The following is a 288,358-nucleotide window of genomic DNA, read 5'->3' on the forward strand; positions in this document are numbered from 1 at the left end:
TCTTGCAAAATGTGAATACTTAATAAATAATAAATACATCCTGTTAGAAAATGATTTTGTTTTTCTCTTAAAACCTATTTTGGGTGAGAACTATATAAAAAATCAACTAATAAAGTCACAAAAATGTCATCAACTTTGTGAGAAGATCAAATTTTTCCAAATCAAATTAGCAAAAAAACCTGACCTGATTGAGAAAAACAGATGTCATTTTTGGATTTAGTGGTGCAAAATGGTCCTAATTCAGTTGAAAAAACCTAGACAACTTGCAAAAAACATTTTTTTGTAACCCAGTGATATCCAAAGTGTTGGATTGTTTGAGGCTAAATGACGACTCCAAGAGGCATACACCGACTCAACATCACAACAGCTCATCCAACATATGGACTAATATAAACTACGTAGACAAAAGTATGTGGACACGTTGAATTCAGGTGTTTCTTTGGTAACAGAGGTCTGGGATACAAAACTTTTATTTATTTATTTATTTTTTATTTCTAGATTTTAACAATCTTTTTTTTTTTTTTTAGTGATAGTTAACAAGACATTGTGGACAGAAAGAAAACACCACATAAATAACTCCAACAGGCAAACACCGACTCAACATCACAACAGCTCATCCAACATATGGACTAATATAAACTACGTAGACAAAAGTATGTGGACACATTGAATTCAGGTGTTTCTTTGCTAACGGGTCTGGGATACAAAAAAAAAATATATATATATATTATTATTTTTTTATTAGGTTTGTTATGTTAGGTTTAGGGTTAGCGATTAGCACGATTAGCAGCTAGTGTGATTAGCAGTTAGTATTAGGGTTAGCGATTAGCGCAACTATCGGCTAGCATGATTAGTGGCTAGCGCATTGACATGCCATCAAATGGTGTTAAATAATACGCGAAAGGATGAAACTGTGTATGTATAGCACGCCAAATGCAATAAACTGGCGTCACATGCAATGCAATTTCATGACATGACGTGTATATTTACGCTGCGTAAAGTAGCACGCCATTAGAGTGATTAGTGGCTAGCGTGATTAGTGGTTTGGGTTACGTTTAGGGTTAGCGATTAGCACGATGAGCAGCTAGTGTGATTAGTGGTTAGTATTAGGGTTACCAATTAATGCAATTAGCGGCTAGCACGATTAGTGGCTAGCGCATTGACACGCCATCAAATGGTGTTAAATAACATACGAAAGGATGAAAATGCATACGTATAGCACGCCAAATGAAATAAACTGGCGTCACATACAACGCAATTTCAGGACATGACGTGTATATTTACGCTGCATAAAGTAGCACGCCATTAGAGCGATTAGTGGCTAGTGCGATTAGCAGTTAGGGTTAGGTTTAGGGTTAGTTCTAGGATTAGGTTTAAGGTTAGCGATTAACATAATTAGCATGATTAGCAGCTAGTGTGATTAGCGGTTAGGGTTAGCGATTAGCGCAATTAGCGGCTAGCACAATTAGCGGCTAGTGCATTGACACGCGATTAAATGGTGTTAAATAACACGCAAAAGGATGAAAATGCATACATATAGCAAGCCAAATGCAATAAACTGGCGTCACACACAATTTCATGACATCAGTCTGAAATCCGAATTGTGCTTTTGTCTGGTCGTAGCCTATGACTGCAGTGGCAGGGGAGGAAACTCAAAACTGCAACTTATGTTAAGATTTTTTTCAGGCAAGAATATAGTTGCTCAGACTTCAAATCTCTATCTGATTCGTCAACACAGAGCCTACTTGAAAATTTACTCTAACAATTTCCAGAGATTTCCTAATTGACATCGTATCCCACATTGCGACATGATGACACACACATATTGACACGGCAACAGCTGTGGAAGGAGCGGTCCATGATCTGCAGGAGTTTTACACATTCTCCACATTTATTATTTATCAGCTGGAGCCCTGGTGAAGGTGATAGTAGAACCAGTATCTGAGGGTACCTGGTGGTCCCTGCGCTCATGAAATGGAAATGTCGTAGCGAGGTGAGGTGAATTGAGCCGATACCGTCAGGAATGCCCTCTGTAGACTCTGTCAGTTTCAGTGAGTCGTCAATGAGCAGCTGACTGTGTGTGTGCGCTTGTAAAATGTATGTTTTATTACTGTTCTATTATCCTGAGCCCTGGAACTCAAACCAGTAACACTAACCCCCCAAACATATATGTTAAATACTGATGTTAGTGGAATAAACATGTGATATGTCAACTAATCAGTGGAGTTAACTGTGACGACTGGACTGAAATACATACTGAACATTATAACCGTCCAAAACTGTCCCAGACATTACATTTCCATCCATGCGTTAGTCCGTCTGTCCATCCATCCATCCATCCATCCGTCTATTCATTCATTCATCCATCCATTCATTCATGCAGGCTTCTGTCCATCTATCTATCCATCCGTCCGTCCTTCCATCCATCCATCCATCCATCTTTCAGGTCTATCCGTTAGTCCGTCCGTCCGTCCGTCCCTCCATCCATCCATCCATCCATCCATTCATTCATCCATCCATTCATTCATGCAGGCTTCTGTCCATCCATCCATCTATCTATCTATCTGTCCGTCCATCCATCCATCCATCCATGTCTCTGTTCATCCATCCTTCCATCCATCCATGTCGCTGTCCATCTGCCCATCCATTCATGCTTCTGTCATCCATCCATCTGTCTGTTCATCTATCCATCCATGCTTCTGCCCATTCATCCATCCATATTTCCGTCCATATTTCCATCCATCCATTCATCTATCCATCCATGTCTCTGGTACCATCCATCCATCCATCCATCCATGTCGCTGTCCATCTGTCCATCCATTCATGCTTCTGTCATCCATCCATCCATCCATCCATGCTTCTGCCCATTCATCCATCCATGTCTCTGGCACCATCCATCCATCCATCCATCCATCCATCCAGTTCTTTATCGTCTACCAGGAGTGGACGGGTTCACAGGAGTTTCATGACCGGTTCACAGATGTTTTGTGGATTTGCAGAAGGCATTCAACCATGCCTCTCTGGGGATCCTGGGGAGAGTTCCAGGAGTTTGGGGTTCGTGACCCCCTTGCTTTGGGCTATTCAGTTCCTGTACGAACGGCGTTAGACCTTGATTCATATTGACGTTAGTAAATCACACTGGTTTCTTCTGTGGGCTGGACTCCACCAGGACTGCCTTTTGACTCTGGTCCTGCAGAAAACCCAATCCTTTCAGAATCCTTTTCTCGGACAATTTACATTTTTGTGAAAGATGTCTTTTTTGGCTGTTATATTTCTGTAATCAAGCCATAGATCGCTAGGGAGTTTATGTGAACTCATTTTCAGTCGTCAGAACTATTTCTTCAACAGCACAATGAAATGTAGCAGTAACTCTTGTAGGTTAAAGTGTATTGACGGAACACTTTTAGTGCTGAACTGAAACTAAACAAAGGGAACATAGTGCAATGTGTTTTAATAATGTGTTTTTTCTTTCTTTTTTCATTACAAAACAGGTCTGGGGTTCTAAAAATAATACTAAACTATCAAAACTCAGCTGAAACTCGGTCATTTGACAGAAATACACGCATTCCTTTTCAGATAACTGGGTCATTTCAGATTCTGTCAGTGCTCCGGGGCCCACCAGAACCAATGAATCCATCTTTGCACAGTGGCATCATTTGCCAGTGTGTCCACGTGAGGGTATCCATGGCACCGACGGGAAAAGGGTGTGGATATGTGGGGGTGAAGCAGCTTATTTGCATTTAAAGCAACTGACACTGAAACAAGTAGTACACTGACATGAGGTAATTTGATCTGAAATTTAAAACATCTAGTCTGGGTCCTATTTAAAGGGATTATCTTATTTTAAATCAGTGTTTTTTAACCTTGGGGTCTGGACCCCACGCAGGGTCGCCTGGAATTCAAATGGGGTCACCTGACATTTCTAGTAATTGATAAAAATAAAAACTTACTAATAAATATACGGTGAGTTGAGAGAGACAGTCCCAATCCATAAAACTCCAAGTAGGAGTGGAATGCTGATGTGTACATAAGGAGCAATTTGTCCCCCATTATTCCTGCAGAAGTCTTTTAACCCTTTAACGACTGCAATCTCACCGGTGCTGCATTTTGCATTCCAATTACACTCAAAAAAATAATTAGGCCAAAAATGTTGACTTTATGTATTTTAATTACATGTAAATTTTCCGTGTAATTTTATTACATAAGTTTAATGTAAAGAGTTGCATTTAATACAATGTTTTTTTCTATCATATTGAGTCAGTCTGAATAAATTAAATACCTTCAGTCAGATTTGCTTTAGTTAATGCAAACTTTTACATAAACTGTGTTTGACTGTGACGCTCAGCCTTTTTATGTGATCTAGTAAATAAAGTTTACTTTATTTGTTTATATTCACTTTATACTAAGCATATTCACATTATGTTTGACTTTTTCCGGATAAATAAACTTTAAATTTCATATATTTCAGTTACATTTTACTTTAAAATATTACTTCATGTCTATTAGAGCCAAGAATGATTTTTTTGAGTGTATGGTAGCTCCTGCATCGTTTACGCCAGTGTTTTTCAAACTAGGGGTCGGGACTTCACGTGGGGTTGCCTGAAATTTCTAGTTACTGATTAAAAAAAACAAAAAAAAATTACTGATGAACAATATATGGTGAGTTGACAGAGACAATCCCAATCCATAAAAGACATGACAAACTGTGAAGCTGAAACTGGTGTTCTGGACAGAAAAGATACAAATAAGAGTTATGATCTTACAAAAAAAAAAATGGCACAAAACAACAATGCTGATTTAGATGGAGTCAGTAATCTAACTACTGAATATTGTTGATAACACTGGTCAACAACAAATTTATTAAGTTTTTTGAGGTGATTTAGGATAATTTTGGTGTGCTGAATCCAAAAATCACATTAATTTTGCTCGATCAGGTCAGCTTTCTGAACTATGCTACATATTGGCTTTTTAACATTTTTGCTTACATTTATGGGCATTTTCACATCATATGATACAAAATTCTTTCATATTTCTTGCAATAAACGAGTTCTGAAGATTTTACTTTTGCCAATTTATGATTAATGTGTTTTTTTAATATTACAGGTGAATGAAATGGCTTTGACTAGAAGATCTTGCAAAAATAAGCCTGACGTATTCTGCTACATCTGCGACGAATACACCATTGTACCTAACAGGAATCCTGTTAGAAAATGATTTTTTTTTTTTCTCTTAAAACCTATTTTGGGTGAGAACTACATAAAAAAATCAACTGATAAAGTCACAAAAATGTAATCAATTTTGTGAGAAGATCAATTTTTCAAAATCAAATTAGCAAAAAAAACCCTGACCTGATTGAGAAAAACAGATGTCATTTTTTGGATTTAGCGGTGCAAAATGGTCCTAATTCAGTTGAAAAAACCTAGACAACTTGCAAAAAACATTTTTTTGTAACCCAGTGTAATCACTTTTTTAATAGCTGAAAGTAGATGATACTGACACCATGTTTTTGCATTTGGATATCAATTTAGTGCAAAAGAGGACCTATCCTAAGTGTGCCTGCAGTGCACTTACATGAAATATAATAAAATATCAATATGTCTAGATGTAACTAATCTGTTAAAAATGTATAACTGAAAATTGAAAGATTAAATTTAGTACAATATGCAGGATTCAGGAAAATGTCCTTATTTCAACAAAAGTATGGACTTTCACTTGTGTCTGCATTTGTTTTCTTTACGTGGATTCTGCTGATCTCAAATGACATTTAATAGTTTTACCTCTAAAATCCACCTATCTTATCTTATTTTATCTTAATTAATTACTGCGGTTTTAGTGTTTTTAGTCATTTTATGTGTTTTACTTGTTTTTATCTATTATATTGTGCTTTGGAGTATATTGTGGTTCTGTTTATCTTTCAAATGCTCATTGTGGTCGGTTTCAGATGCTGCAGCTCTTTCATAACACCGGTCAACAACAAATTTATTAAGTTTTTGGAGCTGATTTAGGATAATTTTGGTGCTGAATCCAAAAATCACATTAATTTTGCTCAATCAGGTCAACTTTCTGAACTATGCTACATATTTGCTTTTTAACATTTTTGCTTACATTTATGGTCATTTTCACATCATATGGTACAAAATTCTTTCATATTTCTTGCAATAAACGAGTTCTGAGGATTTTACTTTTGCCAATTTATGATTGTTTTTTTAATATTACAGGTGAATGAAATGGCTTCGACTAGAAGATCTTGCAAAAATAAGCCTGACGTATTCTGCTACATCTGCGGTGAATACATAATAAATAATAAATACATCCTATTAGAAAATGATTTTTTTTTTCTCTTAAAACCTATTTTGGGTGAGAACTACTTAAAAAATCAACTGATAAAGTCACAAAAATGTAATCAATTTTGTGAGAAGATCAAATTTTTCAAAATCAAATTGGCAAAAAAAACCCTGACCTGATTGAAAAAAACAGATGTCATTTTTGGATTTAGCGGTGCAAAATGGTCCTAATTCAGTTGAAAAAACCTAGACAACTTGCAAAAAACATTTTTTGTAACCCAGTGTAATACTCCAAGGATGCGGTGAAAAAAACTTAATAAACAAAACTTCCTCCATTGTATGTTTTTGACATTAAAAACTCAATATTTTCCTTTTGTTTGTCATTGTTATTACTTACATTTAAGTCAAACCTTGATTAATATTGATGTGTCTGTGCTTTCATTTCCCAGCTTTACCGTCTAAAAATGAAGATGAACGGCGTTATTCTTTTCTACCTTTTAACCGGATCCTGCACAGTCATTGTTGTCGCTCGTATCGCTGCTGAAAAGCTTGTACCGATGTCATTAGGGTCAGTCTGTAATCATCGTTCAGCCTGGACACACACACAGAAAAAAAAAAAAAAAAAAGAAAAAAAATGGAAGAAAAAGAGATGAGTAATGTTCAGGCTGGAAAGAACCGCCTGCCTCGGCTCCTGGGAGTTAAAACCAGACCGAGCAACAAACACAGGAGACAAAATAAAGACATCTCATCCACTTTTCATGACCCAATATATTGGAACCATATTCAGTGGAAAGAGTGAAACACTTAGGGATGAGGTCAGCCCTTAGACTTCAGGCCCTGTAGAAATCCCCTAACATGATTTTTATCAGACATCTTTTCCTCCCTCCCTCTCTTTCTTTTTAGCATGTGTGAAACCTATTACTTCTAATCTCATTTAACTGTCCCGCTGAGTTCTGTGCAACATTTTTACACTTCCTATTATGCAAAGTATAAAAAAAAAAAAGCCAAAGAAACTGCAGGAGCTGACAGTGAGAATGTTCTTTAACTGAGGAGCTGTGGGGGGTCTGGGAACTCGCAGACTCTTTATTAAGTTTATGTCTTTTGATATGGATCAGGATGCATGGGGTTTCCATCTCCGAGGCAAAGACGGATTGAAACTAAAAATATTACAACGTCCGTTAAGGAGGTTATCCGACGTTTATTACCCAAGACGGATAAAATGAGTGGACAGTCTGAAATATTTTGGTTTAAATTTCAAGAATGAGTTCATTTCAGGGGTGTCAAACTCATTTTAGTCCAGGGGCCACATGAAGCCCAAATTGATCTCAAGTGGGCCAGACCAGTAAAACAATAGCATAATAACCTGTAAATAATGACCACTCCAAATTTTTCTCTTGTGGCCCCTGGACTAAAATGAGTTTGACACCCCTGAACTAAACTCATTAGAGACCTTCTAGTCCAGTATGAACCATCCAGACCACTCAGGTCATCTGGTACAGGTCTGCTCTGTGTTCCCAAAGTCAGAACTAAACATGGAGAATCAGCATTCAGTTTCTATGCTCCACATATCTGGAACAAACTACCAGAAAATATCAGGTCTGCTGAGAGTCTGAGTTCTTTTAAGTCCAGGTTAAAGACTCACCTGTTCACTGCTGCCTTTGACTAAAAGGCTTTGGACTTTTTAAATTTTATATTCTCTTTGAAATTCTGCGCTGCAACTTTTTTTTTAATATGTGTGTGTTTTTATTTTTATTTAATTTTATTCTATTGTTTTGTTTTTTTTTTATTTTATTTTATGTGTTGTTTTCTCACTTGCTGTTTTTAATCACCTTTTATATATTTCTTTTATAATGTTTTAAATGTGTTTCTTTTTGTTTCTTTTATTTCAATGTCCTGTGTGAAGCACCTTGAATTGCCTTATTGCTGAAATGTGCTATACAAATAAACTTGCCTTGCCTTGCCTTTGTTTTAGTGCGATCAAAATTGAATTATGAAAATATATACATTTACAAACTATCAAAACAAAAGTGATGTGAATAACCTGAAAAAACTGAGATTTCTCCAGAAAAATAAGTGCAATTTTAACAATGTTACACCTGAACTTACCATTCATAGATGCATATTACGGATTGGAGCTACAAAAGGCGCAAAATATTTAATAATGGGAAGAATAATGTTAAAAAAAAATGAGTTTTTGTGTGCATGCATAGGTGTATATATGTATATGTGTATATTCTGTATATCTACTTAACTCTTACTCTTTGTATATTCACAGACATCTGTATAGCAAGTTAGTTAATTCTGCATATAGCCTTATATATAGTATATTCACAAGATATTTGTGTAGCAAATCAGTTACTTCTGTATAGCCTTAAGGATAATTATAACCACCCTTTATAGCCTTACCTGTACTTACTTCTCCCATAACAATTAATAATAATAATAATAATAATAATAATAATAATAATAATAATAATTATTATTATTATTATTATTATTATTATTACATAACAATTGTACATATACTGCACAGAACTATTGGACATCATATTTATTCATCTGTACATTCAATACTTAATATAACCATCTCATTTGCACTAGCTGTATATAACTGCACTCATCTGTACATATTGCTTATCTGTACATACGGTATTTAACTGTATTATACTGCACTTCTGCTATTTGCACTTCTGATTGGATGCTAACTGCATTTCGTTACCCTGTATTTATACTGAGTAATGACATTAAAGTTGAATCTAATCTAATCTAATCTAAAAACAAAAAAAATCACTTTTCAGGTTTCTCACATTCAGGATAGTTTGTAAATGGTCATATTTTCGTAATTTAACATAACTTTTTACAGTAAAACAAAGAAAAATTTGGAGTTGTCATTACTTAGAGGTGCACTGTAAGCCCGGAATTTGTATTTACTAAAATGCTTTAATTACAATGCACTTAAATGATGTAAGTTTTATGATGTGACTATAAAATGTTCATTATATTCTACTAATTTGTAGACATAGTTGAAAGTATGAAAAAGTTTAAGTTGAATGGAATTAAATCACTAAGTTTTAGTCATGACCACACACTGTAAGCCCGGAAAAGTAGAGTTTACTCCAAAAATTTGAGGCAAGTGATTACATTTAAATGATTTGAGTAATGATCGACTAATCAATTGGTTTAAGAAGGTTCAAGTTTAATGCTAAAAGTATTGAACTTAAACTATTAAGAAGAAAACACTAAAAGACAAGTTATTTGTACTTTAAATCTGCTGTAAAATCAACCCCACTATCCAACCATTCAACTCAGCATTTTAGGTTACACTGACTAATTTTCTCAATCGCAGCCCGATTAATTTATCATTGATTATACAACTATTTTTAAGATAATCAAACTCAAAATCCTACTACTGGCCATGATAGTTATGAAATTATTCAATATGATGTGTTCAAGCATGAATGGAGGTTAGCTCAAAGTCATTTCTCAGTATAGGATGTACTTTTAATTCAACAAGACATTAAGATTTCCATGGTACAAGAACAGCGTTAGATGAACAGTAAAGCCATTGTTCTTCCAATGGCTCTGACTCATGGTGCAGCTCTACAAAAATACAAAAACAAACACAAAAAGGCCAATAAACACTGCCATACACACATTAAATCCAAATTAACACTAACACCACAACCCCGCTGAACCCCTGCACAGAAAAAGAACACATTTTCAACAACATGCCCAATACCCACAATGCAATGCGAAGATAAAAAGTAATGTAATATATTTTTCACATTAAACTAAGAAAATCTGGAGTCATTATTTATAAGTTATTATGCTATTATTTTAGTTGAGATCACATTGTTCTGTATGTGGAACCTGAACTAAAACGAGTTCGATATCCTTGATTGTGAATATCTTAAGTGTAATTTTTGCGCTTTGCAAATTCATCCGGCAGGCCTTACTGGAACCTTTAGCGGGCCGGTTTTGGCCCCCGGGCCGCATGTTTGACACCCCTGGTTTAGCTTCTCTGTGTCAGATCAAATTTGCAGCATCATAACATCCTCAGTCTAATAAAAATATAAATGTATATATAAATATATCCTCCTTAGACCCAGGAAAGTGAAAATTTTAGCTTTTTTACATTAAATTATTGTCTTGATTGGAAAATGCATAATATAACAGTTTTTTTCAGGTACATATTTTCAAATTATTTTTATTTTTTTAAATCTATTTATTAATGGAATGTCCTTTGCAATGGACAACTGTTTTGTTTTTGTTTTTTTAACCCTTTCATGCATAGTGGTCACAATAGTGAACAGTTCTTCTCCAGCTCTTCTCTTGTATATTCATGGATTTGGTTGTTTCAGTTCCATATCAGCCAACACAGTGGACGCTTACGCATCATCCCATAAACTACACCTGATAACATTATTGTAACTTTGCTGTTCTTGATGAACCTGATCTAACATGTTTGAATGTAAATCACTTCCTTGTTGTTGTTATTAGACTGCAATTAACAACAAACGTTTTTTGTTTTTTTTCTTCCTTTGTGAATATTATCTCCATGAAGTGAGTAATGACTACTATTAGAGTATGTTAATATGAGAGAAAACATCAAATTAGCAACATTCAAATGTTTTTATTTCCTAGTTTTTACACAGTATATCAGTAAATACATGTTTCTTTGCTTCAAAAATTAACCCTTTCATGCTTGAATTACGAGAACCTTAATTAAGGTTTTTCCTGAGTATTTTTATTCCTCTTTAGGCATGAAAAAAACAATGTGATTCAAAATGTTCTTATATAAAAATAAATAAATAAAATTAATAAAAAGTTTTTTTTTAAAAAGGTTAAAAAATATAATAATAATAATAATAATAATAATAATAATAATAATAACTAGAAGCACTCGGAGAGCGCAGACCTCCGCCAAGGCTGATCAGTGGCGCCCCCCGTGGGCCCCCCCACCCCTGATCACCACCAAAATTTAATAATTTCTTCCTTATCCCATTTCCAACAAACCCTGAAAATTTCATCCAAATCTGTCCATAACTTTTTGAGTTATGTTGCACACTAACGGACAGACAAACAAACAGACAAACAAACAAACAAACCCTGGCAAAAACATAACCTCCTTGGCGGAGGTAATAATAATAATAATAATAATAATAATAATAATAATCAGCTGGACACCGTAAGTTTAATTTTTGAAGCAAAGAAACATGTATGTACTGATGAATTGTGTGAAAACCACATGGGGGGGGGGGGGGGATTCTGGGGTTTATGCTCAGGGGAGATCTATACAATGTTACCAATTCATCTCAGAAAAGATATGGAATGTGTTAAAACTTTAATAAAGATATGTGTAAAAAACAACAACAAAAAAGCCAAAACAACAAAATCCATGAATATACAAGAGAACAGCTGTAGAATAGCTGTCCACTGTAGTGACCAGTATGCATGAAAGGGTTAAACACATGATGTCCGGCTTAGTGAACATTTTTGCAACTCCATGAAAAATAGCTTCATTAAAAAATAATAATAATAATAATTGCATTGGTTTTTTTTTTAATGCCTAAAGAGGAATAAAATCACTCAAGAAAAAAATCTCAATTAAGGTTCTCATAATTCATGCATGAAAGGGTTAAGTAAAACTGTGCCCCTACAGAGGACAAACATGCATTACTGAGTCTCAGGAGGAAATACACACAATCCAGAGAACAAGACCCGACCTGGACTCAACAGTAAGTAAATAGCTCAGGTCTTTCCACTGGAGTAGCTGCTCATTTTTTAACCCTTTAACCCCTGATACATGATTCCAGGTAAAGGTGCGTCTAAACTGTCGTCTTTTTCAGTGCCATAAAAGCTGCTTGTGTTCCTTTTCTTCAGTGGTTTTGTTTCACTGTGTGTTTTCGGGTCAAAACAGGGTGGACTTTACTTGTGATTGATGAACGTCCCAAATATTATCATTTATTTATTTATTTGTCATAGTAGTAGTAGTATCATGATGATGATTATTTTTCTTTTCTTCTTTTTTTATATTTAATTTGACTTTATTTATTTTCTATGTATGTTTTTATGCTTTTTTTTTTTTTAAGTAGGTTTGCTTACCTCTTGTATATTTTGTTAAAAACATCTTTTTGTGTGATGTACAAACAATAACTATGACATTTATGTGTTTGTCAGATTTTTGCTTCCTGAAATGTTGATTTTCTGTCTTAATTGTGTCATTTTTTCCAAAAATATATATTTATTTTTAAAAAAAAAAGAGAACAGGGTGAAATAACAGAAAAACATAAAGAGAGGAACTGAAGTTTGACAGGTTTCGACTAAATAAGTCACTCAGAATGTACATCAATAAGAGGTTTAGGATGTTGAACATGAACTGTGAATTGGAACACACTGAACAACAACAAGGATTTGAATTTTGTCCCAGTAGTTTATGTTTTGCGGCTCTTTTTTTCCTAAATCGGTGCTGCTGCTTTTTGAGACTTGGTTGAACTCTAAAAAGCAGTTACACAGTCAAAAAAAAGAATAAAATAAGCAACAAAATGAACAAAAATGAAAAATAAATCAACAAAATAACAGGTAACATGAACAAAATAAGCCACAAACTGAACAGAATTGAAGAAAATATAATACAATAAAAACCAAAATGCAATACAATTACCTGTTTAATTTAACTTTATTTAATTATTCAATTCAACAACTGAATTTTTCTCTGTTTTAGCATAAATTAAAAAAAAAAAAAACCTGAACATGTTAACATTTACAAACTATGAACAGCCTGAAATGTCTAAAGAGACCTAAGTGTAATTTTACCAATATTCTGCCCGTTATTAAATATTTTGTGCATTTGTAGATCCACTCTGATCTGTAAGATGTAATTCACATGTATAAATGATAAATCGAGACATAATATTGTTAAAATTGCATTTGTTTTTTTTTTTTGTTTGTTTTTTTATGAGAAATTTCAGTTTGTTCATGTTTTTCACATTTTTTAAAAGATAGTTTGCAGATGTTAACAATTTTCAAAACTTTTTTCACTCAGAAAAGTTTGGAGTTGTATATTATTATGTTATTATTTTCCTGGTCCGGCCCACTTCAGATCACATTGGGCTGCATGTGGCCCCCGAATTAAAATGAGTTTGACACCCCTGCTATAGGGGATTTATTTAATGTGCCCATAATTACACGTAGTTTACTTCAATTTCCCATGACATTTTGTGGAAACACAGCGTATGTGTGCTCCAGTAAGTCTGTAATTTTAGTAGAATATGTGCAGGGGCAGGTTAAAAACACACAGAGCTGCTTTTATTATTTAATGATTAATGGGGTTACATAAGTTTGGCATCGCTACACCACATTCAGTGTCTTTGTTATTTTTGTGCCTTTATACTGCTGCGGGTGGGTACAAAGGGGAATAATTCAAAGTAATAATTACCTGATGGTTTTTCTGCTGGTGTGAAAGCTCTGAAAAATCATCCCAGTTCCTATAATAATACTATATTTCTTCATTCACATCCTGTGTGAAAATACTCATGACAAAATAAGTGACTGAAGAAAAGTATATTCCAGATTTCTAACACTTTGTGCAATAAGTACATTCAGATTCAGAAAACTTTATTTATCCAATACGGGCAATTCATTTGCAGCTTACCACAGACATCAGCCCACATCCAAAGTGCAATGTGACAAACATAAATAAATCAGTGCACAAATACAGGATCACTGAAAGCAGCTACGAATAAATGCATTTAAATAATCAACAATAAATACCAATGCAGACTAAAAGACCCTATTGGTTTTGCTAATATTTAAAAAAAGAAAAAAAAATCATATAAAATGACTAAAATGGCCTCTGTCAGAGTTTAAAAGTGTGATAGCTGGAGGAATAAAAGATTTTGAATATCTGTTGGTTCTCCTCAGAGGAGCGTGATAACACCGGCCTGAAGGCATCAAGGCAAACTTCTGATTCAACACATGGTGAGGGTCCCTGATGATGGACTGGGCTTTTCTCACCACCTGAAGCTCCCAGAGGGAAGACAAGTCTCTAAGTCTGACTCCAATGATCTTGTAGCATATTTTTACAATAGCATGCAGACTGTTGTTGTCTTTCATAGTTAAAACATTGAACCAACAGATAAAAGAAAAAGTTAAAAGGCTTTCAATAAATGAACAATAAAAGTTTATGAAAATCTTCTCACTGACATTAAAAGTGTTCAGTCTCCTCATGAGAGGGATTCTCTGTTGGTCCCTCTTCACCACAGATTCAGTGTTGGCATCAAACCTGAGCTTACAGTCCAAAATAGTGCCAAGATATTTGGATGAATCCACAATCTGAACATCTTCACCATGGAGCACGGTATAAACTAGGTATGATCATGGTATAAACAAGGGATGCACCGATACCACTTTTTTCCAGACCGAGTACAAGTACTTACATTTGCCGATACCAATTACTGATATGAGTACTTAATAATCCCATTCCAGTTGTTAGTTCCTTTTGTAAATGTGCTTTATTGTCGTTGTCATTAGTCTGACTGGAACAAAGTGCTGCTACTGACATTTAATGTGTTGGAATGAGCGTTTCTTAATTAATCCACCAGGGGGCGCCGCTCTGAATTAACCATACTGGACAAATACCACGAAGAAGAGTAAAGTTTTTAGAGAAGAAGAAGAAAGTCAGTAATAACAAAAATGTTGATGACAGAGGAGGTAAAACTAATGTGGATGCTAATATTGATATTGATGAGGGTAGTTGTCATAAATGTCAGTAGTTTTTCACTAACTCACACACTCAGTATCGGACCGATGCCTAATACTAGTATCGATATCCCTAGTAGAAACCGTGCAATAATCTTCTGCCCTGAAATAATAATGCAATATTTATCAAAAATAAAGGCACTATTTTTATTTAGATGTGGTTCATATATATATACATATATATATATATATATATATATATATATATATACAGATATACATACATATATATATATATATATATATATATATATATTCACACACACACACACACAGGGTGGGGAAGCAAAATTTACAATATTTTGAGGTAGGGATTGAAAGACAGTGTATGACCAATTAGTTTATTGAAAGTCATGACAATTTATTTGCCACAAGAAAATTGACATAATAGAAAATGTTTTTATTCTATGTCCTCCTTCTTTCTCAATAACTGCCTTCACACGCTTCCTGAAACTTGCGCAAGTGTTCCTCAAATATTCGGATGACAACTTCTCCCATTCTTCTTTAATAGTATCTTCCAGACTTTCTCGTAATAGTTTTGCTCATAGTCATTCTCTTCTTTCCATTATAAACAGTCTTTATGGACACTCCAACTATTTTTGAAATCTCCTTTGGTGTGACGAGTGCATTCAGCAAATCACACACTCTTTGACGTTTGCTTTCCTGATTACTCATATGGGCAAAAGTTTCTGAAAAGGTATGGATAATAGTGTTAGGTATGATTATGACATCAATATATGTTTGGTTTCAAAACAATTGAGGTAGTGCCTGCTGAGAAAAAACAACTAAATGTTCATTGTAAATTTTGCTTCCCCACCCTTTATATATATATATATATATATATATATATATATATATGTGTGTGTGTGTGTGTGTGTGTGTGTGTGTGTGTGTGTGTATGAAATACTGTTAATATTGTTCATAAATACACATACTATTAATATTGTAAATTGTGCCTGTTCACATTTTATCTAGTTTTATTTTATACTCTTATAAGCTCTATTCTTATGTTACTTTGTTAAATTGTAAATATTTATTACTTTTTCTTATCTTATTTTTTACTTTTTGTAATTTTACATTCACTCTATTCATATTTCTGTGCCACTGGTGTTTGTAAATACTGCTGCACTAACTTCATTGTACACATTCTATTCTATTCTATTCTATTCTATTCTATTCTATTCTATTCTATTCTATTCTATTCTAACGCTCAGCCAGGGTTTGAACTTTGGTGGAGGGTCTGATCAATAAGCCAAACCCACTCCTGCTCAATATGAATTATGGATAGTATCTTATTACACATTGTTGCCCATAAAGTTGGAATAATTTTGTTTTCACACACATTCCTCTATTTTTTCCTGTTTATACACATAAATAGTTACCTTTGACCTGGTGCAATGATTACATACCGAGTTCCAGTTGCACTTTATCTACCAACAATAAATCACATTGTCACAATCATTTCATGAGAAAGGTAAAAAATATTATATTCCAACTTTATGGGAAACAGTGTATATTATTATAACTTTTTTTAGTCTTCAGTCACACTGTCAATGCTATTAATTAGTTGTTTTTTTTAAGTGACCAGAAATTTGCTAAAACTCATGTTTCACACACACGTTAAGTCCATGTAGTGTATATTAACATCAGGGTGGATGGGTGGATGGACTACTTCTACAGCGGAGCTCCACACAGCTGCAGTAGTAAGAGGCAATGAAGCCGTTTCCATGTTTGTTGCCGCTGCGGTCACAATGCGACTGCGTGGAGCTCTGCTTCTCACAATGCACATTGTGACGAATTTCTGAAAATGTCCGAGTGACCTACTGGCTCTGTTTGTAAACAAATGGACTGTTTATGGTGGAGTAGACTTTGAATTTGTTCACTATGAGGAAAGAGATTCAGGTGTGTAATCACAGAAATGCTTACGGATTTGTGATACTTAGGCTATGACTCAGGTTTTACAGATCTGATGAAAAATTGGTGATGAAAGTCATATGCAGTTTTAAGTGTTTGCTCTGTTGTATGGTATGGTATGGTATTGTATTGTATGTATCATATCGTATTTATCCTATCCTATCCTATTGTATTGTATCCTATCCTATTCTATTGGATCACATTGTATCGTATCGTATTATATTGTATTGTATCGTATTGTATTGTATTCTGTTGGATCATATTGTATTATATTCTATCAGATTGAATTGTATTGTATCATATTGTATTGTATTCTATTATATTGTAATCTAATCTATTCTATCAAATTGTATTCTATTTTATTGTATTCTATTGTATCGTATCATATCGTATTGTATTGTATTGTATTATATTGTATTGTATCATATTGTATTGTATTCTATTATATTGTAATCAAATCTAATGTAATCTAATCTATTCTATCGGATTGTATTCTAATTTATCACATTCTATTGTATCGCAATGTATTGTATTGTATTGTATTGTATTGTATTGTATTCTATTCTATTCTATCAGATCGTATCCTATTGTATCATATTCTATTGTATCATATTGTATCGTATTGTATCGTATTGCATTGTATTGCATTCTAATCTATTCTATTGTACCGGATCGTATTGTTTCGTATCGTATCCTATCGTTTCGTATCCTATTGTTTCGTATTGTATCATATTTTATTGTATTATATTATATTCTAAATTCTAAATGGTGGAAAATCTCTTAATAAAGGTTAAATATAGAGAAACTTTGCCATTAAAATAGCGCTGGGTCTTTAAGGGTTAAAAATCCCTTTACACCAACCACCTCCTGCTTCTTGAGCAGACATAAAACCACTGCATCTGTGCTTTGTTGAAACATGCAACAGTAAAAACTTTCTCCCTGTGACTGCGTCGGAACACATAAGTGTGATAAAAGTGACACAGTTCTGCTTCCTGCATGAAACACTTTGATCTTCTTCTGAAAAAGCACAAACGGGTGACACAACAAGCGATTCAACCCCCAGACTGAACCACCTGAGGTCCAAATATTTGGTTATTTACTGGCCAGAAATGGGCTTGAAAGTCAAAGAAAATAATAAAACAGACCAGACCCAGCAAGTGATGAAGCGAGCTGCGTTACAGACTGTGTTCTAGGCTGAAAACACAAACGAGGCCAGCGACTTCAACGCATTCGTGTCATTTTCAGACGTTTCCGGCGGGCTTCGATAGAGACGGGCTGTCACTGAAAGGCATGTCTGACTGACTCATATGCACTAGATGACTGAAGACACAACCAGCTAATGTGCACTCCTGCATCTGCATCTGCATCATCAGATGTGTTCCCATCAGCAAGCAAGACCATGTCTAAGTACTTAACGACTCTGATTAGATTGAGATCATCCATGACTGCAGGCAAACGCGTGGATTCATACAGCGAGAAGATGAAATCTGGGAAAATCTATAACCTCCTTCAGGCTGCTTGTTTATTGCAATAACTCAAAAGAAGACAGAAGCAATACTGGATATAGGAGGCGATTGAAGCATGCATGTGGAAAACAGACAGATTAACCCTTTAGCGGGCAAATGACTATTTTTGGTAATTTCCGCATGTATTACAAGACAGTGACAGCAGCAGTTACAGTGAGGACAGTACATACTGAACATTCAAATGAAATATTGAAAAAAAGGATTTGTTAAGTTGGTCAAATCTAACCCTTACTCCTTTGTTTCCCATAAAAACAGGTCTATTTATTTATTTATGACCGTCCCCCCCCCCAAGTCGAGGCAAGGGGTATTGTTTTTGGTTCAGTTTGTTTCTTTGTTTGTTTAACACTCTAGCAGCAAAACTATTGCTTCAATACATACCAAATTTGGTTTATACATTGCCAGTGACCCAGAATAGATGTGGTTACATTTTGGGAGAAGTAGGTCAAAGCTCACATTTTTGTATGAATTTTTTAATTACCCCCCCCCCCCCCCCTCCATTTACTTATAATGGGCAAAATTTCAAATGTCTGTAGCAGCAAAACTATTGGTCGAATTCATAACAAATTTGGTTTATACATTGCCAGTGACCCAGAATAGATCTCATTACATTTTGGAAAAAGTAGGTCAAAGTTCACCTTGTTTATGAATTTTTTGATTACCCCCCCCCCCCCCCCCCCCCCCCATTTACTTATAATAGGCAAAATTTCAAATGTCTGTAGCAGCAAAACTATTTGTTGAATTCATACCAAATTTGGTTTATGAACCATTAAATCACTGACAGAAAATTCCAGTTCTTTAAAACTGGAGCCTTTATTGGTCCTTGTGAACAACCAAAAAATGTTTTTTTTTTTTTTTTTTCAAATATCAATTTCCATGTATGAGTTTCAATTTTGTATCATATTCGATACATCAGGTCTCAATGCTCATATATTATTATTTTGGAACAAACAAAAACATAACACAAACATGTCAAACAAATTGGTAATTCCTTTTCAAAACTGTCAAAGTTCTGTCTCCTTCCTCATTGATGACAATCTTGTAGTGTCACTGCAATGTGGTATCATGAATTGCGCAAAGATAACACACTTTTAATTGGCATGTTATCTTTATGCATTATAAACTTTCAGCGTGTATATTTAAATAGCGTAAAATAGCATGCAATTAGCGCAATTAGCAGTTAGGGTTAGGTTTAAGGTTAGGGTTAGTAATTAGCACAATTAGCAGCTAGTGTGATTAGCAGCTAGCACAATTAGCGGTTAGGTTTAGGGATAGCGATTAGCATGATTAGTGGTTAGAGATTAGCGCGATTAGCAGCTAGCACATTGACATGCCATCAAATGGCTTTAAACGACACACGAAGGGATGAAAATGCGTATGTATAGCACGCCAAATGCAATAAACTGGCGTCACATACAACGCAATTTCATGAGATCAGTCTGGTCACTGGAAAGGCCTCTGGTGAACAAATTCCTCCCCCCTGGTGAATTATCTGTGTATTTCATCAGGTTTTTGAAGAAAAAAAAAACATCACACTGATCATGCAGAGGGCTTCAAAACTCATGTATCAAATATGAAACGTTTGGCGTGATAGGGTTAAAAAAAATTTGAAAAATTTCACAAAAGTAAAACAGTCTTGTGCTGTTCTCCAATTACACACTAAGGTTGAATATTCCTATGAGTGACCTATAAAGGGTTAATGGCAGCTATTATAAAGGAGACTGTGGTGGCGGCGGTGGTGGTGAAGATGATGGCTGAGTCAGGGGTAGCTGTAGCATAACCCTGGCAGCTACAGGAAATCAAAGAAACATGAAACCAGACGACACATTTCGCAGCTTTTGGCAAAAAAAAAAAAAGAAAAAAAAAAAAGATAAAGTCACCTCCACCGCAGTCTAGCTTTGCATGGTGTGTGTGTGATGCGTCAGAGTGAATCATCGCCCACATCTCTGGGCTACATGCATCTTCAGACAGGACTTATGTATGTGTGTGTGTGTGTGTGTGTGTGTCAGGCTGCTAACACACAACATTATACACACATTCTCCAACTGGCCCCTGTTTTACTTATTAGAGCCAACACCGCTGTGCACAAATCGCAGTTTTTTTTTTTTTACCTTTGTTTCCATTTTTATCACTGAGGAAAATATCTCATCACTGCAAAATATCAGACGCCGGCACAAAATGGCATAAATAATGTGGACACCTATAAATCTGTCTTTGCCGTAATGGTGTGAACGACCAGGCAGTGAGCAGCTGTGGGTTGACCCTCCCCCAGCTGACAACCCCCCCCTTCTTATTCTATGAGAAGAATCCACCTCAATAACACAATGACGCTCTGGTGTGTGGTGGGTTTCTGCACCTCCTTAAGACAACTAGGTGAGATAGAGGATGAAAGTGACTCATTTTGCTAAGAATTCCACCAAAGCAACCCAAATTAGTGATGCATTTATGTTTTAGAGCTTCTAGACGTCTCATCAATGTGTGGCATTCACCCCCCCACCCCCCCACCCCGCCACCCAAAGCATATTTTATTCCATTGAAGACATAAATCTGCAATATTGTACTGGTTCTGTTGTTTTTAATGAATTTATGACAATCTGGTAATCAGGAAAAAGCATATTTGGCTTGTGAACTATCTTGGCTACAAGCAAAAATGCCAACAATACATATACTATATGGACAAAAGTATGTGGACATGTTGAATTCAGGTGTTTCTTTTCTAACAGGGGTCTGGGATACAAAATAATTATGATAAATGGCATAATACAGTTTTATATTGGGATAAATATCATTACATTGCATTGGTTAGTTTGGTTTAAATTGTTATCTTTGCTTTCAAAATGGCTCAGAGATGGTTTTTACTTCATTTCTCTCAACATTTTTTTTATTATTTTTTTTTTTATCCATGACTATGATTTTAATTGTTCTACCTCTACATTTCTATAAATATAAATATTTTTCATGATCTGACTTTAAATAAAATTTTTCTACTACAACTAACCATGTAGTACAAGAAAAATGTCGGAAATATTGATGTTTGTACACTATATGGACAAAAGTATTGGGACACGTCGAATTCAGGTGTTTCTTTTCTAACAGGGGTCTGGGATACAAAACAATAATGACAAATGTCATAATATAGTTTTGTATTGGGATAAATATCATTACATTGTATTTTTTGGTTTAAGTTGTGCTTCCAAAATGGCTAAGAGATGTTTTTTACTTAATTTCTTTCAACACTGATTTTGGGTTGTTTTTTTTTTGCTTGTTTTTTTTTTCATCCATGACTATGATTTTAACCCCCTACATTTCTAAAATATTTTTCATGCTCTAATTGTAAATAATTTTCTCATCTACTACTATGAAAATCTCCCATTAAACTTTAAAGAAACATTGATGTTTGTACACTGTATGGACAAAAGTATTGGGACACATTGAATTCAGGTGTGTCTATTCTAACAGGGGTCTGGGTTGCAAAATAATTATGATAAATGGCATAATACACTTTTATATTGGGATAAATATCATTGCATTGTATTGGTTAGTTTTGCTTAAATTGTTATCTTTGCTTCCAAAATGCTTCAAAGATGGAAAATATTGATGTTTTTATCTTAAATCAGCATGAACAGGACATTTTACAGCTGTAGACATGATGTGTCCACATACTTTTGTCCATATAGTTTATAAACATCAATAGTTCCTTAAAGTTTAATGGGAGATTTTTATAGTAGTAGATGTTTAGTTGTGGGAGAAAATTACTATTTACTATTAGAACACGAAAAATATTTTAGAACTGTAGAGGCAGAACATTTAAAATCATAGTCATGGATAAAAAAAAAAAAAAAAAAAAAAAAGCAAAATCAATGCTGAGAAAAATTAAATAAAACTATCTCAGAGACATTTTGGAAGCAAAGATAATTTAAACCAAACTAACCAATGCAATGATACTATCCCAATATAAAACAATATTATGCCATTTGTCATTATTGTTTTGTATCCCAGACACCTGTTGGAAAAAAAAAAAAAAAACACCTGAATGCAACGTGTCCCAATACTTTTGTCCATATAGTTTATAAACATCAATATTTCCTTAAAGTTTAATGGGAAATTTTTCTAGTAGTAGATGAGGAAAATTGTTATTTACAGTTAGAGCAACCTTAAAAAAATATTAGAAATTTAGAGGTAGAATATTTAAAATTATAATCATGGATAAAGAAAAATGAAACAAAAAAAAAATCAATGTTGAAAAAAATTAAAAACCATCTCTGAGTCATTTTGGAAGCAGAGATAACAATTAAAACCAAACTAACCAATGCAATGATATTTATCACAATATAAAACTGTATTATGTCATTATTATTTTGTATCCTAGACTCCTGTTAGAAAAGAAACACCTGAATGCAACGTGTCCCAATACTATTGTCCATATAGTTTATAAACATCAATAGTTCCTTAAAGTTTAATGGGAGGTTTTTCTAGTAGTAGATGGTTAGTTGTGGTAGAAATTTTTTTATTTACAGTTAGAACACGAAAAATATTTTAGAAATGTAGAGGTAGAACATTTAAAATCAGTCATGGATAAAAAAAATAAAATAAAATAAAATAATAATAATCATTGTTGAGAGAAATTAAGTAAAAATAATCTTTAAGGCATTTTGGAAGCAAAGATAATAATTTAAAAGAAAGTAACCAGTGCAATGATATATATCCCAATATAAAACTCTATTTATTGTTTTGTATCCCAGACCCCTGTTAGAAAAAAAAAACACCTGAATGCAACGTGTCCCAATACTTTTGTCCATATAGTTTATAAACATCAATATTTCCTTAAAGTTTAATGGGAGATTTTTCTAGTAGTAGATGAGGAAAATTGTTATTTACAGTTAGAGCATGAAAAATATTTTAGAAATTTAGAGGTAGAACATTTAAAATTATAATCATGGATAAAGAAAAATGTAACAAAAAAAAAAAAAAATCAATGTTGAAAAAAATTAAGTAAAAACCATCTCTGAGGCATTTTGGAAGCAAAAATAACAATTTAAACCAAACCAACCAATACAATGATATTTATCACAATATAAAACTGTATTATGTCATTATTATTTTGTATCCTAGACTCCTGTTAGAAAAGAAACACCTGAATGCAACGTGTCCCAATACTATTGTCCATATAGTTTATAAACATCAATAGTTCCTTAAAGTTTAATGGGAGGTTTTTCTAGTAGTAGATGGTTAGTTGTGGTAGAAAATTTTTTATTTACAGTTAGAACACGAAAAATATTTTAGAAATGTAGAGGTAGAACATTTAAAATCAGTCATGGATAAAAAAAAATAAAAAATAAAAATAAAATAATAATAATCATTGTTGAGAGAAATTAAGTAAAAATGATCTTTGAGGCATTTTGGAAGCAAAGATAATAATTTAAAAGAAACTAACCAGTGCAATGATATATATCCCAATGTAAAACTCTATTTATTGTTTTGTATCCCAGACCCCTGTTAGAAAAGAAACACCTGAATGCAACATGTCCCAATACTTTTGTCCATATAGTGCATATCAACAGCATATAAGTATTTTTTTAATATTACTGAGTCTAATCTTTAACTGTGTCTGTGTCTGGACTGTGTAACATAATAAAATTCATGATCTATCCCTTCCTACTCCAATTCTCAATAGGAAACTAACCAAAAACTAATATTAAAACTACTTCTTTGGCATTAAAACACACTTATCCTTTACAATGTTTGCAAATTTTACAATAAGATAGCAACCGGAGCCAAGAATACCACCAGAGACATCACTTGAAATGCAATTACACCAGTTTCTTTTACGTTGCGCTGCTTTTCCAAAACCCATTATATGTAACAAAAGCATCAACACCTCCCATTAGTCGGATATTTATGCTCTGGAAAGAATTAAACCACTCCAGCTCAAACGTCCAGACTCCAAACCCATTGAAAACCTCTGGAATGTGATCAAGAGGAAGACGGATGGTGAGGAGTCATCGAACAAAGGCCGAGCCGAGGAGCGGAATAAAAACAGCCAACACAAATGTGAAAAGCCGGTGGAGGGCATGCCAACGCTTATAAAAGCTATGAGTGTAAACACAGATTTCTGATAAAACATTAAATTTAAGGTGTTTCAAACCTATATGAGCTCAGTTTGTTTGGATTATTTCGGATTTGAATGCATTTTGTTGTCATTTTCTGCCAATAAATGCTCTAAATGAGATTAATTCTACCAAAAAAAACTCTGTCTATTGCATGCATCTGCAACCCGTGCATACATATAATCTCCTGAATTCATCACAAAAGAATTAACGTAGGAGGCGTTTGGGGTAAATGATATAAAATCCAGGTTGTTGCGTCCAGAGAGTGGAGTTTGCATCACAATTCCCGTAGGTTTTTAGGTTTAGGATATAAAACACTTTGGTTATTGCTCGGAAAGTGATTCAAGTGTGGTTTAATATCAACCTCCTGAGACTTAGAGAAGTAAGAGAGTTGAAATGTGGTCTTTTTTTTGCATTATATTATCTAATATGCCTCCAGATTTCTTTTTCCATAAACATTTTTAATTTCTTTAAACCCTTAAAGACCCAAACAACCACCGACGACCAAAACCATCTACTGATCTAAAATGTTTAACAACTTCCGATCCATTAATTCTATCACTACATGTAAATAATTGGTGTAAAGTGCAGTTTTTCATCTTTTCACGATCATCAGATATGACCCATTTGGACGTTCAGAGGCTCCGTAGTTACCGTGGAAACACTATCATCTTCCACAACATTGATTCCCCAGTAAAACCCATGGAGTTGGATCAATGACAGTGGACGCAGATGCTTATTTTTATGTTTGGTTATTGATATCTTTGCTGAAAAAGTCACTTTTTCTTCACTTTTCTCTGTATTTGATATAATAACCCTCAACTTTAAGCTTTTATGAACATCTACGTGATCAGTGAATTAAATATAGGAAAATACATGACGTTCACTGAAAAAACACAAAATACAGAGGATAATGTCATAATAAATGGCAATAAATCACATAAGAAAAGTTAAATATAGAGAAGTAAATATTTTGGAACTGCCACCAAAGTAGCACTGGGTCTTTAGGGATTAATGAGATGTTTTGCTTTTCCATAGGGCATCTGTGCAAAACTTTACAGATATTTACTAAATGTCAAAAAAGCACAAGTGCGTAATGTCGTTTTTTTCATTAAATCACAAAAGCGATGATTTGTTTATTTATTATCGCAAGATGACACATTCCGTAAACATGGTGAGGAACATACATATCATGTTGATTTACAGATATAGTTATTATTATTATTATTATTATTATTATTATTATTATTATTATTATTATTAATAATAATAATAATAATAATTACCCCTCTATCCTGTACTAAATAAAAAAATAGGACCAATGACCCAAATTAAAAGCTTTGGGAAATGTATCCAGATGCCATTTATTATCACCCAGTTATGTGTATTTATTATATTACAGAAATAGCCCAAGCTGAAAGCATGGATGGTTGGGATTTATTCTTTGATAGACCCCATAAGAGCCCATGCTAAATTTTGCGTAAGTTCCCGGATCCAGAAGAAGATCCTGATCAGCATGTGGACATTATGTTTTGGTCATCTCCCCATCAGGGCTGGACTGTAGAAATTTACACTGGCTATCATTTATATTTAATAAAATAAAAATAAATAAATAAATAAATAAAGCTTTACTTATTTACTGAGTTATTGCATCAATCCACTTCTATCGCTTATAATGGGGACATTTTTCAAAGTCGCACCAAATCCAGAATCAGATCAGAATAATTTCACTAAATTTTGTTGATGTCATCGTAAAGAAGCTGTATACCAAGTTTGAAGTCAATCAGAATTGTAGTTTCGGAGAAGAAGATGATTGAAAGTTTTGTAACGGACGACAGACGACGATGACGACGACAACGACGATGATGATGGATGCCACATGGCGACAATAGCCTACAGCCTATCGGCCGGTAAGCTAAAAATGATTTGGTTTCCTGGTGTGTCCATCATATTTGTTTTAAACTCTTCGCTTGTTGTAACATCTGTCAAAATCCGTTTTTTTTTTTTTTTTTTGTTCACGTGACTCTACTTGCGCAAAAAGGTCTTTCCATTGCAGTTTGGCATGATATAGCAATTTCACTGAGCCCGAAAAACCACCACTTTTCATCGAAAAATGAGAAATTTGGCGAAATTGTCATTTATCCATTAGGCAAATTTTTTACATGCAAGTTATATTTGCGCAATTTGAGGGTCAATGGAAAAGGGATAACTGATGACTCAAATAATAAAAAAGCTATCAAAACCACTGATTTATGTAACACTTATAATCTTTGCGTAAACTGATGCATTATTTCTGCCGATATATTTTGTCCCCTGGCTATGTTCTGTTCTGTTCATGTTGTTATATTAATATTGTACACAGTGGTATACGGAGCATACCTACTTATTTTTCAGTCATCATTGTGTATACCCACTTCTAAATCCCCCTGATGTGCACCATTCAGTTGTATCTGCAGCCAAATTGCCCATGTTTTCCCCTAGGATGGTGAAGCCATGACCCGCCCTACTCCTCCTCTAATTGGCTTGTACTCACTGCCTTCACTGATTAGATTGGTTAACTTTAGGCATGAGGACTTACAAGCCAATCAGAGGCAGAGTAGGGCGGGTCAAGCCGAGGAAAATATTGCTAACTTTTGCTTAGCGCTGGCCACCTCTGGAACCTGATTGGCCAGTGCCACCCCAGCTGATTGACAGGTCACTGCACCTCTCATTGAAAGATGCATGATTATTGGAAATGCGAACAAGAAAGGCAGAATAAACGTATTTCAAAAAAGTGACACATATCGAGAGAACCTACTTTCATGGAACACATAATTCTGAGGTAAGTTTTAAGGTGGTTTCAGAATGAGACACTGTTTTAAACTACTGGTCATATGACTGCACATTTAGAGAAGAGATTTTGTCACCAATAGTTCAACTATGCGAGCAAGCTAATGTTATGAAAAAGCTAACGTTATCCTATGTTTGCCTCATGTTGAATACATTTCCATTCATACGGCTGCTTGTGTGACCAGTAAAACTACAAACTGCTCCTGATCAAGTCATGATCATTTCATAATAGTGAGCAAATACTACTGATGGATGTTTCAGTAAACTAAATAGAGGAGTCTGAATCTGTGTATCATTCGTTCAGTCGTTTTTCAATTTAAAACCAAAAATCAAAAAACAAATTTTGTTTTTCATTTTCAAAACCAGAATGAAAAACTGATAATGGTTTGTTTTTCCATTTCCCAATTTTGTGCTCAAATGAAAAATGGAAAAAACTGATAACGACCGTTTCATCCCATTTTGCTATTTTCAATTTAGTTCAGTCGTCTGACCCAGAAGTAGCCGTTACAAGGGAAAAAATAAACAAACGGAATCATGGCCGGACTGGAGGAATAGTTTGCTATAATTAAGCAACTGTTTGATACGTATGGAAGCGTATTGCATTCGCACAAAAAATTTAAAAATTAAAATAAATTTTTTCAGAAAACAGTCTCTCATTAATTCGGAAAATTCCATTTGTTTATTCTTTCCCCTAGTCATGACTATTTCCGGGTCGGACAACTTAACTATATTGAAAATAGCAAAATGGGATGAAATGGGCGTTATCCGTTTTTTCCATTTTTCATTTGAGCACAAAATCGGGAAATGGAAAAACGAACCGTTATCTGTTTTTCATTGTGGTTTTAAAAATGAAAAACAAAAAAAACAAGTGTTTTTTGATTTTTGGTTTTAAATTGAAAAACGAATGAACGAATGATACACGGATTGACAGGTGTTATTCATTTTTTCCATTTTTCATTTGAGCACAAAATCGGGAAATGGAAAAATGAACTGTTATCAGTTTTTCATTCTGGTTTTGAAAATGAAAAACAAAAAAACAAGTTTTTTTTTTGTTTTTTGATTTTTGGTTTTAAATTGAAAAACGAATGAACGAATGATACACGGATTCTGGACTACTAAAAAAAAAAAAAAAAAAAAAAAAAAAAAAGTGAGACCCACTTCTCCAGGGATCATTACACCAATGATTGTACTGTATTCTTTATGTTTCTATCATATTCTGTAAAACAAAAAAATAAATAAATATTTTTAAAAAAATGATGACTGTCATTCATTCCTTGGGTCGTTTTTCTTCTTCTGTTTGCCCCCCCTCTGACCCATCACCCCCACCAACCACCACCGACCCCCACCCGTGTCTGTAGGAGCAAAGACAGAGAGAGAGAGAGAGAGAGAGAGAGAGAGAGAGAGAGAGAGAGAGAGAGAGAGAGAGAGAGAGAGAGAGAGAGAGAGAGGCTGACTCCCACCGGTCATATGTGGAGCTTGAAGGAGGCAGAGGAGGAGAAGCTGTCACACACGCGCTCAGTCTACAACTTGTCCACGCGGGGGAAGGAAAAAGACACGCGTAACTGCACGGATTTCACTTATTTTTATTATTTTCTTTTTTTTTCTTCAAATGCTATTCATCCAGTGATCGGTGAGTGGAAATGTACGCGCGAGGAGAAGTTGTCTGATCCGGGGGATTGCACGAGCGCTGCCGCCGGCTCCATCAGGAAACTCATGGTAGGTTTTTTTTTTTTTTAAATCTTTTTCTTTATGAGTTCAATTTTAAGCCCCACGATACGCGTCAGTGCACCCGTATCGTTTTTTATAATTATAATTATTATGATTATTATTGGTTATGTAGTAAAACAAAAAAACGCAGCGCGCGTGACCGTCTGCGTGCGCTCTCTCCGAACGCTCGCGGCTGCAGAAATGGAAAAGTTTTTGGGTGATTTTTCACTGTGCATCCTGTCTAAAAGCGGAGACATCACCAATATAACGGGCTCCTTTCAGCGGAGAGGCGCCCGCTGCTCTTAGAGAATGAATGGGTCACTATGTATTCTAATCTAAGTCCAGAGTTCACTCAGTTTTTCTTCGGTTTTTTAAAGTGGCTCGTGCTCCTGCCCTCGCGCTGCGTAAATACAACCAATCGTGGGAGAATGCGAGAAAATATACCCGATCGTTTCATTTTAAAGGGGATTAAAAAACCACGAGCGATTCTGTCTCCAAGTCAACAGAATGAAAGGAAATTATCTCCTTTTTTTTTTTTTTTTAATTCCGATTGGGTGGACGTGTCTGGCTCGCATTCATGAGATGATGCGTTTAAGGGTCCAAAACAAAAGGATTTGCAGCTGACCAATAGGAGCACAGAGAACCCCAGGAGGGACGGAGTGGTCCTCTTGTCTCTTTGTCCTTATACCTGAGACACTGAGCAGACCACAGACGGCACAAGGCAAAACAAGGGGCATGCTGGGAATGGTGGACAGATGGATCACTGAGCCCAGGAATATTCATTTATCACCTGTGTGTGTGTGTGTATATATATGTGTGTGTTTGTGTGCACAGGTTGCAGTCACACCTATTCTGATGCAGCTCATTGTTTTTGTTTGCAGTGTGTTTCTGACATCAGTGTACCTGCTTATTTCATTTCACACACACATCTACACACATATTTTCTGCTCACGGTGGCGTTTAGGTGCATCTCGGAGACACCAGTGCTTCTGATGCTGCAGGATGTTTTCATGTGCGGGCTGAGGAAGTTTCACTCACTTCACTCCATTCTCCTCCTCCTCCTCCTTTACTGTGAGGATGAGTGAGTTCGCAGCAGTTAAAGTGTTTTTTAATGATTCTACTTGAACTCTCAAAGTGAGATAATAAAAGAAATGTAGCTTTGGGGAGATTGTGTGACCTTGTACGAAGCAGGTTTGAGTAACTGAATGAAAACCACCATCACTCTTTATAACACACGCATTATTATCATTATTCAATTTTTTTTTTTTTTTTTTTTTTTTTTTTTTTTTGCATTCCTTCTGGAACAAATTTGGGGTTTAACCCTTTAACTCCTGATGTGTCTGTGGTAAGCGTTCTGAATGTATGATTTATTTTGAATGTTACTAAGTATTCAACTGTTTGCGCAAAAGGACAAATTTCAAAACATGCTGATGAAATAGACCTTGTTCTTTCCATACACATTTGAGCATGCTTAGTGGACCCCCCCCCATCACCTGTGTAATGGGGGGTAAAACACAGAGCAGTGAGTGAGACAGTTTGGGCTTTTTTTTTTTTTCTTTTTTTTAAACACAATTTTTCTTGTTTTTATTATTATTATTATTATTTTTGTTTGCAGTGTTGTCATGATTTTGCTTTATTTATTCATTTTGTTGTGTTTTTACCAAGTTTTGACTGTTTAACTGCTTTTTGGAGTTTAACCACGCGTCAATAAGTAGCTGGACCAGTTTAGAAGGAAAAAAAACAAAAAACAGCCCCAAAACAAAAACTACTGGGCCAAAATTAATATACTTGTTGCTTATTATTATTATTATTATTAATTTTTTATTTTATTTTATTTTTTACTTCTTTGTAGTTCCATTTTTGCATATTTGTTCATGTTATTTATTATTTTTCAAATATTGTCGTCATTTTTGTTCATTTAGTTGCTTATTTTATGTATTTTTCTGCATTTTGTTTTTTATTGCATTATTTTTTCTTTAATTTTATTCAGTTTGTGGCTTATTTTGTTCATGTTACCTGTTATTTTGTTGATTTTTTTTTTTTTTTCATTTTGTTGCTTATTTTATTATTATTATTATTATTATTATTATTATTATTATTATTATTATTTTATTTATTTATTTATTTATTTTTTTATTTTTTTATTTTTTTTGACCGTGTAACTGCTTTTTGGAGTTCAACCATGTGTCAAAAAGCAGCTGGACTGGTAAAAAAACCAAACCAAACCAAAAAATACAGCCTCAAAACAAAAACTACTGGACCAAAGTTCAAATCCTTGTTGTTCAGTGTGTTCCATTTCACAGTTCATGTTCAACATCCTAAATCTCTTACTGATGTACATTCTGAGTGTCTTATTTAGTCAAAACCTGTCAAACTTCAATTCCTCTTTGTGTTTTTCAGTTATTTCACCCTGTTTTGACCCTAAAACACACAGTAAAACAAAACCAGTGAGGAAAAAGAACACAAACATATACTCACAGGAGCTTTTATGAACCTGAAACAGATGCAGATTCACAGCAGAAATAATGTCTTATGGGTTAAAGGGTTAATAAAGAGACATTAAATCTAAAGTGCCAGTGCTACTTTTGTCACTTCTTTTCTAATTCATCTTAATCCTCATAGACTTAAACAGCCACACACGACTAAAAGCATCTACTGATCTACAATATTTAATAACTTATGATCCATTAATCCTATAAATACATGTAAATAACTGGTGTAAAATACAGTTTGTCATCTTTTCATGGTCATCACATATGACCCATTTGGATGTTCAGTGGCTCTGTAGTTACCATGGAAACACTGTCATCTTCTACAACATTGATTCACCAGTAAAACCAATGGAGTTTGGGTTGAAGACGTTTGTTTTTATGTTCAGTTGATGATATATTTGGCTGAAAAAGTCACTTTTTATTCAGTTTGATATAATAACCTTTGAACTGACTCTGAGGTTTTATCAAGATCTGCATGATTAGTTAATTAAATGTAAGAAAATACCACATTTTCAGTGAAAAATAAAAAATGCACAGAATAATATTATAATAAATCACTTAGGAAAGGCTAAATGTAGACAAAATTCCCTTTAGAAGTTGCAGCAAAAAGTGTTAACACAGTGCTAACAAGTTTCACACTTTTATTTATTTATTCTTTTTATGGGCTCAGCTGGCTGACAAGCAGCTGTCTGTACCGATAAGGCAGCAGCCGACACCAACTGTACTTTTCTTTTATTTGTGCAGCAGGTAATTTCCAAAATCTGTAGAAATTGTAAATCCATATTATCAGGAAAAATAGCTAATAGTTTTCATTTTACTAAATGTTAGCCGAGTTAATTGTCAATTGCTAAAGGATTCAGCCACTATTGTCATTCATTTGTGACCTGTTTTAACAGCTAGCATCTAGCATCTTAAGACGCGTTTCCATTACGTGGTACCGGCTCAACTCAGCCTTTTTGCGTTTCCTTTATGAAAAATGTACCTGGAATCTGGAACCCGGTACTATTTTTTTATTATCTGTTCGGCTGAGGTTCCAAAACAGGTGAAGAGATACTAAAAATGTGCTGCGTAAACACTGCAGACCACTGATTGGTCAGAAAGTTGTCACTGCCTCATTGCGTCATCAATGCGAGACAAGCCATTTTTAACAAACCAGATTCAGAAGTTTACAGTAAATATACCAGTAATCTAAATACATCCATGATGACAGCCTACAGAACGACACTGTGGTCAGTCAAGGAGGTTCTTCTTCTTCTTCTCTTTCTCTTTGTTTTACAGTCAGCTGTGTCGCACTGAGGACAGTGTCATGTAAGTTACATTCAGCATCGCTATGACGACCAGGTACTCTAATGTCGGTACTATACTGTAATGGAAACGGCCTCCAGGAATAGTACCTGGTACACAAGTCGAGTTGAGCCAGTATCATGTAGTGGAAATGCGGCATTAGTTCTTAAAATTTTGTGATTACATCGACAAATACTTAAGGGTCATCTTGGACTTCTGGGAAATACTCATTTTTTCGGCATTTGCTTGTTATATGTTGCTGGTGTTAACTGTGAAATTTCCCCACGGTGGGATAATTAAAGTCGTATCTTATCTTATCTTATCTTATCTTATCTTATCTTATCTTATCTTATCTCTTTCTTTTAATATATTTCAAAAGCGTCTTAAGCAAAAACGGTTACCCCACATGGTCTAATGAACCAAAACAAAAAAAGGAAACATAAACAAACAGAACTACTTAAAAAATACGCCTGACCCAAAACCCCGCATGGCTGATATACAGATCATATAAATGGTTTATTTATGTGGATAAAGCCCCGTATCTGACTATGAAATTATCTGAGAATATTGGAATATGCTAACTACAATAGGACTCAGGAAAAGGAAATGAATCATCATTAGGTAGATAGGCAAATACCATAAAATATGTTTGTAGTTATTTAGAACATTTAAATTTATTATTAAAGATTATAATGTAAATTGCGTCGTTTAAGTGTTTATTTTTACGTGTTAAGGTGTCGTTGTGTGTTTAAGGGTCCCCATTTATAAGCTGTGGACTGCTTTTGGGGTGTCCTATTAAAAAAGTATCTTGTAAATGAACTGTCAATTTTAAATGTTAATCATAATTTTGTAATAAATTGATTGACCGATTGATCTAATCAATTATGTGGATTAATCGACAGTGAAAATGATCATTAACTGTAGTCGTATTTAAGACTATTTTTACACTTGTCTGTCAGAAACATTCCACAAAACCATCTGCACCACTGAACCCTTTACCTGGATAATTTTCCAACCTTTGCTAGATATAGGTTCGGAGAAGATGCACGCATTACTGAGTCGTTTTTTTTTTTACAGGTAAAACGCTACTTATATCCACATTCCACGTCTTAAAATGTGAGGATTTGTGGCCTTTCTCCATGTTGTATCAGAAGGCTTTTCATTCCTGTGGGCGTTGGAATGGTTTGCGTAGAAAAACACAGGTAACCTACAAGATGTCACTTTAATTTGAGAGAAATTTTGATGTGCATTTGTTACAATTATGGTATTTTATGGGTTACGTGACTTATCGCCCCTGTGGCTAATATGCATGTGGGTGTGGATTTTGTTGTTTTTTTTTTTTTTTGAAGTCAGAAGGATAAAAAATAATCCATTAATTGATGCAAAAATAATTATATATTGCAGCTGCAGGGACACATGGACTGATGGAAGCGCATGAATAGTGTTTATTGAGTAGACGTTCAGTGTGTGTCACTGAGTGTAAGTGTTGTTTAATAGTTTACACAGATCTTGTGTGGGACTCAGAGCCGTGGGCGTCCTGAATGTGGCGGGGAATCTCTTTCTCTCCGCAATATATTATTATCCAGTGAGTGGGATGGCTGATTAGAATGATTTAAATGCCATGACTGGGTGTAGCGTGCGTGGCCTCTAGCATCGCACTCTGTGGTGGGAGAGATGAAATGAGCTCCACAAAAACAAATGTCTGTGGAGTGACTGAAGCACTTTGATGAATTACTCGGTCCGCGATAAGTTACAGTATAATTATTTGGCCTGATTTAACCCTTAAAGACCCGAACATCCACCGGTGACCAAAACCATTTACTGATCTAAACTGTTGAATACATATTCATCCACTAATCCTATCAATGCATGTGAATTACGGATGCACGGATACCACTTTTTTCCAGACCGAGTACAAGTACATGTACTTTTTGCCGATACCGAGTACCGAAATGAGTACTTAATAATATCATTACAGTTCTTAGTAGGGATGGGAATCGAGAACCAGTTCTTTTTGAGAACCGGATCCCACTAGCTCGATTCCTTGGAACTGTTTGCCTGCCTGCTTAACGATTCTGCTTATTGATTCCGCCTTCGTTGCGCATGCATGATGACGTCACAGGTACGCTGCATTGTTTTGGTCAGAACGTAGCCAACATGGTGTTGAGGCAGAAACGGTCTAAAAGGACGACACCAGGTCCACTGGAACACTGTCAAAGCTTCCATGTCTTCAAAAGGGTGGAATCCCTCCAGTATGTTCAAACATTTGTCCACAGGATGTGATTCATTTACAGGAATGTCACATAACTGATACGCTACTTAGCGACACTTGTGAATGTAGCGGCAGAGTGAACGCGAGGCCCAGTTCCGGTTCCGGTGCAGGCAACAAATGTCGTACCCAAATACAAGTTTCCGAAGGTAGGGGAAAGGAAATGAGGCGCACAACAACGGGAGATGGGCCGAGCTGAGTCGAACTGGTTCCACGTAGTAGAAATGCGGCAATAGAGGAATTAGTAAAGCATCTTTAGTTTCACTTTTACTGCACACCCCCACCCCCCCCTGAACTGGTATTATTATTTTTACATATGGTATATTTTCTGTGCAGATGGAAATATTAAAGACAGTTAATGCAAACACACCCGTTTGTACTCTTTTATTCCCTCACCCAATGAGAATCGATAAGGAATTGGATCGATAAGCAAAATCGATAATGGAATCAGAATCGTTAAATTCTTATCGATTCTCATCCCTAGTTCTTAATTCCTTTTAAAATGTGTTTTCTTATCGTTGTCATTAGTCTGACTGGAACAAAGTGCTGCTACTGATATTTAATGCGTTGGAATGAGTGTTTCTCAATTAATCCACCAGGGGGCGCCGCTCTTAATTAACCATACTGGATAAATACCACAAAGAAAATGAAAGTTTTATGAGTAGAAGAATATCAGTAATAATAAACATGGAGACGACAGAGGTAACACTAATGTGGATACTGATGTTGATATTGATGAGGGTAGTTGTCATAAATCTGTCAGTCGTTTTTTTTGTCTAACTCACACAGTCTACCTCCATGGTTCCTGCTGGTATTCTCTGTCTGGGTACACATCCGCGAGCACCTGGAAAACAGATGGAATGTACGCAGAGGACGGACAGAACGCTGCGTCCGTATCCATCTGTGTCTTTAACGTTACTTTTGTCACCGTCATTTATTTAGTTAAGTCTCCACACTGCTGACATTACTCCTCTGCCGCGTACCTGCTGCACTTAACTGCACATGTCACGCTGCTGTAAGTTTTATCGGTGCGGTTGTATCTGAGTACTTTTATGAGTACAAGTACACACACTAAGTGTTGGACCCGATACTCGGTACTAGAATCAGCATTGGTGCATCCCTAATGTGAATAATTGGTGTAAAATACAGTTTGTCGTCTTTTCATGGTTATCAGATATGACCCATTTGGACGTTCAGAGGCTCCGTAGTGACCATGGAAACACTGTCATCTTCTACAACAGGGGTATCAAACTTATTTTCTTTCAGGGGCCACATTCAACCCAATCTGATCGAAGGTGGGAACAGACCGGTAAAATAACAGCATAACAGCTGATAAATAATAAAAACTCCAACTTTACTTTGTTTTAGTGAAAAAAAAATTAGAGCTGCAACCGATTAATCGACTCAAAGTGATCCAAATAAATCATTCAACCACAATTCTCCTGAATCAAAGCTTTGTTTCCTTCATTTCTCTGCTGTTAAACATTGGTTCCACTGTTGTGTTTCCCACGGACGCTTATTGTGACACACAAAGAAGCTTCAATTCAGGAAAACTGCAATAGAATATTTCCCTTCAATCAATTCGAGTCGATTAATCAAATCGTGAATTTTTGCATTCGCTTCAAGCACCTAATCGATTAATCGGTTGCAGCTCTAAAAAAATAACATTAAACCATGAAAATATTTATATTTACAAACTCCAAAGAAAAAAGCGAATAACCTGAAAAAACTGAACATTTTTAAGAAAAATAAGTGCAATTTTAATCATATTTTGCCTCAACTCACAGAAAAAATTATTAGACCACCCTTGTTTTCTTCAATTTCTTGTTCATTTTAATGCCTGGTCCAACTAAAGGTACATTTTTTTGGACAAATATAATGATAACAACAAAAAATAGTTCATGAGAGTTTAATTTCAGAGCTGATATCTATCCATTTTCCATGTTTTCTTGATAACCAAAATCATTTCAGTTGTAACATCAATATCTATGGCATTGTACTGACAAAAACAGTGCTTTTAGGCATTCCATGTTTTCTTTTCTGTCTGTTTTAGTCACATGATACACACAGGAGTTAGTACTTGATTGCATAACCATTGTTTTTGATGACTTTTGGTAGTCTAATCATTTTTTTTCCGTGACTGTACAACCTGCTTTCATGAGATCAGTCTCAAAAATAGCTAATTTGCACTGATAAAACATTAAATACAGAGCATAATATTACAAGAAATGGTGCTAAATCTCTTAAGTAAAGGTTAAATAGAGACAAAATTTAATTTGGGAACTACTATAAAAGTAGCCGCGAGTCTTTTAAGGGTTAAACGCAGTGTTAAGTTTGGTCTTTGTTGTGTGTTAATGAAGTATTCATTCAGAGTAAATAAACAATGAATCACGCTCAGCCACATGTCGTCAAATCTGCATGCGAAGCGGCGCTTTGTGCGACATGAAAACGGCAAAAGGGCATTCGAGAAGACACAGAACTATGAATGAGTAATATTTATGCCATGACTCTTAATCAATTATGAAAAAGCAGGATGTCTGTGTTTTCCTGCCGGACTTTGATTCATGTAAATGTGATCACAGCAGGCGGTGCGGCGCTGATGATGACTTTCCTGTCATTGCCGGCTTTCATTAGAGATTCCACTGATAATGCTTCTCGCAATAATAGACCAGCGGTAGACTCTTAATTATTGAGATGCAGACAGAGAGGGGATGCCTTTGTTATAGGAGTCTTTGTTGGAGATTTCTCAAGGGAAAGGAATTCAATTGAATTGGCTGAAGGAATCTGTGGGGATTCAATTTAAATGGCCTTTTAGGGGTACTTCATCATGGAAAATGTTGGGGTGGGTTAGATCTCTGCATGCACGGAGCTGCTGCGACTTTTCACCATCATTGATTTAAGGTCATTAGACGCTGACACAGACGAAAACAGACCCACATGTCCGGAACTCCTGCAAACTGGATTAGTGCCAAGATCAGAAGATGAAACAAGTGTTTTCTTCAAAGCAGGTGTTTGTACGCGAGAGTCTTTGACGTCGTTTCAGGATTGTGTTTTGTGCAATTTCCAAAACACGAAGACCCAATTTTATGCGACAGCGGAGCTTTTATTCGCCAAGACACCCGGGGTCCCAATCGAAAGCTTTCATGTGGATTGTTCTGCCATCCTGCATTTAACGTCACATAGATTTAACACTCTGGAGCGCTTGTTTATTCACAGAGTTTTAATTTTCGAGGAGAACGCCGCCTTTATTGGCATCATAAATCTTGGAAAAGGTGCGCATTAGAAAATAGAGCCGTATTTTGTCAAGGCCCCGGCTACGTCATGTTTCATTGAAATTAATTGGAAATCACAGGCGATAATAAACACTGCTGCAGAGCTTGAAACGCCAAATTCTGTTTGTTGTTACAACATATTCGGCGTCTCATCCCGATACCTCTGTCTTTTAAATATCGTCGTTTTTCCAAGTGACTCACACACGTTGGCCTCGCTCTGATAATTCCAACACCCTTTTTTCTTTTTTTTTTTCCTTTTCTTCGTTTTTTATTTTTTTCAGCCCATGTGCCTGAAGCTGCACACTGTTTTTCTCAAATGAAGCATTTGACCTCTCTTCCAGGGGTCTTTTATTTCAGTCGCTGCTGCAGGAAGCTCAGTGTCAAAGAGTGCATCGGGGGCAGCTGTATGTGGCCTGACAAGCTCCTGGGGGGGAAAGGGAGGGAAGGAGGGGGGGGTTCAGAGCACACAGATGGACCCTCCACCCAAACAGACTCAAACAGGCAGCGTTAACACATGACAGGGTCAGCTGACCGCACGTCAAAAACAATGGCGTCTCCTAAACGTGGTGCGATTTTCTGAATGTCAGACTTGGTCTTTTACGAAACATCGCTTCCTACTTCTTGTGCACACTTTCACGGCAATATCTCTGGTGCTACATTTTGCACTTTACAGCACTGAAATTACTGTAACTCGTGAACCATTCACACTATCCACAAAATTCAAATGGCATCAGAAAGCTGAGATTCTGAGCTTTTCGGCACTACATAATGCTTTATGGCAGCAATGTGTCATTAAGGGGTGGGAGTTTATTAGTTATATTTCTTCTCATTCCTTTTAGGGATGTAACGATATGAAAATTTCATATCATGGTTATTGTGACCAAAATTATCACGGTTATCATTATTATCGCGGTATTATTGAAATTGTGCTAAAAATGTTCAAAAAGTACTGATACACACACTGAAATAATTTAACCAAGTTGTATTTTGAAAAAAAAAAACAAGCAAAAAAACAAATAAAATAATAGGCACAATGTACCTTCTGTTGGCAAAAACATTCAAATATTAACCCTTAGTGGTCTGAGCCAGTTTTGTATGTTTTCCAGTCCTTTTGATTTTGCCTTTGTATACACTATATTGCCAAAAGTATTGGCTCACCCATCCAAATAATCAGAATCAGGTGTTCCAGTCACTTCCATGGCCACAGGTGTATAAAATCAAGCACCTATGCAGACTGCTTTGACAAACATTTGTGAAAGAATGGGTCGCTCTCAGGAGCTCAGTGAATTCCAGTGTGGAACTGTGATAGGATGCCACCTGTGCAACAAATCCAGTCGTGAAATTTCCTCGCTCCTAAATATTCCATAGTCAACTGTCAGCTGTATTATAAGAAAGTGGAAGTGTTTGGGAACGACAGCAACTCAGCCACGAAGTGGTAGGCCATGTAAACTGACGGAGCGGGGTCAGCGGATGCTGAGGTGCAGAGTGCGAAGAGGTGGCCAGCTTTCTGCAGAGTCAATGGCTACGGACCTCCAAACTTCATGTGGCCTTCAGATTAGCTCCAGAACAGTGTGCAGAGAGCTTCATGGAATGGGTTTCCATGGCCGAGCAGCTGCATCCAAGCCGTACATCATCAAGTGCAACGCAAAGCACCGGATGCAGTGGTGTAAAGCACGCCGCCACTGGACTCTAGAGCAGTGGAGGAGCCTTCTCTGGAGTGACCAGTCGCGCTTCTCCATCTGGCAATCTGATGGATGGGTCTGGGTTCGGCGGTCGCCAGGAGAACGATACTTGTCGGACCGCATTGTGCCAAGTGTAAAGTTTGGTGGAGGGGGGATTATGGTGTGGGGTTGTTTTTCAGGAGCTGGGCTTGGCCCCTTAGTTCCAGTGAAAGGAACTGGGAATGCTTCAGCATACCAAGACATTTTGGACAATACCATGCTCCCAACTTGGTGAGAACAGTTTGGAGCTGGCCCCTTCCTCTTCCAACATGACCGTGCACCAGTGCACAAAGCAAGGTCCATAAAGACATGGATGACAGAGTCTGGTGTGGATGAACTGGACTGGCCTGCACAGAGTCCTGACCTCAACCCCATAGAACACCTCTGGGATGAATTACAGTGCAGACTGAGGGCCAGGCCTTCTGTCCAACATCAGTGTGTGACCTCACAAATGTGCTTCTGGAAGAATGGTCCAAAATTCCCATGAACACACTCCTAAACCTTGTGGACAGCCTTCCCAGAAGAGCTGAAGCTGTTATAGCTGCAAAGGGTGGACCCACGTCAGATTGAACCCCATAGACAAGGAATGGGATGTCACTGAAATTCACATGTGAGTCAACGCAGCTGAGCAAATACTTTTGGCAATATAGTGTATGTATACTGAATGTTCGAGACCAAAAACCATGTTTGAGTAGATGCAAAATAGTTGGTCTTTTCAAACATTACTTTGGTGCACACTTTGAACCCTTTAACAACGGCAATATCTCCGGCGCTACATTTTGCACTTTACAGCATTCAGATTACTCTAATTCTTGAACTGTGTGCGCGATTTACAAAATTCAAACAGCATCGGAAAGTCGAGAGAGCTACACAATTTCACTTCATCCTTCAATTCGTTCCCTAGTTTGACACCAATAACAGAAACACAGTGATATTTAACATTTGTTCTTACTTTACATTTTTCAAACACAAACATCCCTCTTAAATTATAATTTCCTTCTCTTAACTTAAAAATTTTCTGAATACAAACAGGAAGATTTTTTTACTTTTAACACGAAACATAAATTTCATTGTTTTTAAATATACAATATCAAAAAATTTTAGTAAACCAGATTCTACAAAAAGTGGATTACTTGGTTGGAGATAACCAGCTTTGTTTATGACTCTAATAGCTTTTTTTTTTTGGAGTTTAATTATCGGGTCTACATTAGTTTTATACACATTGCCCCATATTTCCACACAATGTGACATATATGGCATTACAAGTGAACAATACAGTATATGCAAACATTTTTTGTTTAACTGCAAACATTTTTTGTTTAACTTTTTTTTTTTTGTTTAACATTTTTTGTTTAATATGTCACAAAATACAAAACAAATACAAAAAATATTGAAAGTTAAGTTCTTCCTTAAAACAAAGGTGCAAAAGAATTGGCAAAAAATACACTTTCTGACACTTTTATTGGAAAGAAAACATGAAGACACCTAGGCAGCCTCTTATATTGGCAGCTGAGTAAAAGCTAAAATACTGCAAAAAAACATTTCACACATGGGTGAAGATGAACAGAAACAATGAAAAGAGTAACGCCTGAACGCCGACTCCTTTAAATAAAAGTGAGGTTTGGAGTGAGTGGCAAATCCTCTGCTCCATCAAGGCTTTTTTTTTCTTTGCTGAGATGGAAAAGTTGGCAAATTGAAAAAGGAAAAAAGAAACGAAGACGACGGAAGGAAACAAAATTCAGTTTGATATAGATGTTGCTGTAACTTCCTCGGTTTCTTCGACTGCAGACGAAAATGAAAAGTGAGTTGAAACTGCTTGTGAAAGTCAAGGACAGTGCAGCATAAAATAAATCTATAGCTAATATATAGTCTCCAGAACTTTTTTTTTTTTTTGCATCAAAGGCCAAAATCAAAACACTCAATTGGATTTTGTGTCACATTTTGTCAAGATAAGGAATTCAGTGGTATATTATAGCCTGATATGAAGCCGATTTGAGGCCAAACGATTCACAATAAAGCAAAAATCCTAACAGCTTCAGAAGGGTGAACTTTTCCAGTTTTGGCTTGATAGTCATATTTTTGCATACATTTATCGCATGACTATTTACTCACCAGTCTTCGAAGTTTACCACCAATTGGAAAAATCGACCCTGTAACTGCAACATCACCATTTCCCACCAATGCATCACCTCAGAGACTAAAAAAAAAAAACAAAGCATAGAGATTCATTGAGTAAAACAGCAGATACTAATGCTCATTTCAATGTTCCAGTGCTTAGTATTATTGGTCACATTTTGCATCCAATGCCAACAATTAGGTCAATGTACAAGGTTGAGTTCTCTTAATTTAATAAGGCACAGAGTAAATAATGTTGAGGTGATAAATGAGGGCGCACCATGTTTGACTTCTTTGCAGGACACTGGACTACACGCCTCACCACTTCAAGCAGAACTTTTTAGTACTGATGTCTTTGTGTTGTTTTTAACCCTTTTAATACTGCCATTATAAGAGGCCGCCTAGGTATCTTCATGTTTTCTTTGCGACAAAAGTGTCAGAAATTGCCTTTTTTTTTCCAATTCTTTTGCATCTTTATATTCAGGAAGAACTTAACTTTCAATATCTGGGCATTAATTATCATTATTATAAATAATAAACAGGGTGGTCTTTATGTGGGGTCAAAAATTTTTTTTTGGAAATGTTCGACTCTCACCCCTTAAATTTGTTAGGATGCCAATAAAAACAAACTGCAAAATTTCAGATTGTTTTGAAAATATCTGGGGGCCTTTGAATATTTCCAAAATCGTTAAATATTGCATAAATTTCACTGTTCTTACAAACGCACGCCACATTACAAAATGGAATGCAACATTGCTTTTATTAACACCCACACATTAACTACATGTGCACAACTACACAATATATCCATAAAAAGGAACAAACAAGCCAAAAAAGTTCATGCATGTATTCGCAAAAGATCGTAGAACTCAAGTCAGAATTATCTTCTTGTCTTCAGTTGAGTGATCGTAACTGTTGTCACATGTACAGGGTGGGGAAGCAAAATTTACAATGAACATTTAGTTGTTTTTTTCTCAGCAGGCACTACGTCAATTGTTTTGAAACCAAACATATATTGATGTCATAATCATACCTAACACTATTATCCATACCTTTTCACAAACTTTTGCCCATATGAGTAATCAGGAAAGCAAACGTCAAAGAGTGTGTGATTTGCTGAATGCACTCGTCACACCAAAGGAGATTTCAAAAATAGTTGGAGTGTCCATAAAGACTGTTTATAACGGAAAGAAGAGAATGACTATGAGCAAAACTATTATGAGAAAGTCTGGAAGATACTATTAAAGAAGAATGGGAGAAGTTGTCACCCCAATATTTGAGGAACACCTGCGCAAGTTTCAGGAAGCGTGTGAAGGCAGTTATTGAGAAAGAAGGAGGACACATAGAATAAAAACATTTTCTATTATGTCAATTTTCTTGTGGCAAATAAATTCTCATGAGTTTCAATAAACTAATTGGTCATACACTGTCTTTCAATCCCTGCCTCAAAATATTGTAAATTTTGCTTCCCCACGCTGTATATTACAAGTGTGTTACAAAATAGCAAGAAACAAATGAACAAAACTAGTGTCCTGCATTCATGACTGAATATTGAACTGAAAGATGTATGATGATAATGTTGATGAACAACTACTGTCACTCTGGAGCACTGAGCAGCGTGGCCTTTCTTGCATCGGAGTATTGTCTGTGCTTCACTCAGACTGATATGTTTTTACTGTCACAGACATACCACTACTAAAACACTAAACAGTGACTCCACACAAATTGTGCACAACAGCACCTTTTGGGGGAAACCCAAAATGAGGAGATGAGGTCAGCAAATCCAAGTAATATGGACATTTGAAGCTTTATCTAGTGATGTGCTGACTGGGTAAAACCACCACATGTGGTTACCAACAGTCAGAATACGTAATGTCTAGATCTACATGATCAAATGAACCAATTTCAGCCATAAATCATTAAACAGCATGACAAAAGCCTGGCACACAACGCAGCATATAACATGCGAAAAATACCGAATACGGTTAACTGTGTTATATTTTAAACTTCTTGAGCAACCTCTAAATATTGGTTAATGTTCCTAAAATTTTGCCAGATTTTTTTTTTTTTTTTTTTTTTTTTTAATTTATCCTAACAAAGTGGTGGGGTGAGAGCATGAACATTTGAAACCTGAAAAATAAGGACCACCCTAATAATAAATGCTTAAAATAGTGTGTTTTAGTTAAAAAAAAAAAAAAAAAAAACAGACTTGAAGTTTTTAGCGTATATATTATCAGAAACTGTAAATGTGGCAGAAATAAACTCTGGAGACTCAACTAAAGCAATGCTCCAATAATATACAGCAATTTAAATTCCAAATACGAGAAAAGCACTTGGAGAGTGCAGACCACCGCCAAGGCAGATCAGTTGGATAATTTAAACTTCATCATGCTCCTTTTCAAATGTTTTCCTTTCTTTTTATATATTTTTTTTGTGGTTTGGTTTTAACCCATAAAGACCCAGTGCTATTTTTGTGTCAGTTCCCAAAAGAATTTTTCCTCTATATTCAACCTTTCTTAAGTGATTTATCACCATTGATTGTAATATTATCATCCCTATTTTGCATTTTTTCAGTGTAAATCATGTATTTTCCAGTATTTAATTCACCGATCATGTAGCCGTTCATAAACGCTCTGATTAAAGTTGAGGGTCATTCTACCAGAAACAGAGAAAACTGAAGAAAAGTGACTTTTTCAGCAAAGATATCAATAACTGAACATAAAAACAAGTGTTTCCATCCACTGTCATTGATCCAACTCCATGGGCTTTACTGGTGAATCAGTGCTGTAGAAGATGATTGTGTGTCCATGTTCACTTCGGAGCCTCTGAACGTCCACAAATGGGTCATATCTGATGACCATGAAAAGGTGACAAACTGTATTTGACACCAGTTATTTACATGTATTGATATAATTAATAGATCAACAGGTATTAAACAGTTTAGATCAGTAGATGGTTTGTGTCGCAAGTGACTCTTTGGGTCTTTATGGGTTAATGTTATATTCGAAATAAATCAACAAACAAACTAGGGGTGGGAGTAAATAAGTTTGACTTATTCTCACTCCCTTTTGGGCTACTAGGGGTATATATTAATAGTGAATTGTTGTACATATTTGTGTTTATTGTGTACACTTAATGATGTGGATGTATATTATTTCTGTCTTACTGTGAAATTGAAACAACACTGTACATACACTGTACATTTTTTTTTTTTTTTAATCAATGCCCTGAAATGTGAATACAATCAGAAGTCTTTATGTACAGTGCTGTACAGGAAGCACTTTTAGAGTACCGTAGTTTCTTTAGCAATTGTCTCTTACAGTGTATATACTAACCTTTTTGTCAACCTGGTACTAACCCACTTTTGTGTTGTATGTAAGCTGCTGAATACTTGAATTTCCCCCCGGGGATCAATAAAGTATCTATCTATCTATCTATCTATCTATCTATCTATCTATCTATCTATCTATCTATCTATCTATCTATCTATCTATCTATCTATCTATCTATCTATCTATCTATCTATCTATCTATCTAGAGTGCACAAGCTGGAAATCAATCAATCAGTTAAATCCAGAATTAAGCATGTCTACGGATGTATAACTGTTAAAACAAGATAAATTACCTAACACTTCAAAATCTTTTTTTTTTTTTTTTTATCTTGGTAAGAACCAAATAATTTGCAGTGCAGGTTTAAATCTGAATAAAAATCATTTAGACTGCTGTTAAATGTCATCTTTTTTTTAACCGATAAATGTATTTTCTGACTGTATTTGTTTAGAGTAAGGTTTTTGCAAAGCTGAAATAGCAACATTTGTTCTTCGTCGCCAACAGATCATCTTCGGGGGGATGAATAAAACGAAAACTGCATTTGATGTACTGGGATGAAGACGTACTTTACATGAGTCATTGACATGCACGTAGCATTTTTCGCACCAGCGTGACAAAGCTGACTGTCAGATGCTGTTTTGTTCCGTAAGTCTTCTCAAAAGGCTTTTCAGCAGCCTATCAAAACATGTCAGCGCTTAAAGATGCCATCTTTAGCATCACGCCTGTCACCGCTAACCCTTTGTTGCGTGCATATTTCATGGCAAAAACGGCACTTTTGCGACGACTCACGACTACAGCCGACTTTCTACCAACCATCAGTATTAGAGACGGCATGCGGCTGTGTGTAAACGCAGGAGTAGGACTTTGGAAATAATGGTGCATGTGAGAGCCCGGTGATGGATGGCTCCTCCAATGAAGTTATGTTATGTATTCCTGATGAGAGCAGTGGATCACCGGCAGGATTTATGTGGATATGGAGAAGCAACCACTCCACAAGACGCTGTCGGTTTGAGGCAGCGGTGCGAGGCCATTTGTCTGCGTGATTGATGAGTTTCCAGTGATTAAGCCAACATGCTGACAGACATTAATCTGCTTTATCTTGTGAATGACTTGCATGCGAGTCTTTTCTCAGTGTTACTGGCTCTAGTAAACAAGGGGAATGGTGGAGGCATGCTTCATTGTCTTCCCAGTTCTGGTCAATCCTGTCATAGCCTCTTTAAGAGTCATTTATTACACCCATTACAGGCACTACTTGGGGCATTTTATTGCCAGAATTAGCCTTTTGAAAATATGCCACAACTATAACGCAGCGCCACCGCAGAACACACACAGCTCCTGGAGACAAACTGTTACCTTTGCCAGGAGGTGTTGTGATTAGGGATGGAACAGTTACCGCTATAACGATAAACCGTGGTAAAATTGCAGACGGTTAGTATTACCGTTTAACCCTTTCATGCACGAATTATGAGAACCTTAACCCATAAGGACCCAGTGTTACTTTTGTGGCAGTTCCCAAATGAGATTATCTCTATATTTAACCTTCCTTAAGTAATTTATCACTATTTATTGTAATATTAACCTCTGTATTTAGTGTTTTTTCAGTCAAAATTAGGTGTTTTCTTACATTTAATTTACTGATTACGTAGATGTTAATTAAAGCTCAAGTTACAGTTGTGAGTTATTATATCAGAAACAGAGAAAACTGACGAAAAAGCAACTTGTTCAGTAAATATATCATTAACTGAACATAAAAAAAAAGCATCTCCATCCACTGCCATTGATCCAACTCCATGGGTTTTGCTGGCGAATCAATGTTGTAGAAGATGACGGTGTTTCCACGTTCACTATTGAGCCTCTGAACGTTCAAATGGGTCATATCTGATGACCATGAAAAGATGACAAACTGTATTTTACCCCAGTTATTTACATGGATTGATAAGATTTGTGGATCAACAGGTATTAAACATTTTAGATCAGTCGATGACTTTGGGGCTGTTTGGGTCTTTATGGGTTAATCAAAATTTTTTCCTGAGTGTTTTTATTCCTCTTTAGGCATGAAAAAAACAATGTGATAGAAAATTTTCTTCTGAAAAATAAATAAAAATGAATAAATAAATAAATAAAATAAAAATAAGAAAAAAATAAAAATACATTTAAAAAAGTGATAATGACAAAAAAAAAAATCTTATGAACCTAATTTTCATGAAGTTGCAAAAATATCCACTCAGCTGGACACCACACGTTTAATTTTTGACGCACAAAAACATGTATTTACTGATAAATTGTGTGAAAACTGTGGGGAAGGCTTGTGATTTTGGGGGTTTATGCTCAGGAGAGATCTACATAATGTTACCAATTCATGTCAGAAAAGATATGTAGTGTCTTAAAACTTTGAATGAATGAATGAATATGAATGTGTGAATATGAACATGAATATACAAGGAAACAGCTGTAGAATAGCTGTCCACTGTAGTGACCACTATGCATGAAAGGGTTAAATTCTAATTATCATGATAGCCATGTTTGATGACCGCACTTTTTAACTTCCTCCTACGTTACAGATCTGCTTTTATGTCAAATATTTGAGTAAAGTTTTCATTTATTACAATTTTAACTGTATATACCTAATATTTTGAACCAATATTCACTTTTACAGTCTTTGAAAAGGTTCATTAAGTATCTTTGTGTGATTTATGCAATAAAGCAGGGGTGTCAAACTCATTTTAGTTCAGAAATAAGGAAAACTCCAATTTTACTCTTTGTTTTAATGTAAAAAACCTTAATTTATGAAAATATTATATTTGCAAACTCTTCAAATAAAAAATTATGTGGATAACCTGAAAAAAATGAAATCTTAACAATATTATTCCGCAACTTATCATTTAAACATGTGGATTATGGATCTATAAAGGCACAATGGATTTAATAACAGGCAGAATATTGTAAATAATTGGTGTAAACTGCAGTTTTTCATCTTTTCATGGTCATCAGATATGACTCATTTGGACGTTCAGACGCTCTGTAGTTACTGTGGAAACACAGTCATCTTCTACAGCATTGAGTCACCAATAAAACCCATGGAGCTGGATAAATAACTCTGGATGGACACACTTATCTTACATTTAGTTAATGATATATTTTCCGAAAATAAATAATCTTTTTCTTCAGTTTTCTCTGTTTTTGATATAATAACCCTCAACTTTAATCTGAGTTTTAACCCTTTCATGCACACTGGTCACTACAGTGGACAGCTATTCTACAGTTGTTCTCCTGTATATTCATGGATTTTTTTTTTTTTTTTTTTTTTTTTTACACATATCTTTATTAAAGTTTTAAGACACTACATATCTTTTCTGACATGAATTGGTAACATTATGTAGATCTCTCCTGACCATAAACCCCCAGAATCACAAGCCCTCCCCATAGTTTTCACACAATTTATCAGTAAATACATGTTTCTGTGCATCAAAAATTAAACGTGTGGTGTCCAGCTGAGTGGACATGTTTGCAACTTCATGAAAAATAGGTTCATAAGATTTTTTTTTCATTAATATACATACAGGGTGGGGAAGCAAAATTTACAATATTCTGAGGCAGGGATTGAAAGACAGTGTATGACCAATTAGTTTATTGAAAGTCATGAGAATTTATTTGCCACAAGAAAATTGACATAATAGAAAATGTTTTTATTCTATATGTCCTCCTTCTTTCTCAATAACTGCCTTCACACGCTTCCTGAAACTTGCGCAAGTGTTCCTCAAATATTCGGGTGACAACTTCTCCCATTCTTCTTTAATAGTATCTTCCAGACTTTCTCGTAATAGTTTTGCTCATAGTCATTCTCTTCTTTCCATTATAAACAGTCTTTATGGACACTCCAACTATTTTTGAAATCTCCTTTGGTGTGACGAGTGCATTCAGCAAATCACACACTCTTTGACGTTTGCTTTCCTGATTACTCATATGGGCAAAAGTTTGTGAAAAGGTATGGATAATAGTGTTAGGTATGATTATGACATCAATATATGTTTGGTTTCAAAACAATTGACGTAGTGCCTGCTGAGAAAAAACAACTAAATGTTCATTGTAAATTTTGCTTCCCCACCCTGTATATATATATTATTATTATTATTATTATTATTATTATTATTTATTTATTTTTTTAAATTTATTTTTGTTTTTTTAATTTATTTTTCAGAAGAAAATTTTCAGTCGCATTGTTTTTTTCATGCCTGAAGAGGAATAAAAACACTCGGGAAAAATTTTTGATTAAGGTTCTCATAATTCGTGCATGAAAGGGTTAGTGAACTTCTACATGATCAATAAATTAAATACAAGAAAATACATTATTTTCACTGAAAAACCACAAAACGGAGACAATAATATTAAACTAATTATTTACATGTATTTATAGAATTAATGGATCAACAGGTATTAAACAGTTTAGATCAGTAGATGCTTTTGGTTGCTAGCAGCTGTTTTGGGTCTTTATGGGTTAAATATGTATGTACATAAAATAGGTTGCATAAAACAACAGACATGGTTTTAGTTTTTTTGCATACGGTCTGTTTTCTGTACGCATCTGTAGGGCATATTTCTTTTATAAGGACATGAAACACTGTAGAATGTGGACGCCATAGTGGGACTTTGAGGTGCTGAGCAAGAAAGTAAATCTGGCAACCTGGAGTTGCTGTCTCCTGCTGCCAAGTTGGGGGTCATTGCTTGTATTAATGACGCATGGGAAACTAAACTGGCTTTTATTTCCCATACCATCTGTACACAGATGTACCACAGAGAGAGTCCAGCCAATGAGAACAGACTTCTTTGTGGAGCTTGGAGCTTGATTTATGGCACTGTGTTCTGCAGGGATAACATTACTTCTGCTTAGATAATTGTGTCTTTACAATTATGTAAATATTCCACATAACTAGTGCGCTCTCTTCATCTTCGGCATAGAAGTTAGTGCACAGTGAAGGACTTTGAACACTCATTGTCTTAGTTTTTCACCCGTTTTTCAGGTCTTTTTAAGAGGATGTCACTGCAAATAGAGTTCAGATCGATTTGTCTCGTTTGCTGCTGCAGGAAAATAATAACTATAAGAGCGGCAAGTGATATTTATGGTAATTTGAGCTTAAACGGAACAGTATTTTCTGCCTTTTATTGCATCGGTATATGTAGTTAGTATTTGACTGTTATTTCACCAGACTTGAATGGCAAGTTAATGGATATTTTACAGCAGTTTTAAGGAGGTTCAGCCTTTATTACTGTTTGTTTGAATGTCTTGAATATGTGCACATTAACCCTTTCATGCATGAATTATGAGAAACTTAATCCACATTTTTTCCTGAGTGTTTTTATTCCTCTTTAGGCATGAAAAAAACAATGCAATTGAAAATTTTGTTCTGAAAAATAAATCTAAATAAATAAATAAAATAAAAATTGAAAAAAAAAAAAAAAAAAAAAAAAAGAAAAAATAATAATGAAAAAAAAATCTTATGAACCTATTTTTCATGAAGTTGCAAAAATGTCCACTCAGCTGGACACCACACGTTTAATTTTTGATGCACAGAAACATGTATTTACTGTTAAATTGTGTGAAAACTCTAGGGATGGCTTGTGATTCTGGGGGTTTATGCTCAGGAGAGATCTACATAATGTTACCAATTCATGTCAGAAAAGATATGTAGTGTCTTAAAACTTTAAGAAAGATATGTGTAAAACAAAACAAACAAAAAAACAACAATGAAAAGAACAACAAAATCCATGAATATACAAGAGAACAGCTGTAGAATAGCTGTCCACTGTAGTGACCAGTGTGCATGAAAGGGTTAAACATTCTGCTCAGGTTTCTGCATGATGTACAAGATATAGGGAAAATTTAATTTGGCAGCTGACATATAAGTAGTGCCGGGCCTTTATGGGTTAATAGCAAAAAACATATTACACTGGTACACACATTTTTGGAAATTGTCTGCTTCTGCGTTAAAATTGGCAAAATCTTACACATTTTGATGAGACGAACTGGAAAACAAATGATAAAACTGATGATTGGCTAATGTTTCCAAGATATTTAATGACAGTTTTATATATATATATATATATATATATATATATACATATATATATATATATATATATAGATATAGATATAGATATAGATATATATATTTGGGTGCTTCTGTGAAACTGGTCCCTAAAAACAGGACATGGGGGCTAAAAATTCCAACCAGATGTAGACTAATGTTATGAAGCAAGTTTGGAAGCACTTTGGGTCTATTTTAAAAATAAATACTTACTGAGATAAAAGAGAAACTATTTTTCAGATAAAACTAATTTTTCTATTATTTTACATTATATTTAATACAAAAATCTGGATGTAACACGGTCTTTTCTAATCCAGACATGCGGGTTTATCATGAATCTCAGTCTCATTCCAGGTTTTGTGTGTAACTCACTGTGTCCACTTGCGTTACATGCAGAACCTGCCCAGTTAAACACAAATCAATCGCGAATGATTTTGCAACAGCGGTCTTTTTTTTTTAAACACTCTGCCTTGCATTATTAGTTCAATTCCCAAAATGTACCTGTGAGAGAATAAAAATATATTTTTAAAAAAATAGTAGTGCGTAAGTTTTGTGTCCTTTTGACCATGTTACATGCAGATTTTTGTATTAAATATAATGTAAAATAATAGAAATTTGGACACAAAGGACACAAAAATTACGCACTACTATTTTTAAAAAAATATATTTTTATTATCTCACAGGTACATTTTGGGAATTGAACTAATTATGCAAGGCAGAGTGTTTCAAAAAAAAAAAAAAAGACCGCTGTTGCAAAATCATTCATGATTTATTTGTGTTTAACTGGGCAGGTTCTGCATGTAACGCAAGTGGACACAATGGGTTGCACACAAAACCTGGAATGAGACTGAGATCCATGATAAACCCGCATGTCTGGATTAGAAAAACTACTAGGATCATCAAATTTAACACAGTGTCTTTATTTATAGTGCTATGTAAGAACAGTTACAGCCAAGTGGTCCAGGTAAAATGCACTGACACTTAAGTAGTTTTTCATGTCATGATTTTGGTCCTATTTTAAGCCCCAATATTTTATTAAAAATTCATAATTATGGGATGGCTCTGAGCAGGAGTATAATTTTTTTTTTTTTTTGCATTTATCTGAGGTCATCAGTAAGTACATCCTAGGGGGAAATATGTTTAAATTTACATTTTATTATTGGATCTAAAATAGTTGGTGAAGTGCCAGGTACCAAAATGAACCCAGTTTCATAGAAGCACCCACATGTAAAAATAGTGTTTTTTCCTCTTACTTTAATATTTATATTATGTCTATATTTACACGTCTTCATTTCTTAAGTGTTTTTTTTTTTTCAAAGGTTTGACTAATTTTATTACTCAATGTTGTGGATGCTTATGCATTTCTGTTCATACCATGAGCATTTGACAAATAAAATCTTGAATCTTTGAGCAATATTATGCAAAAATGATCACACCAAATTTCATGAAAACTTTTTTGAAGCGTGGAACATGAGGCAAGGACAGTACACTTATTATAGGCAGATCAAGTTGTAGATTTTTTTTTTTTTTTAATAATTTTTATTAATTTCTCAGGAAATATACAGATCTTACATAGATCTTTACATAGGGAATTAACGTATTTATAAGAATTTTGAGAAAAATCGACTATATGATGGTTTCAGTTGCAGACGTATCACGGGTAAATGTGACCCAAATCTGATTTTTTGGCCCATATGTGACCTGTATCTGATCTTTTAAAGACAGTTTGAGCAGCCCAAATCTGATTTTTTCAAATCCGACCCTGGCCACTTTCATATGATATTCTAATATTCTCCAATGCGACTTCAGTCTGAACGGCCAGGTCGGATTTATCCGACCTTTTACATCAGGGGTGTCAAACTCATTTTAGTTCAGGGGCCACATTCAGCTAAATTTGATCTGAAGTGGGCCGAACCAGTAAAATAATATATCATATATAACAATATAACATAATAATATATAAATAATGTCAACTTCAAACTTTTCTCTGTGTTTCAGAGCGAAAAAAGTACATTTACATTATGAAAAGGTTTAAACGATCCTTTCAAACAATGTGAACAAACTGAAAAAATAAGTGTAATTTTAACAATATTCTGTCTTAGTTTATCATTTACACATGTTTATTATAACTTACGGATCACAGTGGATCTACAAATACACAAAACATTTAATAAAACCGGCAGAATATTGTTAGAATTGCACTTACTTCTCTTAAGACATTTCAGGTTGTTCATATTTGTTCAGATTATTCACATTTTTTTTGCAAAATTATACTTTGTTTCAGTGTAAATACATGAAAATATTTACATTTACAAAGAGAAAAATTATTATTCGTTATTTCTATGTTATTATGATAGTATTTTACTGCTCTGACCCACTTGAGATGGAATTGTTCTGAATGTGGAACCTGAACTAAAATGGTCATTAATATCTTAGTGTAATTTTTGCATTTCACAAATTCATCCCAAGGGCCAGACTGGACCCTTTGGCGGGCCGGATTTGGCCCCCAGGCCGCAAGTTTGACACCTGTGTTTTACATCATTGAAATGCGATAAACATCACAATTCTGCATCCCAGAAGGAGGAGCAGCAGGAAAAACATATTTACTTCTGTAAACACAGTGCGTGTCTGCGTGGTCACGTATTATATCAGGACTTCTTTTGCGCATGTGGGTCACTTCAGGGTCGCATTCAGTTCAGACTCAAAACTGATAGAAGTTGCATTTAATGTGTAAAATGAACGAGCACACACAAAAAAAAACAGATTTCACCAAAAATTCCAAATTATGTATTAAGACCTGCTGTCTGAACGTAGCCTTAGATCACAGGTGTCAAACATGTGGCCAGGGGGCCAAATCTGGCCCACCAAAGGGTTCTGTCCAGCCCTTGGGATGAATTTGTGAAATGCAAAAAACACACTAAGATATTAACAGTCCTTATAGTTCAGGTTCCACATTCAGACTAATTCCATCTCAAGCGGGCAGGACCAGTCAAATACTATCATAATAACATATAAATAATGACAACTCCAAATGTTTCTCTTTGTAAATGTAAACATTTTCATGTATTTACACTAAAACAAAGTATAATTTTGCAAAAAAATGTGAATAACCTGAAATGTCTTCAGAGAAGCAAGTATAATTTTACCAATATTCTGCCTGTTATTAAATGTTTTGTGTGTTTGTATTTGATCCACTGTGATCTGTACGTTATAATGTCCATGTGTAAACGATACACTGAGGCAGAATATTATTAAAATTACACTTATTTTTTTTTCAGTTTGTTCAGGTTAATCACATCTTTTGAAAGGATAGTTTGTAGATGTAAACCTGTTCATAATGTAAATTAACTTTTTTTCGCTCTAAAACATAGAGAAAACTTTGGAGTTGACATTATTTATGTATTATTATGTTATTATTTTACTGGTCTGGCCCACTGCAGATCATATTTAGCTGAATCTGGCCCCTGAAATAAAATGAGTTTGACACCCCTGCCTTAGAGGATTGGATCAATGTTGCTGGAAGTATTTATTTAGAAAAGATTCCACCTCAACATCTCTATATCTTGTTGGGTTTATCTCTTTACCACATACAGATCTACTCACTGGGCGTAAAAAAAAAAAAAAAAAAAAAAGGAAAAAGAAAAATCACAGTTCTGTTTCTGTGTGCATGACTTTTAAATATCTATATTTACCCGGACACTGGGTCAGCAATACTTTCATGTCTTGCCATGGAATCCCTTAGGTTAGCTGACAGACCCAGTATTAGTGGTTTGTGTGTGTGTGTGTGTGTGTGTGTGTGTGTGTGTGCGTGTGTGTGTTTGTGTGTGTTTGTGTGCATCTCCAGTATCTGTCTTCCAGATGTCACCCTAATGGGCCTCAACAGAGACCTGCAGGGACCTCCACAATGTGCAGCGACGGCAAGAGAAGTGTTCATTTCCAGTTACCTCGGGCTAGTCTTTCTAAACGAGCCACTGCGAAAACCTACCGCAGCGGTGTCTTCACTTTTTTTTTTTTTTCCCTAAATGACCTACAAACCATAGAGACACAGCTTTGTCTCATTTTCTCTCCTGTTTTGTCTTCTGTTTAACTCTTTAAAACCTGACGTGTCATCGCTGACACACCCTGTGCATATGCAGTTTGGATGGATGCAACTCTTTGACTGAAAAATTCCAACGGTTCCTGAAACCTGAGACGTTGCGCTTCATAGTAGGGCTGGGCAAGTTAACGCGTTATTACTGCGTTAACACATTCATTAAATAATGCCGACAATTTTTTAAATCTCCCGTTAATGCCGTTCTGCCTTTCAAGCAAGTCTTAGTTCATTTATACATACCGATTCTTATTTTGAAACTCATGCTTTTATTTTGGCGCTCCATACACACTAGAACCAAGCATCGGTGCCGGTGTAGCTGAGAGGAGAAAAGCTGGCGAACTTTTTTGAGTATGCTGAATCAAACTTTGTGTAACTCCTGCAGTTCAATGCCTGTATGTATCAATCATTCTGTTGTTTGCTAAATAATTTCACATGCAAACGTGCCGTTAGAAACATGTTTATGACGTTATTTTGGATGTGTTTATTACAATGTGTTATTAACATGTTTAAGCTAATTCGTTTATGCTAGCAGTCGGAGATGGGTTGCTAATTCTTTATGCAGGCTTATGCTAAGTTTATGTAAATTCATTGGTTGTGTTTAGGTATAATATGCCAGCCTTTGAACGAAGCTTTACTTATTTACGATGTGATTAGCTGAATGGGAAAATCCATAGACACGCTAACGATTAGCATTTACAGATTAATTTAAGATTTACGTCTTTTTATCCAGCAACAAAGGTTCACATCAGAGATATTTTATACTATTCATTCTTACAACAACTGAACATAAAATACTCACAGGCAAACGTTTTTGGGGCCATACAAACAGAGTGAAAGAAACGTGTCTTTTCATGTCCAAACTGACTATGGTAACACCGAAAGGACAAAACATACGTTAGTGCAACTTATTCTGACCACTAGAGGGCCCCCTTTGCTTGCTTTTAACAACTGAACATCACATATTATTGGGTTTATTAGTATTTGTACTTATTCGTGTGCTTAAGACTCCTGTCAATCACTCACAAGCGGAAATAAACTGGTGTGGACATAAACATGGAGAAAAGTAGCGGTCTGTTCCATGGACATTTTCAGTTTAAATGTCTTCAGATGGTGGGGTTGAGAAGGACAAAGTTGTTTGGAAGCACTGCAGTGTGGAATTATTTTTATCACCGGAGTACTTCAAGTCTGAAATATCACTTAAAGGTCCCGTATTATGCTATTTTTCAGTCACGTCATATAGGTCTCAGAAGCCCAAAAACATAGTATTTAAGTTTGTTCGCCCCAAAATCATCCTTTTTTTGGAGTTTCAGCGGTCGAAAAAGTCACTCTCACCAGCCCTCCTCAGAACAGTCTGTTTCTGGGCCTGCTTCCGGGTATGCAAATGAACGCATCTGTCCACGCCCACTCCCCCTCCCCTCTCTGGGAGAGGACGCGGCTTACGCTAGCGGTACTACGCGCTAATGTTGACTGTGAAGCCATCATACACATGTCTCAGACAGAACGTCTTTCCAAACACTGGCTTTCTTTGCCTTGAGGCGTGACTGAGCCCCGACGGAAAACGGTGGTGTTGTGTCGGGTTCGTGGACCTGACACGGAAAGACGCCTGCCGCCACTAATGCAGGCAGCTACTAACAAGCTTGATGCTAACTATACTGATGCCAACCACAAAAGGCCCGTGTTCAAAGTAGTTCTGTTGAATGTCTCTTGATATTATCAGCTCTTGCATGTTAACGGGGACGCAAACGTTAGCAGCAGTAACCGAGCTATGTTAGCTGCCATGCTAACGTTAGACGTACATATCAACAACCACCAGCTTATCCGTAATGTAGGGTTATGCAGTAAAGATACAAAAAAAATGATCAGAACTTACATCTCCCACACTTGTACTTGGGTCACGAAGCGTTGGTACTGCGTCCTTCTTGATTCGGAGTCTTTGTGCTAAGCCGGAGCTGTATGGGCCCATGTTAAAAAAACAGTCGTCCGTGAAATGCCGGGGACACACATACAAGCGTTTGGGAATGTTGTTTGGTACATGACCATCAAAGATAGAATCCAGCCACTTTTTACGGAGAGGCTCGGAAGTGGGGAGCAAAAATAAACTATGGTGTTGGTGTGTGCAGCCAACAACACCACAACTTGCGTGTCTCGCCTTCGCCATGTTTGTTGTCCAAGAGGTACTTTGCCAGGGCGGGGCTCGCTTTGCCAGGGTGGGGGCACAGTCAGGGGGAGGAGTTAAATCCGCTTATGTCGTCATAAACGGACCCAACTCAAACTCGGCCGTTTGAGCAGGCATTTTCACAAAATGTGGTGTAGCAAGGGAGGGAGGAAACAGACAGTTTTCAAATTCGAATCTCATAATGAGGCTACTGCAACACACACTACTATAAGAAAACTTTCACAAAGTGAGATTTGCATAATACGGGACCTTTAAAGGCAATACATGCTGTTGATGCCGGCAAACCCCCCCCCCCCAAATATAACTATGCGATTAATCATGATTAATGGCAGAAATCTGCGGGATTAAAAATTTTAATCGCTGCCCAGCTCTACTTTATAGGTTTTATCGGGTCATTAGTGTAATTTCACTCATGCTTGTACTAGAAGCTGGAGAAGACACTGTTTTAGCAGAATTATGACATGCAGTAAGTTGTAGGGCCGTAACAATGAATCGATTCAGTTGATCCGAATCGATTCTTAAAAGAGTTGGCAATGAATTTTGTGTAAGTTTAGAAGCCGGGAGTTGGACGTCCAAAGTTAAGTTTCATTTTCGGTTTCATGCCAGTTACGGTAGTTGCAGCACTTATCGAATGCACCCCCACATATATACCTCCTGCCCCCACTTCTTTTTTTGTTTGTTTATCCAATGAATCAATTAGTTATTAAAATAATATACAGATTAATTGATTATTAAAATCATCGTTAGTTGCAGCCCTACTAAATTGTAAATGATTGCTAGATTTTGAAAGATCTGAAAAAAAAGTGCTCTGGAAAAATGGGCAAACGGACTCACTCACAGCATGTTTTCTAACCTTTTAGTTAGTCAAAATACAAAAAAAAGTCCACGTGGACCATTTTAGGCTTAGGGTTTTAAGTACAGGTGTCAATCATGCGGCTGTGGCCCGCTAAAGGATCCAGTTCAGCCCATGGATTGAATTTGTGAAATGCAAAAATTACATTGAAAATATTAACAATCAATGGTGTCATGATCATTTTACTTCAGTTTCCACATACAGACAAGGTTATTATTGTTAACAAAAACTAATGAAATGACGAAAACTAGAATTATAAAAACTTTTTCATTTACTGAAAGAAATAAAAAACTATAATTAAAAGGAAAAAAAAAACAACTAACTGAAACTGTATTGTGTGCTTATAAAACTAACAAACATAAAAATTATGGATAAAATTCCCTTCGTTTTCGTCTTTGTCAGTGTCGGATTGACATGAAATTGACTTATTTCCCTCGAATAATTTTAGCTGTTGGCACCGTATGATACTTAACGATCCGTCACTTCTCGTCACTTGTGGTTTCCAGTCGTCTTCTGGTCTCCACTCTACCTGGGAACATGGAGACTAAAGTTGGGAGAAAGTAGCAGAATCCTGTCTGAGATTTATGTGAATATGACGGTGAAGAAAATAAAAGATACGAAAAAAGTAAAACTAAGCATTTAGAAAAAAATTAAAACTAATAAAAACTAGCAAACCTGCTCTAAAAACTCATTAAAACTAACTGAATTAGATTAAAAAAAAAAAATCCAAACTAAATAAAACTAAACTAGAATGAAAAATCCAAAACTATTATAACCTTGGACCAGTATAATCTCAAGCGGGTCAGACCAGTCAATAACCTGTAAACAAGGAAAATCGCAAATTTTGTCTTTGTTTTAGTGTAAAAAAAAGTACATTTGCAAACTCTCCTACACAAAAAATGTGAATGACCTGAATAAATATGAACAAGCTGAAATGTCTTACAAAAAAATAAGTGCAATTTCAGCAGTATTATACCTATTACTAAATATTTTGTGTATTTGTAATTGTAATGTAAGTTTTAATGCACATGTGTAAATGATACATCAAGGCATAATATTGTTAAAATTGTTTTTTTTCTTAATATATTTCAGGTTGTTCATGTTATTCAAATTTTTAAGGAAACTTTACACATTTTTCTATGTTTTTATTTTACTACTCCGGCCCTTTTCAGATCATATCGTGGCCCCTGAACTAAAATGACTTTGACACCCCTGGTTTAAAAGGTTAATGCCATTTAAATTGCGGTTTAAGGGGTGATTATTTAGCGTAAACCGCAGCGACTGGAGCGTTTAACCCAGAAAAACAAGCAGTGGAGTCTTCCACAGTTGGTAAACAAAAACCTTACACGCACTTGTGGGTTCTGTCTGAGTTCAAAGGTCAACATTTAGTTCCGTTTACCAGACAGCCTCGAAATACCCAGCTGAGGTGTGAGACTCACCTGCGGGGTTGTTTACATTTTTGGGGCTTTTTTTTTTTTTTTTTTTTTTGGCGTACTTCATCCCAGCTCGGGTCATGAGGAATTCACACAAATGTTATTTTCATTGCTGCAGCTATCATTTTGTGGGATTATCCCTGCCAAGTTAATTTGGGTCTGGAGTTATATATCTGTGCAGGAAGCCTCTGCCAGTACGAAGGGTTTTTTTTTTGTTGTTGTTGTTTTTTTTTTCCTTTTTGGAAGATGGATGTGCTGTTGTACCTCTCCTCCTCCCTCTGTTTGTCAAGCAGGTAGAGATTTGATTAAACAGTTTTCGCAACAATCTGCCGACTGCAGAACAGATTGTAATTGTGATTTATGCTAAACCTCACGCTCGGTATTACAGCGCAAAGTGAAAGAGGTGGTATTGGCAACGTTAAAAATGAAGATAAAATACAATTAATCCTTCTTAATAAAAGGACAAGTCTTCTTTCACAGCCTCAATTTGGAGAATTAACCTGCCTGCCTGCCGGTTAAGCCTGCAGAATTGACTCAAGCCTTCATTATTGTGGAGCTACATGTATAATACACTGTAAAAAAAAAATCTGTAATTTAACAGAATTTTCACTGTTTATTTTACTGATTTTTCCTGTATTTTAAGATAGAGGAAAATATCAATGAAATGACAAAAAGAGACTGTGATTTTACATGTCAAATGTAAAATAACATGAAAAAACTGTGACTGAGTTACCAAAAAATTTCCATTTTTTAAAAGTTTTTTTTTCTTTTTTCACAGAAAAATACAGTTAAAATACATTTGCAAATGTATGATAATTTCATAAATATTTCTTTTCAGTTTATGAAATTAAACTGTTAATTTAAAGTTTAGTACTGTAAAATACTACTACTACTACTACTACTACTACTACTGCTAATAATAATAATAATAAAACGAGATAAAATTACAGACAATTAACTAGGGATGCTCCGATACCGATACCAGTATCAGGCATCGGCTCTGATACTCAGTGTGTGTACTCGTACTCGTAAAAGTAATCCGATACAAATGCACTGATACCACTTACGGCCGTGTGACATTCACAGTTCAGTGCAGCAGGTACGAGGAGGAGGAATAATGTGTGTGGAGTGTGAAGAGTGTGGAGATTTAACCAAATGAATGACGGTGATAAAAGTAACGCTGACTGCAAGTAACGTTAAAGACACAGACAGATACGGACGCAGCGTTCTGTCCGTCCTCTGCGTACATTCCATCCGTTTTCCAGGTGTTGGTGGAGACAGAGAATACCACCAGGAGTACATAGCAGTGCGGACCGCCGCCAGCAGAAGTGAAAATGAAACTTTCGCTCATTTCTCTTTTCTCTTCCTGCTGAAGCTAAGCTTTTAAACCTTACAAGTGAAAACGCTGCAATATTAGTATCACATTAATGTTGCCTCTGTCGTCTCCATGTTTGTTATTACTGACTTTCTTCTTCTTCTTCTCAAAAAAAAAAACTTTACTCTTCTTCATGGTATTTGTCCAGGATGGTTAATTCAGAGCGGCACCCCCTGGTGGATTAATTGACAAACGCTCATTCCAACACATTAAATGTCGGTAGCAGCACTTTGTTCCAGTCAGACTAATGACAACGACAATAAAGCACATTTACAAAAGGAACTAACAACTGGAATGGGATTATTAAGTACTCGTATCGGTACTTGGTATTGGCAAGTACTCAAATGTAAGTACTCGTACTCGGTCTGGAAAAAAGTGGTGTCGGTGCATCCCTACAATTAACCGTAAAAGAAGTATTTGTTCTGTAAGTGTAACAAGACTTGTTTGTTAATTGACAAATATCTTGTGTAATTACAGTAGGTTTCACAACAAAAATGTTGAATAAATGTATTTTTTTGAATGTATAACATGTATAAGCACTGATGAACTGTCCAAATACACTTTTTATCAGTGGATTGTACAACTTAGTCCCATTGAAAATGATAGATAGATAGATAGATAGATAGATAGATAGATAGATAGATAGATAGATAGATAGATAGATAGATAGATAGATAGATAGATAGATAGATAGATAGATAGATAGATAGATAGATAACGTGATTGTTTTAATACGTGTAAATATTCTTTATTAAACATTAAAAAGGAAAAAAAAAAAGAAGCAAAATCTCATGTAAAGTTAGTGCAAAAAACTGTATTTTAATTATGGAAAATTACCGTATTTTTATAAGATGATTATTTTCTGTTATTTAACAGTATTATTTTGGCACCCCAGCTGCTGGAATATTACCGTTTTTTCACAGGTTTTTTTTTTTTTACAGTGTATAGTAGGGAGGGGGGATAAAGTGGAGAATTTTCTAAGTTGAAAATCCACAGGCTGAAGTTAATATTATGGATCTGCGGGGATGTTCCCTTTTGCAGTGTTTGCATCGGGTCGGTTCCCCAGCTCCAGCACTAAGCCAACCACCTCAGTAATAGCCTAAGTTTTGTTAATTCACACATTTTCTTGGCAGTCATCGGGCTAAGACTCAATCCGTGCACATATCTGGCAGGAGGCTGGGCGCAGTTCGAGATGAAGCTCTGACTGTTAACTAGGCGTGAAACACTACGGCGCAGGATTACTATACATCTCCTGGAGAGTGTTCAGGAAGTGGAGAATTAGAAGTGGCAGAGTAACCTGCTCTGGAAACATCACACGGCCTCGTTTTCCCACATAGTCACAGATGGAGAAGTGGGCGCTGCTTTAATAACATGGCTGACTTTTTTTCTGTACGGTGCGGACGTTGTATCGGCGCTTACTCGGGCTGAATTTGTCAGATTGTGGCGAGTTACCCCAAGAACTGTCGCATTCCGGTAACGGTGGGAGAAACTTAAGTTTTCCTGCAGCTTCAGTCACGATAAGTACACTGAACGAAAATATAAACGCATGAAGAAAAATTGTAGTAATTTTTATTTGAGCTGCAACCGATTAATCGATTAGGTCAGTGATTTCCAGCCTTTTTTGGCTTGTGACCCCATTTTAACGTCACACATTTCAGGCGACCCCAGACATTCAAAACAGAGACATTTTTTTTGGGCTAAAATTAATTTGTTTTTGATCATGTAATAGTTTGCTATACTATGTTGCAAATAAATGTTAATTTTAGGCAACATTTAGGCTTTATAATGTACATTTTTTTTAGTAAGTTCTAATTTTTAATTCCTGTTTTTTTTTTTTATAAATTATTAGAAATTTCAGGTGACAAAACAGACTTTTTTTTTTTGCTAAAATTAATTTGTTTTTGATCATGTAATCATTTGCCATACTAGGTTGCAAATAAACATTAATTTTAGGCAACATTTAGGCTATATAATGTACATTTTTATTAGTAAGTTTTAATTTTTTCATTATTTTTTCAGAAATTTCAGGCGACCCCAGACATTCAAAATGGAGACTTTTTTTTTGCTGAAATTAATTTGTTTTTGATCATGTAATAGTTTGCTATACTATGTTGCAAATAAATGTTAATTTTAGGCAACATTTAGGCTATATAATGTAAATTTTTATTAGTAAGTTTTAATTCTTTATCAATTACTAGAAATTTCAGGAGACCCCACTGGAATTCCAGGTGACCCTACGTGGGGTCCAGACCCTAAGGTTGAAAATCACTAGATTAATTGATTAGTTGATGTAAGAACTGAAGTGATTGTGGTTATTATCAAGAAAACCATGGAAAATGGATCGATATCAGCTCTGAAATTAAACTCTTACGAGCTATTTTTATTGTTATCATTATATTTGTCCAAACAAATGTACCTTTACTTGTACCAGGCATTAAAATGAACAAGAAATTGAAGGAAACAAGGGGTGGTCTAATAATTTTTTCCATGAGTTGAGGCAAAATGTAGTTAAATTGCACTTAAATTTCTTTTAAAAAATTCAGTTTTTTCAGGTTATTCACTTTTTTTCTTTGTTTAGAGTTTGTAAATATAAATATTTTCATGGTTTAATGTTATTTTTGTGAGAGCTGCAACCGATTAATCGATTAATTGACGTAAGAACTGAAGTGATTTTGGTTATTATCAAGAAAACCATGGAAAATGGATCGATATCAGCTCTGAAATTAAACTCTTACGAGCTATTTTTGTTGTTATTATTATATTTGTCCACACAAATGTACCTTTAGTTGTACCAGGCATTAAAATGAACAAGAAATTGGAGAAAATAAGGGGTGGTCTAATAATTGAGTTCAGGCAAAATATTGTTAAAATTGCACTTATTTTTCTCAAAAAAAAAAAAAAAAAAATCTTTTTTTTTTCAGGTTATTCACTTTTTTCTTTGTTTGGAGTTTGTAAATATAAATACTTTCATGGTTTAATGTTTTGTTTTGTTTTTTTAGAGCTGCAACCGATTAATCAATTAGGTGCTTGAAGTGAATGCAAAAATTGAAGGGAAATATTCTATTGCAGTTTTCCTGAATTGAAGCTTCTTTGTGCGTCACAATAAGCGTCCATGTGAAACAGAACAGTGGAACCAATGTTTAACAGCAGAGAAATGAAGGAAACAAAGCTTTGATTCAGGAGAATTGTGGTTGAATGATTTTTTTGGATCAATTTGAGTCGATTAATTGATTGCGGCTCTAATTTTTATGTAATGAAATAGAGTATATAGCTAACAATAACAGCATATTTTCCTAATTTGCGAGCATTGCAGGCAGTTTAAAAGAAGTAGCCCAGGAGTTACTGCATCAAGAATACAATGGGGGGTCAATGGTCTGAGTTCACAGACGTTAATAACGAGTGTGTCCTCCTGAAATACGCCTGTTGTGACGACCGACAGTCTCATCATGAAAATCCATTTCAGCTCACCATTTTATTTTCACGCGTTTATATATTTTTGCTCAGTGTACATTTATTTGATAGAACGGCAGAAAAGGCTCTGCAGCAACGAAGAAAAAAGTTACTTTCAAGCCTCATTTGATTTAACAAATGAGCTCCACACAGTTTTCATTACATCCTAAAGTACATCCTACTCTGAACATACTTTTGCATCTGTCAATATCACCTACTGCACATTTGTAACTTTATTTACTATTATTATTACTATTTATGTCATTCAGTCACTTTAACCCAGTGATTTTCAACCTTGGGGTCGGGACCCTATGTGGGGTCCCCTGGAAGTCAAATGGGGTCGCCTGAAATTTCTAGTAATTGATACAAATTTTAAAAATAAATTACTAATAAAAAATATGTGGTGAGTTGAGAGAGAGAATCACAATACATAAAAAACATGACAAACTGTGAAGCTGAAACTGAAGCACTGTGGTTCTGTTTATCTGTCAAATGTTCATTGTGGTCAGTTTCAGATGCTGCAGCTCTTTCATAATTCATAGTTGGAGTTCTTGTTTGTTCAGTATTTATTGTCAGCCTTGTAAATCCAAGCTGGACTGACTGTACATATCCTGACCAAGGAAAATCAAATTCTCCCTTTGTGCAGTAATCTACACCTGGCTTTTCTGCCTCCGTCCATAATAATATACATTATATAGACTAAATGTGTCTAAAATTAACTTTTACTTGCAACATAGTATAGCAAACTAATACATGATCAAAAACAAAGTAATTTCGGCAAAAAATGTCTTGGGAACCACTGTCTTATCTTATCTCAGTGTTTTTCAACCTTGGGGTCGTGATCTCATGTGGGGTCACCCGGAATTCAAATGAAATTTCTAGTAATTGATAAAAAAAGAAAAAAATTACCACTAAAAATATTTTTTAATGATTCAATATATATTTCATTATAATTAAAACACCACACACTTTTACAAATAAAAATCCAGTTCAAATAAAATGCAGGATATAATATCTGAGTGGGCATATCTTGATTGACCCGATCATGTGTTTAAAATTTTGTTAAAAATTTTGTATTTAACTGAAATAAACATTCATTCATTCATGTGACTGTGTGCCCAAACACAGTCGCAGTCAGAAAACTGGACCGAACTGAGAATGAAAAGATTTCTTTGCCCCCCTAGCCCCGCTAAGACATCTCCAAGAGGAACTGAGAAGCAGACACCAAAACGATGCATTATATATGTTATATAGCTAGGGATGGGAATTGATAAGAATTTAATGATTCCGATTCCATTATCGATTTTGCTTATCAAGCTCATTCCTTATCGATTCTCTTATCGATTCTCATTGGGTGAAGGAATGAAAGAGTACAAATGGGTGTGTTTGCATTAACTGTCTTTTATATTTCCATCTGCACAGAAAATATAACATATACAGTATGTACAAATAATAATAACAGATGACACCGGGTCGGTTCAGGGGGTGGGGCGTACAGTGAAAGTGAAACTAAAGATGCTTTACTAATTCCTGGAACTGGTTCAACTCAGCCCGTCTCCTGTTGTTGTGCACCTCATTTCCTTTCCCCTACCTTCGGAAACTTGTATTTGAGGGGGTACGACGTTTGTTCCTGCACTGGAACTGGACCTGGGCTCAGATGACAGCCTGATGTTCACTCTGCCGCTACATTCACAAGCGCCGCTAAGTAGTGAATCAAATGAATCACATGCTGTGGACAAATGTTTGAACAGATTGGAGGGATTCCATCCTTTTGAAGACATGGAAGCTTTGACAGTGTCCCAGTGGACCTGGTGTCGTCTGTTTAGACCGTTTCTGCCTCAACACCATGTTGGCTACGTTCTGACCAAAACAATTCAGCGTATGCGTGACGTCATCATGCATGCGCAATGAAGGTGGACTCGATAAGCAGAATCGTTAAGCAGGCAGGCAAACGATTCCAAGGAATCGAGCTACTGGGATCCGGTTCTCAAAAAGAACTACTTCTCGATTCCCATCCCTATATATAGCCTAAATGTGGTCTAAAATTAACGTTTATTTGCAACAACAAGTTAAATTTAGCAAAAAAAATGTCTGTTTTGAAGGTCTGGGGTTGCCAGAAATTTGTGATGTTCAAATGGGGTCACAAATTCTAAATGTGAACCTTTCAAGCCTTTTTTTTAATGAATTTTTTTGTGTTAATGGAGAAGGTTGGTGTAGTTGTTCTTGGGTTTGTTTGTTTTGTTTTTGTGCACATGTAAAAACATGGAAATTGTGCAACAATTCATTTTCAGTAGTTTTGTCACATACGATACAATGTTTGTGTTGCCCAAATTCTGCAAAACTCCAAATAAACAAAGGTTGAGAAAAAAAAAAAAAGAGGTCACAAGCCAAAAAAAAAGGCTGGGAACCACCAGGTTAGGTTAGGTTAGGTTAGGTTAGGTTAGGTTACCTTACCTTACGTTACGCTACGCTACCTTGCGTTACCTTACCTCATGTTATGTTATGTTATGTTATCCTATCTTGTGTTATGTTGTCTTGTCTTAGTCTATCGTCTTTGGTTCCATCCTCATCCTCAGTCTTCTAGACAAACACAAAGCATATGTATCTAATAAGGACATGAATTATGAGCCACACAACCCATCCCAAGTGTCTCCTTAGCACAAATGAAAGACAAATAACACCCCGTAGATCACACATTCATCACACAAGTAGAAAACTAACCTCAAACATTACGTATAGACCAGCGCTGACGTCCAATTCATACATTTGATCTAATAACAGTGTCTGCACTTAACAAGCTGTAATGAGGCTTAAGCTCAATAGATTTAAGGCAGTCGACTTCTAATTGAATCGAATTTCCCCAGATAGTGTTACGGAGTCATAAGTCACAACTCTGGGCTTTGGAGCGTATGTTTTTCTTATACGTCACACAAATCCACAGTATGGAGACTAATTTGCTCAGTATAATGGGAAATTTGATCTCTTCTTTGTCTACAAACCTCCCAAAATAAAGAACATTTGGAAAAGTTGGGTTCACACATAAAAACAAATGAATAAGTGTTTGAAATATTTCAGCAGGAGAGCTTATGGCTGCCTTTTCCGTTGGTTTGTCTGAGATATTTTACAGATGTGAGCTCCTACTTGATCCAAACCAAATGATGACAATGAATTACGGACCGTTGGTTTTTATAGGATGGATACTTAGATGTTTGCTACATGTTGGCTTTAATGTCCCCCCGTTAAAGCGGTCTATTAAGATCACAGAGCTGGTAAATCTAAGGCTTTGTTCACTGAAATCAGCTTTGCTTCTCGAATCAGAGACCGTCCACATCTGGAGATGATGGTTTCGCTGCAGTTTATGACATTTAAACAGAAGTAGGGGTGTAAGAGAATATCTGTTCTGAAATATTTCGCGTTATTTCATTTCATGACACTGTACTGATGTTAAAAAGGACTGTATTTATATTTTTAGGTATTCATTCAAATGCAGACATGGCAGAGGTTCATTTTTGTTCTTTGTTTGCTATATTATATATTTTTTGGGAATCCCACAAGCTTTTATTTATATATTCACACGGGTATTTTGCTCTTTTATTTATATTTTCACATAGATATGTTGCTCTTATTTATATATTTACATATAGATATTTTGCTCTTATTTATATATTCACATAACAGTCTAATAACAAATAGCAGTTGATTTACTCTCAAACATGTCACTGCAGATCAGGTTTATCTAGAACAGCAAAGTTAAGGCAGGTTGTCTGATGTGCAAAGAAAACAACAAAACCCATGAATATACAAGAGAACAGCTGTAGAATAACTGTCCACTGGAGGGACCACTATGCATGAAAGGGTTAAATCAGGGGTGTCAAACATGCAGCCCGGGGACAAAATGCAGCCCGCCAAAGGGTCCAGTTCGGCCCCTGGGATGTTTTTGCAAGTATAAAAATTCCACAGACTATAATTGAATTAAGCAAAAAAAAAAAAAAAAAAAAAAAATTAGCTTGAATTAAAGAAAAAAATTTGAATTAAGCAAAAAAAAAAAAAAATCTTCAATTAAGTAAAAAACAAAAAAACAAAAAATCTTGAATTAAGCCAAAAAATATCTTCAATTAAGTTAAAAAAAATCTTCAATTTAGCAAAAAATCTTCAATTAAGCAAAAAAAAAAAAAAAAAAAAAATTAGGTTGAATTAAGGAAAAAATCTTGAATTAAGCCAAAAAACATCTTCAATTACACAAAAAAAATCTCAAATTTAGCAAAAAATCTTGAATTAAGCAAAAAAAAATCTTTAATTAAGTTTAAAAAAAATCTTGAATTAAGAAAAAAAAATCTTGAATAAATAAAAAAAAATTTCAATTTAGTAAAAAACATCTGGAATTAAGCAAAAAAAAAAAAAAAAATCTTCAATTATGCAACAAAATCTTCAATTAAGCCAAAAAAAAAAAAAAATCTAGAATTAATAACTTGCATTTTTTTCTTAGTTTAGTTTTTAGCTTAGTTTTAGCGCAAAAAATAACATTAAATTATAAAAATATTTACATTTACAAACTATCCTGAAACACTAAAATGTGAATAACCTGAACAAATACAAAGAACCTGAAAAGTCTAAACAAAATTAGGCACAATTTTAACAATTTTTCTGCCTGTTCCTCAGTGTTTAGTATTTTTGTAGATCTGATCCATAATGCACATGGAGAAATGATAAGTTGAGGAATAATATTGTTAAAATTGCACTAAATTTTGTTATGTTTTTTAATTAAAATTTCAGTTTTTTCAGGTAATTTTTTTTTTTTTTTTTTTTAAGGGGCAGGGGGTAGTTTATACGAGTAAGTATTTTCATAATTTAATAATTTTTTTTTTTACACTAAAACAAAGACGAAAATTTGGAGTTGTCATTATTTATAGGTTATTATGTTATTTTTCTGGTCCGGCCCGCTGCAGATCAAATTTAGCTGAATATGGCCCCTGAACTAAAATGAGTTTGACAGCCCTGGGTTAAATAAACCGATAAATAATACAAAATAAATAAACAGAACAGCTGTCCACTGTGTTGACCACTATGCATGAAAGGGTTAACCTCCATGTGGCTGGGCTAATAGCAGCTTGGACTCTGCTCGGTACTTGTGTTAGTCTGTTTCATGTTGTTGTTGTTGTCGTCGTTGTTGTGTTGTTGTGTTGTTGTGTGTCCGTGCATTTCTACCCTCCTCCACATATGTCTGCATGCTTTCTGGCTTTGTCGACCGCTAACAAGAGCAAGAAATCCGTGTCAATAAATGATTAAAGGCAGCGATAAAACATCTTTCAACTTTTTTTTATACATCCGCAATGAATATTAACACTTGCCCGTAAAAAAACATTTGAAGAAAATAATCCTCCTTGCGAAACATACAGTCAGATGGTTGGTTTTTCAGCTCTGAAGCTATAATTAACAGGATCTGTTGCAGCCAGACTTTTAGGCAGGACCAAATAATGTCTGACATGATATAATGAATAAAACCAGACGAATTAAAATATGCAAGAAAGTGGAGATACTTCATTTGGGGGAACAAATCATTTATGTATGTTAATTTGATTTCAGCAACAACTTTTACATCAATACACGTCAGACATTTTTCAGATTTTCAGCCTGAATTTCAACCCAGACCAATAAAAAATATGCAGTTGGTGAAGTTATGAATACACGGAGTAATGATGAAATTTTGCTCCGAGGGTCAAATTTCAGAAGTTTTTAATTAAACTGTACAGAACTGTGCAAAAGTCCAAAACTACCTTTAGGTTTTGTTATTTTTGCAGGGTTGAAATGAGAATATGCATTTATTTCTCATTCTCTTTTCTTCAGAAAATATAGGAATTATGTGTACAGCCTTAAAAGACACAAAAAACTGAACTAAATGTGTTGTACAGATTAAAGTTACTGTTTAGTTTGACCTCTGACAACATGACAAGAAGCAGAACAACTACATGTCTAAAAAATCTACATGTGTAAAGCTGTTGTCAACTCTACAAAAGTCTTATTCCACTTCTGGCTTTGTTGTTTTTCATTATTAAATGTGCGTACATATTCATTTTTCATCCTCTTTTCTTCAGGTAAAACAAGAAAATACAGGAAATATATCTAAATGTAATGCAACATGTCCACAGCCTAGGACAGCGCACTAAAAACTAGGGATGTCCCAATCTAGATTTTTTCACTTTCGATCTGATCCGATTGTTTTTATGATTGGTTCTGCCGATACCGATACTTTTTACTATGAAATTTAGATTTAATTTAGATTTATAGGTTATTATGCTATTATGACATCAGAGATTGCATGAGATCACAATTGGGCTGAATGTGGAACATGAACCAAAACAAGTATGACACCTTTGTCTCTTAACAACTTTAGTAAAATTTTTGCACTTCCCAAATTCAGACCGTGGGACAAATTAAAACCTGCGGTGGGCCTGTTTTAGCCCACGGGCTATAGCGCGTCTATGGACAGGTCCGTCCAGGGATTATATGGGGGGTTTGTTCCATGCCGTACGTACCTCACAATGAGTATGCGCAGACCATACAACTGTACAGATTGAAAGTGAAACTTAAGATGCTTTACTAATTCCTTTCCCTACCTTCGGAAACTTTCAGTTGAGGGGGCACAGGGTTTCTCTTAGAAATTTCAAAATTCCATACTTTTTCCAGACCCCAATTTCCAGATTTCCAGAAAATTCCAACCAGCCAACCAGTTTTTATATTTGGGATTTATGAGCCAATTGTCAGAGAATTTACATCTACCCATTATGAGTTCTGCCAACGATCATACAAGGCATGTTGAATAGCTCACTCACAAACAGTGTTTGGACATCACCTGTCTGTCAAAGCAGCAGTGAAACTTGATGACACCTGGGCAGGCCTTAAAATGAGTTGGAGGAGGATAAGAGCAGAAGGCTGGGCATTCAACTTGTCAGTCTGCCCAAATATTTTCTGGGAAGCATAGCCTACTGTATGTGCTCTCACACAAACATTTTAGCTGCGCTAGCAAGCGCCTTAAAAAAAACAGATTGATCCATTTCCTTTTTTAGATATTCATAATTTTATATTTTAGTAAATAGAACAGTGGAAACAGTCTTGGAAACATTAATATTTTTTCATACATTTGTTTTCATTTTCCATACTTTTCCAGACTTGGAAATTTGTAAAATCAAATTCCATACTTTTTCATACTTTCCATATTTGTGTTGGAACGCTGGGGGCAAGACGTTTGCTTAAGAGGGCACTGCCCTGTTAATACTGATTTTAATACTGACCATAAGTCTTCTATTAGCTTATAAGACACCTATGATAGCTCTACCGTTTTCATTCTCTTTCTAATCACAGGCCTTGATAGGAATGTGTAGTCTCAGTCAGTTTCTCAATTCTGAATGTTTTCTAAGCTACTTTATCTCTAACGATACCACAAGATACAGCATAACCCAACTCCCTAAAACTTCCCAGGACAACTCCAAGGTCTTCCATTCTTTCTGTTTGTATCTTATTTTCTTTCTTCTGCTTAGCGACAGTGTCATACATCATATTAACCAATCACATTTAAGCTTAGCGCAGGCTACTATAAGTTAGACTGACTTCCTGGACAGGTCAGAACTGACTTCTAAGAGAGGGCGAAGCTTCCTTTGTCAGTTTCTCACTTGTTTATATACATATAACACAGGTGAATCAAAAAACCGGATGTTGACGTACGTTACAACAAGTGAAGAAGAAGAAAAAACATGTCGTGGTATGTGTGGACACACCAGGAAACCCAATCATTTTTTAATTTAGTACGAGATAGAGGGGTAATATATAATAATAATGAATATATCTGTGAATCAACACCATATTTATGTTCGTCGCCGTGTTTTTGGAATGACTTCTTGTGTCATCTCATGATAATAAATAAACAAATCACCGCATTTGTGATTTAATGGAAAAACCGACATTATGTACTTCTGTTTTTTCGCCATTTAGTAAATATAAGTAAAGTTTTGTGCAGATGTCCAATGGAAAAGCAACTACTGATGCATATGTGTGGACATTAGAACTTTACTAAATCAACAAACCTAATAGTGGACCAGGACTTTTGCACAGGACTGTACTTGAAGAGTGTTCCAAAACCATGACATGAACTGGAAGTCGTAGGTGAGTTGGAACAAAGTGACTTAATTTCATGTGACTTTTTTTGCTCGAATAAATCTGGATACAATCAGGGTCTGTCTGGGCTGACATCCTGAACAAGGCCTTAATCTCCATCTCGTCTTTATTGGCTCTCACTAACAATTTTTACCAAAATATACCGCCGCGAGCTCCACAGATGTGTCATAAAGTGCCGTAAATAGTAGTGGTTTACCAAATGGAAATGCTGTGTTTGCAGATGTGTCCCACAAAATTGTTCTAAATGCTACAAACTACACTTCGATCTGGAGCGTATTTGTTTTTTCTTTTGTCTTAAGTCTGGTTTTCCCCAAATTTTCAGTGAGTTACTGTTGGCCGGAGTCATTTATCCTTTACTGTGGGTTCAGAGACATTCCACTGGTAACAGTAAACATTCCCATTGGATTAATTACCAAATGCTTTTCCCCCAGATCTGTCGGCTTCTTTTCCAAAGGCAAGATTAACAGTAGATTGAACTTTGGTCCACATGTAGGGAGTCTGGCTGTCAGGTCGGATAAAAAATGTGAGGAGGCGAGGAGGAGCAGGTGTTGGGAGAGTGTTGAACAAATGAAAAGGTGGTCGTCTGAAGGAGGAAAAGGAGGAGGAGGAGGTCAGACGAGGTAAAAAGGACAGTGTCTAAGGCCTGTGGTGTCGTCAGTGAACATATGTGCAGCTATATGCGATATACAGGGCTGGGGCGCTGTAAAGGTGCGGCGTAAACATGACAAATTCATGGGGCCCAGCATTTCTAGGGGGTCTATAGAGCAGTGGAGGGGGTCCAGTGGATACAGGTTAGAAGGTGTGAAAATTTTGTGTAAGATTTGCTGTATAATAGAGGAATAGCAGCCAGGAATCGGACGTTGAAAGCACGTTAAGTTTCACATTTGTGACAGTAGTTATGGAGAAAACTGGACAAAACACCTATGTAAAGATCTGCTTTTATGTCAAATATTTGAGTATAGTTTTAATTTATTACAATTTTAATTTTATATACCTAACATTTGGAGCCAGTAATCACTTTTAAAGTCTTTGAAAAGGTTCCTTAAGCACCTTGGTGTTATTTATGCAATACATTATATACATTTTTCAAACCAGATTTTACATTTTTTGTGTGTGTTTTGGTCTTTTGTGTTGATATAGTAGGTTAAAGTGAAAAAATAATAGGCAGATGATCTCATCTGAGATGAAGTTATGCTGAAAAAAAGATACCAAACATGGGTATAGTAAACATTTAATAATAATAATAATAATAATAATAATAATAATACATTTTATTTATAGGCGCCTTTCTTGACACTCAAGGACACTGTGCAGTAAAGCAGTAAAACAGGAGAGTATAAAACAAGCAATAAAACAGAGTAAAAAAATAAAAGGTTAAAAAAATTGGACAATGCAATTGTGTTCACAAAGAGAAAGGGGTCCTAAACAGATGCGTTTTGAGTCTGGATTTGACTAGAGGGAATGAAGTGATGTTTCTGAGATCCCGTGGCAAGGAGTTCCAGAGTTGGGGAGCAGAGATATAGTATATAAACGCAAAATCAAAAGGACTCAAAAACAGCCAAAATAGGCTCAGACCCCTAAGGGTTAATGAAGGGCCTACAACGTTTACCTTTCATGGGGCCCACAGTTGCTAGCGGCGCCCCAGTGCAGGGGGGTTGAAAGTCTTAAAAAGTATGGGCTTTTGAAACGCTGTTTTTCAGACCTTGAAAAGTCTTTGTAAAGTTTGGAAAAAACTTTCCTTGATAGTCGAATTTTAGGGTATGCTCAAAGGTACATAATCTAAGATAAGAAATACACGAGGAAAACATAAAAACTTCATGTGATTCCTCTAACCAGTCGGTACTGGAATGATTCTAGTGAATCTTAATTGTGTGATATTCATGCACTTTTGTGACTTTCATATGTTTTGTAAACGTTTCTGTCGGTAAAACATAGTTTACTGCAAATTATGCATTCATTCATTCATACATTTATTAAAATTAACTTTTCTATGACACACAGCAGGTACAATCTTAACCAAAAAAGAAGGAACGCAAGTATAAAAGTACATAAAGTCAAGGTCGGGGGGGAAAAAATAGCAGTTTTGAAGAAGTCTGGGAAATATGGAAGAGGATTAGGGTCACTGGAAAAAAATGAATTAGAGTCCAAAATATTTTTTTTGTTATTATTCTGAGAAAAAAATCAGAATTGGGCGATTAAAATAAGAATTCCGAGATTAAAGTCAGAATTCAGATTTTTCTCAGAATAATAATGATAAAAAATATGTGTTGGACCCTGTTTTGTTTTCTTTTTTTTTCAGTGGCCCTAATCCTCTTCTGTAGGAAAAAGTCTGGAATTGTTACTTGGATAAAGAGCAATCACCCTGTATATGGTGATCTTTGTCAGATGGGGTACCAGAGTGTTGATGGGACAGTGAATAAAGAATGGATCAATAATGGAAAGTAGTTTGGGTGAAAAGCGCTATGGAAATCTAATCCATTATTGTTATTATTGACTTTTTTGGGGGGAAAAATACATCAACTAAATCATCATGTACTGAAGACAAAATAATGAGAATTAATAGTGAAATATAAAACAATAAATACATTCATATAATAAAACTGACACTCCTGACCTTATTTCATTTCACTATTTTTATTTATTTTGTTTTATATTATTACTGTCAGCCATCTTGTTTAAGCTTCGGTAACATTTTAAGAACATTTCAATTTTATATTATACAAGATGACTTAATTCTTTTTGATGATGAAAGGTTCATTTATTCATTAATGGCCATTCAATTTATTTTTCTTACCAGTGAAAGATGGCACTTTTCTGTTTATATTTTGCACACACAATTTCCTCATAAAGATTTGTTATTTTTAATATATTAAAGTTAAATACATGTTGTTTCTTTATAAAGTTTTGAAAATAAAAACAGACACCTTTGGCACAGAAACAAATCAAAAATGCTGAAGCAAGAGTTGGGGGTACTTGGCTAAAAATACATATTTCAGGGGGTACTCCAGTGTAAAAAGTCAGAGAACCACTGCTGTATGTGGTCCCTAATTTTTTTTTGTTTTGTTTTTTTAACCTTAAATCCAAACTGCAGATGTGGAATCCCTCCCAGACCACAGTCTAGGCCAAACCACCAAAACGAGGTCCAATGAAAAGAGGCCGTCTGAGTGTGGATCCAAGTGCATTAGAGTTATTTGTTATCCATAACCATCACAATTAGAGGAGCCTAATGCAGCCTCTCATCAACTATTACAGGAAAGATCAGCGAAAAACAACCACAAGATGGAAACATGAACTGTGGGGACAACGTTTGGAAGACAATTACACGGTAGTTTTTCATTTATAGTCATGGATTGCTTTTTGTTCTGTTTGTTTTGGTGCCATCACGCTGTATTTTGAACTGATGGAGCTGGATTACATCTAAACTCCTTCCATCTGTTTTTAACCCTTAAAGCCCCAGAACTATTTTTGTGGTCACTCCCAAATGTATTTTTCTCATTTAACCTTTTCTTAGTGACATTTATTACAGTATTATCCTCTGAGTTTTGCTTTTTTTTTTAGTGAAAATCAGGTATTTTCCTACATTTAACTCTTTCGGTGCCAGACAGTTAAGGGACTAATAAGCCTTAAAAGTGCCACAGAATTTGGCCGTTTTTCAGTATTTCGCGTCGTTTTTATAATCGAAGTCTGAATCGTCATCAGAACTCATTTTCTAGCAGATGGGACTGTTTTGACAGATCGCTGTGTTTACGATATTACTACAAAATGGCCGTCTAATTTGCATATGATTTCATTCACAAATTCATTCATAAAATTTCCCAAGCAGAAAACGAAACGCGAGCTCTTTCTTGGTCAAAAACCGCTCGGTAACATCCGACCGATTGCTACTTAGATTCAAAACGCACCGGACGCAGCCGATTCATTATTGATCGTAATTTGCAAGAAGATTTGAAAGAACGTCATCGAAATGTGAGAAAGAAATGGGAGTGGATGGTTTGTTTGTACACAAATATGGCGTGTTCTCCAAAGCCGATCTGATCGGCCCGTGGCACTTTAAAGGTTGTATTCGTAAAGCCGATTTAATCGGCCCATGGCACTGAAAGAGTTAACTTTTTCATGCATAGTGGTCACTACAGTGGACAGCTATTCTCCAGCTGTTCTCTTATCGTATTTTCAAGGATTTTATTATTTTAGTTCCATATCAGCCGACACAGTGGACACTTAAGCATCATCCCATACACTGACATTCATACCATTACTGTAACTTTGCTGTTGATAAACCTGATCTGCACTAACATGTTTGAGTGTAAACCAAGTACTTGTTATTGTTGGTAGACTGTCATTAACCCTTTCATGCACAGTGGTCACTACAGTGGACAGTTATTCTACAGTTGTTCTCTTGTATATTCATGGATTTTATTGTTTTACTTCCATATCAACCAACACAGTGGACGCTTATGCAACACCCCATACATTACAATTCATACCATTACTGTTCCTGTTCTTGCTAAACCTGATCTGCACTAACATATTTGAGTGTAAATCAATTGCTAATTGTTATTAGACAGTAATTTAAATTTCTTTTAAAACAAAAAGTTGTTTTTTTTTTTTTGTTGTTGTTGCATATTATCTGAGTGAGTAATAACTAGTATTTCAGTATGTTCAAATGTGAGGAAACATCAGATTCACAGCATAAAAAATGATTTTATTTCATAGTTTTCACACAGTATGTCAGTAAATACATGTTTCTTTGCATCAAAAATGAAATGTATGGTGTCCAGCTGAGGGGACATTTTTGTAACTCCATGAAAAATAGGTTCATAAAAAAATTTCGATCACATTTTTTTTTCATGCCTAAAGAGGAATAAAAACATTCAGGAAAAAAAAAAAAAGATTTAATCATAATTTTAATCATAATTCATGCATGAAAGGGTTAACATTAAGTTTTGTTTTGTTTTTTTTTTTGCATATAATCGCCATAAAGTGAGTAATAACTAGTATTAGAGTTTGTTAAAATGTAACAAAACATCAGATTAACAATATTTTAAAAACTTATTTCACAGTTTTCACAATGTATCAGTAAATACATGTTTCTTTGCTTCAAAAATTAAACACGTGGTGTCCAGCTGAGTGGACATTTTTGCAACTCCATGAAAAATAGGTTCATAAAAAACAATTTCAATCGCATTATTTTTTTCATGCCTAAAGGGGAATAAAAACACTCAGGAAAAAAAAAAAAAAAATCTCAATCAGGGTTCTCATAATTCATGCATGAGACGGTTAATTTCAGTTATATGCAAAAAAAAAAACAAAACAAAAAACAAACAAACAAAAGAAAAACCTGGAAAAAATATGTTTCATTACTATTTTTACAAATAACTGCAACTTTTTTGCTTCATAAATGTATCCTTTAAATTGATACTCGAAATATCAGCCTCACCTTCTTGACTTCTACATTCATTTGTGTGTATATTTAACATTTCCAAGGTGATTTACCAGCATTTATGATGATATTATCGTCAGTATTTTGCATTTTCAATTAAAATCATGCATTTTCTTATATTGCATTTATTGATCATGTAGATGTTCATGAAACCTCAGAGTAAAATTAAAGGTTATTGTGTTGAAGTGATTTTTTTCAGTGAAATATATCATGAACTAAGCATAAAAACAAGTGTGTCCATGGGTTTTACTGGTGAATCAATGTTGTAGAAGATGACTGCGTTTCCATGGTAACTACGGAGCCTCTGAACGTCCACATGGGTCATATCTGATGACCACGAAAAGATGAAAAACTGCATTTTACACCAATTATTTACATGTATTGATAGGGTTAGCGATTGAAAAGTTCTTAAACATTTGCCACAGGCTGATGCGTTTGGTCGCTGGTGGTTGTTCAGGTTTAAAAGGGACATAGATGACCAGTTGATTTTACATGTAATTTGAAATATGCAACTTGAAATCCCGTTCCCAGCCCTTCCATGATCCATATGGTCTCACCATGGCCGCTGTAGTCCCAGTGTCTAGTTGTGTTTTGACGCTCACACATACTGTCTGCACTGCCGTCTGTAAATGTATGCATGTGGACGCCACAGGCAACGCTGTGGGCCCCAACACTGAGCAACAACAAGAATAAAACTGTAGAGGTGGAGAGGAGGATGGAGTCACTGAGCAAAGGAGGAATGGCCTTTAATTCATCCATGAATGAATGAAGGAATGAATGAATGAATGAATCCATCCATGAATGAATGAAGGAATGAATCATCAATCTGTAATTGGATGAATGAATTAATGAATCAATCATCATCCATCCATCCATCCATGACTGAATGAATGAATGCATCCATGAATGAATGAATGAATCCATCCATCCAAGAATGAATAAATGAATCCATTCATCCATCCATCCATCCATGAATGAATAAATGAATCCGTCCATCCATCTATGAGTGAATGAATGAATACATCCATCCATCCAAGAATGAATAAATGAATCCACCCATCCATCCATCCATGAATAAATGAATCCAGCAATCCACCCATCCATCTATCCATCCATCCATTCATCAATCCATCAATCCATGAATGAATAAATCCATCCATCCATCCATCCATGAATGAATAAATCCATCCATCCATTCATCCATCCATCCATGAATAAATCCATCCATCCATCCATGAATGAATAAATGAATCCATCCATCCATCCATGAATAAATCCATCCATCCATCAATGAATGAATAAATGAATCCATCCATCCATCCATCCAATAATGAATAAATGAATGCATCCATCCATCCATCCATCCATCCATGAATAAATGAATCCATCCATCCATCCATCCATCCAATAATGAATAAATGAATGCATCCATCCATCCATCCAATAATGAATAAATGAATCCATCCATCCATCCATCCATCCAATAATGAATAAATGAATGCATCCATCCATCCAATAATGAATAAATGAATCCATCCATCCATCCTCTTATGTCCCATTACAGTACATCTATAATATTGTTAGGATCGGTGCTTTTACACATTTCTAATACAGGATATAACTTATAGAAGCTTAAGCTACAAATGAGAAAATACATCAAGTAATTCTGCTGAAAATTTTAACCATAACCCAAAGAAAGAACTGAAAGAAGAAAGAGTATTGTTAAAGTACAGGACAGATAAGAGTAAAAGTGTGGCTAAAATCTCCCGGATCCCCATCCCATCGTACAGAGGCAGTTGTGTTCCACTGCTTCTATCCACAGTCTGTTGTTCAGTCACTACCCACAGCTCATGACCACAGACTGACCTTGTAAAATGAGAGCTTTGCTTTTCGGCTCAGATTTCTCTTCACCACAACATTGTTGTTCAATTAGTCAGAGAGGAAATGCTGATTCTTCCCACTTCTTTGAACAGAGTCTTAATCACAGATGTCCGAGGGGTTACATCCATGATTCTGAGGATGAGTCACTGATCACATTCACTCAGTGGGAGTCCACTGTGGGTACAAGTGCATGTACACACTGCAAATTACAAGCTGAGATTTAGAATGTTAGATAATTTATCTTCTTTTAAGAGTTAATGTCTTATTTTAAGTGTTCATACATCTGTAGACATGCTTATTTCTAAATTTTAACAATCTGTCGAGTCAAATTCTCTCGCTGCATGGACAGATATTTCATGTTTTGAGTACTTTTTTTCTCAGATTTAGTGTTTTTTTCTTGATTTTAGATACGCTTTTTTTGCAGTGTAGTTACATTTAGTTTTACGAGTTGGACTGAGAGGAGAGAGCTGCAGATGGAAGGCGTATATTAGCAAATTATGGTGTTTTCCCCTCGATTTCAGCTCCTGCAGCTTTAACCCTTTAATGCCTGACGTGTCTGTGGTGAGCGTTCTGAATGTATGATTTATTTTAAATATTCATAAAAATTCGACCGTTTGCTCAATAAGAAAAAATTCAAAATGTGCTGATAGAATAGACCTTGCTCTTTCCATAGGCATCTGAGCATGCTCAGTACACCCCCTGCCACCTGTGGAATGGGGGGCGGGGGGCACAGAGCAGTGAATGAGACCGACTTGCTATAAAAATAGACGGTTTGGGTGTTTGTTTTTTTTTACACTGTTTTCATTGTGTTTTTTTTTTGTTTTTTTTTTTTTACTGGTGTTTCCAGTGTCATTGTGATTTTCATTTTCTTTTTTTCCTTCTTCTTTATTTTTTTTTTTTAACTGTCTTTACTGTGTTTTAAGTGCTTTTTGGAGTTAAACCAGTTGTCAAAAACCAGCTGGACTGAAAACAACCCCAAAACAAAAACTACTGGGCCAAAATTAAATACTTATTGTTTATTTTATTCTTTTTTTTTTTATTTTCTATTTTTTTTTTTTTTAACTTCATTGTAGTTCTTTTTTTTTTCTTTTGCATATTTTTTATGTTATTTAATATTTTGTAAATATTTTTGCCATTGTTGTTCATTTAGTTGCTTATTTTGTTTATTTTTCTGCATTTTGTTTTTATTGTATTAATTTTTCTTCAATTCTGTTCAGTTTGCGGCTTATTTTGTTCATGTTACTTGTTATTTTGTTGATTTATTATTAATTTTTGTTTAATTTTGGTGCTTATTTTATTCTTTTTTTTGACTGTGTAACTGCTTTTTGGAGTTCAACCAGATGCCAAAAAGCAGATGGACTGATTTAGAAAAGTGCAGCCTCAGAACAAAAACTACTGGGCCAAAATTCAAATACTTGTTGCTCATTTTATTCCTGTTTTTTTTTTTCTTTTTTTAACTTCATTGTAGTTAAATTTTTTGAATATTTTTCATGTTATTTATTATTTAGCAATTTTTGTTGTCATTTTTGTTTATTTTGTTGCTTACTTTGTTTACTTTTCTTCATTTTGGTTTTATTGTATTTTTTTTTCTTCAATTTTGTGCAGTTTGTGAGAAAAAAAAGGACACAAGCACATACTCAGCAGCTTTTCTGACACAAACAGATGATAATTCACTGCAGAAATAATGTCTCAGGAGTTAAAGGGTAAAAGAAGTATTGTACATGTACATAGTTTGTTTTTCGAGTTTTAGTTTGTTGAAGCCTACTATCCCCACCATGCATATTCTAACAGCACATAACACACTGATTATATCTCACTTTCTTTTTCTTTTTGTCTTTTTCATTTATCGGCACTTATATGTATCTCCTTTTGCTTTTGTCTTGTTTATGCTTATGTGCGTGACAATTTTACAAACCTCTTGTTTTTGTTTTTTGTCTCACTTGGACAATTTATTGCATTTTGACATTTTGCTTTTCTTGCTTTTCTTATCACAAACAAACCAACAAACAAAAAGATACGATGGAGTAATAAACTTGTGCACAAGATTCCCATGAAATGAGGGTTCGTTTTCAGTCAGTGGGAGTGAGAATCGTCATAACAAGAGGTCAGTTTTTATTATATATGTAAATATGCAGATTTAACGTGAATAATGCATAGTGAATAATATCAAATGTTGTCAAAAATCACCTCTTGTGCAATGTAAAATGTCAGAGGTGCCAGGAAAACCTTCCAATGCTTGAAGACGACTGACATTCATTAAAAACCAAAACTCAACACGTGAAAATCCAGTTCTTTGGTGCAATGGGAACATTTATTACAAAAACATGACCTATAATTTGATAAAAATAGTGGTGGATGCTACAGGCTGAAATGTCCACCAATATTGTTGGTAATCCAACATATATTTAACAAATCTCTAAGAATAAGATTAACCCAAAAAGACCCAGTGAGACTTTTGTGTCAGTTCTCAAATGATTTTTTTTTGTCTCTATTTAACTTTTCCTAAGTGATTTATCACCATTTATTATAATATTATCCTCTGAATTCTGTATTTTTTCCAGTGAAAATCATCTATTTTTCTACGTTTAATTGACAGATCATGTAGATGTTCATAAAACTCAGAGTAAAGTCAAAGGTTAATATATCAAAACAGTCAGCCAATGGCCAATATTTACAGATGACTTATGAGGCCAATATTTAAGGCCGATTTTTGTGTGTTTCTTTTTTTTTTTTTTTTAGGCAAGGCAGGCTTATATATATATATATATATATATAGCACATTTCATGTACAAGACAATTCAAAGTGCTTTACATAAAGCAATAAAAGCATTACAACGGGGTGCAGGGGAAGCAATAAAAAGTATAGGCTTGAAAATAAAATAAATTAATAAATAAAAATCATAAAAAAACAGATAAAAACTTTAAGCTTAAAAGAAACAGAGCAGATCTGAACTTCTGAATTAGAATTCTATTCAAATGCAGCTGAGAACAGATGGGTCTTTAAAGCACATTGACCGTAAAATACAATTGAAACACTCAGATAATTCAGATTTTTATGCAGCAATATAAATGAAATTATCAATACAAGCACACCAGAGGCAATGTCTCACAGACTGCAAGGGAAGCTCAGCTTCCCCTAAAATTATGAAAATTAAATGGTTAAATATGTACGGTTGTGTTGATATTTCATTGACTACAAATGTGTTAGAACACTTTCATCTCACAGACGAGTTTGTTCAGAATCAGCTTTATCACAAATCATCAGACTCCATGTTGTTCACTTCTCCTCCATTCCCATGTCTCTGTTTTCTCATTCCATCTCTGCTCAGTGCATTTGTCCGTAGACTCTCAGCGTCCATGCACTTCAATGGGACTGAGTGGAACAGTTTGTTTCATTGCCTCAAAACTGGACGGTAATTGGATAAATGCCACGATGTTGTCCTGCCCCCTGGACGCCCGGCGTCTCTGGGGGTGAATGGAGCTGTGGGCGGAGCTTGGCTGGGCTGGACGCTGAACTTCCACGTGCTGATTGGAGGATCAGTCAAAAGGCTGAATCCTGTTTGATTGACAGCTATTTTGAGATCTACTCCTTCACTGACACAGTTCAGTTTAATACCGTCGCGCATTCTGCTGTGAAATCGAGAGAGAAACCACTACGAAATTACTCGTTCATTTCTTGCTCTGTAAATAAAACACACTCATTGTACTTCCTTGTTTCAATTTAACATAATTTCAGTGTTTTCTTGTTTCAGTTCCATAATTTAATCATTTCTTGTTTGAGTTTAATATCGTTTTGTAGATAGTTAAATCAATCATACTGTTGGCTAGGTCGGAGTCAACTAGCTATCTAGCCAGGTGCACACGATGGCAGACAATGCTAATGTTGTCAACCTGATTTTGGCATATGACAGTTTTTTTTATGTAAGCTGACAATGAGCTTCCCCTCTCTGAAAGACGAGCAGCCGCCACTGACACGTAGTACTTTTTTAACATTTATTAAACTTCAAGTGCTGCCCACACAGGTGCCTGATCAAGTATCTTTTAACATTTTTACTACTGATCCAATATCGGCTTTCAAAAAACAATTAAGGCTGATGACCGATATTGAAAAATATGAACATATCGGCCGGCCGACATATCAGTCTACCTCTAGCCGCTAATGTTTCTCTTTCAATGCAACTTGCTCACAATAAGTTTTGTCAAACAGCGCTGAGCTTTTATTTTAACCTACATCTGATAATCTCTCAACAAGACTGATGAATATTCAATAAATATCTGAATTAACATCAAGAGATAATGTGACGGCTGACACGGAGCACTTCATAAAATATGGAATCAAAGATCGCTGCTGAAAACAAAGATGTTAGAACAATAATGAGAATCATAATAATAATAAAACTGCTCCGGGGGAAACTATGCAAATATACACAAGGATGTCTCCGGAATTATCGGAATTCATCTGGGTATAAATTTTCCAAAGTTAGATAATAAGTTACACACACATCACATCTAAGTTCATCCTGATAAATTATTCATCAGGAGCTGCTGTGTGAACGCGGCACTGTTTTGCATATGCCCCTCAAACTTGAAGCTCCTTTTCATTCACATAAGAAATTCTTGATTGTTCATTGTGTTTAAAATGCCGCTCTCCAAACACAATCATCGCCTCTCCATCGTGTATCTGTAATTGCGTACAGTTGGATCCTATTGAAGATGCGTCTATATTCAGGTGACCTCTCATCTCTCAGTGATCAGTTTTTTAACCCACAAAGACCCAAACACCCACACTCAACCAAAACCATCTACTGATGTAAAAATGTATAATACTTGTTGATCCACTAATTCTATTAATACACATAAATAATTGGTGTAAAACGCAGTTATTCATCTTTTCATGGTCATCAGATATGACCCGTTTGGACATTCAGAGGCTCCGTAGTTACCGTGGAAACACTGTCATCTTCTACATTATTTGATGCACCAGTAAAACCCATGGAGTTGGATAAATAACTGGATGGACACACTTATTTTACGTTTAGTTAATGATGTATGTTCAGAAAAAAATAGCCCATTTTTTGGCCCATATTGCCCACCCTTCTATGATAAGTAGATTACATTTTGGAAAATACCTGATTTTCATTGGAAAACCGTAAAATACAGAGGATTATTTCTAGAGCTGCAACCGATTAATCGACTAGGTGCTCGAAGTCAATGCAAAAAGTCCTGATTCAATTAATCGACTCAAAGTGATTGAAGGGAGATATTCTATTGCAGTTTTCCTGAATTGAAGCTTCTTCGTGCGTCACAATAAGCATCCGTGTGAAACACAACAATGGAACCAATGTTGAACAGCAGAGAAATGAAGGAAGCAAAGCTTTGATTCAGGAGAATTGTGGTTGAATGATTTTTTTTGGATCACTTTGAGTCGATTAATCGCTTGCAGCTCTAATTATTTCCTAATAAATGGTGACAAATCACTTAAGAAATGTTAAATATAGATAAAAAATCATTTGGGAACTGACTTAAAAGTAATACTGGGTCTTTATGGGTTAATCCCGATCGGTTCTGGATGTGCTCACTTTAGCTCCTGCTCCTCAGAACTTATTCCACTTCCGCAATCAATAATTAAATTATTTAAATCGCAGCTGTTGTTTTGTTTTTTTTCTCCCGTTTTTAATGACACTATCATAAGCACTTGTCCACCGCGCTGGCACTGGGAGGCTGCCAGTGAAATTAAAATAATGAAGGATATCGTCAGATTATCGTTATCGGGAAATTTTGAAAAAATAATTGAGATTTTTTTTTTTGCCCATGTCGCCCACCCTTCTATGATCAGCACATTACAATTTGCAAAAAACCTGATTTTTATTGGAAAAATGCAAAATACAGAGGAATATTTCATAATAAATGGTGACAAATCACTTAAAAAATGTTAAATATAGATAAAAATCATTTGGGAACTGACTTAAAAGTAACACTGGTCCTTATGGGTTAATCCCGATCAGTACTTCTGAATGTGCTCGCTTTAGCTCCTGCTCCTCAGAACATATCCACTTCCGCGATCAATAACTCAATTATTTAAATTCCAGCCGTTGTTTTGGTGTTTTCTTTTTTTTTCTCCCGTTTTTAATGACACCATCATAAGCACTTGTCCACCGCACTGGCACTGGGATGCTGCCAGTGAAATTAAAATAATGAAGGATATCGTCAGATTATCGTTATCGGGAAATTTTAAAAAATAATTGAGATTTTATTTTTTTTTGCTCATATCGCCCACCCTTCTTTGATCAGTACATTACACTTTGGAAAATACCAAAATTTCATTGGAAAAATGCAAAATACAGAGGAATATTTCATAATAAATGGTGATAAATCACTTGAGAAATGTTAAATATAGATAAAAATCATTTGGGAACTGACTCAAAAGTAGGTCTTTATGGGTTAATCCTGATCAGAAGTTCTGGATATGCTCACTTTAGCTCCTGCTCTTCAGAACATATCCACTTCCGCAATCAATAATTCAATTATTTAAATCGCAGCCGTTGTTTTGGTTTTTTCTTTTTTTTTTCTGCCGTTTTTAATGACACCATCATAAGCACTTATCCACCGCGTTGGCACTGGGATGCTGCCAGTGAAATTTAAAAAATGAAGGATATCGTCAGATTATCGTTATCGGGAAATTTTAAAAAATTATCGTGATTTTTTTTTTTGCCCATATCACCCACCCTTCTATGATCAGTACAATACACTTTGGAAAATACCTGATTTTTATTGGAAAAATGCAAAATACAGAGGAATATTTCATAATAAATGGTGACAAATCACTTAAGAAATGTTAAATATAGATAAAAATCATTTGGGAACCAACTCAAAAGTAGGTCTTTATGGGTTTATCCTGATCGGTACTTTTGGATGTGTTCACTTTAGCTCCTGCTCCTCAGAACATATCCACTTCCGCAATCAATAATTCAATTATTTAAATCGCAGCCGTTGTTTTGGTTTTTTTCTGCCGTTTTTAATGACACCATCATAAGCACTTATCCACCGCGCTGGCACTGGGATGCTGCCAGTGAAATTAAAATAATGAATAAAAGATAAAGGTGGAGGAAAATGCTGAAGCGGGATTCCAAATGCCTGAGATCCCAGCTGAGAATCCAGGGCAGAGGCCACGGTCCGCCTCGGCGAGAAGTCGTTTGACCCGGTGCTCCTCGGCGGGGTCATGGTCAGGTTTTGGCGTTCTCCAGGGCTTTGACGCCTGACTTCCCACAGATTAGACTGTGATCTGTGGTCAACAGCGGGTGTGATCTGCAGATCGTGATGGATTACTTCTCCCTGGGTAATATGACGGATGATCCCGCTCCCAGTACTGATGGTGTCTTTCTTGCCTATGTTACATGCTGGTGATTTACATGATTGCATTAGGCTGCGGCCCCCGGGGGGGTTGGAGAAGGATGTGAAAAACCTGACAGGTCATTCGACTCCATCATCAGTGCAGGAATGTAGACCAATGTAATTTCATTTCCAGATGTTTCTCTTGAACTCCCCTGCTATTGTAAGGATTAATTTCATGCTTGAGTAGCCTGTTTTGGTTGTCGCTTCATTTACTCCAACCAGCGATGCCTTTTCCAATTCGCTTCATTTAGTTAAATAGATACTTCTTGGTTAAAGCCTATTTCATTCGGTGCTGACTGAAGAAAAAAACATGTTTGTTATGAATATTAAAAGTGAGAAAAATGGGAAAACACCATTTGTAACGCATACTTAACCGGATTTGATCCGAAATAAGAGGCTTTTTCATAAGATGAATTGAATTAAAGCTGCAGGAGCTGAAAACGGAGGGGAAAATACCAGAAATTGAAAAAAAAAACAAAAAAACACACACTCATTACTTCTGCATATCTCTCATGTCCTAAATGAAAATACACTGCCTGGACAAAAAAAAAAAAAGGTGCACATGTAATATTTGACTGCACCACTTTTGGTTTTGATTACATGAGACGTTCACTGTCACATGTTTTTGCCACATAATACTTATGTAGTGTCACTGGAAGCTTCATAATGTTTTTTCCATCCATAGTTGCATTAATTTTGGATTATTTATGCTGGAGAATCGGACCGCTGCATCAAGTCTTCATCCCAAATTAGATTCTGGACTTTATGGAAGCTTATCCATGTCTCATTCTCGCTGAACCATTCTGTCACAAACCTGATGACCCTGATCAGTCCTGGTGTTGTCCAATCTTTCAGATGTTAAAGCTGTGTATTACTTTCTTCATCAATTTTTCATCAAATTATAAAATGTGAGTCATCGCCTAAGTATTACAAACAGAGCCGGTAGGCCACTCTGGCTTTTTCGGAAATTTGTCGCGACGTGCTTTGTGGGAAGCAGGGTTCCACACACCCGCTTTCGTTTGGTCGACATGTTTGTTGTTGTTGCTACTGCTGCTGCATGGACCTTCGCTTCCCACTGTACATCCCACGACAAATTTCCGAAAATTCCCAAGTGACCTACATGAGACATTCACTGTCACATGTCTTTTAATACATAATGCTTATGTAGTGTCACAATAAGCTTCATAATATATATTCCGTCCATAGTTGCACTAATTTTTGATTATTGATGATGGAGAATCAGACCGCTGCATCACGTCTTCATCACATCCCAGATTAGAGTCTGGACTTTATGGAGGCTAATCCATGTGTGAACCATTCTGTCACAAACCTGATGACCCTGATCAGTCCTGGTATTGTCCAACCTTTCAGACGTTAAAGCTGCATATTACTTTCATCATCAATTTTTCATCAAATTATAAAATGCAGTGTACTGATATTTTACAGAAGAGGATAAGGACTGGACTGGGGAAAAAAAAGGTCCAGTATATGTTTTTTAAATTATTATTCTGAGAAAAAAGTCAGGATTCTGAGATTAAAGTTTGCAGCATATCTGCAAACTGCAGAATACAGTTGGTAAGATTTGGATTTTTGCAGTGTAACAAGTAATCTGTAGTGGATTACAGTTTGGAAGTAAGTTGCACAACACTGGTTATATTATAAATGTTTACAACCCAATATTTACCTCTGAGATGTTGTTGAGTCTATGTACACGGTATAAAGATGGAAACACTGAAGAAGTTTAGTGCACAGACTAAAATGTACACTTTATATGAAGCAAAAAAAAATCTTGAATTAAATTATCTTTTTAAATTAAATTTAAAAAATCTGCCAATGGAACAAGTGAAAATTTTCTTGGTAAGATTTCTTGAAATAAGATTTTCAAGATCTATTGTCTAAAAATAAGTTCTTATATCTCACTGAAAAGTTACTCTTTAGGTGATTATGTCTTATTTTAAGTGTGATGAGAGATTTTGAATAGAAATGAGAAAAATACACTTGGTAAGATTTTGATTTTTCTAGTGTGAAAACCACTTTTCTGAGCTTTTCTATTTCCAAACATGGAGTAGAATCTGATCAGCGATTAATAATCATTGCTAATGATCGTGTATTAAGCCTTCCTATTTGCCTGAAAACACTATTATTAGACAAAAATCTGCATTACAGTAGATTTTCTACCGTTGCAAATACAGGAAAGGAGTAGATGCAGAAACTCATGTCCTCTTAGACCACTTGAGTTAGAATACACTGAAAAGTACAAGCACTGCAGCTTCAATTAATTATGTTCTTACTTTAGAGGGGTAAAGTAAAAGGAATCAGTGCAAAAAAAAAGAAAAAAAAAGAGTTAAATCTCCAGCGTTGGCATAAACACGGAAATCTCATCAACAAGGACAAAATAACTGTGACTTGCACTTCAAAAAACTCCACACAGAGGAAGTAACTCCTCCCGCTGAGCAGCTGGTTTGAGTCCAGAGATCTGATGCTTCCTTATGTCTGATTTTGGTGTTTTTTGGCAGTTGACGACATGTTTGCATATTAACAACTGATTAGAAGAAAACACTTAATGAGAATGTGGAGGTGGGATTAAACATGTGGACATGTTCGCTCTGTGTGCGTGCCAGGACTGGAAATACTGGTATTTTATGACAGAAAAATTATGCAGAGAGTCCAATTTGTGATTCATTCAGATTTAAGGCACTGATTTTCTGCAGAATTAACCGTGTGGAATACAACATAGTAGATAGATGTAGCTGAAATCAGGGGAAGTGTTACAACCCTGAATGCTGCATATACAGTAACGGAAAATATTATTAGACCACCCTTGTTTTCTTCAATTTCTTGTTCATTTTAATGCCTGGTACAACTAAAGGTACATTTGTTCGGAAAAATATAATGATAACAACAAAAATAGCTCATAATAGTTTAATTTAAGAGCTGATATCTAGCCATTTTGGTTTTTTAGCTATGGTTTTCTTGATAATAACCAAAATCTTTTAACCCTATAAAGCCTGAACCATTAAATCGTTGACAGAAAATTCCAGTTCTTTGAAACTGGAGCCTTTATTGGTCCTTCTGAACAACCCCTCCCCCATTTTATTTTATTTTTTTTCAAATATCAATTTCCATGTATGAGTTTCAATTTTGTATCAAATTTGATACATCGGGTCTCAATGCTCAAATATTATTATTTTAGAATGAACAAAAACATAATATAACACAAACATGTCTCACAAATTGGTAATTCTTTAGTTTAGTTTTATTTTGAGCACATAGAATCATCAGATAAAGACCCATACAACATGGTCAAACCAAACTTTTCAGCCCTCGAAAAGGAGTGGGAAGAAGTCTAACTTATCGACTCCCACCCCCTTTTTACAAACTAATAATTAAATTAATACCACTTCCTTTGCTTTGTTAACAGACTTTTTTTCTGTATATTTTTACAATAACACAAAGTGTCCATACAAACTATTCACTTAAAATTTTTTAGTCACCTCTCACACAATTAGATTTGCATAATCAACTGTTTTTTTTATATAAACTATAATATTTATATGCATTTTTCCTATTCCTTTTCCAAATTGTCAAAGTTCTGCCTCCTTCCTCATTAATGTCAGTCTTGTAGTGTCACTGGAAAGGCCTCTGGTGAACGAATTCCTCCCCCCTGGTGGATTATCCGTGTATTGCACGTATCTAATTGTATACATCAGGTTTTAGAAGAAAAAAAATATCACACTGATCATGTAGAGGGCTTCAAAACTCATGTATCAAATATAATATGTTTGGCATTATAGGGTTAAGTTCTAACATCAATATCTATGTCATTGTACTGACAAAAACAGTGCTTTTAGGCATTCCATGTTTTCTTTTCTGTCTGTTTTAGTCACATGATACACACAGGAGTTCGTACTTGATTGCATAACCATTGTTTTTGATGACTTTTGATGGTCTAATATTTTTTTTTTATGTCTGTATGTGATGACCCATACATGGCCGTCAACAGAAATGGACAGCAGTTATTTCCTCAGATGTTTCCTTTTCCTTGCATACCACAGCGTACACAACCAGCTGATGGTTTTCCTCTAAGTTTGTTTTTCCTCTGAAGTTACATTTGGTGTTGCGAGTTTCTCTCAGATGCTCAAGCCGCAGAATCAGCAGTCTGAAACCATTTAGTAAACACCGAGTGTGTGGTCCTGCATCTTGTTTAAATCGTCTGGTGTATACATTCTGACATTTAAATACTAAAAATACATGTTATTGCTGTTTTCTCTGACTAGAAAATGACAAATCAGGCATCTTTTTAATTGGTATTTTACTTAACTAAGAATATAGAACAGAATATCTTTATTTCTTATTGACAGTGAATTAAAAGTACCATCCAGTCTGTACATTATATGTAAAACCTTCATCTTGTGGGCACTTTTAGCAAAGTTGACTTTGGAAGGTTTGACTCGATTTTATGCTTTTTTGTGTATTGAAAACTTGTTTTTGTTTTTATGTGTGAAAGTTTGTGTCTGTAACTATTTAATATACTGCTGCCCCTCTTGGCCAGGACACTCTTGAAAAAGAGATTTTTAATCTCAATGAGGTTTTCCTGGTTAAATAAAGGTAAATATCAATATGAAACCTACCATAAAAATATGAAAAAAAGCAGCTAAATAAAAGGTTTGGGTAAAATAAACAGGTACAAAAAAAACCAAAACATAAAAACCACACAATAGAAACCCATCACTCACTTGTGCTAACATTCTGTTATTGCACTGATTTCTTAAAGGGGTCACAACAACTTCGAAGTACCATCCACCATAAACAAAACCATGTGTTTACAAATAGAGCCGGGAGGTAACTCGGGCATCTTCGGAATTTTGTCGTGACGTGCATTGTGGGAAAGGGAGGTTTGTGCAGGTTCGCACAGCCACCTGACAGTGGCAGTGCAACCATATGATATTATATGGATGAAACGAACACGACGTGGAAACGGCTGAAATGCGGAAACTGCTGGAGGAATACAGGGTGGGGAAGCAAAATTTACAATGAACATTTAGTTGTTTTTTCTCAGCAGGCACTACGTCAATTGTTTTGAAACCAAACATATATTGATGTCATAATCATACCTAACACTATTATCCATACCTTTTCAGAAACTTTTGCCCATATGAGTAATCAGGAAAGCAAACGTCAAAGAGTGTGTGATTTGCTGAATGCACTCGTCACACCAAAGGAGATTTCAAAAATAGCTGGAGTGTCCATAAAGACTGTTTATAATGGAAAGAAGAGAATGACTATGAGCAAAACTATTACGAGAAAGTCTGGAAGATACTATTAAAGAAGAATGGGAGAAGTTGTCACCCCAATATTTGAGGAACACTTGCGCAAGTTTCAGGAAGCGTGTGAAGGCAGTTATTGAGAAAGAAGGAGGACATAGAATAAAAACATTTTCTATTATGTCAGTTTTCTTGTGGCAAATAAATTGTCATGACTTTCAATAAACTAATTGGTCATACACTGTCTTTCAATCCCTGCCTCAGAATATTGTAAATTTTGCTTCCCCACCCTGTATGCATAGAGGGAAGGGAGCTCCTGCCGTTTCCGTGTTGTGTCTGTAGCAGCTGCCACTGCCAGGTGACTACGTGAGCCTCCGTTTCACACAATGCGCGTCGTGACAAAATTCCGAAGATGCCCAAGTGACCTCCCAGCTCTGATTGTAAACACATGGTTTGTTTATGGTGGATGGCACAAAGAAACTGTTCACCATAATGCAAGAGATTCAGATGAGTACTCACAGAAAGACTTACAGATTCAGGATACTTAGGCTATAACTGAGGTTTTACAGATTTGATGAAAAATTGCTCACGAAAGTCTCCTGCACCTTTAAACAGGACAGAAAGCACAGTCAACAACCTGGAGGGGGCGAGGCCTGAAGTGGCTCATGTGCATTTAAAGGGCCAGCACTCAAAATGACCTTTCTGGTGTCATTACTCAGAAACAGGGTTGAAGATGGACCTGTGGAGTTGAATCAGCCATGGCTCAGATGGTAGAGCGGGTTGTCTAATAACTGAAGGGTTGGCGGTTCGAATCCTGCTCTGTCCATGTGCTGTTGTGTCCTTGGGCAAGACATTTCACCCCCCTTGCCTCCAGTGCTGCTGCTCACACTGGTGTATGAATGTGTGTGAATGTTCGGTGGTGGTCGTAGGGGCGTAGGCACAGATTGTCAGCCACGCTTCCGTCAGTCTGTCCCAGGACAGCTGTGGCTACAGATGTAGTTTACCACCACCAGAGGGAGAATGTGAGAGCGAATGAATAATGGATCCTCTGTACACGCTTTGGGTATGCGTTCATAGAAAAGTGCTATATAAATCTAATCCATTATTATGATTAATATTAATTAATGAAGAATTCAGACCCAAACAGCATTTACAATTTATGTAGACCACAGGGAAATGTTTGAAAATGCATAATTCCATTTAAAAAAGCTAAATATCACTCCTTTAACCCTTTCATGCATACTGGTCACTACAGTGGACAGTTATTCTACAGCTGTTCTCTTGTATATTCATGGATTTTATTGTTTTAATTCCATATCAGCCAACACAGTGGACGTCTATGCATCATCCCATACATTGCAATTCATACCATTACTGTAACTTTGCTGTTCTTGATAAACCTGATCTGCAGTAACAAGTTTGAGTGTAAATCAATTGCTTGTTATTGATATTAGACTGTAATTAACAGTTTTTCTTAAAAAAAAAAGTTTTTTTTTTTTTTTTTTTTGCATCTTATCTCCATAAAGTGAGTAATAACTGATATTAGAGTATGTTAAAATGTGACAAAACATCAGATTAGCTGCTTTAAAAAAAACACAGTATATCAGTGAATACATGTTTCTTTGCTTAAAAAATTAAATGCATGGTGTCCAGCTGAGTGGACATTTTTGTAAGTCCATGAAAAATAGGGTCATAAAAAATTTCCATTGCATTGTTTTTTTTTTTTTTTTTTTCATGCCTAAAGAGGAATAAAAACCCTCAGGAAAAAATCTTGATTAACCCTTTCATGCATAGTGGTCACTCCAGTGGACAGTTATTCTACGGCTGTCCTATTGTTTATTCATGGGTTTTGTTGTTTTAGTTCCATATCAGGACTCTTACGCATCATCCAAAACACTGCAATTCATACAATTACTGTAACTTTGCTGCTCTTGATAAACCTGATCTGCAGTAACATGTTTTAGTGTAAATCAGTTGCTAATTGGTATTAGACTGTAATTAACAATTTTTGAAAAATTAAAAAAAAAAAAAAAAATTGCATATCCTCCTGAGACCCAGCAATGCATTTTGTCCTCTGTAGGGGAGAAAAGTTTGACAGTTTTACTTTAAAAATGTTGTGCATTACAAAGGACATTCCATTAAAAAAAAAAAAAATCAATCAATAAATAAAAGTAGTTTTAAAAATGTATCTGAAAAAACTGTTGCATTATGCAGTTTCCAATCAAAAAAAAAAAAATCAGTTGCATTGTTTTTTTCATGCCTAAAGAGGAACAAAAACACTCAAGAAAAAAACATTGACTAAGGTTCTCATAATTCATGCATGAAAGGGTTAAAGAACATATTGCACATCGTATGTGTTTTTCTGTATTGTGTGTTGGGTAAAACCTGTTCTTAAATCTGCTTGTCCTTGTCTGTATTATTCTGTATCGTCTGGCTGACAGAAAGGACAACTCACACCCAGAACACACTCTGTTTGAACTGTTACTAATATTCTGTGTTTTTTTTTTTTTTTTTTTTGAGGCAGCAGTCACTCTATAGTTCTTCCAGTGTTTGAGTGTTTGAGCATTTATTGAAGATTATCAGTACGTTTTTTTTTTTCATGTTAAATACTGGAGGACAGTATGAAATCTGTATTTTTCAATTTTTCAGTCAGAACATGCTGGAAACCAAAGTGCTTTATCTACAGTCTCATCCCTTTAAGATTCCCCAGGAAATTAAAATAGCTGATACTGGAGTAAGCGGTGTCACCATCATCAGCAGCTATTTATCTCAGGTCCTCCTCAGCCAATCACGAGGCCCGATCCGTATCGCGCGTCGTCGTCATCTCGCGGCCGTACCGCCCGGCAGCGGCCTCACGCTGAACTTTAATTATTGTGAGTGGCTGGGTGGAAAATAGAGTTCGCGGTCATGACACCCTCTTTGTTCCCGGTCCGACTGCTTGGGCCGTGCTTTCACTGACAACAGTACTTCCTGTGTTTTCTGTGGACGTCACCCAAAATCCACTTCCTGTCTGCGGGAAATGTCAGGAGTTCATGAGAAGACACTTTCCCAGAACTGAACCAACAGAAAATCCACAGTTTACAGGCCTTTAGCTATAGCACTGGCAATTACAGGCATGGACCGTGGGCTGGAGAAAAAGCCCTAATGCAGGGGTCTTTAACTCATGTTCTTTCAGGGGTCACATTCAGCCCGATTTGATCTGAAGTGGGCCGGACCTGTAAAATTATAGCATTATAACCTATAAATAATGACAACTCCACATTTTTGTCTTTGTTTTAGTGCAAAAAAACCCCATTAAATTATGGAAATACTTACTTTTATAAACTATCCAAACAAAAGAGATGTGAATAACCTGAAAAAACGGAAATTTGTTAAGAAAAAATACGTGCAATTTCAACAGTATTCTGCCTCAACTTATCATTTATAGCAAGGTTATTATCGTTAACTAAAACTAACGAAATGACAAATACTAGAATTGTAAAAACATTTTCGTTAACTGAAATAAATAAAAACTAGAATTAAAAGAAAAAAATGCTAACTAACTGAAACTGTATTGTGTGCTTATAAAACTAACTAAAACGTATAAAAATTATGGATAAAATTCCCTTCATTTTTTAAAATTTCTCAAAAATAATACATTTTTATGTCCTCCAGTAACACACTAAGGTTGAATTTTTGGATTTCAGAGTATTTCTATAAGCGCCCTATAAGGGTTAAAACATGCATCAATAAACCCAAATAAGTGGTTCCAGGCACAACAAATTCTTGCACATATTGTAGCTTATTTTGGCATCGATCCAGCTAATGCTATCATGTCTATGCATGTGCTGATGTCAGCATATCAATTGCCTCTATATATGTGCCAAGTTTGAAGTAAATTGAAACAAAATTGATGTTTTCATAGACGTGGAATTTCAGCCATTATAGGTAAATGGAAAAAAAGTAAGATTTAAAAAAAAAAAAATTGTAAAAAAATATAAATTTAACCTGCTTTTCCCAATCTATAATTAGATCTATACTGGGTCACTGGCAAGCTTATTATCGTTAACGAAAACTAACGAAATGATGAAAACTAGAATTGAAAAAACATTTTCATTGACTGAAATAAATAAAAGTTATAATTAAAAGAAAAAAACAATTACTAACTGAAACGGTATTGTGTGCTTAAAAAACTAAAATGTATAAAAATTATGGATAAAATTCCCTTTGTTTTCGTCTTTGTAAATGTCGGATTGATACGAAAGCGATTTATTTCCCTCAAGCCATTTTAGCTGCTGGCACCATATGATATTTAACGGTCCGTCACTTCTCGTCACTTGTGGTTTCCAGTCGTCTTCTGGTCCCCACTCTACCTGGAAACATAGAGACTAAAGTTGGGAGAAAGCAACAGAGTCCTGTCTGGGATTTATGTGAGTACGACGGAGAAGAAGAGAAAAGATACGACAAAACTAAAATTAATACTAAAACTAAACTAAAACTAAACATTTAGAAAAAAATGAAAACTAATAAAAACAAGCAAACCTGCTCTAAAAACTAATTAAAACTAACTGAATTAGAGAAAAAAAAAGTCAAAACTAAATAAAACTAAAGTAGAATGAAAAATCCAAAATTATTATAACCTTGATGTGAATAACCTGAAAAAACTGAAATTTGTTCAGAAAAAATAAGTGCAATTTTAACAATATTCGGCCGCAACTTATCATTTCTACATGTGCATTATGGATCAGATCTAAAGACACCAAACACTTAATAACGGCAGAAAATTGTCAAAATTGTGCTTAATTTTCTTTAGACATTTCAGGTTGTTCATATTTCTTCAGGTTATTCCCATTTTACTGTTACAGGAGAGTTTGTAAATGTAAATATTTTCATAATTTAATGTTATTTTTTGCACTAAAACAAAGACAAAAATTTGAAGTTGTCATTACTTATAGCACAGGCGTCAAACATGCAGCCCGTGGGCCAAAACCGGCCCTTCAGAGGTTCCAATCCAGCCCACGGCATGATTTTATGGAGTGCAAAAATTACACTGAAGATATTAACAGTCAAAGGTGTTGAAGTAGTTTTAGCTCAATGTGATCTAAAGGAAAATAATAGTCTATTTATCCTTACAATAAAATATGAACAACCTAAAAATTAAGTACAATTTTAACAATATTCTGTCTGTTACTACATGTTTTGTGGATTTGTAGTTCTGAATAAGTTGACACATAATATTGTAGACATTCTTATTTTAGTTGCACATTCCAAAATTTCAACAATACTATGTTTGCGTAACATTGTGTGTAATGCACATGTGCAAGTGATAAGATGAGGCATAATATTGTTAAAATTTAGCTTATTTTTCTTAAGAAATGACATTTTTTTCTGGTTATTCACATCTTTTGGGTGAAAAGATAATTTGTAAATGTAAATATTTTCATAATTTAATGTTTTTATTGCACTAAAATGAAGAGAAAAACTTGAAGTTGTCATTATTTATAGGTTTTTATGCTATTATTTTAATGGTTTGGCCCGCTTGAGATCAAATTAGGCGGAATGTGGCCCCTGAACTAAAATGAGTTTGACACCCCTGATTTATAGGCATAATGTAATATTTTTTTTCACATAAGACAGAGAAGAAAATATGGAGTCATTGTTTTTTGTCGTTTTTTCTGCTGTTATTATTTGACTGTAGATCATATTGGTCTGTATGTGGAACCTGAACTAAAATGCCTTGACTGTGGAATTTTTGCACTTTGTAAATTCATCCCACGGGCCGGATTGGAACCTTTGGCGGTCCGCATTTAGCCCCCGAGCCGCATGTTTGAGACCCCTGCCCTAATGCGAGTGTGCAGACTGGACCCACACTCTGCCTACTGTCCCAACACAGTCATTAGCTGCTTCCTTTATTCTTCATTTCTTGCTTATTTCTTTTTGAAGGATCGGTAAGTGGTCCTTGAGGGGAAATGGCTTCATAATGCTGTGTGGAACTGGCTCGTTTCTGAAAGACAAAATACTTTTGTCAGCCAGACAGAGGATGGATGGATGGAATCAGTCTGTAATAGTAGGTCGAGAGTCCTCCTGGGCAGCTGTGCTCAAGGACTCTGTGGACAGAATGTGCCATCTATCCTCAAGGTCTTCCAAGTCTCTTTATCACAGTGGTTTTTTTTAGTCCACTTTATCATTTTCTGCTCATATTTTACATTCTTCCTCACCTTAAATGCAGCCACTGAGTGTACCTGGCTTGTTCTGTCTCTGTCTGTTTTTCTTTTTTTTTTTTTTTGTGCAACTCTGCAGTTATGAAAGTGAGCTCGCTGCAACAGTTATTATTGTTTGTGCTGTTCACATTCCACTTTATTAAATGTCACATATAGCACAGAGTGAATTCTGTAGGAAGAAAGGAAGCAATGCCCGTCATATTTGGTTACTGTCTGCAGAATTGTGGTACGGGTTCAGTCAGATGCGATTGCTTTGAGACAACACTGTAAGACTGGATTAACTGAGTTTAATTGAAAAATTTGAGGAAACCCGTTGCCTTAAAAATGTAAAAGTAATGAGTAATGAAAAAATTAAGTAATGAGTAATGAAAACTTGAGTGTATTAAACTTAAATGCTTGATTTGAATGGTACTGCTGTTTTAAGTACAACACACTAAATGCCAAGATAATTTCACTTAAAATTTGTTGCAGTGTCAATTGCTTTGCACTGTAAACCCGGATAAGTAGAGTTTACTCCAAAAATTTGAGGCAAGTGATTGCACTTAAATGATTTGAGTAATGATCGACTAATCAGTCGGTTTAAGTAGGTTCAACTTTAATGCTAAAAGTATTGAACTTAAACTATGAAGTAGAAAACACTAAAAGACAAGTTATTTGTACTTCAAATCTGTTGTAAAAATCAACCCCACTATCCAACCATTCAACTCAGCATTTTAGGTTACACTGACTAATTTTCTCAATTGCAGCCAGATTAATTTAACATTGATTACACAACTTTTTTTTTTAAGATAATCAAACTCAAAATCCAATTCCTGACCAAAATAGTTAGAAGATTATTCAATTTAATATAATGTAGCATGAATGGAAGTTAGCTTGTTGTCATTTGCCAGTACAGAAAGTGCTTTTGATTGCATTGTGCTATAATAGTTTCAGATGAACAGTAAACCCATTGTTCTTCCTCTGGCTCTGACTCATGGTGCAGCTCTACAAAAATACACAAACAAACACAAAAAGGCCAATAAACACTGCCATACACACATTAAATCCAAATTAACACTAACACCACAACCCCACTGAACCCCTGCACAGAAAAAGAACACATTTTCAACAACATACCCAATACCCACAATGCAATGCGAAGATAAAAAGGTGTGGTCATGACTAAAACTTAGTGATTTAATTCCATTCAACTTAAACTTTTTTGTACTTTCAACTATGTCTACGAATTAGTAGAATATACTGAACATTTTACAGTAATATCATAAAACTTAAATCATTTAAGTGCATTGTAATTAAAGCATTTTAGTAAATACAAATTCTGGGCTTACAGTGTATATAATCATTAGATTTAATATCATCAGTTTATCTTACTTAATTCCAAGTTCATTCAAATTAAAATGTCTTGCGATATACATGGCTTTGTGATACAATTCTACTCAATATATTGTGTGGAAGAAAGTTGAGCAGGAAGTTAGCCCAATGTAATTTGATGGTACAGGAAGTGCTTTTAAGTTGACAGCGCATTAAGATTTCCACTATACAAGTATAATTGAAGATGAACAGGAAAGCTATTGTTCTTCCTATGGCTCTGACTCATGGTGCAGCTCTACAAAAATACAAAAACAAACACAAAAAGGCCAATAAACACTGTCATACACACATTAAGTCCAAATTAACACTAACACCACAACCCCGCTGAACCCCTGCACAGAAAAATAACCCATATTCAACAACATGCCCAATGCCCACAATGCAATGCGGAGATAAAAAGGTGTGGTCGTGACTAAAACGTAGTGATTTAAATCCATTCAACTTAAACTTTTTCATACTTTCGACTATGTCTACAAATTAGTAGAATATACTGAACATTTTATAGTAATGTCATAAAACTTAAATCATTTAAGTGCATTGTAATTAAAGCATTTTAGTAAATACAAAGTCCGGGCTTACAGTGAACAAGGGAAACTGAACTTCCCCTCACATTTCAGAAAATGAATGGGCAGAATTGCACTGTTGAATTTATAATAAAGATACGAATTACATTTACAATAAAATTGTGCAGGCGTGCACTTAATTTCGTGGCTATGTCATCTTGGTCAGCTGTTTATTGTTTGCTTTCTGACGAGAATTCCCAGTTACAGTCTCGTGTCACAGGGTTTCTGCAGGTTTCAGCAAATCTAATTTAATGTTTTTTAATGCCACTTTAAACAAATTTAATGCCCATTTCCAACTGCAGATGCAGTTTTATATATATTTTTATATATAGGGTGTCCCAAAAAATGTGACATCATTTCATCACCTGCTAATTTGTGAAAAATTTGTTTGCTCTTTTTGCTCAAAAAACAATAATTATTTTTATTGTTCTGCTTTCAGGAATAGACATGCTGTTTACTGCAACAGAAGAGGTATTGTTCTGTGTATTGAAGTAGGCCCAAACTGAGGCAAATGTGAATGTGCAACGTGAATTTGTTAGAACCCTGCACATTTTATTTCTTTGTAGTGTATTAACCCTTTCATGCACGAATTATGACAACCACAGTCAAGATTTTTTTCTTTCCTCTTGTTTTTATCCCCCCGTAGGCATGAAAAAAAAAGCAATTGAGTTTTGTTTTTTTTTTTAATGAAGTTACAAAAATGTCCATGCATTTAATTTTTGAAGTAAAGAAACTTGTTTAAAACCCAATATCAGAAAGTGAGATAAAAACAAATGAAAAGATTTTAGTCCTACTAATCTGATGTTTTCTCACATTTTAACATATTCTACTGCTAGTTATTACTCACTTCATGGAGGTAATATGCAAAAAAAACCCAAAAAAACCCAAAACTTTTTGTCAAACAAATTTTTTATTTATTTATTTAACCTTTATTTAACCAGGAAATGTCCCATTGAGATTAAGAACCTCTTTTACAAGGGTGTCCTGGCCAAGATAGGCAGCAGCAACGCAACACACAGTTACAAGAATACATACAACATACACACACACTCGACAAAAACAGATGATAAAAATTGCATGTACAGGCAGACTAAGAAAAGCAAGTGCAAGATATGGAATTGGCCTCAAGAACTCTCAATTTGGACTGAAAAGTGCTCAAAGAAATCAACTCAGTTAGTTTCCAGTCTTTCTGTGACTGATTCCATACATGAGGTGCAGAACAACTAAAAGCCTTTTGACCCATTTCTGTACGGGCAAATGGAACAGACAGCAGAATGCACTCATTTGTTCGAAGAGAATAATTTTCAGAATTTCTCTTGTCAATTAAAGAACAGATGTAGCCAGGCAAGAGGCCAAGTATGGCCTTGTATATGAACAAGTACCAGTGGTTGGTCCTTCTGGTGGTCAGAGCAGGCCATCCTACCCGCGAATACAGCTCACAGTGGTGAGTCGATGCTTTACAGTTGGTGATAAACCTCAAGGAAGCATGGTAGACACTATCAACCTTCTGTAGGCACTGAGCAGAAGCATTCATGTATGAAAGATCTCCATAGTCCAATACTGATAAAAAAGTCGCAGCAACAAGACGCTTTTTTAGTTTAAAAGAAAAACACAATTTGTTACGAAAATAAAATCCCAACTTTAGCCTCAATTTCGCCACAAGGTTTTCCACATGTGGCTTGAAAGTGAGGGAGTTGTCAATTAAAACCTCCAAATAACAATTGATTTACACTAAAACATGTTAGTGCAGATCAGGTTTATCAAGAACAGCAAAGTTACAGTAATGGGATGAATTGCAGTTTATGGGATGATGTATAAGCGTCCACTGTGTTGGCTGATATGAACTAATACAACAAAACCCATGAATAATATACAAGAGAACAGCTGGAGAATAGCTGTCCACTGTAGTGACCACTATGCATGAAAGGGTTAAAGTTGCTCTCCTGGCTGGAGATTTTTAATATTCATGAGGATTATATTATATTATATTATATTATATTATATTATATTTTATTATATTATATGTGGAAAAAAGGCACGTGTTCACCTTTTTTAGGCTAGTTTTATGGTAACACTTCTTTGAACATAAATAGAAAAGCTATAATTAACAGTTACTTCTGTCCATGCATTCACACCTATCCCTGTTTCGTTTCTGTTCCTGTGGAATTATGGGATTGGTCTGGTTCTGTTGGCATAGTGAAATCGTGATGGTGTGAAAGCTGTCGAAGTCAACGTATGCACACAAAACAACACCGCCGTATACAACAACCAAAAAAAAAAAAAATTTGTATGAAAAATGGACCTTGCTAGCTTTTAATATCAGCTTCTTTGTGCCATTTAAAGTAAAGCCAGCGACTACAAGGTTTCATCAATTCAGAAGCGACTCTTAAATCCATCTCTCGGCCATGAACTGTCAAGGAAGCAATTTGTATAGGTTGCATTCACTATATGTTAAATCACCCGGTAACCATGGCAACACCCACGCACATCAGCAGATGGATGTGGAGCTTGGCGCATCTGACCGTATATTTAAACATCAGCCGCACACACGACCTTTTCCCACTAGAACAATAGAGTTTAAATATGGCTCTTTTGTTCCGCTTCTACCTGGTTGTTATTATAAGTGACAACCACGACATGTGTTCCAGTCTGGTCTAATAACGCTCAGACTCTTGTTATCACTCCACAAGCTCTGTGACAACAAAGAAAATAAAAAAAAAAATACCAAAAGGTGCATTAGAGTGATGAATGGCTTTCTGTCAGTCAGCAAAAGTCAATCGTCCAACGTCTGTCAGTGTTTGTGATGCTGAAGATTCCAGATGACAGACGCCAAAACTGTCTAATAAAGACGTCACTGTTGTAGTATTTCATATTTACAGCCCTTCCTGTTCACTTCTAATCCATCAGTGTGGACAAGGTCAGCATCACAAACATAAAAACAACCATATTTTTCTCTGGTTGCGAAGCAGAGTGAAACGATCTACGTCTTTGGAAACAATTATTGCCTGTGGTTTTCTGTAGAAATCCAACAAAACCGTCGTTCAGTCGCTGAATATTTTGTTTTCGTCATATGTTTTTCATTTTTCTTACTTGTTATTGTGAGAATTTGGTTTTTTTATTGTCATTAATTTTCACGCCACAGTTTATGTCTTTATTAAATTTCCAAAAACACGTGTTTTTCTTTTTTTTTTTCCCAGAATCATGACTCACATCTGTAAATGATAAAACCTGGATGCCTTTACAAGAAACATTTAGGAGAATTTCCAAAAAGTTGTAGACCGCTGTTATTGTTCCGCTTGAATAAAGTAGTGAAAAGTCAGCATTTAAGTGTTTCAGAAATAAAAAGTGTTAAGTGGTATATACAGATGAAATGGAAAAGTAATGATACAAGGTTAGCTGAGATAGATAGATAGATAGATAGATAGATAGATAGATAGATAGATAGATAGATAGATAGATAGATAGATAGATAGATAGATAGATAGATAGATAGATAGATAGATAGATAGATAGATAGATAGATAGATGTTAAGAAAATGAATAAAAATACTGAATACACACAACAAAAGGAGCAAAAAATTAACAAAGTACAAAATGGACAAAATTGCACAAACATAAGCAGCAAAATCCCTGAAAAATGAACAAAATGCAATAAAATAAATACAAACAGAAGAGAACAGGCAAGAAAATGAACAAAAATAAGCACTAATAATTATCATAATGCACAAAAGACCAAAATAATGAACAAAATGAATAAAAATGACAGATATAGACAACAAAATGAGTAAAAACCTGAACAAAATATGAAAGAAAGTGATGAAAAGTAAAAAAAAAAAAAAAAAAAGCAACACAATGAACAAAATGAACAAAATAATAAAGTCAGAAAGATAGATATTAACAAAATGAATAAAAATTATGAATATAAACAAGAGAATGAATGCAACAATTAACAAAATGGACAAAGATGCTCAAACATAAGCAGCAAAATCAATGAAAAAATGAACAAAATGCGATAAAACCAAAGAGAATAGGCAAGAAAATGAAGAAAAATGAACGCAAATAAGTACCTTGATGAACAAAAAGAGCAAAATGGATAGATGGATCAATAGATATTTAACAAAATGAATAAAAATGATGAATCCAAGCAACAAAATGAGTAAAAATGTACAAAATAAAGAACAAAGTAGACAAAAAAATATAAAAGTACCTTGAACAAAAAGAGCAAAAAAGATAGACAGACAGACAGACAGACAGACAGACAGACAGACAGACAGACAGACAGACAGACAGACAGACAGACAGACAGACAGACAGACAGACAGACAGACAGACAGACAGACAGACAGACAGATAGATAGATAGATAGATAGATAGATAGATAGATAGATAGATAGATAGATAGATAGATAGATAGATAGATAGATAGACAGACAGACAGACAGACAGACAGACAGACAGACAGACAGACAGACAGACAGACAGACAGAGTTTTGGCGAAATTAATTGCTTTTCCATTGGACATCTGTGCAAAATTTTATCGATATTTACTAAATGTCGAAAAAACAGAAGTGCGTAATGTCGGTTTTTCCATCAAATCACAAATGCAATGATTTGCTTATTTATTATCGCGAGATGACACGAGAAGTCATCCTATAAACATGGTGATGAACATAAATATGGTGTTGATTTACAGATATATTCATTATTATTATATATTACCCCTCTATCTTGTACTAAATTAAAAAATGATCAGGTTTCCTGGTGTGTCCACACATACCGCGACATGTTTCTTCTTCTTCACTTGTTGTAACGTATGTCAACATCTGGTTTTTTAATTCACCTGACTAGTTGCAAAAAAAAGGTCTTTCCATTGCAGTTTTGTGTGATTTACCATTTGCGCTACGCCCAAAAAACCGCCTCTTGCCAGCACAAAAATGTTTAATCGAAAAATCAGAATTTTGGTGAAATTTAGGTAAATTTTTATGCGCAAGTTATATTTGCACAATTTGAGGGTCAATGGAAAAGCGACTATTGTCTTTTTTCCATTAGGTGAATTTTTATGTGCAAGTATTATTTGTGCAATTTGAAGGTCAATGGCAAAGCGACTACCGTAACAAATATGTATTTATTTGCATTTTATTGTGAAAGAATAGTTTTGTAAATGTAAATATTTTCACAGTGTAATGCAATTTTTTTTCACTTAAATTTTTTCCACATTTTTCACAAAGAAAATTTTGTAGTAGTCATTATTTATGGGTTTATTGTGTCGATATTTTTACTGGAGATCACATTGGTCTGTATGTGGAACCTGAACCAAAATGATTTGGACAACCTGGACTGTTCAGGTTCATTTTTGCACTTCCATCCCGCGGGCCAGAATGGAACCTTTGGTGGGCCAGATTTGGCCCCCGGACCGCATGTTTGACACCTGTGCCTTATGGTGAAACTAAAGCAAAAATGAATTTAAAAGTAAAAATGTGGGTCATTTAGCAACACTAATCTGTCAAATTGTCTCTAAAATGTCCCGTCAGAGAGATTTCGAATACTGTGTTTGGACCCTATAGTAGCTTAAAGTGAAAAAATAATACACAGATGAGATAAATGAAGTTGTGCTGAAAAAGAAAGATACCAAACATGGGTATAATAAACATTTCTTTAAATATAATATAAAGGCAAAATCAAAAGTACTCAAAAACAGCCAAAATAGGCTCAGATCCGTAAGGGTTAACTGAACTCTTGCCTGATGTGAGACATAAATCAAAGTATGCCGGGGTTATTTTAAACCATTTCTTAATGTAATCAGAAAAACAACTACTATTAATTTCTGCCGTGCTTCCGTTTCGTACCACAGCTGCAGAAGTTTCCAGGCTTTTATTAGAGCCAGGCTTTATTTCCAAATGCCTCTGTACTAAATATAACCAGTTCTATTTATTAAACAAAGGCTGGTTTTGATCTGCTCCTCTTTGCATTATTAAAGTTAGTGCCTTACGCTGTTCGCAATAACTCAACATCTCTTTTATCTGTTTTATATAAGGACGATTTCTATTGTTCCAGGAGGTAGAAACCAGTCATTTTTTTATCAAGGCTTTTATTGTGAAAGCTTTGCCATCCTCATCTCGCTTCCTACACCTACTTTAGATGAGTAACCCAGATCAATAAAGTGTCGAAAATAGCTTGATTATATTATTATTGTGTTTTTCACGGCTCAGTAATTACATACACCAATCAGCCATAACATATTGACCAGTGACGGGCAAAGTGGTATTAATATTGATTATCTCATTACAATGGAACCTGTCAGTGGGGGGATATATTAGGCAGCAAGTGAACATGTAAACCTGGAAGTTGATGATTTAGAGACAGTAAAAATGGGTAAGAATACAGATCTGAGCAGCTTTGACACCAGAGAAACTGTGATTAGAGCATCTGTAGATATTATAGTTCATTCCTAATGTAAAGTCTTTAGTACAGACCAAAAGTATCGATAGAACAACCACCAAATCGCAACCAATTATTGAAACCAATATTGTGTAGGTTTGCCTTTTTCCACAAAAACAGCTCCGACCCGAGGCCTAGACTCCCCCAGACCTCTGAAAGTCTGCTGTGGTATCTGGACCAAGACAGATCCATGAGGTCCTGGAGGTAGAGAGGTGGTCCTCCATGTATCAGACCCCCCACAGATGATCAATTATTGACAAATGCATAAAAATGGCCAAAAAGCTACCAAAAATGAAGTAATACACACCGAACTAACCAACTAAACGATTAAAAATGATTAAAAATTGTCAACACTATGAAGAAAATGGCCAAAACTGAACAAAAACGGACCAAAATATACAATGAAATTAACAAAAGATAATTAAAAAGCATATGATTGTCTAAACAATGAAAAGAAACTGACCAAACTAACTAACAAATAAATATAACATATATAAATATAACAAATAAGAAAGAATATGATTAACAAAAAATTTACAAAAGAAATTAACAAGATTCCCCCAGACCTCTGAAGGTGTGCTGTGGTATCCGGACCAAGAAGTTAGCAGCAAATCCATGAAGTCCTGGAGGTAGAACTGTGGAGCTCCATGGATCAGACTTGTTTGTCCAAGACCTCCCACGGATCATGAATTGTCAACAAAGTGTACAAAAATGGCCAAAAAAACTACCAATAATGAACTAACACACACCAAACTAATCAACAAAATTATAAAAATTATTAGAAATTGTCAAGACAATGAAGAAAATGGCCAAAACTGCAAAAAAAAACTGACAAAAATGTACAATGAAATTAACAAAACGTAATTAAAAAGCATATGATTATCTCAAAAATGAACAAAGATGTACAAAAAAATCCCCCAAACTGACCAAACTAACCAACAAATTAATATAATATACATAAATATATAAGACGGAATATGATAGTCAACAAATTGAACTAAATAGTCAACAAAATAGCCAAAATGAAAAAAAAAAAAAAAAAGAAATTAACAAGGCTCCCCCAGACCTCTGAAGGTGTGCTGTGGTATCTGGACCAAGAAGTTAGCAGCAAAACCATGAAGTCCTGGAGGTAGAACTGCGGACCTCCATGGATCAGACTGGTTTTTCCAAGACCTCCCACAGATCATCAATTGTCAACAAAGTGTACAAAAATGGCCAAAAAAACTACCAATAATGAACTAATACACACCAAACTAATCAACAAAATTATTAAAAATTATTAGAAATTGTCAACACAATGAAGAAAATGGCCAAAACTGAAAAAAAAACCTGACCAAAATGTACAATGAAATTACGGTCATGACATGTCCTTGTGACAGAATATTTTAGCCATATCATCACCTCTGTAACTAAGTGGATTAGAGGCGTAAAAGCATACAGTGTTTGCAGCTCTGACACTTGCATAAAAATTCAGGGATAATCATTTGTTTACTCTGACTGTTGTCATCTTCCTTATCGGTCAGAATTACACTGTACATCCTGCACTTTAATGCTACGGTTTCCAATGCATCATGAAAAAGTCACATTTATGTTTATTTCTATGACTTTTTGATAGAACGCCTCATGATTCAACCCCTGATAAGAACCTGGGTGTGTGGTGATTAATTTGTCTATTTGAACTGACCCATTTTTCATCATCTTCTCGTAGTGATATAGACTTATCGCATCGACCGTGGAAAACTCATATAGCGTCGTGTCATTCCCCCGGTGTCCTACACAAACTCAAATCTGCCTGTTGCTCCTGCAGATAAGTTTGAGCTGTAAACAATGCCGAGTAATAAAAGATACTGTGACATTTATGAAGACCTCCCTCCTCTGGTCCTCTGAGGAAAGGCACAAATATTCAGGCAAGTTGTGTCAAGTTTGCAGGAGTTTTGTGCAGCAGAAAACCAAGAAGAAAACTTTGAGCTGTACTGTAAATGGGTTAGAGTTATGCCCAATAGATTTTAGGTTATGTCCAGATTTTATAGTTCATTTCTAATGTAAGGTGTTTAATACAGACCAAAAGCATCTACAGTATCTGCTCCTATAGCATCTATAGGAGCAGAACATTATTACCACCTGTCTAGTATTGTGTAGGTTCTCCTTTCTCCACAAAAACTGCTCTGACCCGAGGCCTACACTGACTCTACCAGACCTCTGAAGGTCTGCTGTGGTATCTGAACCAAGACAGATTCGTGAGGTCCTAGAAGTAGAGAGGTGGACCTCCATGGATTGGACTTTTGATTGGATGGATTTAACCAGCACCTTCCACCGATGAGCAATAGTCAACAAAATGAACAAACATGGCCAAAAAACGACCAAAAATGAACCTATACACACCGAACTAATCAACAAAAGGATTAAAAATGATCAAAAATTGTCAACACTTTGAAGAAAATGTCCAAAAATTAGCAAAAACTGACCAAATTATACAATGAAATTAACAAAAAATTATTAAAAATCACATCATGACATTTATGAAGACCTCCCTCCTCTGGTCCTCTGAGGAAAGGCACAAATATTCAGGCAAGTTGTGTCAAGTTTGCAGGAGTTTTGTGCAGCAGAAAACCAAGAAGAAAACTTTGAGCTGTACTGTAAATGGGTTAGAGTTACGCCCAATAGATTTTAGGTTATGCCCAGATTTTATAGTTCATTTCTAATGTAAGGTGTTTAATACAGACCAAAAGCATCTACAGTATCTGCTCCTATAGCATCTATAGGAGCAGAACATTATTACCACCTGTCTAGTATTGTGTAGGTTCTCCTTTCTCCACAAAAACTGCTCTGACCTGAGGCCTACACTGACTCTACCAGACCTCTGAAGGTCTGCTGTGGTATCTGAACCAAGACAGATTCGTGAGGTCCTAGAAGTAGAGAGGTGGACCTCCATGGATTGGACTTTTGATTGGATGGATTTAACCAGCACCTTCCACCGATGAGCAATAGTCAACAAAATGAACAAACATGGCCAAAAAACGACCAAAAATGAACCTATACACACCGAACTAATCAACAAAAGGATTAAAAATGATCAAAAATTGTCAACACTTTGAAGAAAATATCCAAAAATTAGCAAAAACTGACCAAATTATACAATGAAATTAACAAAAAATTATTAAAAATCACATCATGACATTTATGAAGACCTCCCTCCTCTGGTCTTCTGAGGAAAGGCACAAATATTCAGGCAAGTTGTGTCAAGTTTGCAGGAGTTTTGTGCAGCAGAAAACCAAAAAGAAAACTTTGAGCTGTACTGTAAATTGGTTAGAGTTATGCCCAATAGTAAAAAAAAAAAAAGCCTTTTAATCTTCTCCAGTGTAGATGAGGACAACAACACTGGGAGGTCTGCGAGCGTAACAAAGATATTTTACCATTTTCCTCTGATACGGAGCAGTGGGTTCTCTGTACTTGCAGGGAGTGAAAGGATAAAATGTACCGCTTTGCTTTGGATCAAAACAAAAAGGACAATTCAGCAGCTCATCAGCAGGTCATGCAATTAATTTCCTTCATATCAAACACTAGACCGCTGAGGAACTGGGGCAATTTGCTCTGTACAGCGTGGACAGATTCTCCAGCCAGGTATGAAGATTATCAGTCGCTGCTGTGGTTTAATGATGAAAGGGTTGTGGAGTGTTTTGGCATTCCTATGGTGAACAAATGTGGCTGGAAGTTGATGTGTTGGAAACAGTAGAAATGGGTAAGAACAGAAATCTGAGCAACTTTGACAAGGCAGAAACCCTGATTAGATCTTATACCAGGGGTGTCAAACTCATTTTCTTCCGGGGGCCACATTCGATACGATTTAATCTGCAGTGGGCCGGACCAGTAAAATAACAGCATGATAGCCAATAAATAATGACAACTCCAAACTGTTTTAGTGCAAAAAATAGCATTCAATTATGCCAGTATTTACATTTACAAACTATTCAACCAAAAAGGATGTGGATAACCTGAAAAAAATGCAATTTGTTAAGAAATATAAGTACAATTTTATCAATATTATGCCTCAACTTATCATTTCTACATACGCATTACAGGTCAGAGCTACAAAAGGCACAAAACATTTAGTAACAGGGAGAAAATTTTTAAAATTGCACTTAATTTTCTTTAGACATTTCAGGTTGTTCATATTTGTTCAGGTTATTCACATTTTAGTGTTACAGAATAGTTTGGAAATGGAAATATTTTCATAAGTTAATGTTATTTTTTGCATTTAAACAAAGAAAAAAAATTAAGTTGTTAATTCTAGATTTTTTTTTTGCTTAATTCAAGATATTTTTTTACTTAATTGAAGATTTTTTTTGCTTAATTGAGATTTTTTTTTTTTTTTACTTAATTGAAGATTTTTTTTTGGCTTAATTGAAGTTTGTTTTTGTTTTTTTTACTTAATTGAAGATTTTTTTTTGGCTTAATTCAATTTATACTTATTCAAATTTTATTGTGTAAGGATAGTTTTGGAAATGTAAACATTTACATAATTTTATGTTTTTGCATTAAATCAAAGGGAAAAAATGGTGTTGTCATTATTTATAGGTTATTATGATATCATTTTTGAGTTCAGTGTCCTAACTTGCACTTTGCAAATTCATCCCGCGGGCCGGATTGGAACCATTGGCGGGCCGGTTTTGGACCCCGGGCCGCATGTTTGACACCTGTGTCTTATACAGTAGTTCATTCCTAATGTAAAGTGTTTAACCCTTAGTGGTCTAAGCCTATTTTGGCTGTTTTTGAGTATTTTTGATTTTGCCTTTTTATTCTATAGAAAGAAATGTTTACTATACCCATGTTTGGTATCTTTGTTTTCAGCACAACTTCGTGTATGTCATCTGCCTATTATTTTTTCACTTTAACCTACTGTATCAACACAAAAGGACAAAAAACACACAAAAAATATAAAATCTAATGTGAAAAATGTATATAATTTATTGCATAAATGACACAAAGATGCTTAACGAACCTTTTCAAAGACTTTAAAAGTGAATATTGTTTCAAAATGTTAGGTATTAGCCTATTTTGGCTGTTTTTGAGTACTTTTGATTTTGCCTTTTTATACTATATAAAGAAATGTTTACTATACCCATGTTTGGTATCTTTTTTTTTTTTTTCAAGCACAACTTCGTCTATCTCATCTGTTTATTATTTTTTCACTTTAACCTACTATAGGGTCAAAACATGGTATTTGAAAGCTCTCTGACGGGACATTTTAGAGACAATTTGACAGATTAGTGTTGCTAAATGACCCACATTTTTACTTTAAATTAATTTTTGCTTTAGTTTCACCATAAGGGATTATCCAAAACAAGGAGCTACTTTATGTTGAAAAAAATATTGGAATGGCCATCAATTAAAGTTCGCGCTCTGACTGGACATTACTGTGTTTTGACCCTATATCAACACAAAAGGCCAAAAAACACAAAAAAAAAATAAAATCTGATTTAAAAAAATTATGTAAGTCATTGCACAAATAACACACAGATGCTTAACAAACCTTTTCAAAGACTTTAAAAGTGAATATTGGTTCCAAATATTAGGTATAGAAAATCAAAATTGTACTAAATTAAAACTATACTCAAATATTTGACATAAAAACATATCTTTACATAGGTGTTTTCTCAGCCCCCCCCCCTCCCCTCCTGGTTTCTGCATCCGGTTCAGGTGGGGGTCATTCTCACCCTTACCTGTAATACTACTACAGTCTGTGGATTAGAATCCACAAATTTGGCCAGTTTTTTTCATTTCGAAAAAGGACTAAAAATGACAAAGATATGGTCAGAAATCTAACACCCCCCGACCTCATTTTCATACTTTTATTCAAGTTTGTTTGCTCCGGCTTCAAACTGTCACATCTCCAGTTGTATTTGCTCTATCAAGATCAAATAAAAAGTGGGCGAGTGTTTCAAGCCCACACTTTGAATGCAATTGCACCCAGTGGTCTACGTGACTGACTTCCGACGCTACGACGTGTTGAATATGTCATGTGATTCAGTCACGGGGCCGTGACCGTGGACCCCTAAGGGTTAACACCGACCAAAAGTATCTATAGAACAACCGGATCACAACCAATCCAGCATCTATAGGAGCAGAACATTATTACCACCTGTCTAATATTGTGCAGGTTTGGCTTTTTCCACAAAAACTAGTGATCACTCCAAATATTGATAGTATCGATACGAAGTCGGAATCGGTATCAGATCAATACTGGCGTGGTGAGATTGATACTTTAGTTTAGAATGACATGGAAAAGCAGCACCATGTGGTTATATTTTCAGGCCAAAAATGAGACACACAATTTGTAACAAAGGCTATAAGGTACAGATCATTTTAATTTAATTTTTGTATCGCAGTTTCTGAACACTACCTGAAAAAAGATTTTTTTTTTTTTTTTTCGGTGATCATTTTGTGCACTTTGTTTATTTAAGAAAAAAATTCCAGACATGACAAGGTATGGGGAAAAATTGTTTTGTTACTCTTCTATTGTTTCTGAAAAAAACCTTAGTCTGATAATAAACAATTTTCTGTTTAATTATAAACTTTGTCCAAATTCCGTCCTGGGTTTTAACTATTAAATAATTTAAAAAAAAGGAAACATCACAATACATTTAAAGGTCATGAAAATTAATTGAGATTTAGCAATTCGATGATGCATCCACTTTAGCTACTGAAATGTATCGGTATTGATATCGGCGATACTGGCCCTGTATTTACTTCAAAAATTGTCAACACTGAAGAAAATGTCCAAAACTGAACAAAAACTGACTAAAATATACAATGAAATTAACAAAAAATCATAAAAAAAAATCACGATTGTCTACTAAATGAACAAAAATGAACAAAAATAAACAAAAACTGACCAAACTAACCAACAAATAAATATAACATAACAAAAAAACCACACAAAATGGACAAAAATGAACAAAACACATTAACAAGACTCCACCAATAAGCAATACTTGGAATATATACTGAACAACAAAAGAAACGCAAGTATGTTTCGGTATTGGTTTATATGGGAGTTTTATTATGAATATTGGTTTCATATGAGATATTTATATCCAGCTGTGAAATTGACAGTGGCAGTACATTGAATTGTGTCCAGAACAAAAGTTTTGGTTGTCCTGGATCTGCTGACAGTCAGTACCTGGTATGACGATCCTGATTACGGGTGGTCACACGTGGTCTTTCGGATCTTGGTCTGTCCCGAGTGGTCCCTGTGTCACGGAATCGTGTCCTCAGCCTACTGATGGTGGACTCGTGCACTTGCAGACGTCTGGCAACGTTGCGAACCGTTAAACAAGCATCAAGCATACCAATGGCGCATTCTCTCAGATTATCGTTAAGGCGAGGCATCGTGGTAATGCAGTAACTTTTGAATCTTACCATTTCTTTTTATAGCCCCCAGATAAACAAAGGGAATTGCCACTCCCATTTGTTGCTCCCACTACCATATCACTCAAAACGTACCGCACCTCCGATACTTTGTACACGTGCTCAACACCACTCGTGGTCGTGTTTGCCTGCAAACACACGCTCCAATGGTTACAACTCACTTATTTTAATGTGTATCTCAGTTGACAACTCAACAGGACAGCTGAACTCTTGCCTAAATTAACGACCAAAACTTGCGTTTCTTTTGTTGTTCAGTATATCAGCAAATACAACATTATGCTTACCCTCTAAATGATGGGTTTTCTAGTCTGTTTGTGTTAGAGCCATTTTCCACACAATCAATACCACAGAAAGCCTATTTTAACTTTTACAGCATGAGAAAAGCTTTAAGACGGTACTGTTTTGTTTTTGTTTTTTTTGCCACGATCGCCTGAGAATGGATAACAACAAAAGAAAATGGATTAGTGCTTTTATTTGTGAATCAACGTCGGAGCTTTTTAGACAATTTCTCCTATATATCTGCGGCAATCATCCCCAAAAGAAAAGATTTTAGAATGTAGAAGAAAAAAAAGGTAGATAAAAGGAACAGCAATTAGCAGCCAGTGTTTTGAGATTGGTCTGTTTTTGTGGAGCCAAAAAGGGCGGATAGAAGCGGAGTAGACGGCACGACTTTAAACAAATCTGCCTGATTGCCTGTTTCACTGATGTGTCTGTGAATGACAGGGTAGACGGCGTGGAGGGGTCTCCATCTGATGAGTTATTAAGGCTGTGGCAATTTCATTTGCACCACACAGGGAGGGAGCCATCAGCGCAGCGTGCACACCATTACCACTGATGCCAGGGTCTTTGATGTTAATTATAATCATTATGAATTTCAGTTATCTGTGCCGTTATTGTGTTTGATAACTACAGTCAGATTTAGGCGTACGGGCTGGTTTTTTATTGCTGCCGTTAGCGAGGGATGTTTTTCGGAGCACTGTTTACTAATCATGTGACCTTATAAAAAGGGTTCTGCGACATGCTGATACACTGTAAAAGCCCAAAAAGACGGCAGGGAATTTCATATTATTCCATTTTTATCCGGTTTTAAAAATCTCACACACTCTTTACATCAGGGGTGTCAAACTCATTTTATTTCGGGGGCCACATACAGCTTAATATGATATGAAGTGGGCCAGTAAAAATACCAGTAAAATAATATAAATAATAGAATCAGAATTTAGAAATAATGTCATCTCCAGATTTTTCTTTTTGTTTTTGAGTGAAAAAAGTACAATTCCATAATGAAAATCTTTACATCTACAAACTGTACTTCAACGTAACATGGGCAAATATTAACAACCTGAAAACTCTAAAGAAAAATAAGTGCAATTTTATCATTATTACACCTCAGTTTATCATTTATACATGTGCATTACAACGTACAGATCACAGTGGATCTACAAAAACACAAAACATTTAATAACAGGCGGAATATTGGTAAAATTCTACATACTTCTCTTAAGACATTTCAGGTTGTCCATATTTGTTCAGGTTATTCACATTTTTTGTAAAAATCTAGTCTGTAAATTTAAACATTTTTGTGTAATTTTCCCCTTTTTTTAATTTTTTTTTTTTATACTAAACCAAAGAGGAAAATTTGCGGTTTTCATTATTTGTAGGTTATTATGATAGTATTTTACTGGTCTGACCCACTTTAGATTGAATTGCCCTAAAATTATGTTAACATCCTTGATTGTTAATATCTTCAGCGTAATTTTTGCATTTCACAAATTCATCCCAGGGGCCAGATTGGACCCTTTGGCAGGCTGGATTTGGCCCCCAGGCCGCATGTTTGACACCTGTGCTTTACATCAATATTTTTCATCATTATTAATGTGAATACCTGCTGTTGTGTAGATTTGTTCCTGGTGTTATTCATGCTGTTGTTGTTTATGAGATTTTGTTCATTTTTATTCCTTTTTTTCCATTTAATATGTTTTATTTATTCTTATTCTCATTTTTTCTTTCTGTTTTTTTGCTCAATTTTACTCAGTTCTCTTTGTAGTTATTGTTATCATAATTATCACCTGGGGTGCTGATGGGGGGGGGGGGGGGGGGCGGCAAACATGACAAATTCATGGGGCCCAGTATTTGGGCCCCATGACATTACAACAGACTGACACTATTTCCTGTATGTGTGAGCACTGTCAGTTAGTGACAATTGCAGAAACTGAAGATAATGAAATAAGATCCATGGTGCATACGTAGACACATTCGTTGTGCGAGACACCATAATGACATCTTCCTCTTAATGCACAGTTTTTTGTTCATTATGAATATGATCGTTGAGTCACTGCCTTGTTGTGCTTTATTACCTCCGCCAAGGAGGTTATGTTTTTGCCAGGGTTTGTTTGTTTGTTTGTCTGTCCGTTAGTGTGCAACATAACTCAAAAAGTTATGGACAGATTTGGATGAAATTTTCAGGGTTTGTTGGAAATGGGATAAGGAAGAAATGATTAAATTTTGGTGGTGATTGGGGGTGGGGGGGCCCATGGGGGGGGCCACTGATCAGCCTTGGTGGAGGTCTGCGCTCTCCGAGTGCTTCTAGTTTGATATAGATTAGAGCTGCGCAATATATCATTTGAGCATCGTCATCGCGATGTACGTGTGCGCAATAGTCACATCGCAGGTTCTGCAATGTAGGAGGTAAATGAACTCAACGTGTTGTCATCTAATTTCAAGGGTACCAGACACACAATGTGCACAATCACAATTGTTCTTAATCAGTTTGCAGTGAGTCGCTGGTAACAACATTGAACAACAAACAAGAGAAAATCACCGAAAACGAAGTCTTGGTGCCAAAAAGAAAAACACTGTCAGTTATCTGGAATCATTTCGGCTACAAGAAGGATGATATTAAAACATGTGCTCTGTGTTGATAGTGTCTTGCCACAACAAAATGTAACACAATTAATTAGTTTGACCACTTACGTCGGTACCTTACAGCTATTATATCTTCCTGAGTATTTTTTCATATCGCGATATGTATCGCAGGGTTAAAAAAAAATTGCAATGTCAGTTTTTTCCAATATCATGCAGCCCTAATATAGACTTTTTAAAAACAATTAATACATATTTTCACCCACGGAAAAGGTGCTTTTTTTGCCATTGTTTAATATTGCACATATGGCGTTTAGTTGCAACAGAATTTGTTCGTGAACACCCGTTTACCCTGAGTTTATGACGACAGAAAAAAGATCAATTAAAGCAAGACGAGTCCAGAACGCTGAGAGAAACTGAGATTTAAAATAGGCTCAATATACATGTGAGGTTTAAACGTAACGGGCCAGAGACAACTAACTGAAGTGTGTGATTTTGTATCAAATATAAGAGTATTATTTCATTAAAACTACGTACATCATATCCTTCCTGCAGTGGGCAGATGGTCCGACTCACGCTGGAGGTGATAAACATCCATCTTCAGTGAAGGATACATTTAAATTCCCATGTCATACTTGTGAATTTGAAGGTTTGTCAGCTGAAAAGGTAGATGACGCAAACTCTTGTCCTCATTATCCACTGCCCTTGGGCCATATTTCTATTCAAATTAAGCCATTTCATCATGTTTGATTGACTGCTGCTACTTATCTTCCTTTGTGAAGACAGCAGATCTGTCAAACTGCCATTTGTCCGTCGCTACAGTTGGCTGCCTGACCTCTGTCCTTCCATTCCCGTTTCCCTCAGAGTCTCTCTCTATTTGGAACCCTCTTACGCCCTTCTTCCTTCCCTCTATCTTAAATGGCCTTGAGCACATGCAGCCCATTGACTTCTGCCTTGATGAAGGACACAGGCAGTCAATAAGCCCTAATAGCACCGCGACTACAGATGAGTGCATGCGCTCATCGATGGCACGCTCCGGGCTTGTTACTAAAGCACAATCCTCAAAATGTCATCCTCCTTCCAGCGCTTTGATTTCATCCTGTAGAGTTTAATCGTTGTAATGAACCAGCACAACTAACCTGTATTTAAACGATATTCCTGTTTAAAGCAGAAACAGAGCTTTTATTCTTCTGGCAAATCTGAGAACAGCTTTTATTCATTTATTTGACCTTTATTTTGGCTAAAATTTGCTTAGAGGTCTTATTTCTGTCTTTGTGCATAAGAAATCAATAGAAGTGAATCCCCAAAGGAACTTTGTGTTGGTAAATGCAAGTTCTGCAAATGTACAGGATTTCAGTTCTGTTGCAACATGTTGATGGTCATATGAACTATGTTTTCAGGTCAAAAATGTCCAGTTTCATCACAATTAATGCGATATTTTCATGTCACAAATGGCCAAGTTATATTTGAACTGAATTTACCTGAAAAACAAATATTCTATTCTTTTAGATTCCCCAATTTTTCTTCCCAGATTCTATCCTACATATCACATGTTTTATTTTTACAGGTTCAATATGGAGTATGGTGCTGATACATCCTGCTTATGTTACACCAATACATACATGAAGAATGTCACACGTCACTTTTGAAATCAACAGTTTTCTAATAATAAGCATTTTGATAAAGAAATAACAATTCTATATTGTTATTTTCTCTTTAGTATGATGATAAACTGTACAATAAATAATTCTGATCCTAGTTTTTGCACAGGGGTCATTTGTGGAAACGGTGACATGGCTGCCGAGCATCAGTATGATGGGATCTGTAACAACCATGTCACATCCGTCCACTGCCACATTTTGTGTTTTTGTGTCAGCTGTTATTGTTTTAGATCCACAATACTAACATTTATGAATAAGAGGAGAATTAGCAACTGTAAGTATATAAGTTTATTCCTAATAAAGCACTGGTACTGACCAGAGCATCATGGGTAATGTCACGTCCATCCACCAGCAAAAGTTTTCACATACACGTGCTATTCAAAATCCAATATTTCTGAAAATAGAGCTTCCACTGTCAAATAAAATCAGTAGTCTGTGCATAAATATATTAGCATTATTTCAACACAATTCTATGCATTTCTTCCAACTTTTTTTTTTTTTTTTTTTTTGACAAAAATAGCCACTCATTTGACCCCCTAAGTAAATTTTAGTTGATTTAACCAGGTATGTTACTTGAGAACTGATTCTCATTTTCAATAACGACCTGGACATATAGAGATGAACCAGTCACTCACACATTCACACCTAGGGGCAATTTAGATGAACCAATTAACTTACAAGTGCATGTCTTTGGATGGTGGAAGGAAGCTGGAGAACCTACGCAAATACAGGGAGAACATGCAAACTGCACACAAAAAGGTTCCTGGTGCTGGAGTTGAAATAAAAAAAAAATGAAATAAGGTCCGCACAATCTGTGAGCTCCCAAAAATGTATTCACCACAAGTGACGTTTTGGGTTGACGCCCTTCATCAGACTTTGGACAGATAATGTCACACAGCTGTTTATATAGAGCACTTGATTACAATATCATGTGACAGGCGATGCATGACATCTCATACCGTCAGACACTCTCAAACCGATTTAAGTGTCTTTAAATGTACAATAAATCATATAAGTTCACTAATCAAATTTCTTTAGTTTATATAAATGCAGTGATCCAGTTACTTTGAGTTCATGCGAATACATACGAATACAATGATCAAATTATCCTGAATTCATGCAGATTAATTAAAATAGTGATCAAGTTACTTTAAATTAAAGCAAAATCATACTTGTACAATTATCACGTTTCTTTAAATGCAATTAGGTTCATGTAATTACTGTGATCTAATTACTTTAAATTCATACAAGTACTTGTAACTAGAATGGCCAAGTTACTTTAAATAGATACAATTTCATGTAACTACAATGACCAAGTTACTTTAAATTCATACAATGACCAAGTTGCTTTAAAGTCATATAAGTTCATGTTACTACAATGACCAGGTTTCTTAAAAATCATACAAGTTCATGTAACTACAGTGACTGTGGAACTGAAATCAGGACCTTCTTGCTGTGAGGTGACAGTGCTATCCACTGCACCACCGTGCCACCCTTTACCCATAAAGACCCAAACATCCACTGTCGACCAAAAGCATCTACTGACCTAAACTCTTGATCCACTAATCCTATCAATACATGTAAATAATTGGTGTAAAATACAGTTTATCATCTTTTCATGGTCATCAGATATGACCTGTTTGGACGTTCAGAGGCTCCGGAGTTACCGTCGAAACACCATCATCTTCTACAACAGTAGAACCCATGGAGCTGAATCATTGACAGTGGATGGACACACTTGGTTTATGTTCAGTTAATGGTAGATTTTACTGAAAAAGTCACTTTTTCTTTAGTTTTCTCTGTTTTGATATAATAACCTTTGATTTTACTCTGAGCTTTTATCAACATCTACATGATCAGTCCATTAAACAGGAAAATAGATTTTAATTTGTCAATTAGAATAGATCTTCACTGGAAAAAAATGCCAATTTCCGAAGATAATATTATAATAAATGGTGATAAATCACTTAGGAAAGGTTAAATAGAGAGAAAAATTCATTTGGGAACTGCCACAGAAGTCACACTGAGTCCTTATGGGTTAAAATTATATCTCACAACCTTTAAATATAACAGGAATCAAATGGAGTCTGCCTGTTCCAGTGAACTTTTTATAAAACTGGTTCTGATTCACCATCTGTGATGTGTGGGAAGACTTTAATTGAACTAGCCATCATTAAAATCCATCACCTTGTCTTTCCAGTTCTGCCTTTTTTTTTTCTCTCTTTCTTTTTTTTTTTATTCATACAACTTTTCCAGAGTTATAAAAATACTTCCACACCGTTCAATAGGTTCATTTCCTGGCTCAAAGTGAAAACATATTTATATCTGACTTCGGTGAACCCTTTATTCTTTGGTTCTTTCTTCTGAATAAGCGTTCCAAGGGATGGAAATCAGTCTCCTCAGAGCTGGGCTCGTTATTTGCCGCCGTTCTCCAGGAGTGAGTGGGGTTTTGTTGCTGTGGGGGGACACTGAGGGCCCAGTTGGGGGTAAATGACATTGCTTTTCGCGGGAAGGCAGGCTCTCTCTAGCCGTCATCTTCTTCTTATCTGCTCTGCCTCAAGCTGCAGGAATACAGGCTTGGAAAAGGGGGTGGGCGATGGGTGGTGGGCGGTGGGGGTGGGTCGGGGGGCAGACAATATCAGCATCTGTGAGGAGGAGCGATGACTCACTTCCATACAGCCCTTATCTTATGATGTACGTGAGCGGGAGTTGGATGCTGGTGCAACATATAGGATTCTCGTGGCTGTGACTAGAGTCGGTGAAACATGACCGCAGTATTCCGTCTTCACTAATGTTGGACAACTAGCTTTACAGATAGCTAGCTAACAGTGCTCCAATAAACACCCAGGAAGGATATTTACAGTGTTGACTGTAAAACTGTACATACAAAAACAAAATGCATGTTATAATCATGTCTCATTTTTTACGAAAATTATGTGTAAAGCTACAAAATGCAATAGCCTGATCCCAATTCACCCCTTGGCCTTCCCCCTTACCCCTATCCATTGGCCCTTGCACTTGGCACTACCCCTTGAAACAGAGTTGCAAAGTGTAGGGGTTGAAACATTCCCCTATGAAACGGGACAACCCTTCGTGACCTATTACATCATTAGCAGTCATCAATGCCGCTATAAACAGATGCGACAACTTTGTTTCCAAAAGATTTCCCCATGTCATCAGTAGCTGTAACCATCTCTGTTGCATAGACTTTGGGCATCTTTTTGCTGTTATCAACTATGAACCACAGAAATACGATCTATAACACATTGAAACGGCATTAAACGGTTGATCAAATGATTAAGTTGTTTACGAAGAAAATACGTACATTTTTTGCTGTGTTTACCTCCATCTTGTCGATGATTCAAACAGAATTATGGAAGATTTCTTATACTCCTCTGTTTGTTGTGTGGTCCTGAAAAATCTCAGTTTCAAGGGCCGAACAGCCCTCCCCCTCTGACTCATTAAGAACCTGGGACACCCCTACCCCTTCACATGAACACGTAAAATGGATGGGGTAGGGGTGAATTGGGATTGGGCCAATGTATCATTGCTTTGTAATATGTTGAATATACACAAGATTAACTTAAAGTTAGCTACAGTTCCAAAAAACAAACAAAAACAAGAAAAGCACTTGGAGAGCGCAGATCTCCGCCAAGGCAGATCAGTGGGCCCCCTCCCCACCCCCGATCGCCACCAAAATTTAATAATTTCTTCCTTGTGCCAGTATCAACATTTCCTGAAAATTTCATGAAAATCCATCCATAAATTTTTGAGTAATCTTGCTAACAAACAAAAACGCAAACACACACACACATGCACACAAACACACAAAACAAAGCGATCACAATACCTTCTGGCGGAGATAAAAATGTTTGTTAATGATAGCGATTAGAACAATGCTAAAATACACTAAAAGTCCCATATACATGCTAACGCTGTTAGCATCTTCCATATGTAAGGTGAATAAACATATTATTACATGACAATACTTACAGATATTTGTTTAGGGCCAAATAAGTAAAAGGGCTTTAACGGTAACTGAACTGATAACATGTCTCGAGCAATATGAAAACTATGGTGACTGAGTAGACAAAACGCATGAACTCAAACTGAAATAACTCTGTCCTCTAGGGGGCAGTACACACAGGCGTCACTCATATTTCTCAACATCTCACCAGGTTTCTTACACTAAAGCTTCTGGTGTCACTACCTAAAATGTTCTATATTACCCGTTCAGTTCATTGAAATAAATAATAATAATAATAATAATAATACATCACACTTACATAGCGCTTTTTTGGACACTCAAAGACGCTTTGTAAATGAAATGGTCTGAGGAGAAACTTGATTTTTCCACCTTCTGTTGGCTCTGTTTTCAGATGTAGAAAATGAATAGAAGATACTGGTCTTGAGGGTGAAGGGGTTAAAAAAAAAAGATCATATATTTTTTACAAGAATCCATTAAACTCATCTCTGCCGCACTTGTCATGGATGTAAGATGCCACCTCCTCTACGTGTAGTGTTTTGTTGTTACTTTTAACAGCAGAAAAGATGCTATATCATCTTTTTTTTTTACCCTGATTTCTTCCTGCTACACATTTAATGAAACCTGAGACTAAAAAACAACTTCAAATTAAAAAAAAACAAAACGTGGAAAAAAAATGTGAATAACTGATGTAATTTTTTTTTGTTTTTTAAATGATGTTTGATTATGTATCGGATATAGAAAAATGGATGTTGAGAAATAGTCAAGTCTCTATTACTTATATTGTCTGTCAATTATTATTTTGTTGTTTACTTTGACTGCTGTTTCAAAATTCAGAGATGCTCTTGTGAGGTGGGGGGGTGGGGATTTGTGGATTTGTGCTCACAATATTATCAATTCATATCAGAAACTATATATGTAATGTGTTAAAACCTTAATAAAGATATGGGTAAAAAAAAAAAAAAAAAAGAAAACCGATGTAAAAATGACAAAAAAAACAAAAAACAAAAATGAAATTATGCAATACAAACTAAAACATATAGCTTTGTTGTAAACCATATCCGAGGCTGGTTCGTGAATGAAAATGTCTCTCCCTTCATCGTGTAATGTTTAATCGCAGTAACGAACCAGAACAACTAACATTTCTGCTGAAAGCACAAACGCAGCTTTATTGCTTTTGGTAAACCTTGAACAGGATTTTTCAGACCAGGGAGACCTCTCTCTCTCTCATATTTTCAATACTTTGTTGAAGACGTTCCACCTTTTTTTGTGTTTGTAAGGACACACTTCTTAGCATCTCCTTCAGGGTTGGTGCTTTCCACAGAATATAAATTAGATATTAATGTATGCAAATTTCCTCACATGTGTTACATACTGCATCTTTCATGGTTTAATTAAGTGGATTTGCACAACATTGGATCATAATAAACAGCGCTTTTATAAATCATAGATTCTTTCATCCTACTGAGGCAGCATAGTTCATTGATTTTCTGTCATAAGTGCAAAATGACCCTGTGTAAGTCTAGATTTAGGTGGATTTATAGTGATAAAAGTAGCCGGAATGGGAAAAGAATAAAAACAACCTCAGGTCTTTGATGATATTTTTGATTTATTTGCAGTAAAAAGCAAAATGAAACTCACATTTTGTTGTTTTGTTGCTTTTACTCATAGAACTAGAAGCATCACTAAAAGTACACAAATTAAAATTAGTCAGATCTCACTTAACTAAACTACTACTTAAATACTTTATCCAACAGACAAGACATCATTGGACAGTGTCTGCATTTTTAAATTGTCACTATGACGACCAACAACTGCACTTTAAAAAAAAAAAAAAAAAAAAAACTAACCATTTACAATCCTCTAAACTACTGCTTAATATAATTTATTGTTTGAAATGTGTGATTTAACTTGTATTTATTATTATGACGTATGCTAATGACCTCTTGGCCAGATTGCCCTTGTAATCTTGTAATCTTGAGATCTGGTTAAATAAAGATTGCATTAATTAACTAATTAATTAATTAAATGAATAAATAACTGCAATCAAAAGATGAAAGTCCTACCATATCAAATTTAAAACATTTTAAAGATGCATATGACTTTAATCACCAAATTTTCATCAAATCTGTAAAACCTGAATCATAGCCTAAGTATCACAAATCCATAAGTCTTTCTGTGATTAAACACCTGAATCTCTTCCCTCGTGGTGAACAATTTCAAAGTGTACTCCAACATAAACCATCCATTTGTTTACAGAGCTGGTAGGTCACTTGGGCATTTTCGGAAATTTGTCGCGACGTGCAGTGAGGGAAGCAGAGTTCCACACAGTTGCAGTACCAAAAGGCAATAAAGCCGTTTCCGTGTTTGTTGCTGCTGCGGCCATAATGTGGCTGTGTGGAGTTCTGCTTCGCACAATGCACATCAGACCAAGTTTCCAAAAGTGCCCGAGTGACCTACCAGCTCTGTTTGTAAACAAATGGATTGTTTATGGTGGAGTACACTTCGAAATTGTTCATTGTGAGGGAAAAGATTCCATCAATCAATCAAATTCAATCAAATTTTATTTATATAGCGCCAAATCATAACAAAAGTTATCTCATGACGCTTTACATATCAAGTTGATGGAAACCAGACTCTAAGCCACAGATGTCAAACATGTGGCCCGGGGGCCAAATCCGGCCTGCCAAAGGGTCCAGTCTGGCCCTCGGGATGAATTTGTGAAATGCAAAAACTACATTGAAGATATTAATCATTTCAGTTTAGGTTCCACATACAGACCAATTTAATCTCAAGTGGGTTGGATCAGTAAAATACTATCATAATAATCTGTAAATACTCACAACTCCAAATTTTTCTCTTTGTAAATATAAAAAATTTCATGTCATTTTACTGTATTTACACTAAAACAAACTAACATTTCACAAAAACACGAATAACCTGAACAAATATAAACATTTTGAAATGTCTGAAGTGTAATTTTAACAGTATTCCCCGTTATTAAATGTTTTGTGTATTTGTAGGTCCACTGTGATCTGTAAGTTGTAATTTACACGTTTAAATGATAAATTGAGACATAATATTGTTAAAATTGCGCTTAGTTTTCTTAAGAAATTTCAGTTTGTTCATGATATTCACATTGTTTTAAAGGATAGTTGGTAGATAGAAACTTTTTCATCACATAATTTTACTTTTTTTGCTCTAAAACATAGAAGAAAGTTTGGAGTTGAGATTTATATATTATGTTATTATTTTACTGGTCCGGCCCACTTCAGATTAATGTGGCCCCTGAACAAAAATGAGTTTGACACCCCTGCTCTACGCCAATGGACTCCATGCACAGCCCTACTACTTCCTGAACCCCATTTGGGTCCTTTATTTCCTGTCTTTCATTATTGGATACACTAATTAATCCAGGTGTGCCTAATTAATGAGTAGTCACAACAAGGAGCAGCAGGCACACCTGGGGTAATCAGTGTGTCCAATAATGAAAGACAGGAAATAAGGGAGCCACCTGAAGTTCAGGAAGTAGTGGAGCTGTGCATAGAGTCCATTTACAGAAACCCAACAGAATCCTCCAGGAGCAAACACTTGTGACTGGTGACAGTGGTGAGGAAAAACTTCCCTTTAACAGATAGAAACCTCGAGCAGACCCAGACAAGGATTCAGGTGTGTAATCACGGTGAGACTTATGGCAGTGTTTTTCAACCCTGGGGTCTGGACCAGAGGTCGCGTTAACCGCAAATATTCCGTTATTGACAGATGTTTTTTTTACATGACGGAAAATTCTGAAGGCCGTCCATCATTTTGACAGATTAAAATACTGAGGGTAATCTACCAAACCTGCTCACAGAATTGCTGGTCTGTCTCTTAATAAGGCATCAAACAGTCCATAACAGCATCCTACCTGTATAGAACCCAACAGCACCACTGTAATCACCTCTACGCTAAATATAACAGCGGTACTTCAGTCAAATGACTCACCGTTAGTCCACCTGTAGTAGACCCCCTGTCCAGTTGATAGCGAATGTGCATATTAATCAGTCAGTGTCAAGTCTTGTGTCGTTGTTTAGCCGACTTTAGCCAAAAATAGACGCTACTTTGCTTGCACAAAATGTGCAGACAGCCGAGTCTCCTTAGTTATTTTAGAAAACCCAGTAAATGTTGATAAACGCAGTGAAAAAACAGGGAGTGATGCGGTGAAGGATGACAGACAAGCAAGTTATATGCCAGGTCTGATGGCATTTGATGTGTTATATGTACGCATTTTCTACCTTTCATGTGTTATTTGATGGCATGTCAATTTGTGCCCAGATCTGTGGTTCACGTAACCTGAACCCTAACCCTCATGCATGGTATTTGACACTGCCTGAACATACACAAGGAAAGCTCATAATGTCTACAGATAACACACCAATTAAAAGTGGCGTATGTAATTATGCGAGTCGTGATATCACGTTGGTTTATCAGCCAGCAGCAACTACAGCTGCTGCATCATTGAGATAGTTTTGAACATTAAATACTACTAAATATGTCTCATTATCATTAAAAAATAAAAATTTGAAATGACGGATAATAATGTGTTATAACGGAATTTTGACAGACAATAAAAATGTCTTGCGCAACCTCTGGTCGGGACCCCACGTGGGGTCGCCTGGAAATCATATTGGGGTCACCTGAAATTTCTAGTAATTCTAGTCCAGTAATATAGTAATAAAAAAAATGTAAATAAGTTACTAATGAAAAATATTTTTAATGATTCAATATATATTTCATAATTAAAACACCACACATTTTTCCTAATAAAAATCCAGTTCAAATAAAATGCAGGATATAACGTCTGAGAGGGCATATCTTGATTGACCTGATCATGCAACCTTATGTGTTACTATGCTTCAACCTGCCCGGACACAGTTGAAACCGGACCAAACAGAGAATGGAAAGATTTCTCCACCCGTCTGGCCCTGCTAAGACATCTTCAAGAGTAAAGTGTCTTCATTTTGAATGTCTGAGGTCGCCAGAAATTTGTGATGTTAAAATGGGGTCACGAACCAAAAAAGGTTGGGAACCACTGACTTATGGATTTGCAACACTTAGGCTATGACTCAGGTTTTACAGATTTGATGAAAATTGGTGCAGAAAGTCATGCGCAGCTTTAACCCTTTCATGCATAGTGGTCACTACAGTGGACGGTTATTCTCCAGCTGTTCTATTGTATATTCATGGGTTTTGTTGTTTTAATTCCATATCAGCCAACACAGTGGACACTTATGCATCATCCCATACACTGTAATTCATACCATTACTGTAACTTTGCTGTTCTTGATAAACCTGATCTGCAGTAACATGTTTCAGTGTAATCAATTATTTGTTAGAAATTTTTTTTTTTTTGTATATTATCTCCATGAAAAGAGTAATAATTAGCCTTAGAATATGTTAAAATGTGAGAAAACATCAGATTTTATTTCATTGTTTTAATATCAATTTCTGATATTGGGTTTTAAACACATTTCTTTACTTCAAAAATTAAATGCTTGGACATTTTTGTAACTCCATGAAAAAAAAAACAACAACTTCATCTTATTGGGTTTTTTTTTCCATGCCTATGGAGGAATAAAAACACTCAAGAAAAAAAATCTTAACTAAGGTTCTCATAATTAATGCATGAAAGGGTTCAAGACTTTCTTAAAGATATGAAATGCACTTTTGCAAATTCAAGACTTTTAAGACTTTTTAAGACCCCTGCAGTGACCCTGTTTAAAGCAGTAATGACTCCATATCTACTCTTTTCGTCTTAAATGCTCAGCGCTGGTGCATTTTCCTCAGTGCATGCACTATTGTATTGGCTGCCATGATGCTGGCTCAGCTCCAGAGACAAAGACAACCTGGAGGATAAAACTAGATGTAAATGCTGCTGGAACATTATCGTTCAGGATCCCCAAGTCTTGGGCCCTTTAGACAGTGGGCCCTCCTTTTATCTGTGGGTGACTGTTGATCCATGTGACTTCACAGTGAGGAATACCATTTTCTGATAGTCTAATCCCTTCTCCGCTGCAGACCGGATATCTCTTATATTCGTGTCTCTCCCCAGGAGAGTCTGACACGCAGCCTCGTCGTTTCCAGGCTGAATGCGTCCCCCGTCCTTATCACTCCCTCCATATTGTAACTCTGTTGCTCGGCGCTGTGAGGATGGACGGGGAGGTTAGGGGTGGTGTTGCTGCGCTGTCTGATTACACAGGAAGCATAAGCGGAAGTCTGTGAAATGACTTTAACCCTGAGTAACCCGATTGTTTGTCAGACATCTCTCAAATTGAGAACAACTATAGATTTCCCAGAATTTGTGCCCTTTGATTTGCGCAAACTGGTGATTTATTATTTCCACCGCTGTTTCCTCTAAATCATCAATATTCAGTGCCGACAAATGTCTTTTCCTCCACCCTCTCTTTATTTTTCATGTGTTCTGCCCGAGGTTATGCTCCTAAAAGTAGCACAGAGGTTTAAGCGGAATCCTCCATAGCTGCTGCACCTATATAATCATTTCATTGCTTTCACAAACGAACTCTTCGTCAGGTCCTGAAACCGAGAAATATGATGATATGACAAAAAAGATCAAATGCAGAGAAACTCAAAACGAAATTGCAACAGTGTCAGGGTGTAGCCGCAGCTCTGTTCCTGAACAAAACAAAATGAAGAAATCAGAGCAAAAGTCGGAGCAGGAAGCAGGAAGTGACCATTTAGGTTCCATTGGACCACAGGAAGAGTTTCATAACGCTAATAACCTCTGGAAATGAAATGATAATTGCAGTTCTCGGAATTTGGATTTAACCCATAAAGACCCAAACATCCATCACCGACCAAAACCATCTACTGATCTGAACTGTTTAATACCCGTTTATCCACTAATTCTATTAATACATGTAAATAATTGGTGTAAAATGTAGTTTGTCATCTTTTCATGGTCATCAGATATGACTCATTTGGACGTTCAGAGGCTCGGTAGTTACCACGGAAACACCGTCATCATCTAGAATGTTGATTCACCAGGAAAACCCATGGAGTTGGATCAATGACAGTGGATGTAGATGCTTGTTTTTATGTTCGGTTATTGGTAAAGTCCCTTTTTCTTCAGTTTTGTCCGTTTCTTATTTAATAACCGTTGAATTTCATCTGAGCTTTTATGAACAGCTACATGAGCAGTGAAATAAATATAGGAAAATATATGATTTACACTGACAAAATGCAAAATATAGAGGATATTATTAAAAAAAATGGTGATAATTGCTTAATAAAAGGTTAGATCTACAGAAAAATTCACACAAAAATATCACTGTCTTTATGGGTCAAAATGATTAAAAATAATTGTCTTTTCATGGTCATTAAATATGATCCATTTGGACGTTCAGAGGCTCTGTGTTACCGCGGAAACACCGTCATCTTCTAGAACGTTGATTCACCAGGAAAACCCATGGAGTTGGATCAATGACAGTGGATGTAGATGCTTGTTTTTATGTTCGGTTATTGATATCTTTGCCGAAAAAGTCCCTTTTTCTTCAGTTTTGTTTGTTTCATATTTAATAACTATTGAATTTAATCTGAGCTTTTATGAACAGCTACATGATCAGTAAATTAAATATAGGAAAATATATGATTTACACTGAAAAAATACAAAATACAGAGGATATTATAAAAAAAATGGTGAAAATTGCTTAATAAAAGGTTAAATCTACAGAAAAATTCATACAAAGTATCACTGGGTCTTTATGGGTTAAAATAATTAAAAATAATTGATTGTCTTTTCATGGTCATCAGATATGACTCATTTGGACGTTCAGAGCCGCCACAGTTACCGTGGAAACACCGTCCTCTTCTACAACATTGATTCACCAGTAAAACCCATGGAGTTGGATCAGTGACAGTGGATGGACACACTGGGTTTATGTTCAGTTAATGTTATATTTTGTTGAAAAAGTCACATTTTCTTCATTTTTCTCTGTTTGTGATTTAATAACTAACCCTCAACTTTAATGTGACCCCTGGAGCCTTGACTCAGTAACTGAATGTAAGAGTTTTTCTCCAAAGTGAAAAACATTCAACATTGCCAACTCCCTTTTCATATTAGAACATGGAGAACACTGATTAATTATCATCAGTGTTAGTACATTTAAGACATTCTTGCTTTGGCTTTGAATCTACCCAAGGTTTTATTTCTCTTAGTGATATATTTATTATTATAATCTTTCAAACCTGCATCAGTTTTGATCACTGTGATGAAAAAAAAAGCATTTAAAGTTGCAGAGATGCTATGTATGAATGTTAACGTGTCTCTTTTGTGATTTGACTTGAATGTATTCCCATTTAAGTTTCAATCTCAGTTATTTGGTGTATGCATCAGTTTTGATCGCTGTGATGAAAAAACAAAAAAACCCTTTCATGCATGAATTATGAGAACCTTAGTTGAGATTTTTTCCTGAGTGTTTTTATTCCTCTTTAGGCATGAAGAAACAATGCAACTGAATTTTTTTTATTGAACCTATTTTTTATGAAGATAGATTTGTTTCTTTATTGCACTAACCATAAAAAAAAATATTTTCAGTTTTTAAAAAAAAAATTGCAATAAAAAAAACCTTTTCAATCAAAGAAAAAAAGTGTTTGAAAGCAAAAAAAAAAAAAAAAAAATTCCAGAAATTTGAACACTTTTTTTCTTTGATTGAATTTTTTTTTTTTTTTTTCGATTGTAAATATTTATTTTTGGTTTGTACTTCTAGCACAGTAAATGTACTGTGGTTCATTCCGCTACTAGAAAACAAAGTCAAATAAAGAAATTTGGGGTGATTTAACTGGTAAAATATTCATTAAAATAATCAGAAATATAATTAAAAGTAACAAAATAAGACAAATGCAAAAAAATATTTAAGATCCAAAAAATTGCATTTGAACAGTTTTTTCTTTGAGTGAGTAGTTTTTTTTTTTCCTGAAGTGAATTTTTTTATTGATTTTTTTTTTTTTTAATTTAACTTTATTTTTTATTTTTTTGGTTAAACAACAAATCTACCTTCATTATTTTCTGTGGAGTTCCAAAAATGTCCACTCCGCTGGACACCATGTGTTTAATGTTTGAAACAAAGAATGCAATATCAGAAAGGGATATACTGTGTGAAAACTATAAAATAAAAACATTTTTAACGCAGCTAATCTGATGTTTTCTCACATTTTCTCATATTTCCAAGTTTTTATTAGCAGTTGTTTTATACTCAAACATGTCGCTGCAGATCAGGTTTGTCAAGAACAGCAAAGTTACAGTAATGATATGAATGTCAGTGTTTGGGATGATGCATAAGCGTCCAATGTGTTAGCGGATATGGAACTAAAACAACCAAACTCAAGAATATACGAGAACAGCTGGAGAAGAACTGTCCACTGGAGTGACCACTATGCATGAAAGGGTTAAAGTTACACAGATGTTATGTATCAATGTGAACGTGTCTCTTTTGTGTCGATTTGGTTTGAATTCACTCCCATTCAAGTTTCAGTCTCAGTTATTTGGTGTACTTCTGTGTAGTGATGTGACGTTCATGAACAAATCAAATCTTTTGAACGGCTCTTTGAAATGAATGATGGGAACCGAGTCTTTGTAAAGAGCCGTTCGTTTTTTTTTTTTTTAAGGAGGGAGAAAAGTTTGAGTGAGTGAGTAATGAGCCAAAGAAAAATGTTATTTCATAAGAAAATGTAAATTTTCTTCTTCATTTTTAGGCTACACACTAGTTCACATAATGTACCGGGATGTTTTTGGTCAAATTCCAGCGTTTGCCTAATGTCACCTCTCATGTCATGTATTTAGCCCACACGTTTTAACTAACTATTCCATCTTACGGTAAGATAATATTTACTTCCGCGCCAATTAAACACCTTTAAAATGTAATGTCAATCGTCACATGTAGCCTATTTAGTCATTAACCCTTTCATGCATAGTGGTCACTCCAGTGGACAGTTATTCTACAGCTGTTCTCTTGTATATTCATGGATTTTGTTGTTCTTTTCGTTTTTTTTGTTTTGTTTTTTTTTACACATATCTTTATTAAAGTTTTAAGACACTACATATCTTTTATGACATGAACTGGTAACATCCTGAGCATAAACCCCCAGAATCACAAGCTCTCCCTCTAGTTTTCACACAATTTATCAGTAAATACATGTTTCTGTGCGTCAAAAATTTAACATGTGGTGTCCAGCTGAGTGGACATTTATGCAACTTCATTAAAAATAGGTTCATAAGATTTTTTTTTTTTTCATTATTATTTTTTTAATGTATTTTTTAAATTTTTTAAAATTGTTTTAAATTTTGGGGGACACGGTGGTGCAGTGGTCAGCACTCGTGCCTCACAGCAAAAAGGTCCTGGGTTCGATTCCAACACCAGTCGACGGGGGGTGGGACCTTTCTGTGTGGAGTTTGCATGTTCTCCCCGTGTCTGCGTGGGTTCTCTCCGGGTACTTCAGCTTCCTCCCACCATCCAAACACATGCACTAATAGGTTAATTGGTTCATCTACATTGCCCATAGGTGAGAGTGATTGTTTGTCTCTATATGTTCAGCCCTGCAATGAACTGGCGACTTGTCCAGGGTGTACCCCGCCTTCGCCCCTACGTAGCTGGGATAGGCTCCAAGCGACCCCCGTGACCCTAGTGAGGATAAAGTGGGTTCAGAAAATGAATGAATGAAGGTTTTAAATTTTGTTCTTTTTTTTATTTTTCAGAAGAAGATTTTCAATCGCATCGTTTCTTTCACACCTAAAGAGGAATAAAAACACTCAGGAAAAAAATTTGATTAAGTTTCTCATAAATCGTGCATGAAAGGGTTAAAACATTCTTTCAAAATAATGCCAAAAACATAAAAGAGCCAGTCTTTTGAACGGCTCTTTTCAGTGAACGGCTCCTGATTGAACGGCTCCCTTCAAAGTCCCATCACTACTTCTGTGGTTTCAAAGTTGCAGCATCAGCTCGGATGTGGGACTATTGCACAAGCGTTGATGTGTCACGTCTGGTCATGTTTCTCACGTTTGCCTTTTTGCTCTGAACAGGGACACGTCATTGGATGAGTTGGGCTGTTCGTCACAACCCATCATGGCTATCAGATCTCTGCCTCCTCTCAAACCCTCCAGTCGGCTTCCTCGGCCTCCGCATCAACGTGTCTGAGTTCTGACATCTGGGATTGCCGCTATGACGCAGATGGACTACAAATACAGCCTGCTGGGCTCCGTGGTGGACGACTACCGCAAGAGGCCGCTGCTGCTGCAGGTGGACGACACGCCCATGAACCTGTTCGCCGTCCTGGAGGTCAAACGGGAGGCGCCCAGGCGATGGAGCACCCTGAGCTGCTTCCGAAAGGTCCGGGTCTACAGCTTCCTGTTCGGACTGGCCGTCATGTTCCTCATCATGGCCTCCTACATTCTGACGGGGGATAAGAAAGGCCTCATCCTCACCCCTTCACCTTATCACTTCAGTGGACTGGTCAGCCCGGGACCTTTCGCCTTCAACCTGTCGTCGGTCAAGGATTATGCACATATCAAACTGGTGGTCAAGTCCATCGCATCCAAAGTGGAGTTTCGCAGCAGTCGACAGCTTCCGGAACTCAAGGGGCTGGTTAACAGTGAACCACATGTGAGTACAGACTTTATCCAGTAGTGATACAGGGGTTGGACAAAATAATGGAAACACCTTAAAAAATCAACAAAATATAATTTAATATGGTGTAGGTCCGCCTTTTGCGGCAATTACAGCCTCAATTCTCTGAGGTATTGATTCATACAACTTGTGAATTGTTTCCAAAGGAATTTTAAGCCATTCTTCAGTTAGAATACCCTCCAACTCTTTTAGAGACGATGGCGGTGGAAATCGACGTCTTACTTGAATGTCTAAAACTGACCATAAATGCTCAATAATGTTGAGGTCTGGGGACTGTGCCGGCCATACGAGATGCTCAACTTCATTAGAATGTTCCTCATGCCATTCTTTAACAATTCTAGCTGTATGGATTGGGGCATTATCATCTTGAGGTGAAGGTGTTTCCATTATTTTGTCCAACCCCTGTATGTAACAAAGTATTTTAACCCTTTCATGCACAGCGGTCACTACAGTGGACAGCTATTTTACAGCTGTTCTATTCATGGATTTTGTTATTTTAGTTCCATATCTGCCAACACAGTGGACGCTCATGCATCATCCCATACACTGCAGTTCATAAAATTACTGTAACTTTGCTGTTCTTCATAAATTTGATCTGCACTAACATGTTTGAGTGTAAATCAGTTGCTTGTTGTTGTTGTTATTAAAATGTAATTAACAGTTTCATTTTTTTTTTTTTTTTTTTTTTTTTTTTACACATAATGATGACAAAAGTAGCGCTGGGTTTTTATGGGTTAAACAAATAGCTTTCTTTTTTTTTTTTGCAGATTATCTCCATGGAGTGAGTATTGACCAGTATTAGAGTATGTTAAAATGTGAGAAAACATCCGATTAGCTGCATTAAAAACGTTTTTATGTCATAGTTTTCAAAGTATATCAGTAAATACGTTTCTTCTCTTCAAAAATTAAATGCATGGTGTCCAGCTGAAAGGACATTTTTGCAACTAAATGAAAAAGAGGTTCATAAAAACATGTCAATTGCGTTATTTTTTTAATGCCTAGAGGAATAAAAACACTTAGTAAAAAAAAAAAAAAAAAAAAAAAATCTTAATTAAGGCTCTTATAATTCATGCATGAAAGGGTTAATTTTGTCACTGTACTTAAGTTTTTAGGTATCTGTACAATACTTAAGTAAAAATAATAATGCATACTTTTAATTTTACTCTGTTACATTTTGCAGCAATTATCTGTACTTTCTACTCCACTACATTTCTACAATTTATGCCGTTACTCGTTATATTTTGTGAACACAATTTCCCAACGTGATATCGTGAATTGCAGAAATATAAACGCCACACTCACTGCTTTTAATTGCTGTGTAATCTGTAAACATTATAAGCTTTCTGCGTGTGTGTTTACGCTGCGTCATATACCATGCGGTTAGGATTAGCGGTTACGGATATGTAAACCAGGGATCTTGGCGTAAATTGACACAACCAAATGGCATCGAATAACACGTCTAGGTCTTTGAGTACCTAGAAAAGCGCTATATAAAACCGATGTAGTATTACCTCCGCCAAGGAGGTTATGTTTTTGCTGCCGTTGGTTTGTCTGTCTGTCTGTCCGTGTGCAAGATAACGCACAAAGTTATGGACGGATTTGGATGAAAATTTCAGGAAATGTTGATACTGGCACAAGGAACAAGTTATTACATTTTGGTGGTGATTGTGTGTGTGTGTGTGTGTGTGTATGGGGGGGGCACTGATCTGCCTTGGTGGAGGTCTGTGCTCTCCAAATGCTTTTCTATTTATTATTATTATTATTATTATTATTATTATTATTATTATTATTATTATTACCACTACACTGGTCAACAACAAATTTATTGTTTCAGTTTTTGGAGCTGATTTAGGATAATTTTGGTGTGTTGAATCCAAAAATCACATCAATTTTGCTCAATCAGGTCAACTTTCTGAACTATGCTACATATTGGCTTTTTAACATTTTTGCTTACATTTATGGGCATTTTCACATCATATGATACAAAATTCTTTCATATTTCTTGCAATAAACGAGTTCTGAAGATTTTACCTTTGCTAATTTATGATTAATGTTTTTTTTAATATTACAGGTGAATGAAATGGCTTCGACTAGAAGATCTTGCAAAAATAAGCCTGATGTATTCTGCTACATCTGCGGTGAATACACCATTGTACCTAACAGGAATCCTGTTAGAAAATGATTTTTTTTCTCTTAAAACCTATTTTGGGTGAGAACTACATAAAAAGTCAACTGATAAAGTCACAAAAATGTAATGAATTTTGTGAGAAGATGAAATTTTTCAAAATCAAATTAGCAAAAAAACCTGAACTGATTGAGAAAAACAGATGTCATTTTTTGATTTAGCGGCGCAAAATGGTCCTAATTCAGTTGAAAAAACCTAGACCACTTGTAAAAACAATTATACAAACATTAAACAAAATATTAATAACAATAATAATAATAATAATAATAAAAATGTGTACGTATAGCACACCAAATGCCATAAGAACTAGTGTAACATACAGCGTGATTTCATGAGATTAATCTGCCATTTCCTCAAAATCTCGCATATAAAAATAGTTCTACTGATTGCGTTGTGGTGTTGTTTCCATTGCATCATGTGACTCTATTAGCTCCAGTGATCTCAGAGCGCACGTTTGGGTGAATCTCTGTTTCAATTTGTGTGGAAAGTGCAGATGTCAAACTAATCCTGTGAAGTCAATCATGTTGAAAGGACAAATAAACCCAAATTTATGAGACACAATAAAAAAGGAATTTTTCGGCCATAGTGTCATTACGTTTAATGCACGTTCGGTGCTGGAAGAGACAGTAAAAACGGGCTTCTAAGGAAATTTCTTGCAAGAATGAAAGAAAACATATCAGGTGTATATTTACATGAGTCATGATATCACATTGCCGTGTGATTGAACAGGTTCGTAGTGTTGCCACCTGACGTGCCAACCATATCTGTGGAAATTTTGCAAGTTACTGTTTGCATTTTGTCGTTTGGAGAAAAGCCAAACCAATTTCATGAGATGAAGGTGGAGTTCTTTTCAGAAAGCAACTTGTCCGTTTCGCTGTCAGCCATGACTCACGCCACTCTGTGAAATCCACATCACGTGAACTGATGTGATGCATCTGTCAGCATATAACTACATCCAGAGCTGTTGAATACTCTACGGCTCTGACTACATCATATTATAGACGATGCCATGATCTCTCTGCTTTGTCAGATTACACTGGGTTACAAAAAAAATGTTTTCTGCAAGTTGTCTAGGTTTTTTCAACTGAATTAGGACCATTTTGCACCACTACATCCAAAAATGACATCTGTTTTTCTCAATCAGGTCAAGTTTTTTTGCTAATTTGATTTGGAAAAAGTTGATCTTCTTACAAAATTGATTACATTTTTGTGACTTTATCAGTTGATTTTTTTATATAGTTCTCACCCAAAATAGGTTTTAAGAGAAAAAAAATCATTTGATCACTTGATTCCTGTTAGGTACAATGGTGTATTCACCGCAGATGTAGCAGAATACGTCAGGCTTATTTTTGCAAGATCTTCTAGTCGAAGCCATTTCATTCACCTGTAATATTAACCCTTTCATGCATACTGGTCACTACAGTGGACAGCTATTCTACAGCTGTTCTCTTGTATATTCATGGATTTTGTTGTTCTTTTCTTTTTTTTTTTTTTTTTTTTTCTTTACACATATCTTAATTAAAGTTTTAAGACACTGCATATCTTTTCTGACATGAATTGGTAACATTATGTAGATCTCTCCTGAGCATAAACCCCCTGAATCACGAGCCCCCCCCCCCCATAGTTTTCGCACAATTCATCACTAAATTCATGTTTCTGTGCGTCAAAAATTAAACATGTGGTGTCCAGCTGAGTGGACATTTTTGCAACTTCATGAAAAATAGGTTCATAAGATTTTTTTTTTCATTATTATTTTTTATGTATTTTTGATTTTTTTAAACTTATTATTATTATTATTATTATTATTATTTTATTTTATTTTTTATTATTATTTATTTTTCAGAAGACATTTTTCAATCACATTGTTTTTTTTCATGCTTAAAGAGGAATAAAAACTCTCAGGAAAATTTTTTGATTAAGGTGCTCATAATTTGTGCATGAAAGGGTTAAAAAACCATTAATCATGAATTGGCAAAAGTAAAATCTTCAGAACTCGTTTATTGCAAGAAATATGAAAGAATTTTGTATCATATGATGTGAAAATGCCCATGAATGTAAGCAAAAATGTTAAAAAGCCAATATGTAGCATAGTTCAGAAAGTTGACCTGATTCAGCAAAATTAATGGGATTTTTGGATTCAGCACACCAAAATTATCCTAAATCAGCTCAAAAAACTTAAACAATAAATTTATTTTTGACCAGTGTTATCGATACGTTCTAATCCTTCGCGATCTAATATCGTCATATTGCACACCCCTACTTTAACCCTTGTATGGTGTTTGGGTCTGTGGGACCTGTTTTCATTTTTTATTAAAAGAAAAATGATGAATAATTTTTTTAAATAAATTTTTTTCCACTAGTATTTTACGGAATAGTATTAGGGCCACTGGAATTTTTTTTTTTTTTTTTAATTAAGATCTAATGTTTTTTTTGATTATTATTCTGAGATTTAAGTCAGAATTTTGGGAAAAAAGTCAGAATTCAGACGTTTTTTTTCTCAGAATAATACTAAAAAATATATATTGGACCTTTTTTTTTCTTTTTTTTTTTTTTTTGCCAGTGGCCCTAATCCTCTTCATACATATCTTGATTATATTACATTGTATTAAAAAAAAAAAAAACTAAATAGGTGTAGCACTTTAATTCATAAATGTGATCTAGCAAAGGCAAAAAGGTAAATATTAAACATATATGCTTTTTATGTTGCTTGTAGTTGGGATGAGGTAAACATCTGTTGAGTATTTTAACATAAGATTGTTTGATTATGTTGAATTAAAAACCCACAAATGCAGCGGGACCACCACACCTACAAACACTGGCTGAATAATAAAAATCTGAACACCACACAAGGGTTAAATTCAGTTTAAATGGAAGTGCTTTGTACTTTTACTTAAGATTGTTGATTTAGTACTTCTACTTTTTTTTTTTTTTTTTTTTTTTTTACAATTTTTATTTCTCATTTTTAACAGTACAATACAATCCCCTAAGGTTGAGGAGCAGGAAAAGAGCAAAAGAACAGAAAAACAAACAGATGAAAAGAACAGTCTGTGTTAGTGTCAGAATATTTAACCCTTTCATACATGAATTATGAAAACATTAATCAAGATTTTTTTTCTTTACTCCACTTTGGGCATTTTTTTTTTTTTTAATGAAACTATTTTTCATGGAGTTGCAAAAATGTCCACCAAGCTTGACACCATGTGTTTAGTTTTTAAAGCAAAGAAAAATGTATTTACTGATATACTGTGTGAAAACTATGAAATAAAAACATTAAATGCTGCTAATCTGATGTTTTCTCACATTTTAACATACACTACAAACAAAAAGTTATGGATATTTTAAATTTTGGGGCTATTTTTTCAGTTGGGATTCTTGCACAATGCTTTTTTACTTTTTTATGTGTGTAGTGTACTCTAATACTAGTCATTACTCACTTCATGACATAATATGCCAAAAAAAAAAAACAAAACTTGCTGTTAATTACAGTTTAATAACAGTAACAAGGAATTGATTTACACTCGAATATGTTAGATCACGTTTACCAAGAACAGCAAAGTTACAGTAATGTTATCAATGTCAGTGTATGGGATGGTGCATAAACGTCCACTGTGTTGGCTGATGTGAAACTAAAACAACAAAATCTATGAATATACAGGGTGACCCAAAAAAATGGGAATTTTTGAAGTGTGTATTGGCAGACATGAGCAAGTGGCAGCACTGCGAGACAGTGACCTTGAGCAAGTAAACACACCCCCATTTTAGTAACCATGGATCAGTGGAACGGGCAACAGCGTGCGTTAGCCATAAGAAATGTTTTATAAAGACAGTGATAGTTTGACAGAAGGAGTTCCGACGTTTTTACAACTTAGGACGTCATGGTACTGTTCCATCAAAACACGCGATAAAATGTTGGATTAATAACTTTGAAGAGACTGGATCTGCCCTAAAGAAGAAACCAACAGGAAGACCAAGAAGTGCTCGTACTCCACAGAGCGCTGATGTTGTACGCGAGTCTGTCTTACGAATTTTTTCTTGTGGGGCTATCTCAAGAGTAAAGTGTACACGACTCGACCAAGAACTCTGGATGAGTTAAACAGAGACTTCAGGATGAAATTCACAGTATCCCAGCTGAGATGTTGCAGCGGTCAATGAGGAATCTCAACAGCAGATTTCAAGAATGCATTCGTACAGGAGGACGCCATCTACAGGGTGGGGAAGCAAAATTTACAATATTTTGAGGCAGGGATTGAAAGACAGTGTATGACCAATTGGTTTATTGAAAGTCATGAGAATTTATTTGCCACAAGAAAATGTACATAATAGAAAATGTTTTTATTCTATGTGTCCTCCTTCTTTCTCAATAACTGCCTTCACACGCTTCCTGAAACTTTGTGCAATTGTTTCTCAAATATTGGGGTGACAACTTCTCCCATTCTTCTTAATAGTATCTTCCAGACTTTCTGGTAATAGTTTTGCTCATAGTCATTCTCTTCTTTACATTATAAACAGTCTTTATGGACACTCCAACTATTTTTGAAATCTCCTTTGGTGTGACCAGTGCATTCAGCAAATCACACACTCTTTGACGTTTGCTTTCCTGATTACTCATATGGGCAAAAGTTTCTGAAAAGGTATGGATAATAGTGTTAGGTATGACTATGACATCAATATATGTTTGGTTTCAAAACAATTGATGTAGTGCCTGCTGAGAAAAAACAACTAAATGTTCATTGTAAATTTTGCTTCCCCACCCTGTACCGGAAGTAATTTTAAAAAAATGAAAATTCCATCATTGTTTCTTAAATGGCATGTTTTAAGGTTTCAATTACTATGAATAAAATATTTTTCTTCCATCACTCTTGGTTTTATTGGATTGTTAAAAAGTTTCCGTTTTTTTGTGTCACCCTGTACAAGACAACAGCTGTAGAAAAACTGTCCACTGTAGTGACCACTATACATGAAAGGGTTAAGGTCCCTTAATAGATACATTTGTCTCTGAACGTCAGCCATTTCCCCCAGACGTTTTCTTTTAACTTCAGTTTATATGCAAGATGTTCCATGACAAGTATATCATGTATGATTGAAAGCCATTGTTTATAATACGGAGCATCAGTCTTGAGTACTTCTACTTTTACTAGAGTATATATCTGCACAATGTCTGTACTTTTACTTAAGTTCTAAGCTTCAGTACTTCCTCTATCACTGACTTTATCACTATTTAATCTGTTCCTAAGGGTCTTAGTAACAGCTTTTTTTTTTTTTTTTTAAATCAGATCGACTTCTTGTGTAACGTATACTTCTGTGATTACGCGTCTAAACATTATCTATCCTAATCATAATACAAACATGCTCCAGCTTGATATTGATCTTTCTTTTAACTGACAATGACAGATGTGTCACGGAGCATAATTAAACTCTCATAAAAGGCCGACTCGAATCAGTATTCAGGTGCGCTGCAGCAATTCCCCACTGGTTGCATTTTCTAATTTAATTTATAAAGAGATAAAACTGCGCTGAAAACCTTGTATAACACTTCATGCCACACTAGATAATTGCATATGTCTCTACCTAATTTTTTTTTTTTTCTCTTCAGGGATTTAAACCTCAAAGTCATCCCACAGTCTTCCAACAAAGATAGGCCCTGTGGCTTCCTCGGAGTGTCCGACTCACCTCAAAGCTTAGTTCAATTAATTGTTAATCCTAATGATAATGGCTTGTTCCAAGGCTATTTGCAACATAACTAATTTCTTATTGAACGGGCTAATGAATAGGAGAGTGTGGCCGCGGGACAATCAATACCATGTCTGTGGATGGATCCGGCATTAATTGTCCTTAAAGCAGCCGTGTCTGGCAGGCGGCGAGCAAATCATAGTAACACGGCTCTTGTGGTGTTGAGTAATCGAAAAAAACTGCTTGAAATATGAGGAGGCTGCGACAAGAGGGCTTCACTTCTATAGGTGAAGATGAATCAGCTTGACACATCCAGGCAGACTGTGTGTACGTGTGTGTGTGTACAACAGGCGTGTTAAATCCAGCATGTTTGGAGATAAAACAGCGGCTGCATTAACATGGATCCCAGTCCCCCCAGTATCAATCAATAAAGGCCGATCAGAAGAAAAATGCCTCATGTAACCAACTAAATTAGAAGAGGCTGAACAGATCAGGTGGAGGGAGGGGGTGTTTTGTTCGATAGGAAAATAAGAGTGGCCGCTAACCATGTAAACACGAAATCCAATCGATTTTTTCTAGTTGGATTAAGTGTATTTTGCCATCACATGCAGCAAACATACGGCGATTTGTGACTGTAATTGAGTTAAATAAAGGGCATCGGGGTACTTGATGGTTGTAGAGCTGTGTCACCTTAAAGAGGTTGCATTTATTTGTTGACCTCTGACCTTTGACCACGCCTACACACCAGATCGTGACCAATAAAACACTGAGAAGAGCTGACTGAGCTTTTCTGCAGGTTAATTTAATTTAATTAATTTCCGTCAGATTGAAGAAATATAGGCCAAGTCACTGCATCTTATGTTGACAAACTATTTTTTTTTTTTTTTAATTTCCATTTGTTCCTTACGCTTCACATCTCCAAACAATGTGCAAATAACAACTCATAAATAAGTGTTACAATGAAAATGCAAATGAGCTGCTGAATTTGCACCAAACCTTTTATGTCGGTTGACTATGACTAATGATGATGTTAAGGTGCTGAGTTTTCAGCTTTGGAACATGTCATCTATGAGTCAACACTGACTCACTGCCACCTAAAAATATCAGTACAGCACTCACCTAGTCCAGCCGTAACCGATTAGTCAGTCAAGATGAAAATCTATTGTGCCTTGTATTATTCCGACCATGGATCTACTGTACTGTAGGTTTCCATCTCCTGAGACTGTTTCCTTCTGCACAGGCTTGTCATGAACATGCAGTTGAATCCCACAGATGGGGTTTGCTTACGCCTGCCAAAACAATGCCTCTTACAAAAGTCTGCAAACTCTGCCTTTATTGTAACTCCGAAAGGACTTATTTGTCTTTCATCGTGCAGTATAAGCAACAAAAAGCTTGTGGTTTTACAGGACTTTGCTCAGATCTATTATTGTATCCAGGAAGTAAACTGACTCGACATCCTACTTTCCTTGCTTTTGCAGATGTTTTCTGTTAACCCCCAAAAAACATATAAACAAACTAGAAAAGCACTTGCATGGCTGGCCTTGTCCTTGGGCTGTGGTTGTGCTGCTGGGGGTGCTGGGGGTTGTGTGGGGGGTTGATGGTGTCCTCCCCTCTTTGGGCTCTGCGTGCTGGTCTCCACCCCCCCCACCCCCCCACCAATAGCCATATTAATTTAAATTGATTCATATAAATTCAAAACAGATAGTAACTGATTCAAATATATTGTTACAAATATTAAATTATTAAACTAGTAGTATTGTGACTGCCTCCGCCGCTACCGCTGCCACAATAATTCTAGCAAATTAGGCTACTGGTATTATTAAATATTTTTGTATTATCACAACAATTATTATTTCCCCCCTCACTCCCCCCTCTCTCTTTCTCACTTTCATTTACACCCCCCTCTTCCCCTTTTCCCTATCACCCCTAACCAAGCTATATGGTTTAGTTGCTATTTACATTTATGATCTTTTTCTTTGTAATATGACGTCGTTGTTGTTTGTCAGTACTCTGTCACTGTTGTTGTTTTTGGTTTGTATATTTGTTTGAGTTTCCCTTTGTTTATGTGTTGTTGTTTTTCTGTCCACATTGTCTTGTTAACTATCACTAATAAAAAAAAAATTAAAAAAAAAACACTTGGAGAGTGCAGAACTCCACCAAGGCAGATCATTTCCAACATTTCCTGAAAAGTTCATGAAAATCCATCCATAACTTTTTGAGTTATCTTGCTAACTGTCAGACAAACAAACAAAAAATCCCCCCATCCCCGTCTGCTGATCACCACCAAAATTTAGTCATTTGTTCCTTGTGCCAGTATCAACATTTCCTGAAAATTTCATGAAAATCTGTCCATAACTTTTTGAGTTATCTTGCTAACAAACAAACAAACAAACAAACAAACACGCAAACTCACAAAACAAAGTGATCACAATACCTCCTGGTGGAGGTAATAATATAAAATGAAAACAAAACCAAGTGCAAAACTACATGTCCAGGAAGTACAAAACAAACAAAACGTAAATATATACCTGACGAATTGAAGCAAAACAGTGACGGTACCATACCAAAATAGGCAAATAAATGTCACAAAATACAAAACAAATATGAAGCAACCTGTAAAAATGTATAACTGTTCATATAATATAATGAACATGCAGTTGAATCCCACAGATGGGGTTTGCTTACGCCTGCCAAAACAATGCCTCTTACAAAAGTCTGCAAACTCTGCCTTTATTGTAACTCTGAAAGGACTTATTTGTCTTTCATCATGCAGTATAAGCAACAAAAAGCTTGTGGTTTTACAGGACTTTGCTCAGATTTATTATTGTATCCAGGAGGTAAACTGACTCCTACTTTCCTTGCTTTTGCAGATGTTTTCTGTTATCCCCCGAAAATTCCTGCCTGGTGTCAAGAACCCCTGCTGGTATGAGGAATACACTGGGAATATCACTTCTGACCCTTACAGGACAAACTTGTACGCGCGCTATTCGAGGCGTTTCCGGACCGTGTTTCAGCAACTGAGGAACACTTTCCGAGAACACTTATTTCACCAGGATGGCAAACTGTACCGCTTGCGGTGCCTTCCTTATTTCTATATCATTGGCCAACCAAAGTGTGGCACCACAGACCTGTATGACAGACTGAGACTTCACCCGGACGTCAAGTTCACAACCTTCAAGGAACCACACTGGTGGACCCGCAAGAGGTTTGGTGAGTACGAAAAACTATAACTTGCCTCAAAGAAGGCCTTCAATCTGGTTCACAATAATGAGAACCCAGGAGTACTTAAATACAGCTTTGTTGATGCTGTACAACAAAATGTGACATACAGGCTTTATAGATACTGCAGGTAGATGTAGAAGTTGTTGCCATAGCATGCGTGAAATACCTCACAAGTGCTAACTATTTGTGTTAGCTCCCTCCATGCTATGTTAGCTCTCTTTGTAGAAAAATCTAAATCACTAAAGTTGTATTTACATGACACATTACAAACTGCTGCACACAGAAAAGAAAGAAAGGAATAAACAAACAAAGCAGAAAAAATTACAGTGCGAAAGAAATGCAGCATTGGTGGTCCATAAGAAAACTTCCAGTTTTTGAAAGAGACTTTTACTTTTTAAAAATGATGAAAAATGCCTAAATTGCCAAAATGAGATTATTACCTCTTCTAAAGGAGTGTTCTTGCTCAACATCAATTAACACCGTAACCTGGTCGTTGCATAGATCAAAACATCACCTCCTCCTGGATTCAACTAAGCTGCAGTAATTAATATGTTTAAGTTCTTTAACGCTTTAACTCAGTGTTTTTCAACCTTGGGGTCACCTGGAATTCAAATAGGGTAGTAATTGATAAAAATTTTAAAAAAAAAACTTACAAAGAAAAAACATATGGTGAGTTGACAGAGACAATCCCAATCCATAAAAGACATGACAAACTGTGAATCTGAAACTGAAGCACTGTGGTTCTGATTATCTGTCAAATGTTCATGATGGTCAGTTTCAGATGCTGCAGCACTTTCATAATTCAGTTTGAGTTCTTGTTTGTTCAGTATTAATTGTCAGCCTTGTAAATCCAAGCTGGACTGACTGTGCATATCCTGACTAGGGATGTAACGATTACCGGTATAACGATAAACGGCAGTAAAATTGCCAACAGTTAGTATTACCGTTCAAATTCTAATTATCATGATAACCGTGTTTGATTACCGCACTTTTCCAGAGAAAACGCCGATGTAAAGATCTGCTTTTATGTCAAATATTTGAGTATAGTTTTAATTTATTACAATTTTTATTTTATATACCTAATATTATACTTTTAAAGTCTTTGAAAAGGTTTGTTAAGCATCTTTGTGTTATTTATGCAATAAATTATATACATTTTTCAAATTGGATTTATATATTTTTTTGTATTTTTTGGCCTTTTGTGTTGATATAGTAGGTTAAAATGAAAAAATAATAGGCAGATGATATAAATGAAGTTGTGCTGAAAAAAAAGATACCAAACATGGGTGTAATAAACATTTGTTTATATAGTATATAAAGGCCAAATAAAAGTACTGAAAAACAGAAAAAATAGGCTCAGACCAATAAGGGTGAATACTTGAATGTTTCTTCCAACAGAAGGTACATTGTGCCTATTATTTTTTTTATTTATTTATTTTTTTAAATACAACTTGGTAAAATTTTTTCAGTGTGTGTATTAGTACTTTTTGAACATTTCGAGCACAATTTCAATAATACCACAATAATAATGATAACCGTGATAATTTTGGTCACAATAACCGTGATATGAAATTTTCATATCATTACATCCCTAATCCTGACCAAGGAAAATAAAATTCTCATTATGTGCAGTAATCTACACCTGGCTTTTCTGCCTCCGTCCAGAATAATATACATTATATAGACTAAATATTTTCTAAAATTGTAACATTTATTAGCAACATACTATAGCAAACTGGTACATGATAAAAAAAACAAAAACATTAATTTCAGCAAAAATATGTCTCAGTTTTTAACCCTTTCATGCATGAATTATGAGAACCTTAATCAAGATTTTTTTTTTTTTCCTGAGTGTTTTTATTTATTTTTAGGCATGAAAAAACAAACAAAAAAACCAATGTGATTATTTTTTTTTTATTTTTTATTTTTTTAAATCAACCTGTTTTTCATGGAGTTACAAAAATGTCCACTCAGCTACACCATGAATTTTATTCTTGAAGCAAAGAAACATGTATTTAAAACCCAATATCATACAGTGATATGAAAACAGTGAACTGAAACCATGTTTAATGCAGCTAATCTGATGTTTTCTCACATTTTAACATATTTTAATACTAGTTATTACTCACTTCATGGAGATAATATGCAAAAAATAAATATTAACAATTGATTTCCACTCAAGAACCAATCAAGAACAGCAAAGTTACAATAATGGTATGAATTGCAGTATATGACATGATGCATAAGTGTCCACTGTGTTGGCTGATATGGAACTAAAACAACAAAACCCATGAATATACAAGAATAAAGCTGTAGAGCAGGGGTGTCAAACTCATTTTAGTTCAGGGGCCACATTCAGCCGAATTTGATCTGAAGTGGGCTGGACCAGTACAATAATAACATAATTATATATAAATAATGTCAACTCCGAACTTTCCTCTATGCTTTAGAGCTCAAAAAGTAAAATTATTGGATGAATATGTTTACATCTACCACCTATCCTTTAAAGCATGAGTGTCAAACTCATTTTAGTACAGGGGACAAATTCAGCTGAATTTGATCTGAAGTGGGTTGGACCAGTGAAATAATATAATAATATATAAATAATGTCAGCTCCAAACATTCCTTACATGATGAAAAAGTTTACATCTAAACTGTTTTTTGAAACAATGTGAATAACATGAACACCCTAAAATTTGTTAAGTAAATAAGTGCAATTTTAACAATATTCTGCCTCAGTTTATCATTGACGTCATGTTCATTACAACTTACAGATCACAGTGGATCTACAAATACACTAAATATTCAGTAACAGGCAGAATATTAGCAAAATTACACTTACATCTCTTCAGACATTTCAGGTTTTTCATATTTGTTCAGGATATTTACGTTTTCTGTGAAATGATAGTTTGTTTTAGTGTAAATACAGGAAAATTACATGAAAATATTTACATTTACAAAAAGAAAAAATTGGAGTTGCAAGAATTTATAGGTTATTATGATAATATTTTTCCCGGTCTGTATGTGGAACCAGAACCAAATTTTCTGTGATCATAAGTGTAATTTTTGCATTTCACAAATTCATTCTGCAGGCCGGATTGGAACCTTTGGCGGGCCACGTTTGGCCCCCGGGCCGTATGTTTGACACCCCTGCTGTAGAGTAACTGTCCACTGTAGTGACCACTATGCATGAAGGGGTTAATGTCTGGGGTTGCCACAAATTTGTGATGTTAAAATGGGGTCATGAGCCATAAAAGGTTGGGAACCACTGCTTTATAATGTGCGGTTTTGAGTCCTGTACCTCAGCAGGTTTCAGCAGACTAGTCTGTGACAGGAACTTGAAAAGGTCTTAGCCTCAGAGGCACGGCTGTCTGCATTAGTAAAATTAAAGGCTAGCATTCTTAGTGGCGCTGTTGTTACACTTCACTGAGATTTTATGATGGATTGTTTATTAAATGCCACAGATTCAATACAGTTTTTCAGATTTCTAGGAGGCGACTTCCCCTGGGTATGAACTGACAACATGACACTGGATTTCTATATCAAATACAGCAAAGATGACATTTTTTTTTTTTTTTTTTAAAGAAACACTGAAAACAAAATAACTGGATGTGAGCCGTGACTGTGACAAGAATAAGTATCTCAGATGTTCGATCTCCCTCCGCAATTAACCGGTAAATGAATATTCAGGACCCGTCTTGTGCTGTGAATGAGAATAAACTGTTTATTTTCTATGTGAGAGTTGTTAGCCTCAAATTTACACCTCTAATGGTGTATTTAGAATCTTTATTGCCTCCTTTGTTCACCATTCTGAATGCTAATCGTCTTGTTTTTCATCATTAGCCTCGCTCCGCTGCAACTTCTCTACAGTACGCTGATACAAAGAAGTTGGAGCTCATGTAGAGTTGGTGCTCATTAGCAACTGCACTATGAAGAAAGATCTAGACTGTGATCTCGCTGTGCTTCGGCGTCACCTGTGACATAGATTTGCATGCTTTCAACCCCAATGTGGGTGTGCGCGGTTTCCTGTACTTGCTCAATTGCCGTTGCACTATTTCACCACAGCAAGCTTGGCTTCTGTGAGTTTCTATTCAGTCCAACCTTTCCTTTGCAAAACAGATTTTGCACTCTCAGTTAAAAGCAATCACATGTAATTAGACCCCAAATGAGAATTTTATGACAAACACCTTGAATATTGCACATATTTTGCAATATTTTGGATTCTGTTGGGTTTCTGTAGAATTGACTTAGAGTCTGGTTTTGACCAACTCTATATATAAAATGTCAAGAGATAACTTTTTTGTGATCTGGCGCTATATAAATAAAATTTGATTGATTGAGTGATTTAATTGGTTTTCCCCTGTAAGTCGCTTTGGAAAAAAGCATCTGCCAAATGCGTAAACATAAACATAAACATAAACATTTTGCTTTCATGGTCTCATTTTAGTTACAGGTTGGATCATATGATGTAGTTTTTAATGTCACAATTATAACCCACAATGTGAAACGCAATCTCTTTTCTTAGTTTTGCACTGCAGGGTACAAACAAATTAGAAACAGCCAATAATTTCTCCATTTCAGCTTAAAAGATACACCCAAAAAATCCCTATTTAGGCATTAACCTTTGTTTGCAAAACAGATTTGACACTCTCAGTTAAAAGTAATTATATATGTAATTAGATCCCAAATGACAATTCTATGACAAACACCATGAATATTGCATACATTTTGCTTTCAGGGTCTCATTTTAGTAACAGGTTAGATCATATGATGTGGTTTTTATGTCACAGTTACAACCCGCAATGTGAAACGTAATCTCTCATCTTAGTTTTGGACTTTGAGGTACAAACAGACTAGAAATAACCAATGATTTCTCTATTGCAGCATTAAACCTTTGTTTGCAAAACAGATTTGACACTCTCAGTTAAAAGCAACCGCATTTTAATTAGATCCCAAATGATGATTTTTTGACAAACACCTTCAATATTGCAGATATTTTGTGAACAGGTTGGATCATATGATGTGGTTTTTATGTCATATTTTTAACCCGCAATGTGAAACGTAATCTCTTTTCTTAGTTTTGCACTGCAGGGTACAAACAAATTAGAAACAGCCAATGATTTCTCTATTATAGCTAAAAAGATACACCCGAAAAATCCCTATTTAGGCATTAACCTTTCTTTGCAAAACAGATTTGACACTCTCAGTTAAAAGCAATCATATTTAATTAGATCCCAAATGATCATTCTATGACAAACACCTTGAATATTGCACATATTTTGCTTTCAGGGTCTCATTTTAGTAACAGGTTAGATCATATGACGTGGTTTTTATGTCACAATTATAACCCGCAATGTGAAACGTAATCTCTCTTCTTAGTTTTGGACTTTGTGTTACAAACAGAATAGAAATAACCAATGATTTCTCTATTGTAGGATTAAACCTTTGTTTGCAAAACAGATTTGACACTCTCAGTTAAAAGCAATCACATTTAATTAGACCCCAAATGATAATTTTATGACAAACACCTTCAATATTGCAGAAATTTTGAAAAAAAGTTGAATCATATGATGTGGTTTTTATGTCACAATTACAACCCGCAATGTGAAACGTAATCTCTTTTCTTAGTTTTGCACTGCAGGGTACAAACAAATTAGAAACAGCCAATAATTTCTCTATTTCAGCTAAAAAGATACACCCAAAAAATCCCTATTTAGGCATTAACCTTTCTTTGCAAAACAGATTTTACACTCTCAGTTAAAAGCAGTTATATGTAATTAGATCCCAAATGACAATTCTATGACAAACACCATGAATATTGCACATATTTTGCTTTCAGGGTCTCATTTTAGTAACAGGTTAGATCATATGACGTGGTTTTTATGTCACAATTATAACCCGCAATGTGAAACGTAATCTCTCTTCTTAGTTTTGGACTTTGTGTTACAAACAGAATAGAAATAACCAATGATTTCTCTATTGCAGCATTAAACCTTTGTTTGCAAAACAGATTTGACACTCAGTTAAAAGCAACCACATTTAATTAGACCCCAAATGATGATTTTTTTGACAAACACCTTCAATATTGCAGATATTTTGTGAACAGGTTGGATCATATGATGTGGTTTTTATGTCATATTTTTAACCCGCAATGTGAAACGTAATCTCTTTTCTTAGTTTTGCACTGCAGGGTACAAACAAATTAGAAACAGCCAATGATTTCTCTATTACAGCTAAAAAGATACACCCGAAAAATCCCTATTTAGGCATTAACCTTTCTTTGCAAAACAGATTTGACACTCTCAGTTAAAAGCAATCATATTTAATTGGATCCCAAATGATCATTCTATGACAAACACCTTGAATATTGCACATATTTTGCTTTCAGGGTCTCATTTTAGTAACAGGTTGGATCATATGACGTGGTTTTTATGTCACAATTACAACCCGCAATGTGAAACGTAATCTCTTTTCTTAGTTTTGGACTTTGAGGTACAAACAGACTAGAAATAACCAATGATTTCTCTATTGCAGCATTAAACCTTTGTTTGCAAAACAGATTTGACACTCTCAGTTAAAAGCAACCACATTTAATTAGACCCCAAATGATAATTTTATGACAAACACCTTCAATATTGCAGAAATTTTGAAAAAAAGTTGAATCATATGATGTGGTTTTTATGTCACAATTATAACCCACAATGGGAAACGTAATCTTTCTTCTTAGTTTTGCACTTTAAGGTACAAACAGACTAGAAATAGCCAATGATTTCTTTATTACAGCATTAAAGTAAAAACCAAAAAAATCACTATTTAGGCATTAACCTTTCTTTGCAAAACAGGTTTGACACTCTCAGTTAAAAGCAGCCACATTTAATTAGACCCCAAATGATAATTTTATGACAAACACCTTGAATATTACACATATTTTGCTTTCAGGGTCTCATTTTAGTAACAGGTTGGATCATATGATGTAGTTTTTAATGTCACAATTATAACCTGTAATGTGAAACGTAATCTCTTTTCTTAGTTTTGGACTTTGAGGTACAAACAGACTAGAAATAACCAATGATTTCTCTATTGCAGCATTAAACCTTTGTTTGCAAAACAGATTTGACACTCTCAGTTAAAAGCAATCACATTTAATTAGACCCCAAATGATAATTTTATGACAAACACCTTCAATATTGCAGAAATTTTGAAAAAAAGTTGAATCATATGATGTGTTTTTTATGTCACAATTATAACCCACAATGGGAAACATAATCTTTCTTCTTAGTTTTGCACTTTAAGGTACAAACAGACTAGAAATAGCCAATGATTTCTTTATTACAGCATTAAAGTAAAAACCCCCCAAAAAAATCACTATTTAGGCATGAACTTTTCTTTGCAAAACAGATTTGACACTCTCAGTTAAAAGCAGCCACATTTAATTAGACCCCAAATGATAATTTTTTTTTATGACAAACACCTTCAATATTGCAGATATTTTGCAAAAACGTTGGATCATATGATATGGTTTTTATGCCATATTTATAACCCACAATGTGAAACACAATCTTTCTTCTTAGTTTTGCACTGTAGGATACGAACAGACTACAAACAGCTAATGATTTCTCTATTTCAGCATTAAAGATACAACCAGAAAATCACTATTTCGGCATTAACCTTTCTGTGCAAAACAGATTTGACACTCTCAGTTAAAAGCAATCACATTTAATTAGATCCCAAATGATAATTTCATGACAAACACCTTGAATATTGCAGATATCTTGCAAACAGGGTCTCATCTTGGTAATGGGTTGGATCATCTGATGTGGTTTTTATACCACAATTATAACTCACAATGTGAAACGTAATCTTTCTTCTTAGTTTTGCACCGTAGAATACAAACAAATTAGAAACAGCCAATGATTTCTCTATTACAGCTTAAAAGATACACCCCAAAAAATCCCTATTTAGGCATTAACCTTTCTTTGCAAAACAGATTTTACACTCTCAGTTAAAAGCAAATCCTTTAATTAGCATTTAATCAGATCCCAAATGATAATTCTGTGACAAACACCTTGAATATTGCAGATATTTTGCTTTCAGGGTCTCATTTTAGAAACAGGTTAGATCATATGATGCTGCTTTTATTTTGTAATTATAACCCACAATGTGAAACACAATCCGTCTTTTTAGTTTTGCACTTTGAGGTACAAACAAACGAGAAATAGCCAATGATTTCTCTTTTACAGCATTAACAATACAACAACAAAAAAAACCTCATTTAAATAAACATTACTACTATAGCTGCTGTATCATAAATACTTCAAGGGACAAAAACTGAAAGCTCAGCAAAATCCTTTATAACCGTCCAAATGGCAACACAACTGAGCATATACACTTAGAGAAGGGACTTTGAGTTAATTTGCAGCATTCGGAGTTCATTCTGGGCTCCCTCGTGACTTTTAATCCCATCTGTGGTGGTGCGGTGGTTCTTTTAACATCACAGATGCACATGAAGAAAGGAACGTGACAGCATCCACACATTCGAGCGACAGAGCCGCCTTCCGACCAGATGCCTGCTGCGAGCCAGTTCTTACCTCTCAATGAGCAGTTTGTGGGTTTTTATCTCCCCTTTGAATAAAGGACAAATTACCACCTGTTCAAACTCGGTGGCAGCTAACGGGATTGTAGCAGGAGGATGAAAAACGGAGCGGAAACAAGCTGGTGATTAACACAAAATACCTCAGTCGTTCACTACCTATTCATCATATTTAGTAAAATGGGGGATGGGCGATCCGACGCTCTTATACTGTGACTGATTTTACAGATGTGCACCATCTTCCACTTTGAGTTGTGGAGATTGTGTTATATTCTCGCCCTCCTTGTCTTTCCGAACTTCAAATGATGAATGGGTAAAATTGACTTAGGGGGTCAAATGAGTGGCCATTTTTGTCAAAAAAAAAAAAAAAAAAGTTGTAATAAATGCATAGAACTGTGTTGAAATAATGCTAATACAGGGTGTCCCATAAGTCTCCATACACAGGAGACATAATACATTCCATACATATATGGTTCTAACATGTATTTCTTTATATTTCTTCTTTATAGTTCTTCAGCAGACACGCATTGAAATGTGTTCCCGACAAAATGGCAGTCATATAGAGCATATTATATAAATAAAAATGGTTTATGTCAAGAAACGTTTATTTTCCTATGTATGGAGACCTATGGGACACCCTGTACATTTGTGCACAGACTACTGATATTATTTGACAGTGGAAGCTCTATTTTCAGAAATATTGGATTTTGAATAGCACGTGTATGTGAAAACTTTTGCTGGTGGACGGACGTGACATTACCCATGATGCTCTGGTCAGTACCAGTACTTTATTAGTAATAAACTTATATACTTACTATTGCTAATTCTCCTCTTATTCATAAATGTTAGTATTGTGGATCTAAAACAAAAACAGCTGACACAAAAACACAAAATGTGGCAGTGGACGGATGTGACATGGTTGTTACAGATCCCATCATACTGATGCTCGGCAGCCATGTCACCGTTTACACTAATGATCCCTGTGCAAAAACTAGGATCATAATTATTTATTGTATAGTTTATCATCATACTAAAGAGGAAATAACAATATAGAATTGTTATTTCTTTATAAAAATGCTTATTATTAGAAAGCTGTTGATTTAAAAAGTGACGTGTGACATTCTTCATGTATGTATCGGCGTAACATAAGCAGGATGGATCAGCACCATACTCCATATTGAACCTGTAAAAATAAAACATGATATGTAGTATAGAATCTTGTAAGAAAAATTGGGGAATCTAAAAGAATAGAATATTTGTTTTCCAGGTAAATTCGGTTAAAATATAACTTGGCCATTTGTGACGTGAAAATATAGCATTAATTGTGATGAAATTGGACATTTTTGAGCTGAAAACATAGTTCATATGACCATCAACATGTTGAACAGAACTGAAATCCTGTAAATTTGCATCACTTGCATTTACCAACACAAAGTTCCTTTATATTGATTTCTTATGCACAAAGACATAAATAAGACCTCTACGCAAATTTTAGCCGTGAATGAAAAGACGATTTAATATTGTAGATCTGCACAATCCATAATCAAATAGAGCTGTTTAGTCTAATATATAGTTCTGCATGATGGGACAGATGGCTTCATGTGTCTCTGTCTTTCATAATATACTGTTCTAGTCTAATATTAGGTTTGTTGGTTTAGTAACGTTCTAATGACCACACATATGCAGTGGTGGATCCAGAAAAAAATGAAATGGGGGGGTACAGGAGGATGGTAGGGTCCAGGGTGGGGGTTTCAAGGGGATGAAGCGGAACAAAATTAACATTATAAATGCTTCAAATCACATAAAACTGTATTTTTTTTTATTATCATACACTAATAAAATGAATACAGTTTAACCTCATTAATGTGAACACTTTTGGAGCCAAAGCAAAGAGTTGGCTCAGTTATGGCACTGAATTCCATTGCATTCAAAATAATTTAAAATTAGATACAGTAGAGCAGTGGTTCTTAAACTTTTTACAGTGGAGAACCCCCTGAAATGTACTTTTTTAGCCAAGTACCCCCAACTCTCGCTTCAGCATTTTTGATTGACAAAAATATGGAAAAATTTGTTGCTGTGCCAAAGTTGTCTGTTTATATTTTCAGAACTTTGTAAACAAACATATATTTAACTGTAACTTACAAAAAATGTAAATAAATAAATAAATAAATAAAATAAGTAAATTTTGTGTGCAAAATATAAACTGAAAAGTGCCCTCTTTCATTGATAAGAAAAATAAATAAATTGGTCATTAATGAATAAATGAACCTTTCATCAACAAAAAATAATTACTTAGCTACTCAAATAAACTCATTTTGAATATTATAAAATAGAAATGTTCCTAAAATGTTCCCAAAGCTGAAACAAGATGATTGACAACAAAACTATTATCTGAATGTATTTATTATGTTTAATATTTCAGCATTAATTCTCATTATTTGTTTTGTATTTGCTACATGATGATTTATTTAATGCATTTTTCCCCAAAAGTTTCAAGTACCCCCTGGGCTTCTTTCACGTACTATACCCCACTTTGCAGTAGAAGTATAGGCCTATGTTTGACAACTTTGTGTGATTCACTCAATCACTGTGTTCTGCAGCAACTCAAAGATATTTAATATTCAGTCCATGCACTTCTATAGTTCCACCTCTATAATAATACTTTACATTCCTTCTGTGGCTGCCCGCTTGTTTTTCATGCAGACCTAAATGCTGTTGAATAGTCAGTTGTCTCTTCATGATTTGACTTTAGTCTAGTCTAGGCGCGTGCATAGAAGACACCCCCCCCCCCCCCCCAATCGAAGAGACAGTAGAGGTTTGGGATGCATAAATTTGCCCTCTGAAATGCATGCGGACTCATAGCTCAGTGAGTCCACAATGTCACAAGACCGGTATTTACTGTGACCTCCCTTTGCCCTTAACATGTTTTTAACCCTTTTGTTCAGATAATATGAAATTTACTGCATTAATTTTCTCATATTTTATACCAAGTTTCATTCAACACATTTCAGATGCTTCTAATTGTTTGTGCTGCTTCTTATCATGGGGTCAGAGGTCACACTAAATAGCAACTTAAACCTTTACAGGATGGGGAAGCAAAATTTACAATAAACATTTTGTTGTTTTTTCTCAGCAGGCACTACATCAATTGTTTTGAAACCAAACATATATTGATGTCATAATCATACCTAACACTATTATCCATACCTTTTCAGAAACTTTTGCCCATATGAGTAATCAGGAAAGCAAACGTCAAAGAGTGTGTGATTTGCTGAATGCACTCGTCACACCAAAGGAGATTTCAAAATAGTTGGAGTGTCCATAAAGACTGTTTATAATGGAAAGAAGAGAATGACTATGAGCAAGACTATTACGAGAAAGTCTGGAAGATACTATTAAAGAAGAATGGGAGAAGTTGTCACCTGAATATTTGAGGAACACTTGCGCCAGTTTCAGGAAGCGTGTGAAGGCATTATGTCCATTTTCTTGTGGCAAATAAATTCTCATGACTTTCAATAAACTAATTGGTCATACACTGTCTTTCAATCCCTTTCAATCAAAATATTGTAAATTTTGCTTCCCCACCCTGTACAACTATGGATGGGAATCGAGAACCAGTTCTTTTTGAGAACCGGTTCCCAGTAGCTGGATTCCTTGGAAACGTTTGCCTGCCTGCTCGACGATTCTGCTTATCGATTCCGCCTTCGTTGCGCATACGTGATGACTAGGGCGTCCCATTTTTGGGACTTCTTTTCCGATCCAGCTCTTAATGTGACCAGTTAATCTCTTACATATTAGTAACTCCCAAAAAAAATTCTGCCCAATCCGTAAAGTTTTAGACCCCCCCCCCCTCCCCCCCACCGCCGCCATCTTTAGGGTGCCCGTCAGCCGAGTGCAGAAAACCCATTTTTCAATGGAAAATCATGCATTTTTTGGTACCTGCTGAACTGAAGAAAAGGGAGGGTACCAGATGGGTAATCTAGGATAAAACGTTCTCCAGTGAAAGCTCTGAGTGCATGTCTTTGAAATAAGACTAGGCAATAAAGAAATCAGCAAAAACGTGTGATTTTACCCATTTTTCAGTGTCAAATGACCTTGACCTTGTCTAAAATCATGCGACCTTGACCTGTACATGATTTGAGACCTTCATAAACGACAGTAGCATCCCCCAAATCCTCTAATGTGACATTTGCATGAGCAAATATGGCATAACTAACTGAAAAAAGCATGATTTTAAATTGAAAAATGGGTTTTCTGCACTCGGCTGACAGGCACCCTAAAGATGGTGGTGGTGGTGGTGGGGGGGGGGTCTAAAACTTTATGGATTGGGCCGAAATTTGTTTTGGGAGTTACTAATATATGAGATTAACTGGTCAAATTAAGAGCTTGATCGGAAAAGAAGTCCCAAAAATGGGAAGCCCTAGTGATGACGTCACAGAAACGTCAGAACGTAGCCAACATGGTGGGCAACAAATGTCGGGCCCCCCAAATGCAAGTTTCCGAAGGTAGGGGAAAGGAAATGAGGTGCACAACAACGGGAGCCGAGCCGAGTCGAGCCAGTTCCACATAAAGAATTAATAAAGCATCTTAAGTTTCACTTTCACTGTATGCCCCCCCCCTCAACCAGGCCTGGCGTCATCTGTTATTATTATTTGTACATACTGTATATGTTATATTTTCTGTCCAGAAATGGAAATATAAAAGACAGTTAATGCAAACAAACCCATTTGTATTCTTTTATTCCCTCACCCAATGAGAATCGATAAGAGAACCGATAAGGAATCGGATCGATAAGTAAAATCAATAATTGAATCAGAATCATTAAATTCTTATCGATTCCCATCCCTATTTACAACCCATTTAGTTCAGTTTTTGTGTGTTTTTTAAGGCTGTGCACATATTTCCAGGTATTTTCTTGTTGCATGTGTACAAAAGAGAATGCAAAATAAACATGTATGCTCATTACAACCCTGAAAAACAACAAAGCTGAAGATGGAATGAGACTTTTGTACTGTATCTGGTTTCAGACCGAAATTTTCTATCAGGGTACATGTAATTTTATATCTCGGTAACAGTATATGTAACACTGCAGCCTGTGCCTCGGACTAATTTCCCCTTTGGGACAATAAAGTTTACTTTATGTATAGCACAGTTGCAGAGTTGTTCCCAAAATAAACTATTAAATGTTATTTGATTCCTTTATTTATATGTATGGAACTCATAAGTAGCTACCTCACTCAAAACAACAGTCTTCCAAATTCTGACTTTAAACTCAGAATTCTGACTTTAATTTCAGAATTCTGACTTCAAACTCAGAATTTTGACTTTTTTTCCTCAGAATTCTGACTTTAAACTCAGAATTTTGACTTTTTTTCCTCAGAATTCTGACTTTAATCTCAGAATTTTGACTTTTTTTCCCTCAGAATTCTGACTTTAAACTCAGAATTTTGATGTTAATCTCCGAATTCTAACTTTTTTCTCCGAATTCTGACTTTTTTCTCTGAATTCTGACTTAATCTACGAATTCTGACTTTTATTTCTCATAATAATAAGAAGAAATACATGTTGGACCTTAGTTTATTGTATTTTTTTCCAGTGGCCCTAATCCTCTTCCGTACTTTCTGATATTGGGCTTTAAACATACGTTTCTTTACTTCAAAAATTAAATGCATGGACATTTTTGTAACTCCATGAAAAAAAAAAAATTGATCGCATTGTTTTTTGTTTTTTTTTCATGTGTAAGGAGGAATAAAATCACACAAGTAAAAAATCTTTACTAAGGTTCTTGTAATTCATGCATGAAAGGGTTAAATTGTCTCGCCTAAAATTGACTATAAGTAAATAAGCTATGAGATATATAATCAATCAAGTAAAGACTAGGGGTGTAAGAAAATATCGGTTCTGCAATATATCGCGATATTTCATTTCAAAATACTGTATCGATATTAAAAAGTACTGTATTGATATTTTGTTGTGGAGGTTCATTTTAGTTTTTCTTTTTTGTTTATATTTTATTTATTAGTTTTTAAACACTCATTAAATAATGTTAGTTCCTTTGTTGGGATTGCACAAAAATAATGTTATGATTGTTAGTTATGAACTAATAGAATATGAACATTGGAACAGGATCTTAAACTGTAATGTCTGTAAAACATAATTTAACTTTGAACACAGGAACATTTTGTGATATAATATTAGATCCTGTTGTGATCAAATAAAAATGTGTTTAGTACATATTTCTGGTATAATTCCATTCTTCCAAGAAATAATCTTTCAAAAAAGAAACAAAACCAACAAAAAATTGCCTTTTTAACAGTATCGTGATATATTGTGATATGTTTTATTGTAATCCTAGTATTGTGATTTGTATCATATTGCCAGATTCTCGACAATACACACCCCTAGTAAAGACCAGTAAATGACAAAGCATTGCAGATAAAAATCACATTACATTGCTAAAAAAAAGCTGTTTTTGCAAAGTCGGGGCTGGGTGATTTTGCCGAAACATCCCAATTTTCCTTGCCTCTTATCAAATGTAGGTAAATTACAACTAAACTATAAGATTCCCTCTATTTTAACTTGGTTTCTGAATCTTTACGCTGCATCTGATGACATTTTATTGTCCGTCTGACCACACACCGTACATTTTTGCATTATTTTTCCCTGCTGGAGTGTTCTAATGAATTAAAAATCAGACTCCGACTACGTGTCAGAGTTCATAAATTGGACCTGCTGTTGATGGACTGATGGTAATTCTTCATAATTATTTCTCCAGCAGCAACAAAACAACGTTGTACACCAACTCTGCAAGTTAATGTGGACTGAAACACACATTTTATTCATTTGTCAGGTTAAGACACAGGCAAGATAAGAAGAACCAATCAACTCACTATTCACAGCACTAGAAAAATAATAAAATGGAAGAATAAGTCCCAAAAAATTAAATATGCATGTGCAGGGGTTTGGAGCTAAAAATAAGAGTGTAAACATTAATAACAAAATTAATAGTGTGTGTGCATGAGTAAACAAGGGCATGTACATGAATAATAACAAAAAATGTACATGATGACTAGTGCAGATAAATAATAATAATAATAATAATAATAATAATAATAATAATATAATGCTCAGATGTCTGAACTTTTAGTGCAGATGGTAAAATATTTAAAAAATAAAGTCACTGGTGATGGGGGTGGGATTTAATAAGTTTTCTTCTTCCCACTCCTTTTTGAGCAGTACACATTGAATTTATTATTATTGTTTTTGCTAGTGTACATGGCAAGTACTATTTTGCCTTGATCACCTTTGTTCATTAATGTATTTACTCTGTCATTAGTTCCTTGTACACAAAAGATATTTGATTTTTTTCTTCTGCACAAAACAAATAAATGAATGAAATAAATGAATGAATGAAATGACTAGCCTAACGACCCACGCTGGTGACATTAGTCCTACAAACCCATACATTTGCGAAACACTGTAAAATATTATAATTACACTGATAAACGGGTCATAAAAGTAAATGTTATCAGATTTATGATCGATTTTGGATTGATTTTATTTAAATTTTGCGTTATCGAGTTATAGCAGATCAGATTGATTTTTCAGAGTGGGATGGCGACCATAGGTGATAGTGACGCGCCTTAACGCTACAAGCCAGCAGCCATAAAACACAATAAAGATGACAAAGAAGTCTGTTCTGAGCGACCGTAGAAACATGGCCATGGTTCTGTCCCGTTCATTATTTAAGAGTAGATTCATCTATTTACTGATGAAATGTCATGTTTATGTCCCTTCTAATGTCAATATTGATGCCAGTATTGATGTGTTGCATGGCTGCGGTCGTCAAATAATCAGGTTACAGCTCAAAATTGTACTTTGACACAGTGGTGTAGTGGTCCCCGGAGAAGTGGGTATACTCTCAATTTTTGCCCCCTTTTTTTTTAAGTAATCCAGAAAAAGATGCCTTGTTTTTGAAATAGTGACATGTCAGACTACTCTATTTAGTTTACTCAAAAATCCATCAGTAGTATTTGCTCACTGTTACAAAATTACCATGACTTGATCAGGAGCAGTGTGCCATCCACCATAAACAAAACGCATGTTTACGTTCAGAGCCGGGAGGTAACTCGGGCATCTTCGGAATTTTGTCGCGACATGCATTGTGGGAAAAGGAGGCTCGCGAAGCCACCTGACAGGCTGTGTGACTGTCTGATTGTGGATGGCACTTTGAAATTGTTCGCTGTAATGCAAGAGATTCAGGTGAGTAATCACAGAAAGACTTAGGGTACGTTTACATGGCAACACTAGGATCTAATTCCGCAAAGATTTCTCCTTTGCATTATAAAATCATTCTGCGTTAAGACGAAGCCACTATGATAACGATCTGCATTAACATGAGTCCGCGAGGACAGCTGAATACGCTGTAGTGGCCATGCCAGACCAGTAGCTGGCGATGTAGAGCTGTAGTGAAACAGTGGCGGTAAAACACGCGCCTGCGCACAAACGATTTCCAGTTTAGACAGCCTTTAAATGAGAAGAAGAAGAAGAAGAAGAGGCGGATATAAGAAATGCGTCTCCGCTGGTAAGAGTGTAGACGCAGTAAGTCTAACTTTTGGTGGAGAAGCGACAGCAAACTGAGCACAGTTAGCAGCACGTATGTTGTTCTGAAACCGGCCATTGTTGTTGTGGTTGTTCCTTCTTTTTCTGCAGCTTTATTGTGTCATAGAGGCTGGCAAACCAGCTTGGAGGCGCATTACCGCCACCAACTGGCCTGGAGTGGGTTAACTGGCGGTTCTTGGCTGCACGCGCATGCGGTGACATCATATTTTACCCCGGAACGCTCCGATTCGCGTTAACACAGAGCTGAAATGCGGAGCCTATCGATAACATTCCACCCTGGACCCTGGTATCAAAAGTTTCTGGATTCAGGCACTCTAGGCACCGTTTCCATGTTGACAGAAGGCTAATCCGCGATGAAATCTTCCCGGAGTCGACTGAATCCTACGCTGTGTAAATGGCCCCTTAGAGATTTGTGATACTTAGGCTATGACTGAGGTTTGACAGATTTGATTCGTCACCAAAGTCTCCCGCAGCTTTAAGGAAATTGGCCATGATACCTAGCTCTATTTACGACGACCAAAAACTATTTAAGACCATAACATTACTTAAAATATCAGTGTGTAAAGTCATTAACGTGCAAGAACAAGATATTTAACTCATTTATAGTCCATCAGAGGTAGTACAGACTAACTTCAGATCTAAAGCAGTACTGAGGATGCATGTGTTTGTTAACGGGGGTAATGTCCACAACTGCAAACTCCAGGATTCTAACATAGAACCTTCTAGAATTGAAGTAAGCTTTCGAACCTCTGATCTAGCATCAACATTAGGAGACATTTTTTGCATCTTGATTGAACCTTTCCGTCCCATTACACATATGTTTGTCAGTCTAAAACAACTTTAATTTATCCTCCTAAGACAAAGGGAAGTGAACATTTTAGCTTTTTTACATTAAACAGTTGTCTTGATTGGAAACTGCATAGTGTAACAGTTTTTTCAGATACCCTTTTATTTTATTTATTTATTTTTTTTAATAATTTTTATTTTTTTTATTTTTTTTTAATGAAATGTCCTTTGCAGTGGACAGCATTTTTTAAGTAAAGCTAAAACTTTTGTCCCCCACAGAGGACAAAAATGCATTGCAGGGTCTCAGGAAGTTATCAAAAATGACTGAAAATAAAAAAAAAAAAAACCAAACAAAAACATCCAACAGTTGCAAAATTTAACTCATCTCAAATTTGCTTCTCCAAAAAACTCACCCAGAGCTGCTGGAGAAGTGTGTGCAGCTCTCAACATAACACCTTTTTCATCTCTTTTCATACTTTTTCGCTTGTTCTACAGAGAATGAGTCAAAGTGATCCTGCTTTTAGCGCAGAGATGCAGTCTACTAAGCCGGTTTCACACGCGTATAATGTCTAAGCGATTAGCAGAACCTCTAATTCACTTAAGATTTTAATTTTCCTTTTTCAGATGTTCAGTATTATCTGCAGTACCTACCTTAGGTGTGTGTGTGTGTTGTTTTTTTTTTAATTTAATTTTATTTTCTTTGAGAACTTGAAGCAGCCATTAAGACTTATGAATAATGGATCATTCTGAACAGCTTAAGAAGTGGCAGCATCAGGACCCTGTGTGTGTGTGTGTGTGTGTGTGTGTGTGTGTGTCGCAACGAGAAAAAATAAAAAAATAAAAAAAGAGAAGAGAAGAGCAGCAGTTAAACTGTGAATCTGCCTCTGTTTAAAGTCGGCCCTGATTATGAAATCAAAAACCGATTAGATAATGGGTTTATAGCCAGTTGAAAGACGTGTACATACAGTATGCGGATAATCTCATAATTCCCCCTTAAGAACAGCAGCTGCAAAGTGTTAGGACTCAATTTCCACGGCGATTTCTTACTGTAGATGAGCATTATTCTTGTGCTTTGCAATAACAGATACATACATTTTGCTCAGCCTGCAGCTACAGATCTAAAATTACTTAATAGTTTTTAATAATATCTTTTTTTTTGGGGGGGGGGGGGGGGTAGATACTGGCTGTTTTTTTTCTGTAAATTTCATCCCAATTCTCGGCACAGATATCAGTGGAGGCTCAGCTGTTGCAGCCAAAGGGTTTCTTTTGAAGTTCATCCAGTTGCTGACTGTGCCCTTAATCCTTCTAATGCTCACAAAACCTAATTGGAGGATTGATCAGAACGTGTGCAGCACTTATTTTAATGCGCGGTGTAGAGTTTGACTTGATAATTATTTGGACCTCATAAAGCTGCTGGATGTGGCAGCATTAATTTACCTCCCTCTCGCTCATGTGTTTTTTTTTTTTGTTTTTTTTTTTGCAGCCTATGATGTTGTGTGTCGGCCAATACAGCTGTACACTGTAAAAAAAAAAAATCTGTAATTTAACAGAAATTTCACTGTTTATTTCACAGATTTTTCCTTTATTTGGGTCACAGCTATTATGTGGGTTTCCGTTGCGGGCTTTATTATATGATACAGAGAATGATGTGTAAAAACAGAGTGCTTTAGTTTGTCAGTTGAATGATGACACACTGTAAAAAAAAATCTGTAATTTAATAGAATTTTCACTGTTTATTTTACAGATTTTTCCTGTGTTTTTAAGATACAGGAAAATATCAATGAAATTACAAAAATAGACTGATTTTACACGTCAAATGTAAAATAACATGAATAACCAAAAAATTGCAATTTTTTAAAAGAATTTTTTTCTTTTTCCACAGAAAAATAAAGCTAAAATACATTTGCAAATGTATTTTAGTTTCACAAATATTTATTTTTCATTTATGAGATTAAACTGTTAATTTAAAGTTTAATACTGTAAAAAAAAAAAAAAAAAATTAAAACCAGATAAAATTACTGACAATTAACCATAAAAGAAGTATTTGTTCTGTAAGTTTAACAAGACTTGTTTATTTGACAAATATCTTGTGTAATTACAGGAGGTTTCACAACAAAAATGTTGAATAAATGTGTTTTTGTGAATGTATAACATGTATAAGCACTGCTAAACTGTCCAAATACAGTTTTTATCAATGGATTGTACAACTTAGTCTCATTGAAAATTATTCATATACATATATATATATATATATATATATATATATTGGTAATTTGATTGTTTTAATACATGTAAATATTCTTTATTAAACATTAAAAAGTAAAAAAAAAAAAAAAAAAAGCAAAATCTCATGTAAAGTTTGGGCAAAAAAATTATTTTAATTATGGAAAATTACTGTATTTTTTTGAGATGGTTATTTTCTGTTATTTAACAGTATTTTTTCGGCACCCCTGCTGCCGGAATATTACCTTTTTTTACGTGTTTTTTTTGTTTTTTTTTCCCTACGATATTTGTATTGGTATTTAAGTTTGACATAACAAACATGAATCAAAATGACATAATCACTCATACACACACCCATTCACACCATGTAGAGTTGCACCAAATGATATATAAATATGTATATATAAATAACATTCATATATTCTTATGAAACTGTGTAGATGTATGTAGAAAAAAAAAAAAGATAATATTGTTACAATACAGCAGTCATGATAATTAAAATAAATAAATAAATAAATAAACAATGATAATTTGTATGACATGTCTCTATTTTCCAGATACCATAATGTTCATATAAGGTTCCCATAATTGTACAAATTCCTCCAGTTTTCCTTTGGTAATGTAAGTCAGTCTTTCCAGTCCGATGCACTGTGATAGTTCTACAAGTTTTTTTTTTTTTTTTACAGTGTATCCCAAGGACACAACCCCTTCTCAGTTATTGTCCCCCATGCTTTCATCACTTCCCTTTCTCTCTGCGTATCCCCTCTGGTGTTGCATTTAGGTTCTATGGTCTGCTAATCAGCACTTTTTCCTCTTAAGACATCTCTTTGAAAACACACTGAATTCCAGCGGCCCGTGTTGTTTTTTTTGTATTTATTTATTTCATTCCCCTTGAGGCTCCAGTGAGCGGTGAAAAGGTGATTTGATGCGATCGGCGCCACATAACTTTCTTAAGCAGCGGCGGTTTGAATCTTAAGCAGATGCCGTATACAGTACCCATCAAGAAACACAGACTCGATGGAAATTGCGTGACGCCTCATTCATATCAAAAAGCGTGGAGATAAAAAAAAAAAAAAAAAAAAAAAAAGAGGAGAAAAAGGCCCTGAAGCGACGCGTACCACCAGCGCCGTCGCACCTCATAACGCACTGACAGTTGTGGATGAATAATGATGCGGGCTGGGTGTTTGGAGAGTTTACTAGAGTTTCCTAATCATGTTTCCCTGCTAACTAGAGAAAGGTGTTTTACTGCAACGCCATCAAAGCATCGGCAGAACTTAACAGACGTCTGAGCCACCTCATTATCCTCGTGCAGCGTGGATACTCCTCAAGTCGTGCACTGAATCTTCACAATTGCCTAGTAAATTGTAATTATACCGCAGCTCAGATGGAAAACACATTTGCCGGGCCTGCATTTAAAGCATTTACTTGACATTGGCACTTAATTGGAAACGCTGAAAACTGAGCCGGGATAGTATTTCCATCTGAGAGTGGGTTTTTTATGAAGTCACCCCACAGTCAGGACAACACAGGAGGCCTAATGACCTCTTTTAGAGCGATTACAAAAACACATGTAGAGACACGGGCAGGCAGGGGAAAAGAAATAACTCAACAAGAAGAGTGTATAAGACTGTTTCTATTCTCTACAGCAGGGGTGTCAAACTCATTTTAGTTCAGGGCCACATTCAGCCTAATAGGAAACAAAGTGGGCCGGACCAGTAAAATAATGTAAATCAGGGGTGGGCAATTAATTTTCCTGTGGGGCCACATGAGAAACTTTGACAGTTACCAAGGGCTGCATCAATTCACTTGCAGTTCTGCTAAATATATATCTCTATAAAAACAGTAAATGAAACAGTACAATGATACAATGAAAATGTGGAGTACAGAATACAACTATCTAATGAATATTCGCAAAAACGTTCTCAAAAATGTGCAAAACCAGCTCCATGTTAACTTTACATGAAAAACCATAAATGCAGCTTTGTTTGTTTGTATATCTCCGTTCCTTTTCTGACTTCAGTGAAGAAATACTTAGAAGTCCATGTTTTGTTAAAATCTCTGCATTTTTAATCGAACTTTCTTTCTTTTTTTGGCATTAGCTGACATCTTAATGGGCTGAAACTGACCAACAAACCAATAAGCTTTATTATAACCATAAGCTTCATGCTGAGAATGGAAAGTATGCGCAAAAACACGCTAATTTAGCAGATCCTACTCAATAAAAGCTGTGCTGTTGCATTTGTTGCATCTATTACCCTGATAAATATTTGCATTGACTTTTAATTGGCCGGTGACCTCATGCGGGCCGGTCAGGGTCAGCATGTGGCCCGCGGGCCTTACTTTGCCCAGGTTTGATGTAAATAATAGGATAAGAACTTATAAATAACATCATTTCCAAAGTTTTCACTGTGTTTTTGAGTGGAAAAAGTAAAATTCCATAATGAAAATGTTTACATCTACGAACCATACTTGAACATAACATGAACAAATATGAACATGTTTCTGAGGTATATTGATGAACAATTAGAAGCCTTATGTAGCCTCCAAATAAATTTAAAAATAAATAAATAACTTTAAGCAAAGAATTACTGTGTGTCATTCCCAGAACTCATGGCCATGACTAGATTTTCAAGGTTGATCTCATTTGGAATAATTTACAAGCCTGTACTGTTGGTAGGTTAGCATTTTTTGCAGCACATAAAGTAACACTAAGGACTTGGATTTTATCACATTATGAGCCCCCCCACCCCCTCCAGGTTTTGACTGTGCTGCTCTGTCCATTCAGCCACTTGTGTTTGTTAATACAACCAACAACTGAACAGTTTTGGTAATTGGCTCCAAGTTAAGACATATTTTCAGTTTTTACTACAACTGCTGCTGACAAACAATTATGTCGTAGTTGGAGAAATGTTCGTCGGAAGTCTTGACCTTATACAGGGTGGGGAAGCAAAATTTACAATATTTTGAGGCAGGGATTGAAAGACAGTGTATGACCAATTAGTTTATTGAAAGTCATGAGAATTTATTTGCCACAAGAAAATTGACATAATAGAAAATGTTTTTATTCTATGTGTCCTCCTTCTTTCTCAATAACTGCCTTCACACGCTTCCTGAAACTTGCGCAAGTGTAAATATCAAATCAAATATTCGGGTGACAACTTCTCCCATTCTTCTTTAATAGTATCTTTAAGAAAGTCGACATTGCTGTGTGATGTTCTATCGGTAGCATGTTCTAAAACGCCCCAAACAGCAGAATCCAGAGGGTTTAGATCTGGGCTAGAAGGCGGCCATAAACATGATTCCCAAAAATTGCTAAAGTTGGATTTGTTGCTGTTGTCAACAAGTGTTTTGGTGTTGTTGTGTAAGATTTTAACTTCAAATCATATTTTACTGCATTTCTAACGCTCTTGTTGTCTACCTCAAGTTCAATTGCCATTTTTCTCATGGGTTTGGTTGGATCCTTTAGGACTTTGGATTTGAGAGCTTTAATAAAAGCTTTGGTACGTTTTTTGTTGCTTCCTCCACTTCCAGACTTTCTTGTAATAGTTTTGCTCATAGTCATTCTCTTCTTTCCATTATAAACAGTCTTTATGGACACTCCAACTATTTTTGAAATCTCCTTTGGTGTGACGAGTGCATTCAGCAAATCACACACTCTTTGACGTTTGCTTTCCTGATTACTCATATGGGCAAAAGTTTCTGAAAAGGTATGGATAATAGTGTTAGGTATGATTATGACATCAATATATGTTTGGTTTCAAAACAATTGACGTAGTGCCTGCTGAGAAAAAACAACTAAATGTTCATTGTAAATTTTGCTTCCCCACCCTGTATGTGCAAATATTGTGATGTAACTAGTTATAGACATGACGAATTAAGCAGTAATTAAAACAGGTTGTAGAAATCCACTAGATTTTTGCTCAAATGAATATAAAGATAGAAAGATTTGCAGCACCTGGAGGGTTCAAATTCAAACTGTATGAACTATTAGGGTCCAAATACACAAACAATAAATGAACCAAAGACTAATAAAAGTGGGTTTAGCAAAATATGACCCCTTTAAGTCTCTTTAAATGCTGTTTAATCTCCTGATCTATTCACTTCCTGTTCAGCTACGTGTGTTACTTTATTTACCTTCCCCTGAACTGGATGGCACAGATAAAGGCCTGACAAATGAAACATGAAGTGTGAAGGTGTGAAACACCTCGTAAAAAGCCTTATCTATAAAGATCCTGTTAGACAGATGCAGTGGGAGCTAGTTTTAGTTTGCAAACATGATAACATTAGAGCCGAATTTCAAGCTTTTCCCTCACTGGTTTAAGAATGGCATCTTCACTTATCAATTTCACCCAATTCCTCTGCTCCTTATTATCATTAATCGCTTTTCCATTGGACATCTGCATAAAACTTTACCAATATTTACTAATTGTCAAAAAACAGAAGTGCGTAATGTCGGTTTTTCCATTAAATCACAAATGCGATGATTTGTTTGTTATTGTGAGATGACATGAGGAGTCATTCCATAAACATGGCGACGAACGTAAATATCATGTTGATTTACAGATATATTCATTATTATTATTATTATTATTATTATATATTACCCCTCTATCTCATACTAAATTAAAAAATGACTGGGTTTCCTGGAGTGTCCACACATACTGCGACATGTTTCTTTTAAAACTCTTCTTCTTTGCTCGTTGAAACATCTGTCAACATCTGTTTTTTTTTTTTGTTTTTTTTTTTATTCACGTGACTCTAGTTGCAGAGAAGGGTCTTTCCATTGCAGTTTTGCGTGATTTACCAATTCTGCTACGCCTGAAAAACCACCTCTTGCCAGCGCAAAAACTTTTAATTGAAAAACGAGAGTTTCGGCGAAATTGTGTTTTTTTTTTCATTAGGTAAATTTTTATAAATACATTTTTATATATAACATTTTCCTGCAATTTGAGGGTCAATGGAAAAGCAACTAAATTTAAAGCAGTAGAATGACAACTGAACACAGGGACACAGTACTGCAGCAGACTGAATACAGAGGAAAAACAAACAGAAAATGATGTCACCGATTAACAAGTGGATATCAGCCTATGAAAGTCATTTAAAGGCCCAGAGTTAGGAGGATCTGGTTGTAGAAGTGAAATATAAGGTTGATATATTGTATTTAGGGACACTGAGAGGTACTGTGTAAAACAGGGGAGTCAAACATACATAACATAGGCCAAAACTGGCCCACCAAAGGGTTCGATCAAGCCCTTCAATGGAAAAAATTACACTGAGGATATTAACACTCAAGGGTGTTAAACTCATTTTAGTTCATGTTCCACGTACAGACCAAAGTGATCTCAAGTAAAGTAGTGGCATAAAAACCTATAAATAATGACAATTATGAATTTTGTTCTTGGTTTAATGTGAAAAAGTAAAATTACATTATGAAAATATTTCCATTTACAAAACTATCCTTTTGCAGTAAAATGTGAACAAATATGAAAAACCTGAAACGTCTGAAGAAAAATAAGTGCAATTTTAACAATTTTATGCCTGTTATTAAATCTTTTGTGAATTTGTGATCTATAAGTTGTGTCAATAATAAGCTGAGGCATAATATTGTTGAAATCACACTTATTTTTCCTAACCTGTTTAACCCTGACCATATTTTCAGGGGAAAAACGCCTAAAAAGACATACCCAAAATAAATGAAGAATTACTTTACAATAATAAGGTTCATATGGATGTTCTTGGCATCTGTGGACATTTACAGACCTCACAGAATCTATTACCATTGTCCAAAATATTGTATCTATTATTATGCCTGAGTAAACTGTAACAACCTAAAAGAGAAATTAGAATTTTTTATCCTCGCCTGTTTTTTTTCGGCTGGATTGACGATGATATGCATAAATTAATTGTTCATGTCGGAGATTTTTAATAGCGTATATTTCACCCCACAAAGATTAAAAATCATGTTTGAACATTAAAGTTTGCACTAAAATGCACTTTTGATGTACTTTTAGTAACATTAGGGTCTAAACTTTGAGCAAAAGTTGAAAAAAACATTCATTGTCCTGATTTATTATATTTTTATAGTAGATGAATATTAATATAATTTTTTCAGACTGCAGGTGGGCTGATAGGGCTAAAGGTTCATGTGAAAAAGTAAAATTACATTATGAAAATATTTCCATTTACAAACTATCCTTTCACAGTAAAATGTGAACAAATATGAAAAACCTGAAACGTCTGAAGAAAAATAAGTGCAATTTTAACAATTTTATGCCTGTTATTAAATCTTTTGTGAATTTGTGATCTATAAGTTGTGTTAATAATAAGCTGAGACATAATATTGTTGAAATCACACTTATTTTTCTTAATATATTTCAGGTTGTACATGGCTGTTCGACTTATTCACATTTTCATACTGTAATTGTAGTTTTTTCACACAAACAAAAAGAAAATCAGATTATTATTTATGTTATTATATGTTAGATTGACACGCCTGGTGTAAAGCAGGCAAAGAAATCCACAAATGCTCATATTTAAATCCTTATTATAACTCTACACAAACTCAAACCAAACTTTCAATATGACTTTTTCATCCAATTGTGCATTGTCACAGTTTAGGAGATTTGGAAATACAGGCTTTCACTGTCTGGGAAGAAAGTGTAACCAGTGGTGGAGTAAAAAGATGTAGTAGATTATCAGAAGTTACAGAAACTGGAAATCCTCAAGTAAAATATAAGAAACTCCAGTTTGTACTTGAGTGAACGCACTTAATGAGACTAAGTGTCTCTTTGGGCAAAGTTTAACTTGCAACTTTTCTTTTGCATACGAGATATTAATGAGAAATACAGCCCTGAAACCATTTATCCTGAGAATTTTGCTGTGAAAGTTAATTTAATTAGTGCATTGGGGGGATATGCATGGGCGAGATGTGTCTTAGTAAAGCCTGGTATTAGTGTAGTTCTGATTTAAATGAATCACCATCTGATCAGAGAGTAAATAAGACTTAAATCTGCCTGGATGTTCGAGTCCAGCTCCATTTAACCCGTAGATGTTCCAGTGTCTGGACCATTAACCCTTCCATAAATGAGTCCAAATGAGCCGTGATGAATTCAGTGTGTTTATGACACTTTTGTCACTTTGTCATATTAAAATAAATTCAACAAAACACCTTTTTTCATTTTTTTTTTTAAACATTATTAACAATTTTTCAAATTTTTTTTTTAATATCTGAAAATTTGAAAAGCGAAGTATAAACCTTATCTAATATATAGTATCTAACCATAATAGAACCATGTCAACATCTATTTTGTGAGTGAGTGAGTCTTTTGGTTTTACTGTAAAAGTCTGTACAATTTTTATTACTATTATTATACAACGCAGCGTGATATTGTGAATTGCATACATATAACACGTCACTTTTAATTGGCATGTTATCTGTACGCATTATAAGCTTTCAGCGCGTATGTTTACGCCGCATAAAATAACACGTCATTAGCGCGATTAGCGGCTCGGGGTTTGGGTTAGCGCAATTAGCGGCTAGTGCACTGACACTCCATGAATAACACACAAAAGGATGAAAATGCGTAAATATGCCATGCCAAATGCAATGAACTGGCGTCACATACAAGGCGATTTCATGAGATCCATCTGTTATATATTAATTATATTATTATTTTTCACTATCATTATGCATGCACATTTTTTCTCGCACTTTATTCTGTTGCTGCCTTGATCATTGAATTTCAGAAAGTCTTATCTGATCTAATCTAATCTACACTGAAAATAAGCGGTGCCAGGCACAACAAACCACACCCCTTGCACGTATTTCGTCTAATGTAAGTAAATGGGAAGATTTTTTAAAAAATCATACAAAATGTGAACTTTGACCTACCTTTCCTTAACGACATCTATGCAGGGTCACTGGCAATTTATAAACCCGATTTAGTATGAATTGAACCAATAGCTCTGCTGCTAAAGTGTTAACAAACAAACAAACCAAAACCATAACCCAAACCATAACTGCCTATGGAAGCTTGGGGTAGTAACACAAAAAGTACAATTTTATAAAATCTCTAAAAGGCAAGTTAAAATTTTAAATGGCATGATATCAGTAACATGTTTTTTTGAGGAATACCTGGAATATGAAATAATAACTTTTCATTACAACAGGGTTCCGTCAGGTTTACAAGTTAAATTTAAGACTTTAAGACCTTTTTAGGATTACTTAGAACAGAATTCAGTGCCTATTTCATGGTAATAGTGGCAAAAATGTGTGACTCCTACGATTTAAGAAAATGTATTTATTTACTCCAATGCCTTGATTCCTACTGTTCTGAGTCATTTCTCACCAGAGATGCAAAGTTAGCGATAATTGTTTCCGAATTTCAATATAAATTGTCGGGTTGTAACAGGTGAAACTGAGTCGACTAGCGTTACTTTCTTTACAGTTTGGACATTTAACAGACACGTTTAAACACAATAGCCAACAGGTTTATTTCAACATAATTTAAGACTTACCATATCAAATTTAAAGCCTTTTAAAGACTTTTTCAATAGACGAGACACAATTGGACAGTGCCTGCATTTGTAAATTGTCGCTATGATGACAAACAACTGCACTTTTAAAAGAAATCTAACCATTTACTGTCCTCTGAACTACTGCTTAGGGCTGTGCATCGGCAAGAATCTGGCGATATGATACACATCACAATACTAGGATCACGATACGATATATCACGATATATCATGATACTGTTAACAAGGCAATTTTTTGTTTCTTTCTTTTTTTTAAATGATTATTTCCTTGAAGGATTGAATTATACCAGAAATATGCACAAATACCAAACACATTTTTATTTGATCAGAACAGGATCTAATGCTATATCACAAAATGTTCCTGTGTTAAAACTGAAATTATATTTTACAGACATTACAGTTTAAGATCCTGCTCAAATGTTCATATTCTATTAGTTCAGTACTAACATCAGAACAGTATTTTAGTTCAATCCCAACAAAGGAACCAACATTATTTAATAAAACAGTGTTAAAGAATAATAAATAAAATATAAACAAAAACAAAAATGATCCTTCACAATATCTGCATTTGAATAAATACCTAAAAATATTGATACAGTTTTTTTAATATCGATACAGTATTGTGAAATGAAATATCACGATATACTGCAGAACTGATATTTTCTAACACTCCTACTACTGCTTAATATAATTTGTTTGAAATGTGTGTTTTAACTTGTATTTATTATTATGACGTTTGTTGCTGACTTCTTGGCCAGATCGCCTTTGTAATGAGATCTTGTTACCTGGTTAAATAAAGGTTACGTACATAAAATAAATAAATAATTGAATTGCAATCAAAAGATGAAAGTCTGACCGTATCAAATTTAAAACCTTTTAAAGACTTTTTTTTAAAGGTATCAAATGCAGATTTGTTAATATAAGACTTCAAAGACTTTTTATGACCCTGCAAGAACACTAGTCAAAGATATTGCAAGAAAACAACTCACTTTTTAACCCATTTTTAACCCACTTATGCATCTACACACACATTTTAGTCCATACACACGACCTGGGATAACATCGGACCCTTAAGATGCATATTTACAACCCCTGCCTTCTGTCTTCTCCAGGTATCATCCGTCTGAGCGAGGGTTTCCATGATCGATACCCCGTGGAGGACTACCTGGACCTGTTCGATCAGGCTGCGTACCAAATCCAGGGGAACCTCACAGCTAACGCCAGCGGGGCCCCGGGCAGACCCAGCATCATCATAGGTAGGCGTTAACATCTTTAATATTTATGGGCGATACTTCACAGCTAAGTAAAGTTCATTTGAGTCGTAATCATTCAGACACTATAATGTTTTAACGGCGCTCCATAAATATGACTTCATGCATTACTTTGTTAAATAAATCCACATTGGAGTGCTGTGTGGAAACTTCACATTTAACCGTCTTTTTATGTCATTATAACTCAGCGGGACACAGGTTAAGTTTAAGTGTACGAGCGAGTGCAGGTTAGAAATCGGCAGAAATCCCTTAAAAGCACACGTACGCTCTTTTCCCAGTGTGATGGCTGATACAAACTCTTTCATTTTAAGCCAACTGAGTCCTTGAGCCACATCCAAAAGCAGGCTCTACCTGTGGAAAACCTCAAAACCCAACATCTGCTCTGAAGAAAAGACCAAGAGTTATGATGATCTGCCTGTCTGCCTTAATGCCTTTTTAACCCTTATACCCCCCTTAAAAAACCCTCATGGGCAAAATTGTACATGCACATGAAAACCACTATAAAGTCATCATTCATCAACATTTTTTCTTGCTTTTTTTTTTTTTAACAAATCTCTTAAACAACTTCCACCCCACTCAAAACTACCAGACATTCAACAGTTTTTAGGATTTTAACCCTTTAAATGCCAGTTTAACAATCATTTAAATTCTGAGTGGTTTATTACAAAAATGACACAAAAAAAATTTATATTTTCAGTCATTTATTTATTTAAAAAATGCAAAAAAAAAAGAAAAGAATATTTCACTCATTTATTCATATTAAAAAAAAAAAAAACAATAAAAAATTGAATATTTTCACTCTGAATTCAACTCAAATGATTACACTGGGATTTAAAGGGTTAAAATCCTTAAAATTTAAGAGATTTGTTAAAGAAAATATGTATATTTTTGTCCACAAGGGTGACCAGAGAGAGTATCCGACATTACAGAAAATATACCAATGCAATCAGATCAATTTTGTTGCATATGTTTCACATATCCAAGGCTCTAATCACAACCAATGTTTCATCCACCTACTATTTATTTTATGGAAAATATTCAATTTATTTATTCATTCATTCATTCATTCATTTATTTATTTAATTTAAATTTTTTTTTGTGTGTAATAAAATCGCTCAGAATTCAGGTGATTAAACTGGCATTTAAAGGGTTAAAATCCTGAAAACTTGAACATTAGGTAGTTTTGAGCAGGGGGGAAGTTGTTTAAGAGATTAAAAAAAAAAAAAAAAAACACAAAGAAAAATATTGATCTATGATGATTTTATAGCAGTTTTTTTTGTGGCTGTCTTCTTTAGTGCCTTTTTAACCCTTATGCCTCCCTCAAATAAACAAAACTCTGGTCACCCTCTTGGATAAAAATGTACACAAGGGTGTAAAAAAAAAAAAAGTGTTATAAAATCATCATACATCAACATTTTTTCTTGCTTTTTTAATTTTTTTTTTTTTTTTTTTTTTTTTTTTTTATAAATCTCTTAAACAACTTCCGCCCGGCTCAAAACTACCAAACATTCAAGAATTTTCAGGATTTTCACCTTCAAATGCCAGTTTAATCATTTGAATTCAATTCTGAGTGAAAATATTACATTTTTTTGTGTTTTTTTTTTTTGGTAATAAATCACTCAGAATTCAAATAATTAAACTGGCATTTAAAGGGTTAAAACCTGAAAACTGTTGAATGTTAGGTTGTTTTGAGCAGGCCGGAAGTTGTTAAGAGATTTATTAAAAAAAAAAAAAAAGTAAAGAAAAATATTGATCTGTGATGATTTTATAGCAGTTTTTTGTGTGCGTATACTTTTGTCCATGAGGGTGACCAAGAGGGTGCAAAATGTATCTTGGGAAAATAAAACACATCAAAGAGTAAAAGACTCAGGATTTCGAAAATATAACAAAAAAACAAACATTCCCGCCAAATTTCATGCCAAAAGCTGTAACACAGCCAAAAATGATCAACAAATGAAAAAGAAAAAAAAAGACAAAAATAGACAAAAATGCCCGAGGGGGACCGAAGGGTTAAGTACTTTTGGTAGCATAAGCCTTTTAGAACGCAGGGCTGAACAGAAAAAAAATGTTCATTTTAACGGTATAAAAAAAGAACCTTAAATGTGCTCGTTAGTTACAGTTTTTGTTGCTGCAGTGGATGTAAATTAAGCCTTGAAAGTTGATGCAAGTTCCTACAGGTTCCTTCTAAACCCTCTCTGAATAAATTACAAAAACAGTATTTGCACAATATTACACTGCAGGAGGAGACAGAACGGTACAAAAAAAGACAGTGAAAGGCAATAAACAAAATTAACAGGCAATTATGGGGACTGTTAGAGAAAATAAGTGCTCTGCAACTTTTGAATGGCAGTGTTGCAACTGCAGCCCACACGGCAATGATTTCACACTTTGCAAGCTTAGTAAACCACCACCTGACACTAACAGCACTAAAAGCGTTCCCATTGGTTTATTACCGAATGATTATTCAGAGAAAAACACTACAAAATCAGATAATGTGCATCTGTGAACGATGGAAAGAACATGATAAACCTTGTTGCAAAATTGCACGTCTCATCAGTTTTTCTACGTTGACACGTGTTTCCTGTTGGGTGTCATCTGCCTTCCTGTGTTTTTTTGCACAGACGGGGGTGCACCCTCCCCTTTGGCTGAATCACATTAGTTAGTCAGGTCGTGCATCAGAGCTGTGATCTGCGTTGTACTGTGTAACATGGACCGACGGGACTCTGCTCCCTCATCAGGAACCAGCCAATAGCGTTTGTCTCCGAATGACCCCGGAACATCACATGTAATTTCGCCTCCAATATCACAAAGCAGCCGTTAGAGCAGGGGGCTCGAACTCAATTTCTGTCAGGGGTCACATTCAGAACTCAAGTGGGCCAGACCAATAAAATAATAACATAATAACCTATAAATAATGACAACTCCCAATTTTTACCTCCGCCAAGGAGGTTATGGTTTTGCCAGGGTTTGTTTATTTGTTTGTTTGTTTGTTTGTTTGTCTGTCCGTTAGTATGCAACATAACTCAAAATGTTATGGACAGATTTGGATGACATTTTCAGGGTTTCTTGGAAATGGGATAAGGAAGAAATGATTAAATTTTGGTGGTGATCGGGAGTGGGGGGGCCCACGGGGGGGGGCCACTGATCAGCCTTGGTGGAGGTCTGCGCTCTCCGAGTGCTTCTAGTTGTCTTTGTTTTAGTGCGAAAAACCCCCCCATGAAATTATGAAAATACTTACAAAAAAGATGTGAATAACCTGAAAAAAATGAAATTTCTTAAGAAAACTAGAAGCACTCGGAGAGCGCAGACCTCCGCCAAGGCTGATCAGTGGCCCCCCCGTGGGCCCCCCCACGCCAAGGAGGTTATGTTTTTGCCAGGGTTTGTTTGTTTGTTTGTTTGTTTGTTTGTTTGTTTGTTTGTCTGTCTGTTTGTCTGTCCGTTAGTGTGCAACATAACTCAAAAAGTTATGGACAGATTTTGATGCAGTTTTCAGGGTTTGTTGGAAATGGGCCCCCCCCCACCCCCGATCACCACCAAAATTTAATCATTTCTTCCTTATCCCATTTCCAACAAACCCTGAAAATTTCATCAAAATCTGTCCATAACTTTTTGAGTTATGTTGCACACTAACGGACAGACAGACAAACAAACAAACAAACAAACAAACCCTGGCAAAAACATAACCTCCTTGGCGGAGGTAATTAAGTGCAATTTTAACAATATTATGCCTCAACTTATCATTTCTACATGTGCATGTGCCCCCCCCCCAAGTTTTTTGACAAATCACACCCTGTGTTTGTAAAACCTGAACAAAAATTAGTTCACCAGCCTTGACTGTGGAATTTTTGCGCTTTGCAAATTCATCCCACAGTCCGGATTGGAACCTTTGGTGGGCTGCATCTGGCTCCAGGGCTGCATGTTTGAGACCCCTGCATTAGAGCGATCAGAGGGAGGGGTGGGTTGGCCCGTGGTGGCGCACACGCTCACTCCCACAAGTGACAGTGATTTTTGGGAGAACCTGTGACTCAGCCCTCCAGAGAGCCTCTAACGGCCTAATGACACTGGACGTCCTTCTGCTCCACTTAGCCACTTCAGTGGAGTGCTGTAGAAAGGAATCATTGTTTTTAGTGTCGGGGACGGCTATAATATCCGCAGCAGGGTGGAGAAGTATTACGGCTTCCTCCCTCTATCTGCATATCCTGCTTCCATCCGTCTCTGTCTTTTCCTCTCATCCAAACATCATCTTAAAGGAGCGGCCAGCTGCAAAGAAAAACTGATTTAACCCACAACAATAGCCTTTTCACTGCGGACTAAGACGGAGCATTGAGCGCAGCTTAGCATGCCGCCCTGTTTTGTTTCCCTCTTTAAATAAATAATCCTTATAAGGGGGTGGGGGTGGGGGGGGGAGCGTGCCAAAGCCCTGCTCAGTATTCACACCGTGCCTTGGGAGAGCCCAGCGAGGTGCAGGCCTGGAGCCAGGATCTCCAGCTTCTGACTCTCATGGAGCGCCGGCCAAAACCAAGCCGCTGTGAAACACCAGGGTCTGACTCGGCCGTTTGATTGCCCCCTTTTTTTTTTTTTTTTTTTTACAGCGAAAATAAGCCCTTTTAATGGACACGGAGACCTTTAAATAGACTTGATCACAGTGTGTCATCATTTTAAGCATAACGGCATTAGCGGCGATCCTGTTTCACTCTCACCGTTGTCATCGCAGAAAATAGGTCCTGGCTATCATCCCTTTCCCGGAGGAAGCCGGGCAGATAAGGCCTATGTTGTGTTCCCTCCAAATACATCACAGCCTCACTTCACAGATAAGAGGATAATGAAGGCACAGACAGCCTAATGAATCCTGGATATCATTTCTCAGCGCTGCCTGATAAAGTTTTTGCTCTCAAATTGTTTGAGAAACGACCTCCTCTGACTCATTATGAGCTGACGTACTGACGCGGTGCTGAGGATGGCGCTCACTCTAAAGTCATCCTCACAGCTGGATGCATTATTATGACGTCTGCCAGGAGGTATCGTGATCACTTTGCTTTGTGTGTTTGCGTGTTTGTTTGATTGTTAGCAAGATAACTCAAAAAGTTATGGACGGATTTTCATGAAATTTTCAGGAAATGTTGATACTGGCACAAGGAAGAAATGATTACATTTTGGTGGTTAATGGGGGGGGGGGGGGGGGGTCTGTCTTGGCGGAGGTCTGCGCTCTCTGAGTGCTTTTCTTGTTAACTCCTGTTTTCTCAGTAATATTGAAAATGAGACCTTCACCTTAACCCTTTCATGCATAGTGGTCACTACAGTGGACTGCTATTCTACAGCTGTTCTGTTGTTTATTCATGTGTTTTGTTGTTTTAGTTCCATATCAACCAAACATAGTGGAGCTTATGCATCATCCCATACACTGCAATTCATACCATTACTGTAACTTTGCTGTTCTTGATAAACCTGATGTACAGTAACATGTTTTAGTGTAAATCAATGGCTAATTGTTATTAGACTGTAATTAACTTTTGAAAAAATTTTTTTTTTTTTTTTAAATTTGTTTTTTGTTTTTTTGGTTGTTTTTTCATATCCACCTGAAACCCAGCAATGCATTTTGTCCTCTGTAGGGGACAAAAGTTCGACAGTTTTACTTTAAAAAGGCTATGCATTGCAAAGGATATTCCATTAAAAAAATCAATCAATAAATAAAAATAATGAATGAATAATGAATTTGAAAATGTATCTGAAAAAACTGTTGCATTATGCAGTTTCCAATTAAGACCATTTTTTAAATAAAAAAACAGCTAAAACTATCTATTTCCTGGGTTTCAGGAGGATATTATCCCCATGAAATGAGTAATAACTAATATTAGAGTATGATAAAATGTGAGAAAACATTAGCAGTTTAGCAATTAGTGGCATTAAAAATGTTTTTATTTCATAGTTTTCACAGTTTATCACTTTCTGATGATGAGTTTTAAATACATGTTTCTTTGCTTCAAAAATTAAATGCATGTTGTCCAGTTGAGTGGACATTTTTGTAACTGCATGAAAAATAGGTTCATAATTTTTTTTTTTTTCAAATGCATTTTCTTCATGCCTACAGAGGAATAAAAACACTCAAGAAAAAAATATTGACTAAGGTTCTCATAATTCATGCATGAAAGGGTTAATATAGTGAGTCCTGAGTTGTATTGTTTGAGTTTTTTTGTGTTTTATTATAATTTTATTATGATCTTAATTTATTCTTAACTGTTTTTACGGAATTGCATTTATTTTATTGAATTTGTTTTTGTGTCACTCTTACTTGTATTGTTGTGTTGTAAAGCACTTGGATCAAAATCACTAGATAAAATTATATTATTATTACTATTATTATTATTATTATTATTATTATTATTATTATTATTATTATTATTATTATTATTATTACTGTTATTCTCATCATCATCAAGCTGCATTTTACACCAATTATTTCAACATATTTCTTTAATTTTGTTCAGTTTGTGGTTTATTTTGTTCTTGTAGCTGATTTTTATTTTCATTTTTTATCAATTTTGTTAATTTTATTGATTGCTTTACCTGTTCTTGTTATTACTATTTGTTTATGTGCTGGCTCTCAAGTCTCCAAGTTTCCTCTTTAGGACTTGTATGTGTTTAACAGTGTGTATTTGACTGTAGGAAGAAGTAAAAATAAACAGGTACATACAGAAAACCAATTATGTAGCTTCTGCAGAAAAAATGCTGGAGAAAACAGGAATAAAAAATGAAGTCTACACAAATCCAATTAAAAAGGTTCTTTTTTTTTTATTTTAATTTTTATTTTTTTTTACATTTTTGGGATGTTCCAGAGGGTTCTATTTTCTTAAGTCTTACTTTTGGAGGTGTTTGGAAGAAGAAGAAAAACAAAATCAGCTTAACCCATAAAGACTCAAACATACACCAGTGACCAAAATCATCTACTGATCTAAAATGTTTATTAACTGTTGATCCATTTATTCTATCAATACATGTAAATAATTGGTGTAAAATGCAGTTTATCATCTTTTCGTGGTCATCAGATATGAGAAAATACATGATTTACACTGAAAAAATGCAAAATACAGGATATTATTATAAAAAAAATGGTGATAAATTGCTCAATAAAAAGTTAAATCTACAGAAAAATTCACACAAAAGTATGACTGAGTCTTTACGGATTAAAATAATTAAAAACTAGAAAAGCACTCGGAGAGCGCAGACCCCCCCCCCCCATCACCACCAAAATGTAATCATTTGTTCATTGTCATACCAACATTTCCTGAAAATTTCATCCAAATCTGTCCATAACTTTTTGAGTTATCTTGCTAACAAACAGACAAACCCAGTTGAAAACATAATCTCCGCTGTTACACTTGGCAGCGGTAATAATTGGTCGTCTGTTCATGGTCATCAGATACGATCCATTTAGATGTTCGGAGGCTCCGTAGTTACCGTGGAAACACAGTCATCTTCTACAACATTGATTTGCCAGTAAAACCCATGGAGTTGGATCAATGACAGTGAATGAAGACACTTGGTTTATGTTCAGTTAATGATAAATTTTGCAAATAAAATCACTTTTTCTCAAGTTTTTTTCTGTTTTTGTTATGACAACCCTCAAATGTAATCTCAGCAAGATAATAAAAGTACATGATCAGTAAAGATAAATATCGGAAAATACTTGATTTTTACTGAAATAAATACAAAATGGAGAGGATAATATTGCGATAAATAGTGCTAATTCACATAAGAAAGGATTAAATAGAGAGAAAAATTACAATATGAAGACTCATAAAAGTAGCACTGGGTCTTTATGGCACAGGTGTCAAACATGCGGCCCGGGGGCCAAATCTAGCCCGCCAAAGGGTCCAGTCTGGCCCGCGGGATGAATTTGTGAAATGCAAAAATTACACTGAAGATATTAATAATCCTTTTAATTCAGGTTCCACATTCAGACTAATTCCATCTCAGGTGGGCAGGACCAGTAAAATACTATCATAATAACATATAATTAATGATAATTCCATATTTTTTTCTTTGTAAAGGTAAATATTTTTATTTATTTACACAAAAATAATGTCGCAAAAATGTGAATAACCTGAACAAATATGAACAACATGAAATGTCTTAAGTACAATTTTAACAAGATTCTGTCTGTTATTAAATGTTCTGTGTGTTTGTAGATCCACTGTGATCTGTACGTTATAATGTACATGTGTAAATGATAAACTGTGGCAGAATATTGTTAAAATTACACTTATTTTTTTCAGTTTGTTTATGTTATTCACATCTGAAAGGATAGTTTGTAGATGTACACCTTTTCATAATATAAATTTACTTTTTTTGCTCTAACACAGAGAAAAGTTTGGAGTTGACATTATTTACGTATATATTATTATGTTATTATTTTACTGGTCTGGCCCACTTCAGATCAAATTTACATGAATGTGGCCCCTGAACTAAAATGAGTTTGACACCCCTGCTTTATGGGTTCAAACCATGAATTATCACAGAAAAAACATAAGAACTGGACTTAATTTTTAAAAATCAGACAGAATTTCCTTCAATCCCACTCCCTCAGTAATATTCACAGGCCTCTTATCTAGTACAACAGTAGTTTCCATCTCTTATATGTAGCGTACTGGCCTAGTTTATCAATCGCTCCAACTCAGATTTCAACTTTTCATCACAAGTACACGTCATCACAAACACCATCTGTCCCTGTTAGACATACATTTATGATTTCCCTTATCCCTTATTCATGATTCCTCATAATATGTGTCATTTCGTAAGCTTCCATTGGTTTTATCCTGTCATTGCAGTGCACCCAGGCTGACCAAACATAAATAAAACCCCTCCTTGAGGTGAAGAAAAGCAGCTGACTGAGGTTTCTGAGAGATGTGACAAGAAAACAACTTCTTCACATTGCTGGTTTTTTTTATAGAAAAAGACATATACACCCAAAATGCATTGTGCTTGAACTTGGGCGGGTTTGTTTTGCAGGAGAAGCCAGTGCGTCCACCATGTGGGACAACAACGCCTGGGTGTATTTCTATGACAACACCACAGAGGGAGAGCCACCCTTCCTTATCCAGGACTTCGTCCACGCCCTGCAGCCAGATGCACGCTTCATCGTCATGCTCAGGGACCCGGTGGAGAGGTAACGTTGAAACTACAACCTCCTGATGCAGAGTTTTTTTTTACCCCAAAATAGAAAAAAGACAGTCGAGTTTTCACGGTGACACACAGGTGCTTGGTCTTTATCTACAGAAAAATTCCAGACTTTTTCATAAATGCTTTTTTTTTTTAACCCTTTCATGCATTAATTACACTGGGTTACAAAAAAATGTTTTTTGCAAGTTGTCTAAGTTTTTTCAACTGAATTAGGACCATTTTGCACCGCTAAATCCGAAAATGACATCTGTTTTTCTCAATCAGGTCAGGTCTTTTTTTGCTAATTTGATTTTGAAAAATTTGATCTTCTCACAAAATATAATAATTAATACCAAAATAAGATTGGTAAGCACACTTTATGAAACTTGTGACTTGATTCCTGTTAGGTACAATGGTGTATTCACCGCCGATGTAGCAGAATACGTCAGGCTTATTTTTGCAAGATCTTCTAGTCAAAGCCATTTCATTCACCTGTAATATTAAAAAATATCATTAATCATAAATTGGCAAAAGTAAAATCTTCAGAACTCGTTTATTGCAAGAAATATGAAAGAATTTTGTATCATATGATGTGAAAATGCCCATAAATGTAAGCAAAAATGTTAAAAAGCCAATATGTAGCATAGTTCAGAAAGTTGACCTGATTGAGCAAAATTAATGTGATTTTTGGATTCAGCACACCAAAATTATCCTAAATCAGCTCAAAAAACTTAAACAATAAATTTGTTGTTGACCAGTGTTATGAGAACCTTAGTTAAGATTTTTTTCTTGAGTGTTTTTATTCCTCCATAGGCATGGGAAAAAAAACCCAATGTGATCAAGTTTTTTTTTTTTTTTTTTTTTTTTCCATGGAGTTACAACAATGTCCATGCATTTCATTTTTGAAGTAAAGAAATGTGTTTAAAATCCAATATCAGAAATTGATATTAAAACAATGAAATAAAATCTGATGTTTTCTCACATTTTAACATATTCTAAGGCTAATTATTACCCTTTTCATGGAGATAATATACAAAAAAAAAAACATTTTTTTTTCCAACAAATAATTGATTACACTGAAACATGTCACTGCAGATCAGGTTTATCTAGAACTGCAAAGTTACAGCAATGGGATGAATTACAGTGTATGGGATGATGCATAAGTGTCCACTGTGTTGGCTGATATGGAATTAAAACAACAAAACCCATGAATATACAAGAGAACAGCTGGAGAAGAACTGTCCACTGTAGTGACCACTGTGCATGAAAGGGTTAATGTACTTTTATACTTGTGTTCCTACTTTTTTAGTTGAGATTGTACCTGTTGTGTGTACACAGCAAAAATCTAAGTCTTACCAAGTGTATTTTTCTCATTCCTAATCAAAATATCTCATCTCACTTTCCATTAATTGTCGACTTAGGCCTGGGTTTATATTAATTAATAAATTATTTCACTTAATTAGTTTTCTCCTTCATGGAAATTGAGATTAATGTAAAAATTCATTTGTCATGATATATTAACTGTGAATGTGTATCTCTAGTTGTTGAACTATAAGTGCTTTATTTTATGCAACATATTTTTATTCTACAACATAATGCACATCCTTACAAATGCTACTTACAGTACATGTAGTGTTATATAACTATTTTTGAAGCATGTTTTATCTTGAGTGATGATAATTAACCCATACACTGGAAAAAAAATCTAAATCTTACAAGTGTTTTTTTTTTTTTTTTCTCATTTCCAGTCCAAATATCTCATCACACTTAAAATAAGACAAAATCACCTAAAGAGAAACTTTTCAGTGAGATATAAGAACTGATTTTTAGACAATAGATCTGGAAAATCTTATTTCAAGAACTCTTACTAAGATCATTTTCACTTGTTCCATTGGCAGATATTTTGGTTTGACTTATGCAAAAATTTTTTGAAATAAGCAAAAAAAACTTGAAGAAAAAAAAAAAAAAAAAAAAAATCTGCCAATGGAACAAGTGAAAATTATCTTGGTAAGATTTCTTGAAATAAGATTTTCCAGATCTATTGTCTAAAAATAAGTTCTTATATCTCACTGAAAAGTTACTCTTTAGGTGATTATGTCTGATTTTAAGTGTGATGAGATATTTTGACAAGAAATGAGAAAAATACACTTGGTAAGATTTTGATTTTTGCAGTGTGGTAGAAAAGTTCATTTTAATAAATATATGAATAAATGCATAATTCAAAGTGAATTACATTTTACTGACAGAAACATTTTCAAAAACATGAAAATGACAAAAGTGCATGGATATCACACGAACAAGTTTCACTGGAATCATTCCAGTTCTGACCGGTTAGTGAAATCATGTCCAGTTTTTATATGTTTTTCTCATGTATTTCTTATCTTCCAAGATTATGTTCCTTTTCCTCTAAAATTCGACTATGAGAGAAACTTTTTTCCACACTTTATTAAGACTTTCACACAAAATTCCAGACTTTTCAAGACCTGCGCCAGCACCTTGCCACAAGGACTTTTGAAACAGTTTTACAGACTTTGAAAAATCTGAAATTTTGGGTGAAAGTCTTAATAAAGTGTGGAAAAAAGTTTCTCTCATCGTCAAATTTTAGAGTATGTACAAAGGCACATAATCTTGGAAGATAAGAAATACATGAGGAAAACATATTAGTCAATTAGTTTCAGTTTATTTCGAATATGCAACAAAACAAAGGAATCCTACTTTTGTCCTTAGAAATAAAACAGAATGCAAGAAAACATGAAAAACTCACGTGCACACAAACACATGAAAACAAAATATGCTTTTATTTGCATATTTGGAAAGGAGTGGGAGGAAGTCGAACTTACAACACTTCTAAAACATATTTTGAAAAAAACTTGATTGAAATTATTCTAGTGAAACTTCTTTGTATAATATTCATGCACTTTTGTGATTTTCATAGGTTTTAAAAATGTTTCTGTCAGTGAAACATAATTTAATGTGAGTTATGTATTCATTCATTCATACATTTATTAACCCTTTCATGCACAGTGGTCACTCCAGTGGACAGTTCCTCTGCAGCTGTTCTCTTGTATATTCATGGAATTTTTTCTTTTAGTTTCATATCAGCCGACACAGTGGACACTAATACATCATCACAAACACTGCAACTGATAACATCACTGTAACTTTGCTGTTAAAACATGAGTATAAATCCATTGCTTGTTATTGTTACTAGACTGTAATTAACAACAAAAAGTTTTTTGTTTTTTTTTTTTCTCCCCATATTATCTCCATGAGGTGATTAACAACTAGTATTAGAGTATGTTAAAATGTTAGAAAACACCAGATTAGCAGCATTAAAATGTTTTTCTTTCATAATTTTCACACAGTATTAGTAAATACATGTTTCTTTGCTTCAAAAATTAAATGCATGGTGTCCAGCTTAGGGGACATTTTTTCAACTAGATGACAAATAGCTTCATAATTTTTTTTTCCAATTGCATTGGTTTTTTTTTAATGCCTAAAGAGGAATAAAAACCTCTTGATTAAGGTTCTCATAATTCATGCATGAAAGGGTGAAAATGAACTTTTCTACTACACACAACAGATACAATCTGAACCAAAAAAGTAGGAAAACAAGTATAAAAGTACATAAAGTCAAGGTTTTGGGGAGAAAAAAAAGTAGTTTTAAAAAAGTCTGGAATTTTTATTTGGATGAAGAACATGCACCCTGCCGCCCCCCCGCCTTCAGCTGTCCATCATGACTGTTTACACTGCTCATGCAGACGCCTACTTTCAGCGTTTACACTAAACAAAGACATGTTCTTACTGAAGATTTGCTGCCTTTTACTCCGTCTGGCTGTCACATAAGTTTTATTATGACGCCTTTATCAGACTCCTGGATGCCTGGCAGGCCTTCGGTTTTAACTGAGGTTACTTTACGCCCTTAATGCTGATTTTGCTTCAGAGAATGTCTGAACATGCTCTCTATAATTGCTTTTGTCTGTCAAATCGCAGCCTGTGCAACCTTTCCCAAAAGCAATTCTCGGGGAAATGAATTGCATGCTCAATTAGATTAGCAGTGCCATTTTTATTACGTGAGACTTGTTTACAACCAAGACATCTCATTGGTACAGATGCCGTATAATGTCTGAAACTAAATCGTAATGGAGCGTTTATATGGCTCATATGTCTGTGTGATCCCTTTCTGTTACAGTCAAACATTTATCAGATAAGTCATGCAAATAGTTGAGCCTTTGTTTTATTATGTTTGAGACGCCGTGCATCATCAGACATGAGCTGTCTCCCACAGAAAAGCTCGCTAAGCTCCCGGTGTATTCTCACGAGCAAAGGGCTTAGTACTTACAGATTCATTTACGACTAAATGAATCCGATATTTCAGAAAGGAAAGCCTGAACAAAACTCCGATAATCCAAAAGTCTATGTACAGAATGTACCCTGTAAACTTAATCCACTGTTTTCCTACAAAGTTAAACAGTGATGTGATTTTGCCTTTTCGTCTCTATCATGTTTTGATCTTTTTATAAGTTTTAAAAGAGTAATATTTTGCTTTTTTAAGTGGAATTATGCATTTTCAAACATTTCTCTGTGGTCTACATAAGCTGTAAATGCTCTGCTTGGGTCTGAATTCTTCATTAATTCAACTCCACAGGTCCATCTTCAACCATATTTTATGTAGGTATTTTAATGCTAAATTTTAGATGTTTATTTTACTTTATTTTTTAAATTAGCCTTAGATTTTAGTCAATTTTAATGTACTCATTTATTTATTAGTTATTTATTCTATATTGTTATGGCTAATACAGGTCCTCAGTAACTAGTGTCGTTCTTTCTCTGTGATGGAATGATAAATAATCTCCTTTGAATCCTATTTCTGAGTAATGACACCAGAAAGGTGGTTTGGAGCGCTGGCCCTTTAAATGCACATGAGCCACTTCACACCTGTTCAGCCACTCGTGTTTGTTAATGCAACCAACAACTGAACATTTTAGGTAATCGGCTCAAAGTTTGGACGTATTTTCAGTTTTTACTACAACCGCTGCTGCTCACAAACAATTATGTCGTACTTGGAGAAATGTTCATTGGAATTCTTGACTTTAAATGTGCAAATATCGTGACATAACTAGTTATGAAACGTAACAAATTAAGAAGGAATTAAAACAGGTTGTAGAAATCCACTAGATTTTTGCCAGAATTAACCCTTTCATGCATACTGGTCACTACAGTGGACAGCTATTCTCCAGCTGTTCTCTTGTATATTCATGGGTTTTGTTGTTTTAGTTCCATATCAACCAACACAGTGGACACTTATGCATCATCTCATAAACTGCAATTCATACCATTACTGTAACTTTGCTGTTCTTGATTGGTTCTTGAGTGGAAATCAATTGTTAATATTTAGTTTTTGCATATTATCTCCATGAAGTGAGTAATAACTAGTATTAGAATATGTTAAAATGTGAGAAAACATCAGATTAGCTGCATTAGACATGGTTTCATTTCACTGTTTTCATATCACTTTATGACATTGGGTTTTAAATACATGTTTCTTTGCTTCAAGGATAAAATTCACGGTGTAGCTGAGTGGACATTTTTGTAAATCTATGAAAAAAAAAACCTCAATCTCATTGTTTTTTTCATGCCTAAGGAGAAATAAAAACACTCAAAAACAAACAAACAAACAAACAAAAAAACCCCTCAACTAACGTTCTCATAATTCATGCATGAAAGGGTTAATATAAAGATAGCTTTGCAGCACCTGGAGGGTTCAAATTCAAACTTAATGAACTATTAGGGTCCAAATACACAAATAAATGAACCAAAAACTAATAGCAAAATTTTGAAAATATGACCCCTTTAACCCCTAAAAACCCAAACAGCCACCGGTGACCAAAACCATCTACTGAGCTAAACTGTTTAATCCCTTTTGATCCACTAATTCTATAAATACATGTAAATACTTGATGTAAAATGCAGTTTGTCATCTTTTCATGGTCATGAGATATGACCCATTTGGACATTCAGAGGCTCTGTAGTCACCATGGAAACACTGTCATCTTCTATAACATTGATTCACCAATAAAAACCCATGGAGTTGGATCAATGACAGTGGATGGACACTATTGTTTTATGTTCAGTTATTGATATCGTCGCTGAAAAATTCCCTTTTTCTTCAGTTTTCTCCGTTTCTGATAATAATAACCTTCATCTTTAATCTGAGGTTTTATGAAAATCTACATAATCCGTAAATTAAGTATGGATGCTACAATGAAACTGCTCCCTAAAAACAGGACATGGGGCTAAAAATTCAAACTAGATGTAGACTAATGTTATGAAGCAAGTTTGGAAACACTTTGGGTCTATATTTAAAACAATTTTTCAGATAAAACACATTTTTACTTTTTTTTTTTTTTACATTATTTTTATACAAAAATCTGTATGTAACAGAAAAATTACGCGCTACTACTTTGTCGAATTTTTTTATTCTTTCACAGGTACATTTTGGGAATTGAACAAATTATGCAAGGAAGAGTGTTTCACAAATTTATCGCCAATCATTCGCGATTTATATGCATTTAACTGGGCAGGTTCTGCATGTAACGCAAGTGGACACGATGGGTTACATGCAAAACCTGGAATGAGACTAAAATTCATGAAAAACCCACGTCCGGATCAGAAAAACCACTAGGATCATCAAATTTAACACAGTGTCTTTATTTATAGTCTATATAAGACCATTTACAGCCATGTGTTCCAGATCAAATGCACTGACACCTAGGTAGCTTCTCCTGTCCCAATTTTGGTCCTATTTTTGGCTCCAATACTTAATTAAAAATTCATTAATTGTGGCTCAGAGCAAGAGTATAATTTTTTTTTGCTGAGGTCATCATGAGGTACATCCTGGGGGCAAATATAACTAAATTTGTTTTTGATTATTGGGTCTAAAAAGCTGGAAAAGTGCCAGATACCAAAATGAACCCAGTTTCATAGAAGGACCCATATAGGAAGATACCTGATTTTCACTGAAAAAGCACAAAATGCAGGAGATAATACTGCACTAAATGGTGATAAATCACTTTAAAATATATTTTGGAAGTGCCAGATAAGTAACTCTGGGTCTTTAAGGGTTAATGTACTGTAGTTCTGCATTTACGCACTAGTGCATTAAAGGTACCACTGTAGATTACTATTTTGGTTTTAAAATGATGAGTAATACTTTAGTTTATTGAACAATTAAAATAAAGAGCAGCTTTACTGACGCAGTACAAACCCACATTATTAAAAACTCATCGTGTGACGTTTGGAAACAGGAGTAGGATGACATGCAAATTTCTAAAACTCACCAAATGAGAGATAGTGGATGTCTAAGATCACCGCCCACCACTATTGTAAGCAACTTATGAGCTGTCAATATGAAATGGGAACGGTGTTTACAGAAAATTACAGTGTTAAGTCAGCAGGAAATGCATTTTGGAGGTTGAGGAGAAAAGCTTTGGGGGGAAATTTCTTAAAACAGGACAGAGTTTAATAACCCTCAGTGCTAGTGTTATCAGTATATGGTGATGTAAAATAGTAGGGTCTGTACAGGGATGCACGTTTTGGTGAAAAAATGCAATTATGATGGACAAAATTGCATTAATTTAACCTTTTCACACATGAATTATGAAAAAAAGCATCTAGATTTTTTTTTTTTTAGATTGATTTTATTACTTAAAATTCGGCTAAAGTTAAAATGCATTTTGAATTAAAAAAAAAAAAAAAAAAAAAAAAAAAAAATATATATATATATATATATATATATATGGTTTTATTAAGAAGATGCCTGTCGGAAATACAAGTTATGGCTTTTTTTTTTTTTTTTTTTTTCAAATAAATAATTTCCTGGGGGAGAAATTTCTTAAAACAGGACAGAGTTTAATAACCCTCAGTATGAGTGTTATCAGTATATGGTAATGTAATATAGTAGGGTCTGTACAGGGATGCACATTTTGGTGAAAAAAAAAAAAATGCAATTATGGTGGACAAAATTGCACTAATTTGTCTATTTAACCCTTTCACACATGAATGATGAAAAAAGTATCTAGATTTTTTTTTAGACTGATTTTATTACTCAAAATTAGGCTAAAGTTCAACTGCATTTTGAATTTAATTTTTTTTAAATATGGTTTTATTAAGAAGATATTTAACCTCCTGAGATCCAGGAAAGTACAAGCTATGCCTTTTTTAAATTAAATAATTGCTTTTATTGGAAACCTCATGATGCAACAATTTTTTCAGATGCATTTTTTAAAGATTTTTATGGAATGTGCTTTGCGGTGGACAGATTTTTTTGGGGGGTTTTTTTTGTATAAAACTGTGAAACTCTTTAAACTGGACTCTTTAAACTGGACAGAAACCCATAGCTGGGTCTTAGGAGGTTCATTTTATAAGGTCACAGAGCAGTCCAAATTCTAAAACTAAGATGATACTTTTTTCATTGTATTGCTTAGGGTCTATAGAGATTGCCCCCATGTGGTTTGGAGAATACTGCCTTTATAACCCTTTGGAAAGTGAGCTTAAATTATATGTGCACAAATGTGGACATCATGCATGAAAGGGTTAATTTGTCTACATGCAAATTAGTGACAATTTTGCACTAATTTGTCTATTTGCAAATTATTGACAGTATTGTTAGTGCAAAATTTAGTCCATTTGCTTGATTTTTTTTATGTCAACTTTGCAAACTTTGATTAGCAAAAAAACAGACAAGTCTGGATGCAACACGTCAGCACAATTATCAAAAGGCAGTTTTGCTTGTTTTACGCAGTATTCGTCTTTGCTCAGTGTCAAAATGTCAGCAGACACACAGTGGACCTTTAACTACAGCCTTTCCTGTTTCTATAATTACAGAGGCTGAAATGACAAGTCCATGAACTGTGCAGATCTGGAACTGTTTGATTGTCAGTGTTTTTTTGTTTTTTTTTTTCATTCTGCATCTCTTGTTTTGCAGGCTCTACTCGGACTACCTTTACTTTGGCATCGCCAATAAGTCTGCGGAGGATTTCCATGAAAAAGTGTCTGAGTCGCTGCAGTTATTCGAGGGGTGCCTTATGGAGTACACAATGCGCTCCTGTGTGTACAACACAACTGTCAACAATGCCATGCCAGTGAGTGTGCCTCCCCTCAGCTTTTGTCTCACAGAACAACATTAGCTGGTGGGAAGACTAGAGTGGAAAGAGTAAAAAGAGGGAGTGAAAAAGACAGATGGAGTGAAATCCACACTTCATTAGCACATGCTAAAGCTCGCTGTACGTATTTTGTAAAAGGAGCTGGCAGCGCTGTTGAAAAACCAACCAATGTAGCCTCTAGAGTCTGTCTTTGTGCTAAGAAAACCTTGTTGGTGAGTGGTGTGAACTTCATTCGGAATCACAAAACAGTCCAAGTCTTAGTGTCAGCCGGTGCAGGGCCCCAGTGTTTGGGCCCCCGGCCAGCTTTTCCCACAGTGGGCAGGGGCAGACTGGCCGAGAGCAGGACGAGGAGGGGGAGGAGGAGGGGGAGGAGGGGGTCGGCCCCTCCTCTTTTGGCTCACCCTCCAGGCCGCCTTGTATTCTGGGGCCTTCCTCCCCGACAAGCCCCCGTGGCCTTCTGGGAGCATGCTCAGTCTCAGCCTCTGGCCTAATTGTCCATGGGCTAATATCTGTGCAGAGTTATTAGACCATGTGAAAAGCATTACAGCTGTCCTTACAGCGGCTCCTCATGCCTGCGCCTCCCCGATAAAAAGTTTCAGAGCTCAGATTAAAACCCGGGGAGCCAGGGGGGAATAAACACGAAGGCGGCTGCGGGATTGGCCTTCGCCGTCGCTCCAAATTGATTTAACAAAAGAAGAAGTGCTTGCGTAGCTTGTAATTGTTCGTTCTGAATGGCCTTTCAGTTTTGGCCAAAAGAGCGAGAAGACACAAAGAGAGGTATTTGAGCTGAAACAAGGTATTTAGTTTTTTTTTTTTGGCTGCAGCTCTGCAATGGGCCGCCTTATGAGAATCTAAAATCTATTCCAGCAACAATCAGGCTAAGTTATAATTTGGTGTGGTCTCAGTAGATCTGTGGGATGCTTTGGACTTTTTTTTCTTTTTCCTTTTCCCTGCAAGTGATGATCTTATTTCTTATTATTCTACTCTGCCATTTCTTGGACAACTGGGAGTAATCAATGCATGTAGAGAACATCAAAAAGTCAAAAATATTCTGCATAAGTGACCTGAAAATGAAGAGTTGTTTAAGTTTTCAGTAGTTTACTTTTATTTAATCCATCACTTTGGTTTTTGGCTTCAGTGTAACAAGGCTTTAAATGAATATAATAATAATAATAATAATAATAATAATAATAATAATAATAATAATAATAATAATAATAATAATAATGGATTGGATTTATATAGTGCTTTTCTAGACACCCAAAGCGCTTTACATTATTGACCCATTATTCATTCGCTCTCACATTCACACTCTGGTGGTGGTAAACTACATCTGTAGCCACAGCTGACCTGGGGCAGACTGACAGAAGCGTGGCTGCCAGTTTGCGCCTATGGCCCCTCTGACCACCACCAAACATTCATACACCAGTGTGGGTGGCACTGGAGGCAGGGAGGGTGAAGCGACTTGCCCAAGGACACAATGGACTGACTAGGATAAAGCGGGATTCGAACCGCTAACCCTTCGGTTATCAGACGACCCGCTCTACCCCCTGAGCCATGGCCGCCCCATATAAGTAGTAGAATATAAGTAATTTTAGTTTGATATTGATGCACAAACTGCGTTTAGACAGCATTAGATATGACCCATTTGAACGTTCAGAGGCTCCGTAGTTACCATGGAAACACCGTCATCTTCTACAACATTGATTCACCAGTAAAACCCATGGACTCGGATCAATGACAGTGGACGGACACACTAGTTTTTATGTTCAGTTAATGATATCTTGGCTGAAAAAGACTCTTCTTCTTCAGTTTTCTCTGTTTTTGATATAATAACCCGTAACTAATCTGCATGATCAGTAATTAAATATAGGAAAATGCATGATTTTTACAGAAAAAGCACAAAATACTGAGGATAATATTGTAATAAATGGTAATATATCACTTAAGAGAGGTTAAATATAAAGGCAAATTAAAGTAGCACTGGGTCTTTATGGGTTAAAGTTGTCACTATGGCTACGTTCAGACAGCAGGTCTTAATGCACAATTCGGATTTTTCGGTGAAATCCGATTTTTTTGTGTGCTCGTTCATATTACACATTAAATGCGACTTCTATTAGTTTTGAGTATGAACTGAATGTGACCTTGAAGTGACCCGCATGTGCAAAAGAGGTCCTGATGTAATACAAGACCACGCAGACACACACTGTGTATGGAAGTGATGTTCGTCGCATTTCAATAACATAAAGGTCGGATAAATGCGACCTGGCCATTCAGACTGACTATGCAAAATATCAGATACATATCAGATTTAGGACCACATATAAAAATGGTCTGGGTTGGATTTGAACAAATCAGATTCGTGCTGTTCGAACTGTCTTTAACAGATCAGATACAGGTCACATATGGGCTAAAAAATTGGATTTGGGTCACATTTACCTGCAGTCTGAACGTAGCCTTAGACTAGTTTTAGTTCTTCGTCTTAGTGTTTTGATTTTTCCAGGTATAAAGGAAGTTGTTTATAGAGGATGAAGATAGTAAATGAAAAAAATACTGCATGATAATAAACCATCAGCCATTACTTTGGGGGAATTTCTGTCTTCCTTTCTTTCTTTCTTCCTTCCTTTCCACTCTAGCAGTAAAACTATTGGTTGAATTTCTACCAAATTGGGATTATATACATTGCCAGTGACCCAGAATAGATGTCATTACTCCAACAGATAGTTGTTAAAGGAGGATGAGCTGCAGGTGTGCTGTTGGTCTGCTGGCTGCAGCTGATTGGTGCTTCGGAGATGAGCTGGGAAATTTAAAGCCAGATCTTCATTCCTCCAGAGACACTCCTCTCATTCCATCTCCCCCTCTGTGCAGACCAGCCTTTTGTGATTTTTGTTAGAACTTTGTAAAACCAGCTATACAAGGAGGGAATCTTTTTCTTTAAGTTTTGTTAGGTAAGATTGATGTATTTTGGTTTCCGTCGTTTGCGTTTGTAGAATATTATGATTCCCTTACCTGATTTAATTTTTCTTTTTTTTGTAAATAAATATCTCATACTGCAGTGCCGTGGTTCCTGGTCATTTTGTTAATTTGCTCCTGTTTGTTAAGGGACATGGAGGGAGGGGAGTCTCAAACCATGTTGCGTCTCGGCAACCCCTAGACCGAGCGTAACACTAGTTTTAGTTCTTTGTCTTAGTGCTTTGATTTTTCCAGGTATAAAGGAAGTTGGTTTATAGAGGATGAAGATAAAGATTCAATAAAACTGTATGATAATAAACCATCAGCCATTACTTTGGGGGAATTTCTGTCTTCCTTCCTTCCTTCCTTCCTTCCTTCCTTTCCACCCTAGCAGCAAAACTATTGGTTGAATTCCTACCAAATTAGGATTATACATTGCCAGTGACCCAGAATACATGTCATTACATTTTGGGAAAAATACATGAAACCTCAAATTTTTAATCATTTTTTAAAAATCTTCCCATTTTCTTATAATGGGCGAAATACAGGGTGACACAAAAAAACGGGAACTTTTTAACAATCCAATAAAACCAAGAGTGATGAAAGAAAAATATTTTATTCATAGTAATTGAAACCTTAAAACATGCCATTTAAGAAACAATGATGGAATTTTCATTTTTTTTAAATTACAGGGTGACCCAAAAAAACGGGAATTTTTGAAGTGTGTATTGGCAGACATGAGCAAGTGGCAGCACTGCGAGACAGTGACCTTGAGCGAGTAAACACACCCCCATTTTAGTAACCACTGGCGGCTGTGCGAGAATTGTTCGGTAACCGTGTGATCTCAAGATTCTGTAACGTTCCCTGGCCCCCTAGATCGCCAGATTTGTCCGTTTGTGATTTTTTCTTGCGGGGCTACCTCAAGAGTAAAGTGTACACGACTCGACCAAGAATTCCTGATGAGTTAAAACAGAGAATTCAGGATGAAATTCACAGTATCCCAGCTGAGATGTTGCAGCGGTCAATGAGGAATCTCAACAGCAGATTTCAAGAGTACATTCGTACAGGAGGACGCCATCTACAGGAAGTCATTTTTAAAACATGAAAATTCCATCATTGTTTCTTAAATGGCATGGTTTAAGGTTTCAATTACTATGAATAAAACATTTTTATTCCATCACTCTTGGTTTTATTGGATTGTTAAAAAGTTCCCGTTTTTTTGTGTCACCCTGTACATGCGAGGGGTGGGGTTTGTTATGTTTTATGAATCTTTTTTCACTGTGACTTTTAGTTTATCTTCTTTGGAATCAAATAACCTTCTGTCAGGTCATTTATGTGTCAATCAACAATCCAAAAGCCAATGATACTGAATCTGTAAAAGGAGAAAACAGGAAAGAAACACTTCCTTAAATTTGAGAAGCTTCTGTCCTTCCTTCTAAAAATGTACAGTGAAGTACAGGATGTCAAACAATAAAAGGGTATGAAATGAGTAACCGTCCAACGGCAGGTATCTGAGAGTCAGGTTTCAGCTCAGACCACATGTCCCATGATGCTTAGCGTTACCCACCCTGTGCCCTTGCCCCCCTTCTCTTTGTCCTGCCATGTCCGTCACTTTGCTGTGGAGGAAGTTTATCTCATAGATGTGTGTTATCTGGTATTGATTGCCCGTCTGCTTTTTGTGCCCTCAGGTCAGATTGCAGGTCGGCCTGTACATTGTGTACTTAATGGACTGGCTAACGGTCTTCAGCAGGGATCAGATTCTGGTCCTGAGGTTGGAGGATCACGCTTCTAATAGGAAATACACCATGCACAGAGTCTTCGACTTCCTTAACCTGGGTAAGTGAGCAACATGTCACAACAGAGTTACCTCATGAGCATTCTGAATTTTAATTATTATTTTTATTATTATTATTTATTTTTTTATTATACCACACAGGCGTCAAACATGCAGCCCGGGGGCCAAAACCGGCCTGCCAGAGGTTCCAATCTGGCCCGCAAGATGAATTTACAAAGTGCAAAAATGCAAAAATTACCCGGAAGATATTAACAGTCAAGGGCATCAGACTCAAAAATAACAGCATAATAACCTAGAAATAATGACTCCAAATTTTCCTGTTGGTTTAATGTGAGAAAAATAATGTGATATTATGCCTATAAATAATGTTAACACCCATTTTTTTCTCTTTGTTTTATTGCAAAGAACATTAAATTCTGATATCCTTTAATAATAAATGTCAATAACCCGAACAAATATGAACAACCTGGAATGTCTAAAGAAAAGACAAGATGAATTTACAAAGTGCAAAATGCAAAAATTACCATGAAGATATTAACAGTCAAGGGCATCAGACTTCAAAATAACAGCATAATAACCTAGAAATAATGACTCCAAATTTTCCTGTTGGTTTAATGTGAGAAAAATAATGTGATATTATTCCTATAAATAATGTTAACACCCATTTTTTTCTCTTTGTTTTATTGCAAAGAACATTAAATTCTGATATCCTTTAATAATAAAGGTCAATAACCCGAACAAATATGAACAACCTGGAATGTGTAAAGAAAAATAAGTGCAATTTTAACAATATTCTGCCTGTTTTGTGCCTTGGTAGATCTGATCTGTAATGCACATGTAGAACTCATAAGTTGAGGCAGAATATTGATAAAATTGTACTTGTTTTTCTTCAGAAATTTCATTTTTTTCCAGTTATTCACATCTTTTTTGTTTTGGATGGAAATACTTTCATCATTTAATGTATTTTTTTGCACTAAAAAAATTTGGAGTTGTCATTATTTATAGGCTATTGTGCTATTATTATACTGGTCCGGCCCAATGGAGATCAAATTAGGCTGTATGTAGCCCCTGAACTAAAATGAGTTTGACCCCCCTTGTTATACCAGATCAGAACAGAGGACAGATACTATGTGCTGAAGGTTATTGGTTCTTACAATGTGAGGAATGTCCAACATGCTCATCATTAGTGGTGAAATTTGTGAGGACTTAAAGTAGTTCTGTGTCATAAGCATGTTCCAAATTCTCACCAGCAATCTCAAACCAGAACCCACTTAGGACCAAAACCACCAACAAATCAAGCCCATGTATCCACAGACTGTATCAGTCACTGAATAAAATATAAAGCTCATTATTTACACACATCTGTATTATGGTATCATCAAGTTTTCTTCGTCAAACTAAAGCTCACAGACACTTATTATGACAGTCGATAAAATAACTGTCTCTAATAATCTTCATGTGCTGTATCAGCTGATAGTTTACATTATAGCGCTGTTAGCTTAGCTCTGTTTTTGGACAGTAAACAGCCACAGTAAAACCTCAAATCACCTGTTTTCTGTACCGTCTGTGTTGTCAATATCTGCACTAAAGATCTGTAACAGTTTAGTCTGAATCATGGATCAACAAACAGCAACTTAGCAGAGATAACAACATCCTATAATAACTTTATACCTTCATAAGCCTCATAATCAAACTCACACGTGCAGAGGAAACGCTAGCATTTCAGCATCAAACTCCATTGTTTTCATTTAGAGCTGAGTCCAGTAGAGAAAAAAAAAACAAAACAAAAAAAAAAAACGCCATTTATATTTTTATCACTTCTTTTCTTTCCATGGAGTCAGAATTCTATACAACACCAGCCCTGGAAATAAAGTCAGTTTATATCTCTAAATTAAAAAATACTTTGGCAGAACTTCACAGTTCTTTAAACATTCTAATGAGAAATTTAGGGATTTTTTTTTTTTTACATTTTTAATTAGAAATACTACAAATAGCCCCTTTATTTCTTTTCTATTACTTTATTCTTCCCTACTACATCTCTTCAAATATCGTACTTTTAACTCTACACTAATGAAAATGAAAAATAACAACTACTGCGTCACGATGGACAAAAACTAACGTCTATTTTTTTGCAAGAATTCCAAAGTTCTCAAAAGTGAAGTTCCTCTGACATTTTCATCCTAAAATGTATTCAGTGTATACCTTAAACCCTCTATTTTACAACCTAATAATTGATTAGAGGAAAAAAATAGCAAAAGTTTTGAAAAATGGCGGCGTCACGGATGGACAACAAAAGTAAATATCAAATTAAACATTTTTTTATTTGAATTATCATATACATTTATTTATCTATTTATATTTACAATATTTACAACATACAAATAACATTAACATTATATTCAAATGTATTTTGCATAGATATATGCATTTATGAACTTTAAGCACTGTGTGTTTTGAATATGACATAAATAATATGATAGTCAAATATCAATGTATTTGGGATAAATGTAGTTTATTTATTTGATTTGATTTATTTATTTCAAGCATGCAAAAAAAAAAATATATATATAAATAAATAAATAAAACATTCAAATGGACAGAATCTATCTCCAAGCACATACAAGTCTGAATTTTGCATAGTTGAAAAGGAGCAGGAAGAAGTATGAACTTATTTAAGCGTCTTTGAGTACTTAGAAAAGCACTATATAAAACTGATGTATTATTATTATTACTATTATTATTACTATTATTATTATTATTATTATTATTATTATTATTTAATCCTACCCCTCAGTGCTTTTACACCTTTATCGCTAACTTGATACAAGAGTCAAACAATATTTTCCTAATTTTAACATCAAACCACGACAAACAGATAATGCAGTAACTGAATTACACCCGACAACATGATCATGGCAGTCCAGTCATACAAGCAGACTCAACAATTCAACCATTTTCTTCAATAATTACAGCATATTTATCAGTACAACATCATCCATAAACAAACAGTCCTTATTGTCATTATTTAATACTGTACCTCTCACGAATCATTTTTTTATATCTTTTTTTAAACTGAATTATGTTAGATATTTGTTTTTATCTCCGCACACAATTTGTTCCACAATTTTACTCCACAGATGGTGATACAGAAACTTTTTAACGTAGTGCGTACTTTATGAATCTTTAAATTTAACTTTCCCCTTAAATCATAGCCTCTCTCTCTTTCACTAAACATTTGTTGAATATTGCCCGGCAGTAAGTTATTCTTTGCTTTGTACATTATTTGAATAGTTTTGAATTCCACAATTTTTTTTTTTTGTGAGAGTTTATAAAATGAATCCAGAATGACGGAAGAAAACTTTGTCACTTTCCAAACATTCACACTCATAAAACTCCTCAAATTTTATTTTCACAAATTTTTTCTCACTTCAAAATACATTTTCCTGAAAATACTTATACTTTCAGGAAAATGTATTGTAATTACCTACCCAAAAATATAAGTTTGGTGTAGATTATTGTAATTTCATTTTTTGACCTTCCCATGACGTCGCCCTTCATTTCCTTTTCAGATCGCAGTTTTCAGTTCCTGTCTGTACAGTAAAAAACATGAATCTCCACTGAAGACCTAAGTTAAAATTCTCCATCTTAGGTGGGGTGAATTCTTTAAAATCCCTCTCAGATTCTTTGGAAAACAAATTCTCCCACAGCTGAAAACAGGCCTGTTTTTTTCTGAACTTGTGCAGATATGTGGTTCTCACAGGACTGCGACACAACAAACATTATTCTTGTCATTCCCTCAACGTTCCTCTACATAGTCATCACATGGAACACATTTTCCACACAAAGAAACATTTTGCGGCTGAAAGACCTCTCGCACCGCAAGTTAAACTGTCACCCAAGACAAAAACAAATACTGGGTGGATTCCGAAACACAGACGCTTACATGTTGGAACAAGAAAACTGGGCAGAACTGAATAGATTCTGACACTAGTTAAATTCACCAATGACCGAACATCTGCGCAGGGTTTGATAGCAGCCATTTATTGCTTCCTGTGAACGAGCCTCCCTTGACTTTCTTGGACGGTATTTGCCTTCTGTATTAACCCTTTAACCCCTGAGACCTTATTTCTGCTGTGAATTGTCGTCTGTTTCAGGTTCATAAAAGCTGCTTGTGTTCCTTTTATTCAGTGGTTTGGTTTTACTGTGTGGTTTAGGGTCAAAACAGGGTGGAAAAACCGAAAAAGACAAAGAGAGGAATTGAAGTTTGACAGGTTTTGATTAAATAAAGCACTCAGAATGTGCATCAATAAGAGATTTAGGATGTTGGAACATGAACTGTGAACTGGAACAGTGAACAACAAAGATTTGAAATTGGGCCCAGTAGTTTTTTTGTTTTTGGGTCTTTTTATAAATCATTCCAGCTGCTTTTTGACACCTGGTTGAACTCCAAATAGTTACACGGCCAAAACTTGGTAATAACAGAAAGAAAAGAATGGAAAATCACCACAACACTGGAAATAACAGTAAAAACTAAAAAAAATGACAAGGAAAATGGTGTAAAAAAAAATAAAAAATAGCCAAAACCAGGGGTCTCAAACATGCGGCCCGGGGGCCAAATGCGGCCCACTAAAGGTTCTAATCTGGCCTGTGGGATGAATTACCAAAGTGCAAAAATTCCACAGTCAATAATAATAATAATAATAATGATGATAATAATGAATTTTATTTATAAGCACCTTTCAAGACACCATAGGACACAGTACAATAAGATAAAACAGACAATCCATGAAATACAAAGAAATAAAGGCTGTAGAATTTATGTTAGTTCAGGTTCCACATACAGACCAATATGATCTCAAGTGAAATAACAGCATAACCTACAGAATATAATGATTCCATACAGTATTTTCTTCTCGGTTTGATGTGAAAAAAATAATCTTACATTATGCCTGTAAATAATGACAACTTCAAATTTTTGTCTTTGTTTTAGTGCAAAAAACATTAAAGAACATTAACTTGTAAAAATATTTATATTTACTAACTATCCTGTAACAATAAAACATGAATAACCTGAACAAATATGAACAATCTGAAATGTCTAAAGAAAATTAAGCAGAATTTTAACAATTTTCTGCCTGGTACTAAGTGTTTAGTGTCTTTGTAGATCTGATCCATAATGCACATGTATAAATGATAAGTTGAAGCATAATATTGTTAAAATTGCACTGATTTTTCTTCAGAAATTTCATTTTTTCAGGTTATTCACATCTTTTTTATTTGGATAGTTTATAAAAGTAAGTATTTTCATAATTCAATGGTGTTTTTTTGCACTAAAACAAAGACAACAATTTGGAGTTGTCATTATTTATAGGTTATTATGCTATTATTTATTTTTATTCTTATTATTAGGTTAGTTTTTTTCAGACAGACAATACAAAACATATGGAACAACAACAACAACAACAACAACAACAATAATAATAATAATAATAATAATAATAATAATAATAATAATAATAATAAACAATACACAACTAAAAAAAAATCAAACAATAGAAAAATAATAATAATAATGATAAACAATACACAAAAAATCAAATAATAGATACTGGTCCAGCCCACTTGAGATGAAATCGGGCTGAATGTGGCCCCTGAAAGAAAATGAGTTTGAGACCCCTGGCTTAAACTGTCTATTTTTACAGTGAGTCAGATGAATATGGAAAGTATTATTCTATGAGCATGTTTTGAAATTTTTCCTATTGATCGAACAGTTCAATTTTTACGAATATTTAACTCTTTAAAACCTGAGGTGTCATCGCTGATACACCCTGTGCATATGCAGTTTGGATTTATTTATTTATTTGTTTGTTTGTTTATTTAGCAGAGATAGTACACGTTAATGAACATTTCTGTAAATGTGCCAGCATTGGCAAAAAAGCTATTTTCAACTGTTGTCCCTTGGTAAGAAGTAAAGTGGATGGCTGTAACTCTTTCGCTGTTTGTGCGATTGGAAACATTCCAATGGTTTCTGAAACCTGAGACGTTGCATTTTATAGGTTTTATTGGGTCATTACGATAATTTCACTCATGCCTTTACAAGAAGCTGGAGAAGACGCTGTTTTAGCAGAATTATAACATGCAGTAAATTGTAAATGCAAGATTTTGAAAGATCTAGGAAAAAAGTAGGCAAAAAGCGGCAAACGGGCTCACTCACAGCTAATCTTCTAACCTTTTTAAAGTCAAAATAAGAAGAAAAGTCCAAGCAGACCATTTTAGACTGAGGGTTTAAAGCAGGAGTGTCAAACTCATTTTAGTTCAGGGGCCACATTCAGCCTAATTTGATCTCAAGCGGGCCAAACCATTAAAATAATTGTATAAAAACCTATAAATAATGACAACTCCAAGTTTTTCTCTTCATTTTAGTGCAATAAAAACATTAAATTATGAAAATATTTACATTTACAAACTATCTTTTCACCCAAAAGATGTGGATAACCAGAAAAAAATGTCATTTCTTAAGAAAAATAAGCTAAATTTTAACAATTTTAGTTTTTCTCTTCATTTTAATGCAATAAAAACATCAAATTATGAAAATATTTACATTTACAAATTATCTTTTCACCAAAAAGATATGGATAACCAGAAAAAAATTTCATTTTTAAAGAAAAATAAGCTAAATTTTAAACAACATTAGTTTTTCTCTTCATTTTAGTGCAATAAAAACATTAAATTATGAAAATATTTACATTTACAAATTATCTTTTCCCCAAAAAGATGTGGATAACCAGAAAAAAAAAGTAATTTCTTAAGAAAAATAAGCTACATTTTAAACAATATTAGTTTTTCTCTTCGTTTTAGTGCAATAAAAACATTAAACTATGAAAATATTTACATTTACAAACTATCTTTTCACCAAAAAGATGTGGATAACCAGAAAAAAATGTCATTTCTTAAGAAAAATAAGCTACATTTTAACAATATTATGCCTCAACTTATCACTTGTACATGTGCATTACACGCAATGTTACGCAAACATAATATTGTTGAAATTTTCTAAAATAAGAATGTCTACAATATTATGTGTTAACTTATTAACACAACTTACAAATTGGATCTACAAATTCACAAAACATTTAGTAACAGACAGAATATTGTTAAAATTGTACTTAATTTTTAGGTGGTTCACACTTTATTGTAAGGGTTAATAGACTGTTATTTGACTTTAGATCACACTGGGCTAAAACTACTTCAACACATTTGACTGTTCAGATCTTCAGTTTTTTGCACTCCATAAAATCATGCCGCGGGCCGGATTGGAACCTTTGGAGGGCTGGTTTTGGCCCACGGGCTGCATGTTTGACACCAGTGGTTTAAAGGGTTAAAATGAATCCTACATTCAGAATGCTCACCACAGACACGTCAGGGGTTAAAGGGTTAATATGTAATTCCAGGATATTCCCTAGATGTTCGTGTGGTTAAGATCTGATATCGTGTGATTCGTATCCTTTACATGAGCGGTCGTGCCCTCTGTTTGGGGACATTATCGCCCTGGAAGAACCCACTCCTGTCAGGTTCTTCATTTATATACGCTAAGAGTGTGTGTGAACTGATGGTCGCTATGATTACAGGTAGATAAAAGGTGTAAAGCAATTTCCACAACTGAACAACTTTATCAGCTGCTACATATTAATGGAGCGACTGTCAGCACATTTAGGTGTTGGGAGTTGCAGAAGTCACTCGTCGCTTCTGTACAGAGCAAAGAAAACTGTAAAAACAAGCCCAAACTGTCTATTTTATACTGAGTCGGTCTCTTTCACTGCTCTGTCTTTTGCCCCCATTACACAGGTGGTGGTGGGGGGGTGTGCACTGAGCATGCTCAGATATTTATGGAAAGAACAAGGTCTATCCTATCAGCATGTTTAGAAATGTTTCCTATTGATCGAACAGTTATTTTCAGCACATTACAGTTATTATCCAGATTCTACCCAGACCTTTTATACTTCTAATTTATAGTGTACAGTGTATATAGTGTTTGCTCTTATGTTATATTTGTCCTTACTCATGTTTGCTGTGGTATTATTTTGTTATTGAATGTGCGTCATGCTGCTGCTGCTACACCAGTGTTTTTCAGGAACCCACATGGGGTCGTCTGAAATTTCTACTTGTTGATAAAAATAAAAAAAAATAAAAACTTACTAATAGAAAATATCTGGTGAGTTGAGAGAGAGAATCACAATACATAAAAAACATGACAAACTGTGAAGCTGAAACTGAAGCACTGTGGTTCTGTTTATCTGTCAAATGTTCATTGTGGTCAGTTTCAGATGCTGCAGCTCTTTCATAATTCATAGTTGGAGTTCTTGTTTGTTCAGTATTTATTGTCAGCCTTGTAAATCCAAGTTGGACTGACTGTACATATCCTGACCAAGGAAAATACAATTCTCACTTTGTGCAGTAATCTACACCTGGATTTTCTGCCTCCGTCCATAATAATATACATTATATATAGACTAAATGTGGTCTAAAATAAACGTTTATTTGCAACATATTATAGCAAACTATTACATGATCAAAAACAAATTAATTTTAGCCAAAAAAAAAAAAGTCTCAGTTTTGAATGTCTGGAGTCGCCAGAAATTTGTGATGTTAAAATGGGGTCACGAGCCAAAAAAGGTTGGGAAGCACTCTGCTACTCTATATCTATCTATCTATCTATCTATCTATCTATCTATCTATCTATCTATCTATCTATCTGTCTGACCATAATCGATTAATCGACTCGAATTGATTGAAGGGAAATATTCTATTGCAGTTTTCCTGAATTGAAGCTTCTTTGTGCATCACAATAAGCGTCTGTGTGAAACACAACAGTGGAACCAATGTTTAACAGCAGAGAAATGAAGGAAACAAAGCTTTGATTCAGGAGAATTGTGGTTGAATGATTTTTTTGGATCACTTTGAGTCGATTAATCAGTTGCACCTCTACTATCTATCTATCTATCTGACCCTAAGCAGGCATTAAGCTGGGACCTTTAATCCATCCATCCATCCATCCAAAAAACATTTGACAAGCCCATGCAGTATCTGATGTAATTTTATGCAAATACAAAGCTAGGGAACGTCTTTTTCAGGTTCCCAGTATGTGCTATACTGAACTAGGGAACATAGAACTGGGAAGTGAATGGCTCCCATTTTGTAGGTGTTTTCTTTCTTAATAAGACTTCCTTTTTTGTTTTATATGACTTTGAAAAGCACATGAAAACAAGCCTAGGTCTGTGGTCATGCTACCTCAACAAATGAACTACATAGTTTAGTGCTCTAAAATATAAAATATCTGTATCTATCTATCTATCTATCTATCTATCTATCTATCTATCTATCTATCTATCTATCTATCTATCTATCTATCTATCTATCTATCTATCTATCTATCCATCTATCTATATCAGAGCTGCAACCGATTAATCAATTAGGTGCTTGAAGCGAATGCAAAAATTCACGATTCGATTAATCGACTTGAATTGATTGAAGGGAAATATTCTATTGCAGTTTTCCTGAATTGAAGCTTCTTTGTGCGCCACAATAAGTGTCTGTGTGAAACACAACAGTGGAACCAATGTTTAACAGCAGAGAAATGAAGGAAACAAAGCTTTGATTCAGGAGAATTGTGGTTGAATGATTTTTTGGATCACTTTGAGTCGATTAATCAGTTGTAGCTCTACTGTCTGTCTGTCTATCTACGTTACAAATAAATCATACAGTCCGTGTGAGCACTACAGACACATCAGGGGTTAAAGGGTTGCAGGTCCAAACGTCTCCTTTGGTCCTAAACATCCGTTCGTACCAGTCCACCGTATGCATGTCTGTTTCTGCTTGCTCAGCCTGACAGTCAAAAGTAGTTTTACGCTGGAAGCCCCCGTCCTTCCATTCCACTGGTTTAATTGCCCCAAAGCTCAGACGCAGCTCTTCAAAGGGCTGCAGACGCCAGCCGAGGTGCGATTACCTCCCAGAGACTCAAATCTCCGGGATGAAACGAAGGCAGAGCTGATACGCCGTGACATTTGAGATGCCTCCGCTGGATTCTGCTCCACTTGTTTGCAAAGTCTCAAGAAGCGGGTGTCAAAAAGACCTGTGTTCTGTGTGTTTTACAGGGCCGCTCACAAAGCAGATCGAGTCGGAGATCACAAGGAGCCCGGCTTCCAACACCAGAAGGCCCGCCGATAAAAACCTGGGACCTATGCTGCCCATCACGAAAGAGATCCTGCGGGATTTTTACACGCCGTTCAATGAGAAACTGGCCAAACTGCTGCGGAATGACTCATTCCTCTGGGAGAACAACTCCAAACTCTGAGCGAACCCTCCTTTATTCAGAAACCACTGACACGTCAGCCGGCCCCTATGTTTTAGTTTCATCTCTCTCAAGTGCCCATGAAAATCAATGTTTTTTATTTAAATTATTTCTTAAGTTATAAAAGCAGAGATGAATCAAAGATAGAGAAGAGCACAAGAGTGTGTGTGGTGTGTGCCAGAGTGTGTGTGTTTGCGTGAGAGCGACGGCGAGAAAGATGTGGGGGAGATTGTGATTGTTTTTGTGAACAGATGTACAAAAATAAATAGTGAATTAAAAGATACAAAACCAAAGCTGTGTGTTCTGCTTGGATTTGGAACATGAAGGTCATCGGTGAACATTAATGCACCAACATCACCCTCTACTGGTAAATGTACGCAATTACAATCAGAATATCAAACTGTATGGATATTTCCTGTTCAGAAAGCTGTGTTTAAACCAGGGGTGTCAAACTCATTTTAGTTCAGGGGCCACATTCAGCTAAATTTGATCTGAAGTGGGCCGGACCAGTAAAATAATATATCATAAATAACAATATAACATAATAATATATAAATAATGTCAACTCCAAACTTTTCTCTGTGTTTCAGAGCGAAAAAAGTACATTTACATTATGAAAAGGTTTACATCTGCAAACGATCCTTTCAAACAATGTGAACAAACTGAAAAAATAAGTGTAATTTTAACAATATTCTGTCTCAGTTTATCATTTCCACATGTACATTATAACTGACAGATCCCAGTGGCTCTACAAACACACAAAACATTTAATAAACCAGGCAGAATATTGTTAAAATTGTACTTACTTCTCTCAAGACATTTCAGGTTGTTCATATTTGTTCAGATTATTCACTTTTTTTTTTTTTGCGAAATTATACTTTGTTTTAGTGTAAATACATGAAAATATTTACATTTACAAAGAGAAAAATTATTATTCATTATTTCTATGTTATTATGATAGTATTTTACTGCTCTGACCCACTTGAGATTGAGTTGGTCTGAATGTGGAACCTGAAGTAAAAGAACTGTTAATATCTTAGTGTAATTTTTGCATTTCACAAATTCATCCCAAGGGCCGGACTGGACCCTTTGGCGGGCCAGATTTGGCCCCCGGGCCGCATGTTTGACACCTGTGGTTTAAACTAAATAATTGTTTAATCATTTCTTTCACTTTTTCTTCAGTTTTCTCTGTTTCTGATTCAATAACCTTCCCCTGTGAGCTTTAATGAAAATCCACATAATCAGTAAATCAAATAGAGGAAAATACATGATTCTTACTGGAAAAACCACAAAATGCAGTGGGTAATATTATAATAAATGGTGATAAATTGCTTAAGGAAAGGCAAATATAGAGAAAAAAAAAATTTAAAAATTGGAAATGCCAGATAAGTAGTACTGGGTCTTTATGGGTTAATGTACTGTAGAACTAATGGAGTTCTGTATTTACACGCTATTGCATTAAAGGCACCACTGTAGATGACAGGGGTTGGAGACACTGATTTTATTTATTTATTTAACCCTGTAAAGCCTGAACCATTAAATCATTGACAGAAAATTCCAGTTCTTTGACACTGGAGCCTTTACTGGTCCTTCCGAACAACCAAAAAAATTTATTTTTCAAATATCAGTCTCTATGTATGAGTTTCAGTTTTGTATCACATTCGATACATCGGGTCTCAATGCTCAAATATTATTATTTTTGAACAAACAAAAACATAATGCAAACATGTCTAACAAATTGGCAAATTCTTTTCGAAATTGTCAAAGTTCTTCCTCCTTCCTCATTAATGACAGTCTTGTAGTGTCACTGGAAAGGCCTCTGGTGAATGAATTCCTCCCCCCTGGTGGATTATCTGCGTACTGCATGTATCTAATTGTAAATTGAAAAAAATATCACACTGATCATGAAGAGAGCTTCAAAACTAGGAAAATAGAACTAGGAAGTCTCTTAAGATAATATTTCTTTTTCGAGGGAGACCTGAATGAATTCATATTCAGTTAACAATATATTTTGCACAAAAAAACAGCTTTTTTTGTCTTTCAGTGTTTAAACTAAATCACTTATCTCCATGTTTCATACATGTATGAATAGGTCTCAGTAAGTACTTTCACGTGACACGTTACAATTTACAGAAATAATATTTTGGGGTAAAAACACTTACATTTCTGCTGCTTGACACAGGGACCCAAAATGACCTTTTTTTTTTTTTTTTTTTTACTTTATGCAAATGTACAAAACATGCTGTTCTCAAAAGAAATTAATACTAAATGAAACATAAGGTTTTAGCTATGATATTAAACTACAATTGGGATCAATATTGGATAAAAATTCTAAATTACAGACTCAATTCGTTGGTGACCAAAACCATCTACTGATCTAAACTGTTTAATACCTGATGATCCTCTAATCCTATCAATACATGAATAAAATATAAAATACTGGTAAATAATATATATAAATGTGAGGGTATAAAAAAATTTTAAAAAAAATAGTGGACATGGTGACCTAAAGTGGTCAAAATAATCCAAATAAATACTAGCTTCATATTGAATTTGATGATGGTAATAATGATAAAGAAAACATCTGTAATTTACTGTTGCTCATTGCTGTAACTCATAAAAACCCAAATATACACTTCTGACCAAAAGCATCTTCTGATCTAAACTGTTTAATACCTGTTGATCCACTAATCCTATCAATACATGCAAATAATTGGTGTAAAATACAGGTTGACGTCTTTTCGTGGTCATCAGATATGACCCATTTGGACGTTCAGAGGGTCCATAGTTACCATGGAAACACTGTCATCTTCTACAACATTGATTTACCAGTAAAACCCACGGAGTTGGATCAATGACAGTGGATGGAGACACTGGGTTTATGTTCAGTTATTGATATATTTTTGCCGAAAAAGTCACTTTCTTCAGTTTTCTCTGTTTTTGATAGAATAAACTTTGAATTTACTGTGAGGTTTTTATGAACATCTAATTTAAATATAGAAAAATACATGATTTACAGCAAAACGTGCAAAATACAGAGAGTAATATAATAATAATAATAAAAAATGATGATAAATCACTAAATCACACTAAAGAAGCATTAAATAGAGAGAAAACTTCATTTGAGAACTGCCACAATTATGGATTAAATGGTAATTTTTTTATGAACACAAATATGGTGTGACACGAGGACAGCAGTTTGTCATTTTAAAAGACTTTGGAACTAAAACACTACAAATATGCTAATAAACCTTTAATTAACATACGTATTAGAACTGAACTGATATGTACAGCTAATAGCAGAGCGTATTTGACTAATAACTGAACTGTACATAACCTTTCTCTATTCTTGTATAGTTGAATAATTAGTTCCTACAGATTCACAGATTTAAAATATCACTTATAGAAGCAAGAAAAACTGTTGTTAAAGTTAATAGTGCATTTACATGTGTAATAAGTATAACTTTACATAATCAGTTACATTTTTTTTTTTTTTTTTTTACAAGTGATACTGAAATTTTGTAAACAGTTCCATAAAATAGAGCCTATTTAAGAAATTGGTGGTGAAACTTTAATTTTTGTTCACTTTCAGAGAAACAGAGATTTAACCCTAACGACCAAAAGCATCGACTAATCCTAAATGTTTCATAAATTTTCAGCCGCTCCCCCTATCAATACAGTTAAATAATTCAGGTAAAATGCAGTTTCTCAGCAGCATCAGAGCATTAAAAAGGAAAAGAATGAAAATAGAGTAAATAGCAGGACTTTACCGGTCAATACAGATCACAAGGAGCTTTAGTAGTTGTTGCCCTGAGTAGTGTCTGGCAGGCGTCTTACTGCGCTTACGGAGGCTGAAAAAAAAAAAAAAAAAAGTTCACATAATCAATAATAATGATACTGTGCTACTAGGATGTTGGTGTTTTTATCCCAGTGTTATTGATCGAAAAGAACAACAATATTTTTTCCAGCTCATTTTGATTCATAAGTGTTGTAAACTCAGACCCAAACAAAAGCTCCTACCGATATAAACAATTTAAAAGCATTTGATCTAATATTTCTATCAATACATGTAAGTAATTGGTGTAAAATGCAGTTTGTCGTCTTTTCACAGTCATCAGATATGACCCATTTGGACGTTCAGAGGCTCTGTAGTTATCATGGAAATACCGTCATCTTCTACAACATTGAGCCCGTTCACATGACCGTAACAATCCGATAAGGAAGTAATCCGATAATTGCTGTAATCAGATGCGACGCGTTATTATGGGCTTCAGAGATGCCATAATCGAAAAACCCTGGTTTACATGTTTCAGTCCATTATATGATTTCTTTTCTTTTTTTCCCCAACTTTATTGAAAATATGTGAGTATACAAAACATCGAGAAATTTTAAACAAACACAACAAAGATGTCCGAACAAATAAATTAACGTAATGCAAAAGCTTCATTATTTGATTTCTTTCGGAGTATGTAGGCACATTATGACGTAAGGTGTACACTTCCTGTCACTTTCAAAACATCCGGTCTTGTCTTGTTACCATGGGAACGCCTACAGTGTCAGGGTTAGCTGTCCTAAAGTGGGAGCTAATAAGACTACAAAATAGGTCACATGTTGCTGCTATCCTTCATTCATACATCATGAGGAGAAAACAACAGATGGCCTTCTTGCGGCAAACATCTGCTTTTAGTCTTGGCATGATAGGACTTCTGTTTATATGGATTTTTTTTTTTTTTTTTTACCTCATGCACAAATATAAAAGAACAAAGAAAATCCGATTAACCTGTATGGGTGTTTTTATAAAACTGGTCCCAAAAAACAGGACATGGGGACTAAAAATTCAAACCAGATGTAAAGTTATGAAACAAGTTTAGAAGCACTGAGTCTTTATTTAAAAAAAATAAATACTTACTGAGATAAAAGAGAAACTATTTTTCAGATGAAGCACATTTTTATATTATTTTACATTATTTTTATACAAAAATGTGCATGTAACACGGCCAAAAGGACACGAAAATTACGCACTACTATTTTTTTTTTAAAAATATCTCTTTATTCTCTCACAGGTACATTTCGGGAATTGAACTAATTATGCAAGGCAGAGTGTTTCACAAAAATGACCGCTGTTGCAAAATCACAATTTATTTGTGTTTAAATGGGCAGGTTCTGCATGTAACTCCAGTGGACACGATGGGTTACACACAGAACCTGGAATGAGACTAAGATTCATGAAAAACCCACATGTCTGGATGAGAAAAAACACTAGTATCATCAAATTTAACCCAGTGTCTTTATTTATAGTCTATATAAGACCATTTACAGACATGTTTTCAGATCAAATGTCACTGACACCTAGGTAGTTTTTCATGTCCCAATTTTTGGCCCCAATATTTTATTAAAAATTCATTAATTTTGGGATGGCTCAGAGCAGGAGTATAATTTATTTTGCATTTATCTGAGATCATTATTAGGTACATCCTGGGGGGAAATATGTCTACATTTGTCTTTTATTATTGGGTCTAAAAAGCTGGCAGGTACAAAAATGTACCCAGTTTCACAGAAGCACCTGTATACATGTATTAAGACATTGGAGTATTTGGGAGAAATCTAGGTGTGTTAATCTGATTTGTCATAATCAGGTTACTGCCGTTATGGGATTATGCTGTTTACATGATCACATGAATAATCTGCTAACTTCAGAAATTGGATAACGATCGGAGAATTGGTGTGAATGTAAACGAGCTCATTGATTCACCAGTAAAACCCATGGAGTTTAATCAATGACACTGGATGAAGATGTTTTTTTGTTTTTTTGTTTCTTTGTTTTTTAGTGATAGTTAACAAGACATTGTGAACAGAAAAACAACAACACATAAACAAAGGGAAAGTCACACAAATAAACAAACCAAAAACAACAACAATGACAGAGTAATGACGAACAACAATGACAACAATATGATATTATAATGAAAAAGATAATAAATGTAAAGAGGAACTAAACAATATAGCTTGGTTAGGGCGATAGGGAAAAGGGGAAGAGGGGAGTGTGAATGAAAGTGAGAAAGAGCGAGGGGGGAGTGACAGGGAAAATAATAATCACTGTAATAATACAAAAATATATAATTATAATACCAGTAGTCTAATTTGTTAGTATTATTGTGGTGGATGTAGCGGCGGAGGCAGCCACAGTACAACAATGAGTTAAATAATTTAATATTTGTAATAACGTATTTGGATCAGATACAATGTATATGAATGTAGATGCTTTAAATCACAGGTGTCAAACATGCGGCCCGGGGGCCAAATCTGGCCCCGCCAAAGGTTCCATTCTGGCCCGCCGGATAAAAGTGCAAAAATTAACCTGAACAGTCCAGGTTGTCCAAATCATTTTGGTTCAGGTTCCACATACAGACCAATGTGATCTCCAGTAAAAATAACAACACAATAACCCATAAATAATGACAACGACAAATTTTCGTTGTGAAAAATTATGTGGAAAAAATTTAAGTGAAAAAAAAAAAACATGACTGTGAAAATATTTGCATTTACAAAACTATTCTTTCACAGTAAAATGCAAATAAATACACTAAAAAAAACAAAGATGAACAACCTGAAATGTGCAATTTGAACAATATTCTGCCTGTTACTAAATGTTTGGTGCATTTATGGATCCACTGTGATCTGTAGTTGTGTTAATAATAAGAGGTGTAATATTGTAGTAACTGTTCAAATTTTAGTTCCAAACTCCAAAATTTTCTTAATATTCTGCCTGTTACCAAATATTTATGGAACATTATGTGTAATGTACATGTAGAAATAATAAGTGCCGGCATAATATTGTTAAAATTGCATTAATTTTTCGAATGAAATTTCTGTTTTTTCAGGTTATTCACATCTTTTTTGTAAAATGTTAATATTTTCATAATCTAATTGGGGTTTTTTTGTACTAAAACAAAAAGAAAAACTTGGATTTGTCATTATTTATAGGTTATGAAGTCATTATTTTACTGGTCTGGCCCGTTTGAGATCAAATTGGGCGAAATATGGCCCCTGAACCAAAATGAGTTTGACACCCCTGCTTTAAATGTTGGGTTAATTATAAATTTTGCTGAAAAATGGAACTTTTTCTACAGTTTGGTCTGTTTTTATATAATGATATATAAATATTTGTGCACAGTTCATTACTGTATATCACTAATATTTACTACTGAAGACAAAGAAACATGAATTAATTGTGACAAATTCTGATAAATACTATAAAGTACAGAAATACATGATAACTGGAGGCTTTTATTATGACCATTTTTAAGTTATAATCTTTGTTATATTTTCCACATAATAAAACTTCACTTTCCCCATCCTCCAACTCACTGGAGGATGAGATTATATTCTTCGCGATTAATGAAATAGACTCTGAACTGTACTGTCTGATTGTAACACTTTAATTCTTCTATTAATATTCCTAATATATAGCAGGACGGTTCAAGGGGAAATTCTAATTTGATTTCATTTTGCAGGTCTTGCCAATATTTTAATAATTTTGGACAGTTCCAAACGATCGGAGGTGGTACCGAATTCAGAAGTAAGAAGACGAGTTTTAGAAAAATGTCATGGTGACCCTCAGAGGACGTTAACTCCCATTTCTCATCCACTGTTTTAGTATTCAGCTCCCATTCCCATTTTTCTTGAACACTATTGTCCATTAGCGCTTCTTGTATTATCAGTCTCTGTAGGTTTGATGAAGCTGAATTTATGACTAAGACTTTTTTGGTCAAATTCCAGACCTTCTATTCACATAAATAGTTGAACCAGTCTTAACCATGTTTCAATACAGCTACTGTCACAACTAAAATATACAAGAGATATACTAAGATATACACAACAACAACAAAAACAAAAACAGAAACCTGCTAAAACACACTTAAATATGCTAAAACACACAAAAAACTATAAAATTTGGCTTCATCAAATCTGCAGATGCACTCTTTGTGTATTTAGCATATTTAAGTGCATTTTAGTGAATTTTAAGACATTTTTGGTCAAATTCCACACCTTCTATTCACATAAATAAGAGTCCAAAGTAAGAGTCCAACAGGCCTCATAGTTGAATCAGTCTGAACCAGGTTTTAATACAGCTCATGTTACAACTAAAAGACAACTAAAATATACAAGAGATATACTAAAATATACTAAAATGCACACAAATCCCCCTCAGAAACATGCTAAAACACTAAAAAAAAACTCAAAAATCTGGCTTCATCAAATCTGCAGATGCACTCTTTGTGTATTTAACATATTTAAGTGTATTTTAAGACATTTTTCAAGGTGTTTTTGCAACTGATGTTCAAGTAGCTAAAGCTCATACCTTAACCCCTCCACCCATGAGTGATTGTTGGAGTTATTCCACACTAACATGCACTAAAAATACACTAAAATACACAAACAAATGCTAAAATACACAAAAATACAAGCAAATACACAAAAAAAAATACACTAAATACACAAATAGGGTCTCTGCAGATTTGATTAAGCCAAATTTTGGAGATTTTAAAACATTTTTCAAGGCATCTTTAGTCAAATTTCAGATCTTACACTGACATAAATAACAGTCCAACAGGCCTCATAGTTGAATCAGTCTGAACCATGTTTTAATACAGCTAATCGTACAACTAAAACACAACTAAAATATGCAAGCGATATACAAAAATATACTAAAATACACACAAACCCCCTCAGAAACATGCAAAAACACACAAAAAAACTCAAAAATGTGGCTTCATCAAATCTGCAGATGCACTCTTTGTGTATTTAGCATATTTAAGTGCATTTTAGTGAATTTTAAGACATTTTTGGTCAAATTCCACACCTTCTATTCACATAAATAAGAGTCCAAAATAAGAGTCCAACAGGCCTCATAGTTGAATCAGTCTGAACCAGGTTTTAATACAGCTCATGTTACAACTAAAAGACAACTAAAATATACAAGAGATATACTAAAATATACTAAAATGCACACAAATCCCCCTCAGAAACATGCTAAAACACTAAAAAAAAAACTCAAAAATCTGGCTTCATCAAATCTGCAGATGCACTCTTTGTGTATTTAACATATTTAAGTGTATTTTAAGACATTTTTCAAGGTGTTTTTGCAACTGATGTTCAAGTAGCTAAAGCTCATACCTTAACCCCTCCACCCATGAGTGATTGTTGGAGTTATTCCACACTAACATGCACTAAAAATACACTAAAATACACAAACAAATGCTAAAATACACAAAAATACAAGCAAATACACAAAAAAAAATACACTAAATACACAAATAGGGTCTCTGCAGATTTGATTAAGCCAAATTTTGGAGATTTTAAAACATTTTTCAAGGCATCTTTAGTCAAATTTCAGATCTTACACTGACATAAATAACAGTCCAACAGGCCTCATAGTTGAATCAGTCTGAACCATGTTTTAATACAGCTAATCGTACAACTAAAACACAACTAAAATATGCAAGCGATATACAAAAATATACTAAAATACACACAAACCCCCTCAGAAACATGCAAAAACACACAAAAAAACTCAAAAATGTGGCTTCATCAAATCTGCAGATGCACTCTTTGTGTATTTAGCATATTTAAGTGCATTTTAGTGAATTTTAAGACATTTTTGGTCAAATTCCACACCTTCTATTCACATAAATAAGAGTCCAAAATAAGAGTCCAACAGGCCTCATAGTTGAATCAGTCTGAACCAGGTTTTAATACAGCTCATGTTACAACTAAAAGACAACTAAAATATACAAGAGATATACTAAAATATACTAAAATGCACACAAATCCCCCTCAGAAACATGCTAAAACACTCAAAAAAAACTCAAAAATCTGGCTTCATCAAATCTGCAGATGCACTCTTTGTGTATTTAACATATTTAAGTGTATTTTAAGACATTTTTCAAGGTGTTTTTGCAACTGATGTTCAAGTAGCTAAAGCTCATACCTTAACCCCTCCACCCATGAGTGATTGTTGGAGTTATTCCACACTAACATGCACTAAAAATACACTAAAATACACAAACAAATGCTAAAATACACAAAAATACAAACAAATACACAAAAAAAAATACACTAAATACACAAATAGGGTCTCTGCAGATTTGATTAAGCCAAATTTTGGAGATTTTAAAACATTTTTCAAGGCATCTTTAGTCAAATTTCAGATCTTACACTGACATAAATAACAGTCCAACAGGCCTCATAGTTGAATCAGTCTGAACCATGTTTTAATACAGCTAATCGTACAACTAAAACACAACTAAAATATGCAAGCGATATACAAAAATATACTAAAATACACACAAACCCCCTCAGAAACATGCAAAAACACACAAAAAAACTCAAAAATGTGGCTTCATCAAATCTGCAGATGCACTCTTTGTGTATTTAGCATATTTAAGTGCATTTTAGTGAATTTTAAGACATTTTTGGTCAAATTCCACACCTTCTATTCACATAAATAAGAGTCCAAAATAAGAGTCCAACAGGCCTCATAGTTGAATCAGTCTGAACCAGGTTTTAATACAGCTCATGTTACAACTAAAAGACAACTAAAATATACAAGAGATATACTAAAATATACTAAAATGCACACAAATCCCCCTCAGAAACATGCTAAAACACTCAAAAAAAACTCAAAAATCTGGCTTCATCAAATCTGCAGATGCACTCTTTGTGTATTTAACATATTTAAGTGTATTTTAAGACATTTTTCAAGGTGTTTTTGCAACTGATGTTCAAGTAGCTAAAGCTCATACCTTAACCCCTCCACCCATGAGTGATTGTTGGAGTTATTCCACACTAACATGCACTAAAAATACACTAAAATACACAAACAAATGCTAAAATACACAAAAATACAAACAAATACACAAAAAAAAATACACTAAATACACAAATAGGGTCTCTGCAGATTTGATTAAGCCAAATTTTGGAGATTTTAAAACATTTTTCAAGGCATCTTTAGTCAAATTTCAGATCTTACACTGACATAAATAACAGTCCAACAGGCCTCATAGTTGAATCAGTCTGAACCATGTTTTAATACAGCTAATCGTACAACTAAAACACAACTAAAATATGCAAGCGATATACAAAAATATACTAAAATACACACAAACCCCCTCAGAAACATGCAAAAACACACAAAAAAACTCAAAAATGTGGCTTCATCAAATCTGCAGATGCACTCTTTGTGTATTTAGCATATTTAAGTGCATTTTAGTGAATTTTAAGACATTTTTGGTCAAATTCCACACCTTCTATTCACATAAATAAGAGTCCAAAATAAGAGTCCAACAGGCCTCATAGTTGAATCAGTCTGAACCAGGTTTTAATACAGCTCATGTTACAACTAAAAGACAACTAAAATATACAAGAGATATACTAAAATATACTAAAATGCACACAAATCCCCCTCAGAAACATGCTAAAACACTCAAAAAAAACTCAAAAATCTGGCTTCATCAAATCTGCAGATGCACTCTTTGTGTATTTAACATATTTAAGTGTATTTTAAGACATTTTTCAAGGTGTTTTTGCAACTGATGTTCAAGTAGCTAAAGCTCATACCTTAACCCCTCCACCCATGAGTGATTGTTGGAGTTATTCCACACTAACATGCACTAAAAATACACTAAAATACACAAACAAATGCTAAAATACACAAAAATACAAACAAATACACAAAAAAAAATACACTAAATACACAAATAGGGTCTCTGCAGATTTGATTAAGCCAAATTTTGGAGATTTTAAAACATTTTTCAAGGCATCTTTAGTCAAATTTCAGATCTTACACTGACATAAATAACAGTCCAACAGGCCTCATAGTTGAATCAGTCTGAACCATGTTTTAATACAGCTAATCGTACAACTAAAACACAACTAAAATATGCAAGCGATATACAAAAATATACTAAAATACACACAAACCCCCTCAGAAACATGCAAAAACACACAAAAAAACTCAAAAATGTGGCTTCATCAAATCTGCAGATGCACTCTTTGTGTATTTAGCATATTTAAGTGCATTTTAGTGAATTTTAAGACATTTTTGGTCAAATTCCACACCTTCTATTCACATAAATAAGAGTCCAAAATAAGAGTCCAACAGGCCTCATAGTTGAATCAGTCTGAACCAGGTTTTAATACAGCTCATGTTACAACTAAAAGACAACTAAAATATACAAGAGATATACTAAAATATACTAAAATGCACACAAATCCCCCTCAGAAACATGCTAAAACACTCAAAAAAAACTCAAAAATCTGGCTTCATCAAATCTGCAGATGCACTCTTTGTGTATTTAACATATTTAAGTGTATTTTAAGACATTTTTCAAGGTGTTTTTGCAACTGATGTTCAAGTAGCTAAAGCTCATACCTTAACCCCTCCACCCATGAGTGATTGTTGGAGTTATTCCACACTAACATGCACTAAAAATACACTAAAATACACAAACAAATGCTAAAATACACAAAAATACAAGCAAATACACAAAAAAAAATACACTAAATACACAAATAGGGTCTCTGCAGATTTGATTAAGCCAAATTTTGGAGATTTTAAAACATTTTTCAAGGCATCTTTAGTCAAATTTCAGATCTTACACTGACATAAATAACAGTCCAACAGGCCTCATAGTTGAATCAGTCTGAACCATGTTTTAATACAGCTAATCGTACAACTAAAACACAACTAAAATATGCAAGCGATATACAAAAATATACTAAAATACACACAAACCCCCTCAGAAACATGCAAAAACACACAAAAAAACTCAAAATGTGGCTTCATCAAATCTGCAGATGCACTCTTTGTGTATTTAGCATATTTAAGTGCATTTTAGTGAATTTTAAGACATTTTTGGTCAAATTCCACACCTTCTATTCACATAAATAAGAGTCCAAAATAAGAGTCCAACAGGCCTCATAGTTGAATCAGTCTGAACCAGGTTTTAATACAGCTCATGTTACAACTAAAAGACAACTAAAATATACAAGAGATATACTAAAATATACTAAAATGCACACAAATCCCCCTCAGAAACATGCTAAAACACTCAAAAAAAACTCAAAAATCTGGCTTCATCAAATCTGCAGATGCACTCTTTGTGTATTTAACATATTTAAGTGTATTTTAAGACATTTTTCAAGGTGTTTTTGCAACTGATGTTCAAGTAGCTAAAGCTCATACCTTAACCCCTCCACCCATGAGTGATTGTTGGAGTTATTCCACACTAACATGCACTAAAAATACACTAAAATACACAAACAAATGCTAAAATACACAAAAATACAAGCAAATACACAAAAAAAAATACACTAAATACACAAATAGGGTCTCTGCAGATTTGATTAAGCCAAGTTTTGGAGATTTTAAAACATTTTTCAAGGCATCTTTAGTCAAATTTCAGATCTTACACTGACATAAATAACAGTCCAACAGGCCTCATAGTTGAATCAGTCTGAACCATGTTTTAATACAGCTAATCGTACAACTAAAACACAACTAAAATATGCAAGCGATATACAAAAATATACTAAAATACACACAAACCCCCTCAGAAACATGCAAAAACACACAAAAAAACTCAAAAATGTGGCTTCATCAAATCTGCAGATGCACTCTTTGTGTATTTAGCATATTTAAGTGCATTTTAGTGAATTTTAAGACATTTTTGGTCAAATTCCATACCTTCTATTCACATGAATAACAGTCCAACAGGCCTCATAGTTGAATCAGTCTGAACCATGTTTCAATACAGCTAATGCTACAACTAAAACACAACTACAATATACAAGAGATATGCTAAAATACACAAAAATACAAGCAAATACACAAAAAAATACACTAAATACACAAACAGGGTATCTGCAGATTTGATGAAGTCAAATTTCTGAGTTTTTCAGAAATTTTTTAAGGCATCTTTAGTCAAATTTCAGACCTCACACTGACATAAATAACAGTCCAACAGGCCTCATAGTTGAATTAGTCTGAACCATGTTTTAATACAGCTAATGTTACAACTACAACACAACTAAAATATACAAGAGATATACTAAAAAATACCAAAATACACCCCGCCCCCCCTCAGAAACATGCGAAAACACACAAAAAACCCCAAAAATCTGGCTTCATCAAATCTGCAGATGCACTGTTATATTTAAGTGTATTTTAAGACATTTTTCAAGGTGTTTTTGCAACGGACGTTTAAGCTGCTAAAGCTCATACCTGAACGCCTCCACCCATGAGTGATTGCTAGAGTTATTCCACACTAACATGCACAGAAAATACACGAAAATACACAAACATATGCTAAAATACACAAAAACACAAGCAAATACACAAAAAAAAATACACAAACATATGCTAAAATACACAAAAATACAAGCAAATACACAAAAAAATACACTAAATACACAAACAGGGTATCTGCAGATTTGATGAAGTCAAATTTCTGAGTTTTTCAGAAATTTTTTAAGGCATCTTTAGTCAAATTTCAGACCTCACACTGACATAAATAACAGTCCAACAGGCCTCATAGTTGAATTAGTCTGAACCATGTTTTAATACAGCTAATGTTACAACTACAACACAACTAAAATATACAAGAGATATACTAAAAAATACCAAAATACACCCCGCCCCCCCAAGAAACATGCAAAAACACACAAAAAAACTCAAAAATCTGGCTTCATCAAATCTGCAGATACCCTTTTGTGTATTTAACATATATAAGTGCATTTTAAAATATTTTTCAAGGCGTTTTTGCTACGGACGTTCAGGTAGCTAAAGCTCATACCTGAACCCCTTCACCCATGAGTGATTGGTGGAGTTATTACAAACTAACATGCACAGAAAATACACAAAAATATACAAACATATGCTTAAAAACACAAAAATACAATAAAATACACTAAATACACAAACATATGCTAAAATACACAAAAATACAAGAAAACATATACATAAATACGCAAACAGGGTATCTGCAGATTTGATTAAACCAAATTTCTGAGTTTTTAAGACATTTTTCAAGGCATCTGTAGCCAATTTTCAGACCTTACACTGACATAAATAACAGTCCAACAGGCCTCATAGTTATTGTGTTAAACCAGTCTGAACCATGTTTCAATACAGCTAATGCTACAACTAAAATGCAACTAAAATATGAGATAAATTAAAATACACTAAAATACACACACAAAAAAACCCCCAGAAACATGTGAAAACATACAAAAAAAACTAAAAACTGCGGCTTCATCAAATCTGCAGATACCCTTTTGTGTATTTAACATATACAAGTGCATTTTAAAATATTTTTCAAGGCATTTTTGCTACTGACGTTCAAGTAGCTAAAGCTCATACCTGAACCCCTCCACCCATGAGTGATTGTTGGAGTTATTCCACACTAACATGCAAAAAAAATACACTAAAATACACAAACACATGCTTAAAAACACAAAAATACAATAAAATACACTAAATACACAAACATATGCTTAAAAACACAGAAATACAATAAAATACACTAAAAATACACTAAATACACAAACATATGCTAAAATACACTAAAATACAAGAAAACATATACATAAATATGCAAACATATGCTTAAAAACACAGAAATACAATAAAATACACTAAAAATACACTAAATACACAAACATATGCTAAAATACACTAAAATACAAGAAAACATATACATAAATATGCAAACATATGCTTAAAAACACAGAAATACAATAAAATACACTAAAAATACACTAAATACACAAACATATGCTAAAATACACTAAAATACAAGAAAATATATACATAAATATACAAACATATGCTTAAAAACACAGAAATACAATAAAATACACTAAAAATACACTAAATACACAAACATATGCTAAAATACACTAAAATACAAGAAAACATATACATAAATATGCAAACATATGCTTAAAAACACAGAAATACAATAAAATACACTAAAAATACACTAAATACACAAACATATGCTAAAATACACTAAAATACAAGAAAACATATACATAAATATGCAAACATATGCTTAAAAACACAGAAATACAATAAAATACACTAAAAATACACTAAATACACAAACAAATGCTAAAATACACTAAAATACAAGAAAATACACAAAAAATACATAAATACACAAACAGGTTATCTGCAGATTTGATGAAGCCAAATTTCTGCATTTTTAAGACATTTCTTTCAGACCTTACACTGACATAAATAACAGTCCTATAAGCCTCATAGTTATTGTGTCAAACCAGTCTGAACCATATTTTAATACAGCTAATGTTACAACTAAAACACAACTAAAATATACAAGAGATATCATAAAATACACTAAAATGCACTCAAAAAACCTCCCAGAAACATGCAAAAACACACAAAAAAACTAAACAATGTGGCTTCATCCAATCTGCAGACGCACTGTTTGTGTATTTAACATATTTAAGTGGATTTTGGTGCATTTTAAGACATTTTTCAAGGTGTTTATGCAACTGACGTTCGAGCAGCTAAAGCTCATACCTGAACCCCTCCACCCATGAGTGGTTGTTGGACTTATTACACACTAACATGCACAAAAAATACACTAAAATACACAAACATATGCTAAAATACACAAAAATACACAGAAAATACTCTAAATACACAAACAGGGTAACTGTAGATTTGATTAAGCCAAATTTTTGAGTTTTAAAGACATTTTTAAAGTCATCTTTACTAAATTTCAGAGCTTACACTGACATAAATAACAGTACATTAGGCCTCATAGTTTTTCCCAGTCTGAACCATGTTTCAATCCATTAACGTTCCATTTCCATTTATCCATGACTAATGTTTCTGTTACTGATGTTGAAGATGATAAATCTTGTACCTGAACCTCCACCTGTGAATAATTGATGGAGTTATTATACACCAACAAAAACACACTAAAAACACATAAAAAATGCACTGAAATATACAAAACACATGCTAAAATACACAAAAATGCACATAAATATGCTAAAACACAAAGTATTCAAAATACACCTACCTAAAATAATTGCCTAAGTCTTTTATTTTTTTATTTTTTTTTTACAAACATGAATTTTTAGCGAGAAATTACGAAATAAAGAATCAATTTCTGGTTAAGTTTCGCATTTTTTCTGAAAAATGTGAAAAAAAAAAAATTTTAGGAAGGTGAGGATATGTTAAAATACACAAAAAAAATACACTACAATACACATAAATATGCTAAAACACAAAGTATGCAAAATACATTCAAAATACACCTTCCTAAAATAATTGCCCATAAAATTGCCACTAAAATACACAAAAATATGCTAAACACACAGAGTATCTGCAGATTTGATGAAGCCTAATTTACAACTTAAAGATGTTTTTCAAGGTGATTTCAGTCAAATTTTAGTCAAATTTCAGTCCTTTTATTCACTTCAACAACAGTCCATAGTTACTGTGTGAAACCCGTTTTAACCATGTTTCAATCCATTAACATTACATTTCCATTTATCCATGACTAATGTTTCTGTCACTGACATTGAAGTTCATACCTGAACGGACATTCCACTCCGTTAGGATCAAATTATCAACACTAAATACACTTTTTGTTCATTCTTTATAAAGTTTTCCAAAGTAAATTCATCATTTATTGTGTCTGTGGAATTTTTAAGACCTTTGAATGTCAGATTTAAGCATTAACTATCAATTTTAAGGATAATTTAAGCTTTAATTTAGGACTATTGCATATGAGATTTTAAGGACACCCTGAATAATGTGTGATTGAAACTTCACTTTTAACACTACCTTTAGCTAAGATGAGGGTTTGTTACAGATTAGATATTAAAACACATAATTTCTCCTGTTCTATGTATTTCTGTGAGTAGCATCATAGCCATAGATATCTGGAAAGCAATTATGTTCATGAATAAAATCACAAAATGCACCAAAAAATGTACAGATATTCGTACAGTTTTGGCTTTTTTCTGAGGCTGAGACAAAACCAGGTAATTATGCACTAAAAATAAAACCAAGACCTTCACAAAGTGGTCTCAACAGTCAGCTTTAGTCCTAAATTATCTGAATTACTTTGGAAAATTTTAATAAATACAGAAAGTGAAGAGCGTGGAGTTATCACATACACTTTCTATCCACCAGGGGGCAGAAAACACTCAAAAATGCATCACTATCATTTAGATACAAGTGGCATTTAGTGGATTTGTGCAACAGCAGATTTACTGTATTCCATCTCTTTTACAAATAATGTCAACACAAAGAAGGAAAGTGACAATATATGACTTCTACTGAGATTTTCAAAAGCCTCAGAGACTCCACCAGCACATTTTTTAGGAAAATTAATCCAAGTGTGACTGGAAAGCTGTTTTTTTTATAACTTAATAAAGCACCTAAAGACAGATTTATTACCCCACCCCCAAAAGAGGAGGCAAGGGGGGCTGTTTTTGGTTCACTTTGTTTGTTTGTTAACACTCTAGCAGCAAAACTATACAATGAATTCATACCAAATTTGGTTTATAGATTGCAAGAAACCCAGAATAGATGTGATTACATTTTGGGAAAAGTAGGTCAGAGTTCTTATTTTGTATGAATTTAAATTTTTATTTTTTGTTTTTTTCTCTCTATTTACTGATAATAGGCGAAAATTCAAATGTCTGTAGCAGCAAAACTATTCATTTAATTCATACCAAAGTGGGTTTAAAGATTGCCAGTGACCCAGAATGTGGTTACATTTTGCAAAAAAGAAAAAGGTCATAGTTTCATTTTTTTATGATTTTTTTTTTTCATGTTTTTTTTCCTCCCATTTACTTATAATGGGCGAAATTTCAAATGTTTGTAGCAGCAAAACTATTGGTTGAATTTATACCAAATTTGGTATTTAGATTGCCAGTGATGCAAGATAGATATGATTACATTTTACAAAAAAATAGGTCATAGTCGAAATTTATGATTATTTTTGCATCTTTTTTTTTTCTTTCTCCCATTTACTTACAATGGGTGAGATTTCACATGTCTATAGAAACATCAATTTAGTTTCAATTTACTTCAAACTTGGCACATATATAGAGGCAACTGATATGCTAACAAAGTGTAACTGGAAAGCTGTTTTTTATAACTTAATAAAGCACCTAAAGACAGATTTATTACCCCATCCCCAATAGAGGAGGCAAGGGGGCCTGTTTTTGGTTCAGTTTGTTTATTTGTTAACACTCTAGCAGCAAAACTATACATTGAATTCATACCAAATTTGGTTTATAGATTGCAAGCAACCCAGAATAGATGTGATTACATTTTGGGAAAAGTAGGTCCGAGTTCTTATTTTGTATGAATTTTTCAAATCTTTTTTTTTTCTCCATTTACTTATAATGGGCGAAATTTCAAATGTTTGTAGCAGCAAAACTATTCATTCAATTCATACCAAATTGGGTTTATAGATTGCCAGTGACCCAGAATGTGGTTACATTTTGCAAAAAAAAAAAAAAAAAAAAAGGGTCATAGTTTCATTTATTGATGATTTTTTTCATCTTATTTTTCTCCCATTTACTTATAATGGCCAAGATTTCAAATGTCTATAAAAACATCAATTTAGTTTCAATTTACTTCAAACTTGGTACATATATAGAGGCAACTGATATGCTAACAAAGTGTGACTGGAAAGCTGTTTTTTATAGCTTAATAAAGCTTAATTATTACCCCACCCCCAAAAGAGAAGGCAAGGGGGGCTGTTTTTGGTTCGCTTTGTTTGTTAATACTCTAGCAGCAAAACTATTGGTTGAATTTGAACCAAATTTGGTTTATAGATTGCCAGTGACACAAAATAGATGTGTTTACATTTTGCAAAAAATAGGTCATAGTTTCAATTTTTAATGAATTTTTTAAAATCCCCCCCCCCCCCCCCTATTTACTTATAATGGGCAAATTTCAAATGTCTGTAGTAACACAATTATTGGGTGAATTCATACCAAATTTGGTTTATGGATTGCCAGTGATGCAAAATATATGTGATTACATTTTGGGAAAATTAGATCAATGTTCAAAATTTCTATGAATTTTTAAAATATTTTTTTCTCCCATTTGCTTGTAATGGGCTAAATTACAAAAGTCTGTAGCAGCAAAACTATATTTGAATTCATACCAAACTGGGTTCATGGATTGCCAGTGATGCAAAATAGATGTGATTACATTTGGAGGAAAATATGTCACAATTTAGATTTTTTATGATTTATTTACCTCTTTTTTTTCTGTTTACTTATAATGGGCGAGATGTCCCACATGTAAAAAAAAAACAAAAACATCAATTTTGTTTCAATTTACTTCAAACTGCACATATATAGAGGCAGTTGATATGCTGACATCAGCACATGCATAGACATGATGGCATCAGCTGGAACAATGTCAAAATAAGCTACAATACCTGCAAGGGACGGGGTTTGTTGTGCCTGGAACCACTTGTTTGTTTTTTTTTTTTTTGTTTTTTGTTGTTTTTTTTTACCATATCTAGATATTATTTCTGCTGCTGCAGCTCTTGGAAGGTCAAGTCTGTGAAACGCAAGTGAATTTGACTACTTCCTCACTTCAGGGCAAAGAAATCAAGACAATCTGTCTGGAAAAAGAGGCTGCAAATCATTTGCCAGTTGTGTGTAGACTTGGACGGATCATCTGGCTGGTGGAAGAGGTTGGGCTTCAGTCAAACTCCTCTGACCAACTTCAATTTCCTTGGAATTCACCAACGCTATCAAAGTGTCTTTCATTGTGCATTGCCTGGGCTGTTTCAGGATACGCCGAGTGACAGAAAACTGGACACCTACTGGGTTTTTAATACACGTTTTGGACCACACAACACAGGCCTGGGCTGGAAAACACACGCTCTTGTAAAACGCACATTCACTGTTTTGGAAACAAGAAGATTTGTCAACATGAAACAGATTTATTTTGTGAATAGAGTATTCAATTCGGGTAGTCGCTGACCTCATTTCCCACTAAGGAACTCCATTTTTCTCTGTGTTCATGGTAATTTTGCCAATTACTTTGAGTCCCTGGAATATATGGGAAAAAAAGGTAGAAAGGTTAACCTGTAAATCTGTAAACCTTGATTTTTAATGTCCTTTCCCAACTCTGTGGTCTGATTTCTTTGGTGTTTTTTTTGCATTAAAAACCCTTTTTATTCCTCTCATGCATGAGGTTTTTTTTTTTTTTTTTTAAACCCTCCACCACCACCCCTCTTTGGCGGACAACTATACTGTACATTTAATTACAGCTTGTGTTTAAGTAACATAATTAAACTAATGACATAAACATAAGAAAATAAATAGAAAGGTTAAATCTAGAGAAAAAATTCATTTGGGAGCTTCCACAAAAGTAACACTGGATCTTTATGAGTTAAAAAAACAAACAAACAAAAAAAACCCCTCCAGCGCCTGAAGTTAGTACTTGGTGTTAAGTGTTAAATAAATAAATAAATAAATAAATAAATATCATACCCACTTTCCAAACAATGGGAGTAAAATAAAACATGAATAATAATAAGGGTGTGAACATTTATTTTACACATACATACATACATACATACATACATACATACATACATACATACATGCATAAATAAATAAATAAATATATATCACCCACTTTCCAAACAATGTAAGTAAAATAAAACATGAATAATAATAAGGGTGTGAACATTTATTTTACACATTAATTGTTTGCAGATTGACAGAAAAATAGCAACTACACCATCTAGTGGCTGAACGCAGTATGCAGTGGGACCCCATGTTGTCATTTTACAGTTTCTCAAACAATAAATCAGCTTTAGTGCCAAAAAGGAGTTTTCACCACAACTGGGACAAATATGAAATCAGTTTTAAAGCTACACATTAAAGCACATGACCCCTTAACACCCACTGGGTCACTGGTGGGTCACCCCCTTTAACCCTTTCATGCATAGTGGTCACTACAGTGGACAGCTATTCTACAGCTGTTCTCTTGTATATTCATGGATTTTGCTGTTCTTTTCGTTGTTTTTTTTTGTTTGTTTTTTTTACACATGGCTTAATTGAAGTTTTAAGACACTACATATCTTTTCTGACATGAATTGGTAACATTATGTAGATCTCTCCTGAGGATAAACCCCCCGAATCACAAGCCTTCCCCACAGTTTTCACACAATTTATCACTAAATACATGTTTCTGTGTGTCAAAAATTAAATGTGTGGTGTCCAGCTGAGTGGACATTTTTGCAACTTCATGAAAGATAGGTTCATAAGAATTTTTTTGTCATTATTACTTTTTTTAAAATGTATTTTTAAATTTTTTTTTTTTAAATTATTTTTATTTTATTTTAGTTATTTTTCAGAAGAAAATTTTCTATCACATTGTTTTTTTCATGCCTAAAGAGGAATAAAAATACTCAGGAAAAAAATTTGATTAAGGTTCTCATAATTTGTGCATGAAAGGGTTAAAATCTGCCATGAATACATTTATGAAGTCATTAACATATAACTTCTTGAAATATAGGTATGCTAGAGTATGTTCTCCATATTTTTTTTATTTGTGTAATTTTATGCAACTCATGAGCATTGAAGTTTAATTAATTCAAATGTACTTCCATGTTAAGTGGAACAAATGAAAAAAATCTACAATTCTTACCTCATGAAGGTGTTTCTTCAGGAATTATTTACGTTCCTTGAGTCCATAAAGGTCCACAGTTTAGGAATTTAAAAAAAAAAAAAAATCTTACATAAAAGTATTCCATGTTAATCCCATATGGTGAAAACAACTAAAAAAATAAACATCCACAAACAAACAAACTCGATCTGAGCCATTTTTAAAGTTGTTGTGTTGTTTTCTTCACGTTAACATTCACACAAAATGGCTTCACCCTCATGTGTTTTGGTTTGGGTTTAACCCCAGGACAGCTCATTAGTGCAGCTCGTTAGTACACCTGTTTGGAAGGCCAACATCTCATCATAAAAACAGGCTTTTATTCGCTCCAAAACATGTCAATCATTTAGGATTTCAGCCAATCACATTTCACTCTGAGTATCTGACTTTGAAAACAGACAAAGATCATCTATTGATCCGTAATGGATAAGAGGTCTCACTTTGTTTCAGGCAGAATGACCTAAAAAAAACAATTATAATGTTTATGTTTTTGTTTTTTTCTATATTTTTAACTATACATTATTTACAAGTTGCCCATTTAAAGAGACAATAAAACAGAATAAGAACTGAGTGAATAATTTATAAATAAAGATATATTAACTAATATGGTAAAAGTTGATTTGATTTAATTTGATTTATTTATTTCGAACATGCAAAAAAAACCCTAAAAAACAAAATAAAAACAAAATAAAACATTCGAATGGACAGAATCTCCAAGCACATATAAGTCTCAATTTTGCATGGTCAAAAAGTTATTTATATAGTATTTAGACAAAATCAGTAGACTGACTGTTGCTACCTGGGCACATTCTTTTCTTTTATACTCATTTGTTCTCTTGTTTGTCTGTTTTTTGTTTTTTTCGTTTTGTTTTTTTGTTTTGGGGGGGCGGGGGGGGGGGGGGGGGGGGGTTGTTTTGTTTTTCTTGGGTTATTGTTATAATTGTCCATAAAACTCAATAAAGATTTAAGTTACAAAAAAAAGTTATTTATATATCACCTTACAGCAACTGCAGTGCAACATATAAGGTAAACAAATAAAAAAAGTCATATACAACAGTTAAAATCGTATAAATGTATTTTATAACTAGCCTGTACAAATCTTAAGCTTCAGTGCTTTAAATGTGATGGTGAAAATCTTGAATTGTATCTAAAATGTTACAAAGAGACAAATAATAATAATAAAAAAAGACAAATCTGGTTTCACATGGGTAAACAAAACACCACCATAAAATCTGAAATAAGTGAATAAACACTACTAATACATGTTTAAAGGTAGGGTAGGAGATGTTTTCCTGGAGCATTTTTTTTTACCATATTGCTTAAAATCCCCTTCACACCCTGATTGCAACCAATTAATTAAACGCTCAAACACAAAAATACAAAATTTTAGTCACCTGCGGAACGGACAGGAATGAAAAAAACACTATCCAATCATCAGGATATTTACATTACGGTAAATATTTAATGTTTTTCTGCAGATTATTTTGCACATATTGCATTTTGCAGTGCAGCCAGAGTGTAGGATGTCCATTCTAGTGTCCTCAGAATCACATCTCTGTTTTTCGCAGATGATGTGATCCTGTTCAAACTGTGACCTCCATCTTGCAGCCGAGCATGAAGCGGCTGGAATAAGGATCAGCACAGGAAGATCTGGAAAAGATGGAGTGGGAGGAGAGAAATCTGGGCTTTGAATGGGCAGAAGTGCATATATGGGAGGAGGGTTTCGAGGTTTCAAGTGCATTTTCCATTAAGCCATAAAGACCCAAAAATCCACCGTCAAGCAAAACCGTCTACTGATCTAAAATGTTTAATACCTGTTGATCCATTAATTCTATCAATCCATGTAAATAATTGGTATAAAATACAGTTTGTCATCTTTTCATGGTCATCAGATATGACCCATTTGGATGTTCAGAGGCTCCGTAGTTACCATGGAAACACCGTCATCTTCTACAACATCGATTCACCAGTAAAACCCATGGAGTCGGACCAATGACAGTGGATGGAGACACTTGTCTTTATGTTCAGTTATTGATATCTTTGCTGAAAAAACTCTCTTTTTCTGCAGTTTTCTCTGTTTCTGATATAATAACCCAAAACTAATCTACATGATCAGTAATTAAATATCGGAAAATCCGTGATTTTTACAGAAAAAAATGAAAATACAGAAGATAATATTATAAAAAATGGTGATAAATCAGTTAAGCCTTTATCAGGCAAGTGACTATTTTTGGTAATTTCCTCAAACATTAACCCTTTCATGCATAGTGGTTACTCCAGTGGACAGCTGTTCTTGAGCTATTCACTTGTATATTTACAGGTTTTGTGGTTTTAGTGGCATAATCAGCCAACACAGTGGGCGCTTACACTGGAAAAAATCTAAATCTTACCAAGTGTATTTGTCTCATTTCCAGTCAAAATATGTCATCACACTTAAAAAAAAAAAAAAAAACAAACTTAATCACCTAAAGAGTAACTTTTCAGTGAGATATTAGAACATATTTTTAGACAATAGATCTGGAAAATTTTATTTCAAGAAATCTTACCAAGATAATTTGCACTTGTTCCGTTGGCAGATTTGTTTTTTTTTTTTTTTTTTTTTTTTGCTTAATTCAAGATTTTTTTTTGGTTAATTCAAGTAAAAAATAGATTTTTTTTTTTTTTTGTTTAATTCAAGATTTTTTAGTTTAATTCAAGATTTTTTTGCTTAATTCATGTAAAAAAAAAAAAAAAAAACAATTTATTTGCTTAATTTGCCTGATCTGCAGTAACATGTTTGAGTGTAAATCAATTATTAGTTGTTAGACTATAATCAACAGAGGTTTTTTTTTTTGTTTTGTTTTTTTTTTGCATATAATCTCCATGAAGTGAGTAATAACTAGTGTTAGAATATGTTAAAATGTGAGAAAACATCAGATTAGCAGCATTTTAGTTCATTGTTTTCATATCACTTTCTGGTATTGGGTTTTAAATACATGGTTCTATACTTTAAGAATAAATGCACAATGTAGATGAGTGGACATTTTTGAAAATCCATGAAAAAAAACAAAAACAAAACAAAACTCCATCGCATTGTTTTTTTCATGCCAAGAAAAAATCTTGACTAAGGTTCTCATAATTCAAGCATAAAAGGGTTAAATATGGGGCCGATCTTGTGCCTCAGTGAGGTCCAGAACTGTGCTGGTTTTTATAACATCATACAGTGTTTCAAAGAGATTTTATAGACATTTTGAAGCTGTAAGTAGTGAAAATGAACAATTTCTGTCAGTTTATGACCTGATAACAGTTGTTTTATTGCATGTGTTTACTTTTTAGCCAGTGCTGCTCAGATGTTTTATGGCAAGACGAGGGAAAAAACAATGTCCAATAACACACTAAAGTTGAAATTTTGAATTTCAGAGTGTTTCAATGAGTGCCCCATAAAGGGTTAAGAAAGGTTAACCCTTTCATGTATGAATTATGAGAACCTTAATCAAGTTTTTTTTTTCCTGAGTGTTTTTATTCCCCTTTAGGCATGAAAAAAAAACAAAAAACAATGTGATTGAATTTTATTTTTTTTTTAAATCACCCTGTTTTTCATGGAGTTACAAAAATGTCCACTCAGCTACACCATGAATTTTATTCTTGAAGCAAAGAAACATGTATTTAAAACCCAATATCATAAAGTGATATGAAAACAATGAAATAAAATGCTGCTAATCTGATGTTTTCTCACATTTTAACATATTTTAATACTAGTTATTACTCACTTCATGGAGATAATATGCAAAAAATAAATATTAACAATTGATTTCCACTCAAGAACAGCAAAGTTACAATAATGGTATGAATTGCAGTTTATGAAATGATGCATAAGTGTCCACTGTGTTGGTTGATATGGAACTAAAACAACAAAACCCATGAATATACAAGAGTAAAGCTGTAGAGTAACTGTCCACTGGAGTAACCACTATGCATGAAAGGGTTAAATATAGAGAAAAACTCATTTGGGAACTGCCACAAAAGTAACACTGGGTCTTTATGGGTTAAAGTTGTCACTTAGATTTAGAAAAAGACAAATTTTGTGCTTTTGAAGACCATTCTTTTATTGTCGAAGTAATGTTTATTTTGTAGCTACAAATCGAGACTTAATAAAAAAAATTAAATGCATGAAAATTTGCATAGAAATGAAACATAAAGACAAGAAAGTTCATTTTACTTACCCTATATTTAATAATTTCCTGACTCCAAAATGTGCTTCATATGTCGCATTAAAGTTTTAGCCAGTCTGAGCATTTCTGCAGTTTTCGTCAGTAAACAACAACAACAACAGGATCTAACACTGTTAAATAAATCTGTTTCATCATGAGTTTCTCATTATTATGAAACAAGGCCTTACAGACAGAAGTATTTGGGTTATGAAGTTTATAGAGACAAGAAAAAGCTGCACAATCAAACCCTAATCTAAATCCTGTATTATTCCCATATACAGTGTGTTTCTGCTGTTTGCACAGTTTGGATCCACTTCTGCAGGAAACCCTTTGTGTATCCTTTATCATGTGGGTATAATCATATTAAACAGAGGCTTTTAATGGCATCAGCGAGAGCTATAAACAACCGGCCTTCGTTCCTGAATAAGAGGAGGCGGATGTGTAATGGATGCTCACATTAAATGAAACAACAGACACCTATAGATGCCAACAGAGACAGGATGGAGATGGAGACGCACATACGATGGAGGGAGGGTATGTGAGGTCACACTTATGGGACTGACAACAGGATGTTGGATGGTGTTTGGACATAAACTTTCCTCCTCAGGTCTGTTTGTGCTCTGTCAGACTGGATAAACACTCAAAAAGGCCTTCCTCAGTCACACACATTTTTCTCACCACTTTTAGCACTTTCTTCCTTTGCCCTTTTAAATAAACTTTCATCAGACTCCATTATGGTGAAGCACAACTTAATGAAAGAGGAATTTCTTATTAAGTTTTGGACCTTTTGACCAGAATAATCAGTGGAGAAAAAGCCCCAAAAAGAGACAGACACTACATCACTTCCCTCCTAATCCTCTTTTATTTAGTTAGTTTTTAAATAAACCTTAATTTAATTCAGAGACATTTACGAACTATACCAAAACACTTGTGCCACCCCACACAAATATACACACCTAAACTTACTAACATATACATATTTACACACACGTACAGTATATTTATGCACAACCACCCACAAAAATATACTTACAAATACCCATGTTCACAATAGTAAAAAAATATATGTATACACACACACACACATAAATAATCATATATAAATATACACAAACACACATGTTCACAATAGCATACATATAGACATATATATACATACATACATATACGTATATACATATGTATACATATACTGTATGTGTATATGTGTATATATACACACATGCACATGCACATACACACACGTACATGCTTATATACTCATACACACACATTTATATACATAATACACATACATATATACATGCATACATATAAATACAGACAAACACACATGTTCACAATAGTAAATATATATACACATATACATACGCACACATACACACACAAACATATATACACACACATACAAACATATATACACACACAAACACACATACACACACAAACATATATACACACACACATACACACATATACATATATAAATATATAAATATACACAAACACACATGTTCACAATAGCATACATATATACATACACACACACGTACATGCTTATACACTCATACACACATTTACATACATACACATACATATACACATTTATAAATACACACACATGTTCACAATAGCATACATATATACATACACACACGTACATGCTTATACACTCATACACACATTTACATACATACACATACATATATACATTTATAAATACACACACATGTTCACAATAGCAAAAAAAATATATATATATACACACACACATACATATGCACACATACACACACACACATACATACACACACAAACATATATACACACACATGCACACCTATACATATGCGCACACACACACACACACACACACACACACACACACACACACACACACACACACACACATTTTTCTTTTTTTAAATATGAGAAAAAGGCTCAGACGTCTATAATGTTTGTGTTAATCCTCTTTTATACAACAGCTCTTTGTCTCATTGTTGTTCATGATTAATGATGGTTTTTTTTTGAGATATCAAGACACACACACACACACACACACACACACACACAAAAAGAAAAATCTGGATAAACAAGTTTATGCAACAAACATTTGCAATCCATCACAGTGAGTGAGCTGTGTGATAGTCTGCCAGTTCTATGTGAAGAGGCTGAGTGAGACAGTCATGCCCACTGACGCTGGAGCAGCCAAGGAATCTCAAACACATTTGAATACAAACTGGAGCCGTTGTTAAGTACAATTACGATTTACTCTCTATTTTATTTGTAAACAGAAATCCAAAAGTTAATCTGGTTAAGTGTTCCTTAACTCAGCTCGGCCATCTGTTTGCGATACTCAGCAGTTTGATCTGTTTTGGACACATTTTGTTGAAATGCTCCCTGGCTCAGAAAATGATTATTCAGCTTGACTTTATTTTATTTTTTTATAGTTTACTAATCGGAGCTAAAGGCATGCTGTCTGTGCAGTTACTTAAATGTCTTTGGACAGAGTCGGTTTTCCATGTAAAAATCTTACATGCCCTCAGGTTCCATAAAACGCACAAGTTTGTGTTTTGGTCGGTTGCACGTCCAGATTCACATCAAGACTTCAGACACACAAGAAGGTCTGTGGGGAAAAAAGAAAAAGATGTAGAAGATTATACAATACCTTGTTTTGTCTGAAAAACAGTAGCTATTTTAGTTTTAGCCTGAATGAGTGTTGAGAGCCACTCCTCTTTGGGCCAATTCATACTAAGATTCATCATTTTCTACATGTCTACACACTTTTGTAGATAGGAGTTAAAAACTTTTCCAGAAATCAGATAATGATCAGAGTAATAGTGTGGATGGAAACAGGCTCAATAAGCCTAATCTCAGCTCAGAAACTAAACGTACCATTAAATGTTACTGATGTTCACGAAGTAACATTTTAACCCTGTAAAACCTGACCCATTGCAAACTAACCACAAAATTAATTTTTTGGGGGGAATTAGTAGCCCTTTTAACATAATCCAAACATAAAATGTTGCCATATCATTTTGTTTATGATATATTTTTTGTATTATTTTTAATACAATGGGCATTTTTGGTAACTTTTTGCTCACAACAACGTCAACCTTAAATACAAAAATAAGTTTTATCAGTCACATTTTGAAAATATAGAAAATTTCAGTTTGTTTTTTTTGTTTGTTTTTTTTTTTAACTTTTTTCTTAACTTTTACATATAATTTTTTACAGCCTTTTTATTTCCCTTGAACAGCACCATAATTTCAAGATTTTTCCATTTTCAACTGAATAAAAACATAAATATTCTTTTTAATGTAACTTTTTGAGAATGACCAAAGACATTCCTACAAAATGTGTAAAGGATGATTTAACGTTAGCGGCCGTATTGAAAAGGGCAAAAAAAATAAAGCCTTTCCATTGGCTGTAGAGGGATGATGACACTGGGTTACAAAAAATGTTTTTTGCAAGTTGTCTAGGTTTTTTCAACTGAATTAGGACCATTTTGCACCACTAAATCCAAAAATGACATCTGTTTTTCAGGTCAGGTTTTTTTGCTAATTTGATTTAGAAAAATTTGATCTTCTCACAAAATTGATTACATTTTTGTGACTTTATCAGTTGATTTTTTTATATAGTTCTCACCCAAAATAGGTTTTAAGAGAAAAAAAAATCCTTTTCTAACAGGATTCCTGTTAGGTACAATGGTGTATTCACCGCAGATGTAGCAGAATACATCAGGCTTATTTTTGCAAGATCTTCTACTCAAAGCCATTCCATTCACCTGTAATATTAAAAAAAACATTAATCATAAATTGGCAAAGTAAAATCTTCAGAACTCATTTATTGCAAGATTTATGAAATAATTTTGTATCATATGATGTGAAAATGCCCATAAATGTAAGCAAAAATGTTAAAAAGCCAATATGTAGCATAGTTCAGAAAGTTGACCTGATTGAGCAAAATTAATGTGATTTTTGGATTCAGGACACCAAAATTATCCTAAATCAGCTCAAAAAACTTAAACAATAAATTTGTTGTTGACCAGTGTTATCCACCAGGGAACAGAAAACACATATCCAGTCATATACAACAAGATTTAAAGAAAAGTATTGATCTTGTTGATAAGATAAAGGTCTCAGAACCTGACATAGCAAATATGCAATTGCGTACAGATAACATACCAATTAAAAGTGGCATGTTAATAAGCTTTCAGTGTGTATATTTACGACATGTAAAATAGCGCGATTAGCAGCTAGGGTTAGGGTTAGGTTTATAATTTGGCTATTTGTGTTTATGTATATATGTTTCTGTTTAGTGTGTGTGTTCTCCCCCGTCCTGTAGGTGTGCTGTGACCTTTTTGTGTCTGTTTGTTTTGCAGGAAGCCGAATGGTGGAGCGTGATTGCCCGGCCCCTTTAAATGGCCCTGGATTCAGCAGTTCTATCTCTCTTGCCTCCTGTCAGCTTCCAACCGTGTGTTCCTGTGTGTGATCATCAGTCTTCGTGCTTTGTGTAATACTTCGTTTGTATATATGTTAAACATTTTATTTTGGTTTTCAAATTTTCATTTTACAAATGAAGAAAGAGAACAATGGAACAAACAAATGTGACAAATACTGTCCCCCTCTCCCCCTCCCTGTTGAGCCGCATTATGTAATAAATTCCCATTATGTAATAAAAGTTCAAAATGTAATAAGAATGTCACGTCATCTTGTAACAAAGCCGCATTATGTAATAAACTGACGCATTTTGTAATAAACTACCTCAGTGAATTATGTAGTAAATTTTTTCGCATTATGTAGTAAGTTATTACAATTTAAGAAATGTATTACAAAATGCACTTGACACATTTTTATTTTCAGGAAAATGTAATGTGCTAAATTAATTTTTAAACTGTGTGGTTAAAGTTCTGATTCCATTACCTGTAGCTCCTGTGACTAATTTCTTCTAAATTGCTCTGAAATTATATTAATTTGGATTGTTATTACATAATGAACCATGTTATTACATTTTTTTTAATAAAAATGTGTCAAGTGCATTTTGTAATAACTTTCTGGAACTGTAATAACTTACTACATAATGTGAAAAAATTTACTATATAATGCGTTGACGTTAGTTTATTACAAAATGCGTCAGTTTATTACATAGTGCGGCTTTATTACAAGATGACGTGACATTCTTATTACATTTTGAACTTTTATTACATAATGGGAATTTATTACATAAAGCAGCTCAACACTCCCTCCCCTGCTCAATCGGGGGAAAAAAAAAAAAAAAAAAGGCTCCTGCTCTTACTTTTTGTTCAAAAGGACACATGGCATGACACAATAAGACCATTTAAATTGCAATTGCACCTACATAGTCTAAGTAAGGTTGCCAAATTCTGACAAAAGTTTTATATGACTTTCTTAGGCTATATGTTATTTTTTCTAAAGGGACACAACTGTTCATCTCTGTGTACCATTTGGTTAAAGGAATGGGAGAATCAGACTTCCATGCAACAGCAATAATTTTTCTAGCCACTGCCAAGGCTATTTTGAGGAATTTTGTTTGATATTTGTTTAGTGGTAAATTAATCTTCATAAAATTTCCAATTAGACAAATATCAGGATCCAGGGGTATTGAACTGTTGGTAACATTAGACAAAATATCACACGAGCCCAGCCAAAAATCTCTGACTTTCACACATGACCAAGTACAATGTAAGAATGAGCCAATTTCTACTGCACATCAGAAGCATACATCAGAGAGTTCAGGTTTAGACCTATGGATTTTTTCTGGAGTCAGATATAACTGATGCAGAAAGTTGTAATGGATAAGCCTATATCTTGAGTTTATAGTGGCTAATATGCTGTTCTCTTCATTTGTATATAGTTGTAAATAGAATCTTTTTTGTAAATTCGATCCTTCTCCGGTAGGGGAGGTCGACTCTTTTGTTTTTCCCATTTTCTCCTGTTTTTGGTTAGGGAGTTTAGGTTAGTTTTCTGTATTTTATTTTGTGCATTTATTTTGGATTAAGTAAGATAGTTTGAACTCCAAAGAAGATATTTTGTTTGTTGTTTTAGCCGTGCCCTCTCCTAACCCTTCTTTAGTTGAAAAAAATAAATACTGTGAACGTTAGTTTTTTGACTGATGTGAGTGGTTGGGAGCTGGGAGGGGACAAATGTAGAGCAATATTATGTTCACCTTGGTAAACCTCTAGGCCGGGGCGTAACAGTTAGGTTTACGGTTAGCAATTAGCGGCTAGCGCAAATAGCGGTTAGGGTTAGCGATAAGTGCGATTAGCGGCTAGCGTATTGACACGCCATTCAATGGCATTAAATAACACATGAAAGGATGAAAATGCATACATGTAGCACGCCAAATGCAATAAACTGGCGTCACATACAACGCAATTTCATGAGATCAGTCTGAAATGTGATACAAATGGTTTTATAGGGTGAACCAATGAGATTAAGACACAGCTGACAGTACAGACTTTAGTATGTAGGGCTTGGATGTTTAGATATTTGTATTCCCGACAAAAACCCAGGATATTTACGGTCTTTTCTCTCTAGGTCAGGTGTCAACAAATGTTTCTCTCTTGAGAGCCCTTTTGGCCAGAATGAAAGAAAATATCTGTCTGCAGCCTCTAAAAATATGATGTACAATGAATGCAATGCCCACTCTAGCCCATAAAATGTCATAATGGCTTCTTTCTCCGTATAGGGTTCTCATTTTTACAAGTGGACATTGGAAGAATGACTCTAAGCCTACAGTAATTACTGCAAAATGCTTCATTTAATTGCTTATATCTATAGGATTTGATGAAGCCTCAAGAATCCAACCCCTGTTCGAAGTAATGCAGTTCATTTCAGGACATCCAAAGAATGTGTGTACGAGAAAAAATAAGTCAGAGTGGATGCTGTGCACTGATTGATTGTGATTGTTTTTAGCGTTTTTGCAATTTCATCATCTTTTCACACATATTCACCTTTGTTAGTAATAGGAGATGTTGTCATGTGTCCTTCTTTTAACCCATAAAAACCAAAAACATCCACTGGCGACCAAAATGAATCACTGATATAAAATGTTTAATACCTGCTGATCCATTAATCTTATCAATCCATATAAATAACTGGTGTAAAATGGAGTTCGTCATCTTTTCATGGTCATCAGATGTGACCCATTTGGACGTTGAGAGGCTCTGTAGTTACCATGGAAACACCGTCATCTTCTACAACATTGATTCACCAGAAAAATCCAATGAGTTTAATCAATGACAGTGGATGGAGACGCTTGTTTTTATGTTTAGTTCATGATATCTTTGCTGAAAAATTCACTTTTTTTTTTTTTTTTTCATTTTTAAAAAAAATTTATATACTTATCCTGGTTTTTATCCCAGACTGTTTTCATCTTCTCTGGGTTTTTATTGTGTTTTATTGCATCTTGTTTTTATTTATTCGATCTTATTTATTTCTTTTATTCTTTTACTTATCCATGCTGCTATACTGATGAATGGTGGAACACTGAGCACTTTTTGTCCTGTCTGTAAGCTCAATCAAGTACCTGTCTGACATGGTCAACGTATGTCTTGTTGTAATACCGAAGCAATTACCTCGACTGCAAAACAAATCTCCCCACGGGTACAAATAAAATAACCTTGAACCTTTTTCGTCAGTTTTCTCAGTTTCTGATATAATAACCTTCACCTTTAATCTGAGCTTTAATGAAAATCCACATAATCAGTAAATCAAATATAGGAAAAAACATGATTTTCAATGAAAAAACACAAAATGCATGTAATGCTCAGAGTACGAAAACTGAACCCAGATGCATGACCCGGAGACAGACTGAAAAGTTCACAGTGTTTATTAAACACCAAGCTCACTGACAGTTCAGTAAAAATGATACAGTACAAAATCTTGAAGATAATGGTGACAGGGATCTTCTCAGGGTGAGGGCCCCGGACCAGAAACGAAAACCCACCGTCCGGTTTGGTAGTAAACGTCAGTTTCCCGACTGGGGAGAAGCAGAGGGAGGTCAGTGGCGGAAACAGGTCATACACAGGAAGGCAGTCAGACAGACAACAGGACCTAGGGATCAGGCTAGCTCACGTACCGAAAAAGTCAGGCGAGGAGATCAAAAACCAGGAGGTCAGAATGAGGCAGACCAAACCGAAAGGGATAAGGCAGACAGGCAAAAACGAGATGGCAAACCGGGTCAAAAAACAGGTAGGCAGACAGACAGACAGACAGGATCAGAAACGCTGGTAAGTACTTCACTAGGAAAATACGAACTGGCGACTGACAAGGGGAAAAGACAGGGCTTACATCAGGGGTCTCAAACTCAGATCCTCGAGGGCCACTATCCTGCATGTTTTAGATGTATCCTTCTTCCAGCACACCTGACGGTCGTTATCAGGCTTCTGCAGAGCTTGATGGTAGGCTTATCATTTGAATCAGGTGTGTTGGAAGAGGGATACATCTAAAACATGCAGGATAGTGGCCCTCGAGGATCTGAGTTTGAGACCCCTGGCTTAAATACACAAAAGGGAGGGAAGACAATGAGACACAGGTGGAACAAATTAGGGCGGAGTCAGGTAATCAAGAGCAGGTGGACACAATCAGGGAAGGGAAGCAAAGACACCAGACATGACACACGAGGGAAACTTAACAAAATAAAACAGGAAATGACTGACAACATAAAAGACAGACAAAACCAGACTATTGTCTGGGGAAAGGCTTGACAATGAAGTGGGTAATATTATAATAAATGGTGATAAATCACTTAAGAAAAGGCAAATATAGAGAAAAAAATATTTTGGAAATGCCTGAAAAGTAGCACTGGGTCTTTATGGGTTAATGTACTGTAGAACTAACGGAGTTCTGTGTTTACACACTATTACAAAAGGTTCCACTGTAGATGACAGCGGTTGGAGACACTTATTTTATTTATTTATTTATTAAATTTTGTCATTGGCAGGGAAAGAGTTGACTGTGTAGATCAGGGGTGTCAAACTCATTTTAGTTCAGGGGCCACATTCAGCTTAATTTGATCTGAAGTGGGCCGAACCAGTAAAATAATAGCATAGTAATATATAAATAATGTCAACTCCAATCTCTATATAAATTCTCTATATTTTACAGTGAGAAAAGTCAAATTAAACAATGAAAATGTTTACATCCACAAACTGTTCAAGTTATTCACATTGTTTGAAAGGACAAACTGAAAGAATAAGTGTAATTTTAACAATATTCTGCCTCAGTTTATCATTTACACATGTTCATTATAACGTACTGATCACAGTGGATCTACAAACACACAAAACATTTAGTATCAGGCAGAATATTGTTCAAATTGCATTTATTTTTCTTAAAACATTTCAGGTTGTTCATATTTGTTCAGATTATTCACATTTTTTGTGAAATTATACTTTGTTTTAGTGTAAATACATGAAAATATTTACATTTACAAAGAGAAAAAAATTGGAATTGTGAGTATTTATAGATTATTATGATGGTATTTGACTGGTCTGACCCACTGGAGATTGAATTGGTCTGAATGTGGAACCTGAAGTAAAATGATTGTTATTTTCTTAATATCTATTTTTGCATTTCACAAATTCATCTCAAGGGCCAGACTGGACCCTTTGGCGGGCCGGATTTGGCCCCCGGGCCGCATGTTTGACGCCTGTGGTGTAGATGTTCATTGAAGCTCCGTGTAAATTCGAAGGTAATTTTATCAAAACACAGAAAAAATGAAAAAAAAAAAAAAAAGATTTTAAAAGCAAAATATATCATGAACTAAACATAAACCCAGTGTCTCCATCCACTGTCACTGAAACAAGTCCATGGGTTTTAATAATAATAACTTTATTTATATAGCACCTTTTAAAACAAAGTTTACAAAGTGCTTTGACAAACAAATAAAATAAGAGGGCACAACAGCAGGATACAAGATGTAAATAAAAACACTAAAATAGAAGCAACATAATAGGAGAGATGTGTACAACAATGCAGAAACAAGACACTTCAAATATATTAAATGAATCAGAATAAAGAGGGCAGGGGTAATGTAACATGATGCTGTTAAATCAATGCAGAAGTAGAGGCGTGAGATAAAACAACATCATGTATGAGAATATAAACCAACAATCAAACAGGATAAGATTCAAATTAAAAAATTTAAAAATTAAAAGGGACAAACATCACATAAAAGCAAGTCTATAAAAGTGTGTTTTAAGAAGTGACTTAAAAGATGCCACTGATTCTGCAAGCCTTATTTCCTCGGGCAGGCCGTTCCAAAGTCGAGGGGCCCTGATGGAAAAGGCCCGGTCACCCTTAGATTTAAGCCTCGACTTTGGAACAGCCAGGAGCCCTCTGCCCGAGGATCTAAGGCTACGTGCTGGCTCGTAGGTAGCTAACATGTCATCTATATAGCTTGGGGCCAGACCCATTCGGGCTTTAAAAGTTATCAGTAAAATCTTAAAATCAATTCTAAAACACACAGGGAGCCAATGGAGGGATGCCAGGATAGGGCTGATGTGATGTCGTCTGTTAAAACCAGTGAGAAGTTTTACTGGTGAATCAATGTTGTAGAAGATGAGCGTGTTTCCACGAAGCCTCTGAATGTCCAAATGGGTCATATCATATACAGTAGGTTGTAGAAATCCACTCGATTTTTGCCGGAATGAATATAAATATAGCTTTGCAGCACCTGGAGGGTTCAGATTCAAACTGTATGAACTACACTAGTCAACATTTGCTTGGGATCAGGACTATAACTTTGCTATATTCAGGGGTGTAATTCTGGAAACTCGACAGTTTATTTTCCCAGTGGAGTACAGCCTGCGGATGCGGATGGTGGCTACACACATTACTGACATCACACCGTATGTGTTTCAGAACATTCTGAGTGGTTTCTGTGAAAACAAAATTGGAAGAGTAATTGTTGTGAACTCTAATTTCTAGGGTTGTATCACCCCTTTGCCTGAAAGTGCAATAAAAATTTATGTTTTTTTACCTTTTGGTCCATTTTTCTTTACATGACTAGCCAAAGTACACACATAATATATGAAGTCACCCAAAATATTATATAACATCAATTATTGTGCAAATATAAAACTGATCCCTAGCAAATGTTGACGAGTATATTAGGGTCCAAATACACAATTAAAAAAACCAAAGACTAACAAAAGTGGGATTACCTAAATATGACCCCAAACTCAAACACACACTCCTGCTACACCTTCACCTTTAGTTCCTCTGGTGGTTTTCAGTTGTGGCAAATGATTGTATTTCAGCTCTTTAATTTCAGCCTCCTTAACAAGAAGAGCTAATCCAGATGTCTGCTCCTTTGTGTTGGTGTCCTCCTGGGCTTGGTCTGTCCCTGTAGTTGTGTCACTGTTCCAACAAGGATCAACAAACCCAGGGTCATCGCTCTGCATTAGCTCTCACCTCAGACTCCCACTGAGTGTTTCACAACAAACACTGGACTGAATTCTAATGTGGCTACATCTGTGCCGGGGCGGATCATCTCCTTGAAGCAGCACTAACTGCCAGATGACCTTCTGGGCGTCCTCACAAAGTGGGATTTCTGGTTTAGTTTTATATTTTGTACCCATCACGCTTTGTGTTTGGAGTCTTTGTGGTTTTGTTTGATATTGATTAGCTTACGTCTTCCTTTTATGACAAGAAAAAAAGGAAAAAAAGGCAAAACTGGTATTAACCCATAAGGACCCAGAGGCACTTTAGTGGCAGTTCCCAAATGAATTTTAACTGAAAAACTTTAACCCTTTCATGCATGGACTATGAGAACCTTAGCCCTTTCATGCATAATGGTCACTACAGTGGACAATTATTCTACAGCTGTTCTCTTGTACATTCATGGATTTCATTGTTTTAGTTCCATATCAGTCAACACAGTGGATCATGCCATAAACCAGGGGTGTCAAACTCATTTTAGTTCAGGGGCCGCATTCACCCCAATTTGATCTCAAGAGGGCCGACCCAGTAAAATAAAGATAGTGAAAATAGTAAAATTTTATTATGATCAGGTTTACATCTACAAAGTTTCCTTAAAAATCTGAATAACATGAACAACTTGAATTGTCTTAAGAAAAACAAGTGCAGTTTTTTTTACAATATTCTGCCTTGGTTTTATCAGTTTATCATTTACACATGTGCGTTACAATCGCACAAAACATTTAGTAACAGGCAGAATATTGGGAAAATTGCATTTACTTTTCTTAAGACATTTCCATTTGTTCATATTTGTTCAGATTATTAACGTTTTTTTTGTAAAGGTATAGGTTGGTAACATAAATATTTTCATGTAATTTTCCTTTTTTTACACCAAAAAAACAAAGAAAGAATTTGGGGTTGTCATTATGATAATATTTTACTGGTTCTGACCCACTTGAAATCTAATTGCTCTGTATGTGGAACCTGAATTAAAATGATTTTGACACTATCAATTGTTAATATCTTCAGTGTAATTTTTGCATTTCACAAATCCATCCCGCGGGCTGGATTGGACCCTTTGGCGGGCCGGATTCGGCCCCCGGGCCGCATGTTTGACACCTGTGCCATAAACTGATATTCATACCATTACCGTAATTTTGCTGTTCTTGATAAACCTGATCAGCCGTAACATGTTTGAGTGTAAATCAGTTGCTTGTTATTATTATTAGACTGTAATTAACAGTTTTATTTTTAAATATATATATATATTTTTTTTTTTTTTTTTTTTGCATATAATCTTCATAAATTGAGTAACAACTAGTATTAGAGTATGTTAAAATGTGTCAAAACATCAGATTAGTGGCATTAAAAAAACTATTCCATAGTTTTCACACAGTATGTCAGTAAATACATGTTTCTTTGCTTCAAAAATTAAATGCATGGTGTCCAGCTGAGTGGACATTTTTTGCAACTCCATGAAAAATAGGTTCATAAAAAAAAAAAAAAAAAAAAAAAAAAAAATTTAAATGGCATTGTTTTTTTCATGCCTAAAGAGGAATTGAAACACTCAGGAAAAAAAATCTTGATTAAGGTTCTCATAACTCATGCATGAAAGGGTTAATCAAGATTTTTTTTGTCTTGAGTGATTTTATTCCTCTTTAGGCATTTAAAAAATCAATGAAATTGATTTTTTTTTTCGTGGGATTGCAAAAATATCCACTAAGCTGGACACCATGCATTTACTTCTTGAAGCAAAGAAACATGTATTTACTGATACACTGTGTGAAAACTATGAAATAAAACCATTTTAATGCCGCTAATCTGATGTTTTCTCACATACTCTAATACTAGTCATTACTCACTTCATGCAGATAATATGCAAAAAAAAAAAAAAAAAAAACTAGGGATGCTCTGATACCTGTCATGCCGGCAGCCAGACGTTAGTCTGGTTTTGTCTGTCTTTTATGTTTGTTTGTCACTTCCTGTTTTATTTTGTTAAGTTTCCCCTCATGTGTCTTGTCTGTTGTCTTTACTTCCTGTTCCCTGATCGTTCTTACCTTTCTTACCTGTCTCCGCCCTGATTTGCTCCACCTGTGTCTAGTTGTCTTCCCTCCCTTTTGTGTATTTAAACCCTGTCTCTTCCCCCTGTCAGTCGCCAGTTTGTTACTCTTGCAGTACTTACCAGCGTTCTGATCTTGTCTGTCTGTTTTTGGATTCCTGTTTTTTGACCCGTTTTTGCTTACCCGGTTTTGCCTACTGCCTGCTCCCTGTCGGTTTTTTCTGCCTCATCTGATTCCCCGGTTCTGATCGCCTTGCCTGACTTTTGGTACGTGAGTTATTTGTCTTACCCTTATGTCCTGTCGCCTGAGTAATAGCTTGCCTGTGTATGACCTGTTTCCGTCCCTGACCTCCCTTTGCTTTTCCCCAGTCGGGAAAAAGACCCCGCTAACCACACGGGGAGACGGGTTGTCGTTCTCGGTCCGGAGGACTGATTCGAAGAGGAAATTACCACCTATTATCCTCAAGATTTTGTCAATAATATTTTTCCTACACCTGTGTGTGATTAATAAATTCTTTGAACTTAACATCTTGACTCTGAGTTCTGCTTTTGGATTCTGTGCCTGTACTAGCGCCATTACAATACCGATACGAGTATCAGGCATCGGCTCCAATACTCAGTGTGTGTACTCTTACTCGTAAAAGATATCCGATACAACTGCACCGATACCACTTATGGCCATGTGACATTCACAGTTCAGTGCAGCAGGTACGAAGAGGAGGAATAATGTGTGGGGAGTGTGAAGAGTGAGGAGATTTTTCTAAATAAATGACGGTGATAAAAGTAACGCTGTCTGCAAGTAACGTTAAAGACACAGACAGATACAGACGCAGTGTGATGTCCGTCCTCTGCGTACATTCCATCCGCTTTCCAGGTGCTGGCGGATGCGTACCCAGATGGAGAATACCAGCGGGAGTACGGAGTGGTGTGGACAGAGCGCAGTGTCACAGAACGTTGACCAATGAGAGAGCAGCGTCACAGAACATCAGCCAATCAGAGCGCAGCATCACGGAACGCCAGCCAATGAGAGCGCAGTGTCACAGAACATCAGCCAATGAGAGCGCAGCGTCACAGAACGTCAGCCAATGAGAGCGCAGCATCACAGAACGTCAGCCAATCAGAGCACAGCATCAAAGAATATCAGCCAATGAGAGCGCAGCACCACAGAACATTAGCCAATGAAAGCGCAGCGTCACAGAACGTCAGCCAGTCAGAGCCCAGCATCTCAGAACGCCAACTATTCAGAGCGCAGCGTCACAGAATGCCACCCAATGAGAGTGCAGCGTCACAGAACGTCAGCCAATGAGAGCGCAGCGTCACAGAACATTAGCCAATGAGAACACAGCATCACCGAACACCAGCCAATCAGAGCGCAGCGTCACAGAACACCAGCCAATGAGAGCGCAGCGTCACAGAACATTAGCCAATGAGAACACAGCGTCACAGAACACCAGCGAATCAGAGCGCAGCGTCACAGAACACCAGCCAATGAGAGCGCAACATCACAAAACATCAGCCAATCAGAGTGCAGCGTCAAAGAACATCAACCAATCTGAGTGTAGCATCACAGAGCGTCAACCAATCAGATCAAAGCCTCACAGAACGTCAGCCAATGAGAGCGGAGCGTCACAGAACGCCAGCCAATGAGAGCGCAGCGTCACAGAACGCCAGCCAATGAGAGCGCAGCATAACAGAACGCCAGCCAATCAGAGCGGAGCATCACAGAACGTCAGCCAATGAGAGCGCAGTGTAACAGAACGCCAGCCAATCAGAGCGGAGCGTCACAGAACGTCAGCCAATAACAGTGCAGCGTCACAGAACGTCAGCCAATAAGAGCGCAGCGTCACAGAACGCCACACAGAATGCGCCGCATTTTGCATTTTTAACTGATAATCAGGTATTTTCCTATACTTCATGTACTGATCATGTAGATGAACATAAAAACTAGTGTGTCCGTCCACTGTCATTGATCCAACTCCATGGGTTTTACCGGTGAAGCAACGTTGTAGAAGATGACAGTGTTTCCATGGAAACTATGGAGCTTCTGAACGTCCAAATGGGTCCAAATTGTGGCAGTTGCCAAACAAATTTTTCTGTATTTTTTACCTTTCTCAAGTATTTTATCACCATTTACTCTAATATTATGCTCTGCATTTTGCATTTTTAACTGATAATCAGGTATTTTCCTATATTTCATGCACTGACCATGTAGACGTTCATTACAGCTCAGATTCAAGTTGCGGATTTTTGTATCCAAAACAGAGAAAACTGAAGAAAAAGAATGTTTTTTTTTTTTCTTTTTTTTGCAAAATATTGTTAAATGAACATTAAATAAGTGTGTTCATCCACTGTCATTGATCCAACTCCATGGGTTTTACTGGTGAATCAGTGTTGTAGAAGATGATGTTTCCACGGTAACTACAGAGCCTCTTAATGTACAAATGGGTCATATCTGATGACCCTGAAAAGATGACAAACTGTATTTTACACCAATTATTTACATGTACTGATAGGATAACTGGATCAGTAGATGCTTTTGGTGGACGGTGGATGTTTGGGTCTTCATGGGTTAAAGACAAATCATGATGCACAGATGCACATCAGCTGGATCTGTCAGGTGTTTCATTATTTTTAACAGCTCCTCATGCTTCCATTGGGATCCTCCTCGCTGCTCGAATTAAAAAAAAAAAAAAAAAAAAACTGTTAGATTTGACGCAAACATCTGGTGGTTTTTGGTCACATCCAGCTGGAAACCGTCCCTACTGCGGTAAATGTGGACAAAGAATTAGAAACACAGGTGTTCAGGAAGGGAACGTTTTCAGGGTGGAAGCTGAAGGCGTCTGGGCTGGGATGGACAGATGTTACATGAGCAGCCCGTCTGAATGTGGAATAAATAGATAAAGAACATTTTAGCACCGAAAAGGTTTCTCAAAGGAAAACAGAAAGCGCTCCCAACCACAGAGATCATGACACAATGAGACGACAGAGAATAGGTTCTGCAGGGTTAAGTGTTATAACGGACAGACGCAAAGCTAAAAGGAGAAAAACATGAACGTGGTCTAAAAGACAGATGTAGACTTAACAGGTTTAACCCTTAAAAACCCAAACATCTACTGGCAACAAGAAGCATCTACTGATCTAAACTGTTTAATACCTGTTGATCCACTAATTCTATAAATACATGTAAATAATTGGTGTAAAATGCAGTTTCTCAGCCTTTCATGGTCATCAGATATGACCCATTTGGACATTCAGAGGCTATGGAGTTACCATGGAAACAGCATCATCTTCTACAACATGGATTCATCTGTAAAACCCATAGAGTTGGATCAATGACAGTGGATAGAGACGCTTGTTTTTACATTTAGTTCATGATATATTTGCTTTAAAAGTCACTTTTTCTTCAGTTTTCTGTGTTTTGATAGAATTACCTTTGAATTTACACTGAGCTTTAACAAACATCTGTACAATCAGCAAATTAAATCTAAGAAAATACCTGTTTTATACATATTTTGCTGAAAAATGTTTCATGTTTCTTCATTTTTGTCTGTTTTAATATAATCAACTCTGAATTTTTAGCAACATTTACATGATCAGTGAATTAAATATAGGAAAATACATGATTTACACTGAAAAAACTCAAACTAAACAGGATAATATTATAATAACGGAGACAAAATCACTTAGGAAAAGGTTAGATAGAGAGAAAAATTAATTTGGGAACTGCCACAAAAGTACCACTGGGTCTTTATGGGTTAATATAACAACCTCTGAATTTTTATGAACATCTACATGATAAAGAAATATAAGTAAAGAGTAAAGAAAAGTAAAGAAATATAAGACATTTTCCTGACTTTCACTGAAAAAAGCAGAATGCAGAGGATAATCTTGTAATAAATGGTGATAAATCACTCATGGAAAGGCTAAATGACAGAAAAATTTATTTGGAAATCACCACAAAAACATTTGCAGGTCTGTTAGGGTTATACTTGGAGGATTATTTCCTTTGTGGTACGTTATACTACCATGTAACTACTCCATTACATCTCAGATGAAGATATTATACTTTTCACTCCACTCCTGCAGAATCACCATTAGAACAAATGGTGATAAATCACTTTTGAAAGGATAAATGTTGGAAAAACTGATAAAGCTCATGCAACATGACAAATGACAGTGGTTGTAGATGTTTGTTTTTATATTTAGTTAATGACATATTTTTGCTGAAAAGTCAGGTTTTCTTCATTACCTCAGCCAAGGAGGTTATGTTTTTGCCAGGGTTTGTTTGTTTGTTTGTCTGTCTGTTTGTTTGTTTGTCTGTCCGTTAGTGTGCAACATAACTCAAAAAGTTATGGACAGATTTGGATGAAATTTTCAGGGTTAAATGGAAATGGGATGAGGAAGAAATGATTAAATTTTGGTGGTGATCGGGGGTGGGGGGGCCCACGGGGGGGGGCCACTGATCAGCCTTGGCGGAGGTCTGCGCTCTCCGAGTGCTTCTAGTTTTTGTCTGTTTTAACCCATAAAGACCCAAACCAACCAATGATGTAAACTGTTTAATACCTGTTGATCCATTAATCCTATCAATCCATGTAAATAATTGGTGTAAAATACAGTTTGTCATCATTTCATGGTCATCAGATATGACCCATTTGGTCGTTCAGAGTCTCCGTAGTTACCATGGAAACACTGTCATCTTCTACAACACTGATTCACCAGTAAAACCCATAGAGTTGGATCAATAACAGTGGATGGACACACTTGTTTTATGTTCAGTTAATGATAGATTTTACAGTCACTTTTTTCAGTTTTCACTGTTTTGATATAATAACCTTTGATTTTACTCGAAACTTTAATGAACATCTACATAATCAGTGAATTAAATATAGGAAAATACATGATTTACACTGAAAATCTCAAACTAAACAGGATAATATTACACTGGGTTACAAAAAAATGTTTTTTGCAAGTTGTCTAGGTTTTTTCAACTGAATTAGGACCATTTTGCACCGCTAAATCCAAAAATGACATCTGTTTTTCTCAATCAGGTCAGGTTTTTTTTGCTAATTTGATTTTGAAAAATTTGATCCTATCACAAAATTGATTACATTTTTGTGACTTTATCAGTTGATTTTTTTAATATAGTTCTCACCCAAAATAGGTTTTAAGAGAAAAAAAATCCTTTTCTGACAGGATTCCTGTTAGGTACAATGGTGTATTCACCGCAGATGTAGCAGAATACGTCAGGCTTATTTTTGCAAGATCTTCAAGTCGAAGCCATTTCATTCACCTGTAATATTAAAAAAAAAACATTAATCATAAATTGGCAAAGTAAAATCTTCAGAACTCGTTTATTGCAAGAAATATGAAAGAATTTTGTATCATATGATGTGAAAATGCCCATAAATGTAAGCAAAAATGTTAAAAAGCCAATATGTAGCATAGTTCAGAAAGTTGACCTGATTGAGCAAAATGAATGTGATTTCTGGATTCAGCACACCAAAATTATCCGAAAGCAGCTCAAAAAACTTAAACAATAAATTTGTTGTTGACCAGTGTTATAATAAATCACTTAGAAAAGGGTTAAATATAGAGAAAAATTTATTTGGGAACTCCCACAAAAGTACCACTGGGTCTTTATGAGTTAATATTAGGGATGTCTGATAATATCGGCCCTCCGATATTATGTTGACATAAAAATGTAATATCGGTGAAAATCGCTATCGTTTTTTTTTTGCCTATCATTAAAACCGATAAAATAATGCCTTGATTTCACCGGCAATTACCAACGCGTAAATGAAGCATTGTTTGTAGCTGAAAGAAATGTGCAGTTTTCAAAATTGTACAGTAGAGTTGCCACACTGTAATAGACTCATGGAGGGAGAGAAAATACATAAATATGGCATTTTTTCCACAACTTAAGTTGAAGCATCCAATGGGGCATCACAATAAAATTAGGCATGATGTGTTAATTCCATGACTGGAGATATGTGATGTTACCAAAAATTAGTTTAACCCTTTCATGCATAGTGGTCATTACAGTGGACAGCTATTCTCCAGCTGTTCTTTTGTATATTCATGGATTTTGTTGCTTTAGTTTCATATCAGCCAACACATTGGACGCTAATACCTCATCCCATGCACTGCATTTGATAACAGTTCTGTAACTTTGCTGTTCTTGATACACCTGATCTAACATGTTTGACTGTAAATGAATTCCTTGTTAATGTTATTAGACTGTAATTAACAACAAAAATTTGTTGTTGTTTTTTTTTTTTTTGCATAATATCTCCATGAAGTGAGTAATGACTACTAGAATTTGTTAAAATGTGAGAAAACATCCGATTAGCAGCATTAAAATGTTTTTATTTCATAGTTTTTGTAAATACATGTTTCTTTGCTTCATAAATTAAACGCATGGTGTCCTGCTTAACCCTTTCATGCATACTGGTCACTCCAGTGGACAGTTATTCTACGGCTGTTCTATTGTTTATTCATGGGTTTTGTTGTTTTAGTTCCATATCAGGACTCTAATGCATCATCCAAAACACTGCAATTCATACAATTACTGTAACTTTGCTGTTCTTGATAAACCTGATCTGCAGTAACATGTTTTAGTGGAAATCAACTGCTAATTGGTATTAGACTGTAATTAACAAACAATTTTTTTTTTTTTTTTTTTTTGCATATCCTCCTGAGCAATGCATTTTGTTCTCTGTAGGGGACAAAAGTTTGACAGTTTTACTTTAGAAATGCTGTCCATTACAAAGGACATTCCATTAAAAAAATCAATCAATAAATAAAAGTAGTTTTAAAAATGTATCTGAAAAAACTGTTGCATTATGCAGTTTCCTATCAAGACAATTTTTTAATGTAAAAAAGCTAAAACTGTCCATTTCCTGGGTCTCAGGAGGATTTTATCACCATGAAATGAGTAATAACTAATATTAGAGTGTGATAAAATGTGAGAAAACAGTAGCAATCTAACAATTAGTAGCATTAAAAATGCTTTTATTTCATAGTTTTCACACAGTATATCACTTTCTGATGATGATTTTTATATAAATGTCTCTTTGCTTCAAAACTTAAATGCATGGTGTCCAGCTGAGTGGACATTTTTGTAACTCCTTGAAAAATACGTTCATAAAAAAAAAAAAAAAAAAAAAAAAAAAAATCAATTGCATTGTTTTTTTCATGCCTAAAGAGGAACAAAAACACTCAAGAAAAAAATACTGACTAAGGTTCTCATAATTCGTGCATGAAAGGGTTAATGGACACTTTTTCAGCTCTATAAAAAAAAAAATTCAATCGCATTGTTTTTTTAATGCCTGAAGAGGAATAAAATCACTCAAGAAAAAATTTTTGATTAATGTTCTCATAATTCATGCATGAAAGGGTTAATATCCCACATTGGTAGATTGGTAGATATCAGAATCGGAAATTAAGCGTTGGACAACATCAGCATATCAGTTTTTGGCAAAAAAAAGACAATATCGGACATCCCTAGTTAATACAATAACCTGTGAATTTTTATGAACATCTACATGATCAGTAAAGAAATATAAGACATTTTCCTGACTTTCACTGAAAAATGAAGAGGATAATATTGTAATAAATGGTGATAAATCGCTTATAGAGGAAAACTCAGGGTTAACACTGACTCCACTCATGCCCTCCTTATGCAGACTTTCCCCCATGTTTGAGTTCATTTCCCTCGTAGATTTCATTTCACTCCTCGTCTGAACGTCAACGATGCCAGGAACTGAAAATGTGTCCATAATGAAATGAAATGCATTCAAGTGACAAGCAGTAAATTCCAAGGTTTTAATATGGAAAATCGTCTGTTAAGATCCATAAATGTGTCATATTACATTTTTGCGGACAGTATTTACACAAAGTACGTGTGTCCCTGTCAGACGTGCACTGGCCTCCTTACATGGGTGTTCATTAGACACACTGGACACCAGCCAGGACGACACATTCAAGGTTGGGTTTGATGGATGGTCATGAAACGTGTCTGTATGCATATGTTTGGGATCAGATTCTCCCCTTATAAAAAGAAATCAATACTTCTAACCACTCTGGGTGCATTACACACTCTACAGTCCACAGTTAACATGCATGGGGGATATCACGTTGGCTTTATTATTTCTCACTTGAAGCGTCGAATAATGTGATACGATCCTGAACGCGTACTAAGGCCCGAAGAGGTAATAAAACCTGCACTTAACTAGATGAAAAATGTTAAAAACCAAATGATGCACTGTACTGACATGCTCCGATCATGGGTGATGAATGATATTAACCCTTAAAGACCCAGTCATACTTTGATTGCAGCTCCTAAATGAATTTAACCTTTCTTAAATGGCCTGAGGGGGAATCCGGTGTTTTTCATAGTGGGGCTTTGACACATAAGTCCTGATAATATCTGGTTTAAATATGGATATATGAATATATTATTACTATATAGGACAATAAAAAATATTATATGTATTTATATTACGTATGTATGCATATGTGTTTTCGTTTGAGGGTTTTTGTTTGTTTTGTTCTTTTTAGTTTTTATAAATATCTGGTATTAATATCTGGTAGGAAAAGTTGTAAATGGGTATTATTATATTAGTGTATATAGGTAAAAGGATGTGTGTTATACTATTATTGTTGTTGTTGCTATTATTATTATTATTATTATTATTATTATTATTATTATTATACAAAATAATAATTGCGATATAATGATCAGAAGGAATAGAAATTGGGGATAGGAGTACATAAGTTTTTACTTCTTCCTATTCCTTTTCGAGCATGAATAATTTCATTTCATTTGTTTTACTATTATTATTATTATTATTATTATTAGTATTATTATTTCATTTATTTATTTATTTATTTAGATGTTTGTTTGCTTATCAATCATTTATGTACCAGTACTTATATTTTGTTGGTTGACTTTTTTTTTTTTTTCACCGTCTACATGTTCGAAATAAAGATTTCATTCATTCATTCATAAGTGACTTATCACCATTTTTTAAAATCATAATATCCTGTGCATTTTGCATTTTTCAGTGTAAATCAAGTACTTTCCTATGTTTAATTGACTGGCCATGTATATATTCATTAAAGCTCAGAGTAAAGTTCAGGGTTATTATATCAGAAACAGAAAACTGAAGAAAAAGTGACTTTTTCAGCATAAATATCAATAACTGGTGAATCAATGCTGTAGATGATGACGATGTTTCCACAGTAACTACAGAGCCTCTGAACGTCCAAATGGGTCATATCTGATGACCATGAAAAGATGAAAAACTGTATTTTACACCAATTATTTACATGTATTGATAGGATTACTGGATCAACAGGTGTTAAACAGTTTAAATCAGTAGATGCTTTTTGTCGTCAGTGGATGTTTAGGCTCTTTATGCACTGCAAAAAAAAATAAAATAAAATTAAGCAATTAAGCACAATTTTAACAATTTTCTGCCTGTTATTACGTGTTTACACTGCAAAAATCTAAATCTTACCAAGTGTATTTTTCTTATTTCTAGTCAAAATATCTCATCACACTTAAAATAAGACATAATCACTATAAGAGTAACTTTTCAGTGAGATATAAAAAATTATTTTTAGACAGTAAATCTGGAGAATTTTATTTCAAGACATCTTACCAAGATTTGAATTAAGTAAAAAAAATTAAAAAAATTTTTTTTTAAAAATCTTGAATGATGCAGAAAAAAAAAAAAAAATCTTGAATTAAGCAAAAAAAAAAAAAAAAAATCTTGAATTGTGTCGAAATGTTGAAAAAACAGAAGTGCGTAATGTCGTTTTTCCCATTAAATCACAAATGTGATGATTTGCTTATTTATTATCGCGAGATGACACAAGAAGTCATTCCATAAACATGGCAACAAATGAAAACATGGTGTTGATTTACAGATATATTCATTATTATTATATATTACCTCTCTATCTCGTACTAAATTAAAAAATGATTGGGTTTCCTGGTGTGTCCACACATACCGCCACATGTTTCTTCTTCTTCGCTTGTTGTAACGTCCGTCAACATCTGTTTTTTTAATTCACCTGACTCTAGTTGCGAAAAAAGGTCTTTCCATTGCACTTTTGCGTGATATACCATTTGCGCTACACTCAAAAAACCACCTCCTGCTGGCGCAAAAACTTTTAATCAAAAAATGAGAGTTTTGGCGAAATTGGTGTTTCCCATTAGGTAAATTTTTATGCGCAAGTTATATTTGCGCAATTTGAGGGTCAATGGAAAAGCAAATAGTGACAATACTCGCTTTTCCATTGGACGTACGCGCAAAACTTTAGCAATATTAACTAAATGTCGAAAAAACAGAAGTGCGTAATGTCAGTTTTTCCATTAAATCACAAATGCGATGATTTGTTTTTTCTATTATCACGAGATGACATAAAAAGTCATTCCATAAACATGGCAATGAACGAAAATATGGTGTTGATTTACAGATATATTCATTATTATACATATTACCCCTTTATCTCGTACTAAATTAAAAAATGATTGGGTTTCCTGGTGTGTCCACACATACTTCTTCTTCTTCGCTTGTTGTAACATCCGTCAACATCGTTTTTTTTTTAATTCACCTGACTCTAGTTGCGAAAGAAGGTCTTTTCCGTCGCAGTTTTGTGTGATATACCATTTGCGCTACGCCCGAAAAACCACCTCTTACCAGCACAAGAACTTTTAACTAAAAAATAAGAGTTTTGGCAAAATTGGTGTTGTCCCATTAGGTAAATTTTAATGCGCAAGTTATATTTGAGGGTCAATGGAAAAGTGACTAGTGATGGTTTAATCAAATTCCCAGTGACACTAATGCAAAAATGATAACATTCTGAGGCGTTAGATCATTTTTCTGGTGTGAACTATCAGTGCTCTGTCTGTGCTTTTATCTGTGCAGAGCCGTCCAGCTCTATTAAACACAGTCTTTTCCAGCCTCAGAGGCTCCAGTTGAAGCCGTCCTCCTTTTAACAGTTACAAGGTGGTGAAGCAGAAGCGGTGTGGAGGTATTTGAGGCTCAGGCTCTAACCTGTCACTCTGGACACTGACGTCCAATTAATGAGAATTCAGCCTGGGCTTTTCCCCTCTGCAGGAGATTATAGAGAGGCAGAAGCCATCACTCTCCCACCTTGGGTGTTCTTCACAGAGGAAGACAGCTATTGTCACAACATCCCTGCTTCAAGCTGCTCTGCTTCACAGCCTGATAAAGCCTCTGCTTGATCCCTCCTCTGAGACTTTACTGGGTATTTAAAGCACACACTGGGGCTCATATATGAAAAAAAATATAGACTGATTTAAGTCATTTTTATCACAGTATTGCACATTTTCTGTATATTAAATGAACAAATAGTTGATGTAAAATGATCAGATGGAAAGGCATAATATTACATTTTAATGATATTTTTGACAAATACAAGGTACTTACTCGTGTTCTACATTTTTATGGATCAATTTTCATATAAAAGATGTACAAAAAGGTAACCAGGGAATTGTAGGGTTAATGCGTTATCGGGCAAGTGACTATTTTTGGTAATTTCTGCATGCATTACAAGACAGTAGTCGCTTTTCCTTTGGACATCTGCACAAAACTTTACCAATATTTACGAAATGTCATAAAAACAGAAGTACATAAAGTCGTTTTTTCTATTTAATCACAAATGCAATGACTTGTTTATTCATTATCGTGGGATAACACTAGAAGTCGTTCCATAAACATGGCGACAAACGTAAATATTGTGTTGATTTACAGATATATTCATTATTATTATATACTAGTGGCATTGCACCCGTGGTGCCAGTGTACGATAGCACCCTCCCGGGCTGCAACATTGGGACACGCATTGGACAAAGATGCGCCGGACACAGAACGTCCATTATAGTAGGACTAGCTGCATTGTACCCGTGGTGCTGTTGTTCGATAGCACCCTCCCGTGGTGCAACAGCGGCATTGCACCCGTACGCCCTCCCGTGCTGCAACATGGGGACACACGTCGGACAAAAACGCACCAGACAAAGATGCGCCAGACACAGAACGTCCATCATAGTAGGATTATCCCTCTATCCTGTACTAAATTAAAAAATGATTGGGTTTCCTGGTGTGTCCACACATACCGCACCATGTTTCTTTTAAAACTCTTCTTTTTCGTTTATTGTAACATATGTCAACATCTGTTTTTTTTTATTCAAGTGACTCTAGTTGCAGAAAAAGGTCTTTCCATTGGAGTGTTGTGGATATACCATTTGCGTTACGCCCGAAAAAACCACATCTTACCAGCGCAAAAACATTTTTCCACAAGGTAAATTTTTATGCACAAGTTACATTTGCGCAATTTCAGGGTCAATGGAAAAGCGACTGATGACAGTAACAGTTACAGTGAGTCAACAGTCTCAGGTCCAATGTGGTCTCCAGGGTCTGTAAGGTCCACCTCTGCATGAACAAGTGAGTGGACCTGCTTTGTTCGGTACCATGAAGTAATGGTACTAATGTAAGGAATGATGTTCAAAGGGAGAATGTGGATGTGGACAGGGGTCTGGATCAGCACTGATGTTGGACTAATGTTCTAAAAGTGTTCTAATGTTCTAAAATACATGTTCATTCCACCTTCTGTGTGTTTTTCTTGCATGTTTTACGTATACACTCACTTGGATTTTTTATTTTAATTTTATTTTTTGCCACTTACAGGTAAGGAACCAAATATGGTAACTTAAAAGACCTTAATTTTCTACATAATTTTTTTTTTTTTTTTTTTTAAATTTCACAAAAATAATAAAGTTTCACATGGCTCCGAGATCAACATTTGGAGTTACTCTGTGGAAAACAGCTGTGATGTAGGCAGACAATGACAAGATAGATGTCAGCATTATTTGGGATGGCACCTATTTATTTTTTTATGAATTTATTTATTTAACCTTTATTTACCCAGGTAAGCAATTAAAAACAGATTCTTATTTACACATGCGGCCTGGTCAGAGCAATGGCTCCTTGAGGGTGAGGGGGTGGGGGGCCTAGAAGTAAAAACAAGGTTATACAATATACAGAAACGAATAGTTAATAAATAATTGTACAGCTATTTTTATGTCTTCTTAATCTATTCTTGTATTTTTAGTCTAGAATTTTGCTTTTTAACCTTTTGTACGACAGTTTTTAAATTTTACAGCTGCTTTATGCCTTTAATCTATTCCTGTATTTTATTTTATTTTATTTTTATTATTTATTTTTATTTATTTAATTTTTTATTTTTTTTTTTGGTTTTCCCCTGTAAGTCACTTTGGAAAAAATGGTCGGCCAAATCCATAAATGTAAATGTAAAGAAGTACACTACAACAACAACAGTGAGACATGAGAGAGACAAATACTCAACAGCTCACCTATGTAAACAAAAATTGAAGGAATTTCCTCTTCTTCCTCATATGTTTCATAAATGTACTGTCTTCTACTGTAAAAAACTCTGTTATCAGCTCCTTCCACATGACAGATATGAATCAGATATCGGACGCTTTTAAAGAATAATGCAAACAGTCAAACAAACAACTTGAACTGAAGCTTGAAGTGTGAACATTATCCTATTCTGACTCCCTTGTGAGTACCAAATACAACAGCAGACACAGCCGAATACACCCCATCATACCTTTAGATTACAGACGATGCTTTCAGGTGCCATTTTTGAGACTTCTCTACCGTAAAGTAATTGCTTGTGTAATTCAGATGTGCCTCTAGAGGCTTAGTAGCTATCGCTCATCTGAAAGAGCTCCACTCCCAGTGTGTTTGAGGTGTCGAGAATAGGGAGAAATGTTATATCTTATATGATGTTATTTTAGATGATGTTAACTCTTTTAAACCTGATGTGTTGTCGCTGATACACCCTGTGCATATGCAGTTTGGATGGCTGTAGCGCTTTCACTGTTTGTGCAACTGGAAAAATTCCGACGGCTTCTGAAACCTGAGATGTTGCACTTTATTCCATAATTTCGCCATTATCTGCTGCCATTTGTACCTATGTGTTTTATATATGTATGAGTGTAATTTTAATTGTGATTTATTTAATTTAACAACTTTGTACGGTGACCTTGAGTGTCCTGAAAATCTTCTTCTTCTACTATTGTGTTCATGATTTTTTTCATTTATTACCTTTTCCTCTTTTTATTCATTTTTTTAAAAATATATTTAACCTAATTTATCACATTCAATAGTAGCTTAAAAATTCCAGAATTAATATTATTACCAGAGAAGAACAATGACAAGTAAAATCTGATGTAGTACAGTAACATCAACAAAGAAGTTATTTCTGAGTATTTTTACTTGGGTAAAAGTATTTATTTGTTCTTTGATTAAAAAAAAAAAAAAACTCAACAAAAGCTGTGCATTTATGTATGTATGTATGTATGTATGTATGTATGTATTTTCCTTTAGCATAGGCTGGAATATAATTTATCCAAGATACAACAATTTGCATATCCTAAATGATTTCTGAGCCCATAAAGTCCCAAAAGGGATTTTTTTTTCCCATCTTATTATAATTATCATCATTTCATGTGAATGAGATCATTATTTAATAAGTTATATATCTTGTCGGAAGGCAATTATCATCTTTTGAAATCGTTTGTCTCAGCGCACAAGAAAAAAAATAACTAATTTAATTGTATTTTATTAATTTTAGCAGCTTCACAGGCTTTATTGGGTCATTACGGTAATTGAAGACCCTGGTGCTAAAAGTACTGAAGTCACATTTTTGGACAATTCAAGTTGAGCATATAAACATGATGTATTTGTTTAGCTAAATCCACCCTATAAATATTTTTAAAAGACTTTTTTTGTGACTTCAGTACTTTTAGCATCAGGGTCTTCGATTTCACTCACGACTGTATTTGAAGCTGGAGAAGAAGCCGTTTTAGCCGAATTATACTGTAGTAAATTGTAAATGACTGCTAGATTTTGAAAGATCTGGGGAAAAAAAGAAAATCTAGAAAAATAGGCAAACATATTTGATCCATCAGGTCTCAGTGCTCAAATATTATTATTTTTGAACAAACAAAAACTTAATATAACACAAACATGTCTAACAAATTGGTAATTCCTTTTCAAAATTGGCGAAGCTCTGCCTCCTTCCTCATTAATGACAGTCTTGTAGTGTCACTGGAAAGGCCTCTGGTGAATGAATTCCTCCCCCTGGTGGATTATCTGTGTATTGCATGTATCTAATTGTACACATCAGGTTTTTCAAGACAAAAAAAAAAATCACACTGATTATGTAAAGGGCTTCAAAACTCATGTATCAAATATGATACATGTGGTGTTATAGGGTTAAGAATCAATTTGTTATCTATCTATCTATCTATCTATCTATCTATCTATCTATCTATCTATCTATCTATCTATCTATCTATCTATCTATCTATTACAAGTGTCAAACATGAATCAATCCGGCCTGCCAAAGGGTCCCTTGGGATGAATTTGTAAAATGCAAAAATTACACTAAGATATTAACAGTCCTTTTAGTTCAGGTTCCACATTCAGACCAATTCAATCTCCAGTGGGTCAGAGCAGTAAAATACTATCATAATAACAGAAATAATGACAACTCCAAATGTTTCTCTTTGTAAATGTAAATACTTTCATGTATTTACACTAAAACAAAGTATAATTTTGCAAAAAAAAAAAAAAAAAAAAAAAAATGCGAATAACCTGCAATGTTATTTCAAGAGAAGCAAGTACAATTTTAACAATATTCTGTCTGTTATTAAATGTTCCGTGTATTTGTAGATCCACTGTGATCTGTAAGTTGTAATGTACATGTGTAAAAGATAAACTGAGGCAGAATATTGTTAAAATTACACTTATTTTTTCAGTTTGTTCATGTTATTCACAGCTTTTGAAAGGATAGTTTGTAGATATAAACCTGTTTAGGATGTAAATTAACTTTTTTTGCTCTAAAACATAGAGAAAAGTTTGGAGTTGACATTATTTATATATTATTATTTGGGCTGGGCAAGTTAACGCGTTATTACCGCGTTAACGCATTCATTTAATAACACTGACAATTTTTTTTTTTTTTTTTTTATCGCAAGTTTATGTCGTTTGATTATAACTCCTATTCTTCTGCCTCTGCTTGTGTACGTGTAGCGATTAGCTGGGGAGATAGACTACAGGTTTCCCAAGAAAAGCCAGACGCTGAAAACTTCTCTCCAAATCTTTTACTGGAGACTCACTGTAAAACTGCAACACACATACAAAATATGTCTCAGTTCTGTTTATTGCCGTAGTACATTTACATGGCATTATACATTTAAATGAATGGGAAAAAGATCCCTGGCTCGATGCTAACTTGAATGGGAAAATCCATAGACGTACTAACGATTAGCATTTACAGATTAACTTAAGATGTACAATGTCTTTTTATCCAGCAACAAAGGTTCACATCAGAGATATTTTACACTATTCATTCTTACAACAACTGAACGTAAAATACTCACAGGCAAACATTTATCGGGCCATACAAACAGAGTGAAAGAAACGTGTCTGTTAGTTCCTTCTTATATCCAAACTGACTACAGTAACACTGAAAGGACAAAACATACATTAGTGCAACTTATTCCCACCACTAGAGGGCCCCCTTTGCTTGCTTTTAACAACTGAACATCACATATTATTGGGCTTATTAGTATTTGTACTTATTAGTGTGTTTAAGACTCCTGTCAATCACTCACAAGTGGAAATAAACTGGTGTGGACAAACATGGAGAAAAGTACCAGTCTTTTCCATGGACATTTTCATTTTAAATGTCTCCAGATGGTGGGGTTGAGAAGGACACAGTTGTTTGTAAGCACTAACACTGCAATGTGGAATTATTTTTTATCACCGGAGTACTTCCAGTCTGAAATATCACTTAAAGGAAATACACGCTGTTGATGCTGTCCCCATATAACTATGCGATTAATCGTGATTAATTGCAGAAATCCATGCGATTAATTACGATTAAAAATTTTAATCGCTGCCCAGCACTAATTATTATGTTATTACTTTACTGGTCCGGCCCATTTCAGATCAAATTTAGCTGAATCTGGCCCCTGAACTAAAATGATCTAGTCTCTTGGGTGCCCTCTTCATCTCATATTCCTTTTTTCCCTCTCATACAGTTTAGGAAAGGTGTAGTCCAGTCCTTTCTCCGTCCTTGCCCTCTTTAACGCTCTGCACATCTCAGGTGTAAAGACCGATTTCCATTTTCGGCGTTTGGACCCACAGTGTCCATCCACATCAGTTCTGTTTAATGAAGCAGGCATTAGAATTGGGCAGCGTCCAGGCGGAGCAGCAGGCTTGTTAGTGGGTTATTATCGTTGCCTTATTGTCTTGCCTCAGGTTGATGAAATGTCAGAAGCTGTAGGTATTAGTTGTGTGAACGCTCCGTGGAATCCCCTCTTCTCCTTTATGACTACATCGTTTTTTTAAGCCCTGGGGGAAGGCATTTCTCTGCTTAGCAATAACTCCAAATGCTTCTTAAATGCCACACAGATAACACAGCGGGATCTCTCTGGATAAACGTATGCATCTTCCCCCCCGACTTTTTTTTTTTTTAAATATTTCACTTCAGGAAAAAGTGTCTTTAGCCGAGAAAATACGGTTTTAATCAGCGGCGTGTCAGTTTGATGTGCAGTTTAGGGTTGAATCCCAGTTGTGTAATGCTGACTGCTGGCTCTGGGCTTTGTTATTGTTAAAGTGAGGCTCTGTCAGCTGCTCTACTCATGTTTGTGCGTGTGCTGATGTGATGAGCAGTGACACACGGGGGGGGCATCACTCCATTCATGTGTCGAAACATGCCTCCGTGCTCTGACCGGTCTCTCCGCTTAAATTTCAGCCACTTGTTAATGTGTAAATTACGACAAAGTACAGACAGGCCTGGGACAGGGAGCAACAAGTTAATTATCTTCTCCGGCAAAAGGGATATCATATGGTATTAAGACATTTTAGAAGAATAATCTAAATCTGACCAAGTGTATTGTTGTCATTTCCAGTCAAAATATGTCATCACACTTAAAATAAAACTTAATCACCTAAAGAGTAACTTTTCAGTGAGATATAAGAACTTATTTTTAGACAATAGATCTGGAAAATCTTATTTAAAGAAATCTTACCAATCTTACCTTACTTTTTTTTTTTTTTTTTGCTTAATTCAATTTTTTTTTTTTTTTTTGCTCAATTCAACATTTTTTTTGACATAATTCAACATTTTTTTGTTTGCTTAATTCAAGATTTTTTTTTTTTTTTACATAATTCAAGATTTTATGTGTGGCTTAATTCAAGATTATTTATTTATCTTAATTCAAGATTATTTATTTATTTAGCTTAATTCAAGATAGATTTGTTTGTTTGTTTGTTTGTGCTTAATTCAAGATTTTTCTTTTTTGCTTAATTCAATTTTTTTTGGCTTAATTCAAGAATTTTTTTGGGCTTAATTCAAGATTATTTTGTGCTTAATTAAAAAAAAAAAATGTTGGCTTAATTCAAGAATTTTTTTTTGCTTAATTAAATTTTTTTTTTGCTTAAGTCAAGAATTTTTTTTTCTTTTTGCTTAATTCAATCTTTATTTATTCATTTATTCATTCATTCTTAATTCAATATTTTCTTTGCTTAATTCAAACCCTTTAAATTTTAGGTAATCGGCTCAAAGTTTTGAAATTCTTACAATTATATCGTACTCGGAGAAATGTTTGCCGGAAGTCTTGACTTCATATGTACAATTTTCATGACGTAACAAATTAAGAAGGATTTGAAATCCAGTCAGTTTTTGCCGGAATGAATATGAAGATAGCTTTGCAGCACCTGGAGGGTTCAAATTCAAACTGCATGAACTATTAGGGTCCAAACACACAAATAAATGAACCAAAGACTAATAAAAGTGGGTTTAGCAAAATATGACCCCTTTAAATGAGGATCCACAGACTGTATCACTCACTGAATAAAGTATAAAGCTCATCGTTCACACACATCTGTACAATGGTATCAAATTTTCATCTTCAAAGTAAAATTCATGCATGCTTATTTTGACTAAATAACACTGCGTCTTATAATCTTCACATGCTGATAGTGTTCATTATAGCTCTGTTAGCTTAGCTCTGTTTTCTGTGCGGTGCTACATTTAATCGCTAAAAACAAAATTCAATAATTCATGGACAGGGGTCGTAACTTGGGAATGCATCAAAACAAACTGCACAGTTACCATGAAAAACAGGGTAAAACCATGAAAAGGACCTTTAATGGGGTTCTAACAGGTGACAGAAAATACAAATCTGCAGTCCCCCTCAGTGGGTGACAGACAATAAGAGAGAAAATGAAAAAGTGGGCCTTAAACAGTATTTTGTGAACAGTAGTCAAAGTAGCCAACTGAACGCTAAGTGTGGATGTGGACACATGGTGAGCACACAGCTGACAGAGCCAAGCACCTTTTAAAGACTAGCACTGACCAATCACAGCCAGGTGAGGAGAAACATGGCAGGTGCACCTGATAACCACTAACGACCTGTAGCCACTATCCACCCACGAAAGAAAAACAACTGTGGGGAATATGAACCAGTAGCAAGAGACTGTGTGGTCAATAACTGCACCACACTGCAAAAAATGTTTTCTAATAAAATTACAAAAAGCCATATTTCTAAAACATTTGTCTCATTTTTCATCTAAATTAGGGAAAAAGCCAAGAATTTTTTACATAAGTTTTACACAAGTTAAAAAAACAAAACAAAAAAAATATATAACTTTTTCTTAGTAAGATTTTCCAGCTAATATCAAGGTGATTTTATTTTCTTCTGCTAAGCTAAGCTACAATTTTTAGCATTTTTGTCTAATTTAAAGGCACATTATGGTTTTTTAGTTGATAGACTTTTTTGCTTGTTTTAAGAATTCTAGCCAAGAATTTTTTTCTTACCTCATTGGCAGAATTTTCACTTCTTTTCTTCAACTTAGAAAGTTTTTTCTGCTGGCTCTCATCCTAAAAGCTGTGTATGACTTTTGTCACCAATTTTTCATGAAATCTGTAAAACCCCAGTCATAGCCAAAGTATCATGAATCTGTAAGTCTGTCCATGATTACACACCTGAATCTCTTCCCTCGAGGTGAAATATTTTGAAGTGTACTCCACCATAAATAATCCATGTGTTTACAAACAGAGCCGGTAGCTCACTCGGGCATTTTCAGAAATTTACCACGACCTGCTTTGTGGGAAGCAGAGCTCCACGCAGCCGCATTATGGCCGAAGCAGCAACAAACATGGAAACTGCTTCACTGCCTCTTGCTACTGCGGCTGCGTGGAGCTTCGCTTCCCACAAAGCACGTCACGGCAAATTTCCGAAAATGCCTGAGTGACCTACTGGTTCTGTTTGTAAACACATGGATTGTTTATGGTGGAGTACACTTTGAAACTGTTGACCGTGAGGGAAAAGGTGCGTAATCAAGGAAAGACTTAAGGATTTGTTTCCACTATGTGGAACCGGTTCGACTCAGCTCGGCTTGACTCGACTCAGGTACCAGGTCCTATTCCTGGAGACTGTTTCCATCGCAGGATACTACCGACTTTACAGTACCTGGATGTCATAGCGATGCGGCATGTTACTTCCGTGTCATCTGCTCATGACAGTGGCTGATAAACTTGCACGTTTCGTGTTCTCTGGTCAAGCTCATGCTGAATTTTTACGTCTGAACCTATTTGACAAACCATGGTGTAGTTTTGCAGGCTGTTATCATGTGGATTAACCTACCGCTATATTTACTGTAAACTTCCGCATCTGTTTTTTGTAAAATGGCGGGTCACAGAGACAACTCTCTGACCAATCAGTGGTCTGCAGTGTTTATACGTCACGTTTTAGTATCTGTTCCCCAGTCCTGGAACCTCGGCGGAGGTGATACCAAAAAACTAGTACCGGGTACCAGATTCCAGGTCCTTTCTCGTAATGGAAACGCAAAAAGGCCGAGCTGAGTCGAGCCGATACCACGTAGTGGATACGCTACATTAAGCTATGACTCGGGTTTTACAGATTTGACAAAAAATAGATGACGAAAGTCATACGCAGCTTTACTTTGGGCTTTGCGCTTGTTTTTTTCACCATGGGAGACCAGCAGAGTGACTCACTACTCCCTCTAGTGGTCACATAAATCCCCCAGGCTGTTGCTGGTGTTTTGGCAGAACTTCAGAATTCTTTAGTCTAAACCAGGGGTCACCAACCCTGGTCCTTGAGATCTACTGTCCTGCATGTTTTAGATTCTAAATTTTAGATTCTAAAACATGCAGGATAGTAGATCTCGAGGACCAGGGACCAACATCTAAAATTTAGATGTTTCCCTCTCCCAGCCAAGGTTATAATAGTTTTGGATTTTTTATTATAGTTTAGTTTTATTTAGTTTTGACTTTTTTTTTTCTCTAATTCAGTTTGTTTTAATTCATTTTTAGAGCAGGTTTGCTAGTTTTTATTAGTTTTCATTTTGTTCTAAATGCTTAGTTTTAGTTTAGTTATAGCATTAATTTTAGTTTTGTCGTATCTTTTCTCTTCTTCGCCATTGTATTCAAATAAATCCCAGACAGGACTCTGCTGCTTTCTCCCAACTTTAGTCTCCATGTTTCCAGGTAAAGTGGAGACCAGAAGACGACTCTAAACGATAAGTGACGAGAAGGGTGAAGTACTGTATGGTGCCGCTAGCTAAAATTGCTACAGCGAAATAAATTGCTTTTGTATCAATCCAATGTTGATAAAGACAAAAATGAAGGGAATTTTATCTATAATTTTTATGTGTTTTAGTTAGTTTTGTAAGCACACAATATAGTTTTAGTTAGTTATCCTTTTTTTTTTTTATTATAGTTTTTATTTATTTCAGGTAACAACAATGTTTTTTCAATTCTAGTTTTCGTCATTTCGTTAGTTTTCGTGAACGATAATAACCTTGCTTCCAGCACACCTGACGGTCATTATCAGGAGTCTGCAGAGCTTGATGATAGGCTTATCATTTGAATCAGGTGTGTTGGAAGAGGGATACATCTAAAATATGCAGGACATTAGATCTCAAGTCCCAGGGTTGGTGACCCCTGATCTAAACACTAATAATTATTTTATTTCATTCAAGGGATATTAATTTTTAATATGTAAAAGTAGAAATACTGCATATAGACAGATAATTTAAGACAGATAATACAGCTAGTGTTTGAATTACAACACATTCTTTTCGATTAATCCAGCAGTTTCCAGCATTTTTGGCTTCTGACGTCTCACATAAAACAGTGTGTGGTCGTCTCACGTGTCAGAAAGTATGTTTTATATGGTTTTAATCAGCAGTGTCTCAGCTGGAAAGACGAGCTCTGGTGAATAGTTTGCCTGGCATCGCTGTTCTGAAATGACAATTAGTCTGGAACCTATCAGCTCATTTTCAACATCCAAAGGGGAGGTTTTCAACAGGCGTAACCCAAAAAGTATTGAAATATGGAACAGGGAGCAGAGATTTACAGGATCCAGCTTCAGTAACGGCATGATATTACATCGTCATCTTAAAACAATAAGACCCGTTGTTTTAGTTACCTTAGAATGAGTGGTTTATTTATCTATCTGCAGAAGGAATTGGGTTTAACTTTGATATTTCAGAATAAACGTCATCATCTACTGCTGTTTTCTGCTTTAGGGCAAGATGTGTTACTGTTTCCATCTAGACACTTTATCAATTTTTAGCCAAATTTCAGAAAATCTTCCAAAGAAAATGCTATTTTGGCTGCGAGGATACTGATACATGGGTCTTCATCATTATCGTAGTTTAACCCATGAAGACCCAAACATCCACTGGTGTCCAAAACCATCTACTGATGGAAAATGTCTAATAACTTCTGATCCACTAATCCTTTCAATCCGTGTAAATAGTTGGTGTAAAATACAGTTCTTCATCTTTTCATGGTCATCAGATATGACCCATTTGGACGTTCAGAGGCTCCGTAGTTACCGAGGAAACACCATCATCTTCTACAACATTGATTGACAAAAGAAAAAAAAAAAGACTGAAATTCAGTAAGAAAGAGTAAAATAAGCAACAAAATGAACAAAACAAATAAAATTAATAAAACTGACAAAAATGAAAAAGAAAATCTACAAAATAATAAATAATGTGTCTAAATTAAGGAAGAAAATGAACAAAAATAGCCAAAGGAATGAATAAAATGAACAAAATTGAAATGATTCACCAGTAAAACCCATGGAGTTGGATCAGTTATAGTGGATGGACACTCTGGGTTTATATATATTAAATAAAATTAACAGAAATGAATTTAAAAAATGTAAAGAATAATAAATAACATGAGAGTAGAAGCAAATAAAGACTGAAATTAATTAAGAAAGAATAAAATAAGCAACAAAATGAACAAAACCAATAAAATTAATAAAAAAATTTAAAAAATGAAGAAGAAAATCTAACACATAATAAAAATTGTGCATAAATTAAGGAAGACAATGAACAAAAACAGCCAAAGGAATGAATTAAATGAACAAAATTGAAATGATTCGCCAGTAAAACCCATGGAGTTGGATCAGTGATAGTGGATGGACACTCTGGGTTTATATATATTAAATAAAATGAATAGAAATTAACTTAAAAAAAAATATAAAGAATAATAAATAACATTAAAAAAGAAGCAAAAAACACTGAAATTAAGTGAGAAAGAATAAAATAAGCAACAAAATAAACAAAAACAAATAAAATAATAAATAAAATGAACAAAAATGAACAAGAAAATCTACAAAATAATAAATAACATGTATAAATGAAGAAACAAAATGAACAAAAAAAAGCCAAAGTAATCAATTAAATGAACAAAATGGATCCAAAACTGAAATGATTGACCATTCATTTTGATGTGATAACCTTTGAGTTTACTGTGAGTTTTCATGAGCATCTAAATTAAGTATAGGAAATTAAATACAGGAAAATTGTTTTGTACTTGTTTTATATTCATGCATTTATTTTTTTGCTGAAAAGGTCACTTCTTTTTTTTTCAGTTTTCTCTGTTTCTGATGTCATAACTCTCAACTTTAATCTGAAAACTTTATGAAAAGACTTTATGACTATGAAAATCTACATGATCAGTGAATTAAATATAAGAAAATACCTGATTTTACTGAAAAAACACCAAGTAAAGAAGATAATATTACAATAAATGGTGAGAAATTACAGCAGAAAGGTTAAATACACAGAAATAATCATTTGGGAACTGTCACTAAAGTAGCACTGGGTTAAAATGTGACCCATAAGATGTTGAATTTCATGAGTAATATCATACTCCTACTATTGAGGAGCTGATAAATGAAACTAAATGATGATCCAAATGACTAATACCATCCCAGAAATGCACAATGCAGAACAGCCGTTGCCTAACGTCTGACACTAATAAAAGTCTTTTATTCCCCACTGGATATCCAACATGTTTTGACTGAGAAGAGGCTTCATAAGAGCATGAAAGTTGAAACAGATGTATTCTGACAAAAACCTGACGCACGCTGACAGCTTCTGTCCCCTGAAATTGACGACAGATCTGGATTTTAGAATGTGTTGTATGACTTTGCACTATTTTTACAAGGTATTTTCACATTTTTCCACTCATGCAAATTAAAAAAACGCAAAAACAGCTGGTTGGAGTTTTATCACAAATGTATGGGGTGAACAAAAACTTTTTTCCGCCACTGTATAGATAATTTGAGTCCCGTATCCGATAGATTGGTGTGACTGGCTCAGGTGGAAATCGATCTGAACAGGAGCAGGGACCGTGGAATCTGCCAGATCAAATGAAACACTTGCTCTCACTTGGATTTGTCTGGTTCCCAGGCTACCAAATACTGATTTTTTTTTTTTTTTTTCTCCCTCCCACATGGGTCCATTTCCAAAAATTCACCCAATATGTCACAGAATATCAAAGATTAGAGGAAAAGTCTAAAAGTGAAAGCAGATTTGCGCATTAGATTTTTGTTTTTTCTTCTTTCCTTTCCATTTAATCATGTGTGGAGCTCCAAGATTGATCTGCTGTCCATGGATGTAAAAAAAAAAAAAAAGTAACTCATAGCAGCTCCACCTCCTGCAGAAACAACAGTAACACACTGCAACAACACTGAGCCTGTTTACATGCACACCAACACTCTGTTATTTGATTTTTGGAGTTATCAGATTATTGAAATGATCATGTAAACAGTATAATCTGATATGATTTATCAGATACCAGCAGTAATCTGATTATGAGAAATCAGATTAACACACATAGATTTGTCCCCAATACTCCTATTCGTCCTGCATGTGTACAGGTTAATCTGATTTATTTAGTTCTGTTACGTCTGCGCAATGTAAACACAATTAAAATTGTAGAGAACCAAAGTAATGTAGTCCAATTCAAGTGGAAGACAGAAGACAGTAGGAAATCAAGATGAATGAAGTTACCATATTTGGTTCCTTACCCATAAGTGGCAGAAAAAACAAAACAACCCAAGAAGTATACTGTATATGACAAAATCAAAGAAGGTGCTAGGAATGTGTATTTTAGAACATTAGACCAACATGAGTGCTGATCCAGACCCCTGCCCACATCCACATGATCCCTTTGAACATCATTCCTTACATTAGTACCATTACTTCATGGTACCGAACAAAGCAGGTCCACTCACTGTTCATGCAGAGGTGGACCTTACAGACCCTGGAGACCACATTGGACCTGAGATTGTTGACTCACTGTCCTCACTGGAACTGTTGCTGTCACTGTAATGTGTGCAAAAATGACCAAAAATAGTCACTTACCCGATAAAGGGTTAACTCTTTATAGGGCACTTACAGAACTACTCTAAAATTCAAAATTATGACATGCAGTTTGACATTTTTCAAAAATTTTCATTGTCATGTAGAAAATGAAGGTGAATGATGTTACCATATTTGGTTTCTTACCCATATGTGGCAAAATAAAAAATAAATCCAAGGAGTTATATAGAAAATACAAGAAAAATACATACAAAGTGAAAGGAGCATGTATCTTAGATAAACAGTCGTTTACCCGATAAAGGGTTAACCCTTTATAGGACACTCATACAAATACTCAGAAATTCTAAATTTCACATTTAGCGTGTTTTTGGAGGACATAACAATTTGACATTTTTCAAAAAATGTTATTGTCATGTAGAAAATGAAGATCAATGAAGTTACCATATTTGGTTCCTTATGCATAAGTGGCCAAAAAAAAAAAATCCAAGAAGAATATATTTTAAAAAATAAATAAATAAAAGAAAAACACATGTAAGGTTAAAGGAACATGTATCTTAGAAAAATAGTCACTTACCCAATAAAGGGTTAACCCTTTACAGGTCACTCAGAAATACTCCGAAATTAAAATTTTCATCCTTAGTGTGTTATTGGAGGACGTAACAACTTGACATTTTTCAGTTTTTTATTGTCATGTAGAAAATGAGGATCAATGAAGTTACCATATTTGGTTCCTTACCCATAAGTGGCAAAAAAAAAAAAAAAAAAAAAAAAAAAAAATCCAAGAAGTATAAATAAAAAATACAAGAAAAACACATAAGATGGAAGGAACATGTATTAAAAAAATTAAAATAAAATAAAAAATAGTCAATTACCGGAAAAAGGGTTAACCCTTTATAAGACACTCATAGAAATACTGTGAAATTCAAAATTTCACCTTTAGTGTGTTTTGGAGGACATAACTTGACATTTATCAGTTTTTTTATTGTCATGTAGAAAATGAGGATCAATGAAGTTACCATATTTGGTTCTTTACCCATAAGTGACCAAAAACATTTTAAAAATACAAGAAGTACTGTATATATTAAAAAATACAAGAAGAACACATAAGATAGGAACACGTATTTAACAAAACACACACACACACAAAAAAAAAAACCAGTCAGTTACCAGAAAACAAGTTAACCCTTTATAGTTCACTCATAGAAATATTCAGATATTAAAATTTTCACCCTTAGTGTGTTATTGGAGGACATAACAACTTGATATTTTTCAGTTTTTTATTGTCATGTAGAAAATGAGGGTCAATGAAGTTACCATATTTGGTTCCTTACCCATAAGTGGCAAAAAAATAAATAAATAAATAAAAAAATCCAAGAAGTATATATTAAAAATACAAGAAAAACACATGTAAGGTTAAAGGAACATGTATTTTTCAAAAATAGTCACTTGTCATGACAATCATAGTGATTGTCATGTAGAAAATGAAGGTCAGTGAAGTTACCATATTTGGTTTTTTACCCATAAGTGCCAAAAAAAAAAAAAAAAAAAAAAAAATTAAGAAGTATGTATAAAAATACAAGAAAAACACATGTAAGGTGAAAAGAACATCCCCGTCTCTTGCCCGGTAAAAGTTTAAAAAGCTTTGTTTTGTCTTATTTTGTTTTGTTTAATTTAATTTCATTTTGTGTGTAAATTTGTTGGTATGAATCTGTCTGATGTGATTCTTCAGTTTGTTGTCTTTTGAGAGTGCACAATCTAAGTCTTGTGTCTGTATGTTGAATGTGTATGTCTCCAAAACAAAAAAACAGTTCTTAACTTTACCCCGTAGGAACCTGTAGGAACCCTGGTCATAATTGCATTTTCAACCTCCCTTCCAGGATGCGAACCCTTCCTCCACCACTGCTCCTTCCATTCCACCAGCTGTTCACCCAGTATGCTTTACTGTACATGACTTCAACAGAAAAGCCAGACGCTCGCTACTGCTTGTATAGGAATTTGTCTTTGGTGCCAGTTTGTACTTTAATAAACACAGTCCTGCACGGTGCGAGGAACTGTTTAATCTGCAGAGTCCAACGAGGGAAACTTTCAGCTCCAGCCCCAGACAGAGTGGGAGGAGGTGGAGATGAAAGCAGATCCTGAATGTGTCAACGTATATGTTTCCCAGAGTAGATTTGTGCGGCTAATTCACTTCTACCCACTCCAGTGAAATGACTGTGCAGTGTGTGTCAGCAGTCTGGACCAGATTCGCTCCAAAAAAACGAGAGAGAAAACACACTGATTTGCTTTTTTTCTTTTTTCGAGTCACCTGCCAGCATCTACAAACTCCAGTCTCCCTGCCTCTTCGCTCTTTTCCCTCCCTCCCTCCTTCCCTGCATTTTTCCCAGGCTGAGGCGTCCATGGACCCTCTGGCTCTGCTGCTTTCGTCAGTGACTTGGAGCGCTCCGAGAACTTTGTGAACTCTTTTTTGTGAAGGGATAGGAAGGAGAACAGTGGATGGGACGCAGCCTGGCAGGAGCCTCCTCTGGAGACGGCATCAGGATTCTCAGCCGGACTTAAAAAAACGCCCCCGGGGGGTCATGACAAGTCAGCGCCTCAGCCTCTTCTTCGCCCCCCTGGTTCTGCTGGGACTCCTCGTGGGGCTGGCAGACCTGGGCCAGGCTTCCACCGGTGAGGATGAGGATTATTACATGCAGGAGCTGCTGACCAGAGAACAGTACAACCAGGTCCAGAGCCTGGAGAAACCTGTGGCCTCCATACCTGAGCGCCAGGATCACAACCCTGTCAAGAAGGTACCCAAGGGAAAGGAAAAAACAGAAAAAACCAACGCAGATGCAAAAGCAGGTACAACAACTCCCATGTTTTTAGCAGTGACAGCTTGGGAAAACATCTCTATAATTTCAACATCAGACTCTCCTGAGTGTAGTAAAGTATGGAAGTAAATGTGTGCCATCAGAATGAATTATACTGAAAAATAAAAGCCATTGAATTTCTAGCACTGAATTTTTTTTTTTTTTTTGAACTGAAATTAAGTATCTGATTTTTTTTTCCTCTGAATTTAACTATGTTCATAAATTTAGAATAGAAAAAAAATTCAGAAGCAAAAAATTCAGAAGTAAAAACTTCAGATGCAAAAACTTCAGATGCAAGAAATTCGGAAGCGAAAAATTCAGATGCAGTTAAGTATCTGAATTTTTTGTCTCTGAATTCAACTACATTCATAAATTTAGAATAAAAAAAAATTCAGAAGCAAAAAATTCAGATACAAAAATTCAGATGCAAAAAATTCAGAGGCAATTAAGTATTTGAATGTTTTCTCTCTGAATTCCACTATGTTCATAAATGTAGAATAAAAAAATTCTGATGCAAAAAATTCAGAAGCAAAAAAAATCAGATGCAAAAAAATTCAGATGCAAGAAATTCGGAAGCAAAAAATTCAGGTGCAAAAAATTCAGAAGCAAAAAATTCAGAAGCAAAAAATTCAGGTGCAAAAAATTCAGATGCAAAAAATTTAGAAGCAAAAAATTCAGATACAAAAAATTCAGATGCAAGACATTCAGAAGCAAAAAATTCAGATGCAAGAAATTCAGAAGCAAAAAATACAGAAGCAAAAAATTCAGAAGCAAAAAATTCAGATGCAAAAAAATTCAGATGCAAAAAATTTTCATGCAAAAAATTCAGATGCAAGAAGTTTGGAAGCAAAAAATTCAGATGCAAAAAATTCAGCGGCAAAAAACTCAGATGCAAAAAAATCAGATGCAAAAAAATTCAGATGCAAGAAGTTCGGAAGCAAAAAATTCAGATGCAAGAAATTCAGATGCAAAAAATTTAGATGCAAAAAATTCAGATGCAAAAAATTTTGATGCACAAAATTCAGGTGCAAGAAATTCAGATGCAAAAAATTCAGATGCAAAAAAATTCAAATGCAAAAGATGGCAAAGATGGCTGTTGGTTCAACTTGATATAGAATCGATTGCTTATCCTTGGTGTCCAGGATGTGTCCCAGGAACAATGATTACATTTTGGTGATGAATGTGTGTGTGTGTGTGGGGGGGGGGGGGTAGGCAGATTTTACTAAAATTTTCAGGTAATGTTACTGGTACAAGGAGCAAATGACTACATTTTGGTGGTGATCGGGGGGGGGGGGGGGGCTGATCTGCCTTGGCGGAGGTCCGCGGTCTCTGAGTGTTTTTCTAGTATTGAAATGAATATATTATATTTATAAAACTGTAATGCATTACAGTTGTGAACCACCTTCTCCTCAAACACTGGTACCAACGTGCACATCACGGTAATAATTCACTGCAGACGTCCATGCAGCTCCGTGAACTCTAACAAAAATATAAAGGCAGCGCTTCAAAAGGTGGGCTAAATTCACTTCACATGGCGGTGGATGAGCCGAGGAGAACACCAACATCAGCCTCCTCAGGTAGTCTCCTCCCTGAACACAAAGATCAGAGCCTGGGTCCTGTGTGTCTTCATCTGCAGGATTACAGACCAGGTCAGGACTGCATTAGCGGCAGAGAACACATGTGAAAAGCACGTTTGAGCTGACCCTTTACAGTCTGCATACTGTATGGATGCACGGCTCAGCACATGCAGTAGCAGGCTCGGAAGCGTGGGATCCTCTCAGGTGATTGGAGGACAGAAACGGGCGTGAGGGCCGTCCGTGGAGGTTTGGTCGCAAATAATAATGCGGAACAGCTGCGTCGACAGTGACCTCATGTTTGGGGCATGTAGCTTCACGTGTCTGAGCACAGATACCTGCTGCAGGTGGAACAGCAGGGAGACACATCACTTCCATTTAAGAATATATGGGTTTAATCTGGTTTTAGTTGATGCAACAACTTGTTTCATCCCCACGCTGCAAAAAAGGGGCGTCTAAAAACAAGATAAAAACACTAAATCTGAAGAAAGAGGGACCCAAGACAGGGGGAATATCTGTTCATGCAGCAAGATAGTTTCACTTGAAAAGATTTCTTGAATGTCTACAGCAGGCGTGTCCAAAGTCCGGCCCGGGGGGCCAATCACGGCCCGCGGTCAGATTTTATACGGCCCACAGCTTGGGTTTTATAATGTATTATTTATGGCCCGCTTGGACTGTTGAACAGAGTACATGAATCATGAAAGGTTCAAAATGCAGTTTCTCCTTTCACCTCATGGTGGCAGCACCACTCTAACTCTATCTGGTTCTGTGACCTTGCCGTGAACCATTTTCGCTAATTTCTAACCACGGCGCCTGTAAATAAAAAAAAGGAAAGTTGACAGTGAGGGCCGCCGCTTCCAGGAGAGATGGGAATTACAATTTTTTTTCACTGAAAATCGAGGTGATTGTGTTTGCCTAATTTGTCGAGAGACTGTTGCCTTGTTTAAGGAATTCAATGTAAAGAGACACGAGCAGACAAAACATGCTAACGCATACGACAAGCTAGCAGGGAGTGAGCGTTCTGAAAAAGTGAAGCAAATTCCAGCTGCTTTAAACTCAGCAGTGACTCTTCATGTGAACCTGTGAGTTCAATGAATTCACCACCAGGGCAGGCTACCAAGTTGCCAGGTTAGTTGCCTATAATTGCTGGTGTTATGTACTTGTAGATGTGACACAAATTTTACTTTCTGAATGATTTTGTGAAAGACAAGAGTAAGAGTTATGTGTTTTCATCTTAAATGTTAACAGACTTTACATTACTGAGTAATATATGAGTAATGATTACTCATATAAGTCATGTTTAAAATGAATGTGGGGTTAAAATTTTTATCAACTTTTTGGAAGTTTAAGATACTCCACACAGTTTGTTCTATGTTATCTGACTCCAGATGTGAAAGGAAGGTTTGTTTGTTGTTTTTTTAATTTGTTCACACCTGAGTGGCGTAGATTTGGTTACATTGCCATTTAAAAAAATTATATTGTGACAATGAAAATAAAATTATTGTAGAACAGCACATTTATATGTAATTTTTACTGTTTAAAAAACGTCCGAAGGGACCACTGGCCCCTGGCAATCTCCACATTATCAGATCTGACCCTCTTTAAAAAAAGTTTGGACACCCCTGGTCTACAGAATACAGGGTGGGGAAGCAAAATTTCCAATGCACATTTAGTTGTTTTTTCTCAGCAGGCACTACGTCAATTGTTTTGAAACCAAACATATATTGATGTCATAATCATACCTAACACTATTATCCATACCTTTTCAGAAACTTTTGCCCATATGAGTAATCAGGAAAGCAAACGTCAAAGAGTGTGTGATTTGCTGAATGCACTCGTCACACCAAAGGAGATTTCAAAAATAGTTGGAGTGTCCATAAAGACTGTTTATAATGGAAAGAAGAGAATGACTATGAGCAAAACTATTATGAGAAAGTCTGGAAGTGGAGGAAGCAACAAAAAAACGTACCAAAGCTTTTATTAAAGCTCTCAAATCCAAAATCCTAAAGGATCCAACCAAATCCATGAGAAAAATGGCAATTGAACTTGAGGTAGACAACAAGAGCGTTAGAAATGCAGTAAAATATGATTTGAAGTTAAAATCTTACACAACAACACCAAAACACTTGTTGACAACAGCAACAAATCCAACTTTAGCAATTTTTGGGAATCATGTTTATGGCCGCCTTCTAGCCCAGATCTAAACCCTCTGGATTCTGTTATTTGGGACGTTTTAGAACATGCTACCAATAGAACATCACACAGCAATGTCGACTTTCTTAAAGATACTATTAAAGAAGAATGGGAGAAGTTGTCACCCGAATATTTGAGGAACACTTGCGCAAGTTTCAGGAAGCGTGTGAAGGCAGTTATTGAGAAAGAAGGAGGACACATAGAATAAAAACATTTTCTATTATGTCCATTTTCTTGTGGCAAATAAATTCTCATGACTTTCAATAAACTAATTGGTCATACACTGTCTTTCAATCCCTGCCTGAAAATATTGTAAATTTTGCTTCCCCACCCTGTATGAACACTTAAAATAAGAAATTAACTCTTAAAACATCCTCATCCTGATCATATCTAACATTTATTTGTTTTTTTTTAAAGACTTTATTTTTCAGTTTTTCAATCTAACGCTTTTAAATCTAATTTTTTTTTTTTTTTTTTTAATCTTGGTAAGAATCAAACTAATTTACAGTGTAGTTATTCATGCATGCAAAAAAGATAATCCCTCTTTTTAGCTCACCGTCCAACAGGCTGTAAACTATTGTCGTCATGCGGCGTCCGTCTGTCGTCGTCTGTTACAAAAATTTCAACCGTCTTCTTCTCCCAAACTACAATTCCGATTGACTTCAAACTTGGTATACAGCTTCTTTATGATGACGTCAACAAAAGTTAGTGAAATTATTTGGATCCGGATCTGATTCTGGATTTGGTGTGACTTTGAAAAATTTCCCCATTATAAGAGATTGGAAGTGAATCGATGCAATAACTCAGTAAATATAAATGATAGCCAGTGTAAATTTCTCCAGTCCAGCCCTGATGGGGAGATGACCAAAACATAATGTCCACATGCTGATCAGGATCTTCTTCTGGATCCGGGAACTTACGGAAAATTTCACATGGGCTGTTATGGGGAAAAAATTTCAAATCTACGAAACTCCAGTTCTGACTGACTTCAAACTTGGTATACAGCTTCTGTATGATGATGTCAACACAAGTTAGTGAAATTATTTGGATCCGGATCTGATTCTGGATTTGGTGCCACTTTGAAAAATGTTCCCATTATAAGAGATAGGAAGTGGATTGATCCAATAAATCAGTATCAATGATATCAAGTTGGAATTTGGATTTGTTACAGATCTGATTGGAATATGAGCAAAACATGGGCTATTTCTGTAATAGAATAAATGCACAGAACTGGGTGATAATAAATGACATCTGGATACATTTCCCAAAGCTTTTTATTTGGCCGGTAAGCTACAGGGCCATTGGTCCTATTTTTCCTGCAACAGATTAGGAAGTACTTTTACTCATCAACAAAAACCCTGTTCAGATGGAGTTATATTTGTTTGGGAAAATAACTTTTAACCCTTAAAGATCCTTTTTTTTTATCCATTTTTGTGGCAACTTCCAAAAAAAGTTTTTCTAACATTTGTTCTATCATATGAGATTTATGACCACAACTGTGAAATATCGCCATAGTGGAATAAATGAAGTCCTTATCTTATCTTATCTTATCTTATCTTATCTTATCTTATACCTTGTCTTATCTTATATTTTATCTTATCTTTTATATTATGTTATCTTTCATCTTATCTTATCTTATCTTATATCTTATGTTATCTTTCATCTTATCTTATCTTCTCTTATCTTATCTTATCTTATCTTATACCTTGTCTTATCTTATATTTTATCTTATCTTTTATATTATGTTATCTTTCATCTTATCTTATCTTATATCTTATGTTATCTTTCATCTTATCTTATCTTATCTTATCTTATACCTTGTCTTATCTTATATTTTATCTTATCTTTTATATTATGTTATCTTTCATCTTATCTTATCTTATCTTATCTTATATCTTATGTTATCTTTCATCTTATCTTATCTTATCTTATCTTATCTTATCTTATCTTATCTTATACCTCGTCTTATCTTATATTTTATCTTATCTTTTATATTATGTTATGTTATCTTATCTTATCTTATACCTGGTCTTATCTTATCTTCTGTAGGAGTTGAGTGAAAAGTACAATATTTTCACATGTAATGGACTAAAAGTAAAATGTACCAAAAAGGGAATAATCCTCCAAATTTAACCCTAAAAGACATGGAAGTATTTCCAATTTTTTTTTTTTTTTTTTCTCCATTTAGCCTTTCCTAAGTGATTTATCACTTTTTAATTACATTATCCTTTGCATTTTGCAATGAAAATATGGTATTTTTCTCTATTTAAAGAGGTCATATTTTGCTAAACCCATTTTTATTAGTCTTTGGTTCATTTCTTTGTGTATTTGGACCCTAATAGTTCATAAAGTTAGAATTTGAACCCTCCAGGTGCTGCAAAGCTATCTTTATATTCATTCTGCCAAAAATCAAGTGGATTTCTACAACCTGTTTTAATTCCTGCTTAATTTTTTTTACGTCTATAACTAGCTCCATTATGACATTTGCACATATAAGGTCAAAACTTCCGACAAACATTTCTCAGAGTACAGACCAATGGTACAGAGCAGCACAGTCAACATCCTGGAGGGGGTGGGGCCTGAAGTGGCTCATTTGCATTTAAAGGGCCAGCGCTCAAAACCATTAGTCAGAAATAGGGTTGAAGATGGACCTGTGGAGTTGAATTAATGAAGAATTCAGACCCAAGCAGATCATTTACAGTTTATGTAGACCACAGGGAAATGTTTGAAAATGCATAATTCCATTTTTTAAAAAAAGTAAAATATGACCCCTTTAATGTACAGATCATGTTAATGTTCAAGAAATCTCAAAGTAAATTCTGAGGTTGTTATAACAAAGCAGAGAAATTGACCTTTTCAACAAAATAAGTCATTGAATGAACATAAATACAAGTGTCTACATGGGTTTAACTGGCGAATCAACGTTGTAGAAGATGACACACTGCAAAAATCAAAATCTTACCAAGTGTATTTTTCTAATTTCTGGTCAAAATATCTCATCACACTTAAAATAAGACATAATCACCCAAAGAGTAACTTTTCAGTGAGATATAAGAACTTATTTTTAGACAATAGATCTGGAAAATCTTATTTTAAGAAATCTTACCAAGATAATTTTCACTTGTTCCATTGGCAGATATTTTTTTTTTGTTGCTTAATTCAAGACTTTTTTTGCTTAGTTCAACTAAAAATAAGTTCTTATATCTCACTGGAAAGTTACTCTTTAGGTGATTATGCCTTATTTTAACTGTGTGAATTAAGCAAAAAAAAAAAAAAAAATAAAATAAAAATCAATCAATCAATCAATCTTGAATTAATCACCAAAGATCTTGAATTAAGACAGAAAATATCTTGAATTAAGCACAAAAAATTCTTGAATTAAGCACTTTTTTTAATTAAGCAAAAAAAAAAAATCTTGAATTAAGCACAAAAATCTTGAATAAAGACAAAAAATATCTTGAATTAAGCCGAAAAAAAAAATCTTGAATTAAGCAAAAAAAAAAAAAAAAAAATCTTGAATTAAGCAAAAAAAAAATCTTGAATTAAGCACAAAAAAATTCTTGAATTAAGCACAAAAAAATCTTGAATTAAGCAAAAAAAAAAATCTTGAATTAAGAACAACAAAATCTTGAATTAAGCAAAAAAATTCTTACGTGACAAAAAATCTTGAATTAAATAAAAATAAATCTTAAATTAAGCAAAAAACTTGAATTAAGCAAAACAAAAAATGTTGAATCAAGCCAAAAAATAAATAAATAAATAAATAAATAAAAATCTTCAATTAAGCAAAAAAAAAAAAAAAGAAAAAGAAAAGAAAAATCTTCAATTAAGCAAAAAAAAAAAGAAAAATCTGCCAATCATCATATATCTCACTGAAAACTTATTCTTTGGGTGATTATGTCTTATTTTAAGTGTGATGAGATATTTTGACTGAGAAAACTACACTTGGTCAGATTTAGATTTTTGCAGTGCAGATACTTCTGGTTGCTGGTGGCTGTTTGAGTCTTTAAGTGGTTAAAGACAGAATATTGATCCAAAACAGCTTTGCATCGAAACAGAAGACCAGATTAAATCTGTATTTCCTATTGTTCTGTTTATCATTTTATTTGTTTTATTGACAAAACATGGAAATACCTCTATGACAGCTTTGTGAATGAAATAATAAAAATATCTAAAAAAGAAGGAAGATGGAAAAATAGTTTCAGCTCTGTTTTTTTTCTTTCAAAATCTGCCATTATCCAAAATTTCCTGCTCGAATGCATTTAACCTTAAGTTAAGTCGAATTAAACCTGTCAGCTTGAAATAAATCTTCCTTTATATTACTTCTGCTCTCGATAAAATCACCATTAACGTCGCTGCCATGTGTTGCGGCTCACCGTCGTCCACAGCGTCACATCCCGGTGCTTTCTAAATCCGTCACGCTGAAGTGCACGCAGCCTGCAGCATTGTTGAGGATTTAACCTGTCCTTACAATGAGATGAGGATAAAGACTTTCAGATGTGAGAAGGATTGTTATCCTGACCTGACACTCAGTCAAATAAAGAGCACATGCTTCACTTCCATCTCCCTGGAATGCGACTCCCAGTCCCAGCGAGGGTAGAATACGATCCAACCTTGAACAGCTGACGCCTCCACTTATCACGGATTACACTTCCGGTGAAAATCTGAACGCGGAATGTGCAAATTGTTCACTTAGCTACTGTTTCAAACTGCATGTGAAAAATCTAATTGCCTTCACCACTCTTCTAACTCGTAGACTAATACTAGTAAAATGGAAAGATAAACAACCTCCAACATTTAAACCTTGGTTTCTGGATCTTTTACATCATTTAACCTTGGAAAAAATCAGATGTTCTAGAAGAGGTTGTGTGTTATTGGAGGACAGAAGAAGTTGATTTTTTTTTGTTTTTTTTTTAAATTCTCATGGAGAAAATGAAGATGAATGAAGTTACCATATTTGGTTCCTTACCCATAAGTGGCAAAAAAATAAAAAATTAAAAATACAAGAAGTACTGTATATATTAAAAGAAACACCAGAAAAAACACATAAGGTGAAAGGAACACGTATTAAAAAAAAAAAAAAAAAAAAAAAAAAGTCAATTACCAGAAAATGGGTTAACCCTTACTAGAGCACTCATACAAATAATTCATAAATGTAAAATGTCACCCTTAGTGTGTTATTGGAGGACATAACAAGTTGACATTTTTCTTTTTTTTGTAATTGTCATGTAGAAAATGAAGATGAATGAAGTTACCATATTTGGTTCTTTACCCATAAGTGGAAAGATAAACAACCTCCAACATTTAAATCTTGGTTTCTGGATCTTTTACATCATTTAACTTTGGAAAAAAATCAGAAATTCTATAAGAAGATGTGTATTATTGGAGGACAGAAGAAGTTGACTTTTTTTTTCTTTTTTTTTTTTTTTTTATTGTCATGGAGAAAATGAAGATGAATAAAGTTGCCATATTTGGTTCCTTACTCAAAAGTGGCAAAAAAAAAAAAAAAAAAAAAAAAACAAAAACAAGAAGTACTGTGTATATATATATACATACCTATATATACACACGAGGGCCGTTCAATA

General features: G+C 35.0%; 2 protein-coding genes and 2 long non-coding RNA genes across 6 annotated transcripts in view; 3 read left to right on the forward strand and 1 right to left on the reverse strand.

Annotated features, from left to right (window-relative positions):
• Positions 1-28,891: 28,891 nt before the first annotated feature.
• On the forward strand, positions 28,892-210,214 carry chst15 (carbohydrate sulfotransferase 15). Of its 3 annotated transcripts, XM_030122170.1 has the most exons (9): positions 28,892-29,133; positions 76,492-76,564; positions 134,799-135,378; positions 146,128-146,467; positions 176,348-176,491; positions 185,513-185,669; positions 194,649-194,805; positions 199,467-199,614; positions 209,725-209,924. In XM_030122170.1, the coding sequence occupies exons 3-9, from the start codon at positions 134,938-134,940 to the stop codon at positions 209,922-209,924; spliced, it is 1,587 nt and encodes a 528-aa protein (XP_029978030.1). In that variant the 5' UTR covers positions 28,892-29,133; positions 76,492-76,564; positions 134,799-134,937. The 3 variants fall into 3 exon arrangements, with proteins under 3 accessions (XP_029978030.1, XP_029978028.1, XP_029978031.1); XM_030122168.1 differs by lacking the exon at positions 76,492-76,564; XM_030122171.1 differs by lacking the exons at positions 28,892-29,133; positions 76,492-76,564 and having other exon boundaries at positions 134,938-135,378; positions 209,725-210,214.
• LOC115410512 (uncharacterized) lies at positions 169,428-190,745 on the reverse strand. Its single transcript, XR_003934103.1, has 3 exons — positions 190,599-190,745; positions 179,229-179,232; positions 169,428-169,471 (listed from the first exon to the last, which is right to left on the reverse strand). It is a non-coding gene; the product is annotated as an uncharacterized LOC115410512 (long non-coding RNA).
• Positions 210,215-259,184: 48,970 nt separating the features above from the next.
• On the forward strand, positions 259,185-262,175 carry LOC115410788 (uncharacterized). The gene is made up of 3 exons (XR_003934141.1): positions 259,185-259,196; positions 260,180-260,182; positions 261,964-262,175. It is a non-coding gene; the product is annotated as an uncharacterized LOC115410788 (long non-coding RNA).
• Positions 262,176-278,376: 16,201 nt separating this feature from the next.
• The window catches only part of cpxm2 (carboxypeptidase X (M14 family), member 2), a 146,981-nt gene continuing 136,999 nt past the window's right edge, over positions 278,377-288,358 (forward strand). The window contains exon 1 of the mRNA XM_030122576.1: positions 278,377-278,998. Coding sequence (XP_029978436.1) covers positions 278,734-278,998 — 265 coding nt within the window. The 5' untranslated portion in view covers positions 278,377-278,733. The remainder of the gene's footprint in view (positions 278,999-288,358) is intronic.

Source organism: Sphaeramia orbicularis, chromosome 19 (genome assembly GCF_902148855.1).
Source record: "Sphaeramia orbicularis chromosome 19, fSphaOr1.1, whole genome shotgun sequence".
Taxonomy (NCBI): domain Eukaryota; kingdom Metazoa; phylum Chordata; class Actinopteri; order Kurtiformes; family Apogonidae; genus Sphaeramia; species Sphaeramia orbicularis.

Coding starts and splice junctions, on each gene's coding strand:
- chst15 (XM_030122170.1), top strand. CDS start 134,938: ATGACGCAGATGGACTACAAATACAGCCTGCTGGGCTCCGTGGTGGAC. Junction 135,379..146,127: donor TGGTTAACAGTGAACCACAT/GTGAGTACAGAC, acceptor TTGCTTTTGCAG/ATGTTTTCTGTTATCCCCCG. Junction 176,492..185,512: donor CAGACCCAGCATCATCATAG/GTAGGCGTTAAC, acceptor TTTGTTTTGCAG/GAGAAGCCAGTGCGTCCACC.